General features: G+C 42.6%; 11 protein-coding genes and 1 non-coding gene across 34 annotated transcripts; 4 read left to right on the top strand and 8 right to left on the bottom strand.

The window, feature by feature from the left end:
- Nucleotides 1–4,245: 4,245 nt before the first annotated feature.
- Nucleotides 4,246–11,791, top strand: BLOC1S4 (biogenesis of lysosomal organelles complex 1 subunit 4). Of its 2 annotated transcripts, XM_028737548.2 has the most exons (5): nucleotides 4,259–4,658; nucleotides 5,527–5,598; nucleotides 5,971–6,072; nucleotides 7,207–7,341; nucleotides 9,582–11,791. In XM_028737548.2, the coding sequence occupies exons 1-5, from the start codon at nucleotides 4,425–4,427 to the stop codon at nucleotides 9,681–9,683; spliced, it is 645 nt and encodes a 214-aa protein (XP_028593381.1). In that variant the 5' UTR covers nucleotides 4,259–4,424; the 3' UTR covers nucleotides 9,684–11,791. The 2 variants fall into 2 exon arrangements, with proteins under 2 accessions (XP_028593382.1, XP_028593381.1); XM_028737549.2 differs by lacking the exon at nucleotides 5,971–6,072 and having other exon boundaries at nucleotides 4,246–4,658.
- A 748-nt stretch (nucleotides 11,792–12,539) lies between these two features.
- On the bottom strand, nucleotides 12,540–28,691 carry ADNP2 (ADNP homeobox 2). Of its 5 annotated transcripts, XM_077933222.1 has the most exons (5): nucleotides 28,093–28,225; nucleotides 24,595–24,717; nucleotides 21,303–21,422; nucleotides 18,495–18,584; nucleotides 12,540–16,993 (listed from the first exon to the last, which is right to left on the bottom strand). In XM_077933222.1, the coding sequence occupies exons 3-5, from the start codon at nucleotides 21,408–21,410 to the stop codon at nucleotides 14,012–14,014; spliced, it is 3,180 nt and encodes a 1,059-aa protein (XP_077789348.1). In that variant the 5' UTR covers nucleotides 21,411–21,422; nucleotides 24,595–24,717; nucleotides 28,093–28,225; the 3' UTR covers nucleotides 12,540–14,011. The 5 variants fall into 5 exon arrangements, with proteins under 5 accessions (XP_077789348.1, XP_028593378.1, XP_028593379.1 ...); XM_028737545.2 differs by lacking the exons at nucleotides 24,595–24,717; nucleotides 28,093–28,225 and adding an exon at nucleotides 28,670–28,691; XM_028737546.2 differs by lacking the exon at nucleotides 24,595–24,717 and having other exon boundaries at nucleotides 28,093–28,394.
- Nucleotides 28,692–36,291: 7,600 nt separating this feature from the next.
- LOC114600822 (nuclear transport factor 2-like) lies at nucleotides 36,292–40,293 on the bottom strand. Of its 4 annotated transcripts, XM_028737538.2 has the most exons (6): nucleotides 40,183–40,293; nucleotides 39,798–39,892; nucleotides 38,384–38,491; nucleotides 37,803–37,874; nucleotides 37,439–37,537; nucleotides 36,292–37,052 (listed from the first exon to the last, which is right to left on the bottom strand). In XM_028737538.2, the coding sequence occupies exons 3-6, from the start codon at nucleotides 38,480–38,482 to the stop codon at nucleotides 36,939–36,941; spliced, it is 384 nt and encodes a 127-aa protein (XP_028593371.1). In that variant the 5' UTR covers nucleotides 38,483–38,491; nucleotides 39,798–39,892; nucleotides 40,183–40,293; the 3' UTR covers nucleotides 36,292–36,938. The 4 variants fall into 4 exon arrangements, with proteins under 4 accessions (XP_028593371.1, XP_028593372.1, XP_028593376.1 ...); XM_028737539.2 differs by lacking the exon at nucleotides 39,798–39,892 and having other exon boundaries at nucleotides 40,183–40,283; XM_028737543.2 differs by lacking the exons at nucleotides 39,798–39,892; nucleotides 40,183–40,293 and adding an exon at nucleotides 39,119–39,348.
- A 2,465-nt stretch (nucleotides 40,294–42,758) lies between these two features.
- On the bottom strand, nucleotides 42,759–48,289 carry RBFA (ribosome binding factor A). Its single transcript, XM_028737524.2, has 7 exons — nucleotides 47,853–48,289; nucleotides 47,250–47,292; nucleotides 46,968–47,144; nucleotides 46,471–46,583; nucleotides 45,088–45,172; nucleotides 43,685–43,761; nucleotides 42,759–43,374 (listed from the first exon to the last, which is right to left on the bottom strand). The coding sequence occupies exons 1-7, from the start codon at nucleotides 48,278–48,280 to the stop codon at nucleotides 42,981–42,983; spliced, it is 1,317 nt and encodes a 438-aa protein (XP_028593357.2). The 5' UTR covers nucleotides 48,281–48,289; the 3' UTR covers nucleotides 42,759–42,980.
- Nucleotides 48,290–50,470: 2,181 nt separating this feature from the next.
- LOC114600818 (putative 2-ketogluconate reductase) lies at nucleotides 50,471–58,795 on the bottom strand. 5 transcript variants are annotated; one of them, XM_028737534.2, is made up of 6 exons: nucleotides 58,591–58,790; nucleotides 56,600–56,984; nucleotides 55,329–55,500; nucleotides 53,525–53,703; nucleotides 52,955–53,051; nucleotides 50,471–50,878 (listed from the first exon to the last, which is right to left on the bottom strand). In XM_028737534.2, the coding sequence occupies exons 2-6, from the start codon at nucleotides 56,979–56,981 to the stop codon at nucleotides 50,725–50,727; spliced, it is 984 nt and encodes a 327-aa protein (XP_028593367.2). In that variant the 5' UTR covers nucleotides 56,982–56,984; nucleotides 58,591–58,790; the 3' UTR covers nucleotides 50,471–50,724. The 5 variants fall into 5 exon arrangements, with proteins under 5 accessions (XP_028593367.2, XP_028593366.2, XP_028593364.2 ...); XM_028737533.2 differs by lacking the exon at nucleotides 58,591–58,790 and adding an exon at nucleotides 57,889–57,970; XM_028737531.2 differs by lacking the exon at nucleotides 58,591–58,790 and adding an exon at nucleotides 57,719–57,882.
- Nucleotides 58,796–60,895: 2,100 nt separating this feature from the next.
- Nucleotides 60,896–67,128, bottom strand: LOC114600817 (putative 2-ketogluconate reductase). 2 transcript variants are annotated; one of them, XM_028737530.2, is made up of 6 exons: nucleotides 66,714–67,128; nucleotides 65,957–66,370; nucleotides 64,897–65,068; nucleotides 63,693–63,871; nucleotides 63,063–63,159; nucleotides 60,896–61,406 (listed from the first exon to the last, which is right to left on the bottom strand). In XM_028737530.2, the coding sequence occupies exons 2-6, from the start codon at nucleotides 66,336–66,338 to the stop codon at nucleotides 61,250–61,252; spliced, it is 987 nt and encodes a 328-aa protein (XP_028593363.2). In that variant the 5' UTR covers nucleotides 66,339–66,370; nucleotides 66,714–67,128; the 3' UTR covers nucleotides 60,896–61,249. The 2 variants fall into 2 exon arrangements, with proteins under 2 accessions (XP_028593363.2, XP_077789345.1); XM_077933219.1 differs by having other exon boundaries at nucleotides 65,957–67,128.
- A 1,174-nt stretch (nucleotides 67,129–68,302) lies between these two features.
- Nucleotides 68,303–82,854, bottom strand: LOC114600816 (putative 2-ketogluconate reductase). Of its 4 annotated transcripts, none has more exons than XM_028737526.2 (7): nucleotides 82,719–82,854; nucleotides 81,518–81,718; nucleotides 79,131–79,515; nucleotides 78,296–78,467; nucleotides 70,296–70,474; nucleotides 69,563–69,659; nucleotides 68,303–68,662 (listed from the first exon to the last, which is right to left on the bottom strand). In XM_028737526.2, exons 2-7 carry the CDS (start codon nucleotides 81,683–81,685, stop codon nucleotides 68,506–68,508), a joined length of 1,158 nt encoding a protein of 385 aa, XP_028593359.2. In that variant the 5' UTR covers nucleotides 81,686–81,718; nucleotides 82,719–82,854; the 3' UTR covers nucleotides 68,303–68,505. The 4 variants fall into 4 exon arrangements, with proteins under 4 accessions (XP_028593359.2, XP_028593358.2, XP_028593360.2 ...); XM_028737525.2 differs by lacking the exon at nucleotides 82,719–82,854 and adding an exon at nucleotides 81,938–82,314; XM_028737527.2 differs by lacking the exon at nucleotides 81,518–81,718 and having other exon boundaries at nucleotides 82,719–82,841.
- TXNL4A (thioredoxin like 4A) lies at nucleotides 82,662–88,908 on the top strand. 4 transcript variants are annotated; one of them, XM_077933220.1, is made up of 4 exons: nucleotides 82,662–82,686; nucleotides 84,185–84,357; nucleotides 88,082–88,185; nucleotides 88,550–88,908. In XM_077933220.1, the coding sequence occupies exons 2-4, from the start codon at nucleotides 84,205–84,207 to the stop codon at nucleotides 88,719–88,721; spliced, it is 429 nt and encodes a 142-aa protein (XP_077789346.1). In that variant the 5' UTR covers nucleotides 82,662–82,686; nucleotides 84,185–84,204; the 3' UTR covers nucleotides 88,722–88,908. The 4 variants fall into 4 exon arrangements, with proteins under 4 accessions (XP_077789346.1, XP_028593368.1, XP_028593369.1 ...); XM_028737535.2 differs by lacking the exon at nucleotides 82,662–82,686 and adding an exon at nucleotides 82,877–83,013; XM_028737536.2 differs by lacking the exon at nucleotides 82,662–82,686 and adding an exon at nucleotides 83,041–83,353.
- Nucleotides 88,909–90,869: 1,961 nt separating this feature from the next.
- Nucleotides 90,870–95,590, bottom strand: HSBP1L1 (heat shock factor binding protein 1 like 1). 3 transcript variants are annotated; one of them, XM_028737521.2, is made up of 5 exons: nucleotides 95,367–95,590; nucleotides 93,185–93,292; nucleotides 92,891–92,957; nucleotides 92,212–92,306; nucleotides 90,870–91,196 (listed from the first exon to the last, which is right to left on the bottom strand). In XM_028737521.2, the coding sequence occupies exons 2-5, from the start codon at nucleotides 93,215–93,217 to the stop codon at nucleotides 91,191–91,193; spliced, it is 201 nt and encodes a 66-aa protein (XP_028593354.2). In that variant the 5' UTR covers nucleotides 93,218–93,292; nucleotides 95,367–95,590; the 3' UTR covers nucleotides 90,870–91,190. The 3 variants fall into 3 exon arrangements, with proteins under 3 accessions (XP_028593354.2, XP_028593353.2, XP_028593352.2); XM_028737520.2 differs by having other exon boundaries at nucleotides 91,051–91,196; nucleotides 93,185–93,242; nucleotides 95,367–95,586; XM_028737519.2 differs by lacking the exon at nucleotides 93,185–93,292 and having other exon boundaries at nucleotides 91,051–91,196; nucleotides 95,367–95,587.
- Nucleotides 95,591–99,358: 3,768 nt separating this feature from the next.
- SLC66A2 (solute carrier family 66 member 2) lies at nucleotides 99,359–163,791 on the top strand. 2 transcript variants are annotated; one of them, XM_028737516.2, is made up of 6 exons: nucleotides 99,359–99,652; nucleotides 101,617–101,955; nucleotides 113,101–113,234; nucleotides 116,687–116,740; nucleotides 142,631–142,847; nucleotides 160,298–163,791. In XM_028737516.2, exons 2-6 carry the CDS (start codon nucleotides 101,726–101,728, stop codon nucleotides 160,503–160,505), a joined length of 843 nt encoding a protein of 280 aa, XP_028593349.1. In that variant the 5' UTR covers nucleotides 99,359–99,652; nucleotides 101,617–101,725; the 3' UTR covers nucleotides 160,506–163,791. The 2 variants fall into 2 exon arrangements, with proteins under 2 accessions (XP_028593349.1, XP_028593351.1); XM_028737518.2 differs by lacking the exon at nucleotides 116,687–116,740.
- On the top strand, nucleotides 120,162–120,235 carry TRNAN-GUU (transfer RNA asparagine (anticodon GUU)). Its single transcript has one exon. It is a non-coding gene; the product is annotated as a tRNA-Asn (tRNA).
- A 12,047-nt stretch (nucleotides 163,792–175,838) lies between the features above and the next one.
- Nucleotides 175,839–219,738, bottom strand: KCNG2 (potassium voltage-gated channel modifier subfamily G member 2). The gene is made up of 3 exons (XM_028737515.2): nucleotides 219,330–219,738; nucleotides 186,371–187,203; nucleotides 175,839–177,141 (listed from the first exon to the last, which is right to left on the bottom strand). Exons 2-3 carry the CDS (start codon nucleotides 187,124–187,126, stop codon nucleotides 176,317–176,319), a joined length of 1,581 nt encoding a protein of 526 aa, XP_028593348.2. The 5' UTR covers nucleotides 187,127–187,203; nucleotides 219,330–219,738; the 3' UTR covers nucleotides 175,839–176,316.
- Nucleotides 219,739–236,447: the final 16,709 nt, after the last annotated feature.

The raw sequence follows: 236,447 nt of genomic DNA, 5'->3' as shown, positions 1-236,447 counted from the left end.
ATGTAACTGAAGAACCTGAAGAAAGAGACAATGCATGTGTTTTTGAAAATGGGGGGAAATTAATTTATTTTTAAAAAGGAGTGTGCAGCAGCCCCCAGTATTTAAAGAGCCCCCACCCCTATTTCATCATTAGAACCAAAACATAAACCTATGGAACTAGAAAAGAGCAAAAAATATCAATGTTTGGTCCAGAATCTAGGTACTACACCCTCACTAAAGAAGATTGTATGAATGATTCACAAAATGATAACGTATATAACTAAGCTTAAGGCCTATAATTCTCTTTTATCTTATATGTTGCTTTATTATAAAAATGATGACTTGGACTACTAATCCTAAATTGAATAGTTAGTTGCCCAACCACCCCCTCCAGAACCCACTGCTCTCAACTGCCTCTCAACTGCCTCGCATTCAAACTCCCTTTCAAATCCTCATCCAATCATCACTCACCACCAGAATCCCACACTCTCTCTCTCCCCCTCCCTCCCTCAACATCCCCATAATAATTCTGATACAATTACCTTAATAACCCTATTACATTCAATATTTTATACACGCTGCTCCCTATAACCATACAGTGGTACCTCGGTCTACGAACAGTTAATGAACGGTTCGGACAACGAACTCCGCAAAACCGGAAGTAGGTATTCTGGTTAGCGAACCTTGCCCTGGAAGCCAAACGGAAGTCGAACGGTGGAAGGGCACCAGCAGAGGGAGGCCTCAGTAGGGAAAGCGTGCCTCGGTTTAAGAACAGACTTCTGGAATGGATTAAGTTTGTAAACCGAGGTACCACTGTACTGTTAGAAGCACTTGAGCTTCCCATTCCTGGTTCCTAGGAAATGGGGGTGAGCAAACTGCAGGTTCTCCATCCCTGTTCTAAAAACCAGATGTCTTCCTCCAAATAATCCTGGGAATTGTAGCTTGTTAGGGGTTCTGGGGATTGTAGGTCTGTGAGAGGGAAGCCACAATGGCACGAATCATTTCAGGGGAAGTCATGTGCTTTAAAGGCGCATTGGGTGCTCTTTAAAACATAGCATCATAGAATTGTAGAGTTGGAAGGGACCCTGAGGGTCATCTAGTCCAACCCCCTGCATATGCAGGAATCTCAACTAGATGATCCATGGCCGATGGGCATCCAAGCGCTGCTTAAAACCTCCAAGGAAGGAGAGTCACTGCTTCAGGTCCTAAGGGCCTCTGGAGAAGGAGAAAACAAGCTTGCTCCATCCTCCATGTGACAACCCTTTAGACTTTAGTTATTGAAAGGGCTGCATGGTGTGGATCTCGTATCAGTGTTACGAGAGAGTAAGCAACACATTTCTCTCTCCCCTTTCTCCACACCATGCAGAATTGCAATGGTAACCAGAAGGCTGGAGTTTGGAGCCCAGCCAGGGCTGGCTGTGGGCAGGATCATTGCATTGCCGGGAGTTGGACTAGATGACCCTTGGGATCCCTTCCAACTCTGCCATGCTATGATTATATCAAGCAGCTAAAGGAATGAGAAGATGCTTCTGAAACATTTGGGAATCATAGGAACACTCTTCCCACCAGTGGCTTCCAGCAAGAGTTTTCATCTTCCTTAGGAGAGAGGCAGGCCAGAACAAGGGGGGAAGGCTTAGAGTTCAGGTAGGTGGAAATGCCAATTGAGTGCCCTATACTATAGGAATGCTTCCTTCCCGTGTCCCCCACCCTCATGCGCCAGACTGGTGCTAGCATGGCTGGGAGCCAGGCGCCTGCTGATTCCTCCATTTTCTTTGCAGGGAAGGAGCCTTTCCCCAGCATATACTTTGTTCTGGCCAAATCCCTGGAGAGATGTGACAACCCTCAGGTACTGGGGCAGAGGGAAGGAAGGGGTCCTTGTGAAACACGTTTGGGGAGTCTGTGGCTTCCAGCAAGTGCTTTTCAGAAGCATTGGTCCCTCCAACAGGGGAGGCTGAGCACAGCAATCACGGCTAGTTGCCTTTAATAGGCCTCTCCTCCATGCAATTGTCTAGCCCTCTTTGAAAGCCATCCCATCCAAGATGCTCTTGTTGTGCATCTGTTTCTCCTATGCTTCCTTGCTCCTGCATGGAGATGACTATCGTGAGATCCTTTGGTTAACCTCTATCTGGGCTGGAAAATATTAAAGAATCAGAGGACTGGTGAGCTTCCCTTGAAGCCCAACTGATCAAAGGCAGGAAAATCTGTTAGCATCTTGATAAAGATGCTCAAACGCAAAGGATGCTATCATACCCCACAAGCGTCTCAGAAAAAGCTCCCAAGCTGATGGAGAAGAAAGCAGTTAAGTGGTCAGTGGGGCTCCAGGTTGCCGTTTCTGGATCCCACCACAGCCCTTCCAAGTTGCCAAAGAAATCAATGTCACAACAGTTTTTTCCTCGCACCTCCTCCCCATGATCCCTTGTGAGGCCTTCTCAGACATATACTGTGTCTGAACCAGCAGATCCCACCAAACCAAGTAATTGAGGACCTAGTCAGAAAAGGAGTGTGCGCAGTCAGACCAGAAATAAGCAAAATAACTAAACAGGTACTAGAAGTCACCCCAGAACTGGCCCTACTGAACACCTTCCAAGATAACAATGCCCACTCTCACTATAAAGAGCTCATAACCCACCGACAACATACAATTCAATATGGCTAACTTAACCCGACAACCCCCCTCACCCATGTACAAACAAAACCCACTGCAGCCAGCCAAAGACAATCAGCCACACCCTGGGCCACCCCAACCTCTCATCACCAAGGAAACATAACAAGTGAATAGAAAGAGAACTTCCCCAAGTGACGCTGACAGAAAAACCCCAACTAAATGAAAGAACTTAAGCTTTGCCACCCCAGTCCCTCTCCCCCGTCCCCTACAGTGCCTACTGTGGCTGTACAGACAGAAACGGGAGAGACATGTTTTATTGCAGCTGGGGAAGATGAAGGCATAGAATTAAGTATTTCTACATCTTGTTGACAGTGTTTCACAATGTAATCAATGCTTTAGAAGATGAGACAAATTCATGAGAGGATAAGAATAGTTAGGCTCTGCCTCCATGGTCAAGAGGTATTATGCTTCTGAATACCAATTGCTGGAACTGCAGGAAGGAAGAGTACTCTTGTGTTCAGGTCCTGCTTACCAGTTTCCCAAAGGCTGGCCACTTCGAGAATGGAATGCTGGACTAGATGAGATGAGGCACTGGCTAGATCCAGTGGGCTCTTATGTTCTTAATTTCAAACCCTGTCATATGCAGGTAGGGCTGGAACAGACTCCAATGTGAAACCCTGGAGAGCCACTGCCAAGTGAGTGTAGACAATACTGAGATAAATTGGCCAATGGTCTGAGTCCATATGAGGAAGTTTCCATGGAAATGCAGTAGCTCCCCAATCTACAGTCCTGGAATTCCAAAATTTGTGGGCTGAATATTTATTTGAGGAAGGCAGGTGTAAGGGCAAAGAAGAAGTGAGTCCTTATCCAGATGTGTAGGTAAGTGCTACATTCCCCACACACACACACACACAAAGGGAGGAGTCATTACTTACTTCTTTGTCCCAGCAGCCCAAGACAGAAGATCAAAGCTACAAAGTGCTTAATCTAATTAAGTCTGAGTTGATGGGCATAGTCAGGATTTTTGTTGGAGCCATAGGAACCTGAGAAGTGTAATTATATTATTATTATTATTATTATTATTATTATTATTATTATTGATTTAGGGGGCACCTGCCATCCCCGGCTACACCCATGTGTGCGTTTCTCGTCCCAAAATCTTTTTTAATTTTTTTAAAAGACAGTGACTAAAGTCAAGCGTTTTGTGGCTGGGCGGTTGACATCTCAGCACAGCATGTTCCCTATTTCGTGGACATTTGGCCCTACTTTGCTCATAGACCAACGTGGCTCCGGCTGCAAATGTATACCTATTTACCTGTTAGCAAGTGCTATGAAACTCCATGGGGCTCCATTCCGAAGTCTGCTTCGCGCATCCTAGCCCTCCTCTACCTTGCAGGTGCTGGACAAAACGAGGGAGAAAGAGGCAGCACCTCGCTTTTAAAAGGAATATACGATCCTAAGTCCACAGGGCGGGAGAGAACAGTAGGGAAAACGAAAGAGGAAGCACCTCCCTGGACGCTCTCCAGCCTAGACTGAGGCAAGGAGGGAGGGCGCTCTCGGGGGCCAGGTCTGAGGCGGGGCCTCTCGTCCCAGGAGACCCAATCACGGGCTCCGTTCAAAAGAACGCCACGCCTCTGCCACGCCCCTCATAGGATTTAACAAACGAGCCTTCCCTTTGGCCGTGTCCCCGCTGGGTTTCCGTAGATGAGGAAAGGCACCCTCCCCCCCATTCCCGCTACTCCGCCGACAGTTGACCGTTGAAAAGCGCTTCGTCAGGTGACAGGCGGTTGGCTTCCCGATGCGCGCGGGCGGAGTGTAGGAGCGCGAGGGAGGGGGCCGAATGGATGAGGCGGCAGCTGAGGAACCGCCGCTGCTGCCGCCGCCTCCGCAGCTGAGCGGCGACAGCGGCAACGTCTCTCAGAGTCACAGCAGCGCCTCCGGCATCGGGGAGGAGGAAGAAGACGCGGCCGAAGGAGATGCCTGCGGAGCGGAGCTGCTGCTGGCCGCGGCCGCGGCGGACTACGCCGGGTACCTGCTGCCCTCGCCGCTGGGAGGAGTCGCCCCAACCGGGCAGGTGAGCGCAATAATTCGCCCGCGTCTCCTCAGGAGGGGAAGCCGCCGCTTAACGGCAGCCTCGGAGGGAGGGAGAGTTGGGTCGCGCCGCGGTGCTTACCTCGAAGCAAAGCCCCCCCCCCCCAGTTCAGGGGGGGGGGCTCCCAGGTAAGGGGTCGTAGTGGGCTCACCCCTTTAGGTTGGACTCCCCCACCCCATAGGCGTAGCGAGCCGCCCCCCAAATCAATTAAATAACTAAATACTTAACTAAGAGTAGAAACTGTAGAAAGATTTTGACAAGATTTTTCTGAGCACTTTGGGTCCAAAGAAAGTAATTTGAAACAACCGTTGAGACATTTCCTTCAGAATCCGCAGGATGACAGATGGGTGTCCTAGCCCCCCCCCCCCAATAAATTATGACTATGCCCATCCTCCCACCCCCGATTTTATGCAACGCAGCAGCTGTAGGACTTTAGTTTATGGACTTACTGGCCTTGGACTTTGTGAGGAGTTTCCTTCTTGGAGGTTAATAGGTATTGCTTCTATTGTTCAACCAAATCCTGTGTCTGTTTACTCAGAAGCAAGCCCCACTTTGCCCTGAGTTTTTTCCAGTCCACGTATTATCATTATTTCTTAATTTCTATAATGCCCTCATCCGAGAAGTAGTGTTAAAACAAGGGGGGGGGGAGACACAACATAGTAGCAAACAAAAACTCCCCCCCCCCCGGTCGCACACACAAATTAAAAAGGTTATCGTTTGTTTAATTAGCCAAAGGCCAGGGAGAAGAGTGTTTCTGGTGCCCAAAGGCGGCACCAGGCGAGCCTCCCTAGGGAGAGAATTCCACATAAGAATGCCCTGTGACATTTGCATTTTTATTTATTTTTTGCAGATTGAAACCTTAGACAAGAGTCTGGAAGATTTGCTGACCAGGGTAGATGAGTTTGTGGGGATGTTAGACATGGTAAGTCTAAGAACACAGAACATACGGTCAGCCACTGAAATCAAACTACCTTTAGGCATGCTTTCTCACCAACATGAAATTAATAATCTGAATCTAGCTTGTTTTAACATGTACCATTCCAGTTAAAACAAGGCATGTGCAGATTTGCTCAGATCAACCAAACAAAAAATGAAATAGCCTTAACCAATTGTTCTGAGCCAAATAGTTTTGTTTAGATTATGATTGTTCTTTATATGAGCACTTAGACACAAATTCTTTACTTGTAGTGGCCTGTGGGTTTAAATAACATTTCATTCATTCATTTAGATGATGTTTGAGATCTCAAGTAATCTTAATGCTGTTTAGAATTTTTCTTGTTTGCTATTTTTCTAGATTCGAAGTGATTCCTCTCAAGTAGTAAGTGAAAGTGTGCCTCATATTCATGCAAAGGCAATGGAAATGAAGCAACTGTATAGAAAGATTGACAAACTGGAGGTATGTGTTTCTAATGTCAGTATCACAGCCCTTTTTTACAGGACTACTTGGAAATAACCTTTGGGCTATTTTCTTTTTGATCCTGTAACATATAAATATATTCACCCAATCCAAACAATTGAGCTCCAAAATTTGTGTAGAACTTCCCAGCTGCAAAGGAGAAGTTTCCATGTCCACTCCTTTTCCTGTGTGCAGATGATCTTGTAGATTGGGCACATGGCCCCTTGCTGTTCTTAAAACTTAGTTTAAACTGTCACTTTTTTTAAAAAAAAATCCTTGCTCCTGTAAATTTCAAATAAAAGAGGAGGAATGTGGCTTTGTAGCGTAAATCAGCGTATCCAGGCACACTAGGGGAAGAGCTTGCTATGCTGTCTTGGCATATACAGTGGTATCTCAGTTTTCAAACGTAATCAATTCCGGAAGACCGTTAAGAGCTCCAGAACATTTGAAAATGGTAAACTCAATATGGAAGCCTCAAAATGGAAAACCCAATATGGAAAATTCAATACGGAAGCCACGTGACATGTTTGACTTCCGAGGCACGTTTGAAAACCGAAGCATTTACTTCCAGGTTTGCTGCGTTTGAAAACTGAAATGTTCGTCAACGGAGACGTTCGAAAACCAAGGTATCACAGTATAATCAGTTATCTTACATTGTAAAAATTATGACTCGCTCTTCAGATTTCAAAGGAGTTTAGAAGTTCAACATATAAGAAATCTTGGGATTCTTCATTTCTGTTCTGTTTCCCACCACCCAAAAAACCCGACTGTGCTTCCAATACTTTTTGAAATTATGTAGTTAGAACTCTTGACATAGGTAAGAACACTGACTCTCAAGGTTCTAGTTTTTAAAAAACAATATGGATTATTCAACCATTGTGTAACGTGTTAAACAGATGCTTTCCCACAATCTAATGCAGTTAAATGTGCTTTAAAATGCATTAATTTTCATGTACTAAGTCTAAGCTGGAATTTGGAATGTGGCTGTAGATCAGATGCCAGTGGTTTCTGACATGTGTACAGAAAATTTGGTTTTTTATATGACCAATAGAACTAATTGAGCAAAGAAATGTCCCTTAAATATTCTCCCATATTGCACCTGTTCATTGCTATTGATCTGTTGTTGTCTTTCAGGCCTTTGTAAAAATGGTTGGAAATAGTGTGTCAGGGATGGAAGAACAGATCACAAAGGCAGAATCAGACCTTGGAACGTTCCCAAATACTTTCAAAAAATTTCTACACACAATCAATGTGCCATCTTTCCTTAACGTAAGTTTTGTTCCTCAACTATGGAAATGCTTGCTATAATAATGTATTTGATATCAAATATCATAAGCTTTTGTTATGTTCAGATGTCAGCTTACTAGATTAGTTTGTAAGCCCAGGAGAACAACTTTGGCAAATCTCCCCACTGTTGAGATGATGATTATGATGATGATGATTCATTAAGTAGAGGTGTGGTTGGTTGATCCTGACAGTCAACATATGGATGTGTGGATTTAGATACATAAAAGGGAATGAAACATAATGCAATCTAGATAACTTCCTTGGAGTGTTATATCCCCCACAGACATTTGCTTACATTTGCTTCTTCCCTCCAAGGGTTGCGGCCCACCACCCACCCCACCCCTGCATTTATCTGAGATGGGAAATGGTTTGGGGGGGGGGACGACACAGGAGATTTGGAACATGCTATATGTGCCATGATTGCAAAATACTGTTTTATTAAACATAACCCCCAAGTACTCAATTGTTAACAAAAGTATGCCCACAGTGGCCAACCTACCCCACCAACCAACAGAAAGATTCATACATGATTCACATTGCTATCTCATATAAGTCCTCCACAGGTGAATAGAAGTTACTTGCTTCCATAAGAAATGAATGACAGTCAGTTCCATTCTTTCTCAGTTCCTTTTTGGATCTTGCCTGTTTTGTGCTTCAGGGCACGATGACTCATAAATCTTTTGCCTTACAAGTTGCTATGAATTACCGTATTTTTCGCTCTATAACACGCACCTGACCATAACACGCACATCGTTTTTAGAGGAGGAAAACAAGGGAAAAAACATTCTGAATGAAACAGTGGATGTATCATTTTTGTGCTTCATGCTGTGGCCACAGACATGTGATCTGATGGTGAATTTGGGGTGACCCAATGCAAAGATCCTGAGAATCCCTGTGGATCCATGCTTTGTAACCACGTTTTTGCACCATTGCAGCCCCAGGCAACAGTGGGTGCGTGCTTTTTTTGGTGCAGGCTGTAGCCATGGACATGCTATGTGATCTGATGGTGAATTTGGGGTGACCCAATGCAAAGATCCTGAGGATCCATGTGGATCCATGCTTTTTAACCACGTGTTTGCACCATTGCAGCCCCAGGCAACAGTGGGTGCGTGATTTTTTTGGTGCAGGCTGTAGCCATGGACATGCTATGTGATCTGATGGTGAATTTGGGGTGACCCAATGCAAAGATCCTGAGGATCCATGTGGATCCATGCTTTTTAACCACGTTTTTGCACCATTGCAGCCCCAGGCAACAGTGGGTGCGTGCTTTTTTTGGTGCAGGCTGTAGCCATGGACATGCTATGTGATCTGATGGTGAATTTGGGGTGACCCAATGCAAAGATCCTGAGGATCCATGTGGATCCATGCTTTTTAACCACGTTTTTGCACCATTGCAGCCCCAGGCAACAGTGGGTGCGTGATTTTTTTGGTGCAGGCTGTAGCCATGGACATGCTATGTGATCTGATGGTGAATTTGGGGTGACCCAATGCAAAGATCCTGAGGATCCATGTTGATCTATGCTTTGTAACTACATTTTAAGTGGGGAGCGAAGGAAAAACAAAGAAGGGACATGAGAGGGGTGTGCAGAGAAGCAGCTGGCTAAGAATGCTGGAGAGGGATTTAACGGGTGGGAGGCAAAAGTTCCCCCCCAAGCCAGCCATCTCTCTCTCTCTCTCTCCCTCTCCCTCTCCCCCTCTCCCTCCCCCACTCTCTCTCCCTCTCCCCCAGCAGTACCGGAGCACAGAGACGACACTTTCCCCTCTGCTTGCCTGGAGGGGAGGGGCTTTCCCTGCTCTTTGTTCCGTTTGAGCAAACACAGCAACTAAACAGAGGAGGGTGGGCAGTAAGACCCTGAGGCAGAATGCAGGAAAGCTGCCGCTTCCTCTTTTCAGGTTTCCCTTCTCCATGACTCGCGATTTGACTTTTGCTTGATTTTTTGGCTCCAGGGACCACACATTCGCTCCATAACACGCACAGACATTTCCCCTTCCTTTTTAGGAGAAAAAATCTGCGTGTTATAGAGGGAAAAATACGGTACAAGTGGGGAGAGTACTGTTGCACTTGGAACCTGCTTGTGGGCTTCTAATCTAGTTTGGCCACTGTGGGAACAGAATATTACTAGCAGGGCTCCTCTTAAGCTACCACTAAAATTGTGGGGAATTCATGATTTATTTCTGTTTATTCTGTTGTAAGTATTTTAACATACAGGTTTTAATTCCAGAAAACATCTTCCTCAAGGCAGAATCAAACAGTTTATGAACCTCCTGATCTCTTCAAGACAGAAGACTACTTTCCTTCCCTTGGTGAAGCACAGTATATGTGATTTAGCTTGACAATGACATTATTGAAAAGAGAGTCTTATCTAAGTGAGTTCAGTGCTGATCTTAGGTAGTTGCAATTCTTTGGAAATTATGTCCTGCTGCTTCCCATGTGTCCCAGGCCCTCTTCAAACATACTTCAGCTTAGTTTTGTATAGAATATACTGTTTTTCCAGTCTTCCAACAAGGTGAACTATACACTCATGTTTGGCAGCTAACCTTGCAAGTAACCCACTTTGAAGGCAGGGAGAGGGAGATGGGGTTGGATGGAGGCAAGCACACACTCATGCCACATGACTTTTACACATAAGTAGTCCTTCCCCCTCCCTGATTTTATGTGTAGGAAAGAGGATAAGTGTGTGCAGAATGGGCTTCCTTATGACCTACCAAACACCTTTTTTACCTTTCCAGGCTAGAAAGTGTCAGGGAGGCAAGTGGGGAAGTAACACACAAGTTAATACCTTCCTTTCTTACACCTGCCCCCTAAGGATGCCATAAACACACACCTGCCTTTTTTGTCAACATTGAAAGGCTAGGTAGAAGCAGGTATACTTTTCTATGTGTTCCTTAGATCTACAGCCCCTTCTTTGGGCCTAAAATGACTCATGGGGAGATGGAAGAGGCCACGCAATAGAACTCATTTTTGTCTTCCTCTGCCCAGGAGTGGACTGACATATGGGCAACCAGTTGCCATACTCTAGTAATATTTTCTTGGTTATTCTCATTTCAGAAATTGGAATAAAAAAATGTATAAATACCCACCTGCAGTTAAGAGATTAAGTAGAGGGGAGAAAACAGGAAATGTATGCTTTTGCATCTCACTTTTTATTTCTGCTGCTAGTATTAACCCACATACCACAAGGATATTTTTTAAAAAATATTCTGTGGTACTTTTAAGTGCAATAAGGACCAAAACTATACATTCATGCCCTTTTAATGAATGTATCTGGATTCAGTTCAATGTATTGGGTGGAAATGCAATGCACTGTTTAAACAAGGAGAGGCAAAAGCTGCAAAGTAAAGTCAAACAGCTATAGGTGCTGCCTACTGCAACAATTCTGGGGAACTGTTGCTGACAAAGCCCTTTTTGATGAATACCTTAAAACGTTTGTATATAAAATGCCAAAAGCAGTGGCCAAAGCTCTTATAACTTAAAATCTAATTAAAGTTTAAATAAGATTCCTTAGCGTATGAAGTTTTTATTTTTAAACTATAAATATGTAAGGTTGCACTCATAAGCCCACTTTTTTGGGATTATGGCCAATGAATTCATCAAGATCATACTCTCTAATATAGTGTTATGGCATGCCATCCCCCCACCCCAATGGCAGCCTGTTAACTCTCAAAATTTAAACTGTGTACACTGGTTAAAAAAAGACTGGCAACCCCTCATCTATATAAGTCAACTCTCACATTGTTACAGAAACTAGGATGTATTTTTATTAAAAGAAGATTATGGAATTTGGACTTTTCCTCTAGCAGTGAAACTATTTTCAATGCTGCCATATTGAGAAACCTAGCCAAAGGCTTTTGCAAGCACAAGTACTTTCTGCACCCTCTTGATAATCAATTCTTCACTACTGTACAGGGGATACTGGTGGGGAGACAGAATGTGGTTCTTTTCGGGATAGTAGTTCTTAGTTATGTATTATAATCTCACCCAAACATGAGATTACTAACATAACTCTACAGAATCAAAGGGTGCACATAATGTATTCAGCAGAATGCAGTGGCAAACAAAGCTTTTTCTTAATTCTCTTTCAGTCTGAGTGGGCTGCTACATGATTAAATGGAACAATGTTTCATGTAAAAGACTACCTGTCAGGAAAGTGTCTCACTAATATACACAGCCTGCATAGGCAATGCCCCTCACCAGTGCATATCCAAACACCCAACACACCTGTGGCCTGAAGTAGTGCTGTCAGGGAGTTTTACAGCTCAAGCCTGCCTACAGGGTCAAAGACACAGTATACAGGAAACAGAGTTCTCAAAGGGCTGCTTGCTTGAATGCTGCTTCATTACGTCACTTTAAAAACTTCTATACACATCTAAAATTGAAAACTTGGGTTTATTTGAAGTCAACAGATCAATTGCTCTAACATGTAACAGACCAGGCTCTCTTCTACTGTAAGGAGCAGCTCAAGCTTTATGTGCTCTTCTCATTCCTTCATAATCCTTGGCGTCTAGAAAAATTAAGAGGAGCTGTTCACGAAAGCACCACTAATGCACCTCTATTCACTTCCATTCTTGGCAGATCATACATGCAGTATTCAGACATGTGCTGTAGTGAGAGCCAAGCATAATAATTAGCACTGTCATATAATTTATCCTGCAACTTAAAATAAGCTCACATATTAACTTTGGCCAAGTTGAAATTCAGCCTAGTTGGTCGGCACTGAACACAGATATTTGCACTTCAGTTTTGATTTATAGGTCGTCATTTCCCAAACCAAAGTTGCTTTTTCCTTAACGTCTGCAGTGATTTTTGTTTTGTACTTACTGCCAGCATCTGGGTTTCAGGTAAAAGCAGGTTGCTTTTGCCACTACTTTTACCTCCTAGTTTTTTCCCCACAAAATGGCAGAGGGAGGCACTATTCCACATTCTCTGGGCATTCTCACATGAATGGATGAAGGTCAAAGTTAAAACAGTAGTAGTAGTAGTAATCACCACTACTTCAGCTCACCCCTGAATCCATTTCTTTCACCAAGTTCTGGCATATACATAAGAATCAATGCTGAAACAAAAGTAAATAATCTACCTGTGCCTACAGGACCCCCATTGCAGAATTTATTTATTTTTTGCACTGGCATTATTCACTGTCAGACGAGATTGTATTAAAGAATAGAACCAAACCAAAAAGCCCTCTGAACAATTTTCTGACATTTATAGAAACTGAACAGCCTATAAATGCAACTGCTTAAATTGCACAGTTATTTACATGCAGTTTCACCTTAACAAAAATTCTCTTGCCATAAAAGACACGTTAGTAACTAGAAAACAATGTCAAGTCAGCACACCAAATATATCATTTTCTTTTCTTGATGCTAAAGTAATAAGGTGTCCTAGTCAAGTTGAACAGAATGTTAAATGTTGGTGGTTAAAACAATAGTATTCTGTAGAGATATCAGAACATACATTGCTGAAAAGTAAGAGACAAGAGAAGCAATAAAACCTGCCTCTGTTCTCAGGCCTATTTGTTTTTAATGAGTACTCTGCATGTTCAATCTCTTGCCTAACTTTAGACAAGGTTGTCATCTGGGTGACGCAGGAAATAATTCAGCTACTGTAATGATAGCAAGAGCTTTCAATAAACATTGATTCAAATGCAGTGAGAAACTTGAATAAACTCAGGGCCTGCACTAGGCTAGTGTTGCTGAAGTCTTTGATCCCTTGCCCCAAACAAAAGTGGCTTGGGATTATTTGCTAACATAGAGCAGAGCAGCCAGTGAAAAGCCTTCATAAAGTGTACATAGCCAAGTGATGCCTGGAACAGTATGCTATGTCATCAGAGCTCCCAGCAAGCAATAGAGCCATATGAAAAGATCCCTAGGTTGTCATTATAGCTCAATATCAAATGGACAGCTCCTCTCTCTTATTTATTCCAAAATGCAAATCAAGGATTATTAAACCAAAGTTTTAACTTCAGGGGAGAAAAGTTGCCATTTTTTATGTAAGCCTTCATAGTTTCTTATTGTAAAACAAACAGTTTAGAAAACAGTGCTTGCAAATCCTTGGCTTACATGTTTCATAACTAAAGAAAGCAACTGCTACTTTTCAATTAATCAAAGTTTCTGCATTTGTTATAGCTGTCACTGGTAAATCTGTTGTTAATTTGGAGAGCAATCTGAAGATTAGGTTACAAGTTAACCATATTAATTTTAAAGACAGGGGAGGTGGTTTTTTTAAATTATGGCCCTCCTAATAGTTTTATTATTTTATCAAACATATACACTTTTAGAAACAATTTGTACTTTAAAAAAAAAAAAGCCAGGAAAATTGTTACACAATTGTATAAAAACCATAGGCAGAGAAAACTACCCCATGAACAGCAAAAAAGAACAAAACAAAAGCCCAGAGCCTCAGGTATACTATACTGTACCCTACTGCCACAAAGAACACACAGCCCAAATGAAAGAGGCACTGCGTACTAATCTTTTAATAATCACAAGAAACTAAATCAGTGAGACAATTCAAAGAATCATCGAGTTGGAAGGACGCCGAGGGTCGAGTCCAACCCCCTGCAATGCAGGAATCTGAACTAAAGCATCCATATCAGATGCCTGAATATGCAATCTTGATTGCCTTATGAGAGTTTTTTTTTTAAAAAAAAAATTACACATCTTCTGATTCACATTTTAAATTCAAACTGTGCTTCACATTTTTAAGTTCAGACATATTGAATCCCAAAAGCACAGAAGGCTTAAGATTTTTTATCGCCCTTAGGCAGGTGTGTCTCTTTCTCCCAAAGAATGATGCAATGTCAACTTTCCAAGCACACAGACTGGATGACAGTAACTCTAACTCCTTTTTAGAGGGATACGGCTTCTTGTGAAAATAATCTATAAGAAACAGTTTCTGAACTTCATTTGAGCACTGTTGGAATGGCTTTGGATTCAATGCTAAAATGTGAAGATTCTCAACGGAGGGCTGGCCCTTAGTTTCAGACTTATGATCAGTCTTTTGTCTCTTGGAAGGCACAAAAGTCATTTCCTTAGCTGGAACTTGGGCTGTGCCACTGTCTATAATCAGGAATGGCTGGTCATCATTCATTTGGTCCTCTGCAACAGAACAAAGGTGATCAGATAGTTTCCTCTTTGTTGAGAGAGAAGGATCATCATGATTTTCACCATTCACAAGTGCCAGATCTTTCTTCTCGTCGAGTTCAAGCTCCATCTTCACAGCTGGGGTGCTGTCTTTGGGAGCGCTCCGGCAGCGAAGCAGATGCACAGCAATAGCAGTCAGAGTCATGTTGCCAGTATATACACCACAGCAGTGGATACATTTGAAAGCTGGGGTCTTTAAAATGGTGTGCACAGTTGGCATGATATGGTGCCTGTCCTTCAAATGGAACTCGTAGGCTTCTAGGCTAGTGAAAACACCGTAACAAAAAGGGCAAGTTGATACTTTCTTATTGCCATTATTCATATCAGCAGTCTCATGTTGCAGCTTCATGTACAGAGGAATAAGTGTCCTTGAATTTACCCCAGCAAGTAATGCTAGGTGTACTTCTTTTTCACAAAGTTCTTCTTTTACAGTTATGTTGAAGTCAAAGTGAGGAAACACCAGGTCACCTTCCGAATCGCTCTCAAGTTGAAAACCTTTGTCATCATAATCTGCATGTAGTTTCTTCTTCCCCTTATGTACAGTTTTAGTATGATCCACAAGGCATTTTAGGTCGTGAAAAGTACTGGTGCAAAACAGGCAAGCTAATCCATGTATGAAAATATGTTTTATAAGCTCTGCCTGAGAGAGAAAACATTTACAAGAAAAACACCTGACTGTCTTATCTTTTAGCCATCTCAGAAAAGGTGCACAGGCTGCAACTTTGTCTGTATCAAGCTTGCCCGTCTTCCCTGAACTGCATTTGTGAGCCACTTGCATGTGCACCTGATAGACGTTTGATGGGAAAAGCTCACTGCAAACAGGGCAAGTCTTCCACTGCTTGGCCTGTTTAAGGGCTAGGCTCATTGCAGAGGCAGAGACAGAAGTCTTGGCAAGGGTATTCGTGGAAGAAGTTACTACTGCAGAGGAAGGCACAGTAGCTGGAGCCTGAGACTGCTGAGTAACTGTACTAGATTGCATCAGCTGAACAGGCATCTGAGGAGGTGGAGCTGTTGTCACCCCTCCACCCCCTGGCACAGGCAAAGCTACTGAAACTGGGGCAAGGGTATACGTAGGTATCCCATTAACTTGTCTGCCAGTTGGAATTAACTGTCGAAGGATAGGTCCTGCAGTCAGTAAAGTAGCATTCTGAGAAACTCCAGGTCTGACAGACGGGTTTACAGGAAGTACTCCTGGTGCAACAGGCTGATTGAACTGGAGAATCCCAGGTCCAACTGACTGGTTTACAGGAAGAACTCCAGGTGCAACAGGATGATTAAACTGAAGAACCCCTGGTGGGATCGCCTGGGTGACTGGAAGGACCCCAGGACCACTGGGCTGGTTCAAGCTACCAACAGGTCGGTTTACAGCAAGGACGCCAGGTGAAGAAGGCCTGTTGACAGGAACAGAGCTAGCCGCAATGGGTCTGTTCAGAGAACCAGCAGGCTGAGTTACAGGGAGAGACCCCGGCAAAACTGGACTGCCAACGGCCCTAACAGATTGATTAACAGGAAGCAGGGTAGGCCGGACAGGCCGAGTGAATGAAAGGACTCCTGGAGGAACAGTTCGACTTATGCTCCCAGGAGGCTGGTTTAGGCAGAGAATGTCAGGTCTCACTGGCTGCTTCACAGGAAGTCGATGAGAAACAAAGACTGGATGAGGAACTGCAGGCCGAAGAGTCACATTGTTCGGACCTGCTTGGCTAGGCAGTAGTGTATGACATGACTGGGCAACTGAAGCTGACGATGATGGATGTGTCAGGCTACTGGAGGCACTTGGTCCAACTGTGTTTGGGACTGCTTTTGTTGGCACCACATTCTGATTCTGATTCGCTGATGGAAGTGAAAGTTGGATACATGTAGGAGAAGGTGAACCCACTGAAGCAGTGGTAGGTATCAGCGATGGTGTGGCTCCAACTGTGGAAGGCTTGGGTGCAATACTGACGATATGCTGTGACTTTGCTTGTCCTGATTTTTTAGGCTGCACTGAAATTATAGGTCTCAATATATTCTCCAGGTCTTTGTGTACTTCAGATGTCAGGACATGGTATATTAAAGAATCCCGACTGTTTGCAAAAGCATTGCACTTTTTACAGTAGTGATCAGTAAAATTCTCTTCACTTTCATCAGGCCTCTCCTCAAAGTATGTGCTTATTAGGCTTTGGAAATGGGTTACCAATACATGTTTCTTCGTATTATAGTATAATGTGTCTGTAAACTGACATTTCTGGCATATGAAGTTTACTGCATCACTCCGGAATTGTCTCATGCCACCACTCACATTATAGTTTTGAATTTTTTTCTTAGAGTGAAATATACGAAGGTGTTTCCCCACTACTTTGGAATGAGAAGCAAATGCACATTCTGGGCAAGGAACAACTAATTCTTGGTCAACTTCATCTTCATGGTAACGGTTCAAGTGGTTTTTGAAAGAAGAAAGAAATTTTGATGAGAATTTGCAGAGGCTACAGCAGTACGGATTTGTTCTGTATCTCTGAAAATCAAGAAAAAGGGGCAGTTACTTCAACTGGCATCTACAAAAGGCATATTTATGTTGATTGCCCAATAAAAATACCAAAGTTCTGAAAGCCACTATACTAATTTCAGTCAACATAAAAGTTTCTTCAGGCGATCAGAACTTTCCACATCCAAGAAAGCATTAACAAAAAGCCAACATCTTATGCATTTATATGAACACAACTTTCTCATCACTAATATGCTTGCATAACAATACAAACTGTATGCAGAACAAGCAAAATGATGTAGATGTTTTATGTTGCTGTGCTGGCAACATAACCCCATCCCATAGCCCCATTCAAAAACTGGGTGAAAATTTGGATTCTAGCCAACATAGAAAACTACTGCTTGGTGATCAGTTAGTCACCAGGAAACAATAATACAGTTTCTTTACTCTTTGAGATCATCATTTTCAAGACCATCATTTTCTTTTCATCTTCTAATCAGTCATTATAATGGCATCCTAAAAAAAAAAATAATACACCAATGTCAGGGGCTCAGAGGCAGAGCCACAGGGGAAAGAGGAGTTGGAGAGCGAAGAGGAAGGATCTGAGGGGAGCTTAGGAGGGTATGACAGTGACCCGGGAGATTCCATGAGTCTCTCCAGCGAATCAGAAGATTCCCAGAAAGAGGCGCCCAGGGTCAGGGCAAGGGGGGCCAGCGGTGAGTCCCCAAGCGGCAGCTGGAGATCAGGGCCAGCTTCCCCGCCAGAGCGTAGCGGGGGGGAAGAAGCCCACAGATCAGAACCAGCGTCCTCTCCAGCAGGGAGAGAGAGTCAGAACTGACCACGCCTCCGTCGGAGAGTGGAGGGGCGGAGCAGAGGTCAGTTCCAGCCAGCCCCCCCCCCCGAAGGGGGAAGCAGTGACAGGAGCCGTTAGGAGGAAAGTGGCCGGCTGGGCGCGCGCGCCAAGTTCAAATGTGCAGGCGCGCGGGTCAGCAGAAAATCCGGATTGGGAGCCAGGTCCCAAAGCCCGCCGGAGACAGGGGGAGGAGTCAGAGGAATCCGCCTCCGAAGAGTCCAGGAAGGGTGGGACCCCAGGGGGCAGGAGGACCCAGAGGAGAAAAGAGCAGAGGAAGAGGTGGAGCAAAGCTCGGGTGTTAAACTGGTGTAGGGGAGGGGAAGAGTCAGACGGAGCTTCGACGGTCTAGAGTTACAGACGTAGGGATGCGCGCCACGGATGTAAAACCAACAATGAACTTCAATAAAGACTTTTGTATATAAAGAGACACTGGCGTTGGTCCTTTGTGAGCTGGGACCTGAGGCACCCCTGACAACCAAGTTCCATGTGAACTTAAGAAAAGCATGCACACCTCTTGCTATATTGCAATCAGTTTCTAAGATCTATAGCCATCTAAGAAACAGTTTGCATTGCACAGTTGATCCCATGCTGTATCACAAAGGCTAAAAAAAATCCACTAGGTATTTACAAACCAGTGGGCTCAAACAGCATTCTGAAAACTGTAATGAATAAACATACCCTTCTTCTGGTCACAGACTCCCAAAGAGACACATCACTCCATGAAGTGTTGCAGAAATATTTTTCTCCTGGGTCAAAACTTTTCAGAGTCTACAAAAAAAACACAAAGATTTCTAAAACAGCATGCAACTAAAAGAAAACCCTATTTTATACAATTCTAAGTCAATAAGTTCATTATGTTGGATATAAACTGCAGGCTGTATCCAATGCTTCTGCTCCACTCACTCACAACACCTCCCTTGCACAACAGGACTCCCCCCTGCCCTGCAGTCCCAAAACACCAGCAAAAACTGCTCCAGAGAGTTGGTGGACCCTCTGAAGCAGATTTTAGGGGCTAGTGAGTAGAGGCGGCACAAGCACAGCTCTACTCACACAATACTGGATACAACCTCAAAATTAAAATTGTAATTTGAAAAATATATATGCTATGTTGCCTTTTTCCAATAGTGGATTTCAAAGTGTGGTAAAGTTGGTGAGCTTATCAGATCTTAAGGCTTCCCCACACTACTTGCTTCTGTGTGGGTAATCTACAGATGACACTGAGCGTGGAAGGTATTAACCCAAGCTATAGAGTCTCACAGCTAGAGTTTTCTTTACAGCTTGTCTCCCCTGCCTTTCCAACTTTGTTCAGATTTCAAGTTTAATACTTCTATATCAAGTGTAGTTTATGCAATTTGAAAGTTTTAAATATTTGCAATTAATTGGGCTAGACTTTTAAAATGCACAATTTCTGGTGTATCTGAACAAGCTTTGCTTGTCAAGAAACTATAGTCATATCTCTGAAGTTAAAGTTCTGTGTGTTTGATGTAGTGAAGTGCCCTGATGGAATGTGTGTTTGTGACTGACCTTGATTTCATGTTTTTTAAAAAAAATAATAACTAAAAAACCCCTATGCATAATCTTTAATAAACCAGCGAGCTTCAAAGGCAACCTAGCCAGATGGATGGGGTATAAATAATAGTAATATGAAAATGAAAAACAACTTGGGGGAACTTCATTTTTTCCTAAAAGAGCAAACAATATTTTGCTCATCTGCTTGGCACAAACTTTTAAGACTATCAACTTCTGTAAACAAAAAAACAGGATATAGTGACAAATCATGGCAACAATGCATGGAAGGGTAGGTTTTCACTTCATAGCAATGAACTAGCCAGTAACTAGGGGTGGAGCAACAGCAATATGTGCGTGATACCACAACAAAGCCAGGCACAGCTATCTGAATTGCTATACACATTTACAATGTGGCCCCGTTAGCTACATGTTAACTTAGTCATCTGTATTCACACTGTGTGTATGTTGTTTCCAGACTCTACAACATCGCCACCAGCTTGGAAAACCATTAAAATATTATTTATCATGCACAACAAATAGTCAAAGCAAAACAATGACTAATACTCCTGCACAAATTCACCAGAAACTCATGCCAACCTCCTGTTAAGGGGTTAGTTTTCTTAGTGAGGAAAGAGCTTTCTCATTGCTGAGATGCACCTGGCTAAATCTGGTGACTTCCCTATTAGTGTTACTGGGTAGATTGAACTTTGTGTATGAAAGAGCTCAGATTACAGCACTGGTCATGGCTCGTTGGTTGAGGTCATTATCAGGAAGGAGTGGATCCCTGTGTAACTGTGGAGTTACCTGAACACTTTGAGAAGAGCTTGTCTGAGAAGACTTGGAGAACTGCCAGACTTCGGGACCAGAGGATTTTAAGTTGCTGCAGGAATAACTGCAAATTGACTTGTGTGTGGACTTTATTCAGCAAAGACTTTAAAGTACAGAAACCCCTTTGGTACCAGAAGGAGAGAAGCCTACATGTAACCTGTATATAGTGTGTAACAAGTAAAACAACTGGTTCATGTTGGTGAGCTTAACAGCTTTACTGAAGCTTCCATAGCATGCACACCGATAGCAAAATATATAGGTGTTGAAGATAAACACACACTCCAACAGCTCCCCATTAGCCACAAAGACAAAATTATCTGAGCAAAGTCCTACTAGCCCTTTATCCAGAAGGAAGCCTAGTCAAATCTATGCTACCAGTGCCACAAAGACACACTTCCTCTTTCCCATTCTTTTCTCACAATAAAAAAGGAAACAGGAATGCCCAGTCTTTTTAACTGACATGTGCATTCCCACTCCAAGTGAGAGTAGGGTGACTGTATTTGAAGTAATCATGCTTTTAAATCTTATGTTTTGAGCTTCACAGCCTCAGATTAATGTACCCAATGCCAATTTGCTTGAATCTGTAAGCTAAACAAAGATCTCTCATTCCATTCATATTTTCATGTGACCTATCATAGTTGGTCTTTTTTCTAGCTTTACAGGTGTTGAAGGAGTTGTGTATTCTGTAAATACTGTTTCTTGACAAGCCAAACTAGTATATTAGTACTTCCTACTTCTGTGCAAACCAAAGCTTTCACCTACTTCTGTTTATTTTAAGAAAAATAGACACATGAAATATATCAAGTCATGTTTCATAGGATGTAAGAGTCATCCTAAATGAAATATGAGAAAAATGTATTAAATAAATAAATAAATAAATAACTGAAGAGTTCCAATCTGCAAACATCTCTCTCAAAAAGAGTCAATATGCATGCTACCACTAAATCCCCAAATTGAATCCTATAAAAAGACAGTTGCAGACCTATGATCACTCACACAGTGAATTACAGAGGATCTCATGATGTTTTACTCATGGACAATTGTACTGGAATTGGTTTTCCACTCCTCTTTTCAACCAATATTTCCACACTTATAAGACTCATGAGCTCACTTAAGAAGAATGACAATAGAGAACTATAAGGGTCTTACCTGAAGTAACTCCTGGCAGCTGTCAAGCCCAATATCCTTTAGAATACCCTTTACTTTCTTCCGAGCCTTCCTTATATTATCAAGATTTTGCACAGGAATTTGAAGCATGTTGAATTTTGCCTAGAAAACAAGGTGACACAACATATATACATCATTTCGTTAAATGTAATATTTCAAATTATGCTTATGCGTTTAGAAAATTCAGATTAAACTGACTTTCATTACTGAGTATTTCAACAAATGAGTATATTTGTAGATTTTGCACTTTCTGTGGCAGACAACAAATAATACACATGCAGCTATATTTATCACAGGAAGGTTGCAATTCCTGAACAGACTTCCCTGGGAGTAAGTGCCACTGAACAGAATAAAAATACAGTAGCACTACCTGTACACAGGGTGGATTTGATTTAAATCAAATTGATTTAAATCACTAGTTAGTAAGTTTTGATTTAAATCATTTTTTTACAGAAAGACTCATTCCTGCTGATATAATCTTAATATTTACAACCAGATGAAGGTTTCATTTTTGGAATAATAAATTTTCAGAGTAATTTTTACAGTTATATCAAAAATTACTGATTTGGTTATACTATTAGAAAAACAAAGACAGGTAATTATAAAATTATTGTTTATATTTGGACAACTTTTCTGCTGTACTTTATTGGAAGGAGAAAAATAATTTCCTTAATAACAATTTAAACAATTTATTTAACTAAAACAATAACACTATAGCATATGTATCCATGTTTTTTAACTGATGTGGTTAAACGATTAAAAAAAAACCAGACTGAGTTTTAGCACACATGAAAAACTTAAAACAAATCCTTATTTCCTGATGAATAGCCTTTGGACTATAATGCAACTTAAATAGCAAACTATCTTTAGAAAGCTTTTTCCTCCAAAAGCATTTTATTTTAAAAATCTGATTTAAATCAAAGAAATCTGATTTAAATAAAAAAAGCCTAATTTAAATAATTAAAAAATCATTTATTTTTATCCACCCTGCCTGTACACGAATGCTACTGCTCAAGTTCTTTATTACTGAAGAGGTGCAATTCTGCTGTTCAAATATTAGCAAGAGAACCCAAATATAAAATTCCAAGTGGAGACCACCAGAAAACTTCAGTATTTTCCTTCCAGCATCTATTTGTCTGAAAAAGTTGCTCAAAGTACTGAGTTACTGAAATGTAAGTAGTAATTTGTATTACGAGTTTAGAAGCTAAACTTAAGGTGTGAATTTCAGATACACACCTCTTTAGTTTGATTGCTATACACTGCCAAGTGATATGTCACAATACTAGCTGACAAAATAGCTACATCTTTCAAGACATATGATGTGCATGCTATGCAACACCACCACCAAACAATGCATAGGGCAAACACAGTTACAGCCAGAAAGCCATACTACCTCACTACCCACTGTGTTCCCTAATAGGTATATAACAACCTTCCGAGCCAACTGCTACTTGCAAGAGCAAAATCATACCAGGTCCTCAGTGGGAACCCCCCCATGCACCCCCAGCTTTGAAAACATACTATGGTAAGTATCACATGCACTTCCAAGTTTCTACCTATTCAAGAGATATGTTAAGAGATGTTAAGATTTTGGGGGGTACCTAGTAATATAATCCCAAGATGCAGAACATCCAAAATGCTATGACAAGGTCATTCGTCTGTTTATAAGAGTACAGTGGAACCTTGGTTCTCAAACTTAATTCGTTCTGAGAGTCCATTCAACTCCCAAAAATATTCAAAAACCAAGGCACGGCTTCCAATTAGCTGCAGGAGCTTCCTGCACTCAAATGGAAGCCGCGTTGGACATTCGGCTTCTGAAAAAGTTCAAAACCCGGAACACTTATTTCTGGGTTTTCAGTGTTCAGGAGCCAAATTGAATGAGTACCAAGGTGTTCGAGAACCAAGGTATACCAGAATGTAATTACCTGATGCAAAACTGAAAGCAACAGAAACTGCTATACCTCCGAGACTGTAAGCACGGGCTGAGACACTTTTCAGTTGGCAAGTAAAAAATAATACCATCAATTGACTACAATAAAATATTCCATGAAGCCAAGAATGGCTTCTAAAAACTGATAAGGGTCTCATGTGAAAGCTTAGTATTAAGAGGTTTTTTTATATGGATGTTTCAAGCACTTCTTTTTCCAAAGAACAGAGATTGTTCAATGATGCATTTGTAGTAGCTGCATTAAATATTCCAACCAGAATGACATCTAGTGTCTAACCATCTTCTCTAACTCAATGTGATGGGCATGGTAACTTACTTCCTGTATAATAAAGCCAGCCTATGATTCTTCTCTCGTAACTGCTTGCCTTTAACCTTAAGTTCCAATTTATTGTACACAAATAAGATATAACCACCTTGTATTGAATTACTCGTCATGGGTGACCAGGAATTCCATGCAGGCACATTGATGGAACTTCATCCAGGTGAGGGAACAGGCTGGTGAAGGGGTACAAATCACTGTGTGCCTCTTCTGTCAGCTCATCCATCTTCTATGCTAGGAAACAAAGTACCTTCCTCCCAGGCTAGCATGGAAACGCAAGAGGATCAGAGAAATTGCTCTGTCCATGCTCCATCAGCACACTCAGCTTCCACAACAGCTGTGGTGTGGAGGAAGCAAAGTCCCTTCCTTCCTGACCAGTACAGCAATATCCACAGTCCAATGAGGAACCCATGAATTGCTCCAATCCTTTTAAAAAAGCCATTGCCACATCTTAATTTTAAAAACTTACATCCTATGCTTCCATCGCAGTCACAATAGTGTGACAGTGAATTCTGTAAGATAACATGTTGCCTTAATTATTTACTGTTTTACCATCAGCCTAGTAGAAATCAATTTCATCAGGTGACTCCAAGTTCAATTTCCCCCACCATTTCTAATTTTATAAGCTATCAATGTTCAGGTTTTTCTTATTTTTGTTCAGTGCTAGCCACAAGTTATTCATTATTCAGCTAACACATTTTTTGCAAAAGCCATATCGCGGCATAATCAGAGGATGAAACGCACATACAAACAGAAGACTGCAATGCTAAATAGCCAGTGTGGTAGGATTCCAGCAGGTGGAAGAAGCAGGCAAAGTTTCCAGTGCAACTGGGTGCAACCAAAGCTTTCAAAACATATCCAGCGCCATGCATGTACTTCTTCCCTTTCCATCCCCTGAGCATGCTGTGGCTACTTAGAACTGTTGTCTAAGAGAACAACACATTGCATTGGTACGCGAGTAACTGCCATGCATAAGCTTGTTAACTGTGCTATGCACAGCTGCTTACTTAGCCAGGGTGGTGTAGTGGTTAAGAGTGGTAGACTCGTAATCTGGTGAACCGCTCCTCCACATGCAGCTGCTGGGTGACCTTGGGCTAGTCACACTTCTCCGAAGTCTCTCAGCCCCTCACCTCACAGAGTGTTTGTTGTGGAGGAGGAAGGGAAAGGAGAATGTTAGCCACTTTGAGATTCCTTTGGGTAGTGATAAAGCAGGATATTGAATCCAAACTCTTCTTAGCAGTATCAGACTGGAGCTGACAAAAGTCAAAACAAGGAACCTTCCCACAGTGCTGCCCACCACATACATGCCTGCTCTCCATCTTGAACCATGTGCCAGGCTCCTCTTGAACTCTGTTCCTGGGATACATGCTTGCTGCCTGAGCTTTCATAGGTAAGGAGACAAAAGTGTCTATGTTTGGCCTGGGAGCACTGAGATGGAAGGTAAGCTGTGCCTACTGGAACAAAGAACTTTCTCCTCCTTTGTTTCTCTTGTCTGCATTTATTTGGAAAGCGTGTGAGACAAAGTCATGAGACAAAGATCTCACCTTCTTCTGACTCAGGGTCTTGCCTCTGATGTAGCCCCCTAAAACTGTGGACCTCTGAGCACATAGAGGGACATGCCCACCATAAATCTACATCTTCAGCTGCTTCAGGATCAGATCACTATAGAGCTTGTATGCAAGACCTGGACTGGAGCTGCTCCTGACCCTAGTGAACTGGAAAACATAATTCCTGGACTGGACTGCTCCACTTTATACATGATACATAATTTGGTTTGCTCACCACTTTCTCATGTCAGAACAACATAGTCAACATGAGACAGAAAATATTGTGCTTTATTTTTCCATGAAAAATGTTCTGCTTCATAGGCTCAATAGTAACAGTTATCCCTTAAAATATGTTAGGCAAGCAAAGTTTTTAACCATTGTTTACTATATACATATAAAATAAATAAGCATACTAAATTAGAATTCTCTAGGAAATCAGAAAAAAAATTCCATGGAAACTGAAAATATTCCAATACAAATTCCACTATGTTAATTAGGCTAATTTGCATTGGAAGAAATTCCATTCCAAAACTTTCCAGAAAATCTACATCACTGAATATTAAGAGCCAAAGAGCTGACACAGATAAATGACCTAAGTTTGAGCAGCAGTGGAGTTACAAGACCAAGACCAAAAGAACCATAAGGAAATTTTACATTTACATCAGTGCACAGGAGAGAACTTCACTTCACTCAAAGCCTTCCCTTGGCTACAATTCCAATTGCTGAAACGATAATCTGTCATAGAACATGAATGGTGTTTTGTCTCTTAAGCAGCAAAATTCCAGTTTCATCTTAAAATGTGAAGATGCATTAAACAATTTTTAAAAAACTAATATAAGGCAATCAAGATTGCATATTCAAGCCATCTGTCATGGATGCTTTAGCTGAGATTCCTGCATTGCAGGGGGTTGGACCATATGACCCTCAGTCTTTCCAACTCTACAATTCTATCATTAACCCGGCATCATTCAGCATGTCTACTCTGGACTAAACACTCAGGCCAAGACAGCAATGACAACACTGCTGACTAGGAGAGGCAACAAACACACTAATTTTTCTTTAAAAGACTACATTGATACACCTGCCTGCAGAAATAAGAAGTTTCCACATAGAATTTATGAGCGCCTACATCAGTTTACTACATCAGCTGAAGAGAAGGGCAGAGGCTGGAGAAATAACTTTTGAGTGGATGAGTGTCCTTTTCCCATCCTCAGCACCCCCTGGGAAATTCACCAAACCTACTGCACCTGGAGCCAGGTGCGGTAATAGGTAAAGGTAAAGGGACCCCTGACCATTAGGTCCAGTCGTGGCTGACTCTGGGGTTGCGGCGCTCATCTCGCTTTACTAACCGAGGGAGCCGGCGTACAGCTTCCGGGTCATGTGGCCAGCATGACTAAGCCGCTTCTGGCGAACCAGAACAGCACACGGAAACGCCGTTTACCTTCCCGCCAGAGCAGTACCTATTTATCTACTTGCACTTTGACGTGCTTTGAAACTGCTAGGTTGACAGGAGCCCACCTTGGTACCTGCCTATAAATGCAAGCCCTGCCCAAGAGACAATAAAGAAGCTGCAGGAGAAAGGGCAGAGGCTGGAGAAGGAACTGTGAATGGAGGGGTGGCTTATTTGTATCAGCAATTATTTGTTAACTGTATTTCTGTAAACTGTTAATTGCATTAATGCAATTATTTGTTAAATGTATTTCTGTATTATTTATTGTTCGTTGCTGTTTCAGTTTACAGTACTTCATTTGAGAGATTTTTTTAATATATTAAGCTGCATATAAATGGAGTAAAGAAAAAAATAGTGCTTTAGTAAGAAGATAAAGAGGGCAAAATCCCAGAAACAAAATGTGTCTGAGCTGCAAAGTGTTACCTCTCTCATTTTCCTTCTCACTTGTATGTGAGCACAGGACTTCTTCCCTCTTCTCTTGTACTGTCTCCTCTGCACCTTTGGTTATCCTGCCTTTCCTGATGATCTCCCTTTCTTAATCTAACTGTGGGCCAGGCACACATTTGCAAGGGAGTCGAGTTCAAGCCTTTACAAGCCTAAAATGTCAGATTTCTCCAGCTGCCATATGGTTAGCCAGTATGACCAAAGAGAGGCATGCACTTCTAAGGCCATACAGACACATGACTTTGTGAAAAAGGTTCTGGATTCCAGTTCTCAGTGGAATATGAGTTCTCTCACAGACTCATCCATTTGTGCATGGAAATACAGATCACTTGCTGGAAACAGACCAATCACACATACAGTACCACAGTGACTATTAAATGCAGGATCCTAAAATGTGCAACGCTATCAACCGACCCTCAAGTGTTGGGACCAGAAAAGTACCACACTAGCCAGCCACCACTCTATAAACAGCCTCGACAGCTTGCTCCAGTCCATCTCTGTAACTCAAACCCCGTTGATGCACTTCCTAAAAAAATCACAACCTTAAGCAACCGGTTTAGTATTCAAAAATGATTTTTTTATTTAAAAAAATGGGTCTAGCTTTGGCCACCCCCCAACGAAGCAGTCGAGAGTTTACAGGCTTCCTGAAATCATTGATGTTTCACATGAAGGAGAGCGGCAGAGCTGGTGCTGTTAAACGCATAATAATAATAATAATAATAATAATAATAATAATAATAATAATAATGCTGCAAACCCGAATGCCTCACGACATTCCATCCTCCCTAGCCGCCGAGGAACCCCCGGACCTTATTTATGCCCCTCAGCTATTAGAGCTGGTGGCAGCGCGGGGAATAAGCCCTTTCTTCCCTTCGCGGCTTTTCCCCCCTCCGCTCCCGCGGAAGGGAAGGCGGGCTTCCCCACGAGGCTGGGGTTGCCCTCTGGCTGTGGCTTGGCTGGCAGCGCACCGAGGCGGCTCCTGCCAAGGCGGCCTGAGGAGGGCGGAGGCCGCCCTGGGCACCAGAGAGCCCGGGCTCAGCGAAGCGCCGCAATGTTGCACCTACCTGTCCGGGCGGCAGGGGGAGCCCGCTGCCTGCCCGCCGGTTCTTGCGCTCGCGCCTCCCTGAGGCGCTTGGACGCGTTGCAGCCTCCGGCGCCGCCTCCTTCCGCGGCCGCTTGCTTGGTCGGCCGGCTGCTCGGTCACTCCTTCCGCGGCCGCCCCGCCCTGCCCCGCCTCCCGGTCTCGACCTGCAGCCCGCGCTCAGTGGCCCAGCAGGACGGGCAGCGGCGGCAGCAGCAGTACCAGGAGCAGCCGCAGCATCCTCGCCCCGACCGCTCGCCCTGCAGCGTCGGACCGGGCGCCCCGCTCAGCCCCACTGAGCCCGCGCTCCCATCCACCCACCTCCGGCTGCTACTCCTCCCTCCTTCTCAAGCCAGAAAGAGAAAATGGCGCTCGATTTGTCCAAGGAAGTGACGTCGGCCCTCATTTGCATGTCAGTCGGTGGACCAATAGGGAGGCGCGTGGTCCAGGGTTCCCATTGGTTCCCTCCATCAGCACCAACTCTCCAGGAAGGATGGTGGGGCTTCTTGGGAGCGCTCTGGGAGTGCTATAGAGGTGCCCCCCACCCTTAAACTACTCACCTGTGCCCTCCACTTCCCTTCCCTTGCTCTAGCACAACTCCTGGAACAACTCCGAAGTGGAAACTCCCGCGTGATTTCGTGCTATGACGTCATTTTCAAGGGGGCGTGGCGCTGTGACGTCATATCATGTGATGCCACCACGTGGCCATGCAGTATTTCCCTTGCATATTTGCACAGAATGTTGTGGAAGCCTTGTTTGCAATCAGTATGTTGGTGAAATCCCACCTTACAGCCAGCAGCCAATGAAATGCTGACATGTCAAAAAGCTTTGCATCTCATTGCATGAGGGAACCACTGAAGCCTCTGAGGGAAAGTGTTTCACAAGGTTCACACTTTTCAACAGCATATACACCTTGACATACAAAAAAATGAGGAATACTCTTTCCTCAGAGTATTCCTCAAAGAGCAGGAAGAAGGATAAACTAGATTGTCTATCATAACTTCATAATAAGATTGTTCATGAGCCTTAGGAACCATTGTGAAATGTTAATGAGGACCACTATATGATAGATGGAACCACCAACCAATAAATGCAACTAGAGCAGAACACAGACCAATCCTTGTGGAGCATCTCAGCCTAGTTCTTACTAGGCAATTTAATATTTTATATCTTTCTTGGTCTTGGGTCTTTTAAGGTCTTGGGTTTTCCCAATGTAGAGCTCCAACTTTCCTTCTTAGCCTAATGTGCTGATCTGTTGAAGAATTGCTAATCTAAGTGACAGCAACAAAATAGGACTTTCATGATTCTGTCTACCCAATGTGCAGGAAAATTTTTTTGGGGGTGACTGTATAATATATATTTGAAATATGGTGTCAGTATTGTGATAATACAATGGCAAGAGGTAAGCAAGTTCCATTGTAATTAAACATATTATAGGCAACAGAAGAGGTAGCCAACATGGGGCTCTCCATGTGGTGTTGGGCTCCCATCAATCTCAGCCAAGGATGGTCATGGATGATGGCCAACAATATCACTTTGACTATACCTTGGCAATAGTACACTTGGTGCTGTTTGGAACATGGAACACTGAACTACCTGTATAGGTTACTTCCCATGAAACTCCTGTTATTTCCCATTCATGTGCTATTGTTTACACACGTTGTTAAAGAGATGCAGGATCAGCCCATGCAGAAACAGCTTCCACGCTTCAAAGAGATCATTTGGAACAGACTGAGACCCTACCTGCCTGTGCAGTGTCTCGCCAGGGTGGTACATGCTCTGGTTATCTCCCACTTGACTTCTGCAATGCACTCAACGTGGGGCTACCTTTGAAAGTTACTTGGAAACTACAACTAATCCAGAATGTGGCAGCTAGACTGGTGACTGGGAGTGGCTGCCAAGACCATATAGCACTGGTCCTAAAGGATCTACACTGACTCCCAGTACATTTCCAAACACAATTCAAAGTGTTGGTGCTGACATTTAAAGCCCTAAAAAGCCTCGACCCAGTATACCTGAGGGAGCGTCTCCACCCCCATCATACAGCCTAGACACTGAGGTCCAGCTCCAAGGGCTTTTTGACAGTTCCTTCACTGCAAGAAGTGAAGTTACTGGGAACCAAGGAAGGCCTTCTGAGTAGTGGTGCCTACCCTGTGGAATGCCCTCCCATCAGATGTCAAAGAGCTAAATAACTACAGTATACAACTTTTAGGAGACATATGAAGGCAGCCCTGTATAGGGACGTTTTTAATGTTTGATGTTTTATTATGCTTTTATATTTGTTGGAAGCCACACAGAGTGGCTGGGGCAACCCAGTCAGATGGGCAGGGTATTACTACTACTACTACTACTACAGTCATACCTCAGGTTACAGACGCTTCAGGTTGTGCATTTTTGGGATACGGACGTGCTGAAACCCAGAAGTACCGGAACAGGTTACTTCCTGGTTTCGGCGCTTGTGCAGAAGCACTAAATCACGCTTTGTGCATGCGCAGAAGCGCCGAATTGCGAGCCGCGCATGTGCAGACGGGTTGTGAACGTGCCTCCCGCACGGATCACGTTCGCAACCCGAGCATCCACTGTACTACTACAATAATAATAGACTGTAGCTGGGGATGAGAACTGAGCAGCTTTAAATAAGGACTAAACACCTGAGCTTGATTCTTGTTGTTTAGTCGTTTAGTCGTGTCCGACTCTTCGTGACCCCATGGACCAGAGCACGCCAGGCACCTCTGTCCTCCACTACCTCCCGCAGTTTGGTAACTTTTATATGCCTGTTGTCTTTGTCCATGGAGTTTTCTTGGCAGGATACTGGAGTGGCTTGCCGGTTCCTCCTCCAGGTGGATCACGTTTGGTCAAAACTCTCCACTATGACTTGTTCATCTTGTGTGCCCTGCTCGGCGTAGTTCATAGCTTCTCTGAGTTCTTCAAGCCCCTTCGCCACGGCAAGGCAGTGATCCATGAAGGGGGAGCTTGATTCAGAGAGTGGCAAATAACTTTTCAAACACTTGAAAACAAAACATGATGACAGTAGGAAAGGGTTGTATTTCAGACTGAGACTGCCTTGCTTGTCTGGGTTGATGACCTTTGTCAGCAGAAAAACAGGAATATGACACTACTATTTCTCCTGAACCTCTTAGATGGTTTTGATACCACTGATGATGGTATTCTTCTGCCTGACATGTATTGGGCATTGGAGGGCACTATTTTGCAGTCATGCAGCTCCTACCTGATCAGAAGATTCCAGAAAACAATGATGGGAAGACATTATTTCCCAATGAGCCTTGTTCACAGTGTCCTGCAGGGATCTATTCTGTCTCCCATGCTTATATGTTCATGAAACTACTAGCAGAGGCAATCTGGAGTGGGTTGTCCTTGTAACGCTAACAACACCAAGCTCTCTTTCTCCTTTCCATCTGAACCAGATGTCTTCCTTGAACATCCGGTTGGTGTCAGAAGCAGACTAGACCAAAGTAAACACAGTGAAATGTACTCCAGAGAAGTTGCAGATACTAACAATGGATGGTTCTAAAATCAAAGAAGTGGTAGAATGGTCTGTCCTGTATGGAATCACACTCCCACTGAAAGAACAAGTTCACAGGTTGGAAGCCTTGAATACAGGGTTCTGCTTTCTCAGGTGAAGGCTGTGGCTAAGCTTGCATCTATCAGTTCTATGCTTTCCTGGAAAAGAGAGACCTTGCAACTGCATGCCCTGGTGACCTCTTGATTGGACTATGCTACTGTGCTCCACGGAGGACACCCCATGAAAGCACTTCTAAAAGTTCAGTTCAGCAAAAATGTGTCAACAAGTCTGGTGAAGAGTGGTAGCCACCAGGAGCATTAATATTACACGTGTTCCACTGGTTTCCAATCTGTTTGGGGCTACTTTCACAGCACCAGCAGTTCTTACATTTGAAGTCCACCTATACAGTGTGATTTCTGTTTGCTTGATGGCATGCCTACTTCCATATGTATCTCCATGATCATCAAGGCCCAGTAATTAATCTCTGCTGAAGGTGCTGCTGCTTTGAGAAACTAGGTTGTCCTTGACAACTAAAAGAATGTTCTCTCTAGCTGCCCCATGTTTATGGAATTTGTTACGACTGAAGATTCATCAGATATGAGAACTTAGCCCATTCATATGGACAATTAAGTATAATTGAGCTGTAGTTCATTGTATCATTCTCCTTGCTGGTAACATAATAATGCTGATTTATTTTTGTATTTTTCTTTGGATGTTGTACTGTATCTATTTTGTTTTTGCTGTGGTTAATGTTTTTTGCTTTGAGAATTCATTGGCATGAAAAGTGCATTTTAAATACTTAACATAAATCATAAGGTAAAGGGACCCCTTACCATTAGGTCTAGTCGTGGCCGACTCTGGGGTTGCGGCGCTCATCTCGCTTTATTGGCTGAGGGAGCCGGCGTACAGCTTCGGGGTGATGTGGCCAGCATGACTAAGCCGCTTCTGGCGAACCAGAGCAGCGCCCGGAAACGCCATTTACCTTCCTGCCGGAGCAGAACCTATTTATCTACTTGCACTTTTGACGTGCTTTCGAACTGCTAGGTTGGCAAGAGCAGGGACCGAGTAACGGGAGCTCACCCCGTCGCGGGGATTCGAACCGCTGACCTTCTGATCGGGAAGTCCTAGGTTCTGTGGTTTAACCCACAGCGCCACCCGCGTCCCAAACATAAATCATAGTATCATAGAATTGTAGTTAGAAGAGACCCCAAGGGTCATCTAGTCCAATCCCCTGCAATGCAGAGATCTCAACTAGATCATACAAGACAGATAGCCATCCAACCTCTGCTTAAAATCTCCAAGGAAGGAGTCTGCCACCTCTCATGGGAGTCTGTTCCACTGTCGAACAGCTCTTACTCTCAGAAAGTTCTTGATGTTTAGTCGGAATCTTTCTTGTAACTTGAATCCATTGGTTCAGGTCCTACCCTCCAGAGCAGAAGAAAACAAGCTTGCTTTTATCTTACATGGTAGCCCTTTAGATATCTGAAGATGGCTATCATCTCTCCTCTCAATCTCCTCTTTACCAGGCGAAACATACCCAGTTCCCTCAACTGATCCTCATATGGCTTCGTTTCCAGACCCTTGATCTTGGTCACCCTCCTCTGCACACATTCCAGCTTGTCAGTATCTTTAAATTGTGGCACCCAGAACTGGACACAGTACTCCAGGTGCGGTAGGACTCTAGACATATGTTGATGCTGCCTAGAATAGCATTCAATTTTTTTGCTCCTGCATCACACTGTTGACGCATGCTAAACTTGTGGTCTACTAAGACCTCTCAATCAATCCTTTTCACATACAGTATAGTGGATGCTCGTTGCGAACGTGATCTGTGCGGGAGGCACGTTCACAACCTGCAGCGTCCGCAACCCACAGCACCGCATCTGCGCACACACGGGTTGCGATTCAGCACTACTGCACATGCATGAGCACCGAAACCCGGAAGTAACTCATTCCGGTACTTCTGGATTTCGGCATGTCCATATCCCGAAAACGTGCAACCTGAAGCGTCTGTAACCCGAGGTATGCCTATACTTGCAACAGGTGGCACTTAATAGTCTCCCTTATACCAAGTCGGTCATCTAGCTACTTCTGTTGACTCGAAATACCTCTTCAGGGTTTCAGACAGGAGTCTGTCCATCCCTTCACGGAGATGTCAGGACTGGACCTTTGGTGTGCATTAAGCTTGTAAGAACATAAGAATAAACTACTGGGCAGGCCAAAGACCCATATAGTCCAGCCCTCTGTTAGCCAGGTGCTCAAGGAAAGCTTGCAAGCAGAACCTGGGCACAGCAGAGCTCTCCTGCGATTCTCAACAGCTAGTATTCAGAGACCTACTGCATCCTGACAACAAAGACAGGACATAAATATCAAAGCTAGCAGCCCTTGATAGCTTTATGACTCTTTAGTAAATGAAGAGTTCACTATCTAAACTTGATATTGTAAAACGTTATAGGCAACCTGCTGGCCTTGGCCCAATGTTGTGTGGATGGAAGGAAAAAATGGGAGACAGCCAACTTTGACATTTGGGTCTGTCTGCTGCCGGCACACAGTCAGCGACAGTGTGATCCCCATTCCCTGGGTCAGGCAGCCCTTGACAGAAGGTTCCTCCTCCTCCCCCCCCCCCCTGGTAGTAGCACATCACACTGACTTTCACCACATCAAACACGAAACCTGATGAGTCTGTCTTTGCACATTACAAGCAACAGACAGCATAAAAATTCAACACTGAAATATCCATCACTGATAAAGCTCCCATCTCAGAGCGGCAGCTAGATTAGGAATTACCTTTTTGGAAAGGAAAAGTATGGGCTGCTCCTCCTTTAATTGCACTCTGTGTCTCCCAGGAACAATGTTGCAGCAAGACCAGCCTGGCTTTATCCGTTAGCCAGGGATACAGCTGTTGCAGGGAGCTTGTATCCCCAGTCCCTGCCAGAAAGAATCTTTACCCCTGCCAGTTGTCCTGGAGCTTCAGAGCTGAAGGGAAACATCCTCTGGCCTCCTCCATTAGCCAAGGCAGGGATCGGGGACCTGATCTGGCTGGTGGGGCCAGTCGCTCCTTAGCTCCCCTACCCTGTGTGGACCAAATGTGACATGTGGGCAGTGCAGCCAACCTGCCAGTCACCTGAGACCAGAGATGCTGGGACTTCAAAGCACCACTGAAGGATTACAAGCAGTCCTGCATGGTGCTTTGAAGCACTGCTGATCCGTAGGCTTGGTCACTGCCCATCATCTGATAGGGGGGTGGCTTCAACCCTGCTTTTCTCAGGCAGGAATTGGCAGCACAAGCAATCAAGTTCCTCATGGGGGAACCAGCTCATCAAGTGACATCTCTACCTGCCTCATATTTATCGTATTATATAGTTTATTTATTAGATTTCCTCCCTTCATCTGAGGATCACAGGACAGTTCACAATATAAAAACACAAAAATACTTACCACAGTAACGAACAAAAATAATAACCCCCCATCTTAGTTTAAAAGGTAATAGACTGTTTAATTAGCCAAAGGCCTAGGAGAAGAGGAATCTTTTTGCCTGCTGCCTAAAGATAGGCAATGAGTGTGCCAAGGAGCCTCCCGGGGGAGCCACCACAGAAAAGGCCCGTTCTCGAGTTGCTGCCCTTTGGAACTCTCATGATGATCACCTCATATGATGATATGGGGAGAGGCAGTCACATATACCATCAGGAGTGGGGCAAGTGGGTGTGGTTTGAGGAAAACAGCTTCGCGAGTGATACTGGGACCCATGCCAGGTCAAATTTAGCCTGCAGACTGGAGGTTCCCTGACCATGAACTATTGGACCGCGTGTATATGTGTGTCTACTATTACTATGGTGAGCTGCCTTGATCATGTGATCGAAAAGCGGGGTATAAATTTTATACAAAAATCAATATGAAAAGTGGCAAAACCTATTTTCTTCCCCCAGCATATTTTGCAGCATTCTATTGCTTTTAAGCTCTTTCTGCACACGCTGGTAAACTGGACAGGGAACCAACTGCTTAAGTTTATGGAGTTGCGGCAAATAAGAGCAAAGTGTTGTCCTGAACATCAAGATTGGCCTGAAGAATTAGTGCAGGTATGTGTCTGCCAAGCTGAGAAACATGCCAGTGTTTCCAAGCAACTGATATTCAACGGGTATGATCCACCTCCCTGTGATGGGGAGGTGGATCATAGCCATGCTGGCTAGTAGCCACTGACAGCCTTAAGGACTTGGGTGCCTGACATTTTTTTTTGTCCAGCCAGGTGTATCCAAATTGTGCCAGGCCTACAAAGCAAAGAAAGGCGGCAATGAGAATACCTATAAGGGCAGTTCTCTGGTTCTGGTTAACAGAAGTTCTCTGGATGATCCATTTGATGAGCACTATTTTATTCACACCAAGTCAGGGCAAGTTGTCAGGACAGCAGAGCTCCTAAGCTGGTGGAGCTTCTTTGTCAGCTCTTCCTCCCACAGCTCCCCTATTCAGACCATTCAGAATGCCTCTGCTGAAGACGACTGTCCAGAGGTTTTTTTCCAGCCAGAATTCAGTTCCGTCACCTCTCAAGTAGGTGCCATTGCCATTATAAGAGAATAAGGGAAGTGTTCATGGTGAGCTCAATATATTCAACATAAACAAAATATTCAATACAGCTCAATTATACTTGAGATGTTAAAACCCTGCTTGAAAAGAAAAGCTTTAATTGTCCATATGAATGGGCAAATTCTCATATCTGATAAATCTTTAGCCGTAACAAATTCCATAAACACAGGGCAGCACAATGGTACATACATGGGGCTTGTCTTGCCATGATAATGAACGGCTCCAGCCACCTCAGACTTCATGCAAACAATATATTCAAAATGCAAACTTAGCACTGCAAATTCACCCAGAGTTCATGCCAACATATCAACAAATAACATGAGGATATGAAATATGTAGTCATGTAGAAGAAATGCATTTAAGAAAAATGGTTATTCCCTCATGTCCACTAACAGGACTTCTTGTGGTTATTTCAGAGCAATTTTAAAAGCGATCCTTTATGCAAGTTTCAACATGTTTAATGCAATTAAAATAGACAAGCAGAGCATTCTTACAGTACTTTATATACACAATGTTTTATGTGACAGATGTGCAGGAGCGAAATGCAGGTATATTAGAGGAAGTGATCATCCTAATGAGATTGCTTAACATTTAAAACAGAATATACATGTTCTTTCAATCACCAAGCAAAAGAATGAAGAAGAATACAAGCAATTTTAAAACCAATTTTTGTTTACATTTTTTTTTTTAGATGAACGATCTCAAAGGCATGCTTGAGAAGAGAGATTTCAAGCAAAGTTGTACAGAGCCAACCTAAATATGTCATTGGAACAGATCCATTTGTCGTTAATGTTCTTGAGAACAAACAACTGGTGAAATCCCATCACTGGATCATCATCCACCTACATTAAGAGAAGATGACATTTTAGATTCTGTATAAATATGGCCATCATGTAAACAGAAGCCCCATAGTAGTCTTAAACATAATAAAGCAAAATCCAACCAGATTTAAGCCCTTTTATGCCTCGCTGATTTTGGTGAAAAGATAAATCAGTGAAATCTTACAGTATGTCATTTTGATAACATTGTACCTTCTGTTTCATTTTATGTGGCAGATGTATTGTATAGCAACTGACACACACACTTTCCATTTTTATTGCTCGGTTTATGATATTTTAAATAAATAAAATTCTGTTCGGACGCTTTAATGTTTCAGCTTTAACACTGAGGTAGCCAAAGATTTAAATGCTTTGCACATGCCAAAGATGCAATTAATTTTCAAACTTACCTTCAGCTGACCAACAACCATACTAAGGATACAGTTGTCAGGAGCTGGCTGGTGATCTTGGGATGTTATGTTGTGCTGAATTTTTTGGAAAGGGAGTCTCTAGTACCATAAAGAGAACAAGTGTTAGACCTGCCTAGTTTACTAGATATAGAATACTAGCAACATGCAAACACATGAGAAACAGACCAAGTCAATCAGTGCTCTCCTTTCAGTTCCTCGGTTAAACTATTGGATTTAATTATTTTAAAACACTTACAGAACAGGCAGCAAGCTAGCCTTGCAGGGGGTTGGACTAGATGACCCTTGGATCCCTCCCAACTCTGCAATTAACTCTGCGAACTACTGATTTTAAGTAGGAACATACCAGCAATTTTTCCATGATTGATGCTTTTCCTTGGTATTGCTGCCCTTCCCATGATAAACAAGAAGCATCTGTCTGCAAAAAGGTATACGTTACTAAAACCTATACATTAAAAAGACCAAAGAAAAGCAAAGTACCCAGGTTCAACCCCTAGGCATGATGCCTTCAGGGAGCTCCACTCCTCATCCTACTCAGCTTCCCACAATTGTCTGCACCCATCCCCAAAGTTTGGCAAAACCTATGGTAGTATTTTCTGGCTCCTTGGCTCAAACTGCAAGCACTTCACATTGGAAGGGGGCAACACTGTGACTGATAAGAAAACACACTATTATGCCTAAAATATTTGGAAAACTTCAATCACAAGACTCTACCTTCAACTACTGATAGGAATAAAAGGAAGCTGCCCGGGATCTAAAATTTACAATATTTTGTTATTAACAAACACAAACAACAACAACAGACCCAAGTTTTGGTTAGGCACCTCAACCACATCTTAACTTTTGCTGCTTTGGCAAAGATGCCAAGTCAATAACCCAGGACCAATGAGAAAACAAAGGTCTAAACAAAGGTAAATTGGTACATACATAAAGTGAAGCTAGCTGTTCCCTGTTGGTATCAAACTGCTGGTAATAAAGTTGTATAAAACTTGTTCCAATTTGCTCCCAAATGGGTCTTTCTGCCATTTTGCACGCCTACAAAGGGAAAACTAACATTAGGAATGTTTAATTAACAAAACCTAGACAGTCACAAGCCCACCCACAATGGAACTATGTCTGGAGGTATAAATGTAGAACGTAAGCCGGTTATTCACATTTAAGCTTAGTAGGAGTGAAAGAGTGAACATTAAAGTTGCACAAGAACTCAGATATGAAATTTTCAATTTATTGTTTTCCTTTTGCTTATCATTTGGGTAAGACAGGACAGCGGGACCTACTGCTGATAAACATGTTTAGGCTTGCCCTTGATCTTCTGCACAAACTCAGAATTAACTTGGAAACTGGTTGAACTTACTTCTAAGTAAACACATATAGGATTTGGCTACATAATCCAATGAAACTTTTCTTAGAGTAAGCTCAGCTGAATTCAGTGGGGCGCCCACGTAAACATGCCTAGGATCAAGAAGTAAAACTGCAGTCCATTGTGCTACGCAGGTAAAAGTAAATCCCGTGGGATGCAGTGGGAACAGGCATGCATAGAACTGCACTCTGAGGCTGCAGCCCTAAACATGCTTGCTTGGAGAATCTCACTGAACTGAAGGGGACTTCTGCATAAACATGCATAGGGTCATCAGAAACGGGTCCAGTCCGGCATGGGCTTACTTCGGCGTAAGCCCCACGATGCAGGGCGGATCTCCGATCCCATTAAACATTCGTGAGATCAGGCTGCGCGATCCACAAACGCCTTTAATGGGGTTCCTCTAGCTTGGACACCTCACGTGCTGACTTGGGAGTAAGTAGATAGATGCCCCTTCCGTTTAGGCGTAAAGAAGCACAGCACCCATTTTCACCCGGAGGTCGTCAGCGGGGAAACTGTCGGCTCCACGCTCTTGATCTCTCACGAACTTGTGAAAACGCAACGAGGTCGCGTCTCTTCACTCACCGACCCCCAGCGCCGCCACTCCCCTCCCAGTTTTGGAAAGGCCACGTGCTACTACTACCGCCCCTGCGTCTTGCTCGAGCCCGGGGGTAGGCGGGGGTCAACTGCTCCGGCAAACGCTGGAAGAGCACTGGGGAAAGCGAGGATAAGGGAGCAAAAGCGAGAAACTCGTGCACATCTAGGGAAAGGATCGGTGCAGGAAGCAAGCTCCTAACGTGCAGTGCCAGATCAGACCGCTCTCTTTTAAAAGCAGTTATGCGTTCAAAAGCTGCACCCACTTCCAAACTATGCAGCGCCCAGCCATTCCAAAGCCCGCTCCCCATTCCCGGGGCGTTGCACGCCTAACAAAGCCCGCCGTTTGCTCCCCAGGCGTGGATCTTGGCGCCCAAGCGGCCGACTCACCCGGCAGCTTGTCCGCCCGTTGTGGTCGCCTGCGCGCTACCTCCTTCCCAGCTCGACTCCAACCCTCGGCTTATCTCCAACCTATCGCCAGCAGCCTACAAAAGAAGTGGTTGGAAACCGATTCGGATTTTAAGCGAAAGGATTCAGCCACCGCGCAGGATGCACGGGAACAACCTGGAGGGGGGCTTCTGGAATCCGACCACCTAGGGCTTGAAACGCACGTGGGGATGGCTCCCCCCACCGCGTCCCGGTTGGGGGAATGAATATATGGAATCCACCCGCATTTTGGGAATCACAACACACACAGTAACTCTCTGGAAATTTGGCGCCATTATAGAAGTCTTCCCGCCCCCAGAAAATAAAAAAAACTTTCCGGTATCCCCACCTCCTTAGCAGCCGCTTCTGTCCAACAAGCACGTGGGTCACCGATGCAAACTCGTTAGAACCATCAGATGGCGCGCCGACCCGGCGATTTAGAATACGTCACACCCTCTTCAGCCAATGGCAGCCTGAGCGCCGCCACCTCTAAGGGATTTGGAATACTGGGCTGGCTTTGATGTTCGCTCCTAAAGCGGCATGTTAAGAGACACTTCCTTGTTCTACTCGTCGCAGTGCTGCTCGGTTAGTGGATACAAAATTAGCCATGCAGAATCTTTGGTATGAGATAAAACTGGGAGAGCATGCATTAAAATCCGTAGGCGAAAACACGAATTTCTGGCTCAACTTCTGCTTTATACGCGTTCGCTCTTTCAAAGCTTTTGAGGGAGAAAGGTTATTGGGTGAGAATTCACAGCACAATGAAAAGTATTCGCCTGTAAGGTGCCAAGGACTCCTGACAAGAGGTCAGCAGAGCTAAAGCACAATCCTGTGGATGCCTATTCAGAAATATGTCAATTTAGTTCATTGAGACTTTATCCCAAGTAAGTGGTTGTAAGATATCTCTGCTGTTCCTCTGGAACGGGCGCCGGAAATGGTTGCTGGCAACCAATGTTAATGCTAATGTTCTTAAGTGGGCTTTAAAAAAACCTAAAAACCATATAACTGAACCACATATTCCCCTCAAAAGAAGCCTAGGAACTGTATAGTTTGTCAAGAAAACTGGGAATTGTAGCTCTGATGGGGGAAGCTACATTTCCCAGGATTCTTGGGGGCAGCGCTGGTGCTTTAAATGTACAATGTGTGCAGCGCCTACGAAATAAGAAAAGCTGAGCTAGATCAGACTGTAGTCCCATTCTAACTGTAGTTTCCTAGTGGCCAGCCACCAAGAAGCCTATGGGAAGCTTGCAGGCAGGCCATGAGCCCAAATACCGTATTTTTCGCCCTATAGGACGCACTTTTTCCCCTCCAAAAATGAAGGGAAAATGTGTGTGCGTCCTATGGGGCGAATGCAGGCTTTTGCTGATGCCTGGAGAGCGAGAGGGGTCGGTGCGCACCAACCCCTCTCGCTCTCCAAGCTTTGCGCAGCTCTCCGCAAGCCGTGGGAGCCCGCGCCAGGCTCCCGCAGCTTGCGGAGAGTTGCCTGCATGCTGAAGCCTGGGCGCGCTGAGAGTTGCCTGTTCCTGGGGCTGGGGTCGAGGGAAGCTCGGGTTTCACCGCCCCAGCCCTGCGCCTGGGGGGGAAATAATTTTTTTCCCTTTATTTCCCCCCCAAAAAAAACTAGGTGCGCCTTATGGGACGGTGCGTCCTATAGGGCGAAAAATAAATATCCTCTCCCTACCCACCAATAACTGGCATTCAATGCCATTACAGCCTCTGATACCTGAAGTGCTACACAGCGATCACGAACAGTAGTCATTGATAGCCTTATTATCCATGATTTTTTCTAGTCCTCTTTTAAAGCCACTTAAGGAGGCAGCCATCACATCACTGCAAGATAGGTTTAACTATGGAAAAACAGCAGGCCATTATTCAGAGCCAGTGTGGGACGATTAGAGCAGGTGTTGCCAATGGACACAGGTCTGCCCAGAGACCTTACCTGATGTTCATAGGTTCCTTTCCCCCTTCTAAAATGAGGCTTGGGAGATGCATTCTGCTTTAGTCGACATGTTATGATGTGTGTGGTGCCCATGAGTTTCTCTGGTTTACAAATGGGCCCTGGGGCCTCAAGGGGGCTGGCAATCTTTGTTGAGACTAGGGTCTGGGAGACCCGTGTTCAAACCTTCACTTAAGCCATGAAACTCGGTGGGTGACCATGGGCCATTCACCATCTCTCTCCCTCCCCTCACAAGGCCATTAGAAGGATAAAATGGGGAGAAAAAGAAGCTAGTATACCACCTTGAAGTCTTTGATGGCAAGCTGGAAAAGAAGTAATAGTAGTACTACTAGTAGTAACTTTGCCAGATCTATCCCTTCTCCTCCAGCCTACACACAGCTGCATGGCTTACCTGCCAACTTGCTGAATAACAAGGTTACTGTCTTTATCTTGGGACCACTTCTGATATGGCTGCTTTGGGGAAGAGAACTATGGAAGGAGCCACAGTCATATAATCCATCAATCCATTGCCACAGTTATCAGCCACAGACCACTTTCTTAGTAAAATTATTGGAGCCACTGTTCTGTCTCTCATTGGAGATACTGCCAGCATTGCAGAATCTCATGTCTCATGTCTACCGGTTGTAGTATTTGGACTTAGTATAGTAAAACAGTTAAGAGGATTAGCCAGGTACAGTATTTCTTTCTAATCTCAACACATCTCAGTGGGTGGCTGTAAGAAAACTACTAACATTAAGTGTCATATTGTCTTATAATGTGGGGGTACTCTTACTAGCTGACCTCATAGTGCTGTTGTAAAGATTGCTGGAAGAAATGTGATAGAAGACTGACCCTGTCAAAGGTAAATATGGTTATTACTCGGATACCAATTAGGTTCCAGTGATACAAGTTATAATGAAGATAGTTTGGTACTGTCAAAGTTGTTCAAATGTAAGTTAGTGTGTAAATGAAATTGAACAGCTGAGAAGAATTGTCCAATTGTTTAATAAAAACAGTTTGAAACAAGGTTTTTTAAAAATAAACTATTCTATGAAAACTTATGGTTTTCCTCCGCTATACAGTATGCTGTTTTAATGGTGAAAAGCAAAATCCTTATTTTAAACACCTCGTGTATATAACTACTTAGAAATAAATTCGACTGAGGTTAATGGGGTTTGCTCTCAGGTAAGCCATAGTTTTGTTTTACAAGTTTACTTGTGCTCGGTGGTACTGTTATCTACTTCCAATCTATCTTCCATTTCCTGCAATTCATCCTCCAGTTCATTTTCCAGTTCATGTGAGGACGCAGTGTCACTGTCCCAGTCATCTTCACTGTATTTGTCCATTAGGTATTTCTGAGGTGTAATTCCATCATCAAAAGGTTTCTTGGCTTTCTTCCATCTCACTTTCTTGCGCTTTTGTATCTCAGCCAGCTGTTGCTTCTGCTGCTCTGACAATCCAACTCCTTCTATTTCCTTGTCCTTAGTCATTTTTTTGTATTCAATTATTTGCTTATTTAATGCATCATGATCAATTCCAAACAGATTATCACGCATGCAGGAAAGGGACGAGTCCAGGTATGTGGTGGCTTTGGTGTATCGTTCACTACAAGAAAGGGATAAAAAAGTAAGAACTGTAGCCCTAACTGTATGTGATACTTGTCCCTTTGCCGAATTTTTGCCAATTTCCTCCCTCCCACTGCAGCCCACAATGTTCTGGAGGGTCCCTCAATTAGAGAGACAGATACTGCACTGTAGGAAGGGAACACTGAGACTACAGTAGGAAAGAAGGAGGTGGTCTTTCACCCACCACAGGCACACAACTCTTAACCAAACCAACAGTAGCTTGAAAACGCATCTTAAAATATTTTAACTAGTTTTTCCAAAGCGTTACATTTGTGTTTATGATTTTATACCTGAAATCATTTTGAACCGATTCCTTTCCTTCTTCTTCTTCAGGCCCAAAATCAGCAGTTGCCAATAACTTCTCAATCTGCAAGAAAATAAATCCACATGCATTTAAGATATCCAGAAATAGGGCCGTTTCTTTGCACAATCAAGAAGTTAAATAAGTTGTAAGCCCTCGTTACCGTGCAAGTGGTCCGGTACACATGACATCATGGTAAGTCAATCTAGGGTTTACTGTGTGGATCAGGCTTCCTCAACCTCAACCTGTTTTGAGACTACAATTCCCATCATCCCTGACCACTGGTCCTGCTAGCTAGGGATCATGAGAGCTGTAGGCCAAAAACATCTGGAGGGCCGAGGCTGAGGAAGCCTGGTGTGGATTCTGAAAAAGGAGCAAACCTTGCCTACAGCTAGTTGTTAGTGAGACAGTTTAATCGCAGGCCTGGGTTTGAATGACAAACTATGTCAAATCCTTGACTTAGCTTGGTGGGTGCGGTATGGGAGCAAAAAAGGACCGAGGAGGAGCAAAATGGCTGCAAGCTCATCTCCAGGAGCTTGCATGTTTGTGCACTTCCAGTAAGCCATAGCTTGGCTTAATGTGTTGTGCAAACAATATGCCCCTGAAATGTGATAACGCCTTTCAGTTGCTTGGATGGATGGATGTGTAGAAAATTCTGACATACACAATGGGAATGTAGCATATTGTACACAGATAAGTGTCGTACCCATTGATTTTACCATTTTTGCCACTGGCCACAACCCTTCGCCCTGCTCACTGCTGGCATGTGACCCCCGTCCACCCAGCAAGTTGCTCATGAGAGAATGTGGCCTTTGGACTGAAAAATGGACCCCACCCTGGATCAGCCTAGTGCAATAGTATATTTCTGTTAACAAGTTGCTACGAATGCATCCCAAAATGGCTTTTCCTGGTTTTTGTGGCAGTGGGATGGGGGAGGGATGGGAGCAGCATCCCATCTCCATGATGCAATTACCCTGACAATGCATATTAACAATAAAAAGGTAAAGGTACCCCTGCCCGTACGGGCCAGTCTTGACAGACTCTAGGGTTGTGCGCCCATCTCACTCTAGAGGCCGGGGGCCAGCGCTGTCCGGAGACACTTCCGGGTCACGTGGCCAGCGTGACATCGCTGCTCTAGCGAGCCAGAGCCGCACACGGAAACGCCGTTTACCTTCCCGCTGGTAAGCGGTCCCTATTTATCTACTTGCACCCGGGGGTGCTTTCGAACTGCTAGGTTGGCAGGCGCTGGGACCGAGCAGCGGAAGCGCACCCCGCCACGGGGATTCGAACCGCCGACCTTTCGATCGGCAAGCCCTAGGTGCTGAGGCTTTTACCCACAGCGCCACCCGCGTCCCCGATATTAACAACACAGTTATGCAATTTCTTCCTTACCTCTCTTATAGCAGCATCTTCTTTGTCTCTGACAAACACTAATGAAGGAACAGTTCCTAGGACCTGATGTGAAATCAGAAGGTGTCTGTAAAAAAAAAAAAAAAAAAAGGAAGGAAGGAAGGAAGGAAGGAGAAACCTCTAATATTAAAATCAGCTACAATTTTGTTAAGTGTTTGGAGAAAATGAAAATCAAAAAACAAAGATAGAATGAAAAAAATGAAGCACTGTAACATCTTCTAATTACTCTATTGGAAAATTATCCAGTTTTCAAGTGGAAAGTAGGCCCACCCAACTTTTGTGGCAAACCCCATTCCACAGGGCCATGTCAGCTAACTGTACCCTTGCGGGGATTTCCTGCAAAGTGAGAGTGATGCACAGGAAACAAGCCACTCTTTCCTGTTTATTCAGCAGAACAGCTTCCTCTTCTAGAGCAGATTCTTGCAGATCCCAGTCAAGTAGGTACCAATGAAGGGAAGCAGAAACGTATTTTGTATGTGTGTATTTGAAAAGTAACATGGACTGCTCTGTGTATACACAAAAAATGTTATTTTGAACACTTGCATGGAAGTGTGTGTATTTGTTTGTATGCACATGAGCAAGCATGCATATCTGTCTGTGCATGTTTCATAAGAATGTAACTGAAGGAAAACAGTACATACATGTTTCCGCATGTGCTGAAGGTGCTTGCGAGCCTAACGGTGTAACATAAGCAAGCTAAAGTTGGGCATTTGAGTAACAAAAACACAATTTGAGCAGTTAGACCAGGAATGGCCAAACTTGGCCCTCCAGCTGTTTTGGGACTACAACTCCCATCATCCCTAGCTAACAGGACCAGTGGTCAGGGACAGTGGCGTAGCGTGGGGGGTGCAGGGGGGGCCGGCCGCACCGGGCGCAACATCTGGGGTTAGGGCAAATCCACGGGTTAGGGGGCACAAATCCACGGGTTATGGGGCGCAAATTACTTGCCTTGCCCCGGGTGCTGACAACCCACGCTACGCCGCTGGTCAGGGATGATGGGAATTGTAGTGCCAAAACAGCTGGAGGGCCAAGTTTGGCCATGCCAGAGTTAGACAATCATATATTGGCAAACTATTTTTAACGTGTTAGTTAAAGAGATGCTTGAATTGTGAACAGGTTTAATATTTATGCTAATCACAGAAGCACTTTTTAAAGATGAATCACCATCTTTACAGTGTTAGACAAAGTTTTTATACCACCTACATAGTGGCATTTTAGATTTTGGAAATTTGACCACAGCCAAATAATAAACCAGTCAACTGACCACATATTCTTAAGTCCAACACTCAATGTACCCTTTTAAAGTTGCCAATATGGCCTCTAGACAAGGACATTCGCCCTCCTCTGGATACAACACTGTAGTACCTTATACGTGGACCACTCTTCTGTAGAACCTTCTCAATGTAGTCATCATGTTCCACACTGCCAGTAGTCTTCCAGTAGATACGGCATACTGAAAAATCTGATGTGAGGGACGCCTATGGAGTTCAAAATGCCAGTTGTAAGGGCACATTTTACATGGTGAAGAACTCTAAGCTTGGAAGAGGGCAGTGACAATAATCCCATTACATTCAAGCAATTCCTGACAACAATACGTGTGTATCTAGCTGTTCACTTCCCATATCCAACTTTTTCTACTCATGCCCGACTTTTGACAGGGAGTGATGAATATCCTGCATTAACCAAGGGTTGGACTACAGGCCCTTTTCCAATTCTGTTACAGTTCTTGAGGTCAGACTGCAACAAACCATCATGAAGTCTGTAGAACAGGTTTCATGACTGGGCTTTGACAGTCCTATTACATTTCTGATCTCACAACTTTATATTAGGGACTTTGCTGGATTGACGCCTTTTGTACTTGCCTTAGACAGTTCCACGTTGAGGTCATAAACTTCTTGGCCAGCCTCAAAGGTACTCAGGACATCTCTCACAGCTTTAAGCAGAAGAACATTTAGGGCTCTTTTACGTATGCTGTCTTCTGTCTTCACTTTTGGTGGACAAAGCTTTAATATACTTGCCAAGTTGGATGGCTTGTGTGCCTTTAAAACAAAAAAAGATTGCTGAGAGGAATATCTTGTGCATCAAGCATGATCTACTTTTCCATCGTAGTTGTCTTTCCAATTTAAAAATCTGTCTGTGCTTACCAGGGAAGAGCCCAGTGCAGGACTATCATACCAAAACTTCTTCCTTTCAAAAAAAAAAAAAAAAAAAAGAGAGAGAGAGAGAGAGAGAGAGAGAGAGAGAGAGAGACTATATGAGTTTTATGGATTTAACATGAGCAATAATGTATCAAACATATGTCAAAATACAGCAGCACTATTCTAGGAGAGGCAGATGCAGAGCCGTCTTTCCCATACGGCTTAGTGGTTCGTTGCGCCAGGCCGCCAGCCTCTCAGGGGTGCCCCAGCAAGTGGGGGAGCTGCGCGGCTTTGCTGGCGGCCTCCCCTTTCCCTGCACACCCAGTTCCCTCGGCCAATAAAGCGAGATGAGCGCCGCAACCCCAGAGTCGTCCGCAACTGGACCTAATGGTCAGGGGTCCCTTTACCTTTACCTTATTCCTGCATTGCAGGGAGTTGCACCCTCGCGGTTCCTTCTGACTCTACAATTCTATGACTTTATCCTTTCCCAAAAGAAGTCTGCCTTACTCAGAAAGATAAGGAAAGTATTGCAAACCTATGGCTGTCCATTATTATTATTATTAGTAGTAGTAGTAGTATTCGGGGAGTGAGGGGGGGTGCTTTACTCACTTCTTTTTAGAGAGGAACTTCTTGAGCTGGTTCCTGGAGCCGCAGAGGGCGGCAGAGCAGCGCAGAGCCCGGCAGCCGGGGCAGCCCAGCGGAGGCAGGCCGAGGCCGCCGTACTGAGGCCGCCGCCGCCACCAACAGGCTGCCGTCCCGGGAGGCGGAGTCGCTCGGCTGCTGGCAAAGGCTGCAGCGGCCGCGCTTCGAACGCCCCACATGGCGAGCTCGGGACCCTTCGCCGCGCAGGAGTTCCAAGACCTCCCTGTCGGCTGGAAGCAGCTCCGCGGCCGCGGCTGCTCCTCGTTGCACCGCAAGGCCCCAGCAAGGTCTGTCGCGGGAAGCCGCCGCAGCGCCCCCAGCGGCCATGAAGCGCTCTTTTCGCCGCAAAGCATTCGCACTCGCAAGCCCTGAACACCTGGCGGCGCCCGGCGCATCTGAGTCGCTAAGCGCCGCCCTTCCGCAGTCATGCTTCGCTTTCTCATTAGTGCCCGCGCGAGTTTGCTTTGCGATCACTCCTGTCGCGAGGTGGCCGTGCACATGCAGTGAATATTGCTGCTTTGTTATTACTACAATAAATTATATGCTGATGGTGACAATACAATTTTTTTTTGGGGGGGGACCATGTAGGGTGTAGACTTGACCTTATGACTGATCTCTCTTTTTTGGTGATATTTTTAATTTTATTTACATTATTACATTCAATTACACATTTTAACATATGTAAATCTCTATGTATATATATTTTCCTTATTCCTACCTTTGTGATTTCCCTCCATCACTTTACAGCTTCTTTTGTTTTTGTTTCTTATTTTATTCTGTTGTGTATATTGTTTGTGTTTTCCCCATAAAACGTCTGTCAATATCTTAGCTTTACAAAATTTAGTCAATGCATATCAATAAATTTGTTTTAGAACGATGTTTTGTTATATATTCTTTCATGCATTCCCATTCTTTCCTTAGTTTCTATTTTGATTGATATCTGATAGCTGCTATAAATTCAAATACCGGTAGTTTATTTTGCTAACCCATTCTTGATGGGACAATGTCCCCTTTCCAATTTTTGGCTGTTAGTCTGGCAGCAGCTGTAGCATATAAAAACACTTTTTCTTGTTGTTGGGCATGTCTATTGATACAATGCCCAACAGGAACGCTTCTGGTTTTTTTCTCAAATGATGTTTTAAACATCTTTTTCAGTTCCTCGTGAATACTACTCCAGATTTTTTTTTATTTTCTCACATCCTCACCATACGTGGTACATCGTTCCTTCTGCCATATTGCATCTCCAACAAGGGTTAGTTTTTAATTTGTGGATGTAGCCAGTTTAGAGGGAGACATATACCACCTGTACATCATCTTTCTAAGATTTTCTCTTATTGTGTAACAAGCAATAAATCTTTTATCTTGCTTCCACAATCTTCTCCATTGCTGCATCTGGATGGTATGTCCGATATCTTGGGTGACAACACAAATTATTATTACTGTAGTAATAATAATAATGTGTGTTCCACCAAATTCCATGCAATTCATTGCCACTTAAGGTTGAAATGTGTACCCATTCATTATACATTTGAGTGCCTTCTTTTTTTTCTCAGTAAGGCTACATATTTCAAACCCCAAATAGTGCAAGAGTGGGACTGTTTCAGCCGCTCCAAAATATGTATTTTTGAGGAAGAGATGAGCTGGTGATCAGTATCCTCTGTATCAATCTCATTTTAATGCTGGAGTGTGCTGTTCAGTGCTGACATGTTTGGTGTGCAGAAACAGATAACTGTTGTGGAGGAATGCTGTGCATATGTGGCTGTATGTTTTGTGCTTTGAAATTGTATGTGACCTCTATTGACTATTTTTATTTGGCTTTTAATGGTTGAGTATTTACGGAATCCTGTGCTCCTTTGCTAGGGAATAACAATGCATATCTACGCGGAAGAAAATCCTGTTGAATTTATTCCCAGGCAAGTAGGATTAAGACGGCGGCCCAAATCCCATTAAATTCTGTGGTACATACTGCTGAATTTATGTAGGATCATCAGGCAACATACCATTTTTTCTTCTGAACTTTTGCTTACTGTGCTCTTGTGATTCTCGTTCTTAAACCTGAACACCATTATTATAACCTTTCCTGCTTCCAAAACCTTGATGAGATGGAAATGTCAACTCTTGTTTTAGGGACGTACAACTATGGCTATCATATTTACAAAGAAAATATAGGCACCTAAATGTAATCCAGTAAAATAAATCACCATAAATTGCTTCTCTTATGAATGTATCTCATTTCATAATTCTCAAAACAGAAACTTTAATATATGAGAAACCACAGCATGTCACACAGATTGTACCCTGGACAATATAGCAGTGAACTGTAAGGGAAACACAGGGATCTAAACAGAGACCATTATTTGTGGTGCAACACCCATCTCGCTTGTATTTATTTTTGATTCAGATTTGTCATGGCCAATAGCTAGTATAATAAAGTTATTTGGATTGGATTGATTGTAGCTATACAAATGTCATGGACATTTTCAGAATAATTCTTGTGATGTTTTACAGCACACTCATTTAATATCCCAGTGCTAAAGATCTCATCCAGCAATATTTTTTTAAAAACAGAAAAAAGGACATATTACAACTTTTTATTTTTTTAATTTGTGTTTCCATTCCATTTAGCAAAGGCCTGTGAAACAAATTGAACAATACAATAAAGGGAACACATCAAATAGCATATTCATTCATTTTTCTTTTTCATATCTGAATATAAGTACAAACTTTTTTTTTGTACTGAAAATAAAAATTGAATATATAATTTTCATACGAAAACCTTGAGACAGATACAGCAAAATGTACACAGAATTAACATTTCATCTGTATCATATGGAGAATGTTACACATGTACTTCATTAGGGACTGGGAGACCACTGACACCAGCCAAGATGCTTTCAACCATGTTTTTCATCATCAGATAGCGAGCTTTTGAAGTTGCACTTCCAAGGTGAGGAGTTATAATGACATTCTTTAAATGTAATAAAGCATGATCTCTGAAGGAAGAAAGAAAATAAACCAGAAATTTAATTAAAATCTTAGTAAACTATGCCACTATTTTTACCACAAAAAGTCTGTGAAAATGAACAGATTATTAATTTAGGCTTGGTTCCTAACAAGGCAGTTGCTGGCAAAAAACATTCCTACAGAGTTCTGTTCACAGGATGCTTCTGCCAGGAGAAGGGGAAGGTGTGACTGATTGATTCCTTGTTCTCCCTGAAATGTCTCATGACCATGAAAATCTGCTCCAAAGGGTTGCGGGAGCCTTCAGAACAGCATGAAGGACAGAGAGGGTGAAAATTACCTTCCTTCATGTGCCAACAGAACCATCCACTGCTCTCAGTCCTTTCTATAATTGGAAGGAAACTAACTAAAACATGCCATCACAGGCACAATCAAATCCCAGTCTTAAAATCAGTTCAGGGTCACAAAGGCAGTGCTTTTTTCTTTAAAAAATGTTTAGGGCTACTGTCATTTTGACAAGAAAATCACCATTTTATAGTTCAAATCGGGGGAAATAAATATAGTAAATGGACAAAAGTACAAAGATTCATAAAATGTTTAGGGGTATGCGTCGCCCCAGAAAAAAGCACTGCAAAAAGGTACCTAAATGACAGGTATGTTCTGTGTGTCCGCTAGTCACACATCACATTTTAATCTGTTTGTAAACATTTGTATCCTCTCCTTCATTTGAGGAGTTCCAGATAGTTTACATAGAGATGGAACTGAATAAGGAACCTTCAGATTGTTTTCTGCATACACAAAATACAAGTAAGATTCACATCTGCATTATACAATGAAATAATGAAAAAAGGTTGCTTGCGTCCATTAATTTGCCTGCTAACATGTTCAAGGCTTAAGGGGTCTGAATGACTGATCTACTTTTATGCTGCAATGGCAGCCATTTGCATAGGTACTGTGATTTCACAGTTCACTTAAGGCAGGGTTCAGCAAACTTTTTCAGCAGGGGGCCAGTCCACTGTCCCTCAGACTTTGTGGGGGATCGGACTATATTTTTTGGGGGGGGAAATATGAACGAATTCCTATGGCCCACAAATAACCCAGAGATGCATTTTAAATAAAAGCACACATTCTACTCATGTAAAACACGCTGATTCCCGTACCTTCCGCAGGCCAGATTTAGAAGGCGATTGGGCCGGATCCGGCCCCTGGGCCTTAGTTTGTGTACCCATGACTTAAGGAGATTTGCACATATGAGGTCAAAGGAGGCCTTGGAATCTGAATTCCAAGGTCCATGAGCAACTGTTATTAAACTGATTGCATAAGTATTGTCTGTGCATCATGGGGTTTAAAATTATACCACCTTGCCTATGCAAACCAGTTAACATTTCAGAGCCATTACAATGTAAAGTTTGCATTAACACACTACGAGTGATACCCAACTAAGTCATATTCCAACTAAGTCATATTCCAACTTAGATTCATTGAATTTAATGGATCCACCCTGACTAATACTAGATAACAACCCTATATCACATCTACAGTAACCTGAAGAATTAACAATTGCCATGGTTTGGAGTAAATATCCAGCTGCTTCATCTTAAATTGCCCTTGGTGATGGGGCCCTCCAGATGTTTATATTTATTTTTTTAATGTATTAGATTTCTAACTGGCCCTTTAATGTGAAGTGCCAGGGTGCATTACAACAATGAAATATACAATTACAAAATACACATAAAAACAAACAGAAGAGTTGCAGCCATAAAAGGGGGAAAATGTAAAAAACAATTACAAACATTTTTAAATATAAAAATGTGGTTTTAAGGAGAAATTTGTACAAAAATGTTGGTGAATTTCCATGAAGATTTTTTTCTTTAAATCAGCACATTTGCTGTGGAAATGTGGAGAAATGAATTTAAGATTAGAAAAGTAAGAAACTTAGAAGACCAAAACTGATTCATCCGTCCTTAGACAAATCAGAAATGAGTCAGAATACATTTTGGGACATAGATTATGCCAAAGATGGGGCGATCGATGGCAAACCAAATAGTTAATGGACAAACATTGGTTCTGATTTCTGCTTAAACATTTTCATGTGGAACCATTCTTACCTTGGCAATGGCTCAGGATATGTCACATCCAAAGCTGCGGCCTTAATAACTCCATTTTTCAGTGCATTCACCAATGCATCTTGATCAACCACTTGACCTAAATGAAAAATCGTACTGTTTCATTTGAACCAAAACATAGACTGCAATATAGACAGCAATATAGAAATGCCATCAGCCAAGATTTCTGCAGAACGATAGTGTGTGTCCAGTATCTGTTCCAATCTACCTCAGTCTTTCCCAATCTGGTGCCCTCCAGGTTTGGGCTAGAACTCCCATAACCCCTTACCCATGGACCACTCTATGCTGCCTGCTGGAATGGATGAGATTTGTGCTCCAAAACATTTTAAGGACACCAGGTTGGGAGAGGCTTATCTAGCTCTACAGTGCCTAAAAAGGAGGAGACTAATCTCCTGAAACAAGTGCAGTGGACAGTTGCTGGAGATGACATGATTTCTCCCAACATCTCTCATTCTTGTGTGTTGACCCCCACAAAGTAATGGAGCGTTGTCAGTCTAGAGCCTCTTTCCAGGAAAATGTGGTTTACTGCCCAAACATGATTCAGTATCCTACCTCTAGAGATGTTGATAAGAGTAGCAGTGGGTTTCATGAGTTCCAACTCCTTTCTTCCAATCAGTTTTTGTGTTTGAGGTGACAGGTTCACAGTCAGTATGACAAAGTCAGAACGCTGGAGTAAGTCTTCCAACTTTGGGCAATAAACAGCACCAACAGCCTGTTCATCAGCCTCATTCCTGCAGGAAACAAACATTTAGCTCTAGTTAAGCATTTAACAAAAATAGCACATACGGTAGATTGTCGTTAAACATTTTCATGAAACCACCAGGAGATGTCATCTGGGGATGTGAGTTTTAGTGTCAGCAATATACAGATGATACCTAGTTCTTTCTTTCCTTTCCCAACAAATTGCTGAACCTTTTGTCAAGGATCAGTGAAGGACTAATAATAAACTGAAACTTTTTTTTTTTAATGAAGATACAAACTAGGAGTGGAACTACTAATCCAGGAACAAACTTTCAGGTTCTTCTGGATGGAACTGTACATTTTTTGGGCGTTCTCCTGGAACCAGCATTACCTCTGGATATACAGGTGACAGGAGTTGCCATACGTCCGGAATTTCCCGGACATAGCTGGGATTCGGCTATAGGAAACAGGTCCGGGAACATCCGGACATATGGCAACCCATGTCAGAAGTGTAAATTTTGGTTAATTTCCTTTATAATAGTTCAAAACATCTTCTTTTTTTGAGACTTTGGGGAAAAAAAGCTGGCCAAAAAAAATCCCAAAACTATCTCAACAACTTTGCAAAAAAAAAAAAAAAAAGGTGTCCAGATTTTCACATTTTGAAATATAGCAACCCTACCTAGAAGTGCTTTTGCCAAATTAAAGCTAGTGTACCAGCAATATACATCCTTTTTGGGAGAAGGGAGGTTGCAAGAATGTCTCCGAGTCACAACCAGCATTCAGGGCTACAAAACAGAAATTTATGAGGAGCTGGGGGGGGGGGGCGGAATAAGTGCTATTTCTTCCTCCTCCCAGCTAAGGTGTGTAAAAAGGCAGGATTTTGGAGGAGGCGGTGGGGGGGGACAGTAAAACAGCCGAGCTGTAAGTGAAAAAAGCATTTGGGAAAACTTCTTCCCTATGGATGTCCTGTGCTATCTGCTTCCACCTACGATCACATTTTATATTTGTAAACAAACCCAGATATTACCAAAACACCTTAAGTCCCCCGTGACCTCTTCCTTCCAAAACTAATCAAACCTAAGTAAGACCAGCCCAGTGACTAGACATGGAGATGATATTAGAAAGGATTGGTGAAATGAAAATACAGCTATCCTTGGGAATTTGTACTTGTCTGAATTGTGCAATGCACAAACAATGTTAGCAAAAATGAATACTGTATATTAGGAGAAAGTGTGCATAAAACTGAATATATTAGTTAAACTAACATTAAAACTGCATTGTGTTAGGAAAAATTGCTTGCAAAAATGTGTACTTTAATCCAAAATGTCTTCACCCAGGAAAATTTGCATTATAATACTGATGAATTCTCATGAGGAAAATTAAAAAGTAATAATTCCCCAATTGTTGCAGAGATATAGAGAACCAAATGTAAGATTGAAAAACTGAAAGAATGGAAATTGACAGATCTTTCTATTCCTACTCATGACCTTGTCACTTCTCAGAGAAGTAGGCCTTGTTTAATAGGTACTCCATTAACATTCACAGTAAATGTTTAGGCAGTCCAGGGAAACTCAGTTAAAGCACAATGGATTAATGCAGACAGTCACAAAATAAATGCTAAAGTTAACAGGTGGGTAAAATCAGATTAAAACACCGAGATCAGGCAGAGGTTTACCTCCGGTTCCTATTATGATAAAGAATGTTCATTTCAAAAGCTCTGGCTCTCTGGGCCACTTTGTACCCAATAGCACCCATTCCAATGATCCCCAGCGTTGCACTGTTAATTTCTTCTCCTAACCAGTCAGCCATAAAACATTTAGTGTCAGGAGAAACTGCAATCTGATGACCTAGAAATTCAGACAGACAAAAGAAAATGAGGGTTTGCAGTGTTTTAGGAGATCAGCTAACAAACATACGGTGTGATGCCCATCCCAACTTGGAAAATTGCTCTGGTTTTAAGAGCTCTGAGCTGTATTTGAACAACAACAACTGCTTTGATTTCTAAAATACTACATACCAGGTCCCAAATCTTCCTTGAAGGCACACACCTTTTTAGCCCAAATATAGTTATACTCATCCGAGGAGTGATTGGTGGGGATGTTTGGGGTAGGGCCTTTTCATTGACAGAACCCCAATTATGGAAATCTCTCCATAGGGCTGTTTATCTGCCCCCCTCCTCTTTTTGACAATTAAGACATTTTTATTATGTCATGATACCAGTGTGTTTTAATCTTGCTAGCTATTATTTTTGTTCTAAACATTTTACTTTGTCTTTCACTGCTCTCTGATTTTGCGAACTAAGACATGGACTGTTGTGAACTTGCCTGTGGGAGTTCTTAATCTGAGCTGGAACGTAGTATAAATATATAAAATTAACAGATATGAAGATATAGTTCTACCAACAGCAGGATGTCATCACATCCTTCAAAGGATACCTGTGCGAGTGGATCAAAATCAAACATCTGTGGGAGTGCAATTATCTGTGACCCACTTTCAGTATTCAGCAGCTAGGCTGTATATTTTATGTATATTGGAAATGATGTAGAACAGGTTTATCCATGTGTTTGCTAGTTCAACAAGGCATTCTCCAACCTATACAGACATTCTGCTGACTATGTTGACATTTTACAGATAGACCTCTCTGCACATGCCTAATTCTGATTATAGGCCTATATAATCAAGCGCTTGTAGACCATGAGAAAAAAACTTCCTCGTCCAAGAAATTGTTTGCAAAATCCAATAGACTGTAATTACAGGACAGGTGTTTTGTAAGACCAAATATGTTTTCTAGGGTGGATTTGTTTGGAAATGTTTTTTATCAACAAACGACATTTAATAATTTCCTTTATCTGATCACTCTATGACTTTTAAGCACAGAAACCCATACATAATCAGTTGCATTCACACCGTGTTTTAAATCAAGTTAATTGGAAAGCTAAAGTGTACCTTCCACAATCCTCCTGGCAGAAGCCAGCATCAAAGCCATCCCCAAGTCTGCTGTAGGATTGGAAACTGCGAATGGGGTGTTTGCTACTTTCACGCCAAAGCTGGAGATCAGTTTTAGGTCCAAGTGATCCACGCCTACGCCACAGTTTGCAATCACCTTTAAATTAGGCAAGCTTTGCAGGAGATCCCTGTCAACCACTGGTTTGTGAAACCACATAAAAATTGCTTTGATTTTATGACTAAGATCTTGCTTGTTTTCAGTAAATTCCTTCATGGTAATGAGCTTAAAATGTTTCTCCAGAAACTCCACATGGTCTTCATATACTCCATTTGTGCCTCCTATAACATTTATCAGTGTATATGGATGCTTGTTCTCTTCCATGGTCTGTATACAGTATAGAAAAAAGAATTTATATATCAAAACTCATTTTTTAAAACTAATGTGAAGACAGCAGTGTTTCTCTTCAGATTATTGTTTTTATCTAGTTCATTGTGATTAACAGGGTAGTTCCTTTATACAATAAGGGCGGGGATATCCAAGACTGCTAATTAGCATTCCGGAGTGTTCAGTCCAAAATTGTGTAATCTATGCAGATTTAATTTGGGAGTAAACCCAACTGAATTTAGCAGGGCTTAATTCTGAGTAAACACGAATAAGATCAAGGTGGAAGTGCCCATCAAGGTTCAAGGCTTTCGCTATTATTATTATTATTATTATTATTATTATTATTATTATTATTATACCCTTCCTCCCAAGGGAGTCCAGGTAATCTATACCACTACTGATGCATTAGCAAGAATGGAGTGTTCTTAGTATAAATTCTGTTGAGAAACAGATTAGTGACTTACATAAAGGAGAAAAACTAAACACCAGCATGAAACATACTAGACGTTTTGTAATCTAATCCTGACCATATCAAAAGATGAACATTTGGACCCTGCTGTAAATATTATTGCACACCATGCTTCTGAATGCTGTATTTCTCCTCCTCCGGCACTGCAGTGCACAAAACTCTTTCCCCTAATTTAATACATATCTGGATTTTAAGAAGAAATTCAACGAACTAAATACAAAACCAACTTCATAAACAAGTGTTACAAGACGTGAGTCACTATCACCTCGTGAAATGACGCCTCCAGTTGCTATTCAGGGATAACAAATGCAAACGAAGGAACAAAAGGATTCACTTCGCCCAAGTGTATTTTTTCCGAAAAAGTGCGCCCCAATTTAAAACAAAATCTGACTATTACAACTCCTTCCCTCCCCCGGTGAGAATGGAATTGCCTACTGTCACAAAGCTTGAGCTGCAGAGACAATGTGATCCGTGCCCGCTCCCCGGAAAAAGCTCAGATAAGGACCCCGCCCCTCTCTATTAATTTGCATCTACCCCTCTTATTGGCTGGAATTAAACACCCACCCAAGCAAATGACAATTAGCGATGGGACATTTCTGGAGAGCCATGAACCCCATGGAATTTAGGAACTTCCGCTTAGGGCAGGGGCTGGTATGCTTGCTAGTTTTGTGAGAATGTTTGCCTTTAGGAAATTCCTACACAGACAAGCAGCCCCTTAGAAGATGCAAAAGGGAGAAAAGGCGTCAGTAAAAGGATAATAAAGATTTGTTGTTGTTTAGTCGTGTCCGACTCTTCTTGATCCCATGGACCAGAGCACGCCAGACACTCCTGTCTTCAATAAAGATTAGCAACCTTAAGGAGAGAGAGAGAGAGAGAGAGAGAGAGAGAGAGAGAGATGCTATCAGTGGCGTAGCGTGGGGGGTGCAGGGGGGGCTGGCCGCACCGGGCGCAACATCTGGGGTTAGGGCAAATCCACAGGTTAGGGGGCGCAAATCCACGGGTTAGGGGGCGCAAATCCACAGGTTAGGGGGCGCAAATTACTTGCCTTGCCCCGGGTGCTGACAACCCACGCTACGCCACTGGATGCTATCAAGTACTATGGCGCCTTCGCTTGCCTCCAAAAGAAATACAAATTACCTTGTGGAAAGAAACGTCTTTCAGCTCCTTCAGAAAAGTTGCTCTTGAATTGGTACCTGCTGATTCGGAGCAGAGCTGAGGGACGTGGAAATCACCCGGGAATAAACCCCGGAGTGTTGTGAGTCCCCAGCTAAGGAGTCGGCAAGGAAGGACTTTGTTCCCTGGGCTGGGAAACCGCGAAGCTGCAGTGGAGCCTCTTTCAGCTCACACTGAGCTAGGAGGACCTGCAGGACGAAATCTGCTGTACAGATAAAAGAGTAACTAGAGGTAATGACAGCCCTCTTGCTGTCGGTTATTTCACCCAAAGGAGGAAATATTGGCAGCCAGCAGCAATGGAAGGGAAATAAGTTTATCAGTTTAAGAAAAAGAGATCAGAATAACAAGTATTTTACAATTTGGCATTATCTGGATACGCTGTCATTTATTTACATTTACTTCTCAAGATGCTCAGGATGGTAAACGGCAGTTCTCCCCTTCCATTTTATACTCACGTCAACCCTTTGATGTAGGTTGGGCTGAGGCTACCCAATGAGCTTGATAGGTATTGGAAATCTTAAATACAGGCTTCTCCACTCATAGTCCAGCTACTAGCCTGCACCTGCTCTCCCAAGTTCAGTACCTGCCTCCACACATAAACAGAACTTGCCACCTGTTCCCGTTGAATGAATTGTTTGTATTTTGGGAGCCCCGGCCTTAATGAAATATTATCTGTGAGCAGTGCTGGATTTATGTATAAGCTAAACAAGCTGTAGCTTAGGGCCCCACTCTCTTGCCCCCCCCATACTTCTTTTTAATTGTATTTCACTCTTAATATACTTCTTGTTGTCTTTCGGTTCAACAATTACTTTGATAAAATACATATTTTGTTATGTGCAAATGGCTTTAGATGCCTATTAGGTCCATAAATTACCATATAGCATATATTCAACACACTAAAACAGCGACAATTTGTTGTTGACAAAGGACAGCTGGACATACAAAGGGCCCCATTACCTTCAGTAGCTTAGGGCCTCATCAAACCTAAATCCAGCCCTATCTGTGGGTGTGCAAAGACTAAACGGGGTGTGCAAATATCAAACAGCTCCTTCCAGTTTTGAAATTGTGTGTTTGAAGATGGGCATGTGAAAAAAGTTCAGGAGGAACATAGAGCAACACCAAACAATTCTTCCTACAGTTCTGAAACCACAACTGGGTCATTTGAAGACTTACTCATTTGTCCTCCACTGAAAAAATGAACATGGGACTAACCATAGTGTAACAAATTATGGAGTAACACGAGCAGAGCCCTGCTCAATGCCTATGGGAAACAAACAGCAGAGCATGAATGTGTTGGTCTTCTGTTGATGCACCCCAACCGCAATTCCATGAAAATGTCAACCTACAAACCCATTTTTTAATTTTCATATATAATTTTAAAGATAATTTCCCAGAGTTTCAGGTTCTGCCAACAGTTTTTCAAAATGCTATTTCACATGTGAGTAAAACAACCAGAAGCATGACATGCAACGCAACTCAGAATATCTCTGTTTCTCTCTCTCTAAAGTTCATGGTTTCTTGGATAAGACTCATACAATAAAATAGACAATAGGTTGATTAGCCTTTATTGTATTGATTCTTTTAGTTTCTCATTGGTGAACTGGCAATAAATTTTATGTTAGGAACAAGATCACATGAGTTTAAGGCAATAAAACTTAGGTTGCTTGAGCATGTTGATGTTGGTCACCAAAACACCTACTCTTCCCTGCCCCCCAACAAATGAAAAGAAAAATCTATGTTTCAACTTTATTATTTTCTTTGAGGTTCTTAGCATTAAAAAAATGTTACCTGAAATGTGCTTTACATGCAGGGACTGAAGGCTGTCTATAGCCATCGTAACTAGCAGCCATTGATGAACCTATTCTCAACAGAGGTCACATGTTCAGTCTTTCAAATATTCCCTGTTTTGCATGGTTTGCTGCTCCCACTGGCTAGGGTAGAGAAATGAAGTGTGAACATTTCCAATTACAGTGTAGGAGGCTTAGTTAGGGTAGCATGGAACAAGCGAGTTGTGCCAAAGCCCTCACAGAAAACTTAGTTTTTGAGGGGCGATTTGACAAAATAAAAGGGCTGGAAGAACTGTCATCAAGATATTAAATTATCCAATTTATAACTTTTAAAGCCGTGGTAGTGGCACTTTATTTTAAACCTTTTAGAAGTAGTTTACTTTGAAATGGCAATCAGGCAGAGTTTCCAATTTTTTAATTGATTACCAGGTAGCAAAGCTAGGTTTGGCTACAAATTATTGTGAAAGAAGTAACTAACTCACTTGCAAATTTCAAAGCACATTTATTATTTTTATTTCTTTGTTATAAATATTGTATATAATATTTAAAATGCAAGCATAGAAATTTTCACAACAGTTTTTCATATTAACGAGCAAGCACTGTTTGAAATTTAATTGTGTGGAATGGTAACAAAGGACATTATCTGCTATAACTATGATGAGGAGTTAACAAAATATAAAATCTATTGGCTTGTTTTGTGTCTTCAGTCCAGAACAAACACTGCTGCATGAGGCATGAGATTCAGGTTGAATTTATACATCTGTCAATATGTTTCTTGCACTAGAGGAAAATGTAGAATAGTTCCATGTTGCTATGTTAGATGACAGCCCACAAGTTTAGTCAGGAAACACTTCACTGGGCATTGGGAGACCATTAAGAGCTGCCAATACATTGCTTACTGCTTCCTCTGTTATCATAAAAGTAGTTTTGTGTGTTTTAATACCAACATGTGGTGTTATGATAACATTTTTTAATTTTAGTAACGGATGATCTCTGAAAAGAAGAAGATAAAAAAGACAGGTTATGAATATAGGAAGTGGCATTCATTCAAGCAAATGAAGGAAAAGTACTTAGAGCTATCCACCATTTGAAGGATTTTAGTTATCTGACTTGGCAAGCATCCATATTCTAGCAATGTACCAAAGTCAAATGACTTGAAAATAGGCAAGTGTACCCTTCAGTTTCAGCCCCTGTGGTTAATATTTACTCCCTCTGATTATACAGGTGCTTTAGTAGAGTATAATAGTTAATGTGTAGTTATGTATAAAGAAATCACTATAGATCTATGTAACTTATATTTCTAAAGTAGAAGATTAACAGAGCAATCCTACCCACGACTTACACTCGCAGTTAGAGACTGGGTCACCCCTGAGCCCACCTGAATGTTAGAAGCCTAAAAACATGCAAGTGTTGTAGATTACATTGGTGTTGGATCACTGTTGTGTTGGTGCTGCTTAATGCATGTTTAACTGATTCACCAACATGAACTGAGGAAGTTCGGGCATTAAGTAGGAGGAGAGAGAACCTCAGGTGCTGGTAGCGTCCATGGCACCAGCACACCATTATAACTGCAGAACAGGTAATGCAAAAAGAAAACACTCACACTGGAGTCAATGGGGAGCCCCAGACAACTCAAAACCCCACCCTCTGTCTCCCATTGCGTTGCTCATTCTCACTAAACTTCTGGATAGCTCCTTGTACATTATGAACTCATGGCTGAAGTGCCTCCTCTTCTTGGACTATATGGCCCACTCTTTCGCAAAATGTTTGCTCCAATCACACAGATGCCATACATTCATGTGTGGAGTACTCTGTCAGCTATCTATGCGGTCAGACAACTGACCATAAGCCCATGTCTTTGGGAGGAAGAGGGTGTAGGTGAGCAATGTATGTTGCACTGAGAAATAGGGTTGGCTGTTTGTTATGAATGGAATAACGCTCCTCCTTTCCTGTCTTATCTGTGTGATAAAAGGTGCATGGGATCTCAACTATAATGCACTGGCATAATGCTTGTATAACTGTGATGCAGGGATAATCACTACAATTATAGGACTGCCTTTTGAACTGCAGGGTCCCCAACTATTTTTGGTCTGGAGGATCATACGGAAATCTACAAACTCTCGGGAACAGCATAAAATTCCCATTTTATAGGCAAAAAAACTGGCCATGCTCAGAACTGCACATCTGAAAATAAGCTCCACCCCAATCCCCAAATAAAACAAAGATTAAAAGCAGACCATACTCCCCTTCACACACAAAAATCAAGCAATCCTCCCAAACGAACCGTAACAAAAAAGCCAAAGACACTTTTTAAACAAATTGGGAGGGACAGGGGCCTTGGTGGGCGGCAAGGGATGTTTTAAGATGCAGTTAGGAATCCCAGCTGCAGATGAAAGCTTTCAGCACTAACTCAAACATTTACTTAACACCTGCTCACACTGTCCTTCCATTGCCTCATGGCTTCAATTTGGGAAGGAAGCATGATGTGTATTATATAGGTTCTCCTACTACTTCCCAGAGTATACAGTGGAAGAAGGCAGAGATGTCAGTCTGAACTTTAGCACTGGTTACTCCTATGCTTCCCTGCAGTCTTTACAATGCGCTTATAGTCATTCATTTTTTAAAATAGATAAATACATAGTTGTTTACCTGGGCAGTGGTTCAGGATAAGTGACATCCATAGCGGCACTTTTAATAACACCAGTCTGAAGAGCTTCCACAAGCATATCTTGGTCTACAACTTGCCCTGTGTGGAAATCATGTTCTTATGATAACCGCTGGGTAACAGTGCATTGCATGGTTTCATCAAATCATAAAGTTGGAAGGCATCCACAGGGTCCTCTAGTCTAATTCCCTGCAATGCAGGAATCTCAACTAAAGCATCCATGACAGACGGCCATCCAGCCTCTGCTAAAAAAGCTCCAATGAAGGAGAGACCACCACCTTCCGAGTTAAGGAGAACATAAGTACATGCTGCTGAACTGATCTCATTACACACCTCCATTCATCAAGCTGGGAGCAACAGACCACGAGCCTTGGTATAACACAAGTTGTGAGCCAACACTTGTAGTTTGTTTCTCTCAAAACAAACTACAATGTTAAGCTGAGCACAGATTCACATGTTGTGATAAAGAATGCAGGGCTTCTTCAAAAAGCAACTGCTCAAAAGGGGAATACTGGGCTGTTTGAAAGCCTTTTTGCAAAGCGACTTTCAGACAGTGCTGTGCTTTGAAGTCCTAACACTCAATATTTTTCTTCAAGCAGCTCTTTATGACCTACCTCTAGAGATATTTATAAGACTAGCTGTGGGTTTCATCAGCTGCAACTCTTTTTTCCCAATCAGTTTGTACGTCCGAGGTGTCAGATTTACAACCAGCATCACAAAATCTGACTGCTGGAGCAAGTCTTCTATTGCCCCACAATAGCAGGCACCCACAGCCTGTTCTTCATCTTCTTTCCTGACAGAAAAAAACAACAAGGATGATCTGTTTAACAAGTGGTAGTTCTTGGGGGGGGGGGGGGTTAGCATTCACAAATGTGCAGATCCCTTGTACAACAAGGGGTGCACTGTACCACTAAGTTCAAGGCTACACAGTAGATCAGATTAATGTTCCAATCTCCCCTGTATATTATATTGATATTTATCTTTCTAGCAAGGAAATTAAGAAGGTTTAAATACTTTTTTTCAAAGCTGAAAAACTTAAATATTGCAATCAAGCCACTGAGATTTAATAAAACCATCTAAATTAGCATAAAAATGAGCTGAGCTGTGTACTTTTTCCTAGCAAACTCTGACATTATTAAAACACACACCAAAAATGGCAACCACATGTAGTAGAGGTTCTCCCTCCCTCCATCATGATGAGGTTAAGTTCTTTTAATATCCTGATTTGAAGTACATTAGGTAAGTTCCACAATGTGTTACTGAAGGGAAGAAGAGAGCTTTGCTCATGGCTCTTTTCAGCAGTCCTTGTGGTTTTTGTAATATCTAGTTTCCTCCCTAGCAAAGCAACAGCTTAGAAAACCAGAGTGAGGATGAAACGGAACACAGCAAAAGCCAAATTCAGACATCACTCAGGATGAATATCAACCTTAAATCATGGCTCTCTTGTAGAAAAAAGTGGGAGGATTGGAAGACTGGCAGGAAGACTTCACATATTCTCATAGGATTTGGGTGAATGCTGGAACAAGCTACTTCGCCAGTTTCCTCATTTACTAAGAATTGAAATTTGTTTGTGTGAAATGGCCCTTATTTATCCTTATCTTTTTCTCACCGGATGGATCACCTTTTCTCAACATGATAGGCTAGCCTCTCTTCATCACATTAAGCAGAAATATGAGTTGAAAAGTACAGCTGTGTTTGTTCACTTCTGAAGACCAGCTGATCTTTCTCTATACCCATGCACAAAGATTTGGCGGATAAAACAGCTTTAGAGGTGAAGATACACTCTATTTGGTATGGTATCAAACTGTGTATTTTTACCTTCTGTTCCTGTTATGATAAAGAATTTTCATCTCAAAAGCTCTGGCTCTCTGAGCAATTTTATACCCAATGCTTCCCATTCCAATGATACCCAGAGTTGCCCCAGTGACTTCCTCTCCTAACCAGTTATTAGAGAAATAGCCTGTGTCAGGGGAAACAGCAATCTGGCAACCTGCAAAATGACAAAATAAGGGGTGGCGGGTGGAGAAGAGGTGTTCATTAAAAACAGAATTCTAGGGGGGGGAGTGATTTTTGTAAGAAATCTGAGTTATTCAGCTGAGGCTGTAAATAGGTGATTTTTCATTATACATCAGTGTTAAATTATTTGTTTAGATCGCAACAAAAGTCATATTGCATACAAAAATTCATATTCACAAACAGGGTATAAATATGCAAGCAATTGCTCTACCGGGAGCTGGCTTCAGGCACTAGGCCTGTTAACAGACCAACTCAGCATTACAAAAATGTCTGCAAACTGCAGGGTGAGGTTCAGGTAGGATACAGGGCAACCTGATGCAATATTAGGTAGAAAAGGGTTCAGGTTGAAGGCAGAGGCTCTATGAACAGAAAGCTCCTACTGTATGTTGTTTCAGCAAAGAACAAAGCGAGCTTCTCTCCTGTATATCAGCGGCGTTGATACCTCCCCATTGTGAGCCTCACCCATACTGGAAGGTGCTGCTTTGCTTAAAGGGGCCTAGGTCTCAGCATTAATCTCTTCCTGCAACAGAACGTGGCAGACTCTGGTTGCACGTCACTTTCCATGGAGTCTTCCAAGTCAGAGGATGACAGGGCCACTTCTTCTGGCCAGGCTTATGTTGACTCCATGAGCTCACTGGGTAGCAGCACTTCTGGGTCTGGCCATACATGTCCTCTGTTTTGGAGTCCTCCGCTCCATCACCTGAATAATAATCTGACTCCTCATCCCTGACACCAGCCTCAATTTACCTCCTTCCAAAGGGAATCAAATCTGGATAAGTACTCCGCCCTGGAACCTCTCACTGCTCAGGAAAATGAGACAAGGGTAACTGTAAAGAAATGTGCACAGTATTGTCAGTGTTACCTTCTACGAGTCTTCGGGCAGCTGCCAGCAGCAAGGCCATGCCAATGTCTGCTGTAGTGCTGTGGACAGCATGAGGAGTGTTGGCGATTCTCACTCCAAACCCAGAGATCAGCTTCAAATCCAGGTGATCGGTACCCACTCCTGCACTTGAAATCACTTTTAAGTTAGGCAGACTGTTCAACAGCTCCCTGTCGATGACTGGCTTATGCCACCACGAGTAAATAGCTTGGACTTGAGCACGATAGTGTTCTTTGCTTTCGAGGAATTCCTTCATGGTGATAAGTTGAAAGTGTTTCTTCAGAAACGACACGTGAGCTTCTAAGACTCCCAAGGTGCCACCTACTTCATTGATCAGTAAGAGAGGCAACTTGGGATCTTGCATGATCTTCGAAAGGATGGGAGACAATGAGTTTTCTGAAAAACATAGAGAAACAATCAAACCACGCCACAAAATACTGGATTATTTTCCTTCATTGTGATACAATATGCAAGACATACAATATACAAAGAATTGGTGGAAGACCAACATGGTCAGAAAGATGTAAACCTGTCTCTTCTGAATCTCTTAAAATCAAACTTCACAAAGCCTGATCCTTAAACTGTCAAGACTTGTACAATAGCACTCAGAAACTCATTCCTGTTTATTTATTTAACAAAATGTCTATACCACTTGATTGCGAGAAAAGCTCTGTGTGGTTGACTATCTGCGAAGCAATTATTTCAAGAGAAAAGAAAACTTCAAAAATTAACACAATACCGGTTGTGAAGCTGTGCTCATCGAAAGGATGTCTTGAAATAATAGCATGCAAATCTCAGCACTGCTGAACTTTGAACACTGGAATTTATCAAGTTACTTTGTAAGCCATTTTGCTTGCCAAGTATGGGTATAATCCAGACTAATTTAAACATATTTAATTATCCAACAAAGTTCAATCCATGAGCATTAAAGATATGCATAATTCTCTACTAGTAAATCAACAGAGAGAACTTTGGCATATTGTTGCTTTTTAAAAAAACCCACTCCAAATACATTGTTTGCTAAATCTGACTCAACCACAATGCACTTCTTTATTTGATTATAACCTCAACATTGTCTTAATAATATAAAGAAATGTTTTCAAATGCAAACAACAGGTTGCATCCAGCACCGCCGTTCCACTTGCACAGCAGACTTCCACAAACTTCCCACTCTTCTCCCCTGCAGCACCCCTAACTCAAAATCTGCTCCATAGCATTGAGGGACCCCCCAGAGCAGAGTCTGGAGACACATGAGGGGGCTGCAAGGGAGAGGTAGGGAATGTGGTGTTGCTCAAGTTGAACTCCTCTTATATAGCATTGGGTACAATCCAATCACTTTGCTTTAGTATGTAAAAAAAACCCAACAACCACTTTTTTGCACTCTTCTCAGTTATGCCATGAATGGATTCCGCTTTTGCTTGACGTGAGACATTCAAAAGCAGGGGTAGCCAATAGTGGTCAGTAGTTCTCTTGGGAAACCAAAAATGCAAGGGAAAACAAGATGGCTACTGCAGCATATTGGGGAGTGTCATCTTCCTCATGCAAATGGCACGTGTAGGACAAGATATAACAGTGCTGTTTGGGACAGTTCACATTTTTAAGGGTACAGAAGCTGAACCTGTACATGGTATGTCCAACAGAACACCAAGCAGCCTCTTAATCAGTTGCGGTTGAATTTGGTATTGCAACTCCACTGGATATTATGTATTATTTTACTTTTGAAAGTGACTGAGGCTGCATGCACATCCCTATTTTCGATGGCTCCAGGACGCTCCCACTGTTGGTGTTTGGAATAGGGTACCCATGACAGTCACAATTCATATCTATTTTTGTAGGATTGGGAGGTTGGTTTGGATTACACCTTTGGGTCTCCACCAAGCCCGTAGTTTTGTATCTATAAGATGGAGCATGTTGTAGAAGAAACTGCTGGATTGTTCAAACCAGTTTCTTTGTTAAGCTGATGACCTAGCTGGCCCTCTTAAGCACCCTCCTTCTGCATGATGGAAGTTTGTCATGTTGCCAGAGACAACTGGGTGTGGATACTCTTCCTAATGGAGAAGCAAAATGTGCTGGGGTGTGAGCCCCTCCATCCTATGCTCAAGTTTTATATATCTGTAACTAAAACCTTATATCCTAAAGATACCAGTCTCCATTGGGTGAGTAAATGGCACCCGTTAAATCTCTCATGTAATAGAGACGTTTTCAACACTATCCTAAAGCTACTTGAGGAATCCTAGTGCTTTCCCTCAAACCAGTTTCCATTTGATTTGAAAATGTAGGCTGCAGCGAATATCTGTTTGTACAAATAAAGGGCTGGAAGAATCAAAGTCAGCTGTTGTGCTCGAAAGCCTTTGAGCAACATTTATTAGTAGTTCTTTTACTTAAGAATATGATTACAGAAAATAGTTACAGTATGGGAGGCCATAAATGAAAACTACGTAGCATGAGTTTTGATTTTCATTCTCCATTGTTACTTAGCGGTTAATGTCCTTTTGCTGACCAGCCATTGATTATTAATGTTCTCCATCAAACTATTGGGGGATCACTTCACTAGGAATGGGGAGGTCATTGAGAACAGCCTGTATATTTTCCACTGCTTCTTCTGTCATCATAAGCAGGGCTTGCACAGTTGCAGTTCCAATGTGAGGAGTTATAATAACATTCTTCAGTTGCAATAATGGGTGGTCCCTGCAAGGAAGCCATAAAAGAAAAATCAGAAGTCATCTGGCACAGGCAGATCAAAGTAACTATATTGCTATATGACTGCACTGAAAAAGACTCCAAATTGGGGGGGGGGGCGGGGTTTAGTGGTAAGTTAGCTTCCACTGAGATGTCTTCTATACACTGTGTAGGTCACAATCATTAAGTGTGATATGATCTACTAAATCATTTTAGGAGTTAGCCCTATGAAGATCTGCTTTTGAGTGACTGGTGCTCTGAATCAAAGTTCTCATCACCTATAAACTTGTTTGTATGGCAGTACTGTTAGATTGTTAGATAGAAAGCTTAGAACAATGCAGTCTATGTTCTAGGCTTAGAACAAGAACTCCCCCTTACAATTCCACTCTATTTTTGCATTTCAAATGCACGGTATAGGTTTGAGTGAAAATGAATTAAAGCAGCAAAACAAATTTTGCCGTCTACTATACAATCTGAAGGTTGTTTTGTTTCAAAGTGTTAGATGGCAAAGGAAAAGCATTTGAGACCTCGGGACAAGGGACAGATTGCTATCTCAGCCCTGAACGCAAGTGCTATTGTGTTGTTGCACTACAGAGCTTGGAATGGGTTATATATAATACATCTACCACCATGATTTCTTGTGTTACTTCAGTTTGTTTAAATCCAAATACTCTGAGACTCAGGTCAGTCAGAAGAAATGACAAAATGACTTCGGAAGAAGGCATATTTATGACTATCCATGCACACAGGTTTCTGAACACATCAAGCATTAAAAAGGAGGCAACAGAGACAAACCATGATCATCTATGCCTTAATGTTGAAGTTTTGGACCAATGAATAATACTTATTCCATGTCAGAACTAAAACAACAACAATAAAGGGTTTTGTTTTTTTTTGGTAATATTTTACCTTGGCAATGGTTCAGGGTGAGTCACATCTAAAGCTGCAGCCTTAATAACTCCATTTTTGAGCGCTTCTACCAAGGCATCTTGATCAACTACTGCACCTGATACAGACAGAAAGTCATAAAGTAGCTCATGATAAAGACTGAAAGCTTGTTTCTTGCATTGTTCACTTGAAAAGCCAACATTGTGTCCAGTGGAGTTAATGCCTAGGTAAGTGTGCTTAGGATTGCAGTCAATGAACACATTTTAAGGAGCTAAGGGAATCTCCACATTCTCTCTCCAAACATGTTTTGATTGAGCCGAAATAGTAAAAAGGCTTATGAATCCAGTCCTTAATCCATTTCCTTTGCAGCAAAAGTTCACCAATAAAGCCACTTCATGTGATATTGCTCTTCCATCCTTCCTTCCTTCTACATCTGGATTAGGGTGTAATGAAACCCACAGCTGTGCCAAATCGAATGTACCCAAAGTATGTTTCTTTACCACTGAATTTCCCCCTTCTTTTTCTTGTGTACCATACTCCTGATCCCACTCCCAATGCTACTGGTTTCAAAATAATCCATATTGATTCTTGACACTGAAAACTGGTTGTTGGCCTCACCCTTTGTTAGTGCTGATGAAATGTATCACCTTTCACACAAAGGAATACAGAGAAAAGGATGGAATATATGCAAAAATAGGTATTTGAAAAATGTATATAGCTGAAGTTTACATTTAGGTAGTCACACATCCCCTACCTCTGCAGATGTTGATGAGAGTAGCCGTGGGTTTCATCAGCTGCAGCTCTCTTTTCCCAATGAGCTTGTGTGTCTCAGGTGTCAGATTCACAACCAGCATCACAAAGTCAGACCCTTGGAGCAAGTCTTCTATGTTTCTGCAATAAGTGGCACCAACTGCCTGTTCTTCTTCCTCTTTCCTGGAAGGAAATAAATGTGACAATTGTCACTTATACTAGTGTCAGGGTTGCTTCCAGATCCCAGCTCACAGAGGATCACGCTAGCCCACGGTCATTAAGTAAAAGTCTTTATTGAGTTACAGTTTCCATTCTCAAGCTGCTGCGTGCAACTCTACGTCTAGTAGCTAGACCGGCGAAGCTCCGTCTGAATCTCCGCCCCTCGTACACCAACTTAATATCCTAGCCCTGCTCCACCTTTTCCGCCTGACTGTTCTTCTCTGGGTCCCTCTGCCCCCCTGGGTCTCTTCCTTCCGGGATTCTTCTGACGCTGACCCCCCGGACCCTCCTGTCTCCTTGCGCCGGGCTTTAGGACCCGGCTCCCTTTCCGGGCTGCCTACTGCGTCGCCTTCCTGTGCATTTGAACTTGGCGCGCGCGCCCAACCTTCCACCTTCCGTCTAACCGTCTCTTCGCTCCCAGATGGAGGTGTGGCCACTCCTGACTCGTGCCCTCCCTCCTGTTGTGAGCTGCCAGCGCTTGCCCCCTGGCTCCCTTCCTCTTCTCTGTTCTCTGGCGGTGACGCTGGTCCCGATCTCCAACTGCTCTCCTCTGAGTCCCCTCTGGCTCTATCTTCCTGGGGTGCCCCCCTAAACTCCCCCCTTGCCCTGGCCACTGGTGCTCCTTTCTGTGAATCCTCCGATTCACTGGAAAGGCTCGGAGATCTCGGGTCGTCGTCATCGCTCATCTTTTCTTCTGCCTCCTCCCCTTCGCTCTCTGTTTCCTCCCTTGCCCTTGCCTCTGCTCCTGAACCCCTGACATCCATCCCCCCCTCGAAGCCCCCCACTCCCCCTTCCCCTCCTTCCGGTGCTGGAGTTGGGTGCTGCTGTGTCAAGGGGACGAATGTCGGGTACCGTTCGCTTCCCGTAGCGGGCCTCCTTCCGAAGTCTTCCGGTTCTTCCTCCCTGCTCTCGTCGACGACGGTCACCTCTGCTTCCATCTCTGTGCCGCCGTGCTCGAAACCAGGGTCGTCCCCGAAAACGTCCATGTCCGTCTCTCCCTCACTTCCTCCTGGCGGCGTTGCTCGTCCTGGACCTTCTTGCCACTTCCTGCGCCACTGCTCCTCTGGTCTGTCGTCCCACCAATACGAGGGTTCTGAGGCAGATCCCGAGGGTGACCCCTCCGGGGAACGGACGTCTCGTGTCGGGTCCTCGTCCGAGTCGAACCCCCGGAACGTGCTGGCCGAAAGCGTGGGCGTGAAAAGCCAGTCGTCGAAAAAGTCTGCTGGCATTGGTCTATGTGGGAAGAGGGCATGAAACTCGTCTTTGAGCAGAGGTTCGTCCAAGGCGTAGCCCGGCACCCAGCTGTTCGCACTGGCCGGGGTGCCCTCCTTGGCGAGAAAGTATTCTACCCCTTCTTCCCCCCATCTGGAATCCAAAATCTCTGTGACTTCGTTGATGCGCTCCTTCTGTGCCCCTCCTGCGCGCCCTGTTCTGTCTCTGACCGGACTCGGTGCCGTTCCGGGTTCCTGAAACCTGTGCGGTGCCTTGTAGGGAGTGAGCACCGATCTGTGGAACACCGGATGCATTCTGGAACCCTCCGGAAGCGCCAGCCTGAAGGCCACCGGGTTGATCTGCTCTTCGACTTGATAGGGCCCCAGTTGCTTATGCCCTAGTTTCTTCTTGGCCAACGACCTGGCCGGCACTGCGTGGGCTGCTAACCAGACCCAGTCTCCCACGTGGAGCTCTTCGCCAACCCTTCTACTTTTGTCCGCTTGTACCTTGTATGCGTGCTTGGCCAGCTCCAGGTGGCGCCTCAGCTGATCGTGGACTTCCTGCAGCTCCGACGCGAACGCATCTGCCGTCTGCGGCTCCCCCTCCCCCAGCCTTTCCAGTCCCGGAAAAGTTCTGGGGTGCCTCCCGTTGTTGGCGAAGAACGGCGTGATCCCCGTGGACACGTGCTTCGTGTTGTTGTAGGCGAACTCGGCGAGCGGCAGGTAATCCACCCACGTCGCAGGCTGTTGATTTGCATAACACCTCAAGTACTGCTGCATGATGGCATTGACCCGCTCGGCTTGCCCGTTGGTCTGCGGGTGTCTCGCCGACGCCAGGTTGATCTTGACGTTCAGGAAGCCCATCAGCTTCTGCCAGAAATTCGAGATGAACTGCCGCCCCCGGTCGGACAGAATAGACCGTGGCAGACCGTGAACCTTGAACACGTGGTCTATGAACAGTTTGGCGGTTTGCTCCGCCGTGGTCACCTTCGCACACGGAATGAAATGTGCCATCTTGGAAAACAGGTCCACCACCACCAGCACTGCCGTCTTGCCCCTCGAGCTGGGCAGATCCGTGACAAAGTCCAGGGCCACTCTCTCCCAAGGTTCGACCGGAGTTTGCAGCGGTTCCAACAGTCCGGCCGGCGGTCTATGCACTGGCTTCGCCCTCTGGCAGGTGTCACACCTCGCCACGTAGTCCGCGACCTCCCCTCTCATTCCAGGCCACCAGAAATCCCTGGCGACTAATTCCACCGTCTTCTCCTTGCCGAAGTGCCCAGCCGTGGGCGCGTCGTGCAGCTGCTGCAGCACCTTGGCGCGAAGTTCGTCTCCCGGCACGTAGATGGCCCCTTTACGGATGAGCAATCCATCTCTTAGCTGGAAACCGTCGGCCGCTGCCTTGCCCCTTTGCACCTCTGCCATCTTTGCTTGTGCGAAGGAGTCCCCCTGCAACGCTCGTCGCACCGCCTCCAGGTCCACGGTTGCCGCGGCGCACGCCCACACTGTTGGTGCGAAGATGTGCATGGCGGCCGCTGGCGTTGCGTCCTCCAGATACTGTGGCTTACGAGAGAGAGCGTCCGCCATGATGTTGGTGTCCCCCGGGACATACTCTATTCGGAAGTCGAAGTTCGCAAAGAACTCAGCCCAACGTATCTGCCTCTGGTTCAGGAACTGTGCCGTGCGCCAGTGCTCTAGGTTCTTGTGGTCCGTGCAAACCTGCACCGTGTGCTTGGCGCCGATCAGAAAGTGCCTCCACGCCTTGAACGCTGCATGAATGGCCAGCAACTCCCTGTCCCATATGGTGTAGTTCTGCTCGGACTTGCTGAGCTTCCTGGAGTAAAACGCTCCCGGTCGCCACACCCCTTGCGGGTCTTTCTGCAGCAGGACCGCCCCCACGGCTCTGTCCGAGGCGTCTGTCTCCACCCTCATCGGCTTGCTAGGGTTGACGTGAAGCAGCTGCTCTTCCGACGCGAAGAGACGCTTGAGTGCCTGAAAGGACTGTTCCGCCTGCTCTGTCCAAATGAACTTCTTTTTCTTGGAGCTAAGCGTGTCAGTGATGGCCGCCGTCTGCATAGCGAAGCCCTTGATAAACTTGCGATAGAAGTTCGCAAAGCCGACAAACCGTTGGACCTCCTTCCGGTTGCGTGGGCTCTTCCAATCCAACACCGCTCGAACCTTGGCGCTGTCCATGGCGAGCCCCTTGTCAGACAGCTTGTAGCCCAGAAAATCCACCTCCGTCACGTCAAATTGGCACTTCTCCAGCTTGGCGTAGAGCCTATGTTGCTTTAGCCTGTTCAGCACTTCCTTGACGTGTTTGTCATGCTCCTGTTGCGACTCCGAAAAGATCAGGATGTCATCTAAGAAACAGACGCACGTCTTGTAGAGAAGTCCCGCCAACACGTGATGCATGAATGCTTGAAAAACGTGGGCGCCATTTTGCAATCCAAACGGCATAACTCTATATTCGTAGGTCCCCAGTGGCGTGAACATGGCTGTTTTCCACTCATCTCCCTCCCGCATGCGAATGAGGTTGTACGCCCCTCGCAGGTCCAACTTGGTGAACACTCTGCCCTTCCGCACCTTTGCGAGGAGGTCGTCAATTCGGGGCATGGGGAAGTCCGATGGCTTAGTCACACTGTTCAAGATCCTGTAATCCACTACAAGTCTCTTTTGGGGCGTATCCCGCTTCTTAACGAAGAACACCGGACTGCCTCCCGCTGCCTTGGACTCCCGGATGAAACCGCGCTCCAAATTATGATCTATGAACTCCTTGAGTTCTTGCAGTTCGTCCTCTGACATGGAATACAGTCTCCCCTTAGGCAGCGCCGCTCCTGGCAGCAGGTCAATCTTGCAGTCATATGGCCTGTGAGGTGGTAGCCGGTCTGCCTCCTTCTCGCAGAAAACTTCCAAAAATTCTGCGTACTTGTGGGGAATCGCTTGCAGCGTGCCTAGTAGCAGCTGTGACTCCTCTTCCTCTCCTTCCTGCCTGGGCACGATGCAGTGTTCAGCACAAAAAGAAGAGCCGAAGGTCAGCTGCCTCTGGTACCAAGCCAGCGTTGGGCTGTGCTTGTCCAGCCAACTCATGCCCAACACAATGGGCGTGTCCGATAATTGAGTGACGTTGAAGCTTATGACTTCTTTGTGATTCCCAAGTCGCATCACCATTGGTGGCGTTTGCTGCACCACTTGCCCCCCTAGCAGCTCCCTGCCGTCCACCGTGACAACCTGCAGGGGCAGTGTGGCCGGCAGCAACTGTATAGCATGCTTGTTGACAAAGTCCTGCCCTATAAAGTCCGCATTGCTGCCTGAGTCAATGGTGATTGGCACGTCCATGGTGATGCCATTGGGCAGCTGGAGCGATGCGGTGAGCCTCACCACTGGTTTGGGCGGGAGGGGGTTCACGGGCTGTAAAATCTCTGGGGACTGCATCATTAACACGTCTGGCTGGGCCCCAGTGCCTCTTCCTCCAGCCAGACTGCGTCGTTTCCCTGCTGTGGTCCTCCTTGCTGCGTTGCTGCAGTCACCATTGCTGAGGCTGCAGTGAGCTTGTTGAGCCTCTGGGGACACTCTTTCGCCATATGCCCTGGCTCCTCACAGACGTAACACTTCCTGTTCCCTCTAGGAGGCTTCGCTTTCACTGCTGCTGGTGCTAGGGCTCTGGTTGCTGACTGAGCCCTGGCACCTCCAACCTCCATAGGTTCAGCTCCTCCTCCTGGCGGAGGCGTGGATTGCGTACGCGCTGCTTCTCTGGGAAAGAAGGAGGAGCCCCTGGCTGTTTCGCGCCCTCCACGCCCTTCGTCCCTGCTCCACGGACGTCCTTCCAGCCGCACCCCCACTGCCAGCGCCCTCTGCACGACCTCCTGGGTGGTTCGGGGTCTCTCCCCCCTCGCAATTTCATCTTTCACAGAGCTGTTTAATCCCTCCCAGAACAGGTCTCTTACAGGAGTCGCATCTCTGTCCCATTCTAGGGCACTGGCCAAGGCGAAAAAGCGGGCATGGTACTGCCGTACGCTGGCCCTTCCCTGTTTCAGTCCATGAATCTGTTGCCTAGCAAGATCCACGTCAATGCTTGATAAAAAACACTCATCCATCGCTTTAATAAAGGCATTCGCATTTTGGAGCGCCGGATCGTTATCCCTCCACAAATTGCGCAGCCATGCTCTGGCATCCCCATGCAAATAAGACATGATGAATCCCACTTTCTCTTGTTCATCTCTAAAATCTTTACTCAGCAGTTGCAGTGCACACAGCACGTCTGCTTTAAAATTGGGATACTGTTGCAGGTTCCCATCGAAGTGAGAGACCAGACCGCCTGTGCGTCTCCCCAGCCCAATCCCCTCTGGTTTGGGTGTCTGTTGCCCTTGCTTCGTAAGCACTTCCAACCTGACCTGGAGATCCCTGTAGGCGGCAGCTGCGTCCTCCTCTCTCTTCCTGGATGCGAGAGCCTCGGCATTCAGCTGTGACACTGCTTCTCTGAGTTCCGCTATCTGCTGTTCAGCCGTCATGTCGGCTGCCGTTCGTGAGCTCGCTAGTAGGCACCTGCTTCTCTCCTCTCCTCGAGGCTGTAGATGCCCACAATTCAGTCAGACGGAGCTTACTGTCAGGGTTGCTTCCAGATCCCAGCTCACAGAGGATCACGCTAGCCCACGGTCATTAAGTAAAAGTCTTTATTGAGTTACAGTTTCCATTCTCAAGCTGCTGCGTGCAACTCTACGTCTAGTAGCTAGACCGGCGAAGCTCCGTCTGAATCTCCGCCCCTCGTACACCAACTTAATATCCTAGCCCTGCTCCACCTTTTCCGCCTGACTGTTCTTCTCTGGGTCCCTCTGCCCCCCTGGGTCTCTTCCTTCCGGGATTCTTCTGACGCTGACCCCCCGGACCCTCCTGTCTCCTTGCGCCGGGCTTTAGGACCCGGCTCCCTTTCCGGGCTGCCTACTGCGTCGCCTTCCTGTGCATTTGAACTTGGCGCGCGCGCCCAACCTTCCACCTTCCGTCTAACCGTCTCTTCGCTCCCAGATGGAGGTGTGGCCACTCCTGACTCGTGCCCTCCCTCCTGTTGTGAGCTGCCAGCGCTTGCCCCCTGGCTCCCTTCCTCTTCTCTGTTCTCTGGCGGTGACGCTGGTCCCGATCTCCAACTGCTCTCCTCTGAGTCCCCTCTGGCTCTATCTTCCTGGGGTGCCCCCCTAAACTCCCCCCTTGCCCTGGCCACTGGTGCTCCTTTCTGTGAATCCTCCGATTCACTGGACAGGCTCGGAGATCTCGGGTCGTCGTCATCGCTCATCTTTTCTTCTGCCTCCTCCCCTTCGCTCTCTGTTTCCTCCCTTGCCCTTGCCTCTGCTCCTGAACCCCTGACAACTAGTAACTCTCATTTCTGGAGCTGCCCGGGCAGAACAAATACTTGACAGGGGCTGGGAGCTCCTCGTAGATTCTTTCCTATGGGTAGCCAAATTTTAGGTCAAAAGGCAACATTTAAAGTCCACTGCATCCCTCCCAATTCAATGCAGCATCCATGTGAACATCAGTGTTACTCCTTGCATGGTGCCTTTCAAGGCAGCCAAAGGGCATTGCTAAAGGATGCTGGCTGATCATGAGAATCTGAAAACTTGAGGAACATGGGAGCCTGCATGTATTTCTGGCTAGCGGTGGTTTTTTAAAAAATGATTACTATCTTTGAAAAGATCTTCTAGTCTTCTAGTGCGCCTTCTTGTGTGCCCTGCTTTAGGTGTTGATTGCCAATACTGGAGAGAAGCAGAATTACCCTTATTTTGTATGTGTCGCGCTGTGCATGCTGCAAAAAGAGATTCAAGACAAAAATCTAATAAACCCTGATTTATATATTAATTCTGAACAGGCAGGGTGTGTGTGTGTGTGTGGTCGTTTTACCATATTGTAAGTCTGAAAATCATCATGTCTTTAAAAATCACTTGTTTCCACTTCAGTGTTCAAATATTAGCAAGAAGAATCACCATACACGTAGGTTTGCCATATGTCCAGTAATTCCCGGACATGCCCTCTTTTGGGAGTCCTACATGCCCATCGGGGGTGTGTGATTTTACATTTTAAAGCAAATGTCCTGGATTTTTGGTGGGGGTTATTTTGTGTGTGGGGTGGCTCTGGTTCAGTCTCTGGTGACCCGGGCTCTGGTGTGGCCAGCTCAGGCTCAGCAGTGGAGGAGGGGCTATTGGGTGATTGCCCTAAGGAAGCCCAACAACTTTTTGTGTCCAGACTCTTACCTCTTGAAATATGGCAACCCTACCATACAGTGACTTTTTCACTTTAATGGTAGAGATGAAAATAGTCTCAAGTGAAGGAGGAATTGCTTTTGTCTCAGCCCCTTAGCCTCCATGACTACACACAGACTGACACTGTAACATGGTGCAGAGATTGATAGTTTCGAACAACTGCTTCCAACAGACATTGAAACCTAGATTACCAATACATTGGAAGTTAAATAACTAAGGATGAGGTCCTGTACCTGTCTACTCAGGAGTAAGCCCCACTGAGATCCATGAGACTTACTCCCATGTTAATTTTGCATGGGCTGCACTGTACAACACCTTCATCAAAGATATACCTACGGTTCCTGTTGTGATAAAGGATGTTCATGTCAAAAGCTTTTGCTCTCTTGGCTACTTTATACCCAATGCTACCCATTCCAATGATACCAAGTGTGGCCCGGGTAACTTCTACTCCCAGCCAGTCAACCGCAAAATGTGTGGTATCTGGAGATGTTGCAATATGACAACCTAAAAAACAAAAGCAGAAGCCACACAGCAGCGAATGAGAAACAAGAGTGTTAGTAGTTACAACAACTTTATTCCAGAAATTAGAAAACATGCCTGCACTATTTACAATAGTTATTGAAAATCAGAAGACAGCTCTAACTGGGAGTCCCTGGAAGGCATATTTCTACTTAGAATTTGTACAATAAGCAGCACATAAAAATATAGGTGGGAATAAATTTAAGGAAGAAGGCAGCAGAATCCATCACTGTTAAATCTAGTTAAGGGATCTTGTATGGAAGGAATAGAGAAACATCTGTTCAAGAGTCTGAAGAGCTTCAACCCATAAAATGTTGAGCTAAATGGATATTGGCTCTGACTCAATTTCAGTTACAAACTAAAAGCAAGCCAAAATTTGGAGTACAGTACTCCATAGTTTTCAGTTTAAAAGTTACTGTAATTTCTACTTGGTACCTGAATAGCTAGGAAAGGGAGAAAATACCTGTATTATTATTTATCAGTATATCATGGGCATTATCATGTAACTATTGATCAGCTGATCCAAGGACTGATTGATACTGGGAGTGGTGAACTAAAAATCTGCACATATTAGTGCAAGTTACATCCCACAAAATCTAAAATATGTCCACAACAACTTACATAAACTGCAAAAGAAAATGACTTTACCTTCCACTAGTCTTCTTGCAGATGCCAGCATTAAGGCCATGCCTATGTCTGCTGTGGAGTCAGCAACAGCATGTGGGGTGTTGGTGACTTTTACTCCAAAGCTCGAAATCAGTTTCAAGTCCAAATGATTCACTCCTACCCCTGAGTTTGCTACCACCTTTAGGCTGGGCAAGCTTTCAAGAAGTTCCCGGTCAATGAGAGGTCTGCACTCAAATACAAAAATGGACTTGATCTTTTCACGAAGTTCGTCCTTGTTTCTGTGAAACTCTCTCAGGGCGATGAGATTGAAGTGTTTCTTAAGGAACTCTACATGGCTCTCCAGTACACCAAATGCACCTCCTATTTCACAGATCAAAACACCAGGCAGTTCTTTTTCTCCCATACCCTGAAAAAAAGGGGATGATGAGAAATGTTAAACAGAAAACTAGGCTTTCATAAAGCCAATGGAAAATATCCAAGGATGTAAACTGGAGTCTCAGTATTCTGCATTATTCTATATTAACAGTTAGATAGTCTCTGATAATAACTACATTTTGTTGGGTGCTTAAAACATCGATTTCTAAAAGCATTCCCAGGAGGATGAGCTGACTCACAGGCAGTATCGGATTTCTCTTTAGAGATCGGCTTTGTTTGTTTCTATTTCCTTTGTTTTAATTTTGTTGTATACTACTATGACATTGGTGGTGTTTAGACATTTATAAAGATTTTATGCATAAATACATAAGAAAAAGAATATACCCAGGAGGATTTAATTTACAACAGGATTTAATTGCAACAGATGATGACTTTCTACATGTGTATTTTCTTGCCCAGTTGTGGCAATAAGACACTACAATGTAATGATAAAGCTGTATTCATCATGTAAGATGCAGAAAAATGCTTAGTTGCTGGAGCGGAATGGGATCCTCTTTAAAAATGTCTGAGAATGCTTTATGCCGATCAAATTAGCCTTTTATCAGTTTTGATTCTGACGGTCAGCTTCTGTACAAAGAAATGAGCTGCAGCCAGTTATAGGACAAAAAACTTCACAAGATTTAGCTGCTTATCTTTTAACAGAAACACCATCATCAACTAATTTTGATCATCGTAAGAGGACAGCATACACTACTTTTGATGATTTATCAGGGAAAAAAACCTAGCAAATTATTGTTTCCTATACAGTATTTAAATATTGTTTAAATATTAAGGCAGTAACCTTGTGGTCTTGAAAATAACAAATACAATATGTATATACAAGAAACAATGAATATGAAAAACTACGAAACAATGTAATATATTCTAACATAAAACAATAAAATCTTAAAGACCTCAAAACATAGCAGCACATTTAAAAAAACTTCTTAAAGAGTCAAGGAACCCTTCCATCTTCAGCCTCCCTCTCGGCAAGGCATATCTTGAGTCACAATATACAACTCTCACCCCACTAAAACATACACATCACACCCAAATTCTGCCTTATCTGTACGCTCCAACCCACATAAGAGGGATTCCATTAGTTACTGCCTTCTATGATATGCTTACTGGACTTCTGTCTAATACAGTATTAGACAGTATTAGGAATTCATTTAAGTGAAAATGCCCTTCCATATAATTATATGGACCCTTCCATATAATTATCAGTTGTGGTGTATGAAGCAATGTGTTCAAATGGAAGGCTGTGGGCAGTGCTATTTTTCTAGAAAAAGAGGTGCCATAACTCACCATGAAGACTTCCTTCATTCTCTTAGAATGGCAATGGAACCCACATGAGAGGTGGTGGAACAGCTGTCTTGCAGCACTGGAATAGTTTACATCTCTCTGTCCCCATATTTCACCACAGATTTTGTCAGCAATGAGTTTTGCCAAAGGGCCACTTTGATTGGCAGCAACCCCATTCCATTCCCAGGATGCAATTAAATATAGGTGGCTATAATTTGGTCCAGGGGCTACTAATGGCCGCCTAGTACAAGTACCCTCAGCTGATTCCTGCTAAGGAACAAACTCTCTGTTTTTCAGCAAGCTAGAGATAAGAATAGTAATTCCCTCACTCAAAGCCTTAACATGCAATATAGGCACATGGGTTTATATATACAGTGATACCTCGGGTTAAGTACTTAATTCGTTCCGGAGGTCCATACTTAACCTGAAACTGTTCTTAACCTGAAGCACCACTTTAGCTAATGGGGCCTCCTGCTGCCGCTGCGCTGCTGGAGCCCGATTTCTGTTCTTATCCTGAAGCACTATTTCTGGCTTAGTGGAGTGTGTAACCTGAAGCGTATGTAACCTGAAGCGTATGTAACCTGAGGTACCACAGTATATTATGTGATTAGCATAAATAATCACAATAATCACTTCAATCATTAACATGAATATTTCTACAAGGCAATTTGCTTCCTCCTGGTACTAACCTTGGCCTGGTAAGCTGCTCCCCCAGTGCTGTTTTGCTCAGTTCTGTAGCTTTGCACACAGGTAATGTTTGTCTTTGCCCACTGAGACCAGTGCTTGCTGGAGACTTTCACCCAGGCAGCAGCCAGCTGAACAGACTGTGCCAAGCAGAAGGCTTTAACTCTGAGCATAATCCTACATTAAACACAGTGTTTTGGGAACACCTGTCCAAGAAACAACAATTTAAATCTAAGCTAGTGTTGTGAAAATTTAGTTGATACTAAAGCAGACATTTCTGAATAAAAAGGAAGTTAACAGTGCAATTATATTCTAAAAACCCTTTGTGGAGCCAACAAAATAAATCACTCAAAATAAATGATGTTTAAAACTTTTAACAAAGATTACACCAAGATTAACAACAGCTTCTGCTGTAACTAACTTACCAGTTTTGGTAGGGGAGTGGATTGAACAATGTGCGTATTTCTTGATTTCTACAGCACACACTGAGTACAGTCAGTTCTTTTAACTGTTTGCTTTTAAGGCCCCTTAGCTGGCTTGGCTCTGCCTGAATGTGAGCTATGCACACAGCACATCTGTTCCTTAGTACGTACACACATTTCTAACAAGGCTGTATCCCAGTCTTATACTTGGTTTCCAGATATTTATTAACAGCATTTACAAGCTTCTCAATTAAAAATAAATGCTCAATGTATTATCCGTTAAGAGCCAAGGAAAAAGTCATCACAGTAGCAAACCTGGATAAAATACATATGTGGCAGCTATGTTTATTTTGCCTTGTCTACAGTGCAAAAATATGGCATTATCAGCCCATGTTTTCATGGTTTACACATGGTGCTAAAATAAGTGCATACTGTATCTATGTAAAAAACAATATGTATTACAGCTGTCTAGGAGAAATATACTTCCAAACGGATCACGTGGTCTGAAGCTGGCAAGAGTCTTAATTGCAAGTCTCTGCCCGCAGGAGGGGGCAATGGCAAGAACTGCGGCCAGACCCGAGCAATCAATCCTTGCTCTCGATTCGCTTTTCCTTACGGGTTGGAAGAAACCATCAAAACCAAGAACTCCGCTAGACAAGCTTTCGGCGAGCAACCTTTCCCAAACGGTTGACGTCATCCCAAGGTCTACGCGAACTTCACAGCTGTCAGAACCACTCTCTTCTACCCAACAGGTACCCGTTTTACCAGAACGGTTCCCCCTTACCTCTCTTTCTTTTTGCAATGGACTCGTCCCCATCGCTCAGGCGTCGATTGTAGAGCAGCCGTTCCACTTCCGTCGCGAAATGAACCTCTCCGGAAGTGGCGAAACAAAAAGCGGGCAAACGGCTTCATTTGCCCTCACGGGGCTAAGCGTAGCGCTGCATTAGGCGGCGCTTACCCGTCCTCCACCCCCACCCCGGCCGGACTCTAAGTTCGGCGGCCGCCGGTCGTCGCGAGCGCGCACGTGTCCTTCGAGGCGCCTGTGGGGAGCCGTTACAGACGTTATTCCTTTGCGTTCGGTGAGTGGCTGTTATCTGGCGGGCTGGAGTCCGCGGGCGGGTGAACGGTCGGGAGACGGAGGAGTTCGGCAGCGTTAGGAGGGCCGCAAGCTCCCCATCCCTTGGGGTTTGCAGAATCCCACGGAACCTTAAACCGGCCTCGGCTTTCCTTACCCCACTCTTATCTCACAGCCCGTGCCATAGCCCTGGTCAAGACGACGCTACCCTATTTGGCCGCGTTTATATGTCGCTCTGCGGCTTGAAAACGTGCAGAACGGCTCTTGGAAATGTCAGAACAATCATTGTATATATAACAAAACCTGAACAGACAGGAGAGGGAAGAGGACTTGACTAAGAGGATGTAAGATAAAATGGTTTCAAAAGGCCTGGGCATATGATATTCACTTCACCTAGAAGGAGGTCAGGCTCGATGTCAGGGGAAGGTGTTACAGATCCAGGGCACAAAACACAAAAATGCCCTTATGCTAGGGTAACTGAAGGTTTAGCCTTCAATTTAAGGGACTCTTAAAAATGATGTTGATATTTGGGGTGTATCATACGGTCCTGTCTATCTTTTTGGTTCCAGGTCATTTAGAGCAGGCACGTCCAACTCCCAAGAGACTGTGATCTACTGACAGTATTAAAAAAAACACACAACTGGCAGTGATCTACCCTTTTTTTTTTAAATAGAGATCGCTAGGGGTCCAAAGATCGACTAGGATCAGGATTGACCAGGAACACCCAGTGATCAACCAGTAGATTGCATTCGACCTGTTGGACATGCCTGATTTAGAACTTCACATTAACCTTTAATCATGCCCTTTTCTTTTGGCTGATCCCAGCCAGACCCCAAAGACACCTGTAAGTTCTTCTGTTCCTTCCTTTTGGAGAGAAGAATCTGAACTTATTACCAACTGTCATGGACCAGAATAATTGACCTCCCCCATCAACACATTCCTAATTATGTCGCACCACTGACTATGCAGTCTGCAGTGGTAGCTTAACCTTGGCTGGAATAACAAGGTAAACTAAGGTATATAACAATTTGCTTGCCTTACACAAGAATTCACTTCATGAATTTACCAGTCAAAATCTAACAAATTGCTTTGTCTTGAATCAAACCTTTTCCTGTAACATTGAGCACAGTGAACCTGAACTGTAAATTATTGTCTTGTTCTGTTTTCTCCCACAGGTCTTACACATATTTTGAAAATGTCGTATATGCTTCCACATTTACACAATGGCTGGCAAGTAGACCAGGCCATTCTTTCAGAAGAAGACCGTGTGGTGGTCATTCGTTTTGGGCATGACTGGGATCCAACATGTATGAAAATGGATGAAGTTTTATATAGTATTGCTGAGAAGGTATTTCATTTTTATTAATATTGTATTGTATCCATTTAATCCATATTTATATATTAAACCAAGAACATAAACTTATGAGAAAACATGCCAATTATTTCGTTTACATTTTTATCTCAGAAGGAACAACTGAACTGCATGGTTTTTATGTAAAATATTTTTTTCAGTAAAGGTCGCAAACATCCAGAGTCATGTGAGTAGACTCTTGTATCACAAGACTTCCTCTCTGCCCTCTGTAGCACTCCTGAAACCTGCCTGAGGGTCTTCCAACCCCCTGGAGCACAATTTTGTGGGAGGGGCACAAGGGAGGGGAGCAAAGGAAAGTTTATATTATGCTATAATAAAAAATTATATTGGTTCTTGCCAGAATACAAAAGTTACTGACTTTCCTAAACTTGTAATCTTTCTGGTTGCAATGAATGAAATTGAATTGGAATCACAAAAGGATTTTATCAGAGAGGAAGATTGATGGGCATTTGCAAGCCATAGTTTAGGGTAGACCTAATGCTGATCTTAATATTCATCTAACCTGTTTATCATTAAAAATGATCCCAGAATGTTTTACAATATACACAATAAATACACCACTCACAATGAAATCATTTTCATAAAACAAATAAAATGCTAAAAATTCTTAAATCACTTACAACAGATTGATAAGTCACTGAGAGCAGGCTACACAACTGTATACCAGTTTAGCAAAAAACCTGGGCGAATAGGTATGTTTTTAACTGTTGCTGAAAATCTATCAGTTTCAGCACCAGTTGAATCTGGGAAAGAAGGGCATTCCACAGTTTGGGTGCTGATATTAAGAATGCCTTCAAGCTTCCAGGAACCTCTGCATTATTGGAACATAGTTTGAAAAACAGTGTTCTATACCATTGTAAAGAATGTAATGGTACTTGGATAGGTGGTAGATGAAGGAGGTTTGGCATATATTTTAAAGCAGCAAATATGCTAAAGGTAGTTGCAGAAGTTATGGGGGCTGAAATAAAATAGGACTCTTTCTGTCACATGAAGGGCGCCTTTGGATCTAACCTTATATAAAATTGCATTGCAGAAGTTTTTGTGAAAACTAAAATAATAAAATTCATACATATGCTATTAATAACAGCATAGAATTCAAACTGTTATGAAAACAACCCTAAAGGCAATCCAATTGCTTGTATTACTGCTTCTGAGCAATAAAAGACAAATTGACTTTAAACTTCAGGGCAAATATAGTAAGTTCATGTACCAAAATTGAGACATAACTATTTAGTATTTTGACATTTTAAAGGAAGATATAGCTAGAAATATTAATAGGTGGGATAAACATTGTCAAGGAAATGTCAAGGAAAAGGAAATAATATTCTTTGGAATACTTTTATAGATAGTAATATAGTCCTACCTCGGGTTACAGACACTTCAGGTTGCATTTTTTTCAGTTTGTGGACCACTGAAACCCGGAAGTACTGGAACGGGTTACTTCCGGGTTTCGGCAGTTGCGCATGCGCAGAAGTGCTAAATCACGCTTTGCGCATGCACAGAAGTGCTGAATTGAAACCCACGCGTGCGCAGACACACTGCTGTGGGTTGCAAATGTGCATCCCGCACGGATCACGTTCGCAACCCGAGCGTCCACCGTAGTTGAAAAACTAGTAACTTGGCAAGCATATTGGCACTTAAATTTTACGTGGGGGAAAAAGAACAATGTAACTTTGTATTTGAACATCTCCCTCTGCAGAAATAGCAGATTAAAGAGGGTGATCCTTCCTCATCTTCTTGCTTACAAGTCCTGTTCGGATATCACTGCTGTACAAAGAGTGAGTAATCAGTTGTACTGCATATTTACACTAGAACCATCATGCAAACCTATTATTATGCTACAGTTATATTCTGCACTGGGAGAAAATTTAGTTGACAGTGAGCACTGAAGTTTCCAGTTTCCATGCTGGTCACTTTCTTAGATAGAATTTCCAGTAAGTGCAGCTTGTTCTTCCACTGTTTATGCTCCTTCTCTGATACACTATGCATAATTTCCAATATAACCATGCAGTTCTGGGGTGTAAAAGTTAACATACGTGTTTTGGACAACAGTGACTTCCTGTCAGGTCCAGCAAAACAAAAAGTTTGCCAATATGTGCCGCTAAAGAAAAAGGCTTTTAAGAATATTTGTCTACTTCTGTTCTTATGAGTTGCATATCTGAGCCCATCATCACTAAACATTTAAAGCGGTGTCATACCATTTTAAACAGTCATAGATCCCCCCAAAGGACCCTTAGAACTAGTTTGTCAAAGGAGCTGAGAGCTGCTAGGAGACCCCTATTCCCTCACAAAGCTACAATTCCCATAGTCCCCGGGAGATGGATTGATTGTAAAACCATTCTGGAAATTACTGTTTTGTAAGCGGAATGAGGTCTCTCTGTCTCTAGCATTCAAAATAAAAAATGAACTCCTTGGCATAATGAGACTTTTTATTTCCTGGTCTATGAGCATTGAGAGATTGTCATCATGTTTTAGGGTTTTAATACTAGCACAAGGGTCAAATATTTTTAAATTTTCAGAGTTCTCAATGACTTGTAGGAGGGTTATAAGTGTCTTAAGAAACATATATTTCACTGTATTAAAAATAGATACTTAGTTCTTACAGGTTTAGGTGTATGTTAGTGTGTTGCAGAGGTTTTCAACCTTTTTGGGTCCACGGCTCCCTTTACCAACTACATTCTTTCTGTGGCCCCCCGTGAGGCTCAGAAGCCCAGTTATGTCACCCCTTTCCTGCAGAGGCGGCAGCCCCTCACCTCCTTTTGAACCTTTTGTATCCAGTCCTGGCATCCAATGAAATATGGATGTGTTTACAGGTGTGTGTCTAATATAGGAGAGGTAAACAGGAACTGAGCAGAAACAGCAAACTTTCTTGTATTGTGAATTTTTGAAGGGATATTTACTGAGACTTTTTGTGGGTCTTATAGGAGATACTGGTGGGTACACTGTGGCCCACAGGCACCACACTGGCGACCCTGACCTTCTTGTTTTTCCTCCTTCCCAAATCTCTTATATGCTAAACTCATTGGCAATTGCAGAACAGTGTATTTTTTAAAATTAAGCTGTTTCAATCATCACTGCCACAGTATCAGTATGACCTATTGCATTGGGTGGGAGCTGTAAACTAATGAAGATTATGTGCAAATTAATACTGAACAACTGTAACAGCTTGAGATTTCCTAAAGCTTGCAGAAGAACAAACGTTGAATTCTGGCTGCTACTGGGTATAGCGCAAATGGATCGGACCTGAACATATCTAAAATATAAAACCGTATTCTGTGTTTCAGTTCTTGTTATGTGTGTGTTTCGTTTTGAAACAAAATGGGAAACACTTGTATCCTTTGGGAAGCAAATCCCAGTGAGCATGTTTCTCTGTAAACTTCAATACAGTGGAACCTCAAGTTGCGAACATGATCCGTGCGGGAGGCACGTTCGCAACCCGCAGCGCCACGTCTGCGCACACGTGGGTCGCGATTTGGTGCTTCTGCACATGCACAAAGCGCAATTTAGTGCTTCGCATGGACGAGTGCCAAAACGCAGAAGTAACCTGTTCCAGTACTTCTGGGTCTGGAACCGGCGCAACCTGAAATCGCGTAACCTGAAGTGTCTGTAACCCGAGGTACCACTGTATTGTGAAGCTATTTTGCTTACAATTAATGTTTTAGAACATAGTATGTTCTAAACACACATTCCTCTCCCATAGGTGAAAAATTTTGCTGTTATTTATCTTGTGGATATCACCGAAGTGCCAGACTTCAACAAGATGTATGAACTGTACGATCCCTGTACAGTCATGTTTTTCTTCAGGTATACTATAACTTGTATATTTTCAGCTGATAAGTGTTTTCCAGGCTTTCTCTAATTTTTGACCGAATCCGTTTGTGTCATGTAGTGCAACTAAATAAGCTGCAGAATAGAGTAACTTTATTGATGTCTGTAATACTACGAATTTCTGTTGAATACCACTGGTACAGCACTGGATAAAACCCCATTAATCTAATCTAGTTTTAGTATAAAGGAAATATGCATTAAAGTAAATCACTCCATCCTGCCCAAATGTATTTGGAGATAGGGAGGAGTATATATTGCAGAACATGGGGGCTACATGAAATACTATGTAACTATAACATATTAATAATATCCTTCCCCATTTTTCTTTCCTTTCTTTAAGAAACAAGCATATAATGATTGATTTAGGCACTGGTAACAACAACAAAATTAACTGGGCAATGGAGGACAAACAAGAGATGATTGACATCATAGAAACAGTTTATAGAGGAGCACGTAAAGGTAGAGGTCTTGTTGTATCACCCAAGGACTACTCAACCAAATACAGATATTGATCATTTGATCATTTTACTACAAGTCTACTTCTGGAGCTTCGTAAACTCAAACTTTGTATAAAGTGTTCTTTCTTGCTTTCATCTCCATTGTGAATATATATTTGGATTTATGTAAATATGTTACCTTATTTTTTATGCAAAAAAACTTACTTGATTTTAGAAATAAAGTATGTCTTTTACACATAAAGTGTTTTGAATCTTACATTTTTCAGAATATTATTTTTATAAAACTATTATTTTCTATAGGAATAGATTGAGCTATGTCCAGTTGAAACATAACAAATGCCTCTAGACAACATAAACCATATTTCATCAGAATATAAAAATATAAAAATACAGTACAGTGGTACCTTGGTACTTGAAGGGCTTGGCTCCTGAACGCCGCAAACCCAGAAGTAAGTGTTCCGGTTTGTGAACGTTTTTTGGAAGCCTAACATCCAATGCGGCTTCCGATTGAGTGCCGGAAGCTCCTGCAGCTAATTGGAAGCCGCGCCTTGATTTCTGAACCGTTTTGGGAGTCAAACAGACTCCCAGAACAAATTAAGTTCGAGAACCAAGGCACCACTGTATAAATCCCACAAGGCACATTTTTTGTGATTGGCTTGGATCCAAATACTGTTCTCTTATCACCAGATGGCTAGGGGTGGTGGACAGGGTGTGTGGAGGTCTGTAGATAGGAGGGATAGGAATGAATTCTCCATCTTGTGCGAGCAAGTAGAAAGTGCCTTACAGAGCAGGAATTTTGGATTCAAGCAATTGTTTAAGGCTCACCTTTAGAATCTGGGAATCTAATGTGTCATGGATACCAGAAAACATGCATAGCACCAACTGATACTAATCACTGTAATATTAAGTAATCATTGTAATAAGGGAATTCAGTCAGTGTTTTATGTGTTCCACTTTCAGAGCCTAAAGCAGTTCCAGTATAGATTTTTCAAGAAAGTTGGAAGGCAGACAGTATCCATTGCTGGCCAAAAAGAAATACATGTCCCAGGATGTCTTTGAAGAAAAAAGGCAACTTTCCTCCCTTCTTTTATTTCCTCCCCTCTTAGCATAATTATGCTATGTTTTTTAAAAAGGTAAAGGGACGCGGGTGGTGCTGTGGTCTAAACCACTGAGCCTCTTTGGCTTGCTTATTATGAAGTCGGCAGTTCGAATCTGTGCGTTGGGGTGAGCTCCCGTTGCTCTGTCCCAGCTTTGCCAAACTAGCAGCTCGAAAGCATACCAGTGGAAATAAATAGGTACCGCTGTGACGGGAAACTAAACATTTGCATGCGCTCTGGCTTCCGTCAGTGTTCCGTTGCACCAGAGGTGGTCATACTGGCCACATGACCCAGAAAGCTGTCTGGACAAACACCGGCTCCCTTAGCCTGAAGCGAGATGAGCGCCACACCCCATAGTCAAGTTTGACTGGACTTAACTGTCCAGGAGTCCTTTACCTTTACTTACTACAGTTTTTACTGAAAGGAGAGATATAGGAATTTCCTTCAAAAAGAAATACTTTGTTTGGCCTCTACACACAAATATTTTGTAGAAACAAAACTAAAACACTATAATTCACCAGTGGCAATTCCTTATTTGTTTCAAAAGTATCCTCTCAGTTAAAAAATTATATTAATAATTTTGGGGCTGCTCAGCCTCAGGGGGCCCTAATTCTGTGCGTATCTATAAACCTGCCACTGGTTCCTAGGTTTATTTGTGTGATTCGCATAATTAATGGTGTTACAAATTGACATGGGCTTGTGTGCTTCTGGGTTACAGTTCTTACATAATTAAGACACCTAATATATTGAATTTATCCTGAGAATTAAAATCAATTTAGTTCTGGCTGGTCTGTGCTCCAGTGACATGCAATGGTCAGAGTTCAAAACATGCAACTCATACAGGTACTAGTCAGCCAATGAGGTGGGGGAGGGAACATAAGAGAATGCAAACTTCTGAACTTCTTCCCAGTTGTGTTAGTCTTAGTAGGGTCTCTTCTCATCTGGTGTTCATAACATTTATCCCTGTATGATCTACCAAGAGGAAAAGTAGGGTTGTTGAGCTTTATTTAGTTTTGCCCAAAGTTGTGGAGCAACAAAAGTGGCACAGCGGACAACCCTAGGGAAAGGTAAGAACCCATGGGCAAAAATACAATGGAAACTTACATGAACATAATCTGTGTTTGTTTATATTATGCTGATAAAAATACGAATCACCATGGTCTTCACTGTTACAGTAAACTAGGTTTCAGTGTTCGTTGGGGTGATTCCAATGTTAGACACACAGGTAAACTTAAGTAGTCCACCGATCTCAAGGATGAATAATGACTTTGACTCATGCGAAAGTGTTTAAAAGCAAATGATACCTTCATTAGAGAAATAATGAATGCAAGTGACTTTACATGTTCTGCTTGATTTTTCGTCCGCTATAGCCATACAGTTATTCAGTTCCAAGCGTAGGTTTTTTGTCGTTTTCATGTCTCCCTCTTCAATGCTGTACAAAATTAATATTAGCACAAGGCTTGAGTTAAAATTAGGAAAATGAAACCATCAGGCCTGAATTTGGCCTCTAAATAGACTTTCATTATCACATTCCACATTTACATATTCTTCTAATTTATAATGAAAAGAATGCCATTGAATGAGTAGACACATTTTTCTGGTGAATTTTTTTGTACTAGAACAATATAATGTCAGCATATTCTTATGACAGAATATTTAGCTATGCTAAACAGGCATCTGCTATACCATTCTTCTGCAACATGCTGCATCTACTTAATTTTAGTTTCCCTGAACTATCTGTAACTGCATGTCTTCCCTACACTCAGTTGAGTGTTATCTGTCTTGCAGAAACTCACCTACATTTGCATTGTAATTAAACTACTATGCATTCATACCTTCTTTTCCACACCCAAGCACTTTTGAGTACTCAGTTGTTGAATACACTCTTAAAATAACTGCTTCTCTCATTGGCTTGAGTTAACTTCTACCTCTATTAGCCTGTCCATGCTTTAATATTAGCAGAGGGGGATTTTCCTCACTTTCCATTGTTAGGAGATGCTAATTTGGTAATGACATGGAAGAGTTCTCTGTGAAGCGCAGTCCTACACTCAGGATTTTTGACATGTACTAGCTAAATAAAATGTACTAGTTTGCTCAGGTACTTTAAATTTTGTTTGTAAAAAATGTATTCATGACTTTAAATTTTTTTAATGAATCATTGATTTAGCCTTCTCTGTTGAGCTATTTGCTGGTCTTTTTAAGAAAGAAAAAGGTTTTGTTTTGAAAAGGATTTTATCAATAAATCTATCATTGAAATGTGGCTATTAATCTTCAACCAATCAGTCAATCAATCAATCAATCAATCAATCAATCAATGTAATGTATTACTGCAGCCCAAACAAAAAGAACACTGAGAGTGTTTTCGTCTGAACTGGTGTTTCAAAAATATTATACTCACAGACAGATGACTATCAATACCAGATTATTTAACATAACCAGAATCTTACCATTAGTTCTTCGCTGGTGTTTTCTATCCCAGCTTGTGCCATTAGTCCAGTAACATGCTTCTCTAAATCATCTATGCGCTCGCCCATTTCATCTGGTAATAAAAGGTTAAAGACCATTGTGGTTGTTTTCTTTGTCTTTAGTAATCAAACAGTGGAAAGACAGATTGCCCCTTCACCGGGTATAGTCTAATGCTCAAAGTGACATGAAACTGAATGACATGCCAGTCAAGAGTGGTTTTGACTGAGAAAACAGGCTGCAATCCTATATGCATGCTCGGTGAATTCAATGGAACTTACTTCTGTGTAGGCATAAGATTTTTGTTTTAAAGGCATTGGTCAGTATAAATGACTGGTATAGCTTCTCTATGGCCCTTTAATGGCCCTTGGTGGACTGAAGTAATAAATGAGAGCTACTGGGCTCCCTTATGTATTTGCATAAGATTTATTGGACTCCCATCACTGATTACTGTTCCAGGCAATTAGTACAATTTCTTTTTAGCAATTCTTATTACAATATATTTGAATGTATTTTTATCCAACTTTTAGAATCATAAGCAGTTATTTTGGGGGGGGGGGGAATTGGTAATTATAAATCAAGCAGGTTACATAAATGGCTTCAAAAGTGTGATCAATCGGCAGAATTTGTGATTAGTTTTAGAAAATAAACTGAAAAGGATATTTCTTAGAAGTAATTTGTCCGTCAGTGCTTCAAAGTTTTCCTGTAACTGTTGTAGTAGATTTTCTGCCTGGAAAAAAAGATATGGTTAGCAAAATGTGTTTATACTGTTGGAAAATGAGTCCATCAATTTGCTGTAATAAAATGGCATAAAAATAGTCGGCTTGGATTTTGTACACTGGGATAGGAAATGCTAGTTACATATTAAGGCTGACTAAAGGAAGGTATTGTAAAATGCATGGAAGAAACAAAGGAGAACGGCAATTTTGAACATTGGCAGAGGTTTGCGTAAAGTACCTTCATACAATGGAATATTTTAGGGCTCCACATCCTTTATCTCTCTCACATGAGTCAGCTGAGGAATGGAAGAGGGAAAAGGTTGAGTATAGTGAGAAGGAAAGAATCCTGAAAGAAAAAAGTGGGTGTTTTAAACAAGTGCAGATATCTAGTAAAGTAGGAATGGAGGGACCCATGGGTGTAGCCAGGGGGAGCAGCTGCCCCCCTAAATCAAGTAAATAAATAAAAATACTTAACTGACCAATTGCATCGCAGATAACTCGGTTCTGCCTCCCAACACAATGTCTGCCCCCCTAAAATAAACCCTGGCTATGCCCATGGCTCAGGGACCAAGGAAAATTGTGGTTTAAAACAACAGTACAGTAGATGTCTAGATAAAGTAAGGATAGAGGGACCCAGAGGAAAAGTAAGATTATGAATGGAAGAGCACAGTCCTGTGGTCACTGAGAAGCTTTCTTAAGGGCAAAGGATTTTGTAGATGCCTCACTATGAATGTGGAGAGAGAATTTCATTCTTGGAGACCTCTTTGTTGTGGCCACAGAGGTTTCAGCTCTGCAGCACCAGTGCTCTGATGCAAGATGGTTCATTCTCTGGGGGAGGGCAGATTGAATGAGGCATTGGATCCAAAGTTTCCATTTCCTGGATAGACCACCCAAATTAGAAGAAAACTACACCAGCCCTGGAGCTGGTGTAGGGAATTTGTCCCATGGGACTCAATAGGAGCAAAACTGAAAACCAAATGAAACAAAAAACAAGAACACTGGAATTGTTGGGAAAGAAAACTGAATGACAAGCTCAGTGGGACTCAGTGCTTCTTCCACCATTAAATCTGCCCACCCATCACAATGAGATTGCTCTGCCAATCTGTTTCAACAACATATTTTTTCTCTGTAACATTTCTGTTTACGTGTGAATGCTACTAATATGCTCAGGGGTGGGGGCAGAAATGATTGCATAAGTGCTTGGCACACCAAGAATTTATATTTGACATGGAAGCTATAATTATCAATGTGTGATTATAAAAGAACAAAGAAGCTCAAGGATGAATCCATTATGTAACATGCTATTGGGAAATGAGAATCTTGTAAGCAGAGTGTGCAACAACCGTGTATTGTAAAGTTAGTATCTCTGTACCTGTCAGCATCCTAAAAATAGAAAACAGGCCCATATCCAGCTGAGAGAGGATGATTGTATTGTATATACGGTACTTTAAAAGTTACATTTACTCTACCAATTGTGATTAAGATATATAAAATTCAAGTAGGAACACTTCCCTTTGTGGCTTTTGTTACTTATAACAAATATGAATTTCTGTGTATGAACAGTGAAACAATCGGTTGGTGGCTTTTAGTACAGCAACCTTTTGTTGATTAATTAGTTAATGCAATATAGCAGTCTCATCAACTAAAAAGCTACAGTGATAAGATTATTGCACTGTTAATAGTTTTTTGAAATGTAATACAAGTCCTCATTGCCTCTGCAGCTCATGTGTACATCAGCTAAGTCTAAGATGAGAACAAACTGTTTCTCCCTTTAAAGCCGCTTTGTCTTGTATGCTGATTTGGGCAGACAGACGGGAACCGATTTGACTAAAATTCATTATTAATCGGCTAAGATTTCTTTGTGTGGCACAACCTATATGACACGCCTGTGAAGTACGAAAATGAAACAGGGGCAAGGATTAATTACTAAAATGAAAGTATCGTTTTAAGACTCCTGCATTTATCTGAATACTTCACGTTTATTATCTCCTGGTTAGGACTGTGATACGAATTAAAAGGATATAGTCTCATTTCCTGGAGTAAAGGCAAAGTTGAAAGTGGTATTAACTACCAGAGTGGCAACATAGGACGTGACACCTTCAGTTAAGAGGAATAACCGTGTCGTCGTCGTCCCTTCTATTTCCCTTCTATTTCCGTATTTCTGCCCTTTCTGCCTTCAGCTACTTTTTTCTGAGAGGCAAGAACCCCCCCCCCCCCCAATATGGACCGCCTTCCCTGCGGCTCCAAGTTGGCGAAATCTTCGACGGCTGGATTTCCCCCTGACCCGCTAGAAATAGTACCCCATTTCCCACGCCCTATTTATTGCCAAAACAGCGACGAGACCCGTCCCCTCCCTCCACGCAGCGACACATTTCGTGAGGGAGGCGCAGCCTTTGGGCTAGGCAGCGTCCAGCACTCACGAACTGAGAGAGCTCCCTGGCGCTCTGAGGGTCGTTGTCCGCCATCCTGTCCTCCTCCTCCTCCCTCGCTGTGGTGGCGCCGCCGCCGCCTCGTCCCTCGCCTTCCCGCTCTTCACCTCCTCAAACGGCCGCTGGTTGGCAGGACAGTGGGAGAAGCGGGAGCCGGCGGCGCGCGCCTTCAGCCCCGCGCCTGCGCGGCGACGGGGTAGTGGTGGCCGTTGAGCCTGCCCGCCTCCGCCCCCGTAGCGACCCGCCCGCGTGCCTTGTCGCCAGGCGGCAGCCGTTGGGGGAAGGCCGCGCTTAGTTCCCCCCGCCAACTGCCAACGTTCAAGGCACAGCTTGGATGTTTCAATGAATAGTACAAGTTGAGGGATGTATTCATGCAGTGGTTTTTTCCCCTCTTTAAAAATGTTTAGGGGTACTCTCATTTTTCTGCTCATATTGAAATACTGCCCCTCAGTGAGGCCAAACTTAGATTCACACAATGTTTAGGGGTATGCGTCCCCCCAGAAAAAAAATCACTGTATATAGTATATATACAGTATTCCCTCTCATGTGGCTCTGAACATAACCCCCCCCCCATCAAATATAGTAAAAACAACAAGAGAGAACTTTTCTATAAAAAAAGAAAATACTTTTTAATTAATAAGAAAGTGCATAACATCAAGAAAACAAAGGAGAGGAGACATAATCCTGGTAAGTATGGTCATTTCATCATTATTTAAGTGTATGTCCCACTGTAGATGTGCACCACGCATATCCCAGGCGAAACAAGGCTTTATTTCACCCTGGTCAAAGACCCAGTTGGCACCCATTTGCGCGCTCGTGCGCGCGCACACACACACACACAAAGGCTGGGAGCCTCAATGGCACCCCTCAGTTTCAATAGCTAGCTGTCATCTGGCAGGGAAAGGAGACTATGGTGCTAGAGAAAACAAGTCAAAAGCCCTGCTGGACTGGCAGAACTGGTTTCACAGTTCTTGAGATCCTGACCATAATATTTGGAAGGAAACGCAGGCCACATATCTCCGTGTTGTCAATGAGGAATTCTTTAAAGAAGGAGTGTCTGGCAACCATAATTAAGGTTGAAACATACTCTCAAATGTTCCTGCTCACTCTTGAGTACACAGATGGCTTGCATTTGCTGAGAAAATATGTGTGAGAAACTGGCAGAACAAGTTATACTAGTACTGTAGATTGTGACTGCTTTTCTTTGAGCTTTCTGGGAGTCATCCAAAAAAACTGGATAAACGGATACCTGACTGAATATATCCGTATTTACAAAAACGACAAAGATTATTATTACAAAGCTTATTATTGATGGTTACATGCATATGTGTTGTTTAAACTTTATCATATTAATCTCAACTGCATTTCTAGTTTCATTATGAACTGTAAATGTTTCCATGTCATAAATGGCAACTGTGGGGAGGAAAAATTACTTGTCCAGTGCCACACAGAACACCATAGCTCAGCTAGGGAGTCCCATACGTTGCTGAGCCGCAGACCAAATACTGCCATTTTGTTCTTAATATGATTTGTGTTTTATTTTGGTCAGGAGTATGCTGGGCAGTATAATTATAAAGTCCCCTGTCCATGTTGGTTAGACGTGACAAAAGATAAGGGGGAAAGTTGAGGTTTGGCAATTGAAATGTGAGAACTGAAGATGGCATCCAATAGTAATGGAAGGATAGGTGAGATGGGAATGTGATTGAAGATGGAATGGTATTTCTCTTCCCACAGTTTCTTCCTGGTGGGGCAGGGACTGCAGCTTTCCAAAAGTGTCAGAGGCCACCGTGTGCTTCCTCCAGCTCTACAGATTGTATCAATCTGCAAAAATAATTGTAGGTGAAAGGCTGGCAGGAATACTTGTGGTTAAATTAGGCTTGATGGGAAATGCTGGATGTGTGCCATTTGATAATGAAGAGGGTGGGATATCTTAGTAAAAAAGAAAAGAAAAGAAATTGAGGGATGAAGCCTGCTTGTTAGGCTGCTGCATTGCCAAAGGTTAATTTCTTCATAATAATAATAAGAATTTATTATTTATACCCCGCCCATCTGGCTGAGTTTCCTCAGCCACTCTGGGCAGCTCCCAATCGAGTGTTAAAAACAATACAACGTTAAATATTAAAAACTTCCCTAAACAAGGCTGCCTTCAGGTGTCTTTTAAAAATAGGATATCTGCTTATTTCCTTGATATCTGATGGAAGGGTGTTCCACAGGGCGGGTGCCACTACTGAGAAGGCCCTCTGCCTGGTTCCCTGTAACCTCACTTCTCACAATGAGGGAACCGCCAGAAAGCCCTCGGTGCTGGATCTCAGTGTCTGGGCTGAACGATGGGGGTTCATCTCCTGCCTTCCTCTCCTGCAGATAATCAGTTCCAGCAGGACATTGTTTCCTTGTTCATGCACGGTTTGATAAAAGAAAATAAAGGGAGGTAGACTGTTTTGTGTGACTGGTTGAAGCTAGCGTCCATCATAGCCATTAAGAAGAACTGCATGGGATTCATTATAGTCAGGCTGTGATATGAGCAAGTGTGTGCTAGAACAAGATGCATGATGACTGCCACATGAGATGTGTGACCTCTAGCAACTGTGAAGTATATGCTGTTACTTAAGCTGACATAGAAAAGCTATTTATGGAACAAAGGTTTCTCTGACCCCTTGACAGTAATTTAGCTTATAACTGAGATGCATGAAATATCACAGATCACTTTAAAATAAAATACAAGGCACATTCTAGATCATTTTCAGGTGTCTGGTATTACTTTGCTATCAATATATCAGTAACATATTTCTTAAATATATTTACTGAGTTGCATGAGAGACCCTCATGGTCTGTCCCAACTCTACAATTCAATGATTTTATGTTTTGCTGCCCCAGCTCAAGGCTGATGTAGCAGAGGAGCCTGTCTCAAGCCTCCAATCTTTAAATGGAGCAGTTTAGGATTCAGCTGATCCATGGCTGGTCCTGCTCCACTATCTGCAACACTCCAGTTTTGTGGTCTTACACTGACTATCATTAGCAGATCTTCCACCACCAGTTGCTTCCTAGCCATCCATACTTTTACTAAGTGCTTCAGGAGGCCCCACAGTAGCAGAGGTTTTTGGAGGGGTGCCTCTGTACAGCCATATCACTACTATTAACATAAAGGTTGTTATCCCATTGAACCGTGTTCTTCTTGGGATTGTACTGTAGCCTGAATTTTCTTTGGGAGCTGGAACCTCCTTTTTAGATATGACCATTTCAGCAACCATGTGAGAATAGAGTATACATGCACACAAAACAGTAACTGTGAAGTAATCTCTGAGGAATATCAGTAGCACTCCAGAGCTTTACATTTCCTACAAGGACTTAGAACAACACCTGGGGGACCACTAGTTCCCCAATCCCCAGCCCTGTTTTAGAGAGCTGGTTTTATTGACGTTTTGGCATTTAGAACTCTGAATTCTGCTTTGGTTAAAAGCAACCTTGAATATAAAAAAGGGAATAAATACTACTACTAATAACGGAAGTCAATTATCCATCGGTTCACTGCTTCAAAGGTCATCACAAGTCCTGTTCGAGGCAAGAATTTACATACAGTGCATAAAAAAATTGATAATTGATTGGGGGAACGGACCAGCAATTACTTTTTACCAATAGTTAAAAATAGCAAGTTCTCTGCTGTTGCTTTGGCGAGGATGACGTCATTTGAAAAGCCTTTTAGAAACACCTTCCTTGACGCTGCTCTGCGAAAAAACACTTTTTTCCTCTCCCCATATCTTGGGGAAAGCAATCCCACCAAGCACACTTCAGTACTCGCATGGCAGAGAGACTGGCGCAAAAAAAAAAAAAAGTACCCGTTCTTAAAAAGACAAATAAACTGGGACGTCGCTTCCTCTTGCCCGCTTCTCCAAATCGTCACGGACGCGTCTCGCGCTAGGACCCGGGAGTGGCGGGGCCGGGTGCGGGGCGGTTCCTTCCATTGACGGAGGCGCTGCTGGCTGTCGTGACGTCACATAGGCAGGGCCGATTCCCTCGCTGCCGAGCGCTCCTGCTTATTGTCGCCAACCGCTCAGAAAGAGCAGCGGCAAAAAAGAAGCTGCACGGCGGCGGAGGCGCGAGCTGCTGCATCTGGGGAGGCGTCGCGGGCCCGGGGCCGGAAGAGGGGCGCGGGGCGGGGGGAAGGAGGAAGGTCGGTCGCCGGCGGCGCTGCTCCCTCAGGCACCCTCAGGAAGAGGAGGAGATGCGCGGGTTTCGGTGCGAGGGGCCCTCGGCGGCGTAACTGTTCCTGATAAGGCGAGGTGAGATGGAGGCTGCGAGAGGTCACGTCCCAGAGCACTTTCTGGCTGTTGGGGAGCTCCTTTTTGCGGCGGGGGCGGGGAGAGTTTGGGAGAGTTGCTAGGATGAGTAGGAGGGAAGTCGAGGGTGGAACGGTTGCTTTGTGCTAGAGCAGGAGGCTGCCATTCAAAAGGCAGGCATCAGTCACTTCGGGATAAGCGAATTATGGTCTCTCTCCAAAAAAGTTCCCCTTCCTTTCCCGAACTGTTATAAGGCTCTTCCTGTGAAGGCTGCGGCCAGTTCCCCCAAAGCCTGCCTGTCCTCTGGAGGCTGAGATGGCTCAGCTGTGCGGGAGTCTCGGTCATTTAATTTCCCAGCAGTTCACAGTTGATCATATAGGCTCAGTAGGATGCGTATATGGGAAGTCTGCAAAGTTTCCTCCAAAAGAGAATGTAGAAGAGCTGCCCCAGCCATTCCTGTGCACCTTAGTCAAGCCATACTCGGTAGCACTTGACATGCCTTTTTCATTTCCTTCATCTGGTTTCTCTTTTTACTATAACTTCTTGGGATTCTCTCTTCTCTCTTCTCTCTTTTTGGGTTTTTTTGTTAGAGCCGTCACTTCCCTTTCCTTTCTCTATGGTCTTTACACCATACAAGCAGTTAGTGGGGCAATCAGATTTGAAAGAGATATATTTCACTGATTAATTGGTTAGATAATTGATTCCATGTGACTTTTCAGAAAGTGCTCCCAGTTGATTGGGCAGCAGATTTTAATTGATTTAAAATAAAAAATTCAACTAGTTATAAAAGTGCAGCTGGCAAGTGTCTTCTAACAGAAATACCCTCTTATCTCACACACATTTAATTAGGTGTCCTCTTTAAACCTCATTCATGTGCTCCTTCATCCCTATGTTGTCAAGTAGATGTTGGTCTGAATCACATAACTATCTATTCCTGGTGAGATTTGTTCCAATTGAGCTGATTTTACTCATGGTTCAATGGTGCAGGTCATAACAATAATTTATGGCAAAAATCCAGTGAAATGAACTGACAAGCATTCCCTCACAACCTGAAAATGTATTGAGCCATTCACAAGATGCTTTCCACATAGGTTGTGTCATGTTATCTTCAGTTGGGGTGGGGAAAACATGTGCAGATGTGTGTTTGGTAATACCAAAAGAGATGGAACTTGAAGGCACAGTCATTCTTAACCAGAGAGAAGCAACTCATTGAAGAACTCTCTGCTTTGAGTATGGTTTCTGCAGTACAGTGGTACCTCGGGTTACAGACGCTTCAGGTTACAGACTCCGCTAACCCATAAATAGTACCTTGGGTTAAGAACTTTGCTTCAGGATGAGAACAGAAATTGCGCGGTGGCGGCAGCGGGAGACCCCATTAGCTAAAGTACCTCAGGTTAAGAACAGTTTCAGGTTAAGAACGGACCTCCAGAATGAATTAAGTTCTTAACCCAAGGTACCACTGTAGTTATCTTAAACGGTTATCCTAGCCCCTGAAAGTGGCTAAGTGTTATTCCTGTAAATAATAATGGAGCATGCCAAGTAACTTGCACAGTCATCTTGCCTGCTGTATTGTTGTGGAGTAACCTGAAGAACCCCATAACTAGGTACATTACTTTGCTACATTTTGAGAGAGACTAATGTGTTGAAACCAGTACCATAATGAATGAGCGGTCTTTATTTTCTGAAAAGCCTATAGTGACTGTGTGTGCATCTTTATATACGTTCTTTCTGAGAGGATTTTATTTCTAGGGATGCTAGACTTCCACAGTCTTGGCACTCAACCAATCCATTGTTGAACATGGTAGAAAAGGCACTGGTTGAGACTGGATTCAAGAAGAGTGACTTTCTGTGGTGCTTTGTGATTTGCCCAACTTGCTGTAACAGGAGATCATTTTCTACACAAGTACAAGTTTGAGATTTTATCTTTGATTTTTGTTTGTTTGCTTGCTTGTTTGCTTGTTTGTTAGGGCTGCCTAAAGAAGGACACATGGAATGACAGATTGCTTAGATATGAATAAAAGCCAACAAAGCCTGAGGAAGAAGTAAAAGGGGGATTCCGTTGCAGCAGCTGCCCTGATGTTAAGGGACTTCATATTGCCCATCATGGAGGCGGATGGCTGGGAGTGGCTAGTAGCTCCGATTCAGCAGCTGATATCCTGGGGTGCATCTGCAGCCATGGTGTTTGGAGGTGTGGTGCCATACATCCCACAATACCGAGATATTAAAAGGACACAGAATGCAGAGGGCTTTTCAACCTACGTGTGTTTAATGTTATTAGTTGCAAACATTTTAAGGATACTCTTCTGGTAAGTTGACTCTTATACCACTTTGAATGTTTTCTCTATTCTTGAGTTTCTGGATGTTGATGTGAGAGGTGCTGTGAGATTAAGTGCCTTTTGGACATCACAAAAAAATCTTCACAGAAGGAACATAAAATCTGCTTGAAAATCACAATTCCTTTACTCGGTGGCTGATTGTGAACAGCTTTGTGAATTATCATTCATAAATTCTACATTGGTCATACAAAACTGAAGTAGAAGAAGGATTCATCCTAGATTTGATTCTAGGTCCCAATCCCAATCCACTCTGAGCTGCAACACATTGGCTATCAGTAATACAACAGCAGAGAGAGTAAAATATTATGGAAAAGTCTATTTTGATTCCGAATCTGAAAACTTTAATTTCACACACACACAAAACACACACACACAATATTTTTAAGAAAAACTTAAAATGGAAGAATAAAATAAACAGAATATTGAGTTAAAAATAGTTTCACAGATTTCTTGCTATCCATGTGAGTCACAGCATGCTTTGTTGCCCAGGTATACCCTCTTTTTGTTTTGTTATCCATTTGGCTGCAAACACATAGGGTTAGATCCAGACTTAATCATGCTTACTGATTTCAGTGGATTTACTGTAGGCATGGCTAAAGCTAAAAGCCCAACTATGTCTTATTAGAGTGAGTCCTATGAATTAAATAGGGCTTACTCCTATTTACTCTAAGTGTGGTTTAGATTACAGCTCTGGTATGGATCTAACCCATAAGATTCTTTACGTAAGTGGTTGATGGTGTGGAGCTGAAGAGATTTGTCTTCCTAATTTTTAGTTTTGTGTTGCTTTGCACTTTCCTCAAAAATAGTCTCTTGCTTTGCTTTCTACTGTTCCAGTTACGGCTGGAGTCCACAGAATGTGAATTTTTTGGCACATCTATTAGAAGGTTATGCTTATAAGTAACTCAGTAAATCTTGAGGCTGTCCTCTAACAGTTGATCTGTGTAGTCATTTATTGTAGAAATCTTCTGGGCTACAATATTCCTGTGTGCAATCTGTGTCCCTTCTACTGTTCTTAAAATATTTCCCACTTTTCTGCTCTTATTATACAGGTGTCAAAATGGGCTCCAGCATTAAAGCTAGCGTAACCAATCCTTTATATGGTGAACTTTGCTTCATAATAAAATATAATTAACTTTGGGCACTATCCCTAACCAACAACTCATTTTATGAGAAGTTTAGTCTGAGGAAGAGACAAAGGGTAGTGGACTGATGCCCCACCCACCAACCTCAAAGAAGATTGTTCCACATAGCTTTCTTGCATCAAGATCCTAAAATTTCCTAATTTCTAAATAATAGAAGTCAGTTGTGGAAGTCAGCCTTTCCCATCCCGATACCCTCCAGATATTTAGATTACAACTCCCATAAGCCCCAGCCAGCTCGACCCAGGAGTGAGGGTTGATGGGAGTTGTAGTCCAACAACACCTGGAGGGCAGCAAGTTGAAGAAGGTTGGTATAGTTAATTGGAGCAATGAGTGCAACTGGCAAATTGGTGTTGTTGCTGCCTTTCCCCCCAATGGTTATAGTCCACTAACTGAAGTGAAAAGTGCATAGGGTAGCTTGATTATCATCATTCAGCTTCATGGTTTTGTAACAGTATCTTATTATTTGTTTATATAAAATGTTTATCCTGCCACTTGGGATTAGGCACTTGAGATATTTACAGTAACTTGTTGAATAGAAATAGAGATACACAAACAAACCCACCGTGTTTGATTGACTCTTTGCAAGACTCTTGGATTAGTTCCTATGTCTGCAAACTTTTGCTTGAAATCCATATCTAGCTAGCTGTGTAGTGCATGTCACCCTGATATGTCTTAAACAGCTATTACGAGTTAACATATTTTACAATATAGTGAAAGAGTATTTTGTCATTGGGTCCAATCATTGCTTTGACATGCTGCTTGGTTCTATTGTTACCCTTGTAGGGTAACACTATAACACATGCCATTTTTTCTTCTAGCCTTATGTTTCTTTACTGCTTTGGTCTATATGTATAGTTACGCTTTTATTTGGAACATTGATTCCTTTCCCTGCATAAAATGTAAACATCATAAACCAGGAAAGTTCCTACCACAAAGGAAACATAAGAAGAAGAATCTGATTATGTGGACTTTAGTTCACAAAAGCTTGTGTCATTATTTTGTAATCTTTAAGGCTTCACAAAATGTTTTTGTTTTTGCTACAGCAGATTAACACAGCCACCTCTGGGAAAATAATGTTATAATGTAATAGTTCTGTCACAAGTCTAATATTTACAAATTATTTCTAACTCCTGTTTTTCTGGCATAGTAGTATGTGGTTCTGCTATCTGCAAGAGATTCAAAAACAAGTAGTTTTAACTTCCTGTCCTCTAAACATTTTTTCACAAACATCTGAATTCCCATCATTATTTTTCTAGGAATGTGATTCCTAGCAGGTATTGTTAGAGATAGGTGCTTCAAGGTGACAGCAGTGAATTAAATAAATACTGTACAAGAAGCACATTGTGGGGACCTTTTTTTGAGCCCTTATACTGCTCTTGTCGCCCTCACACAAGGTCAGACAACTAATCATACTCTTCTGATGCAGTGTTGGAAAATGCATCTGTATTTTTTAAATGTCCCCGCTGCTCCCTGCCCTTGCCTCCTATCAAAGGACAGCCATGGTGTTTGTTCTAAGTTCTGGGAAACATGAGAAATGACACAGGAAATAAACAGGCCCATTTCATTTTGATAAGCCATACTTGTCTGTGGCAAACACAGTGGATAGGCAAAGTGGATAGAGTGGTAACAATTTAGTGCTGGGTTTGGTAACTGGGTTTGCCCTAGGATTATTGTAATGTACAATTTCAATACTTGATCTTAATGTCAAATGAACACTGGGCTTAGGGAGTTTGGGACTTTAAGTCAGTGAATGAGTAACTCAGTTTTACCTCTATGCCAATATTTCTCTACCATCACTCTGGTCCTGTTCAGTGCACTCTCATCATCTTATTACTGAACTTAAGGGGTGTTTTCCCCATGTCAACGTCTTATTTTTATCACTGCAATCAAGCTATTTATTTATTGATCCATGAATCTTGGGGAAATACCCATCCCCCGATTTTAATTTGTTTATGGATGGCCATTTAGGTCAGATTGCTATAGCTCTCATGGATGTAATGTGAAACCAGGAATTTGGACACAAGCCAAATGTTACTGAAGAGTAATCTTCTCTGTTGATTGCATTGGATTGCACTGTAAATCCAGCATCCGACCTTCAGAGGATTGGCCACTGTCCAAATTCATCTTGTGTCGCCTGAAGGAGAATAAGATGGGTGCTGTTAGCTTTTTAGTGGTGTGTGTTGTAGGTCAAAAATGTTAACTCATTTGTCACTTTTTAAACATGCGGAATTGTAACTGGATTTTCATTTATACCTTTCCCTGTTTAAAAGTTGTTGAGAATTCAGTGACGACAGAGAAAGCTTTGCTACTTGAATCAGCATAAACTGGCTTTTAATCAGCACAATAGTCAGTCAGTTGTAATCCGTTGTGTGGTTATGCTTCTGCTATGCTTCTACTAATGGTCATAGTTTCATAGATGTATTTATTTCTGTTTCATAGAATCATAGAGTTGGAAGGGACCACAAGGGTCATCTAGTCCAACCTCCTGCAACGCAGGAATCTTTTGCCCGATGTGGGGCTTGAACCCACAAACCTGAGATTAAAAGTCTTGCACTCTGCTCTGTCTGAGCCAAGTCTATGATGTTCATGCTTAAATTATAGAACTTCTGATGCTGATGGAAATTGCATCTTAATTTATTATCAGTAATGCTATGAATCAGACTCTGTAAACTCAATCTAAAAACTGTTTCATGAAGTTTGTTTGAAAGACTTGCATCTCAGCTAAAAATTTGTCATACAGTATTGACCTAACTTTCTCTCCACAAATTAACTGGTTTGGCATAATGGTGGTAAGGGGAAACTTGGGGGATGTCTAAAAAAGTCTCAAGCTGCAGAGAGGACAATGCAAACTTTGCTCCCCAGGAACTTGTTGGAGAGGCAAAAGAAGAGAAAAAGGTCTGGGATGCTTGCTGTAACAAGAGCAGCATTTATTGCCACAGGACCTGAGGTGGATTAAGTTTTGGTTGCAGAGATTTAATGAAACTAGGGCAGATAGGCTGGAAGGAAACAAACAGGACTGGGAAGAAATTTAGGGTGGAATTTAGTCAGGAAAAGGCTTACAGGAAAGAGAAGGCAAAGAGCCATAATGAATTGAAAACACACCCACTCACCCAAGTTTGGGGAAGTGAGGTTTGGTAAGACATGGAGGCAGACTTCAGGCAAGAGGTATTGTCTGGCCTGTCAGAAGCATCTTCCAGCATCCCTCTACAGCAGTGACCGGGAGACAGGCAATGCAATATGAGCAGCCAAACTACACCCAGTTATACTTATTTTAAAAGTCAGTGGGGGCAAGGTTTATTTATGACAGGTCTTCAGGAAAAAATAATATGAGTGAGCAAAGAAGAAGCCAAGTAGAGTCAGTTTGGTAGTGGTAGGGAGCAGATATTACTCCAGGCATAGGCAAACTCGGTCCTACAGATGTTTTGAGACTACAGTTCCCACCATCACTGACCACCGGTCCTGTTAGCTAGGGATGATGGGAGTTGTAGTCCCAAAACATCTGGAGGGCTGAGTTTGCCTTTGCCTGTATTACTTATACTGTATATCCCATTTTTCTTGGGTAAAGATACCTCTCGGTTTCACATTCCATATTTATAACTTATTCATGGGTGGGCAGGACAGATTTGTCAAAGGATGGAAAACTCATGTTGCTTCTCAGCATTATGTGTGTGAGAGAGGTGGGGTGGGGGGAGAAAGAGAGAAAGATCTAGGTCACATACTGACATATGGAAAATTGCAAAAAATTGACTGAGGCCACCCAAGGGTAATGAAATGTCTTGCTTATTAAGAATTTCTGGGTCAAAGCTAAAAATAATATTTTTTATTAATATAAATAATTTTTTTTATTAATAGTGAAATGTCTCAGCATTAGGTGCCACAGTGTAAATTAGGCTTAAAAGAACAAAGCATAGAAATAGAAGCTTGCAATCTTTAAAGACATCTCAGGAATATTGAGTGGGATGGAAGGGACACAAGGAAGGGTTTGGAGAAACAGCAGAGATCCAAGGTTAACTCTGCCACTTTTTTTATTTTAACAGTATCCATCTGCTTTGGGGTTCACTGGACCCTCTAAATTATAGCTGCAAAGAAAGACCACAATTGGCTTCAGGGTTTTTTTAAACAGAAAAATATTGTTTAACAGCAAAACTGTTGAGATACATTTGACACCATAATTTTAACTGGGAAAGTGTTAAAACTCTTGTGTTGAAGAGAGCACCTAGCTCAATAAACTACTACTAGAGTGTTTCTCAAGTTTTGTAGCAGCATAAAAATTGAATTTATAATGGAGATAAAATTCTAAGGTTTTCCCACCTTTCATTCGTTCATTTATTTATTTACTAAGTTTATACACTTGTAAACTGCTTAGTGGTTTTATAATCAAGCTGTATATAAACTTTGTTAAATAAAAAAAATTGTATTTACTAGACTTCTAAGTGGTATAATTTTGAGAAAATTGGTGGAGATAAGAGTGGACTCCAGTTACACTCTGAAAGCCATCAGGGATCAGAACTGATGGCTTTCTAGATGATTTGGGACTCTATATCCAATCACTGTCGGCCATGCAGACTTGGGCTGATGATACTTTTAGTCCACTATTCATAGGGCCAAAGTAGTGTCGCTTTCACTTCCATTTCAGTAGAGATAAATCAGGCCCCCAGTAGCGTAATAAGTTAAAATGGATGTAAACTTCTTCTTTTTTTAATTAAGGAGGGGGGAAGCTGAAATACCGTGGGAAAACTGATCCCAGAACTGTTGGAGAGATGTGGAAGAATTCAGTGTAATGCTAAGCAGATTGCTTCATTGCTGCAAACACTTCTGCTTTTCTGATAGAATGGTCTGCCCTCTTCTCCCCCATGTGCTGTTCTGAGGGTTCTCCAAGCCAATTTGGGGAGAGTGAGGGGAGCTGGGGGCAAGCCTCTATGCTAGTGGAAGTCCTTATGTGTGGCCGTGCTTCTTATTTGAATGAATCCCATCCATGGAGTATGAAGTCGTTCAGGTTTGCTATTTTAAAAAATTGATACTTCAAACAGCCACTGGGGTCCTCAGCAATATCACTTGCTGTTTCTTAAAGGGAGGCTTACTATTCCAGTGTTTCCCAAACGTTTTTGGGCAACGGCACACCTGTTTACCGGAAAAAAATCTCGCGGCACACCACCATTAAAGCCCCGCCCCCGTGACGTCATTCGGGGAGCCGGCGGCCCGGGCCTGAGCTGGAAGGAGAGGCGGTGCTTTTCGGCACAAGGCAATCGGCCTGGAATTGTTTCCCGCGCGCTGCGAAAGGGAACAGCTGCGGTCGCGCGAACCCTCCGGCGCTGGGAGGGGAAAGGGCGGAGTCGCAGAGCACCAGCTGGCCGAGCGGTTGCGCGCAGCGTTGCGCTTTTGGAGAGCGTGCGGCTGCTGCTAGGGGATCCGGGGACGTGAGCAGGCCTGGCCCGACCCGGGTTGAAGGAGGACAAGCCGGCAGCGCGCCAAGTGAGTTCGGTTGCGCACGACGGCCCCCGCTCCCCCCACCCCCGCCGGATCCTCGCCGCCGCCGCCTCTCGCCCGCCTCCCTCCCACGGCACACCACCCGATGTCTCACGGCACAGTAGTGTGCCGCGGAACACCGGTTGGGAAACACTGTACTATTCTGCCATGCTTTGTGAAAACTTGACCCATTTGTTTGTTAAGTTTTAATATGTGCTTCTTTATCTTTGCAAACGAGCAAATGACATTGCATTACAAACCTGTTGTAATTTATAGCTGTTTAGGAACCTCAGTGCTAGTTGAACTAGATTTAATGATATCCATGTCTGAGTGGAAGCAATTCTCCTCACACAGTTGTCCCACCCACTACTACACCACATAACACATTTCCCAGAATTTATTTGGTCACGTTTCCATAACATACCTTCAGAGACACTGAGAGTGAATCGACTTACTTACTGTATCTGTGCCAATTGTTTTTGCATCTTCTGGAGTGGATCTCAAGCTGCTGTCAGAATTGAAATGAGGGAATAAAAATTGGTTTACGTCTCAAGTCCAGATTTTCAGCAAACCTAACTAAACGGCAACACATTTTCTTACTGTTAGCATCTTACCTGCTTACAGTAGATAAGATAAAGGCAAGTGTTTGCATTAGATTTCAGTGTGTGGAAAGCTGCATACTACTTCCAGACTTCCTGGTGACTAAAGGATAACAAGACTTCCCCCCACCCAAAGTTATGTAAAAGATTGACTGCCCAATGTGACAGTAGTACTTCCTGGTTTTAAACAGTTCAAAAAATGACAAACCAACTTAGCAAGCACCAAATCAACATCTGTTGCCTAGCTTGATAAGAGGAATATATTTGGCAGTTTCTCTCCAGAATTTATATAGATTGGTGTTGGAAGTGAAAACAGGAAATGGAGTACTAGATTAGTGTTCATTGTTTTTGCAACCTTCCTTTGAACACCAGTATTGTCTACTCAGAGAGAGGGGATACTGGTCTAGATGGACCATTGATCTACTCAGGGAGTTTGTACTATGCTAGTGGAGGAGTGGGGAATTGGCTTTAATCAGCCGGCTAGATTGTAGGTTCCTCTACCTTCAGGCCAGTTTGAGAGGTCAGAAGTACCTGCCCACCAGTCAAATCAGCTGACATCACTATGATGTCAGTTGACCCATTTTCCCTTTGTATTGCAACAAGCTGCACTATAGAAATGAGCATCCGAACCCAGCCAAGCAGGGCTTGAAGTGACTGCTGATTAGCTGTTTGATGCTGACTTCAGGCTCTACTTTTCTGTTGGGATCTGCTCACCACGGAGTTCCCCATAGAGAGTTCAGGTAGCTCATCCAACCTCAGCAGGCTTGAAGTCTGCATCTATCAGCTGATTTGTGATGGCAGCAAAGCTGCCTTGCTAGTTCACGATCAGGAGCAAGTGTGGTGTGGAAAACTGTCTGTCGGGTCAAATGGGGACCTGTGCTGTCTCTAATTAGGCCTGTGAACTGGAGGTTTCTCACCCCTGTGCTAGTGCCTGCTACATGTCTACATAATGGAGGGTGTGATAATGACAGAAAGTAAATGGAATTAGCATAGGATAACAGAGGGTTTTTGTGGAGAAGGGTGATTGTTATGATTTAAGACTCCTTAAAATAATTAAGTTGAAAGTGGGAGCCTCCAATTTTCAGGCATATGTTTCCTACAGTTCATTTGCCTTTTGGCCATAGGCCATAACTGAATTTAGGATGATGGCATACATTAAACTGGCACTAACTGCAAAATACGTAGAACTGCAAATATTGCAGATCCAATAGTCTTCGGAATAGTCAGCGAATGATACAGCTTTTTTTCTTTTATAACCCTTCAATTTTGCTTGTGCTTACCCATGAGATTTATTAGGGGATTATGGAGGCTTCTATGCAATTCAGGAAGAAGAATTTGGATAGCAGCCAGTTCTTATTGAAGGTCATGCCCAGGTTTTATGATTAGGATTTAATGCAGTCATAAAAGGTAGACTATCCTGTAACATTTGGCTGATATCCAAATCCTGATCCACAGGAAACATAGCTAAAAGACAGTAGTAAATTAATTTCTTTTGGATGGCTTGTTTCTTAATTTCACTCTTAGTTGATTTCCTATGCTTCCTAAATCAATTTTTGCTTGGCTCTCAGTAATACTTATTGAAGATACGCGGCTGCCTATTTTTAGCGTACTGTTGCTATGGTTCTTTTATCAGCTACCCTAACTCTGGACCCCTGTCCTTTACCTTTTTTTTTTTTTTTACATCCTAGGCCTTCTTACCAGTCTTCAGCCTCCTCATCTGCCACACACCCAGTTGCTCCTCCTACCATCTTCTAAACTTGCTTACAGAAGCGACACTGTTCACAAACATATCATTTCTAGCAAGTCCTCTCAAAGTACTAGAAGATTTGTGAACATCATGTGCTATAACTGTGGGAAGCTTGTTTGAGTTTGGAAAGGAGGAGGACAGAACTAAAAGAATCTGCTATTTATGGTGTAGTGTTTTCAGTGAAGTTTCTTGGTTAGTTTTCTCTCCCTCCCCACCCCACTTGGGACCTAACTTAGAATTGGATTAAACTACAGCTCAGCTTTGGAATATGAGAATAATAAAGAGTGATAAGCATCTTGCAGAAACCTTTCCTTCACCACTGTAGGCTTGCTGAAACTCTCCCCTAATACACATGTTGTACATCAGAAAACAGCTCTTCCCCATTTCCAGTATGGTGCATAGCATGTGACACAGGTTGTATGTGCATATAGCATTATCTCTGTAACCATTTTTAAGGTGAGAAGTTTGTGGAGATTAAGTGCAGCATATATGTGATTTTCAGCATGTTGGGTGTGATTTGTCCCTTGGTAACTGCAGCAAATCCCCATTTGTCTGAAATCAGGGAAAGGATTGGACATATTGCACACATTCACATGGTTGGGTTGCTAGTAAGTTTATGTGTGCATGTGCAATATATATTTAAGATAATCTTTTGGAAGTTAGTTGTTCCTGTGAGTGTGTCTTTCAATTATTATTTTTAAAGCTTAGGAAGTGAAGAGATCTCCCTCTAGTGGTTTTCACGAGAGAGAGAGACTGAATTCTATACATCAGTTTAAACTTAGGGGAAAGCATTCTTCTTGTTAAAAGCAGTTCTTGAGAAGATGAAGTACTATCCCTACATAACTTCATTTGTATTACGTGACCCCAAGAAGCACAGAAGAAAGGCAGTCATGTCCACATAATCTCAACCATTTCACTGCAAATATCCTCAAAAATCCTCCGATTTCCCCATTACTCCAAAGAATCAGTGTTGGAAAGCTAGAAGCTAAATAGACCTTAAACCTAGGTTATGGGTGCAACAATGGAATGTCCAGGCGCACTTTTTTATAACAAGAATACAAAGCCAAAAATGAATGAACTGCAGCTAAAATATTATGTTTATTTTTCACATGGTCTCTAGTCCTTCACTTGCCCACCTCCCCCTAATATTCTTAAGAGGGTCTCTTCTTCAGTCTTCAGAAAGTAGCTGGAAGTGAACAGGCGGGAAAAAGGTCCTCCTTTCCTTCCACTCTGCAGTTTTAATCTGAAATCATATGGACACTACAGTGCCCAGAGCTGAGAAACTGCTTGCGCTAATGAAATTCCTGGTCGCAAAATGCACCTAGAACAATGGGAGTTTCAAACACTGCAATGAATCCTTTAGTTAACGCAAAGGATCACCACCCAGCTAAGCAACTTCTGTGGGATTGTTACCTGGGATTGTTTCTTTGGGGTTGTTTAAACAAAATTTATATCCTCAAAATCCTTTTCTACTTTTACTCACTGTATTTTGCAAATTGCTTGTAAAAGTAAACGTTGTGTGATGCCTGGTCAGAAAGAGCCACGTAGGGTAGACCTGAAAAAAAAAACCTTTACATCTCCCCTGGGGGGAACCTATGCCCCTAGAAAGAAGTGCACATCCACATTTGAAAAGGCCTGCTTTGAGGGATTTTTTATTTTTTAAAAAGTTGGCCATTGCTGCAATCCAGCCTGCATTTACCAGGAAGTGACCCCATAAACTCAGTAGGACTGACTTCTGGTTAGCATTGTGCTGCAATGTTTTGCTCTTGTCTGGTGCTGCAATAGCCCTGTCTTGGCTGCAGGGACATAGGAAGCTGTCTTGTCCTGGGTCAGACTCTTGTTTACATTGAGTAGCATTAGCTCTCCAGGGTTTCAGAGAGGTGTTTCTCCAGCCCTACCCAGATATGCTGGGAATTGAACCTGGGACCTTCTGCATGCAAAACAGTTGTTCTACCACTGAGCTTTGGCCAGCAGCTTGCCAGATGCATCCTAGGGTTGGGGCTGTTGAATAACACTTGGGCTAGTATGGAGTATATATGTATTAACATAGTCCAAGAGGAATTCTTTGATCCACGTGTGTGTGTGTGTGTGTGACTATTTCTGTTGAAGTTGGTAGAATGAATGTTCATGATTTGATTTGACTTGTCATCTTTTCTTCCAGGTTTGGAAGGCATTTTGAATCCCCTCTACTGTTGCAGAGCATCATTATGATAATTACAATGTTACTGATGCTGAAACTGTGCACTGAAGTACGTGTGACAAATGAGCTGAACATAAAACGGCGCTCCTTTTCAGGTTAGTTGAAGCCCTTGGCCGGTGATCCTATGTACTGTCCTTCCCTTCTGCATTTGCAGTTGGGGGTGTTTTTGTTACTGAACTGTAATTTGGCACATGTTATATAAAACTGTCTTTAAAATAATAATAATAATCCTGTACTAAAAGAACATTCAGCCTGACTTGTGGTAATGGACTGTTTTTTGGAAATTTGTTATTTGTTTTAAAAATGCTTTCTTATGAATATGCCAAATCCTATTCAGTAGCTGGCATCATTTTTGTTGCAAAAGTTAATTCAATTGAGCTCCGGGTTAATTGCAGAACAAAATGGTATTTTGCCTGTAGGAGAAGGGTGGTCTCACTTTTTGATCTCCAATCCTAAGAGCAACCTGATACGTTCCAGGTTGTAGTTTTAATTTGTTTTGATTACGTCTTTGTTGGTTGTCAGTTTGTTTTGATTCTTCAATATAAGGTAAAGGGACCCCTGACCATTAGGTCCAGTCATGGCCGACTCTGGGGTTGTGGCGCTCATCTCGCTTTATTGGCCGAGGGAGCCGGCGTACAGCTTCTGGGTCATGTGGCCAGCATGACTAAGCCGCTTCTGGCGAACCAGAGCAGCGCACGGAAACACCGTTTACCTTCCCGCTGGAGCGGTACCTATTTATCTACTTGCACTTTGACATGCTTTCGAACTGCTAGGTGGGCAGGAGCAGAGACTGAGCAACGGGAGCTCACCCCGTCGCGGGGATTCGAACCACCAACCTTCTGATCGGCAAGTCCTGGGCTCTGTGGTTTAACCCACAGCGCCACCCACGTCCCTATTCTTCAATATATGCTTACTTAAAAAAGAAAATCCTGCAATCCTAAAATGCAAGATAGCTGCCTTAATTTATGAATTGCTTGGCCTAGGGCATTTACATTTTCTAATGAAATGTGCTATGAGATAATGTGAGAGAATAAAGCATATTGTAGCACAAAACTCACTCTGTGTGCTTGTATTTGGGTCAGATGGGGGGGGGATCATTTGGAGCTTTTCTTCTGAATGCTGGCACCATGGAAATGATCAGCACAAGGTATTCCTTGATTGTATTCATTCATTTGCATATAATGGAGAAATACCCTTTCCCCCAGGAGGAATAAGGAAAGGTGGTAGGAAGAGATGCTTTTCTGTTAATTCCAATTTAAGTATCTTTTAAGAAGATAACTTTGGGAAGCTGGAAATAAATGTTGAAATTGCGAGCAACTTCTGCTCTGCTTTTGTATGGACTTTTGGGGGTCATGGCTGAATTTCGATAAATAAAAGTTTCCCCCTCACATTTTCTCCATCACATTGATATAGTTATCAGGCCAACAGTGCTGGACTAAAAGAGCCATTCCTCCTGCTGGGTTCCTTTTTGCTCTGGAAATAAATCTCTTTACAAGTCCAGCCTAACCCAAAAAAAAAATCATAGGGCTCATACAACTGCAACTTCCAGCTGCTTTAGAGCTAAATTAGATGTGGTGTTAATTGTGTGAATGCAAATAATGTGCATGCCTTTTGTTATGTAAATAGGAGCCACAGGAAAGCCTGAGCAGGTTTGGGATCATGAAGGGTGAGGAGGGGTAGTTTAACTCTTTATTTCCCAGCCACAGTCCTAGTAAAAAGGCCTCTGTTTAATGCTGTTTGCAATTAAAGGAAAGCTTCCATTGGATTCTCACACTTTACTGTGATTGCTGTTTACACAACAAGAACCTGCACATTTAATTGTGTTTGCACAATTAATATCATGTCCTGTTTCACCTTTGTGGTAATACTTTACTTTCTGGAGCAATGTGTACAGAGAGCTCCCATTTCAAAACCCTGTTGGCATCTGTTTCCTCAAAATTCAAGATTTTGAATCTTGGAATGTATCACAGTTGATCTGTGAGTTTCTGATATGCCTGCTATGTTGCTGAAGAAGAAGAAGAAGAAGAAGAAGAAGAAGAAGAAGAGGAAGAAAGAAAATGAACACCTGAAACACCCCTGTAGCAACCACTAAGGCTACAGTGCTATATATGATTACCTTGGTATAAGTCCCACTGAACTCAATGAGGCTTGCTTCTAAGTAGACATATATGTAATTGTGATTTGTCTGTTTTTGCACTTAATTGACCAGCCTGTACTAGCTAGGTCACTGTGTTCCAGTGTCGAAAAGCTGTACAATTGCTCAGATTTGGTATCCTGAGTGTGTGTGTGTGTGTGTGTGTGTGTGTGTGTGTGTGTGTGTGTTTGTAGCCCAGGTATTAGAATGCAAAGTTAGGCTAGCCCAGGGGTCTGCAACCTTTAAGACAAAAAGAGCCACTTGGACCCGTTTCCGAAGAAAACAACAACTGGGAGCCGCAAAACCATTGCGACATTTAAAACAAATATATCTCCGGAGCCGCGATCTGACAGCAGGCAGGAAGGTGACGTTGGGACGGTGTGTGACTAATGCACGCACCACCCCCATGCGACGTCACAGCCAGTACAGCGCCCGTCACAGTGGGGAGTGTCGGGGCGCACAATGCGCCTCCTCCCCTCACTAGTATCCGCCCTGGAGCCGCGGCAAAGGTGTAAAAGAGCCACATGCGGCTCTGGAGCCGCGGGTTGCAGACCCCTGGGCTAGCCAGTGTGCAGATGGAATCAAGGTTAATTCAGCCATGGAGCTGACTAGAACATTGATTTTGTTGTTGCCTTAGAAGAAGCAAAATAAAGTAACAGAACCTCTGCAAGCATATTAAATTCCTTGATTTGCAAAACTTATACAGAATTCATAATTTACAGAACGCAGAATTGAGGTAGCTGCCCAGAATTTAATTGTGTTAAGCACAGAATATACACAATCATGGCTATAGAGTTTAAATTAAGTAATTGTTGGTTTTGTAGCACTCTGAGGAAGTGTGTGCAACTGTTTATCTCAAGTGGAGTGAAATATCAAAGAATCCAATATTCTGTAACTCATTGAAGTTTGAACATGGAACATGCAATGTAAATGGTCACTGATTTACAATCAAGCCATCTATCCCTAAGTAATGTTGATCAAAATGCTAAGGGTAAACTATTTCATGCTGTTTTAACGTCCATAAGCCTTATAGTGAAACATTCTGTTAAATTTTCTTTAAGAGTAGTGTAAAAAGACAACATAATTCATGTTTGGTATTGATGTATATACTGCATTAAATACTTGCTCAAGCTGTGGATTCTCTTATGTTTATGTAAATATATATTTCAGATTATTTCTCAGATGTTTTTTAAGCAGTGCGTTGTGACTCAATTATTACTGTATCTAGCTTCAAAATCCAGGGGAGAATGTCTTGTAGACAGCACAGGAACTAAAATAACCAAATCCTTCCAGCATGACTACCAGCAAAATATACTAACCCTGAACTAATTTAGAGCAAATTAAGAGGCTGGCTATTATATGGAGTCAACTAGTCTGTTTTGTCTTTGCTTTCTCTTCAATGTTTTAATGTAGCTGCAGATAGTAAGGATGAAGAAATCAAAACACCTCCCAAGAGATCCTTTCTGGGTATGTACTTTACAAACCCAAGCTGCATGAGGTTGCCATCTGAACACCATCTGTTCTTCACTGCTTTTTATTTTTACTTTTTGCCCTTTTAATATTTTTGTCGTGTTAGAAATGAATGCATGATTATCATTTCTACGAAGACGATGCCTGTGCTACATTTTTCATAATAATAAAATCCCACTTCAGTTTTAACACTGACTGAGGAAAAAGATGCATTCAGGTTTGCTCCTCAAGCAAGTTTTTACTCCTTCCCACACATTTTATCTTCAAAATATTATTCTGTGTTAGTTTCCTGGCCAATTTTTAGGTCCCTTGATGTGCACATTCTTAATTGATCTTTATTTCCCTTTATTCCCCTTTTTTATGCACTCAATAATAATGTTGTATTCTTCTCATGCCTGAAGTTCAAGAGTAAGAGTTCCATAGCCAGGTTGTTTCAACTTCCCTTGCCAGCATCTGGTATATTGTAGGAGATGGAAAATAAAATCCAGGTGATTTATGAGATATGGCACCTGCAGATGTTGCTATTGCATTTTAGAGCTGAACAGATGGGTTTCTGTGTGACAACTCTGCCACAGAGATTAAATATAATCCAAGCCTATAATAGGTTTGAATCTGTTGCAAGACTTGAAGCAGCCAGAAGAGAATGGATTGGAATAGGAGGCACTTTTTTAAGAGGCTGAAAAGTATTTTACATTCCTTAAATTTTGGAATTGGAGGTAATAACATTTTCTCAGTGTGCAGGTTTAATTATTGTATTGTTTAGAACATTTTCTGCTGCATCTTTTTCCAAAAAAGGGTTTTTCTTTTTTGCAAAACCTTTGCTGCATCTTTTTTTGTTCTTTGATTTCCATCATTAGCTTGTAGTGATCTTTACCAGTGTGCTGTGCAAAGATCTACTAACTCACAGGATGTAAACTTGCTTGAAACTCTCTGTTTACATTTCTGCTTCCTGTCTTATTTGTGGTGCATGGTTGAAAACAATAATATGTTGAAGTTTAGAAGGTTAGAAATATTATTCATTTGTCTTTTTTCCTGTGACACAGAAAAAGGTTACTAAAGTTGTTTTATTAGCAAGTGTTTCAAGTTAAAAATATAAATAATACAGCCTGAGAAAGTTAAGTGTTGCATTAATGCATATTTATTTATCAATATTCAACTAGCAGACTTGCCAGCTAATTTCAGTGTCAATCAGGGCATGTGTTGGGAGTCATTCAAACCTGGTTCAAGGTTTAAATGAAAATGTGCACTCTGTGAATGTGTGGAAAAGTAAGTGCTTTAGCAAAACTTGCAGATTGTGGGGGCAAAAAGCCAAATATTTTTCCTTAGCGGCTCAAGTGTGCTTACAGGCCTGGCTCCAGCTCATTAAAATGGGTGTGCGAGTTCTCAACATGCCTACTTGAAATGGATATGTAGCCTTCAAAGGTGAAGAAGAGCTTTGCCAGTTATGCTTTCATGCCAGAATCTGTGACTAAACACACTCTGTGTAGTCGCTTGCAGTTGCAGACAACTGATAAAGAAGTGAGTTGAAGGAGATGGGTACTTGCATCCTATACAAATGAGAATGATGCAGCCTGTGCACCAGAGGGTAGGGAAGTGACTCTTACCTTTAAACAATAGGTGACATTTCAGCTGCACAAAAATCAGAGGGTGATGTATGTGTGCATATTAATATGTGGCATTTTATATATGTGTGATATCTGTGTTTGTGTGTGTTGAGGAGGCCATGGAGCAGGGCCAGTGAGGGGTGTGACCTGGGATGGGGCATGATCTGGGCAGAGTCCTGAGGGTCAGGTGGTACTTGGGGCTCAACCTCATGGACCAGTCCCTTAGAATGCCACTGGTGGGCATGGTGTTGTGATGTTGCCTACTGATGATATTGCCTGGGGTGGATGCAAAGGGAAGGAACCAAGTAATGGCCAGTGAGGTGAATGATTTGCATATTGCTGCCATGCCATTCAGATCAGTGTTATACATTCTCCCACACTCTGCATGTTGCCAACCAGTTGGGAAGGATCGTGTGACATTCCTCACTTTGCTGGCTGAGAAGCTGCTGTGCAAAGATCTTCCTGAGACAAAAACGTTTCTATAATGGGATTCCTGAATACAAGGAAGGACAATTAAGTTAAAGAGAACTATTAATCATATTCTGGGGTAGTTTGTTTCCTCTTTCTGTGAGCAACAATTTGTTTTTTCTCATATTTATAGCATTTTTTTATATCTAAATTGTGTGTGCGTCGATTGAATTATGAGAGTTGTTTATGCCTGCATATTGCAGAATGCACTTTAAAATGTATGTGTTGCTAAAATAAATACTTTCCATTTTTTATTCTTGAAATTGGTTAAACCAGAGTTTTTAGGTGATAAAACAGTTTTGTAAAGTGCTGTTAGCTCAAAGAAGGATGTGTTCCACTTTATCCGAGTATCTGTTGTCCTTGGAAACTGTCACTACTATTTCATGCTATAGTATATTAGAGTGACAATGTTACCTAGGGGGTTTAGATGAATAGAAGTTCAGTAAACCTGATATATGATATTGGAGCTGTCATTTGGTATTACCTTCCAGTCACAAGCTGAGCTACTTCCTTATGCTCTCTGAGGTCCCTCTTGAGCATATTTGTCAGCAGTCTAGCAAACCACTTAGTGTCATTGATTCTTCTATACCCAAAAAGAAAAATTAGGAGAACGATTTTAACTAGCACTTTATTCTGAAAGTGGACTCTTTATTTTCTTAAGCATATGGATAGCTTTCTGTTTTCGAATAGAAACAACTTAGGAAACAAATGAGGAGCAAAGATAATGAATAAAACATTTCAAGCAAATTTTAATATTCAAATTAAGCCTTTGGTCCTCTTAATAAAGTATTTTTTATTTTAAAAAAACTTGATCCCCCCCAATTACATTGTTTAACTCATCAGTGCTAGTGATATTTTGAAGGTGATTAATGTTTTCCTTTAAACAAGAAGTTATACACTTGTAACATGTTTGGATTATCATCTTAGAAGAATCATTCTCTGAATTAAGAGAATGCTAGATGTTTACAACAATGCTCTGAACAAATTAGTCATTTGTTAATGCTGTTGTGGTTTTAGTGTCACAGGTGAGATTTGCTTGACCGCTAACATTATAGTTCTTGTAGGACTCCTGCCATCCCCAGCCAGCTGATTTGGTAATTACCAAGGAAATTGGAGAACTAGAGTCTCTAGATTTTGAGAAGCTAAGTTCCTTTTATTATATGGATCTAGTAATGATATCTCATGGCAGTTCATGGATACCCTGCTGCAGTATCTAGCCATTCTTGGTTGCCATCAAAATTCCTCAGTTGTATTTGCGATCTGCACATAAAGGATAATGGTGGACCTCTTCTACTGTTCCACTAGTCATAAAGTGTGTTCAAATTACCACGCTCAAGATTATCGGCATCTCTGTGGCGCAATGGGTCAGTGCGTCTGGCTGTTAATCAGAAGGTCAGTGGTTCAAGCCCACCCAGGGATGGCTGCAGGCAAGATTCCTGCATTGTAGCAGGTTGGACTAGATCACCCTTGGGGACCCTCCCAACTCAATAGTCCATGTTTCAATGATTCTGTCTACACTTCCATGAATATATGATACTAGTGTGCTAATACTGCATGCAGTTTGGTTTTGGGGGGCGGGTTCAAACACTATTGTCTACATACGGATCAACAGTGTCAGGAAGGGCAACCAAACCAACCATCTCCAAACCAGTCCTCATGCTTTTATCATCAGTGAACCTTCCACTCCCTCGAGGAAATACCTGTCATGTGTAATTTTATTGCTGGGGTAGCCAATGTGGTGCATTCTAGATGTTGTGGGTTTAAGTTTCTATCACCCCCAGCCACTATGGTCAATGGTCAATAATGATGGGAATTGTAGTCCACAATATCTGGAATGCCCCACATTGGCTATTCCTGTTTTTAAAGTGTGATGTAATTATGAACATTTGTAATGGGACCATTTTCCATCTCCAGGACTGGAGTATTAGGGTGCTTGTTCATACTGGCTGCTGCCAGCTCAGCATGGGAGTGGTATATCTTTTAATCATAAAATTTCATTTATATAGTGCTTTAAAATAGTGCCATGGCTAAGTCCATTATTTTAATTTTGGTGCTGGCATTTCCTCCCTTTTTTGCCTTAATCCGTCTTCCTTGGTTGTTTTTTTTTAAACGATTGCTATGTGGAGAGAAAATGACTGCTGCATTTATATGTTCCAAGTTATACACGTGTACAAATTTAAAATGATAGGATGTACTGAGGAGCTGGGGGGGGGGGGAAGCTGTGCTGATTTAAAAACAACCAGGTGGCACCACTCACCTCTTCCTGTGTTTTTAAAATGATCTGTCCTCACTTCCTCCACCAATTTCCTTTCCTTTCTCGTCTCCATCTGCTGAAATGATCAGCCAGCTTCCAGTTATGAATGTTAATTTAGCTACCATTTCACAGAGATTAATGAGGGTCAAAGCGTTTGTGTTGTTTGAGAGCCACTGCTTCAGGCTCCCTCAAGAAGATGATCCTCACTTAGATATATGGAATTAAATATGTGACTGCCTTAATTGATTGATACCAGAACACATGAATATTTCAACAATGGATTATCTTGCTTCTGCCGTGTATTGCAAGGTCCTACTTTAAACAGTTACAGTTTTGGAGCTCAGCCTGTTGTTCCGGACTGCTTTCTTCTGTCACTAGAAGCCAAAATAGCGAACCAATTAACATTACCCATCAAAGCAAACAAGAGAGAGAGAGAGAGTCTAAGTCCACTATTTGAGTTCAGCTGAGGTGCTTTTCTTGCTAGCATTCCTTTCCTTTTCCATAGCCAATGATGAGACTAAGCTGAGCATCCAGTTGTTTTGGAACTCAGTCTGATTCTTAATTTCAGGAATCTTCCATCCTGAAACTGGTTAAAATAAGGAGATGGAAAAGGAAGATGACTATGATTCATTCCAGACACAGATCATATAAGTGGTGATGATGTAAAGTCTTGCACTTTGAAAGAGCACTTGGTTTTGATTTCAAAAAAGAGCATTTGTGGGTAACAGGAAACTTTCCCCCCTCCCCCGCAAGAGTGAAATGAGGTCTTATTAGAAAATAAAATAAAATCCCAATTAAACGTCTAAAAAAGATGCAACCGCTGTATCTAACCACATGAGGGTGCTCTTAGATCTTGAAACTACTGTTTTCAGTTTGTACTGTATAAGTTAAACTAAAAGAAGCAATTTCAGCTCTTAAGGGAAAACAAGAACCAATATTCTTTGGTATTCAGGGTTCTGATAGTGGATGTAATTGGTAGATGTAGCTCGCCTGCAGCATTCAAATGTTGGGATTTACAGAATAGGGGAGGGACAATGGAAGAAGGGAATTGATTTGATTTTTTATATTTGGAAAAAATGTACAGATGCAGCCATTAAATATTGAAAGCATTTATGTAAGCATGATGAGTATACATTTAGGATAAAATTTCTTGGAGCCAAAATGCTGTGATTTTTGGAGTAAAAAACCCCCACCACGAATGGCTAGAGATTAAACCTAGAGATTAAACCCTGAATTTTCTTCACTTTGCATTGCTTCAGTGGGCACAATAGGAAGAACAGGCTGTACAGTGGTTGTACTTCCATGCCTTGGAGAAATTCTCACTGCCCCTGCCACCGCTACACCTTCCCACTTTCCAAGATAAAATATTCTCTGGAGATTCAGCTTTGTCAAATAGCAGGTACAGTGGTACCTGCTTCAGGTTACAGATGCTTCAGGTTACAGACGCTTCAGGTTACAGACTCTGCTAACCCAGAAATAGTACCTCGGGTTAAGAACTTTGCTTCAGGATGAGAACAGAAATTGCGCTGCAGCAGCTGGGGGCCCCATTAGCTAAAGAGGTACCTCAGGTTAAGAACAGTTTCAGGTTAAGAACAGACCTCCGGAACGAATTAAGTTCTTAACCCGAGGTACCACTGTATTTTAGATGGCAAACAGCTTTCTGTTTATAAGAACATACAACCTAATTCAGGTGGTGGCATTGCAAGATTAGTCACATTTCAAAATCATAGGCATATGTAGCTTGTATGTTATTACATATATGTTAAATATACTAATGCTTTTGAAATATATCACCTCCTGCAAGCACTGTCACTGCTACCACCTGTAATATTGTCACATGCAAAAAAAGCACCCAGAAAAGATGGAGACCAGGATATGACCAATTCCCAAAGGGTGTGCCTCTATAGTACTCTGCAGCTATTTTGCTGTATTGTTAGTATTATGCTACCACAGTGCTGGCTCATACATTATAGCCCTAATATTCGAAAACCATTGCAAGGAAACAATTTGCTCATGAAATCCCTTGGAAGTGGAGCATGTTATAGGACATGTCTTGTAGGCCAAGTATAGAACAGGGAGAAATTATTTGAACATTGACTTATTTGGATCTATCCTAAGAAAAGATCAAAACAACCTGGTAGAAAGCAAAAACTGGTCTTGCTGAGACCTAGAATGCAGAAGAAACTGCTGACGTTTTCAAATGTCTAGTCTCAATGTGGCATATTAGAGATGTGGTGCATCTTACTACAGCATCTGGGCGTTATGTAATCTTCCCAGCAGAGCAGAAAAAGCTCTCTTGCATGTGAAATGCTTCAGTGGCTATATTTTAGAGGGTTTGCTCATTCTCTGGGTATTTGAAACACCCCACATTACATGATAGACAATAAATGACTTAGCCTGTAATTCTAAAAGCACTAGCAAGGTTGTAAGCTCCATTTCGTATTGTGGGATATACCTCTGAGTAAACGTGCATAAGTTTGAACTGTTAGTATTTTATCTTGCTTTCTGTCCTCCCTCGCTTTTCATAGTTGTCTTGGCTGGACAAGATTCATGTATTTTCACAATTGTTCCTATTTATGCCTATCTCTAAAGGATCGTGCAATGATGCTGCATGTTGCTCAGTATGCAGTGAATTGAGCAAATGATACTTAACATTGAAATTAAATAGTATTTGCCTGCAACGATTAAATTAAATAGCTGTGCGATATGTATGCATCTTCCTATATTAATACATTGATGGTGATTCCTTCTCTCTACTCGGAAGCAAAGGCAAAGTACAGTGGTACCTCAGGTTACATACGCTTCAGGTTACAGACTCCGCTAACCCAGAAATAATGCTTCAGGTTAAGAACTTTGCTTCAGGATGAGAACAGAAATCGTGCTCCGGCGGTGCAGCGGCAACAGGAGGCCCCATTAGCTAAAGTGGTGCTTCAGGTTAAGAACAGTTTCAGGTTAAGAACGGACCTCCGGAACGAATTAAGTACTTAACCCGAGGTACCTCTGTATAGAAGACACATAACAAATTAGAGCATTCATTAAAAAGGCAAGTTCTTGTTGAGTATATTTCTTTTTCCTTTATCTTTAGCAGATAAAGTATCAAACAGCACTTCAGACAAGTTTTTTTCTGGATCCTGGTAGGATCCAGTTCTGAGAACCACAGCCTGTTGAATTGCTAAAGAGATGCCAACAGATCCAGCAATGTTAGCAAAAAGGGATGTACACAACTGGGTGCACACGCTGGACCCATCAGCACCACGTGACCTCAATCTAGATGATAGTACTAGCATCACGTGGCTTCAGCAAATGAGGGTCTTTCTAGTAGCCCACCTTCAAAGCTCCAGAACTGCCACCTTGGAAACAGCATCATTTTAATTAGAGCAAGGGATAAAGCAGAAGCTGAAATGGTTTGCTGTTAGGATTTAAAATTTGTTTTGTTAGTCACTGTAATATGTGTGTGGGTGTATGTATTTATTTTCCATTTGCACTTTTTACACTTAGCTTCTCAGAATTTCACTGGATTTCATTTCCGTAGGCTTTGTCCCAACAAAGACTCTGGGTGTTCAGGTGGTTGTTAAAATGGACTCAGTATACACTAGGTCATGGGTAGGCAAACTAAGACCCAGGGGCCGGATCCAGCCCAATCACCTTCTAAATCCGGCCCAGGAATCAGCATGTTTTTACATGAGTAGAATGTGTGCTTTTATTTAAAATGCATCTCTGGGTTATTTGTGGGGCCTGCCTGGTGTTTTTACAGGAGTAGAATGTGTCCTTTTATTTAAAATGCATCTCTAGGTTATTTGTGGGGCATAGGAATTCGTTCATTCCCCCCCTCAAAATATAGTCTGGCCCCCTACAAGGTCTGAGGGACAGTGGACCGGCCCCCTGCTGAAAAAGTTTGCTGAAGCCTGCACTAGGTTGTTTTACTCCACTCTCTTCCCCATTCTTCCTTTCTCAGCAGTAATCTTCTTGACTCATATTTCAGGATGCTAACAGAGTAAGCATCTTCAAGGTGGTCTCAGAGTTAGCATCTTGAACAGGGGTCAGCAACCCTTTTCAGCTGTGGGCCGGTCCACCGTCCCTCAGGCCACGTGGTGGGGCAGACTATATTTTTTTTGCGGTGGGAATGAACGAATTCCTATGCCCCACAAATAACTCTGAGATGCATTTTAAATAAAAGGACACATTCTACTCATGTGAAAACACGCTGATTCCCAGACCGTTCGCGGGCCGGATTGAGAAGGCGATTGGGCCGCATCTGACCCCCAGGCCTGAGGTTGCCTACCCCTGATCTTGAAGGTATGTTCAAGGCACAATCTTGGATTTATCCATTTTTTTGTTGGCAGTATATGCTAAGACTCATCTCTGGTTAGTATAAAATAGATGTTGAAAGCTAACTGGAGGATCTGGGAGCAATTCAGGATCTAGGAGGCAAGTCTTAAGGAAATGGCTTAGGATCCAATGGATATCTGCTGAGCTGGGACATTCCCAGCACAACCAGGCTATGCTGCTGTAAACTCCGCCCCCCGCCCCCTTGGCTCAGCTTGGGATACATTGGCATATTCCCCCCCCCTCCATTCGACTGAGCCAAGCCCAGTGAATTTAAAGCCTTTACCTCCACAGCTACTGGATTTCTGCTCTGGGTACCTCTGAATCTGTCTCAGTGCCTTTACTTGGTCCCACAACCAGCTCCCACAGAGTTCGGGAACAGGGGTCAGAATTTCTAGTACAGTGGTACCTCGGTTTGTGAACTTAAGCTGTTCTGGAAGTCCGTTCTTAAACTGAAACCATTCTTAAACCGAGGCAGGCTTTCCCTAATGAGGCCTCCCGCCGCCAGTGCCCTTCCACTGTTCGGATTCCGTTCTTAGACGGAGGTAAAGTTTGCAAACAGGGACACTACTTCCAGTTTTGCGGAGTTTGTAAACAAAATCGTTCGTAAACAGGAGCGTTCTTAAACCGAGGTACCACTGTATAGGAAACAGTAGGTCCAGCCATCTCTGCTTTTCAGAGTCAAACACTGCCTGTTAATGTTTAGAAATATTATGACCATAGAACTTTTATCTGTTTCTGTGTCAAGTGAATGGATGAAACAGTTGATAAGCTGAAGAAAATGTTAGGATATTTCCGTTCCACCTTAAGAGAGAGCAGGCTTGTGAGTCACAGAGTCTGCGTATTTCCTGTTACAGGATGTTTATGTTTGCTGTTTCCTTTCGATTTCAGTCGGTCGGAGTCACTGACTCAGAACGGTCATGTTTTTCCTTTGTTCTGTTCAACGCTAAATAAAGTCTGTAAATTATGCTCTTCTGCGGTGCAAGCTTTCTGGCTGTGGTTTCTGCTGATAAACAGTGTGCACAAGCCTGGAATGTGGCAATCCGTTTCTGAGGCTTCGTGTCGCTAACTGCTGGATCTGCCTGGCTACGGGAGATCGATGGACGTCCGGCAGCCGGCTTGGGGCCATGATGGACAATATCTCCCTGGCAGTTTCCCAACAACAAGGTTTCGGGCCCAGATTCACAGCACCTACAGGAGAGTAAAGCTGCAACAGACTGCGTTTGAGAGGTACGTGGGAAAAGCGAAAGAAAGGGAGGCTTTTCTGTTTTACCTCGGACGGAGCCTATGAACTCCGGAAGGCTTAATTGGCCTGGGAGCCAAGCCAGAGAGTTCGTGATTAATGGGCTGCCGAGATAATAAGTCTTTGAAGGCATAAAGACTTGGGCTCACGTAAAGACCTGAGATGGATCTTTTACAATCCTCAGAAGTAGCTCCGTGTCCACCGAAGCTAAATGGCCACAACTATCAGACCTGGGCAAGGTACTGTGAGGGCCAGATGAGAAGGCTTGGAGTGTGGAATACCATTTCTGAGAACCCCCCAGCCCCTGTGACAGATGAGTGGAAGGCACAGGATTCGAGAGCCATGGGGATAATTTTGCTCTCAGTAGCTCCTGAAGAGTTAATCACCTTGGCTGGCAAGGCAACTGCCCGTGAGATGTGGGACGGGCTTAAAGCCTGTCATCTCCGACAAGAGGCTGGGTCTGTGTTGCTTTATTTCAGAAAACTGCACAGGAAGCGTTTAGAGCCAGGGGAAGATCTTAGAGCCCACGTTTTACATTTGCAGCATCTCAGACAGGAATTGACTCAGAGAGGTTTCAATATGCCTGAGTCACTGTTTGCAATTCTCATCCTGGACTCCCTGGATGAAAGCTATCATGCCGTGGCAAGTCAGCTGGCGACCCTCCCAGCACAAGACCTCACTGCTACAAAGGTCTTGGCAACTTTGCAAAACGAATATGATAGAAGGAATGCAGCTGAGTCGGCTTGTGCGCTTCAGGGGGAGCAAAGTGGGACAGCATTCCAGCCTCCAGGGGGAGCCAAAGCGTTGGCAGCTGTGAAGTGCTGGAACTGTGGGAACCAAGGTCATACTCAGAGGTTTTGTCCAAAGACTGGAAATAAACAAAAGAAAAAGCCTGCAGGTGGCCCGAAGCAGAAGGGGGGTGGAAAGCCCGTGCCAGGGAAAAACAAGGCTTTGTTAGCTGGCACTGCTTCACCAAAGGCTAAAGGCAAGTCTCATGGCCAGGAGCAGGGGGGCAAGCTGCAAAAGCCCACGCCGGTGGAAAACAAGGTTTTGCTTGCCGCAAAGACTGCTCCAAAGGCTAAAGCCAGGTTTATTGTGGACTCTGGTGCGAGCCGCCATCTTTCAAAGGATAAGCACCTGTTTATCTCCTTCTCGCCTCAAGAAGGAGAGATCCACCTGGCTGATGGAAGGACGTTGCAAATTGCAGGAGAAGGGACTGTGAAACTTGCAAGTTTGCATACAACCATCAGTAATGTACTGTATGTTCCTGGAGCTGCGGACAATTTGCTTAGCGTCCCACAGCTGACTGGGCGTGGCTTTGAGATATCCTTCAAGAGGAGCGTCTGTGTCATCAGAAAAGGCAAAGAGGACATTTTGCATGCAAAGTTTATAGATGGTTTATTCTGTATAACTTATGATGACAATGCTGTTGTGTCTAATGCTGATTCTTGTTGTGTTGCACAAACTAACAAGGTTCTTCATGCAGGATGCATTCATGATGCACATCGAAGATTTTGTCACATGTCTTGGCAGGCGCTGGCCAAGATGCCTGGATTGGTTGAAGGTTTGAACATCAAACCTTGTAAGTATCACATGAAATGTGTATCTTGTGCAGAGAACAAGGTGAAGGTTGCTCCAAAAGGCAAAGAGTCTAGCAGGCAGGCTTCCAAACCCTACCAGCTAGTTCACGCAGACCTGGTTGGTCCTCTTGCGCCCTCTTTGGGAGGAGCAAGGTTCTTCATGGTTCTAATTGATTCTTTTTCTAGGTACATTCATGTGTTTATGCTCGAGCAGAAATCGCAAGCGTTTCCTAGGTTCAAAGCATTCTGTGCTTGGCTGGAGAATGCTCACGGTAAACGTATCGGCTGTCTGTTTACCGATCGCGGCGGGGAATTCACTTCTCAGCAGTTTGAAGCTTTCCTGACTGAGAAGGGAATCCAGCATGACTTGACAACGCCTAGATCGCCATGGATGAATGGGCTTGCGGAGCGAGCAAATCAAACGTTGCTGCAAGGAATGAAAACCTTGTTGCATGATGCCAACCTCCCTGATAAGTTTTGGGGGGAAGCTCTGTCGACGGTAGTTTATACCTATAATCGCAGACTGTCATCACCTATTGGTTGTACTCCGTACGAGAAGATGTTTGGTAAGAAACCGAACATCAAGCACCTGAGAATCTTCGGTTCTGACATGTGGGCACACTCCCCACAGAGCAACAAGCTTGGGAAGCGTGGGGCACATGGTTTGTTCATGGGGTACGAAAAAGGTGCATACAGGGCATGGATGACTGACTCTAAATCCATAAAGTTCACAAGGAGTGTTGAGTACAATCCTAAGTGGGGGGAAAATGTGGGAATTTTCCAGAGTTACCCAGAGGAGGATGAAGGTGATGTCAAGCAAGCAGCTAAAGCTGAGGAAGCTGCTGAGGATGATGATGATGAGGATGATGATGAGGATGATGATGATCAGAGTTCGGATTCCAGTTCATTGGGCGGCGCTGCTGCTGATGTCAGTGAGAGTGATGACACAGCAGACTACAAGAGTGCAAAGGCCTCAGTCAGACCATCTGATGCGTCTGACAATGAACTGGAAGAACCACTGTTCACCATTGGTCATTTTTCTCCTAAGAAAGAGGAGACGAGTCCAGAAGACTTGCGTCTAGTACGTAGGTCTGAAAGGGCGACCAAAGGCAGACCTCCTAAGAGATTTGCTGATGAGTTTGCTAAGACTGCAACTGCTGTTCTTAGTAGCTCAGAGAAGGTGTGGGAACCTTCAAGCTTCAAAGAGGTTCAGGAGTTAACCTCTAAAGATGCTGAGCCTTGGCTTAATGCCATGAAGGCTGAAGTTGATTCCTTGAACAGGAACCAAACTTGGGAGCTGGTACCGGTAGTCCCAGGTATGAGACTGGTTGGCAGCAAATGGGTCTTCAAGGCCAAGACAGACCAAAATGGCAAGGTTGTCAGACACAAAGCCAGATTGGTTGCCAGAGGTTTTTCACAGGTACCAGGACAGGATTACCACGAGACCTACTCACCCACCGTCAAATATGAGAGCATTCGGCTGATGCTCAAGATCGCTGCGGAGGAGAAACTGCATGTTTCCCATCATGACATTAATACAGCTTTTTTGTATGGGATTTTGAACGAGGAGCTGTTTATGCTTCCACCTGATGGAATGCAGATACAGAAGGGAATGGTCTGTAAACTGCGGAAATCCTTATATGGTCTCAAGCAGAGTGCTAGGTGTTGGAACACAAAACTCACTGAAACATTGCTTTCTCTAGGTTTTTACCAGGGCAAAGCTGATCCATGTGTGTTTGTCAAGGAGGAGGGGCAAAACAAACTGTATTGTTTATGTTTTGTTGATGATCTTCTGATGTTTTGGAAGAATCAGGCTTTCTATCAAAGCACCCTAGCTCAGCTGAAGGAGCACTTTGACATGAAGGATCTTGGTGAGGTATCCAACTATCTTTCTCTGCAGGTGGAGAAGGACCAAGCAGGTAATTTTCTGGTACACCAAACACAGAAAATTGCTGATGTGTTAACCAGGTTGAATTTGGTTGATGCAAACCCAGCAGACACACCGATGGTGACAGGTTACCAGGTAGACAGTACTGCTGAAGCGTTTTCTGACACAACGCTGTACAGATGCATTCTAGGCAAGCTGAATTTCATTGCCAGATGTTCAAGACCTGACATAGCTGTAAGCTGTAATCTGCTTAGCAGACATGCCAACAATCCTACGGTTCAGGATTGGAAAGCTCTGAAGCGCATAGCCCGCTATTTGAAAGGGACTATGCACTACAGGCTGAGGTTCACCAGTCAGAAGACTGGAGGTCTTGAAATCTTTGCAGATGCAAGTTTTGGAAGTGACACCACAGATGGTACAAGCACTTCTGGAGTATGCTACATGTACAACCACTGCCTGTTTGACTGGTTGTGCAGGAAGCAAACAACAGTGAGCCTAAGTTCCTGTGAAGCAGAACTCAATGCTCTGTCATTTTCACTCATGGATTGTGAATGGTTGATGCAACTGTTTAAGGACATCGGGGTTTCTGTGAAATGTCCTATACAAGTGTATCAAGACAATAGATCATGTTTGGCTTTGCTGAACTCAGAGAGTTGCAAGCAGAGAACCAAATACTTGCAGATTAAGCTACATCGTGCAAGAGAGTGTATTCAGAAAGGACTGATTCGGGTGTCCTACATGGCAGGAAATGAAATTCCTGCTGATCTGTTGTCTAAGGTTGTTAACAAAGAACAACTTAAGGTTTACACACAGAGGTTGCAATTGGGTGAACCACAGGTACTACAGGTTACACGGAAAGGGGGAGGATGTTAGGATATTTCCGTTCCACCTTAAGAGAGAGCAGGCTTGTGAGTCACAGAGTCTGCGTATTTCCTGTTACAGGATGTTTATGTTTGCTGTTTCCTTTCGATTTCAGTCGGTCGGAGTCACTGACTCAGAACGGTCATGTTTTTCCTTTGTTCTGTTCAACGCTAAATAAAGTCTGTAAATTATGCTCTTCTGCGGTGCAAGCTTTCTGGCTGTGGTTTCTGCTGATAAACAGTGTGCACAAGCCTGGAATGTGGCAATCCGTTTCTGAGGCTTCGTGTCGCTAACTGCTGGATCTGCCTGGCTACGGGAGATCGATGGACGTCCGGCAGCCGGCTTGGGGCCATGATGGACAATATCTCCCTGGCAGTTTCCCAACAATGGTTGGGAACAACAAAGGTCCTTTTTAAACCTGCCTGGCTTCTCTTCTAATCCCCCCCCCTGCCCCATTTCAGGCAAGCAAATAGATCAATAAAAGGGATCCGACAAATCTCTCCTGAATAAAAATTCTTATTCATTATGAGAAAGCACTTGAAAACACATTAGTTGAGAATGCTATCCATACAATTTTGGAGCTTAACTCTACTTTGTGTGGAAGTTTGTGGGGTATTTATTTCTATTTAAAATTTACTGAGAAACATTAACTTTTTCTTTTGACAGTTTTAATTGAGCTCTCAAAGGTCTTCTGCAGTCTCCTGCTGCCGAATCCTGTATTTTTAACACACTCTTTCTGCTACCCAATTATTTTTCCGCTGACAGTGATGAGTATGCATCTTTCTTATTTTGCCAGGACTTCTTAACCTTGAAATCTCTTTTGATAGCACAAACCTTCTCCCTCTCTGCCAACTGTTAGAGAAATGGGATAAACACAAGTTCAATCCTGCTGTGAAGGCTTTCTGAGCTTGCTGACTCGCTGAGGCTTAACCTCCTTATGTTTGCACAGGGTTTTTCCAACTTTCAACTTCCTTCCTTTTGTCTAACTCATTACTGTTCAGGCGTCAATATTTTCTTTTCTATGTAGGTTTTGCATCTGGATTTAATAACAGATTACAATAAAATATTTTACTAAGCACCTGGTACCACGTCTCCTAATAGAAAACTCAGGTGGTAAGTGCTAACAGGACTGTAGCTAAAACTGGACTAATCAGAAAAGGAGGTTCTAGTATGTTTGAGAAAACCCAAAGTAATACTTAGCAAAAAAACTTAAGGGAGGGTAGCCCCTCCCCTGACAGTCCAATGGAGATGGTACATACTTAGTGTTTGCAGAATGCAGTGTGTTTTGGAAATAAAATCAGAAAACTGCATTTGGAACAGGAGAGTCCATTTAGGTCCCCCCCACCCCATTTTTTGTACAGCGGTACCTCTGGTTGTGAACGCCTCTGGTTGTGCACGCTCCGGGTTACGAGCTCCGCTAACCCGGAAGTAGCTGCTCCTGGTTGCGAACTTTGCCCCAGGATGCGAGCGGAAATCGCGCACCAGAGGCGCCATTAGCAAAAGCATGCCTCATGTTTCCGGTTATGAACGGACCTCTGGAATGGATTCCGTTCGTAACCAGAGGTACCACTGTATTTGAAACAATAGCATAGGAAGCAAAGTGTCATATCCCTCAGCTGGGATTTAGAATCTTTGTTGGTGGGCTTACCGTGGCTACAGGATCTAGCAAACAGTTTATTCTTGCATGTCTCTACAAGGCCATGAAAACATTTTGCAGGTAGTTGACCTTGGGAAGTAAGATCAATTTCGCATTTGAGGTCATATAACTTAGTCCTGCAGGCTGAAGCCTCACTGCATTTCTGTACGGGCTGGACAGTTCACATCTGTGCTGTCGCCCATATGACGTTCTATATTCAATGTAGTAATTTATAACAGATAATGCTATCAATAAACAAGCAGTCATATTTATGCAGTATCAATCAACTGAAGTAAAGTGCTAACTGACAGGCTAGTTTGTAAGATTGTCTTCTGCTTAAAGATACAGTGGTGCCTCGCAAGACGAAAAGAATCCGTTCCGCGATTCTCTTCATCTAGCGGTTTTTTCGTCTTGTGAAGCAACCCTATTAGCGGCTAAGCGGATTAGCGCTATTAGCGGTTTAGCGGCTTATCGGCTATTAAAGGCTTAGCAGCTTAGCTGCTAAAAGGCTATTAGCGGCTTAGCGGCTTAGAAAAAGGGGGGGGGGAGCGGAAAAAAATTCGCAAGACTAGCAAGACGCTTCGTCTTGCGAAGCAAGCCCATAGGGAAAATCGTCTTGCAAAGCAACTCAGAAACGGAAAACCCTTTTGTCTAGCGGGTTTTCCGTCTTGCGAGGCATTCGTCTTGCGGGGCACCACTGTATAGTAACACATGTCATCACAACATTGATGAATCCTGCCCCAATGTCCTCAGCTACAGTAAAGCCTGAATCTTGGGGATCATCTGCTCTTGATTTGATTTAATTGCCAGCATAATCGTTTACAGATCAGATTTAGTGACACTCTGGTCTAAGTTTGTTTGAGATACAACAGCCATTTTGTTCTCAAGTCCCCTTGCTGGGATAGAGGGAGATTTTTATTATTTTTACATGGACTGAGATAAAGTTTTAGTTTTTTCTTTTTTCCAGATTTGACTCCTTTTCTTATTTTTGACTGCTTTTCTTAACTGCCTGATCTACCAATAAAAGTATCCCAATGAAGTGCAAAAGCAAAGTTAGATGGCAAATTACAGCACCCACAGGGAAGAGCTCATTTTATAATTAAATGGTTTTAGAATGTTGTATTATTTTACTGTTGTTAGCTGCTCTGATCCTGGCTTTGGCTGGGGAGGGCGGGATATAAATAAATTATTATTATTATTATTATTATTATTATTATTATTATTATTATTATCATCCCCCCCATTTTTTGATTTATATTTGGCTGTTGGTGCTGCTGTGCCTTGTTGATGTGCTACAAATGTTAAATGATGGTAGGTTCAGAATACAAATCATTTTGTTTCTAACATTTTTTTGCTGGTGCTTTAGAACCTTGGGTGTAAGTGCCTTAACCAAAATACCCATTAAGCCATTTTGTGAGTGTAACTGGCTTTCAACGCCATACTGCTTGTGAATTCATATTTTGTTGTTTCATGCATGCCTGAATTACAAAGATTGGATTATACAATAATCCATTGAAGCTGTAAAGAGTTTCCATACAGATATGTAGAAAAAAGATGTTAAAACAGAGCTTTACCAGGTACTCTCTATACATTTTTGGTTTTAGCATTAAAAAAAATAATAATACAGCTATGTACAGAGTGATTCCTAAGAAGGTAATGCTGCTGCCTCAGAATTTGAAATCTCTATAGCCCTGGTTTTAATTATTTGTATTCACTATTCCTATCTTCATAACTCTCCACCTTTAAGGCTTTCTAAGGCATGAGAGCTGACACTAAGTGGAGCTCTCCATTAAAATTTAGGGAGCAATACTAAGCATTGGAAGCCAGTGTAATTTACAGCGCCTTACATTAAGCTGGCATAAAAGTACACCAGAGCCAAAATCTGTTCGGTAGTGGGGCTACTGCTGGCTGAGACAACCGAAGCCTAGCAGGGAGGAAACAAGCCTTTAAAATAGAGTTTGACCTACGCCATCCTTTTTGCTAGTGCACCTTCCTCAGGATTACCGGGTCATGTGACCAAGCTGATCAATGTTAAGATCTAGAGTCAGTTTGCCCTTCCTTGTCCCTGTCCCTCGCCTTGAACACCCAATTTTCAGGGCTCACAGTCCTATAAATTCTGCTGGTTTTGCCCTGGTTAAATAAGGATGGAGTTATGCTGGCATATTTAAAATAAGTATTTTGAAATTCAAATTTTGGGGTAGATTTGCAGATCGACATAGAAATAGAACGAAATGCACTTATGAGTGGAAACATGCAAGCTGTTGAGCATTGTTCTTGTATTTTTGCTTGTGTGCCGTTGTATTTTCCGGCCATATTTGCCCCATTACTATAGACTCTATATTACTATAGAGCTCTACAATCACCGAGAGGAATAGCATGTTCTTTCGAGGTATCAGTTATCAACTGAGCAATTTCTTCTCCTCTTTTGTTGCTACAATCTACAGACTTGAGAAATCTTACTGGAATCTCATGCTGCGTTTCTTTTAAACGTACATACCCCAAAAGAAATGTTGTTCAATGTGGGAAGAATCTGGTGTGGAATCTACCACTACTGCAAAGTACTTCGCAGATTGCCGCTCAAGCAAAATGTGTTGTTTCTCAAGATTCAAACTTGATTGCCGCTGTCTTTTGGGAATGTTTTAGGCAGAGGAATGTGACTGTTTGTAATATACTCTTTTAATTTCCTTGTGATGAGATGGAATCTCAGTGGTGATGCATCCAATGTCAAGGCCTACATTGTGATCACTCCTCTAATCTTCCAAATTTACTTCCATATCTGTCTGTATGTCTGTTTCTTTCTGTCTTCCATTTCCGTTTCCTGCATCTGCCCCTTCATCAAAATACTGTATATGATTAACCAAATCAGCTGCTCCTCATATGGTGATGAGGTTTCCAACAGTTTCCTCTTGCTTCAATTCTATAGGTGAGTTCATTGAAAAAATGTTTTGATGCCACACTTAATCCACATGGAAAGAGTGTTGACCCCCCCTCCCCCTTTTCATTTTTCTTGTATTTTCTTTGCTGGCCTCCTAATTCATGAGAATACATTTTGGAGAGATGATTTATAAATTAATATTTTTATATCTTTAAAAAGGGAAAGATAAAAAGACAAATATTATATACTAATAATTTAGTAGTAGTAGAAGTAGTGGTAGCAGATTAGTAGTAATATTTCTGTACTTTAGTATTCAAAATTCTACCATATCTGGTACATTAGTACCAAATGTGGCAATGCTGCGTTAGGCTGTCATAAAATAGTACTGAAGCGGTTGCCATGGTGATATAGAATCGGAAGGTAGTGGGGTAAATATGACCCCACTTATCCATTTAAGGGTTAAATCACACTGATAAAGTGATGCTATGTTGAAAGTAAGTGATATTATTCATCATACCACTACATTTCTCAATACTACATAATATTATGGATCATAATTTTTAAGAACGATGACATATAAAGCTCACACAAAACTAGCATCTAAGACCTTAAGGCAAAAATGCAGATGTGGAGTGTTGTAGGGATACAGTACTGAGGGATTTCCTATGTAAATTCAAATACATTTAATACTTTGATTTTCAGAGGAGCCAACTACCTACCTAACGATTTGCTCCTAAACAGGAGTAGAAAATCCTGAGAGTTGTTTTGCCCACTGTTTCCAGTTAATTTATACAAGACAAAATTAAGGGGGACACTGCTGGGATGTGACTAAAGCTGCCGCCTTCCTCTGTAGTAAAATATTACATGCTATAACCGATCTCCCTTTAATAAAAAATTAAAGACCAACTAAGTCTGTTCTGGGTATAAGTTTTCATGTGCATGCACACGAAAGCTTATACCCAGAACAAACTTAGTTGGTCCCTAAGGTACTACTGGACAATTTTTAAATTTTATTTATTTATTTTGATTGCATCAGACCAACACGGCTACCCACCTGAATCCGATCTCCCTTTGTTCAACTTTAAAACTGTTCACTGGGCTTCACCATTCTTTCTGTCAGTCTCAGCTTTATTTGTAAGCAAAATTTTAAATATAAGTAAAAACTGCAGCACCTAGCTGTGCTCACTTGACGAAAACATCAACAATGCTGCAAGAGCTCCTCTGCAAACTTTGCAACTTGTTGCAAGTTGGCCAAAATAACTTGAGTTGTGCACACTGTTTCTCAAGTTAACCAATAATTCCAATTTAACAACACTTTTTTGTCAGAAAATGTCCAAATCAAAATACAGTGGTACCTCAGGTTAAGTACTTAATTCGTTCTGGAGGTCTGTTCTTAACCTGAAACTGTTCTTAACCTGAAGCACCACTTTAGCTAATGGGGCCTCCCGCTGCTGCCGCACCGCCGCTGCGTGATTTCTGTTCTCATCCTGAAGCAAAGTTCTTAACCCGAGGTACTATTTCTGGGTTAGCGGAGTCTGTAACCTGAAGCGTATGTAACCCGAGGTGCCACTGTATACAGAGATGAATAATGATCCAGTAAGTATAAATATCTTTGGTGGGGTTTTCTTTTGGTATAGTGGGGTTTTTTTGTTTTTGCTTTTATCAAGACCTTTACAAATATAATTTGTAAATATAATCCTGATTCTTAGGAGAGTTGTTTGGAAAAAATAATTTTGCCAGATGTAGTCAGCTCTTCATCTGTTCATGATACTGGGGGCAATGAGTTGCTTTGCCCTCCTTTGCTTGAAGGCGGGCTAATGTCAGTGCTGACACCCGCTGCCCTTCGCCAGCAGATGCAGTCCCCTCAGTAGGTGGAGCACGTCACCTGCAGGAGAGGCTAGGCAAGCCCGCCTTCTCAAATCATTCACTGGAACTTTAGTTAATCGCCTCTCCGGATTGGCTGAAAGAAGTGGGGCACTTGGCAGAAGAGAAAACGGGGGGGGGGGGGACAACGGACGAAATGTAAATGCTAGTCTCCACACTATATGCAAACGTTTTCTGAGATCCGAGGGAATTTTTGTGCTATTGGGCCCCCTTTTTGACCCCGTGCAAGGGTACGATGTACCCGTTGTACCTCCCTCTCCTGGACCCTGGGCACTCTGCTCCTCTGCCACTCATGCTTCCACACTGTTAGGAACTAACCCATAGCCTGGTTTCGTGTGATGTCTGAATCTGGGTTGATGGTTTCCTTCTCTGCAGTCAAGCCCGGAGCTTGTAACCAAGATTTATTCTTGTCATGCCACTCATGCTTTATTTGTGGGGAGCAAACCATGAGTCCAGGATTAGACGTAAGGTTAGGCCAGACCAGCAGCAGAAGTGGGGAGGAATACCCACGATTTCAGTAGCTTGCAGCACCACGTTTAGTTTAAGGTGGCATATGAACCAGGCCAATACGTGTGCTTTCAGTTGCTCCTTTTTGCAAGTGCTGTGGCAATTCTGTGCACGTGACTGTGCAAAAAACATCCTGAATACACATTGGGGGGCTTATTTTACTTCACTGCAAACCAATGTCATCTTGACTTCACTTCAGTCTGTGTGTGGTTCTTGGGAGGGCTTCTTGCCAGGTCATTTTGCACCACTCCACTCCCCCCTTCCTGCTGTGTTGGAGATGTGACCCTGGATGGAACAGACAGAGCAGTTTGCAGCTTTCTCATTTTATAAAGCTCTGTGTTTGGGTGTGTGCGTGTGGTTTTCGGTTGAAGTGCCTAAAGCTCAAGAGCTTGCGTGCTCTTAGCAACTAAAATTGGTGCAAAGTCTCTTCTGCCTTTTTCATTGCACTTTTGAAAGGCCAGCTCACTGGTGAATTATATCAAACCTTCAGTAACATCAAACCATTTTACCAATATGGGTTGTTGTTGTTGTTGTTTTTGTGTGGGGGGGGGAGAAATCAGGTGTTCATTTTCATGTCAGTAGGAAAAAATACTATGATTTAGATTTTTAATTCACCACACCTATATTACAAGGTATAGTGTGGCCTGGGAAAGCAGCTCTTGCCAGTTCATATGAATTAGCCCATAGACTTTACTTCACACCACAAGGTGTTGGAGTAGAAGTGACCCATAGAGGCAAGAGTGGGGTAACTGAGGAAGATTGAAGCAGGAAAAGTTAATGGTATTATGACTAACCTCAGAGATGATGTTGGTATTCAATATACATTAATTTAGCCCTGGCAATTGCCTATTTATTGATAGAGGAAGACAAGCCAAAAGTCAAGGTATGTAGAAGATTTGTGACTGGCTCTCTTGACACTTTTCCAATGAAACACTGCCAAGGGAGGCTGCCAAGTGGACTGGAGCTGATGTACAGCTCAGACGATGAGGTTGGGCAAACTTCATGGTGCTTAGAAGCTGTGAATAATGAGGAAGCAAGCTTGCGCTTTTTTACTCTACCCATTGGATGTGCTTGTCCCGTGCTCTTGTCCTCACCCCCATTTGGGGCTGGCTTTGGGCTTGAGGTGGTCTAGGGCAGTGGCTTTCCCTGTCAATGGTCCTGACAGCCTTGTTTAACTGGAATGGCAGTGCTCCAAGCTAGGGCTGGGCAATATATCAATATATTGTCCAAAACTGGTTTGAAGTCCATATTATGATATCGGTTTCATAATTATTTACCTGGTGATATAGCGTAATTCATGATTTGTGTGTGTGTGTGCGTGTGCGCAGACACACACTATGCAAAAATCACAGTGCAGGGAAAGCTGTGAAGCCAGCCAATGCCTCTACATCAGGCTTCCTCAACCTCGGCTCTCCAGATGTTTTGAGACTACAATTCCCATCATCCCTGACCACTGGTCCTGCTAGCTAGGGATCATGGGAGTTGTAGGCCAAAAACATCTAGAGGGCCGAGGTTGAGGAAGCCTGTTCTACATAGTTCTATCCTTATTTCAGATATAGCGATATATCGGTATAATCGTTATGTTTAGTTGGTGATATATCACAATGTTGAAAAACAGATATCGCCCAGCCTTACCTTACTCCAAGCAAGAGTTGTTGGTTTCTCACAGTGTCCCAGAATAATGCAAAGCTGCAGGTATTGCTGGGAGTTAAAACAGAGCTTAGATACGGCTGTTCAGGGTTAGGAGGGCCGAGAGCAGGCATAGAAGTAGGCTTTGACAGGTGCTGTGGCCCTGGCACCTGCTCAAGAGTGCCAGGTGCTGGCCCTGCTGCCCCCCCCCCCATAAGTGTACAGGCTTTGAGCTTTGAGGGCTGCCTCGCCAATCTTCTTCTCAACCTGCAGATGCCAGGAGATGTTGCTGCGTGTAGATTAGGAGTAGAGCTGGCCAACATGATTCTGCTGCTCCCGCCACACATTGGCTAATATATGGCGGTGGCTTTTGCTCAAGCTCCCCATTGTGTAGAAGGAGTGAAGTTTTAATCGGCTTTTAAACTATTGATCACACGCACTAACCCATGGGATAGGATTTCAGTGCCACTCTGCCTTTTATTCCTTTTTAAAAATGTAAAGCGGATTGCCTCCCTTGCTTCTTTCGTTAGCGCTGCTTCCCTTTTTGGAAGCCGAAGTGCATGGCTTGCCTCCGTGTTTGATGAGCCCTGCTATCACAGACTGCTTGGCAACAATTAAACTGGTACTCACCAGACCCCTCAAGCCTGCTTTTCTGTTACAAGCACATGGAATCTGGCACACTGCTTTCTGAAATATTGTTAGAGCAGATAGCCAGCTGGTAACTGGACTGTAATAGGGTAGGGAGTTTCATTATAGCTACCCTCCGAAAGTTAATGCTCATCTGTGTAGAACTTGGAGGGAGGAGGAAGAAACTCCTTCCATTTTTAATGTTCCGAGCAAATACTCCTTTCAGTATTGTCCTGTTGTCTTTTATTTCCTCTTGTTTGCCTGTTCTTCTTAGGAGATAGTGTACATCCAGACCTGCTTTGGGTTGTTCTTTTTGGTTGCGTGTACACAACTGCTGCTTTTAACCTGGTTTCTATAGAAGACAAGATCCTTTTTGTTCTTTTTTTATCTGTTTATTTTTACAGTATGCCTCAACACTCTTAAAACATTATCCATCAAAATTAGTGAAATTAAATGTTTGGAGAACATCAAGTTAAGTGTTAAAAGTTGTAACAGTGCAATTTATGGTCTTTGTCTACATTTTCTATGGACATCTATATCATTAAAAAGTTGTTAGCCATCATAGATGTGGAACGGAAGGGTTAAATAAACTGCTGCTAAACAATCATCCCAAATCTAGACTGATGCAGTCATTTAAAATATATTTTAAAGCCACAAAGGTATTGGGTGAATTTTGGAAGCAATGTTTCACAGGAGTGTCATTTGCTATATCATTTTATTTATATTTCCCCAAGGCATTTAGAAGTAATTATTTCACCATGTAACGTGACTTATTTAGAACAGCTTTGCAGAATATTCAAACCCTATTGTTTGTGATGATTTAAAATACTAGTTTAGTTATCTGAGGAAAGATTAGCAACATTAGGGAGTGGTGAAGGAAATTCTGGAAAGCAACATGACATTATTTACTTCTTCTTGGAAGAAAGGGCTGGTGATATCCGAAACTGAGCAAAAAAATTATTATGCACCAAAATAGACTTGCATTTTTTAAAAAATACATCTGTTTAATTGCACCCTTAAGAATGCATTTGACTGTTTTTAGCATAACTTTGATAACTGATTTCTCTCCAGTAAAGAACCTAGTAATATTTCCCTCTCATTCCAGTGTAACATGTGCACAAGCCCATCACTGTGCACTAACTTTAGATACAATTCTGGACCAAAGAAAATGAGGGAATGATTAGCATCCGCTTTCCATGTCTTAGTACCTTTCAAATGTAAAACTTGCTCATATTCCTCCATACAGCAGGGATAGGAGGATCATTTCGTTGGCTATTTGGGATGGGAGTGATGAGGGCTGGAGTCCAAAAACACCTGGAGGGCCACAGGTTCCCCATTCCTGATAAAGAGAGTTGTATGAGCTGTACCTTCAAAGGGGACATATGCTTGTGAGCTGTACCACCACTGGGAGTGCATGCATCTCTTTGCAAAGGGCGTTTGTACAATGCCCCAAACCATGGCTCTGGAGATATTCTAAACAAGCTCTAAGACCGGATAAACCACACTGACTGAAAAGTGAATTTGTAAGTGAGACAATGTATGTGTGAATCAGTCTTGAGATTCTCAGACTTCTCTGTTGGGGGCCATTCGTTCTGTGGCATGATCGTGGTACTCTGTGGTAAAATCTCAGTGCTTTATCAGCATGGCTTTTGTTTCAGTCTCTTGTTGTTTTTTTAAAATCAGGAATGGGTAACTTTTCCTCCAGAACTTTTCCTTCCAGGTCTGCATACCAGTGGTGGGTGGAGCTAGAGGGGGGAAAAACTGGCTGTAGCAAGGGATGCAGTAGGTTTCATTCCAGGTATGCAAAAATCAGAGGTTTCTATACTTACACCTCTCTACCCACACATTCAGACAAGTGAGCAAGTCAGTAAATAAGCAAGCAAGCAAGCAAGCAAGCAAGCAAGCAAGCGTTATTATCGCCGTACAAAAACAGACAAAAGCACTTGAAGAGGTCATGGAGCAGGGCCATTCATAGATGTGGCCTGGAAATAGAAGGGAAGGGTCCCAAGGACAAGGTAGAGAGGCCTGGAGGGCTGCATTCTAGGTAGGTTTTGGAATTGGGCTGAAAGACTTTTCACAAATAACGCAAAGTGTGTTTTGGCACTATGATCACCCTTTTCTGTTCTCTCATGTATACAGATGCAACCTTCTCATGGTTAGTGGCAAATCATAGCAGCATGTGTCTGAACCCTGTGTCATCTAAATATCCCTCATTCTGCTGCCCTGCAGTGTACCATGAACATATTCTAAGTTTTATCCATCACCACATGCTTGGTTTTTACCGCCTTCACCCTTCTTATCACTGCTCGTTACTAATGATTTTTTGTTAGTGTGTGTGTCAAATTCTCAATTTTATCTCCCAGTTTAGTGTTTGTGCTGGTTTCTTTACATTGCTTGAGTATTCTAATATTACTTCCCCACTCCCTTATGTCCAAAGACTATTGATTGAATTGGTTATTTTGGTGTTTTTGTTTATTATTTATAAATATGAACATTGTCTTTCAGATTTTGACTTGAACTATTTCTGGCACTGGAACAAGTTTACAGATTATGTGCAATGTGTTCTGGCTTTCACGGGAGTCACAGGATACATCACTTACCTTTCTCTTGACTCAACTATCTTTGTTGAAACTCTGGGCTTCCTTGCCGTGTTCACTGAAGCCATGCTGGGCATCCCTCAGCTCTATCGTAACTATCAGAATAGGTCAACGGAAGGAATGAGGTAAGATGGTATGCATGTCTCTTAAAATACTTCAGTCACGTTTCTGGCTCTGTTCACACACGTAATTACTTCTCATTGCTTCGGCAGCCTTCCCAGAACTACTTTGATTAAAATAGGAAAATAACACAACAACTCTCTGGGGAGGCGAGGGGGGAAGCTGCTTGGAAAGGTGATTTCAAGCTGGAAATGGCAAACAGGGAAAAGGGCTGCAGAACTCTTCTGCCTCTTCTTTCTCTTATTGCCCCCTTTCTCTGAAGCAGCTTTTTCCTTTTCTAAAAGGGCCGTTGGGTTATGGTAATTTAATATACCTATACCTTCACACTTCTCCCCACCCTGGGGTTTCACATGTGTATATACCCATGCAGGACATCCATTTGAAAATCTGTGAGTCCATCAGTGTCCAATCAACATTGCAATCAAACTTGCATTTGATGGCCCCTTCAGAAAAGGAAAAAAGCTGCTTCCAGGAGGGGAGGGTTCATATGGAGAAGCAAAGTGGAAGCACAGGATATGTGTAGTTTTCTCTTGCTAGCCATTTCCAGCTTGACATTGTTTTCCCAAGCAGTTTTAACCCCACCACCACCCTGGGGTTTCAAGTGTGTATATGTACCCATGCAAACACACATCTGAAAATCTGAGTGCACCAGAGTCCAGTCCACCTAGCTGTTTTCTTCTCTACAGCTTCTGGAGTTTCTCTGAAATTCATGAGAAGGACAGGAAGGGAAATAAGCCAAAAGTTAAAAATGTGTGAAGTATATGAGGAATAGTAATTGTCCTGGCCACTGATACTTGTACTGTAGGCCTGAGAAGCTTGCCAAGGGAGCTCAGATGGAGTATCTTCCAGTAATTTAATATACTTTTGGAATATATGCTAAGGAAAGCCTGCATCACTTATAAACCAATTCCCCTGCCCCCACTTAGATCTGCATTGCAGTTGCTATTTAATAAGACTTTGGAGCTCATTTTGGGTGTAGAGTGTGTTGCAGAGCGGAGAATTTAGGCAGAGAAGTTATAATTCTATTAATGACCATTCTAATCTTGACATCCAAGTACTAGAGCTCCCAGAATAGCACATTAGTAACATCTATCAAGTAAAGAATTGCTTAATTTCTATTCATCTCAGGACTTCAGTAAGTCTCCAGTCGTTTCTTGTTATAAATGAGTATTTTAATGGAAGTTAATTGTTTTATAAGAGAGGATTCAATTTATCACTGGTGGTTAGATTATGTTTAATTTCTTTGACATCATCTGATTAAAAGAACTAGGAAATAAATGCATCATTTCAGAGTTCCCGGATGCTAACATATTGCAAGAATGTGACGTCTGAGAAAAGGAAAGATGATAGTTCATAAAATGGTATTGGTGTCCGAAACTGGGTATCTACCTCTAAAACTTCCTTTTCTTACCAAGTCTTCTTCATCTTTAACTTCTACCACACCCCCTTTAACCGTTCCTTACTCTTCCTTCATAACCATCATATCCTCACCTGCTGCCTTAGCCGCTACTCTTCACCATACTCTTTGCCAGCTCTTCAGTTTTTCCTCTGCTGCAGAGATGGGAAATCTGTGGCCCTCCCAGATGTTGTTGGGCTTCCCATCAGCCCCAGCCAGCATGGCCAGTGGTCAGAGATGCTGGGAGCTGGAGTCCAACAGCATATGGACGGCAATAGGTCCCCCATCCTTGTCTAACCATTTTACTCTATCTTCCAAAGTTATTTCGTTTTGTGCGTATGCTAATCAGCTCACTCGTGGCCATGTAGACTATTTTCCGAAACTCTGGAGATCTTATTTACACTTTGGGCAACTCTCTTAGGGCCATTTGTCTGGTGGTTTTTGTTTTGTTTTGCTTTGTCTTTTAAAAAAGCTGATTAAGATTTGAGCTCTACAAAGGTTAATGCAAGGCGAGGGCCTTTTCTTTCTTTTTTAATCACTTCAGGAATGTTCTTTCAAAGAAGAATTGCAAAGAACCAGCCTCATTTAATCACTAAATGCCACATTGGTGTTGATGAATGGATTGAAGTTATGAATGAGGTGCACCAGCAGAAGCCGATGAGTCATGGGTCTGAGAGGTTTTTTAATGGTTGTTGGCAGCACATGCAGGGAAATCTGGTGGCTGAAACTGTCTGCTTTTGTCTTTTGTTGCTTTTTTATTTCGTTTTGTTACATCAGCATGAAACAGGAGAGCAATTTGAAATATGAACAGTTTTCAGAGTTAGGATGGTTTCTTTCAAGTAGCTGTTTATGTTCAAAGGAGCGGTGAATGCAGTAAGCAGAACCCCTTTTTTGTTTTCCATTTTTTGGAAGGAGATGGTGTTACTTTGTAGTTCAGTGGAAGAGCAATGGCTTTGCCTGCAGAAGGTCCCATGTTCAATCCTCAACATTTTCAGTTAGGAAAGGGTAGCAGGTGATGGTAAAGCCCTCTGCCTGAGAATTGGAGAGCCACAGTCAGCCAGAACAGATAATATTTGACTAGAGAGGTCAATGGTTTGACTTTGTTGAATGTTAGCAGGAAATGTTGCTTGCTGTGTGAAATTTGAAGAGCAATGTAGCTAATGTGCTGTCCACCAGATGTTGGACACTAACAACTTCCATCAGCACCAGCCAGCACGGCCAGTGGTCAAGGATGATGGGAATTGTACTCCTGTAACATCTGTATGATAGCATGTTGGTCATTCCTGCTCTAGACAGTGACTCATTTCCCAGTTTTTTTCATTAGAATATCTTCGGTTTTTTGATACCACCTCCCCACTTAGGGTTCCATGATTGGGAGAAAGGTGAGATATAAACGTAAGAAAATAAATATTATTGCTTATATTTATTTGTTTGACCACACATACTTGCAGAATGCCCACCAATTTGAGGGGGGCAGTATGTGTGATGAGGCAGGGCATGTCAGTCCCCTTTCCCCCTGCCACATCTTCACCACCCCTCTCTAGCTCTCCTCAGAGGCCAGGTCTGGCCCTGCTCTTGCATTTTCTCAGTAGCCGCAATTTCACTAGTTGTTAGATGGTCTCACCAGATGAAAGACTGGGCAGTGCGGGACAAGGGAGGAAGGAGAGGTTGCCGTGCAACTTCACAGGTTTTGAGCTTCCCTTTCCCCACAGTTTCGTTTGATGCTTTGGAGCAGTGCACTTGGAAGAGAGCTTGTATATGTGCCTGCATGCTCCATCCAGGAGATGTCCCTGTGATTGTCCCTCTGTGTGTGGGAAGGCCAGACCAGAACCAAGAAGCTGGAGCTGGTGCTGCTTGGATAAATAATCCAGGCTGTGTTTTCACTTGCTGGTCCTCTAGCTCTTCAGCCAGGCAGCAGCAGCAGCTTCAGGGGCTGATCCTTTGGAGTTTCGCCACCCCATGGCAACTCAAAAAAACTCTTGAAAGTGGCCCTGTTGTTCCTCTACCCTTCAGTCATGTTGAACAGTTTTGGTGTCAGTCAGCACGCATTACAATCTCTAAACAAATTACTTCTTGCAGTTTATTACCTTGTTGGTAACATTAAGCGGGATTGAGCACTACAAGGAGATTGATGAATTCAAGTGCATTGTGGGAAGCTCCTTATGTCTGATGATGGCCATGGGAGAAGAGATAAACAGTAGAGGAGAACACCATTTATGGAGTTTATATGTCCCTGGTGTTAAATGTACCAAAGCTTTCTCTTGCTGAAGGGTGTGATTAAGACACAAAAATTAACTAAGGATATTTTCACTAGCTCTCGTGTGGAACACTTGTATTTTAAGACCATTGATTCAGGCTATGGGGAGTATTAAAGTTATAATAGGAAAACTTTAATATATATTTATATTTACAAGAGAGAGAGAGACTTCATATTCTACTGTAATTGAAAACCTCCTAATATTTAAATAGCATGGACAGACCGTGGAGAGAATATAATAAGACAAAGATATGAATCATTGGCATGGTACCAGCTAAATTGAACTTGGGGTTTAAATATTTTATTACCACTATAAATTCATATCTTCTTGAGGGGATTGCAAGAAGAAGGATTAAATAAATTTATATTTAATACTAGTGGGCTCTGCTGTGACCCTCAGCCTGCAAGAATTGTTCCCCAAAGCAATAATAATCTCTCATTAAATTGTTTGTAGAATTCATATTAGAAATAAGTAGAACACTATTGCACTTGGTGTTCTCAATTGTCTCTATGAATAAAAAGGTAAATAACCGGTGCTTGTTTATGTGCACCGTGGCCTGGAGTTTAGGGTGCACAACTCATCCATTTTCATAGCACCTGTTTCCCAATGGTGTTGCTCTCCTGCAGTCATAGGGAGATATGGCTTAAGTGACTGCATATAGATGTTAAATAGCATTGGATGCAGTGTAGCGCCTTGCAGCACCCCACGGTTTGCCAGGGGGCTGTGGCACAGTCACACAGTGCTGCTCTCTGGAACTGTCCTGCAAGTGGTAATCAAACCACTGAAATGCTGTGCTTCTGACCCCAGTGTGTAGAGATGATTCAGAAGAATGCCTTTGGCCAACAATGCATGGAGACGATCCAGGAGAATACTGTGAACAGTAGCATCAAAAGAGATCTGCAAGATTAACAGGGTCACATTCCCCCTGCCTCTCTCACAGAGGTGGGCATCCATTAGGGCACTTCTGTCTCCAAACCAGGCCTCAGACCTGATTGAAATGGCTCCAGATAATCAGTTCCCTCCAACAGTTTCTGCAACTTAATACACACCCTCTTATGCACCTTGCACAGAAAGGAACAATAGTTGGAATAAACCTCTGGTTCCTTGGAATAAACTGCCAGGTCCATTCTGTGGGGTGGGGGGTAGCTTTAAGAAGTCACAATAGGCAAGAAAGCCATCCTGCTACAATTGTCCACATTCTCAGGCCTTGAAAATTGAAACTGATGCCATAAAATAGGACGAGACAGTGCATTGGATGCCTCATCAGATACTGTTTCAGCAGTGATGAACAGATTGCCATGGAGGCGAGCAATTTTGTCTTCAGAATGCTTTGCAGAGTTGTTACAGCGAGCTGCTGATGGCTCTTACATGGGGGGTAGACATAAGTAAACCCCAAACCACTCAAAAAAGCTCAGCTGGATAGATATCTGAAGATGTGATGGACGTAGCAATGTAAGCTTTTATTTTTCTGCCCTCACCACCACTTAGTAGGCACAATTAGTGTGTTTCCGGATGTCTTGATGACAGGTCTTGTGCCTGTGTCGTTGTTTGGAGGTCTCTGACATATCAGGAAGCTTCACACCATTGGAAATGGGAACTTGGGTGCAATTGTGTTGATGGTTTCACGTCTTGTGCTATTCCATGAGCAAGACTGCTGACTCTGCTTATCAGATAACCCCCCTCCAAAAAAAAAGAGAGCATTTAGGGATCCATTTGATTCAACATGTATCTGCTTGGGAGAACTGGTTGCATGAGATCAAAATTCACAATATATTGTTCTGATCATAACAAGAGGGTAATATATATGTGTGTACGCGCGCACACACAGAGAAAATCTAGAAGCCATCTGTGTTCATGAAGCAGCTGTTGCCTGTAGGTCTGCTTTATGCACTATCCTTGGAATAAGGCTGCTTCTGGACTATACCCCTGCGGGGTGAGCTGCTAATGTGAATCCAGCAACGCCAAGGAAACACACTGCAAATGAGAAAATACCCTGGAAGCCTTAGAATCTGTGTGCCGCACATGTGCTGCTTGATGCCAGTGTTTAACCACCCAGAGGGATGTTGACGTGGGTAGTTTCTTGCTGACTTCTGCTTCTCTGTGATTGGTAGAGGAATTTGACCTTAATTCCCACCCACTCTGAGGCAAGTCCATCAATGGTAAACACATTCCAAGTTGATGTAGTTGTTTCATGAGCGTGACACAGATTTCACGCCGGATCATCTTTCTCTGCTACGAAACCTCTATCATATGCTCTTACTGAAGGGCTGCGTATACCCCCCCCCCAAAAAAAAAGTATGCTGTAACAAACCACTGATATTATGCTATCCACTCACTCAGGGATATGGTTTCTGCTTCATGCCAATGTTCTAAAAATAACCGCCAGAGCTCTTCCTTCCCAATTCCGGTCAACTGGTTTTTGTGATAGACGAGGGCTGGACATACTGCTTCCTCTTGAGATTGTCAGTGCTGCTGTAATGCCAGAGAGATTGCTGCAAAGTGACATAAGAAATTCCTTCCTGAGGTTGTGCACATTGGCATGCCGGAATGAGTTTCAAATTTAGAACTCCTAATGGTTGACCAACTTTTGCATCCCGTCAGCCTTTAAAGAGGGACGATTACCTGCTCATTCAGGAATTCCATATTTTTAGGGTGCAATCTGATGTGAAATTGTCATGAGCTGCCAGTTCTTTTAAAAATGTCCCCATTAATAAAAGCACACTGTTTGGAAGCTTGGGACATGGATTGCATTATTATTACCAATCTGGAATTTTGATTGCCATTAAATTCCCATTAAATTCCCAACAGCTTCTTTGATTTCATGGCTTGCATTTTCCTTTAACTAGCTTCCTTGCTGTCTGTTTTTAATTCATGTTGTGAGCCACCTTGGGGCCCTGCATTGGGAGAAAGCTGGGAGATAAATACATCAAGCAAGTAAATAAAATAAATAAATAAATTGATTTATGATGGCACATGTCATAGACTTTCTGCAATAAAGCCATACTAAGAATGCAATCATGTGCATAGTTTACTTACAAAAACAGCCAAGTGTCTTTCAGCACATTGAAAACTAACACATTTATTATAGCATTTTTTTTTGGGGGGGGGGTTGCTGCAAGAGCCTTTTAAGATTCTGGGCATCTTAATTGTCCAATGAATAACACTTGCACTGATGTTCGTGGCATATATATAGTTAGGGCGTCATTACATCGAGGAAGAGACATGTAGCATTTTAAAATTTGTGTACTGACTTGTTTGGTGAAAGCACTCTAGAATTTGAGAGGAAACTTTATCATTCTTGACCCTCTTTGCTTCTATTTTCTTGGCAGTATTTGCGTATGTGAAGAAATGGTTGCATCATGAGCGAAAATGTCAGTGTACCTTGTGTAAAGGTTCAAATGTGTAGGGAAAAACTGACAGTTCACTTCTGACTGAAGCCAGAAAAGATACTAAGGCCTAGTTCACACTAAGTGACAATCCTTGATTAAGCATGAACAAATTGAGCTTGTGAGTACTTACTGCAAAAACTGCAGCTGCTTTGCTCATTCCTGACGAAGCACTAACCAGAACTAAGCCATGATTTGTCTTTGTATATCCATACCCAAGCTCATGGTTTTTGTCTCCCAGACAGACTATGGGCAGTAAGCTAAGAGCAAGCTTTGGCTACAGCTTAAGTTTTGTCTGTAGTGAGACAAACCTTGAACGTGGGTTCTTGTGTAACACTAAAGCAAACCACAGCAGGGCTGTGGGTAGCATGATAGTGGCATGATGGTAGCAGGAGCAAACCAGACATGTTTTCTTGTACCCGCATGTAGACTTGTTCATGCTTAGCCATAATTCAGCTTAGTTTTAACATGCAAACCAGGCCAATGTACATGTGGCAGTCTGCCGAGAAACGACTTAGGCTGGAACATTTTACAAATAGGTGTTTTGTCAACATGCAAGGTTTTCTGTTATGGCAGTTAATAGCAGAATCTAGCTTCTCTGTGGGTCAAGAGAATTGACAAGGGTTAAATTGTGATTGGCCCTTTCGTGGCTATTCTGTTTAGAATTTGTCCTTAGGTGTACACCAGTGAGGAGTCAGAATTCCAGGAAGGACCTGTTGATTGGTAAAATTGGTTCTGGCTGGAGGCAGTATAAGGGTGGGCAAAATACTGTTTGAAGTCTGTCAGTCATTAAAGCAGCAGTTGGTTGGTTAGAGGGTGAAGATACTGAAAAGACTAAAGATGCAGAAAGTGAGCTCAGAATCCCTGATGGCAGAAGCTTAGGGAAGCCACCCAGGAAAGCGAAACCCCGGAGTCAGTTCTCCAGTTTAACTTCTGACTAGTCAGTAGCTGGCCACAGGAAGACACTTGTTAAGACCTTTGTGGCTAAGTCCTTCAGCAGAAAGAAGACTTCAGAGGAAAACCGATGTATGTCTGTCAGGTGGACAGCAGCAGTCTCAAGAGTCAAAGAATCATAGAAGTTTAGAGTTGGAAGGAACCACAAGGCTCATCTAGTCGAAGCCCAAGTGACAGTAGCAGATTTAAAACAACAGCAACTTATTTTTAACAGTTATTATACCACATACTATTAAATAACCAATCTGCAAGCAAACCATTTATTATTATTTTATATTATCTTTAATAAACTTGGCATATTTTCCAGTTCTGTTTGTCTCATATCTATACTCTGCTACTATGTGTAGTAAAAGGCGGTTGAAGAAACAAGTTAGAATTAAAATGCTGCATTGATAATTTAAGAGGTTTTATTTAAATTGTATGATGTAGGGATCTTAAAAGAGTGTATAAATAGAAAACGGGATATTGTACCTACAGATATTGTACCTACATAGCAACTAGAAATTGCTAAGCACCCAGAGATATGCAAACCAAATTCCTCCCTATCCCTAGTTAACAGTAGGATTCCTCTACATCACAGGTGTCAAACACAAGGCCCGCGGGCCAAATCCGGCCCGCCAGACCTCCTCATGTGGCCCGTGTAGCCGTCGCCGGGCGCCAGCCTTCACCTTTTATTTTCGCTTTTTTTTTTACCCAAGAAAGTTTACATGGTGCGGCTCCCTACTCGCCTCCCCCCCGTCGCTCTTAAGGGCGTGGCCGTTGGGGGCCGAAGCGAGGCGGGCAGCTGGCTTCTCTCTCCCGCTCACTGCTCAAAAAGAGCAAGCGGAAGGTCAGGTCCTCGGAGAAACTTTTTTATTCCAGCCTTGGATCTTCTCCGGGGATGCTGGATCCCAGCGCGCAAACTCGCCCTGCGGGAGGCGTCCTCTTCTCCTCCGCGCTGGATTTCACCAGCCCGGGGCTTCCCTTCCTCTTCATTTCGCCTCCCTCTCCATCTTTGCACAGCCAGCCTTTCCACGACCGACGATGCCCGTGATCAAGTTGTTCTTTGGGAATATGGGCTGGCTGGTGGTGGTGGGGTGAGTGGGAGAGAGAGAGAGGCGCGCGCGCACACTCCAAACACCCTTAAAATAAATGTAAAGTGGGGGCGGCGATGATGATGGCTGTGATGGGAGGGGGCTGTGTTCCCTGGCACCCCCTCCGCTCCCCGCCCCCCACTTCCTCCTCCTCCTCTTGCAATTTCGCGGCAAGCCAAGCGAGGAAGGCGATCTGGCGCCCGGCTCTCTATCTCAGCTCCACAAGTTGGACTCCGCGCCCGCGCAGCGGCGCTGGGCGGTTCTCCCTGCCTTCCGGCACATGTCAGTCCCGCTGGCACATTCCTGGGAGGAGACCGGACGCGGCTCCTTGCAGCCCTTCCATCACTCGGTCACACAATTGGGCGGCTCGCTCTCCGCCCTGCCAGCAGCTCCGCCTTGATCTCTCCCTCCCGCCTCGGGGAAGGAAAGGAAGAAGCCGGAGATCCAGTTGCAGGCAGCGCGCTCGCGCTCTTTCGCCTTTTGCGCTATGCAATGGCACCCCGAGATGGGGGGGGGGGGCAGGGGAATTAGCCAAGGAAAATGAGAGTGCACAAGGCATGTTGATGCTTTCCTGTCAGAGCTCTCTCTCTCTCCCTCTCTCTCTCTCTCTCCCTCCCACACACACACACATTTTATTTACAGCCCCATGCCGTGTATGTTTACTCAGAAGCCAGCCTCACTTTCTTCGACAGGAGTTTCAAGTAAATGCACATAGGATTGCAGCAATCGTCTCATTAGGGCTCATTATTTGTAACAACTTTGTTTCCTAGTTCTGCTGGATCTCTCAGTGGCCTTTGATACAATCGACCATAACATCCTTCTGGACCGTCTACATTATTACAAAAAACAGTAATAATTGAATGCAGTGACAATAATTTATGATAATAAAGAGTGGACACATAGTCCTACAGATACAACCGGCCCTTTGAGGGTGACCAAACTGCTGATGCGGCCCCCGATGAATTTGAGTTTGACACCCCTGCTCTACATAATAGGGGCTAGAGGTGGTGGTTCTCCACAAAGTGGTGGCAGCTGATGGGAAGACAAAACCCCCTAGACCCAATCTTTCATAATGCATTTCAAGTAGCAAGCAGAAAAGTGTAAGTAATGGTTAAGTGAAAGTTCAAAGAACTGACAGTAAAAATACTTGCTCAGGGCAGATGCAAGCTAGCATAAGCAGTCAGACCAGATAGATGACACTAATAATGGTGAGATTTCTACTGGGAGTCTTATAACTGAGAATAGTAAAACAAACATTTTGCACAGTGAGATGTACCACAGTGTAGTAATGACCCACCTGAGGTCTTTACCCACTAAGAGAGAGAGAGAGAGAGAGAGGTTCTGGAAAGTCATGTATATTTTAGAAATCTAATTCTGTGGCTTGGATTTAAGAAACAATTTGCCATTATCCTGGCAGCAAGCATGTAACTGAAGCAAGACCATTTGTCTGTGTTCACAAACTTGATCCAGAATAACTCCTTTGCCATTTTAGTAGCTGTATGCAGATTCAGTTTCTCTTGCAGCACAGAGTCACAAAAATCCCCACTTTCTCTTTGTTATTGAGCTACCCAAGGTACATGTACTTAAGAGCTACCAAGTTGCTTAAATGAAAATTGTCTTTGGCCAATTGGTTGAGTATAAGTCTGGCTTTCCTGACTTTGGTCATCATACTTTAGAAGATGGCCTCTATGCCTTGAAAGAAAAATGACTGTGGAAATGTCTGAATTGGTAAGCCATAGGGAGTTTCACATGGTCTCCAGTAAAAGAGGTTTTCTTCCATCTAACATAGAATGTGGCCTTCTCAGTAACAAACCATGCCCTGTGCTAATTTTCATTTGGCTAAGTGTCATCCAGGCCTAAGCCAGGATGACCCCTCAGATGAAAACCCCAGTGACATGAAGACTGAAGACCTTATGGTATCTCCTGACTCCAGTGCTACCCCAGACACCCCCAACATCTCTGGAGAAGTGTCGCCAGGCCCATCAACAGTAGAGGACCAGAAAGACCCATGAAAGACGTTCTCGATTGACCTGCTGCTGCTCTTTCAGCTGTTGAATACTGGCACCAGAAGATGGAGGCACTGACATCCACTGTTCAACTGAGTATACAGCTCAAGTCCAAAAGAACTAGACTTCTCAAGAGAAAAGGACCTCCTTACACGCAGACAACCTTGAAGGCTCGGCTAACGGATGTCGGTGGGGACATAACTCCCCAATGAAGACTGTGAGTTGCTGGAACAACAGTGGTCATTGGCTCTATGCACCCAACTTCCTGTTCCTGCTTCCTACTACCCTCATTGACCCTGGGCCTTGGACCTTTGCTAATACAGTGGTACCTCGGGTTAAGAACTTAATTTGTTCTGGAGGTCCATTCTTAACCTGAAACTGTTCTTAATCTGAGGTACTACTTTAGGTAATGGGGCCTCCAGCTGCTGCCACGTGATTTCTGTTCTCAACCTGAAGCAAAGTTCTTAACCCAAGGTACTATGTCTGGGTTAGCAGAGTCGGTAACCTGAAGCGTCTGTAACCTGAAGTACCACTGTACTTTGCTCTTGGAAACGTGTCCACTTTTGTGTTTGATTTCTGCTTTACCTCTAAATCATGCTATCTGATGGCACCCACTTTGGAACTGCTTCATTGTGCTTGACCTCTGCTTCTCCTTAAGACTTTGTGTTTCTGGATTGCCCTGAAATCCAGCTGCTATCTTAATGTTTCAGAGTTTGGTCAGCCCTGTCTTCTGGCGTTCCAGCTTCTACCTCTGCTTTGGCTCAGGATCGGAACCCGAACACTTGGAGGCCACTGTAAAGGAGAGAAGCTACAATGGTTTCCCATGCTCATTGGTAGAAGGTAGAAGGGATTAAACAGAAATGGTTTAGGACACATCTTCATCTATTTTTGAAAGACACTTGATGCTTTTCCAGAGCAATGAATATGCATGCACCTTCTTGGCAGTCCACATTACAGAAGAGCTTCACTTTGGTCCGATTTGGGCAGTCTGCATAACTGGCTCTTCAATGCTTGAAGCTCAAAAATGGGTTAATTCTGTATTCAAAGATTGTTTCTTAAGTGCTTCCCAAGTTTCAGGTTAAGTGCTAACCTGACAGTGTGCAAAGTGGAATGTAGGGAAATATACATTAAAATCTCAAGGAAAGAGTAGCAGGGCAATGGACTGCATTGCCTGGGGTAGCTTATAGGATAACCTTTTCTTAAGTATTTCAATATGAGCCCTGAATCCATGATGTCTTGCTTAGGTCTAGAAAAACCTCGAGATGACTAGCTTTGAGCATGCTTTTTTAAACATTGCAGGTGTAAATATCAATCATATTAGGTTTGACCCAAAGCAGTGCTGTCAAAGGAGATTTTTTAAAAAAATTATTAAATGACTTGCAGAACTTTATAATGTTTAAGGTTTGACTTTTTGCATTTCTGAATATTTTCTATGTTTAACTTTCTCTTGGACTGTCTTGCTTGTTTTTGTGTACATTAATATTGTAATGGTCACTGGCTACAAACAGTAGAAATCTGACTGACTGAAGTTTTTACTTTTAATGTGGCATGTGGCATGCAAAATATAAAATAAAGGAAAATGTATCTTTCCCTTCAGACAGTAGGGTGCTCCTTGTCAGTGCACAAAAAGTAGTAACATAGGTACTTGATTAAGAAAGTGAGGGGGGGGTGCTGGGTGTTTTTTCTGAGAATAAATTGCAGTTGCATAAATATCAAATCTGTCATATTTTAAATTACATGGCTGTACTGCTGGAAAAAGGCCGGTGTGTGGTAAATGCAGTTTTATGCATTGCATAACTGGATTGTTGCATTTGCATATGGTTGTTTAAAGTAGTAATTTTGAAGAGCTCAGCTATAAGAAAAGCGCTTGTACTGGGGAGGTGTGTTGTCACTGGATACCATTGGAGTGCATTACATCGCTGGGAAATGCTATTTTTGTTCCTTGAGCCTCTGGCAATAACATCTCTTTCAGAGCAGCTCCTGCTTCCTTCGCTCCCTCTGGCATATGTGTTGTTGCAAGACCCGATGTTACTCTTGCACCTCTTGCTAGATAACCAGCCATGTTGCGGCTCGGTTCACCACATGCTTGATCCCCGCCTGGCCCTGCTGCTTTGTTTTCCTGACAGCCATGGAGCCGTTAACATTTCCCTGACTGATGGGTCCTTTAGTGACAAATCACAGTAACTTGGAAGAGCAGCCCACTGGAGATCTGTAACAAAGTGGGTTTAATTCTGCAGTTGGAAAAACTAAATTCTGCGAGGAGAGCCTCCTGTGATCAGTACACACTAATGAAGTTGAAGCTGTAAATGTACAGTGGTACCTCGGGTTACAGACGCTTCAGGTTACAGATTCCGCTAACCCAGAAATTGTACCTTGGGTTAAGAACTTTGCTTCAGGATGAGAACAGAAATCGTGCAGCAGTGGCGCAGCGGCAGCGGGAGGCCCCATTTTCTAAAGTGGTGCTTCAGGTTAAGAAAAGTTTCAGGTTAAGAACGGACTTCCGGAACGAATTAAGTTCTTAATCTGAGGTACCACTGTATTAGCTATGTGGTTTCTGGCATATACTGCTTGTTTTCTGCTTTTCGGGAAATTTGGAGGCTGCAGCAGGACTTGCATTTTGCAGAGCTGTATAGTGTGGATGTTGGTTTTGTAGGGCCATTGACCAATTGAACTTGGTGGCAATTCCAGGAGCTGGGGATTATCCTTGGGTTGACCATGCAGTACTATAGTGTAAGCTGTCTTAAATCTTAAACTTCTCAGGTTGCCAAATTCTGCAGCAAGTTTTCTTGTTTGTTTGTTTGTTTGTTTGTTTGTTTGTTTGTTGCTGTTTGTTTGAAGCTTCCGAATCCTGGGTCTATATTGTATTTTATAGTCCAATATGGAAATGTTAGTGTATTAGTAAAAGCAGCATTTGGGTCAGACTAAATTCTCCCCTGTTGGAATTTTACCGTTAACACAGCCTTCTTACACATTTGATATACATGGATCTGCACACTACATGGTTGCTAGACACTTGGTAAATAAGATTCGAGTTCTACACATTCTGGACCTTTTATTTTGAAGTCGGCGGGATTTCAAAGTCTCCTTAGCTTATTCCCAGCTTGTTAAAATGCCTTCTGTATCTTTCATTAAATGATTGCATTGTTGCATATCTCTTCCCCCTTCTACTAATGGAGAGGAAAATTGTTCCGTAGAACAGCCGCTCAAAATGGGGGAAATAACCTTTGTGAAATGAAATCCTCCTTATCTGTCCATGCACTTGGCTTCTTTCTTGCTTCCAGGCAGATTGTGTGCTACTTCTAGCTTCCTGCCTATCTGGGGTTTCTTTCTCCCCCCACCCCATCCTAAAAAAAAGAAAAAAGAATTCTGAGCGGCTGTTGGACTTCACAGAAGGCAACGCTTTATTCAGCTTACAAAAGTCTCTTTCTCCCATATGAAATTCTGAAATGACTGAATAAGAAAAAGTGGTGTGTCTGCAAAGCTAGCTTGGTTTTCTTAGATGTATGCAAAAAAAAAAAAAAAGGCATTCCCTTATTCATCTGGGAAGCTGAGTTTGTGCAGTGAAGAGACAATAATGTCATAAATGGGGGCACACATGAAGCAGAAATTTCCAGTGTCACTAATTGTACCAGATGAGTTCCTGAGTGGGCATGGAGTGGGGGCAACTTTCCCTTTTTTTCTCCCTGGCCCTCTGGCCAAACACACTTTTACTAAACTGGAGGGGGTTGTAACGGCACTGCTTTCTTTTCTTCCCTTTTAAGTGGGCTTGAAATACAAATCATTGATAAATGAGTAAGAATGACTGCAGCATATTGAAAAAATATGTGGCATTAACTAAAACATCGGAAAATGTTTTTCTTTTGTATTTATGTGCAAAAACTCAGGGCTGTGGGGTTGGGTGCACAATATTTTTTAAAGCAGCATTTTAAAAGCACAGTCAAATAAGGCGGGGGATGTTATAAATTGCTTAGGTTTATTATTGTTCAGGGTTAAAAAGAAGTTTAGGATGTCCATGTATCCATTTCTAAGTTTTGTCTTGCCTCCACAGTGCTTCCCATGGGTTGGGATTGAAGATGCGTAGTGAATATTACTGAAACACTGTGTAGAATCATTCCTGTTCTTAGACTGGACACAATACAGCATCAAAGGCTACCATAAACACTGTTGTCTCAATACTTTAATGAGAACGTCAAAGCATACATAGAGTTTAATGTTCGAGCTTATGGGTTACTAAAATGTTGAGAAATGCTCTGTGCAAGTACAATGACAGTCTTCCTTAAGGCAGAAAGCTGTGCAACCCCCCGCTGCACTTTTGATTGCTGTCCTTGGTATCGATTCATGCAAGGAGAGCTATATATGCATCCAGGGCTTTCAACCGTTTCCCAGTGTATGCCCCATGTGGTTTGTGAGCATGTAGCTTGTTTTCTGCTAGTCCTAGCATGAGCAGAACAGACTGCAGTTACATTTGCAACAGTCACCACCAATGACAGTAGCTTGGGATCCTATGATAAGCTGCCTCTTCTTCTATGAAGTCCTTCCTGTTTTGCTTCTGGGTTTTCAGTAACCATCTCCAGGAAACTGAGATCTCAGGGCAGCTTAAGTAGCATGTGACAGGATTGCAACTCTCGTAGCATGAAACCCTTCCTTCAGGATTGATCATTTTAAAGCATTAATTTATCTCTTGCATAAGCTTATTTTGTGATCTCTATAACTGGGTTTGTATGAAGTGTATGCGCGACTGTGATAGTTTTGCTCTCTTCAAAACACAAGTTGACTTGTGTTTAGGCTATAATCCTGAGCCCTTTTAATACAGATTAAATACCATTGAATGCAGTGGAGCTTATTTCTTAGTTGCCATGTTGGGGACTGTGCTACACATCTCATATTTTATTTTACTTATGACTTGTACTGAACCATAACCATATCCCTAACATGGATCTTCCCTTATTTTTCTGGACTGCTGTCAACTAGAGTATAAACTTGTCTCATTTCACTTTTCTCTTTGCTTCCATTTTCTCTCTCACTGGTTAGAGAAATGTTGGACATTTTCCCTATTTTGTCACACACATGGTTGCGTCTGATTACTTGTAAATAAGATCTGAAGTGCTCATCGCTTTCAATTATATTTCATACACGTTGCATAATATATTTTAGGTTATTATAACAATGAACTCCAAAGCTTTTACTGGGCGCTGCTTATAATTCCATTAAAAATATGTCCATTTATAATGCATTAAGACTGTTACAGGCACTTAAAAACTGGCAGTGGTTTTGACTTTCACTACTGAGAGTGTGTTAATGAAAATTTATTTTTTAAATTATAAAAGCTATCTCCAACTTCCTTCACTTCAATATTATACCTGAATAGAAAGAAAAGTTTCAATAATATTGTGCTTTAGGACTCACAAGGGTAGTTTATATGAAGTAATGAGTGATGATTAAGGTACTCCTTCTTTTAATTATTTATATACTTGGAGACACTGTCTTATTTCTCGGTATGTGTGCATAATCTGATTGTCTAGTGAGCTGGAATAAGCTATAAACCAATATAAATAAATGGAAGGGGGAGTGAACCTGGAAGGCTTGAGTTAAAATTCTATCGTATGCTCATCCAAAGCAAGCCTTTATGACTATCTTGGTGCTAAAAGCAGAAAGATGACTTCTCTCTTCACAGAGGCCTCAGTTAAACCAGGAAGGCTCTATTTAACCAAAGTTTTCCATTCCACCCAAGCTAGGAAACTGTGTTTGCCAGTTTTGGAACCAGACACAATCTTTAAAACCGTGGTTTGAAGTTGGGTTAAGAGTCTGGCTTTTTTGAAAATGGTAACCATAGTTATCTGCTTTGGGTCAAACAGGAAACTGTTGTTAATTGGATACTTTCTAGCTTAATTATGATTTGAGCTGCTTGTGTGGGTAAAAGGTTCATACATTAAGCCAAAATATGATGATCCAAACCAGCTCATTCTCAATAACCTTGGGTTAGTCATAACTGGTTTCAAAAGCTAAATATCACGGCTTCTAATATAGGAACCTGTTTATGCATTTGAAAAATTAATAAAAGTGTGTGTGTGTTTGTAAGAGACATTTTGCTTTCTCTATTTTATGTACTGTGACATTCTTTTGATTTTTAGTATGAACTATATGGCTTATGACTGGCTACTCTGCAGAAGCGTAGACAAAAGCCCTCTCCACATTAATGTTAGATTTGCCATGCATTGTAGCAGAAGATAATAAAGTTTGCTGATTGTGCTTTGCTTATCCTAACTGTCACTCATATTTAATCAGTTACAGTTACTATAGCTGTGCTACGGTTGTAATTCTTTTTTTCAGTTTTCCATTTTCCCTCTTCTTAAAAGTGCTTTCCCTTTCTCTCCCTGTTAAGTGTCAAGATGGTGCTGATGTGGACCAGTGGTGACACCTTCAAGACCATGTACTTCCTTGTGAACCAGGCTCCCTTCCAGTTCTCTATCTGCGGACTTCTACAGGTCTTTGTGGATATGGCCATCCTGTTGCAGGTTTACTTCTACAGCTGCTACCCACAAAAGCCAGCTTCACACACAACACACCCAGCCAGTACGAAGGCACTTTAAAGCACAAAGTGGAGTCAGCTATCAGTCAAAATATTTGGAGCCAGCCTTGCAGCTTCACTTTCAGTTGTAAATACTGTGTTTCTGATGGGCTGCAAATAGAAGTGTCCAACATGGAAACCTAGCCAGGTATCAGACCTGGCATTGTTTTTAATTATTTGCTTTCCTTGTGTTCCAAATCCATTGGAATGGATTTTTCTTTTGGGGGCTCACATGAGGGTGCTTTTTAAATATATATATATGGACATATCTATAAGTCTTATTCACTCATCACGCTTCGTATATATGTGCTTGTGTGAGTGTGTGTATGTGTACCTACTCAAGGGCTGGATGTTTTTCAGTGCTATTTAAAAAAAATTCAATCACAAGAATCGGAGTATTTTGTCTGAAGCTTTTACCTATTTATATAAAATGTATAAGGGTCATACTTTTGGAATGTCTGTTATATTTCAGTTAGGACTCATGAAGGCAATGCAATTATCGGCAGAAATGTTAAAATTGTTTTTTTCCAAATGGTGATGGAGGCTGCAGCTAGGAAGAAAGGGGTAAATGAATAATGTAAAGAAAATGTATTTTATTCAGTGTAAATGTGTTAAGCACACACTGCTGGACCAGTGTGTCCAATTAATAGATCAAAGTGTGAGGTGTGGTTGTGGAGTGGGTGATGCTATGCCAAGATGAAAAAAATAATGAATTGGCATTCAACTTGTTGCTGTGAAGAAAGAAGGGAAGGAAGGCATCTAATACAACTCAGCCTTCTTTCTGAAGTGGCTACAGTCATAAGAGACCTGAGGGAAAATGCCAAAAGACCCAATGAAGGATTTATGACAGTAGCCGTTTGGAAGCCAGAAAGAACCCAAATGTGTAGCCTAGGCCTTAATCTGAACTCTCTGTGCCCATATATGTCTGGCGGTGAAGCCAGCAGTGTTACATAGCTGAGACTTTCCAGCATGGGCACAGTGAAATGCCTTCCAACGTACAGTCTTAAGCTGCACTGACAATGGGAGCACTGTCTATATAACTGCATCTTAATCTAAAATAAACTACCTGGGTGTGCGGTCTGCTTCAATAAATGAAAAGTAGACCAGGCTAGGCAAGAGCCACTCGGAGGAAGAAGAGCAATTGCCTAGTGATGAATAACACAGCAGGCCACTTTTTCAAAAAGAAAGCTGAAACTTGACACTTTCCTTAGTATTATTTAATGCCAAATGTCTTCTTTGCATTAGCCCAAATATTGAGGAGGAAAAATCCTAACAGTATTTCTAGCCCTTTAAGATCATGAAGATTGCTTCCTTTTTGCAAGTTCCATGGCCAGTAATTGAGATAGTATATGAAATACAGGTGGGAATTTGTGTTATCCACATGCAACGTAGATGAAGATTGGGGAAAATCTGTACCTAAAGTGTGTTTGCCAGTTTCAGACTTGCATATTTCCTTTACTGAAGACTTGATCTAGAATTCAGCAACTGCACAGCTTGAACTGTTCCACTTTTCAAACCACTCCTCTTTGGCCGCTTGCCAGGAGGAACCTGCTTTGACCCGGTAAGAAATATGCAGTCATGCTGTGCTTCAGGAACTGTTTTCTCCTCTCCACAAGCCATGGTTGTCCAGAAACATATATCCTCCAATGCTAGATGAAACTGCTACGTGGATGATATTTTGGGTCAGCAATAGACACGTGTTAAAGTGGTTGCTTTCCTCCACTAAAACGTTTTCCAAAAATGGATGAACTTGATGCACCTGCACATCTGATCTACGAAAGCTGTTTTTAGCTGGGCATCTTCCTCGTTTGATACATTTGGCTGTGCCAAATCTTCTCTGTACTGAAAAGGCAGAGAGGTTTCATAATTGTTATCAGGTTTTTTTAAAAAAAGGAAAGGAAAAAGGAATTATTTGCCTTCTGCACTTGCACATTTGCTTCTAATTTCTTCGTCTGTTGAGTACGGAAGAACCTCAAAACTGGCTGGACTTCCTCTTCTAACCAGTTAGACACTCCATGTCTGAGGAGCAAACTGTCCTGGAGATCAGACTGTTTTTTTAAAAGAAGAGGAGAGGCTACTACCACTCCGCAGTAGCTGTATGGATCTCTCCATCCCTGGCTGGCATATAAACAGAACCTCAGGAAAACTGTTTTATTGAGAGCTTAGTGTGAAGCGCTGTGGTTGACCTCAGACTTTGTGCTATTGATTGGCTACCATGCTTGTTCCCTAATGCCTGAAGTGACCTTACCTAGCTGATGTTATGTGGCATGGCAGAATATGAATGTTTAATTGCTCTCCTTTTCACAAATGTTCTGGCTGTGTTAGAACTTCTGGGCATTTGTCTTTTAAATTATAAATTTCCACCACAGTTCTATTTCCCTTGTATGCTGCTGTAATGAGGATTGTATTTCTACTTGTACAACAGGATTTCATAACAGTAACTTGCAACGCTATGCTTTATTTTTGTATGGGGCAGTCCTTCCCTCCGCCCAATTGTTCTTTGAAAAGGGGCTTAAGACTCAGCTAGTGTGTGTTAGCTTAGTCTGTGCATATCCCCCATGCCTCTTTGTTTAACAAGTATTATTGATGGTAAAATTGGTAATATTTCCCAGGACGCTGTGCACAGATTCACAGTTAGATCTGTTAAACTGATAACCATTTGTTGTCAATATCCAAACAATTTCCTTCATGCCAGGATTACCGATGCCAGAAGAAAAGCCAATAGAGTTGTGTCTAAAAACGCTACATTCATCTGTGGCATCTAAACAGGAGCTAGGGAACCCCTGAATCCCAGATTTCAAGGTATTTAGGGAAAGGCACAAGGGCTGTTTTCAGGCATGCCAGTTAACAACCATTCTAGTGGGACCACAGCTATCTCAGGTGTCTTTTAGAAATTCTCCCAGGTGTGTAGGAATGCTAGTCTGTGATCAGCTTCTATGTACCTGGGAGAATGTTTAAATGACCCAGTGCAAGTTCTGCAGAAAAGACCCCGTCACTCTTGCTCCATGGTTGGATCATTGAAACATTTCCCCAGCCACAGGTGAACTAACTGCTTGCATACAAACAGATCCCACATATTCGGGAGACCATCTAAAGGGCACCTCAGTGGTCAATGAATCACTGGCTTTAAAAAAATGCAGTTCTTTTTACAGGTAAAGAAATCTGTGTAACCACGATCGCATCAGGGTTCAGAGATTAAGTAAATATTAAATCCATCTTTCTGCTGAATGTATGGAATATCTCAATGGCACTAATGTTGATTTATCAGTTGCAATTTTTAAAAATAAACCAATCAGTTGTGCACAGAATTTGTTGTTGTTCCTTTCAAATGTAAGATAGAGAAGTGCCTTTTGGCGGGGGTTTAGCATGTCAGTAGAAATCAGTTTGTCTCACCATCCTACAAATTGATGGGGTGTGAATGAACGCCAGACACCATAAATTGGTTTCCTAAAATAACAGATCAGAATTATTATTTTATCATTTGTATAGCCCTTTTTGGTGTACATTATGCTGATGAAGTGGAGTGTCTTGTCTAGTGCTTCAGCTATCTAGTGGAACGTAGCTGAGCAAGGCTTTCCCCCAAGATTGAAAATCCAATACATTATTCACACAGGCTCATACTAGGCACTGATCCACTCTCTTGGCGAGTGTATTAGATGGATATGGTTTACCAGGTCTTATGTTTATTCCTTAAGTTCTCGCATATCAGCTGCAGCAAATTATTTTGCAATTAAGTTTATGGAGTAAACAGGGTTTACACATTCGTACAATTAAATATAGGGTTGTATTCAACTTCTGCTAAGAGTAGTACCATTGAAATCAATGGTCATTGCTAACTTGGGTCAATTAATGTCAGTGGCTCTACTCTGTATAGAAGTTAGTTGGATACAGCCCATACTTTAGAACTATATTCAACAGTACATAACCATTTTGATCCAGAAAAAGTAATGGGGCCAGATGTAATCAATGAGTATTAGGTATGAGTAACTTTCTTGAGGCTGGGGCACATGGAAAAGAAATAGTTGTCAAATTATTTCCACCAGTCAGTTCTGCAGGGAAAGACAGAAAATGTTTTAATTTTATTTCTTACAAAATCTCCACCAGCTTCTCAGAACAAATGTGTGAAAATACAGCTCAATAAAAACAAGGCAAACAGCTTCTGCGACACTGCACGGGGCATATCTCCAGTAGTTCTAAGCCTGGTTTAATCTGTTTAATCTTTCTTTGCAGCCCAGAACACTAGAATCCCTTTATAGCCCCTGGCAAATTTACTTGATCCTAGGGTCTGAAGTACGGGCCAAACCTGCATCCTATGGTATGCTCTCCAAAAAAGTTTGCAGTCTGAGAAGCCAAGTGGCTCAGCACAACATCTTGAAAAGCGACGTGGCCTGCTGTTTATTTTCCCTCTACATTCAACAAACAAGTGTGTAGCTTTTAATTCGGCCAACATTTTTTTGGATATAAAACAGGGAAATGACATTTCTTTTATCAAGAGCACTGAATGGAATGGAGACAGTGCTGTTTTGTGCCACTTGCTATTATCAAAGGCTCCCTTTGGCGTAGTACTGTGTGGATTAAAGCGGCAGCTGCTGCTATTATGCAGCAAAAAATAAGTACTGTATTTTTTGCACCATAACACTCACTTTTTTCCTCCTAGAAAGTAAGGGGAAATGTCTGTGCGTGTTATGGAGGAAATGCCTACAGGTGGCATGCCTACGGATTTTCCTCCTCTAAAAACTACGTGCGTGTTATGGTCGGGCGCGTGTTATAGAGCGAAAAATACGGTATTTTATTAAATTCCTGCAACAGTGAGAGCCTTGTGGAAGCAGGAAAACACGATGCCCAACATTACCAGAACAAAGGAAAGTGGGAAGTTACTCCCTCAATGTCTAAAAGCAAGGAAAACATAATGATCTGAGCCAGTAATTGTAGCCTAACTGAATTTCAAGAAGGGGTTTCATGTTTGCAAATTAAAAAAAGCGACAAGGAACAGTTGGGACTGGAATGGGGAAAGATGTTAAGGTTGGAGGCTGAATTCTCTTAGTGGTATGTCATGTGCCAGGGGCAAAGAGGGTTGGAATTGCTGTTTCCACCTTCTTTCTCCCTCCCACAAAAAAATTGTTCAGCGTGGCAATCAAATAGGGTTGAGAGAAGGCTCCCATTGGTGTCTATTTGCTCTGTATAGGAGAGGCTGAGGGGCGCTAATAGAAACGTCAATCTTTTTTTTGGCACCCTTCAGACAGGCCTTCCTCAGTGACCAGATGAGCCACCAGAGTGCCCAAAATGGAGGTTGGGGCTGGGACTTACTATTAGCATTGAGTTTAACACCAAGTGCAGTGACACTGTTCCCTTTTGCCTATACTGCCAGACTCTGTGTAGGCTGCTGATCACTTAGTACTCTGATTCAGACCCACAGAAAACATCATGTCTGGAGGTATCCTTACTGTTGAACAAGGAGATGAGACCAGCTGGAGCAAGACTCTCATCTTTTATTATTATAGACACCATGGTATTTAGTAGAGCCCAATTGCATGGAACAACTTAGGCTGCATATAGGTGCATTTCACAAGATGTTTTCTATTACAGGGTGAAGTCTGCACCTCTATTGTTTGCTTTCTGCTACATATACCTGGTTCCAGCTCCAGGACTGATTCTTGTCCCTCCTACACCCTCCATGCTTTGTACAGGCTTTTGGCTGATTCCCTCCCAACCCAGCTTAAATGTCTTTAGTTTGTTTAGAATTAACATATAGCTTTGAACATTGTGAAGTGGCCCTTAAATAAAATATACAGGATAAGGGTTGTACCAAGGACTAAATTGGCCAGTTAACTGGTTGCCTCCTTCACAGACAGTTGCAACCTTATGGATGCTGTTTCTCACAACTACAGGATGTGTGTAAATACAGCAGCCACATGGGATGAGCTGCTCGCTTGACTCTATGCCTATGTTAGCATTATGGTTTAGTGGGATTTTTAAAAAAACACCCAAAATTGTGCTAATCTCAAAACTGCAAAAGAAGCACCATATTGTTTATAAAACCATACACCAAAGAGAATTCCCTACATTAAAGATTGGCTTTCACCCAGTACTTAGGATATGCAGAACTGTCTTACACATTAAATAAAAGCATCTATAGCTCAGGACAAGAAATTGGGAGTTTGGTTTATGCACGATATAGATTGGCTTTCGTAAGTAAAAGAAGAAAGCACAATTAGATGGGGGTGCTTCAAGAGAATTTTATTTTCAAATATCTTGGAACAAGTGGTAATGAGAAACAGGAAATATTAATTCAAAGCTATGTTTGAAATGATTATTATTTACTAAGGACAGAAGCATTTTGAAAAACAGTAGCTATTTTGTTAGTAAAAAAACCTGAAATCAATAGACTCCCATGGTCCTGAATATGATCTGGAATGTCATTTTTCTCACAACCTTGCTGACCACAAATTAACTCATCTGAAGAGAAGCTGAACATCTGCCTTACTAGTTACTACTTTCCGCCACTAGAAACTTAAAAAAAACAACCCCAAGGCTGATGATGTTCTTATTTTTTTGCTCAGATCTGAAGCACTTGCTTTTGTGGGGTGATGGGCTGAGGCTCACGGCAACTAAGAAGTGTGCCAAACTGCTGCTTGACTGTAGCAGGAAAATAGCAGAGTGCTGACTCCTGTCGCTACTGCTCACTCTGTGTAGGACAGCCATGAAGAAATTGTTTGCATGCTCCACATGTAACCAAGTCTGTGGTGAGAAACGAGTGTTCTGTTGATTTTGTGGTTGGGGTGTGTGTGTGTGTGTGAGAGAGAGAGAGAGAGAGAGAGAGAGAAAATTTCTCAATCCTACTAGAGCGTAACTTCTTTCAGAGTCTTTGTTCTACATCATAACAGCAGCTGTTGCATAACACTGATACAGGAAGCAAAAAGCCTTGTGCTTCTTCTCTGTGCGTCTTCACAATGTCAAAAGTTCAGCTTTTTCATATGCTGTCCTCTGCACCATGAGAACTGTGTGTCCTTTTCAGTAGCGGCTCCTCGCTTGTGGAATGCTCTCCCCAGGAAGGCTCACCTGGGACCATCATTACATGTCTTCAGGCACCAGGCAAAAACAATGCTTTTTCATTATGCCTTTGGCTTTTAATTACCTACAGCTTTTATCTACTTTTTTACAAAAAACAATCAGAAAGGTTTTTTAGATTTCTTTTATTAATTTAATGTAGGCATGTGTTCATTTTTTGCTGAAAATTGTTGCTTTGAGTTGCATGGCAAGAAAGCTACTAATAAATTTAATAAATAATAGTGATACTGCATCATTTGACTTTACTGTTCCTATTACATCGGGGATGGGGAACCTTTATTTCCCCGAGGGCTGAGCAGGCAACAGGAGGGCTTGGCTTTCCCTCTTGCATCCCTTGCCCTATCCCTCTATTCACATCCACATACCTAATCTCTCTCCCCTCCTGCCTCATCCTTCTCGCGTTCTCCTTCCGGGTGCTGCCCATCCTGGTGGAGTAATTAGGCATCGGAAAAACAGCTCTCATACACACAAATGGGAGTTTTTGGCATGCCCACTTACCCGGGGGGAGCGGAATTATGGGCTGCATCCAAATGCACTACAAACCGCCCCTGCTGTACAGTATGTAGTATCACCTCCCTGTTCTTTTTCCTGCCTCCTCCCCTATGTTCACTAACTGTATGTACTGGGGGGGGGGGAGCCCCACCCTGCCTTTTAGTTATTCGTGGATGATGGGAGGGAACTAAACGTCCTCCAACCAGACACTGACCTTTCTTAGATATGTTTTCTTCAGTTTTGAAAATCTTGGCACCAACAGGCGCCACATCCTGAGAAGTGCAATAAGATACCAAACGTTGGAAGTAAGCAGCATCATTTTAAAACGATATTGTCAGAGACTGCCTCCCGGTCTCAGCTCACAGAAGACCAACGCTAGCCATTAGAACTGTACAGAAGTCTTTATTGGCATTTAGTTTCCATTTCCAAACACTAGCGTGCGTCTCTACGTCTAAACCCTAGACCAGCGAAGCCTCGTCTGAGTCTCCGCCCCCTGTACACCAGCTTAAGACTCTAGCCTTACTCCACCTTCTACGTTTCTCCTTCCTCCTCTGGGTCCTACTACCCCCCTGGGTGCCTTCTTTCCGGGATGCCTCGGAAGCGGACCCTTCGGACTCCTCCCCTTCTCTCCGGCGGGCTTTGGGACCCGGCTCTCTCTCCGGACTGCCCATTGCGCCCCCCTCCTGTACATTTGAACTTGGCGCGCGCGCGCTGCCCCTGACCTTCCTTTTGACCGTTACCTCGCTCTCTGATGCAGGCGTGGCTAACCCTGACTCATGTCCTTCCGCTGACGGAAGGCTGCCTGCTGCCGATGTTTGGGACTCCTCCCCCTTACTGCTCTCCGGTGGGAAAGTTGGTCCCGATTTCCAGCTGCTGCTCTCTGAATCCCCTCTGGCCCCTCCTTCCTGGGGTGTTCCCTCTGGCAACCCCCTGGCTCTGACCACTGGGGCCCCTTTCTGTGAATCCTCTGATTCACTGGAGAGACTTAGAGACCTCGGATGGCTACCCTCGCTGACTTCTCCCTCAGATTCCTCTCCCTCGGTCTCTACTTCCTCCCTCTCCTGTCCCTCTGCTCCTGAACCCCTGACATCCATCCCCCCCTCGAAGCCCCCCCTTCCCCCCTCCCCTCCTTCCGGTGCGGGTACTGGGTGCTCCGTCGTCGCGGGGGTGCTTGCCGGATACAGTTCATCCCCCATGTACTCGTCAACGTCGCTCTCCTCTGCTTCCATCTCTCTGTCTTCATGCTCGAACCCCACGTTGTCCCCCAACACGTCCATGTCCGTCTCGCCCCTCTCCCCCTCTTCGGGTGGTCCCATCCAAGGACCCCTCAGCCACTTCCTGCGCCACTGCTCCTCTGGTTGATCGTCCCACCAATACGAGTGGTCTGAGGCAGACCCCGGTGGCGAACCCACCTGAGAGCTGGGGACTGGTGCCTGTTCCTCGTCCGAGTCGAACCCCAGGAATGTGCTGGCTGAAAGAGTGGGTGTGAAAAGCCAGTCATCGAAATACTCTGCTGGCATGGGCCTGTGCGGGAAGAGGGCATGAAACTCCTCTTTGAGCAGCGGTTCCTCCAAGGCATAGTCCGGTACCCAGCTGTTGGCACTGGCCGGGGTACCCTCTCTGGCTAGGAAATATTCTACTCCCTCTTCCCCCCATCTGGAGTCCAAAATCTCTGTGACCTCATTGATGTGTCCCTTCCTAGGCGGCCCCCTCACTCTGGGCCCTTCACTGCTCTGGTCTGGTGCGGTGTCTGGCTCCTGAAACCTATGAGGTGCTTTGTAGGGCGTGAGCACCGATCTATGGAACACCGGATGCATTCTGGAACCCTCCGGAAGAGCCAACCGGAAGGCCACTGGATTGACCTGCGCCTGGACTTGGTAAGGTCCTAGCTGCTTATGTCCTAGCTTCTTCTTAGCTAATGATCTGGTCGGCACTGCTTGCGCTGCTAGCCAGACCCAGTCACCCACCTGTATGTCTTCCCCAACTCTTCTGTGTCTGTCGGCCTGCACCTTGTATGCGTGCTTAGCTAGTTCTAACTGCCTCCTGAGCTGTTCGTGGACTTCCTGCAACTCTGACGCTAAGGCCTCCGCTGCCTGTGGCTCCCCCTCCCCCACTCTCTCTAAACCCGGGAAGGTTCTGGGATGCCTCCCGTTGTTGGCGAAGAACGGCGTCACCCCCGTCGACACGTGCTTCGTATTGTTGTAAGCGAACTCGGCGAGCGGCAGGTAGTCCACCCATGTCGTGGGCTGCTGGTTGGCGTAGCATCTTAGGTACTGCTGCATGACGGCGTTGACCCTCTCCGCTTGTCCGTTGGTCTGCGGGTGTCTCGCCGACGCCAAATTGACTTTGACGTTCAGAATGCCCATCAGCTTCTGCCAGAAGTTCGAGATGAACTGTCGCCCCCGGTCGGAAAGAATAGACCGTGGCAGACCGTGGACCTTGAACACGTGGTCTATGAACAGTTTGGCGGTCTGCTCTGCCGTGGCTACCTTCGCACACGGAATGAAGTGTGCCATCTTAGTAAACATGTCCACCACCACTAGCACTGCTGTCTTTCCCCTCGAGCTGGGAAGATCCGTGACGAAGTCCAGGGCCACCCTCTCCCACGGTTCAGACGGTGTCTGCAGCGGTTCCAGCAATCCCGCCGGCGGTCTGTGAACTGACTTGGCCCTTTGGCAGGTGTCACATCTCGAGACGTAATCCGCTACTTCCCCCCGCATCTTGGGCCACCAAAAGTCTCTGGCTACGAGTTCGACAGTCTTTTCTTTGCCAAAGTGCCCTGCGGTGGGAGCGTCGTGTAGCTGCTGCAGGACCCTTGCGCGGAGGTCATCTCCCGGCACGTAGAGTGCTCCCTTGTGGAGGAGCAACCCATCGCGAATCTGGAACTCGTCGGCCCTCGCTGTGCCCCTGTGCACCTCCTCCATCTTGGCCCGTGCGAAGGGGTCTTCCCGCAGCGCGCGACGTACGGCGTCCAGGTCCACGGTTGCCGACGCGCATGCCCACGCTTCCGGTGCGAAAATGTGCTTGGCCGCCGACGGTGCCGCCTCCTCCAGGTATTGCGGCTTTCTGGACAATGCATCCGCCATCACGTTGTTGTCGCCTGGGATGTACTCTATCTTGAAGTCGAAGTCCGCGAAGAACTCTGCCCATCTAATGTGTCTCTGGTTGAGGAACCTAGCCGTGCGCCAGTACTCCAGATTCTTGTGGTCCGTGTGGACCTGCACTGTATGTCTGGCTCCGATGAGGAAGTGCCTCCATGCCTTGAATGCTGCATGTATGGCTAGCAACTCCCTGTCCCAGATAGTGTAATTCTGCTCCGACTTGCTGAGCTTCCTCGAGTAGAAGGCGCACGGCCTCCAGTCCCCCTGCTGGTCTTGTTGCAACAGGACAGCTCCCACGGCTCTGTCTGAGGCGTCCGTCTCCACCCTCATGGGTCTGCTGGGATTCACATGCAGCAGCTGCTCTTCGGACGCGAAGAGACGCTTGAGGTTCTGAAAGGACTGCTCCGCTTGCTCCGTCCAGATGAATTTCTTCTTCTTGGAGCTGAGCGTGTCGGTGATGGCCGCTGTCTGCATGGCAAATCCCTTGATGAACTTGCGGTAAAAGTTGGCAAAGCCGACAAACCGCTGGACTTCCTTCCGATTGCGTGGGCTCTTCCAGTCCAAAACTGCGCGAACCTTGGCGCTGTCCATGGCGAGCCCCTTGTCCGACAACTTGTAGCCCAGGAAATCCACCTCCGTCACGTCGAACTGGCACTTCTCCAGTTTGGCGTACAGCCTGTGCTCCTTCAGTCTCTGCAGAACTTCCCTGACATCCCTCTCGTGCGCCTCTCGCGATTCTGAAAAAATCAGGATGTCGTCCAGGAAGCATACGCACTTCTTGTAAAGGAGCCCCGCCAGCACGTGATGCATAAAGGCTTGGAAAGTGTGAGAGCCATTTTGTAATCCGAAGGGCATAACTCTGTATTCGTAGGTGCCCAGTGGCGTGAACATGGCCGTCTTCCACTCGTCTCCGTCGCGCATGCGAATCAGGTTGTACGCGCCACGTAGATCCAGCTTGGTGAAAACGCGTCCCTTCCGCACCGTCGCGAGCAGGTCGTCTATCTTGGGCATGGGGAAAGCTGAGGGCTTGGTTTTCGAATTCAAGATTCTTTTTTTTTTTTTTTTTTAAAGTTTTTATTGCATTTTTCCAAACATAGACAGAGAAAAAAAGAAACAAAAAGAAGAAACAAAAAATCATAACCTTTCAACAACTTATTTCTATCGAGCTTCCCCGCATCTCCCGCACAATGCATTCTTAACAATAAATTTATCAGCAAATTATAACCTTGTTTCATGTGTTTCTTTTGTACTTTCAATTGCAGTTTAAGTTTAAATCCCTTGTTGTCCATTTACTCTAAAAACAGAACATATTATCATTTTTAACATTTAAACATTGATTCTTTCAATAATGTTATCCAATTTCGTAAATGTTGCACTCTCATTACTGGGGCTAGCACTTCAAATTATACATCATTTTATAGTTCATATAACTTATAAAATTTTTGCAAGTAATTCTTGAATTTTTTCCAGTCCTCCTCCATTGCTTCTTCTCCCAGGTCTCGGATTCTGGCAGTCATTTCGGCCAACTCCATATAGTCAATCAGTTGCGTTTGCCACTCTTCCAGCGTGGGCAAATCTTGAATCTTCCAATATTTGGCGATCAAAATTCTTGCTGCTGTAGTAGCATACATAAAAAACGTTCTATCCTTCTTTAACACCTTTTGGCCGACAATACCCAAGAGGAAGGCCTCCGGTTTCGAATTCAAGATTCTGAAGTCCACCACCAGTCTTTTTTGGGGCGTATCCCGCTTCTTCACAAAGAATACGGGACTGCCTCCCACCGCTTTCGACTCCCGGATGAACCCACGCTTCAAATTGTGATCTATGAACTCCCTGAGTTCTTGCAGTTCATCCTCAGACATGGAGTACAGTTTCCCAGTTGGCAGCGTCGCCCCCGGCAGGAGGTCAATCTTGCAATCATAGGGTCTGTGAGGGGGTAGCTTGTCCGCCTCCTTCTCGCAGAATACCTCCAAAAACTCCGCATACTTGTGGGGTACTGCTTGCAGCGTGCCCAACTGCAACTGCGGGTCCTCCTCTTCCCCTTCCGGGCTGGGTATAATGCAGTGTTCTGCACAGTAGGAGGAGCCAAAAGTCAGGTGGCGCTGGTACCACGCCAATGCTGGGCTGTGCCTGTGCAGCCAACTCATGCCTAATACTATAGGCGTGTCGGACAGCTGGGTGACATTGAAACTGATAACTTCCCGGTGATTCCCAATTTGCATCACCATAGGCGGCGTCTGCTGCACCACCTGCCCCCCTAGCAGTTCCCTGCCATCCACCGTGACAACCTTCAGGGGCAGTGTGGCTGGCAGTAATGCTACGTTGTGTTGTTGAATGAACTCCAATCCTATAAAGTCTGCGTTACTGCCAGAGTCAATTGTAATAGGCACTTCTAAGGTGAGTCCATTGGGCAGCTGAAGCGATGCGGTTAGCTGCACCACTGGCTTGGGCGGGAGGGGGTCTGTGGGCTGCAAAATCTCTGGGGACTTCCTCACTGACTCGTCTGGCTGGGCCCCAGTGCCTCCTCTTCCAGCCAGACCTGGTCGTTTCCCTGCTGTGGTGCTCTCTGCTGAGTTGTTTCCAATACTGTCACTGAAGCTGCAGTGTGCTTGAAACTCCTCTGGGGACACTCTTTCGCCATGTGCTCTGCACTCTCACATATATAACACTTCCTGTTCCTTCTAGGCAGCTTCGATTTTACTGCTCCCGGCGTTAAGGCTCTGGTAGCTGAGTGAGCCCTAGCACCGCCAATCTCCATCTGCTCCTCGCCCCCTCCCTGTGGAGGCGTGGACTGCGCACGCGCTGCCTCTCTGGGCAAGAGGGATGGCACTCTCGCTGGTGAACGTCCCCAACGCCCTTCTTCTTTGCTCCACGGACGTTCTTCCTGCCTCACCCCAATAGACAACGCTCTTTCAACCACTTGCTGAGTGGTGGTGGGTCTCTCTCCCCTTGCCATCTCATCCTTGATCTGTGCATTCAGACCCTCCCAAAAAAGGTCTCTAACCGGCGGAGAATCCTTATCCCAATTCAGCGCGTTGACCAATGCAAAAAACCGGGAATGATACTGCCTTACGCTGGCTTTCCCTTGTCTTAGCCCAAATATGTCCCTCCGGGCAATGTCCAGGTCTATTTTGGATAAGAAACAGGAGTCCATCGCCTTAATGAACGCATCTGCGCTTTGGAGCGCTGGATCCTTATCTCTCCACAGGTTGCGCAGCCATGATTTCGCGTCCCCATGCAAATGAGACAAAATAAACCCCACTTTCTCCCGCTCATCTCTAAAGTCTCTTTCCAGCAGCTGCAGCGCAAACAGCACATCTGCTCTGAAATTGGGGTACTGCTGCAAATTCCCATCAAAATGAGATACAATGCTGCCTCCTCTCTTCCCCAAACCGATCCCCTCGGACCTGGGTGCTGGGATCCCCTGCTTTACAAGCCCTTCCAACCTGGCTTGAAGATCTCTGCATGCAGCTGCCGCTTCTTCCTCTCTCTTCCTGGATGCGATTATTTCAGCATTGAGTAGCGTCACCGCTTCTTGCAGGGAAGCTATTTTCTGTTCTGTAGTCATCTTGCCTGACTCTTGTGAGCTCGCAAGGCACCAGTCTTCCACCCTCCCTGCCTCGCTTCCTTAGCGATGCTTGAGGCGAAGAAAACCGATGATAATTGAGACGAGGCTTACTGTCAGAGACTGCCTCCCGGTCTCAGCTCACAGAAGACCAACGCTAGCCATTAGAACTGTACAGAAGTCTTTATTGGCATTTAGTTTCCATTTCCAAACACTAGCGTGCGTCTCTACGTCTAAACCCTAGACCAGCGAAGCCTCGTCTGAGTCTCCGCCCCCTGTACACCAGCTTAAGACTCTAGCCTTACTCCACCTTCCACGTTTCTCCTTCCTCCTCTGGGTCCTACTACCCCCCTGGGTGCCTTCTTTCCGGGATGCCTCGGAAGCGGACCCTTCGGACTCCTCCCCTTCTCTCCGGCGGGCTTTGGGACCCGGCTCTCTCTCCGGACTGCCCATTGCGCCCCCCTCCTGTACATTTGAACTTGGCACGCGCGCGCTGCCCCTGACCTTCCTTTTGACCGTTACCTCGCTCTCTGATGCAGGCGTGGCTAACCCTGACTCATGTCCTTCCGCTGACGGAAGGCTGCCTGCTGCCGATGTTTGGGACTCCTCCCCCTTACTGCTCTCCGGTGGGAAAGTTGGTCCCGATTTCCAGCTGCTGCTCTCTGAATCCCCTCTGGCCCCTCCTTCCTGGGGTGTTCCCTCTGGCAACCCCCTGGCTCTGACCACTGGGGCCCCTTTCTGTGAATCCTCTGATTCACTGGAGAGACTTAGAGACCTCGGATGGCTACCCTCGCTGACTTCTCCCTCAGATTCCTCTCCCTCGGTCTCTACTTCCTCCCTCTCCTGTCCCTCTGCTCCTGAACCCCTGACAGATATACATTCAAATCTGAGCAAAAAGGAACATATTGTATACGTCTGCCATCCAAGCTAGGATGCAAAAGCTTACTGTGGTAAATCTGCATGTTTTATTAAATAATGCATAAAGAGCTAAAGCACATGTCAGACCTGTCAGCAGGCAGCCAGAGTTGTGGTTATTGATCTTCGTTCTATTGAAGAAAAAAATTAAACAGAGAGGTAAACTAGGGGTAGCTTTTTGTCAGAAATGGCCCTTTGTCCCCATACTTTCAAATTTTCCTTTAACCCTTTCTGTGCAATACTCCATGACTTTTTACAAAACCATGAAACCACCTGTTGTACAGGGTTTAGGGAAAAAAATGTTCTTGTGCAATCTTTCTCTTGCTCCCAGTCCTATGGCACATGTACTTTACCCTGAATTTGGGGCGCTTATTTAAAAACATACACACAACTGTTTTAGCAGTGTTATTCCCCGCTATGTGCACAGTGGAAACCTGTCTTTTAAACTGCTGTTCCTTCAAGATCACTCTTGAGTGCTGAAAAGTATCTTGTGTTCTAAGGATGCTGCAGATGAATTGTCTTAAGAAACAGGATTGGTCACTTAAGCCAATGCTTAAAAGGGCAGTCTTTCTCCAACACTGTGTTTGGCTGAGTACCCTGATATGGACAGTTCAGGGGCTGTTTCAGATATGACAAATATCTATTCGCCCTTTTCCCCATGAAGTTCCTACAATACTTTAGTTTCACTAGAGTCAGCAACTCTTAGTTCCCTGTCCAGTCTCTGCGTGAACCACCTCTGCATCAACCTCTTGTGAACATGTGTCATCTCCTTCATGGGAACTGTCCTCATTCAGAGTTCTGGTGCTTTCTTCCACATGATGGTACTGTCTGCTAGCAGCTCTCTGCTGTTGCTCTTTAAGCTCGATGTACGAGCGGGAAAAAGTGTGGAATATGGACGTAACAGGGAAAGCCATTAGCAAAATGCCACTCAAGATGCTGCTCAGGGCGACCACCTGCCCAGGAATGCTACGAGGTACCATGTCGCCATAGCCAACAGTTGTCATGGATATGACAGCCCACCAGTAACTGCTGGGGACACTGGTGAATTCATGCTTGGCTCCCATTTCACTCTCCGCCAGGAAAACAAGTGGGGAGAAGAGTGCCATAGCGACACAAAGGAAGAGGACCAGGAGCCCAAATTCCCGGGTGCAACGGCGTACAGTAAGCCCCAGAGTCTGCAGCCCCAGTGAATGCCTGGCCAAGCGCATGACGTACAGGATACGGAGGGCTCGCAAGGTGCGGAGGACAAGGCCCACTCTCTCCAAGTACTTGTTTCCACCACCGCCGCCACCGCCACTACCCCCAGGTTTGTCAGTGTTTTTGGTAGAGGCTGTATCTATAATCAAAGAGATGTAGAAAGGCAAGATGGCCAAGATGTCTATAATGTTGAGCGGAGTCTTCAAGAAGGCGCATTTGCTCTCTGCCTGGATGGAGCGCAAGACAAACTCAAAGGAAAACCAAGCCACGCAGACCGTCTCCAGAACAAAGATGTCATGGCACTTCTGGGAACATTCACCCTGTGGAGAAGACAGAAAATTAAAGAGTCACGTAGCACAGCAGCAACATTTCCAATTCTATTTTATTGAGTTTCAACGTTTTTAACATATACAATCAAAACATGATGTCATCATTTTTGTCGACGTCCCACCCCTATTTCCCATGGAGTTATTGTTACTCCCTTCTGCTGCAGCCTATCTTCTATCAAATCATAACCACAATAATATAATCAAATTACTTTTGTTACTCATAGCTCAAATCCTGCTCACAAGTACATCGTACTATAGTATTTCTTTAAACAGTCCAATAAAGGCATCCATTCTTCCATAAAACACTCATCATTAGAGTCTGTTAATTTTGCCAGTTCTGCATAGTCCATTATTATTATTATTATTTATCCATTCTTATTTGGTTGGAACAACTTCTTCCTTCCATTTCTGCGCATATAGAATCCTAGCTAGCAACATTATTTGTTGTCAGTTGCTACATTCACAGAGAAGCCCATGCTATGCCAGTGCATATGCATGTTTTTTGAATGTCATACAAAAGTAATTTCCTGTAGAATTAAAACTGTAATTATCTTGAATATGCAATGACCTTGTCGCTAAAGAGATGCTCCACCTTCTTTATTGCAAGCCCTACATTTTCAGGATTTAGTCTTGGTGGCAATGCTTTATTTTCAGAAAAGTTCTACCTGCCTCCATTGGGGGGGGGGAGCAGGTGACGTTCTAACCCTTACCCTTAGTGTTGATAAGACCCCCTGCTGAATCCTTACATATCTTTATAGCAGCTATTTCCCCAGATCAAAATCCCACAGATGAGTGTTAAAGCACTGTCAAAGTAGCACACAGAAATAGTGTGTTTCATGTTCAGGCAAGAGACTGAGCGCAGTTCATGCATGAGTCCTGACCCTCTGCAAAAAAGCTGAGAATGACTATCATATACTAAAAAGTGCTGCTGTACTAAAGAGTGCTCTCTATGAGAACAGAACTCTATTAGTTCTGTTTTACGGAACAATTTCCCCTCCAATATATAAATTAAAACTAATCACTGCTATTTTATTTTATCTCTGGGGCAAAACCTTGCTTGAATGAGTGATTAGCAGTTCCTTACTAGAAGACGAACAATGCCCTCGTTTGAAACGCAACAAACAAACTCACCTTCACAGCACTTAAGCACCAATGAAGAATAATAACGTTGATTTTTTTTCTGTGATTGCTCTTCCACTTCCAAATATACCTGCAATTCACTGTGAGCTTTTTTGCTATTAACTTCCCTAGGAGTGTTAATCACCTCCAGAAAGTAAATAGATTGTATGACAGATACAGTTTATTAGGATGATAAGCCTGAGTTGTTTTCACTTACAAATTTCACATAATATATTGTTATTCTGCCTCAGGTGAAGAGAGATGCATGTATTTTAAGAATATAAAATGAGCCCTGCTGGATTGGATGAAATACCTACTTTCATCCTACTTTCACTGCAGCTGATCATGGGAAGCCCATCAGCAGGGCATAAGGCCAATAGCAGTCTCAACTCATGGTACCCAGCAATTGGTGTTCAGAGGCACACTACCTTGGATGCTGGAGGTTGTACGACCATCATGAGTAGAAGCCACTAATAGTCTTATCCTCCACAAACAGGGATATCAGACTGAACTGCAGAGTTAATACTTTCTTGTATCCCTACACTAAAGCTCTCTACCCTGTGGGTGAGCTAAGATGCTGGGGGAGGGCATTACTGGGTGTGCCCAGGGTATGGTGTCTTTGTATGAAGCTGTGGTGTGACCACTCCTGAAAAACATGCTCTGAACTTGATAGGTATTTAACAACTACAGCCAGGTCACAAGCGAGGACAAGGTAGTTGGGCATTCCTGGAGGAAACTGATTTGTCTCCAAGATGGTCCAATGCATGTGGCTTTTGAGGCCTTTTTTGGTGGCCCTTGGCAACATCTGATGCCCCCTCAGCCCTCATGCTGCCTTTGCAAAGCAAGGGTAAGTGAGGTGCTGGGCTTTGTGAAGGAGGCATGAGGGCTCTGACAGGTCCTACAGTCCTTCCTTCCCAAAGCCTATTTAGCACATTCCCAGTTTTGGGAAGGACACAGGATCACTCTAGGACCCAGCCAGAGCCTTGCACCTCCTTCCCAAAGCCCAGCACCTCACTAACCAGCTTTGTAAGCGTGAGGGCTGGGGAAGGTGTCACATTTTCGCCTCCCTCCCGCTGCACAACAAAGCTGTGTACAGCTCATGAGTTCCTGTGGCGAAGTATTGTTGCGGCCCACTTAGAGGTTGGGCCACCCTGATCTAGACCCATCCCAATCTGGGTTCAGACTTAGGTTTGGGACTGAATTGGTCTTGGTTGCCCTGATGAAAGGCCTTTATCAGGAGAGGCCCAGGAGGAGTACAACTCTGTTGCTCTTAGTTCTCTCATCAGCTGTTGATATCATTGACCACAGTGTCCTCCTGTGGGAGATGGGTCATTTTACTGCAGTGATTCTGGACTTATTTCCAAGGATGGTTCCAGAAGACAGCATTTAGTGTCAGGTGGTTGAAGTCTTTGTCCCAAAAACTCACCACGTGGGGGCAATGGCACCACATATGAATGTACAGATAACACTGTATACAAATAATAATATTAAGGTGCCCACACCATAGAAGACCTGATACCAAAGGAAATAGTAGCCAGTGTTTGTTATAACATGCAGCTGTGCCTGCATCATGGTTATGTGCCAAATATCAAGCTCCAAATAAAGTATTAGATTTTACTTACAGAAAAGGTGTTTGAATAACCAAAGTTTGTTTATTTCTATCAGTATAAGAGCTGAAAGTTCTCTATTACCATCCATTTCTCCCAACATCTTTTACTTACAGAGAAGAGGAAAGAATTTGTTCAACTACTGAAAAATATATGGACCCGCAACCACCTGTATCGTATCCTAATTTCAGTTTCATTTCAGGTCAGGTCAGTTGAGGACATATAATAAAATTCTCCCCTGCTGAATTAAAGTACAGTGGTACCTCCAGTTATGAATTTAATTCGTTCCGGAGGTCCGTTCTTAAGCTGAAACCACTTGTAACATGAGGTGCGCTTTCGCTAATGGTGCCTCCCACTGCTGCCGGTGCGTGGCTTCCGCTCGCATCCTGGGGCAAAGTTTGCAACTGGGAGCATACTTCTGGGTTAGTGGAGCTCGTAACCCAAAGCGTTTGCAAGGAGGACAGTACGTAACATGAGGTTCCACTGTATATTTTGCGGAGCTTGGATTTGGGTTTATATCCACTTGCCTTACATTCATACTACATTTTATACAAAAGAATTGTGACCTCCTGACTTGGTCAGCCTGAATCTATTCTAAAGCCAGAACTTTCCAGGTGCTTACTCTGAACATTTTACAGGATGCTGGAGTTTGTGTTAATACACAATATTTGTTATCTGATAGAACAAACATTCGCTTTAAATTAGAGAATCCTAAGCTACACTCTGCTGCGGAGGGTTCTGCAAAGGTTAATGATATTCAGACATCCCTGGAGGCCAACAAAATATATAACAGGAGAGGGATGAAGGGCTAATTACCCGAGGGAGCCCTTACAAAATATAATAAATAGGCAGCTCCAAGCTGGGTTCCAGCTCCTCACTGCCTCAATATAGTATAGCTCTAGTACTCTTGAGATGTCAAACTCATGGACAATGAATGCACCTGGGAGGGTTTTGAGGAGATCCCCTAACCTGTATATGTTCAGAAGAAAGCATGAATGGAGGTGCCTGGTGGTTTTTTTTTATCATTCTTCCTTATGAGAAGACCTGTGGCAGGCATAGCACTTTCTCCATAACTGTGAGATATGTGTACAAATACCACAGAAGTGAATGGGCGTATGCACATGAAAATGGGCAAAATATAGTGAGCAGGGGAAATCTACTCAGATTTCACAGGTCAACACTTGTGTGTGCATAGTCATAACATCTGAAAAATATGCCAGAGCTCTACTGTATATAGGCGTTCTTATATAATGAAAGGACTTGTCAGAGAACACCTCCACATTTTTTTTGCCTTTGCTTTCTCCCAACAACTATGTTTAATCCTACTCAGAATGTTTTAAGCCACTTGATATTTTTTCCATTTAAACAGCAACACAAGAGCCAATAATATAATGACTGGATACAGCAGTAAAAAAAAATCCCCTTAATCCGTTCAGAGTAAAACGCCTGGTCCTCAATAAAGGTGATACTGAGAGCTGAACAGAGCTCATATACATACTAAAAGTCACCAGTTAAATCCTGAAATATGAAGTTTTCTGATTTATTTTACAGTAAGTAGAACTGCAGCTGATATAGGAACAAAGAAGATTTTGCTGTGGAGTCTTGTCACCACTCCTCTTTCTCCCTCAAACTAATTGCAGCAATTCTATGATTCTGTGGTCAGCCTGCATAGGTCTCCGCATCAGAAGATGAAAATCTGCTCCTGATAACAGACACAAGGAGGGACTGAATCACTGTGATTTGCCACTATTTGTGCTCCACTTTTTTTTTTTTTTTAATGAAACCAGGCACCTTACCAAGAAGTACTAGCCTTTTGTGAGATTCAGGTCGCTCAATAGCACTATGCAGGCATTCCTGATGGTAAGGAGAGCAAGGGCGCATGGGCCATCCCATCCCCAACATCCAGCACACACGCATGGGGAATTGAGAAAAGGACCAGCCCACATGACCCTGCTCCTCCTACACAGTTGCTCTTTTTGTAACCATTGTCCCTTCCACGGTCCCTTCTTCATTATATGGTGCGGTTTTTTTAATTGGCAGGCTTGTACAACTGCACAGGAATTCTAGGCAACTGCAATATTTGTCTGCTAGCGTAAGTTCAGAACATGGCAGCCCCACGATCCCGAAATCTTTCCGTCTCTTCTCAAGCCATAATGACCCGTCTCCAACTCCATTTTCCCCCAGTCAAAGAAAGATGTATAGGTATATACATCATTTTCACAATTCATGTTTAAAAATTATACTGTGCCATTTTGTATATATGATGAGAAGCATGCAAAAGGAGGAACTCATCACCACACTAAGGTGACCCTTCTGTCAGGGCAAATGTTTTGGCTTGCCTGTCAAAACAATCTCCCACCTCCTCTCCGTGTGTGTCGTTCTGACGGTTCTCCCAACACTCCTAGAGTTGATTTTGGGAAGCACATGGGGGAGGAGAGGTGGGGAAAGCCCTGTTGAGGAAGCAGGAGTCCTTGGGCGTGGGTTCTGCCCGACAGGACTCATTAGTTGAATCCTGCTCAAAGATTATATCTGGCCCTGTGAAACTGTGACAAGTGTTGAAGTGGGCACATAATTATGTTCATATTTAAAGGCTTGGACTGAGAAGGAGAATTAGAAAATTGAAGTGAACGCAAGATAGAACTACTGTGAGCATAGTCAACAAACCCATATCAGAAAAACATTTGCTCTCATGGACTTTAGTTCTGTACAGTAAAACCAGTGAAGTGTCCATTTTGCTTTACACTGATTACCTAGTCCTGCTCTCTTTCAACAAAACTGGACTCAGAAGGATGCTGGTCAAATTTGGCCAACTGTGTAAAAAAGAACACCTAAAAGTTAAATATGCCAAAACTAAGGTTGCCCTATTCGGTAGGAGGATTACCGAGTCCAAGTGGACATTAGATGGTCATACACTCGAGCAAGTACATAGATTTAAATACCTAGGATTACTTATTGACGAAAAGATTTCAAGGAAACCCCATCTGGATGCAAATAAGCTATTATCTGTCCCCTCCACTGGACAGCTATACAGGTTCTTCCACTTGAGGGCAGAGAATTTACGGTAATCAATCCAGCCATCAAGATCTACGTGTCAAAGATCATCGCACAAATGCTTTGTGGGGCTGAGATGTGGGGAAGCGGTATCAATCAGTAAAACCACACTCCTGCAATATCTCTCCTGTTAAAATCAAGTTTCCAGTTTCAAGATGGCAAAGTGTCCTGGATATTTGTGGTACCCTCTGTAGTTTAATTTGTATCCAGGAGCGTTTGCTGAAGCCAGAAGGATGAGGCTCTAAGCCATGCTTCCTGCCAATGAACTAGAAGCCTAACACTTCCTCTTAGATACAGTCTGTTTCAAGTGAGTCATCTGGCTCATGAGTGACCTACTGCATGAAACTAAGCAGCAACCAATCATTTTGATTGAAAACATACAACTGGAGCGAGCTTTGGCATTGGTTCGCTCTTCTGTGCCAATACTGGCAAAGGCATTCCCTCCACCCGGCTCTTCTGTTAGTCCCAGCACTACCATTGAAAGGACACAAATTGACAGGAGCTTTCTCAACAAAGGTTATGAAGCAACCACTTGCCTAAAATGTTAGGCTGTCATTTTCTTTGCAAGGCTGGTTTGACAGAGCTGCTTCCACACTGTGGCAACTGCTTAAATCCATATTAGCCTGGGTGCAGTATTCTCACAAGTCTTCTATGTCCCAGCTATTAGTTGTGGTAAAGGGTGCTTTAGCACTTCCTATTATTTTTGTAGGTATGGTCTACCAAAACAGATGAAGATGGTAGGGATGCACAAATATGCCAACTTCAGTTTCTCATTTTTTGAACCCTAGATTCAATTCTTCACATTTCCACATCAGTCTGAGATCTTTTTAAAGTCCTCATGAAACTTAACCAGTATTTGCATGAGAATTTATCCCAACATACACTTTTGTATGCAATTTCCCCTAAAATAATGCCTTTTTGCATGTTATTTTCACTAATATACACATTCTTGTGGACACTTCACCCCAGTATATGCAGTTCTGTATACATTGCGTGGCTAGAGAACTGCATTAGAGAGCCAAGTCCAGGTTTACTTAGTTAAAGGCAGTTCCACATATTCTTATGACTTACCAGGGCACAGATTTCTGACTTCTTGGATCCTAAAATTATAGCCTAAATTGCTAAACTTAGTTACAGTGGATTATATATCAAAATGATATATAAACAACAGAAACCATTTTAGTAAAATTGCCAGTTGGATGTGAAACAAGGTTTGTGCTTGTTTTATGAAGCAAAGCTTCTAGTTCCCAGTTCTTAAAACAGAGTACTTGTTTTCACATGCATCTCCTACCATGGCTGCTGCACAAAACAGGAAAACAAGAAGTGTAATAAAGTATGTGTAATATAATGCAAAAAATAAAAATAAGTATCAAGTTCTCTGTATGAGTTATAATGGTTAATACCTACAAATCTTCCTCCTCTAACACAGTGTCCAATTCAAGACTACTGAACCACATATTCCTATTAAAATTTCATTAATTGCAACAGTTTTTCACTTGTAAGTTGAGAAAAGAATCTAGCAGCAAGGCTCCTTTGAACAGATGTTACTTAAACAGCATTGTTCCCATTATAATAAACGTTGATATGGGCACACAGTACCTTTCTCTGCATAAGTAATAGGCCAGCTAGGCAGCTTCTTCTTTCTTTCCTTTTTGGCCTTAGTTTGGGGGAGGAATTGGTGAACATTAAATGCAAAGTTTCTTTTGTTAACCAAATTTCTTCTTTCTCCCCGCTATTCAGAACCATATGCAGAGGTCGGTATTTCTTGAAAAGCAACGGGTAATCAAAGCCAAATCATTTTGGTAAAAAAAGATATCAGAACTTGCATATTGAAAAGATGTACTGGACTAGTAAAAACAACAACCACCAGGCAGACAAATAAATACATTTAATTGCTTGTCAGCTGTGTAAAACAGTGGTCAGAAGACAGTTAAAAGCAAGCCATTATTATTAATCAAGTGAAGCAGGCAGGAGGTTGCTTAGTTGGTTAAAAGTATTAAGATGTGCCTATCTCTTCTATTAGTTTCCCAGTACCACCTTAAGTATTAGATCGCTGCCAGGGGTCTAAAAAGCAAAGGAGTCTTGCCCCCACTTTCACAGGACAACAAGCCAATGGTTGCTGCTGGATCTGCAGTTACATGAGATTCTGCCACCAGCTGCCCCTTTACAGCAGAATCAGACCCCTGAAAATCAAACCTTTGTAGTAGGGCAGCAACAGGTTAGGATTTTGATATATGTGGTAAAATGATGTTCCATTTTATGCTTTGCCCTGGCATATCAATAAGCAGTTTATCACTGCTCTAATTAATTAACTATTTGCCCTTTGTTGCTTGTCACCATCAGTTACAATAATATGCTGCTTCAAGGATATTACATTTTTATACCAGCTTATTATCATAGACAATTTGTTTTATCCTGAAATTACTTTTTGAAACTTTGTCAGCAGTCACTGCCTGAGGACAGAATCACCTCTGGAGTGCTTCAGGCTGTATGTGTGGGATAAATCAGCCTCATATAACCAACATGCTTAACACTGATGAATGAATGAAGGGGTTAAGCCCCATAGAGCAAGCTGTCCTGCTAGGCTTAGCCAGGTCACATCCGCTCACATTGAGAGGAAGGGCTACCAAACTCTTTGTTCTCCCACTTTCCACCACCCTTCTGCCCTGTGAACCTTACCAGTAAGGAGGTCTAAGCGGAATGCTCCAAGCTTAGACCACTTGGCTTAAGCAAGCCATCTTTGTGTTTCTATACAAATAATTTAGAAACTCCTACCATTCTGGAACCTAAGTTATACTGCCTGTCTTTTCTTGCTGCTGTATAGGAAAGCCTATGAAATCTGAACTTTGAAGAGTTTGTAAGTAAACCATTTTAAACTTACCAGATGTGTGGTCTTTTTTGTGCTAAGGGAAACGGCAAACTTTGTAAGCAATTTAGAAGGGGATATTTTAAAGGTCTAATAGCATATTAAATTTTGCAAGGTTTTAAGTAAGAATTCTGAAAAACAACAACTCACTTAAAACTTGTCAGAATTTTGCAAGTACTCAGTCTCCACTGACTCTAGAATAAACTGTTGTGTGTATGCAGCCTGAGTAGACACGCTTTGGATCAAGGAGCAAGTCTCGGTCAACTCTGCTTACATAGACAGCATTTCAATTTCTCAAAGCTCTGTTACTGGAAGAGAACTTTTTGATTCAACCAAAGGTTGCAATACAAGAACAGCAGCTAAGCAGCAGAACTTTGGGATACGTCTGCCCAAAGTAATTTTTGAAATTTAGTATCTCCATAATAATGTACTAGGTTTCACCTATAGAAAACAGAAGCTGATGCACCAAACATGGACTTATCGGGATGTATGCTGGGGATGAGGTGGAAACTTCACCAGCACTTTATGTTATTTTCAGCATCATTACTTTTTATAAAATGCATTTCTGTTCACTTACCCGGTCTTCTTCTTCTCTGAGATCTGGCATGGTGCTAATACAGAGGCTAACTGCAGTGATGGCAACAAAGGAAACGGATATGCAAGCAAAGATCTTTCCAGGGATCCCCGAGTGAGGGTTTTCCACCATATCCCTGAGCTTTCTCATGCAGTACTGCAAACGGCTACTGTCCTCGAAGGCACATTGCGGCTCTTCACTAGCTAGCATTTCCTCTTCAAACAGCGCAGCCTCCGCCATCTCTTCCTCTTTTTGTCTCAGCCTTTTTTTACAGCACCACTCCAGGTGTTCCTCTTCTATCCCCCAGTAAACCAGCTCATCTTGGAAAGAGAGGGCACACATTTCTCTCAGGAGCCTGAGCTTCCCAGCCGTCACAAAAGTCATGATGGTCCTGAAGGCACACGGGTTGCGGTCAAAGAAAAACTCGTTGCAATTGACATCATAGTCATCACAGATATCCATGATCTCTTCGTAGTTGTTACACGATTTTAACTTCCCAAGCCTGGTCAAGGGGCAATTCTCTAATGTGGTCCATGGGATTCTGTATTTGATGCCACCAACATTGATGATCACATACCCAGTTCGGTCCTCTCGGTGGGCAAAGCAACACATGTCCTCCCCAGGGCGCAGAAGTGTGGCCTTTTTGTAGAAGAATCCTTTCTTTGCCTGCACTTCGCAAAGCGTCTCCAAGTTGTTGTAAGAATATGAGGTGAATTCGGGATCTGTGGGCCCAGGGAGCAATGCCATTTCCTGATACATTTGTTACGTTCATGGGGGTGCCTAGCCTATTCAAAGAAATGGTAGTTTCTTGACTGGTGGGGACACAAAAGGCCAGTCTAAAAATAAAGCAAGAGTGGCAGAGTTAGCATTTTTATATGACAAAACAAATCTCATCTGCATTTCTTAAAACTTTGAGCAACTCTGCTGGGATCATTCCAACTTTCTATTGCCCTTAGAGAAAAGGAAAACAGGATTTTTGAACATGTGAATGTAGCACATAAAATAAGCAATGATACGTTATCTGCAAGAGAAGCTTGCAGGATCAGGTGCAGGAGACCTGTGGCCAGTGAGGTCCAAAACATTGGATGATACAATAGACACACTGGACAAACATCTTGGGTTCAAATAGACACAACTTTATTGATTACAAATGTAAGTAGGCTTTGACATAGGGAGTGGGTATGTACAGTGGTACCGCAGGTTACAAACACCTCGGGTTACAAACACTTCGGGTTACAGACTCCACTAACCCGGAGGTAGTACCTCAGGTTAAGAACTTTAACTCAGGATGAGAACCAGAAATCTTGCACCAGCAGCGGGAGCCCCATTAGCTAAAGTGGTACCTCAGGTTAAGAACAGTTCCAGGTTAAGTTCATAACCAGAGGGACCACTGTACCCTGAATCATTCAGCCCGGCTGATGGTTTAATATTTTGCAGGGTCTGTCCTGGGTTAAGAATCTCTATGTGACATACATCCAATATGGGTGATCCCTCTAAGACTGTCATTTAGCTGGGGGGTGGGTGTTTCTATGGCCCATCGGCCTCCTTTTTGACATCCGGAGCACCTCCACCTGGACCCCTTTAATGGGTTAACCCCAATTACCTGAAGCAGGAGTGGGTGGGCTCCCAGCTCTCCCCCCCCCCCACTCCTAGATTAAGGATCCAGCCCAAGGATACCCGCCATGAGGTAGGCAAAACTGCCTGACAGGCCTAATTTGACTACAGACAAATTTCTCCCTGGTTCTGAATATGCAACCAACTATTTCCATAGCAAGGTTTTATGAAGGACCTGCCTGCTCACCTTCAGGCAGGACCATATGCTACATAGGATGGGAGGGTAGGGAATCCAGGTCCAACTGAGCTGGTGAGTCTGGGTGATGCTTCTTTAGATGCCTTGCGAGCAGACCCAAGTCTAGGGGCTGAAGTCTTCACTCAGGTCCACAATGCAAGCCATGCTCCATTGCTTGCCCATGATAGCTCCATTTAAATGCATGCCCCAGCAACCCACATGGCCAGAGGAGAAGGGAGTCTTGTCCCCCGCAAGGCCGTGTGGGACCAAAAGTTTGTCCCTGGCTCCGACTGCGATCATCCTGGGTTGCAGTCACCACTCGCCATCAGTAAGTGGTCCTTAAAGCTCATCTACAATGACAAAAGGTACTCTAACCATCCATTAACTAGTGAGATATACTGATGTATGTCTGTGGAATATGATTTATCATATTGTGTATTCTTTACTTTAAAAATACTATTTGTACATGTACTAAAAATGTTTTAAGCATTTAAAGTAATTTAATCAAACTATCTAAACAAGAATGTTTACCTAAACTTGCTTAAACTACACAAGACGAAATAATGTTTAGCCACTGTGACAACATAAATGTATTAATGAAGAGACAAAAAGCTGCCCTAGACCAATTAAGCCACACAATGCAGAGCACAAGTGGAGTGGAAACAGCAAGTGTCATAACTGCAAAGTGCATGAAGAACAAACAAGTCCAGACAACTTACATTAGGAAAGGGCACTGTCAACACAATTGCATGCTTCGTCTAAGATAAAATATTCAGAGCTAAATATGTGGGTGCCATCTTTCCATTGTATTCCTCGCATTGTATCTCAAGAGTTGAGAAGACCAGAACATGATTTCTTTTTTCCATTTCAGCATACTTAGAACAAGTGTTCATGTATCTAAACACCTGAAAGAATCTGGTAAACAATCTTGTTTTGGCATGAATGCTGATGTGTGTATATTTTACTTTACAGGTATGTCTGGCTTGCTACTTCCATTCCACAAACAGTGACAATTATAGTCTTTCATTTGTGTATATAAACTTAATGACAAAAATGCATTAGATCTACAGCTGTTTTACATCTTCACTCAACAACCTCAGGCACTTGATAATTTAATTCCCAATATTTTAAAAACACAGGCATGGAGGAAACACTAAAAAGTTGCTGAAACACTTGTTGCTGTTATGAATGGAATGTTTCCTGCTCCCAAATAGGACTCAATATATATATGTGGGAAGCAAAATTACATCCACTGACCTATGGGAAGCCCCCAACCTATATCTCAAGGCAGGGGTAGCCAAGGTAGAGTCCTTCAGATGTTAGCTTACAACTCCCATAATCTCTGACTAGTGTAGCCAGGGAAGATGGAAGTTGCAGTTCAAATCCATCTGGAGGGTACCACATTGGTTCTAAAATACAGGAACTTCTATATGCCTTTAGCCAGGGCTAGCCAGAGAAGATGGGGAATCTTGGGGAACTCTGGCCCTTTTTCTTCCTACCAAACAAGTTTCAGTCTTGGAGTACCTATATCTGAAAAGAACAACAACAATCCATTGCATTGCTAACAGATAATTTACCAATTTTAACATGTTGATTGTACCCTGAAGATAACTTCTTCATGTTACTTCCCCTTAATCTAGATCAAAAGGAACATCCAAACAGTTCAGTTGGGCTCAGAGGAACTTTGCAATATGAATACTAATGCAGCGCTATATTTATCAGCCACATACATGGAAGCCTGCATCCACATACAAATCTCCTTTGGTAGATCAAGACAAATGTCTGTGAATGAGAGCCATTCTACTCTTAATACAAGACTAACCTAAAACTAGCTTGAAAGTAGATACATAAATTACAGGTTAACATACAAATACAATTCTTTCTCTAACATCAGAATACAATATAAGCCTGTTCAAGCTTATGAGCAAGAGTCCCATGGAACAGAATGCATTTCAAAACACAGTTTATTTTGTTTTGATTTAAAGCCACAAACATGAAACATACATAAAAACCAGAATGTGAGGAGTTCTCTCCAGAGAAATAGGAGAGTTCATTCGGAGTATATGGTAGCCTGCAGTGATTAGTGTCATATAACAGCATCAGCTAGGAAATATCATTACTCACAATAAGCAATTTCTATATCACACTGTCATAACATTGATTGATTCATGCCCTAGCAGTAGCGAAACATCACAGAAGCTAACGTACTTTTCCGTCTATAAGACAATGTTTTTTTACCTTAAAACAATGCTTAAAAATTGGGGTAGTCTTATACATGGGTAGTGCAGAGGGAAATGATTTCTGTCTTGAGTAGTAGATTGCCACTGGTGCTATTGCTGCGGAAATGTCCGCTTGTGATTGGGCACTGTTGCGAGAATGTGTGCTGGCAATTGGTTGCTGCTGTGACGATGGCTGCTGGTGACTGGGCTCTGCTGCAGCAATTGGGCATGTGATTGGCGGCTGCTGGTGTCAGTTGGAAATATGATAGGAGGCTTCTGTGTTGCGTTCGATCGCAAGTGTTTGGAATTTGGGTGAGCTTTTTTTTTGGCACTTCTCCCATTCTGGACAATCTCCCCCCATTTTCTTAATACTGAGTCCCGGAAATTAGGGGGCGTCTTATCCATCGGGGCATCCTATAGATGGAAAAGTACGGTAAATTGAGGACGAACCTTGGGTAGTACTGAAGTTGCATCACTAACCTAAAATGCAAAAGCTTCCAGGTGTATCATATAGGATGCTGCAAATGAAATGGATTACAAGTAGAGGTACCTGTACTAATAACATGCCCAGATCTATGCTAGCAGGACTTATTTTATTTTCTGGCACTGCTCCCCAAGATACAGTTGCATCACTGCACCAAATACTACTATACAATAATTCTATCACGCACCACATACAAGAAAAATAACTTTAGAGGTACAGCAAACCTCAATCTAGTAATCTGAGCATTAGGGCATTAAATTATTTTATTATGGGTTAGAGCAAGCCTCCACGTTTTTATTTCTCTCAGGGAAAACCTTACTGCTTAGTCAGTTGGTCATCTGTATTGGGCCAATACAATTGGGCCATATTAACATCATGGAAACCCCAGGACTGGTTGACACTTGACGACTGACAGCTGTGATCTCAGTGTGTCTGAGATACAGACTAGGGTTGCCATCTTTTTAACAACCATCTTCTACCTTTTACTGTATAGTGTGGCATACACAAGCAGGTGAAGCTTTTCCATTAAGTTTATCAATATGCCACGAAAAGCTTCACTTGCTTCATTTGTTAGAAGCGCAATGTCACGGCCTCTGAGAAGTCAACAACCATAGTAAACATCTCCACATGCTCACCCACTAAACAATTGCCTAAGAGTGAGTCTTGTAGGCATGAACTACTTCGAAGAAGATGCCACATTAGAAAAATGTGAAGAAGAGGAGGAGGAGGAAAGGAAAGTCTGTGAATGTGAGTTTGTAGAGTGGTTTTACAGCAGTCATTCAAAGAGCTTTGTGCCACTGCTATGCCCAGTGTAATCCCTTTCCAAAAGGCCACATTTCAACTGCCCTGCAACAGTTGCTGGAGTTGGAACCAGAGGCTAATTAATAATTTGTGGTTGTAACAAGTGAGAAAAGGTCATGGCTGTGTTTCTGCAGAAGTCCACAGGCCAAAGGCCAAAAGAACATGCTTCAGGCAGACATAGCTAGGCAAATACCTCATTGTTGCAAATGGCGGTAGAACTTCATTCTAGCAACATCAGGGCATAAGTCGTCAGCATGTCATATTCTCCAGGGACCCTTGAAATAGGAAGGTTACCTTGTAACTGATGAGTTTAGAAACAAATCTTCTGGTTCAAGGAATAATCAGGGATTTTTCACAAAACACAAGCTGGTTATTCACATTTCACGTATAATTTTCAAGGCTTCATTACTAAAGGGGCATGCTCTCTATACAAAGGGCATTCATCTGTTTGGAAATATGTCAAATTGCCTTCCACTTCCAACTTGGAATGCAATAGGATGGAAGAAAACATCATAATTTCTTCTTTAGAAATAACAAACTGAACCTGTTATAGAGGCCTCTTTTTTTGTAAAAATCTCTGTGAGTGACAGGGTTTTGTTTCTGTGCATTTATTTTCAGCTGCAAAGGATATGTTGTTTCTCAAAAAGCATATATTGTTCTGCTACACATATTGAAATCACTCTGTGTCAGTTCAAAATGCCCCACTTCATGCTTGCCAAGGTTTTTATTCCTCTCACCCCATCAATGGTGTCATGTTTGAAAATCCTATTACAATTGGGGGAAAATAATCTGCGCTTTCAATTCCTTCAAACAAAAAAACCAGCCAAGCACCTTCTTTTGAACAGATGTTACTAAGAGATATGCTGTACCATAATGTGAGACCTAGTTCATGATATAAAAAAGAGATGCATTCAGAGGAATCTGTACCAAAGGCACACACACATCCATTCAGCAACCATGACCCGGAAAATCTTTCAGTACACAAACTCAAAAACTCTCATCTGTTCTTAGAGACAGTTCTTCTGCTTCTATGCATGCACATACATCTAGTGTGTTGTCTGAATCAAATGTCTGTAGATGGGAAAAATATAGATTGCCCCATCCAATCAATTTTTTGAGAAAGAACACAACATAAATGTGTTCATCTGACCCTAGCAGCAAGACAGGCTTTCATGAACCTGAAACAGCCTGCATGCAAATTAGGCTGCATGCACCATCCTATTTACAGTGGGACCACCAATTATGCAAGGGTTCTCTGTCTCTTGAGAAGAAGCAGTGATGCTACTGGCTAGAGGTAAAGTGAGTGGCAGTGCCCCGCCATGCTTTTACTGGCTACCTCACCACTTCCCCCTTTTTGGAAAGGAAAACTCAGAAAGCCCCTACTCCACACTCCTGATAAGCATCAGTTAAGCAGGGAAATGAGCTCTTGAGTTGGAACTAGGGATGGATAAATTGGTCAAGTCTTGTTTCTCATTTTTCCAATCTGAAGATCAGTTCTTCCAAATGTGCACATCAGTATGCATTTTGTTTTTGTTTTTTTAAAAAAGTTCTCATGAAAATTCATCAGCACTTTAGGGTGAATTTCTCCTAATATATCCTTTCTGTGTGCAATTTTACCTAATGCACATATTTTTTCCAAAGCAATTTCCCTTAATATAATACATTTTAATGCTATCTTCACTATGCATTTTTATGCACACTTTAGCATAGTATGTGCATTTTTTTTACAAGTTTTCCCCCTCCTTTCCTTTATCTAAAGAAAACCTAGGCTGTCCATAAAGTAACTTAAACTACAAAAACAATTGTGCAGATTGCCAACAAAGGTGCAGGTTTCCACCCCACCCTACCCCAGTATTTAGCACTGTCCGTCACATATACAGCTATCTCCTTGGTGGGCAGAAGTTCATTGGTGTGTCCAAGGTGTAAAGAGATCCTGGCTGCCTTGGTAACAAATTCGCATGGCATGGAGAAAGCGGATAGAGAAAATTCTCTCTCCCTCTCTCATAATACCAGAACTTGTGGACATCCAAATGAAGTACTTATTCATGCAGGGCATAGCTAAACTATTTGCTTTGTAATTGAGACTGCCAGTGTGGTGCAGCGGTTAGGAGCGGTGGACTCGTAATCTGGTGAACTGGGTTCGCTTCCCCGCTCCTCCACATGCAGCTGCTGGGTGACCTTGGGCCAGTCACACTTCTTTGAAGTCTCTCAGCCCCACTCACCTCACAGAGTGTTTGTTGTGGGGGAGGAAGGGAAAGGAGAATGTTAGCCGCTTTGAGACTCCTTAGGGTAGTGATAAAGTGGGATATCAAATCCAAACTCTTCTTCTTCTTCTATGGAACTTGCTCTCACAAAAAGGCAGTGATGGCCACCAACCTGGATGGTTTTAAAAGAGGAATGGGCAAATTCATGGAGGACAAGGCTATCAACAGTTACTAGCCACAGTGGCTATGTTCGACCTCCACTGTCAGAAGCGGTATGCCTCTGAATATCAGTTTCTGGGAATTGCAAGTGTTCAGGGTACTGTTGTGCTCATGTCCTACTTGCAGGCTTCCAAGCAGGCATCTGATTGGCCACTGTAAAAACAGGATGCTGGACTAGATGGGCCATTGGATTACTCAGCAGGTTCATTCTTTGGCAGGAGAAGTGCATTGCAAAATTCAGAGAAGCATGAATGTTGAAGGATGGCTATGTTTTAGAAAGTGTGAATTAGGTAGGTTCACCTTTATATGTGAACTGAATCAAAAATTTTCCCTAACCCTAGTTATCTAAAAACCTAAACAGCACCTGCAGAAAACTTGCGGCTTTTGCCTAAGGAACGTAAATTATGACACACTTTTAATCCCATTTTTAATAATGAATAATTTTAATTGTAAATTTTATCTTACTGTTGTATAGGCTGATTTTTTTTAGATTCTGCTTGCCTCATATGTGTCAGCTCTATTAGCTTAACTTAAAATCTAAGTCACCGATATGGTGTTAATGAACTTTCCATATGCAAGGACAGAAGGAACAAAAGCAGTTAAATGTTGGGCACCCTAATCTTTCACTAAAAACAGCAGAAAAGTACTTAGAGCCCTGTGTGCTGATTCTATATAGTTAGCAGTGCACATTATGAAGCTAGCTGACATTGTAAAAGCTGAAATGACTTCCCTTAAAAAAAAAAAACAGGGAGAGATGTGAATGCCTTCCCGTATTTTATGATTCACGAAACTCCTACAGTAAATTGCTAGCTCTGTGTAGTGCTTATGGGGGCATTTTTGTGGTGGTAAATGATAGCTGCAAGATCTACGAGGGAACCAAAGCGCGAGGAAAATAGTGGATAAAAGTGGATAAGCTTACAATTATTTCAAAAGGGAGTGGGCAGAAAGAGCATTCTGCTAAACCTCTGGTGGTCAACTAAAGAATGCAAACTGGAAGTCTGACATGTTATAATAAGCCAAGATCATTTAGTGGTTAGCAGTGTACTTACAGAAGCTGTCACTATTAGTGGGAAGGGAAACAACAGGCAAGTAATCTCATGAAAAATTCTAGGAAGCATGCATCAGTGAGGAAAGATGATATACATGAAGAATATGATGTTTGATGGGAAATCAGCAGAGCTTATTTCCTAGTAAAATATATTCATGATTGAGCCATAACAATTAAAGCCTACATCCTATATTGAAGTCAATTGTGAAACTCCAGGGACTTAACCATAACTCTACTAAGATATTTTACAAATTATAACCAACCAGCATTCTTGTGCTTGCCATTTGTCTAATAGGTGATATACTCTCCTTCCCAAGCCCACCTCTCAAAGACGGCTGCCGCAGAGGAAGAGATAAGAAGCAGGACAATTCCATTGGCTCTGCTGAGACACTAACGACCTTTGACTCTACCTCTCGCTAAACCGTCACCTAGCAGCAGCCATTCCACCAGGTTACAGAAGAGATAGACGGTAGGGTTATTTCCCCCTGGAAATGCACAAATCTTACGAATCCGCATTTGATAATGCACAAAGCCATATTTAATAAAGCACAACAGCTTGAATTAAAACCCATTTAACCATTCTAAATAAATCTGAGTAGCTAGACATAAATGCTACACAGGACTGGCTATAAGAATGTTGGTCTTAATCTTAACAGTCCTATGTACTTTTTACATAGTTTAAGAGGCACACGTAACCTCTTAAAACGAGGACTGCACTAGGCATGAGAAATGCATTAAATTTTATCTTTTCCATTCCTGTTTTCTAAACCAAGCTGCAGGCTTGTAAATATCATTATTTATTCAGTAAATGTAAAACATAGAGAAGCAAATAAGGAAGCAGCTCACATTATGTCCAATAGAATATCAGTTGCCAACCTTTGGGCCCATTTCCAAACTGGATAAACTCCCATGAACACTACATTCACCACAACCTATTCTGTTGGCCACAATCAAATGCTTCTTACAAGCCTTCTTTTTTGGACCACTGGAAGGACAGATCCTGAAGCTGAGGCTCCAATACTATGGCCACCTCATGAGAAGACTCCCTGGAAAAGACCCTAATGTTGGAAAAGATTGAGGGCATAAGAAGAAGGGGACGACAGAGGACGAGATGGTTGGACAGTGTTCTTGAAGCTACCAGCATGAGTTTGACCAGAGTGCCAAACTGAAATGTGCTCATTTTTTCTTCTCGATTTTTGGTCTCGCTCAGGATCTTCCTAATTTTGGTTCCCAGGCTGTTGGAGGGTATGCATGCCTAGCTGATTCCCCCCCCCCCCCATGCATACAGTGCTCACTATGGATTCTAATCTTTTCAGTGTTCCGGAACAAACACCCGCTAAATGCAGTACCTGAAAGCAGCTAGTTCTATACTGTAAAAGGTAGGCAGGGGCCTTTCCAATTTAGCTAGGCCATAGGCTCAAAATAAAATGGAATCATCACAACAATGCAGTTTTATGAAATTAATATTTTATCCATCCATGCAAATAGATATACCTACAAAATATTACGGAACAGGGTTTTTTTTGGGGGGGGGGTGTCCCTACCTACCTACAGAACATTCATTTTATTTACTCAACAGATATTCACATTATTGGGTCCACTTAAAACACCGCATGCTTCCATTCCAATCCTAAATCGGCACTGAAAATACCAAGGATCTTATCTCAAGTGTGAGAGATGAATGCAAAGATGGTGTGTCTACCACCCAGCTCCTAGCTTTCTGCATAGCAGATGCCTCCCATTGGGACACAGGAAGATCTAAAATGTTTTAGGAGGATAGATCTTTTTAAGAAAACCAACTGAAGCAGCAGCTGCACCACCATATGACATACTAGAAGAATCGAAGTCTTTCAGGCAAAAACTCCAGAAATTAAATCCTAGATAAAGAAGGACAAAACCCCAGACTATACACTATTGATTTTTTAAAAGCAATGTAGTAGATAAAAAATATCAAAAGAATGCTTAACAAAGAGGTGCTTATACCTCTAGTGTATGATGCTTGGCTAAGAAGAGTAACATTGGCAAACATGCACCATGTTCTGTCAAATCACTACTCACCCATTTAACACAGTGCTCATTCGCTTCTACATAAACTGTAATAGAAAGCATATTTTGCTGCAGGGTGTGCATCCAAGGGACTGATACTTTCTCTGTATCCTGAGTAAGTTGCAGACGTTTTCTTGTTGGAAGGACCATGAATATATAAAAAAAGTGTGTGTTTTGCTGGCATTCACTTAGGCCTCATTCTACTTTTACACATGGCTGTTGCTCAGATACAGCAGAAATATGTTCTATTCAGGCATGCAGTTATTATTAAATCTAATGAAATGCAGTTTATTTGAGAAATTCAGATAGGAATGGACACCATGAAACAACAGTAGCTGAAATTGTTATTTTAGTCGTATCCGACTCTTTGTGACCCCACGGACCAGAGCACGCCAGGCACTCCTGTCTTCCACTGCCTCCCGCAGTTTGGTCAAACTCATGTTGGTAGCTTCGAGAACACTGTCCAACCATCTCGTCCTCTGTTGTCCCCTTCTCCTTGCACCCTCTTTCCCAACATCAGGGTCTTTTCCAGGGAATCTTCTCTTCTCATGAGGTGGCCAAAGTATTGGAGCCTCAGCTTCAGGATCTGTCCTTCCAGTGAGCACTCAGGGCTGATTTCCTTCAGAATGGATAGGTCTGATCTTCTTGCAGTCCATGGGACTCTCAAGAGTCTCCTCCAGCACCATAATTCAAAAGCATCAATTCTTTGACGATCAGCCTTCTTTATACAGCTTAGGTCTAAAATAGCATAAAATTAATTCCCAATTTTCTGATACTACTATCTTTTTGTTGTTACAAATAAAAAATGGAGATTAAAAGAAAATCTGGTGCTTTCTCTGCACTGCCATTCTTATCGTTTTAAACAGCGCTGCTTATCATTTTGTGAAATTTCCTCTGCTAAGATCCAGTGCTACTATTTCCCCTTTACTAACATCAAAGTCTTACTAATTCTCGTATTTGTGCCCCTGAGAACAAAAAATATATAAACTGAATGTGGGCCCAGCGTGCATTCTTATTTACCATCTTAACTTGCCATTAAATATATTTATCTCACATATATATTAGCTGTCCAAGTGAAAATGCAACCATTTACAATGAATTATTCCTTACAACAATGAGATGGCAAGGAAGCTACTGTCATATTCAAAGGATAAAGGACAATTGTTACCTACTTAATATTATTAATTTCATGCTGTATAAGCACTATAGTTAAAAATGTCCAAAACCATAAGTCCACTGCTATTCATAAACTACTTCATTACATTTCTCATTTCCTAGCCTTGCTTTTTATTTCTATCAAATATCTGCAAAGCTGCCCCTATCATCATCTTCAGATTTTCTGATGAAGTAATGAGTTATGCTAAATCTGTGGCCCTTCAGATATCAATGAATTCCAGTTTCCATCAGCCCTATCCCAGCATGGCTGATAGGAATAATGCAAGTTGTAGTGCCACAGGTTCTCCAACATTGCCATAAAGCTATATCCTACAGATGCACATAACATTTTTATTATTATTGTGGAATAGTAAACAAATGTTTTCAAAAATACTGACACCCCCCCACCCTTTTGGAGCTAAGAGGCAGCTTATTTACTTGAGTTATTTATTGAAGATATTTAGGGCAAAAGCCCTCTCAAAGCAGCTTACCAGATAAAAGCAAACAATAAAACACAACTAATAGATAAAACCAGCAGTAAACCACGAAACAACAGCAGCTCAACAAGAGCATTTCAAGGCCAAGGAGAACAGCGTGTCTTCAGAGGTTTCCTAACACTAGCATTAAATACCAAACATGTATTAAAGCAACAACTAAAACATAATAAAATACAAAACACTAAGTCAAGAGAATTGATCGACAGCAGTGAGAACTCTGTACTCTGAACTCAAGTCACACCAAACATCCTCAAAAAACTAAAAAATTGGAGACAGTCTAATTTCCCTCACCCCACAAGAGGAATTCCTAAAGCATTGGTTGAGAAGGTCCAGTTCTGATAACTCCACAACCGGGGGTAGGGGTGGGCGACCCAAATAAGAGCTTCTCAAGGGATCTTAAAATTGAGTATATTCATGTGGGAGAAGACAGTCCTGGACGCAGAACACAGATGGCTACAAAAATCAATGCACAGAGTGGAGCTTTCAGGACAGAACTCTTGGAAAGAAATTAAGGGCCCATTCTGAGCAGAATGAGAAGGGGTGCCCCCCAATTTAGCAAGGATGTGAGGAGGACCTACCAGACATGGCAGCCAGAGATGTGTCATGCAGAGGTACAGTGGGAAGGGAAACAATCCCAAAATATTGCACCCCGTTATGGAAGATTCCCAATTTCAGACTGCTGACTCCCTCTCACTGCAGCCACAAAAACTGCAAAGTTTGGTAGGGATTTTCAAAGGAGCATGGGGGCTACAAAGGGGAGAGGGGAAATCAGTAAAGCCAGCTACTTAGGAAGGGCAGACCCATTAAATCTAGTCCTTGCTGCCTCTCTTCTGCCCCCATTTTTTCCTCTAAAACTTTTGAAAATAGCTGCTCATACACTGAGCAGCCAGCACAGAGGATTCCTTGCTGCCATTAACCTTGAATGAACACAGTGTAAGTCCACCTAGGAGCATCCCATCTCTCCCAAGGCCAGACTGTATGGGGGGGGGGGACAGCTTTCCCTATGTAAGCATAGGGGGTAGCCGTGCTTTTTTCTGCATAATTCTCTCCAGGAGTGACAGGATGACATCAAGCCTTCTTATTCCCAGGAGGACTTGCTCCATGTTCATTCAAGGCAGCTGGCAGTCTTGTAGGCTAGCCGCTCAGGCTGTTGATGGCTGGTCACACGATTTTCAGAATTTTTAAAGGGAAAAAATCAGGGGCGGGTGGGGAGAGACAATGGATGCGTGCAGCTTTATTTGAGAGATCGCCATAACATTTTTGGAAAGTAGCTTCATATAAATAACATCCTGTTTTAGTTTGTATGTCTTGGAGATCTCTAGCTCAAAGGCAATCATTTTGTAAAGAAGAGAAGCTTGTTTTTCTTTCCAGCTTTAATCTCTTGCAAATTCCCTGAAGGATCTTAAGGTCAAACTGGAATCATCAGCAGCAATAACCATCTGCAGGTCAAAAGCTGCCTCGCTATTGTCCATATACATCCTTCACGAGGCTTGTACAATCATTTTTCGAGTGGGGTTGCAAAGATATACCTAGGGGCATAATTTCACAAAATTGAACCACACAGCTGGCCTTCCCATAATATACAAGCCATATAGTACCTCACTGTTCAGTGATAAAGTTTTCTAAGTTTAAAACTTCTGTTTAAGAAACTTTATATACAGCAAATTAGTCTATCATGTCTATCTTTGATTTGGAGCCCTCTCAAAGAAGCATCTGAGTCCATCAGTCGTATCAACAAATAATTTTTAACAAGATAATTAAGCCAGCATGGATAACTGATAGGAAACTGAGATCTAACTATGATTGCCAAACAATATAAACCAAGGAATTACAGAATTGATATAACAATCCAGATCTTCTTGTTCACCTTGCATTAGGTTCACAGGTACTTTGGTTGATTTCCAGGGCTTTTTTTCAGCCAGAAGTCACCGGGATGCAGGTGGGCGCCATTACCATTATAAGAGAACTATAGCACTCTCTATATATATTCCAACAAACTATTGAGTACAAGATCTATAAGGACTTATAAGCTACACTATCAGCAGAACAAGGTAACAAAGGTGTGATATCAGAGTGGACAGCAGGAGGCTGGGCATTTTTTATTGCTTCCTTATGTTAACAAAGCAAAAAAACCCACCCAAATTCCTTCCTATATGAATTACATATAAAACTAACACAGAAGAGTTAAATGTTCACCAGCTCCCTTTCTCCTGTTTTATAGCTGCAGGCGCTTTTTATGAACCTAAACCTTTACCAGCACAGTGTGTGTGTGTGTGTGTGTGTGTGTGTGTGTGTGTGTGAACAAGGCCTAGACAACAACTCCTGTCTGAGAGCCATCTTTGAGTGTGTGCCTTCCACACCATACATCACTCTGTTATTGTACAGTAATCTAGGAAAGCCATACTACTAATGGACGGTAGACTCAATAAGGCATTTTAAACTACACTTTAAAAATGCCTTATTGAGCCCATTTTGTAAAAATGGCTTTATTAGCCATTGCTCCAAGGGACACTAGACAGCACACATAGATGGATCCCTGCCCATCCTCGTTGCCTTCACAAGAAAGATAAGATAAAGCTAAGAGAGAGTTAACTTGGCCCAGTTTGTTCTTGCTCACTGGGGAAATATCTAGAAACTTCTAGCATTCTCATGATTTTGCCAAAATGACAATGGAAACCTATTAACTATTCATGATTATGTTAACAGTAGACCATTTTATGAAGAGAATATAATATAAACACAAGCTTCAGCACATTGCAAGAAATCTGACATAGAACAAGTCTGAAAAGAAACATAATAGTCACTCTTCTGAACAGCATATTTGGTAGTTACTATTTAAGAACCTCCACACTGGCCCAATCTTTCATTTTTTCCCATGATTTATTCACAAATTATGGCTTTTCCTCGTGGTATATCCCTGAAGCCTTTCTCATGCATGAGTATAGGCAGCAAAGGTTTAGGATCAGCGTTTTACTTCTCCTAGATGGGTTACCTTCCCAGGTTGACATCTGTCCCTCATTTCCCTCTGAAGCCTTCTTGACCGTTAGACCCACTATTGGTCTCATCTGCTCAATCCAGCATTAGAGGAGAGTACACAATACTTCAGCATCTGTCAGGAATTGATTTACTTTAGAATTCTTTGTAATACAGCAGTCCTTATAAAAGGTCTGTGGCAGATTAATGCATAGCAACAGTCCAACAGGGCCCAGGTTTTATAAAGAATTTTATAAATACAGTATTAGCAGTTTTAAATTTATATCCCTTGTTACACAGATGCAAACTTGCAAAGTTTGCCATCTATGCAGTTTATTTATAAACAACCAAAAGCAACTAGCCATGTTTAAAAAAGAAAGGAGCTCATTATACTCTTTCCTTTATTGTTTAAAGAATATTGCAACAGATGCTGTTTATTGGTAAAGCATACCTTAAGAGTTTGAAAACTGAAATACATGCTACTGTTAAGTAAAGCTGTTGGCGCTTTCTTAAAACCTCTTCTTCTGAATTTTAGTTCACAGGCTGGGTCTGAATGTGTCCCTTCTTAGTCCCATTGCTCAGATGTTATGGTTTTGCACATCAGTGAAAGAACTAGGCCAAAACTCAGCTCCATATCAAGCCTGCTTGCTCCTCTGAGACAAGAAACTTTTGACATATGGAGGAAATCAAGACTACAGCTCTCCCACTTCTGTCCTGAAGAAATGTTCAGCAGACTGAATGGCCTTTATATACAAAATGGGAGCATTACCCACATTGCTGTCACATCCAAACAGTACATTTAAAGCAATCTTATACCACTTATGTTACAGTTTCCCCAATACAAACATGGGAACTGTAGTTTGTTAAGTGTCTCCTAACAGCTCTCAGCACCCTTAACAAACTACAGTTCCCAAGAGTCTTTGGGAGAAGCCAGGATTCTTCAAGTAGTATAAGAGTGCTTTGAATGTATATTGTGGTCTGTGTATGTATGTAGCTCACTTCTAAACCAAGTACAGTATAAAGGACAATGGAAGAACATCAGACACCACGATGCAAAGGAAGGTTTTAGTTAAGACATACACATTTACATGAAACCTATTAAAATCAACTATCAATCATGAGAGAATGTTAGTAAAACAATTATCCCTATGACCAGGAGTGTCTGTTGTATAAAGAGCTGGGCACATCCTAGTGACTGGTGCTGGCAGCTGGCTAAGAAAAATTCCCAGACGACAAGCCTTCTGAAAGTTCAGCCACCGAAGGCAAATACAGTGGGTAGAACCCACTATGTTTCACTCAGAGTATACCCATTGAAATTAATAAATATGACTAAGTTAGTCTTCTTAATTTCAACAGATCTCCTCTGAGTTGAATGCCATTCAGTCAGTCACAGAATAATCGTAGAGAGCAAAAGAGATAAAAGTTTACACAAATAAGTATATCTGCATATACAATAATTGCAACTGCATCATTTATTCTAAGAGCAGCCCTGTTTAGGGAAGTTTTTAATGTCTGACGTTTTCTTGTACTTTTAATGTTTTGTTGGAAGCTGCCCAGAGTGGCTGGGGAAACCCAGCCAGATGGGCGGGGTATAAATAATAAATTATTCTTATTTTATTCTTATTCTTATTATTTTCTTGTGGCACAGAATTTAGACTTCCTATTTTGCAGAACATAGTAATGAAGGAGGAGGAACAGCAACAGCTGAGCATTGTGTTTTTATATTGTAAACCGCCCTGTGATGATCCTCTGATGAAGAACAGTATAGAAATGTTAATTTATTTATTTTTTAATTCTTTACCATCCTTTTTATAGCACTTCTTACCAAGGCACAGTATGATAACCTGAACTTCCGAAGGACTGTTAGTTGCATACAGGCCAGGCATTCAACAAAATGAAAAATCTATGTGAATACCAATTTCTGTCTGTCACTGTGAAGTCATCTTTGTGACTTCGCCCGGGTCTGCTGTCTCCTCTAAGCAGATTTGGTTTAGATTGATGTGGCTTAGCCAAGGAAGGCAGACAGGCAATAACCAGGTTACTGACAAAGGAAAAGAACAAATAGGAAGACTGTTATTAGTTTATTGCAGCTTTTATGGTGAAGTTAACTATAGTGACTAATGTGCAGTGGCAGCTACTTTCAGAGACGACTAACAATATGACGGTGAGCTATCTAGAATGTCTTAGAAACAGATATTAAGTTCACACTTGCCAAGCTATTAGCACATGAAAACAATCTATTATGGGTCACCACACTTCTGTGTTCTCCAAAGAGAACAGTGGGTGAACTTGAAAAGAAAAAAATCTGCAAAACTAACCAGGTTTAATGCTTTAATTTCATTTCAGGGTTTTATCAGCTGCTCTTCAATTTCCCTCTTGAGTAGGATTTGTTCCAAAAGCAATTATATTTTCAGAGTTAAATGTTAATGTATATGGGGAGGGAGAAAGTGTAAATCCTGCCTCCAGCACCAGCAGCGAATGGCTGCCACTTGCTAACCAGCCAGTACAAAATGGGCTTGGAGCAAAGAATTCTGGACCACAAAAGGCCGGTGAGGATTTACAGTATCACAAGGGGGCCGCTTGTTCTTGTGCAAGTAATTTTATATGCTTAAATGAAGGGCACACGTAACATTTTTAAATAACTGTAAACCACAGAGTCGTTCACATTTTATCATTATTCTAATTTATTTCTTGCAAATGACTTACAAGAAGGCAATGTGAATTCCTTGTAAATTTGCATCAGGCTGCAGGCCAATTAACACCATCTGTGTATAGATGACTACACAAATTAATCATTCCAATCTATCCATAATTATTTTTCCTGGACATCTTGTATGATTAACCAGAAGAGAGGAATCTGCACAGGTGCCACAGACTGATGTGGGAAGAAAGGGAGGGCACAATAATCTCCAACGTTTGGTCTTGCCTGGGGAAAGTCCTTCGGACTATTCTGTTGAAGACCAAGAATGAATGATGGTAAAAGTTCAGCCAAGCCAATCTCTCTCACCAAAGAATGTTCAGGGGTTAAGCAACTGTTGTTAACCGGTCCCTGCCAATCCCCCATAACTAACGATTTAAAGCAAGCAATATGATAATTCTATATTTTCTCCCAGACCTTCTGTTTCCATGAGGTCTGTCTGTGCCCTAAGATCCTAAACCAAGTTGTATGTTCTGGCTCACGTTCTCTTTTACGTCTTTACATTATTGCTAAATTTGTTAAAATTTATACGTGGGAGCACAAAACATTCTGTCATTTGTTAACGGAGTCCAATGTTATTATTAACAATATTTTATCTACAAAGTTCCAATCAGCAAATATGAAGACACAACCAATTTCCCTTGCAGATGGAAACACTGAGGCAATATATACCCTACAGCCAGTTTTTGGCATTCACTTTTGTTGTACCTTTAGGAAACAGCTTTTAAATGACTTCTCTTGAAATCTCTGTACATTTTCTATTAAAATATATAACAGTTTTTGATCCAACTTGTGATTTTATTATATTCAGGTAACAGGAAAAAATGGTCTTTGTGAGAGAAGAAGATGAAGATCTAGTTACGTAATAGACTTTATTTATATTGTATTGACAGTTTGTATCAAATATGCATGTTGTGGGATTTAAATAAGCATTCTACAGCAAACACTGGATAAATACAATGTTTATTAAAATTATTGGATGGACTTATTGGGATAGGAAAGCTCAGGGGGTTTGAATAATTTACAGCTATGAGACTACAGTAGATAACTATTTTATTATTTCCGAAAATTCTTATTGGAGCTAAAAAAAACCCATACCATTATGATTTGGTAGAGAATGTTGTGGATGTGCTGACTGCAGAGAATTAGAGAAATAAAATGGGCAAAACAATGTATCTATTGGCGCTCTATATAACTTAGGGTGCAACTCTCCCCTTCCAAGGGCAGAGAGGGTGTTCCTCTGCTGGTATTTTCCCTTAACTGGAAGTGGAAAGCTCTGCCACCATGGCTGCTCCATTGGCGATGCTCCATAGAGAGGCGAGTTTCAGGAGCATGTCTGGAGCAGATTCAGGGATCCCCAGCACACGGAAGAAAAGGAGCACTGCCCTGAAGCTGGTGTGGTTATTTCTCTGCCCTTTGGAACCAATATTCTTTGCTATTGCATCTACAAAAATTATTAGATTTGAAGTCTGCATCATATAATAGCAGCATTAAAGGTAAACACCCTGAACTTTAAAATGCACATTTATATAAATTAGAAACTTTTAAACTTTTCAGTATGACTGCAATGAGGCCTTCCTAAGTCCTGCTTGTCAACAAACCTGGTTTTGAGGTTCATATGAGGATATAAATCAATACCACATAAGAAAAGCCAGTGCGGCAGGTGGGGATGGAAGGCAGATCAAGGTTGTCTATTGCAGAGGGTAAAGGGTATATCAGTAATAACACAGAAATCTAACCAGGTATGTACGTCTTCATACATTTCACTGATAAAGTTATTATTATTAATGTTCTTGTTAAACACTGGAAGCTGGAAGCCTTTGGCAACTCTAAAAGAAAGCATATTAGATATCAAAATTAAAAGCTAAACAGACTTTAAAGTATTCCTCTAAGGAATACATCCTATCTACTTCCCAAGAGTTAACGTTTATAATATCATCAAAGGCATTTTGTGAAAAGAGACTAACCACTCTTGGGCGAAAGCCAAGTTTTCAGTGTACCTAATATGAAACAAGACAACAGAATCCAAGGCCCAAAAAATTAAGGTTGCACTCCTATTCACAACTAACTGAAATGAAGTTAATTTCAGTTATCCACTATTGAACATAGTGGATACTCTTTTAAGTAAATATACATAGGTTTGTGCACTTAATCTTAAAATACGCCCCCCTCCCGGAAAGAAGACAAGAGACTTAATTCTACATTTGGATCCCTTCCCCTATTCTCATTTGCACAATTAACTTTCCCATCTCCACAAGAAATAGTCTCTCTCTCTCACGCACATACACCGTATACTCATTCCAGAGGGATACTCTTACTATCACTTGTAGACTGAATTGGAGAAAAGCTAATTATGTTAATTAGCCTACCAGTGTCAAGATGCCTGGTTACAAACAATTATTTGTTTGTTTTAATGAATTATCACTGTGAATAACTTAATAATTTAATTATCACAATTCCATATACTGTCTGACCTGTGCTTTTTTTAATAAAAGAAACCTCCCTCAATTATGTGACTATATTCCTGTAAATCTGGCTGATGATGGGCTGTATTTCACCAATGTTTATTGCTGAAGCTTCTTAAGGTGCCGTCACTCTCTTTCAGCAACTGATGCTATCCTATGATCTAATGTAAGACATTACAAAGACATGATAAAGCTCCAGTTCTCTTTACCCGTGGAACTTCTAACTGCGGAAGATGCAGAAAGCATGGGACAATACAAACTCTGAATCAATCAAGCATTTCTACTTTAGAATCTCATAGAATTACTGAAGGAACTCTTTGAAGTCCAACTAGACATTGTTTAGCTTTCCTGTACTCATTCTGCCAAACCCAAAGGATGCAATCCTACACCCAGCACATATGAAGGGTGAAACTCAACTATTGCCTCTTTATTTCTGTCTCTAGAGCTATTCAGGTCATGCTGCTATACAACCAGGTCATTAAGCCTCTGCCCTGCAATGGTTTTTTAACAGACGTCAGCAACTTGTGACCAAGCAAAATCCAATTCACAGGCCATGTATGGCAAGTTACTGGGGTGGGGGTGGGGGGTGGGGGAGGTCTGCCTGTTATGGATAACAGAAGAGCTGTGGAGCTCCCAGGAAGCCACAATCCATTGTTAGTTGGCTATGCTTTGCTTTGTGGACCCCAAAGTTGCAGTTTTTCTTGACAATCAAGTGGAATATAAATCTTATTTGTGGGGGGGAGTGCAGGCTTCATGTAGTTGGTCAAGGGAACTGTGGACTCAAAAAGGTTGAAAACCTCTATGTTAAACTATTACCTTAATCACAAAGTGAAACTGGAAAGGCAACACTGCAAAAGTGATGGCTAATACTCTACTTTTCAGAGAGCATGTAACGGAGAAAGAGGAAAACTGAAAAGACAAAGCTGAGCCTTAAAAACTAGCTTTACAGGCAACCTTATGAAACACTCAAAGAACCTCTGCTCATCCACATGACTTGCCAACTAGAGACATTTGATGACTCAGAAGATGGTAAAAGTTATATAGATTTGGAATGGCAGTTTTCAGAAAACACACACATTATCTGTTCCTCTCACAAGGTCCCAAAGGAACATGCTCAAGTCTAGGCTGTGCTGAGTAGAGCCAATACTTTTTGATATGCTGTTCAAGCGGGGGGTGTAATAAAACATACTTCAGTGGCAGAAGGAAGATACAATTATTATTCAAGACAGGATCTGCCCTCTGTGTGTGGTTTATGGCTTGTCACAGAAGTAGGCATAAGGTACAAGAGCAATATGCTCACTGTGGGCTGTGAGCCAGTTAAGATAAGTCCCAGGGCAGCTTGTTAAGTATTACTGGGTTATCAGAGCACAAACAAATAATAGATCAGATGTCCTGTATTTGATTAAATATGATACTCTGATTGATTTGTGGAGATGAATGTGATACAGGAGTTCATGCCATAGTAAATGTGTTAAGTGTGTAAGGTGCCACAAAAGTGTTGATTTTGCTACTGTAAACTAACTTGAACCCTCTTCTGCTTGGATTCTGGAATTCAAAAAAGGTTCTCCATCAAGGCAATAACAGGTATCTCAGTGTCATAACCAGACTACTAAATTAAACTGGTACGGTTCTAGAAACCTGATGCAATTCAATAGCGTCTGCTTGTTCAATAGCCTGCTTCAAAAAGGAAAGGCTGGAGACAGGACCACAGTTGGCAAGAGTAGTTTTTTGAGCCAGAGCTGAATTGCAAACCCGACCTTCTCCTTTCTCTTAATGAGGCATTAACAACCCCAGACAGCAAAGAACCCAGTCTCCATTAAGTTGCACATGTTGTTGTTGTTTAGTCGTTTAGTCGTGTCCGACTCTTCGTGACCCAATGGACCAGAGCACGCCAGACACTCCTGTCCTCCACTGCCTCCTGCAGTTTAGTCAAATGCATGCTGGTTGCTTTGAGAACACTGTCCAACCATCTCGTCCTCTGTCGTCCCCTTCTCCTTGTGCCCTCCATCTTTCCCAACATCAGGGTCTTTTCCAAGGAGTCTTCTCTTCTCATGAGGTGGCCAAAGTATTGGAGTCTCAGCTTCACGACCTGTCCCTCCAGTGAGCACTCAGGGCACATACTACCCCACAATCAAGTCTGCTTTAGGGAGAGGCAGACTGAAAATGATCCAAATGAACAGGACAAAACTGAGGTGAAGAACACTCAAACTCTGCATCCTAACTTGAGACTCCCAAGCTGAACTGAATTCAAAATATTTTGCCTGCACCATTAACAGCAAATTCATTCCAGCAAACAGATGATGACTCAACGTTCAGATGAAGAGTGCTGGGTCTTACCAGGTCATGCACCAACTGGAAAAAGCAAACACAATGACAAAGCTTCAAGGTGGCACTGAAAAAATATATAAAAGTTTAGTGAAACAGAAAGATGTCCAATGTTAAACGTCCTATTTTTCCATATTAATCTGAGGTATTGTCTTTTGCTGCTGTTGTCTGCTCTGTTCTGTTTGCATTTGGTGCTTCTCTGCCTCTCTCTTTCATTTACCAACCAGAACAGCTCTACTGTACAAGACTTTGCAGACACATTGGCAGCCAAGAAGGGAAGTTACTTTGCCACCACGACTGCCACAGCATAGTCTTTCGAAAATGATATATTTAGCAATTGGCCAGCTTCAGAGAAAGATGAGAACTACTTGTGCTCTAGTTGTCTTTCTTCCTGCTTCAGCTGTCTCCGTCAAGGGAGACATGTTCTGACAAAGTGTGAAAGGGCATCTCAAAATGATTGTGCCAGTGAACTAAGACAGCCTTTCCCAACCTGGTGCCCTCTAGATGTTTTGAAATACAGCTCCCACCAGGCCCAGCCGCCACAGCTGATGGGAACAACGTCAAGGAAGGCTGATCTATTTTACCAGTAAACTAATCTGTCAAGAAGTACTATCAAGGTTAATAGGGGTCTCTACCAGAGAGTCCTGCAGATGTTGGATTCATGGGTTAGTCTAAGTCAGCTACTGACCCAAGATAAAAAGATACTCATCTGTAACCTTCTGAATATGATATGGCAACAGTGCTCAATTACAACTGGAGAGGATTGCTCTTAATAACAACATTAACAAAATAGAAGAGGAAAAACAGGTGTTAGAAAAGTTTTCAAAACCAAACAGAAAAAGAATGAAACTCTTTAAAACAATTCCGCCCCCCCCCCATGTATTGCGTCATTTTAAAAAGAAACCATCCTGTAGTACAACATAAAACATTTTCTTAAGGAACTAAAAACCAAAAACGCAACAAATACCGGAATCTATAGTAGAGTAATTCTCAAGCTGGGTCTAGAAACCTCAAGAATTATGAGGAACGGTTGAGGGAACTGGGTATGTTTAGCCTGGTAAAGAAAAGACTGAGGTGATATGATAGTCATCTTCAGATATCTACTGTCAACATGGAGGATGGAGCAAGCTTGTTTTCAAGTTACAAGAAAGGAGATTCTGAGTAAACATCAGGAAGAACCTTCTGACAGTAAGAGCTCTTAAAACGCACAACAGTCTCCCTCAGGAGGTTGTGGACTTGCCTTCATTGGAGGTTTTAAAGCCAAGGTTGGATGGCCATCTGTCATGGGTGCTTTAGCTGAGATTCTTGCATTGCACTAGATGACCCTTGGGGTCCCTTCCAACTCTACAATTCTACGATTCAGCAATACTTACTTTTGGTAAGAAATTCTCAGATTAATTATTCTGGAACAGCCTAGCAAAAGCCTCACAATAATTAATCAAAGGCGACTGGACTATGGGATTGTGGCGCTCATCTCACTTTCAAGCCAATGGAGCCTGAGTTTGTCCACAGACAGTTCTCCGGGTCATGTGGCCAGCATGACTAAACCATTACTGGTGGACTGTGACAGAAGCCAGAGCACACGGAAACACCATTTACCTTCCTGCCACAGCGGTCCCTATTTATTCACTTGCACAGGCATGCTTTCGAACTGCTAAGAAGCAGTATTTGTCGGGGGGGGGGGTCACACTCTAAAATCTGTGGCTGTTGCCGAGAATTGTAATGTCTATCAAATTCAAGAAGGGTCAACTTTGGGTATTCTTACCTTTTTGAGGAAATTGGTTGGTAATGATTGCAATGCTAGATAGTTTTGCAAACTATACTGGAAACATACTGCAATTTTTGGTCATCCTAAACAAAAGGATGAACCCTTACAACATACTGACATGAATTTGTGATACATATGCCCTGTCTCAACATTTATTTTCTGGAGTTCTGTGTTTTAGTATTATTTTCCCATTGCTGATTAGCATCTTTCCTCAAAAGGTCAGCCTAGGACAAAAACATTTAACGTCATCAGAGGCAATCATCTTGATTGCTATACTTTAAATAAAAATGTTCAACTGGGGAATGTCCATTGAATATCACTTCAATTTATGACCTCATTAAGTAAATAATCTTCTCAGTTCAGAGCCATGCTTCAGTCTGCAACCTTGGCATTAGGCCTAAAAGGTCATGAGGGTTGTTTCAGTTGCAGGACCTTGATGATGAAGAATTGAGCAATATATATAGGAAATGACATCTACAGCAGGAATTGGGAAACTCTAACCCTCAAGATGGTAGACTACAAATCTCTGATCAGTATCCATGTTGGCTTCGGCCAATGAAATATGGAGTCTACCAACATCTCGAGGGTCACAGGTTCCCCTTCTCCAGTCCAGCGGTTCTCAAGCTTTGTTTCCTAGTCCATACTTTCAGAATAAAAATTTGCTCATGTCACACCATTTTTTTTATTGATAAGAAAGAAATACATTGGAAAACAAACAACTCCTATAAGTGCTTTATACCCAGAAAGTATAAACCCAAACAGCTACAAAAGAACATGTATCATTCCCCAAATATAATTATAAACAAACCTCTTACCTACGTACCTTAGGTATGTATATAAATCCCATGAGAGGTGTGAACTTACTTTTGCCAGGTAATCTTATTTATATTAGGTCTAATTTGAGACAAAGAAACTCTCATCTCATCAATATAAAGAAGGCTTTCTCTTTTCTCATTCATATTTGTCAGAGTTGAAAAACCCTGTTCATAACAATATGTCCGGGGTGCGCACTATCATGCGCTCATGCTCTTGAATAGAGGCATGGATACTGTTTCTGGTTGTATAGCCAAAAAATAAAAGTTTCTTTGATTGTCATTGAATCTTCCTGCCACACTTGGCATCCTCTCCTGCCACACTTGGCAAATTGCTTAAGAATAGTCATTGTGGCTAGTGCTGTACAGGGTCCTGCAATCCCAGTGTAGGCAACACCCTCATGAGATAGGTCCTACTCTAAATTGTCTCCCTGGGGCCATCTGTTCAGCCTCAATGTGTTGCCTTTTATGTGTATTTTTTGTTCTCTTTGCATAACAAGGGATTGGTAGCAGCCTGTGCATGGCTGTATAGTGTATCAGCACTTCTCTGAAGCAACTGCCTTGTTCTTCACCATCTGAGCTTTCCTCGGAAATAATTAAGTCTCTAGATGCTACGATGGTGGAGAAAACTTCAGAAATGTAAACCAAACATAACTATATGCAGCAATTTATGTGTAAAACTTTATATAGCCTTAAACTATTAATACACTCAGTGTACCCCAGAGATATGTTATACCGTTTATACTGGAGAGAGGTTAACTTAAAAGCTGGAAGTATTTCTTTAAAAAAGAAGAAGAAAGAAACATACAAATAGAATACATGCAGAACTTTTTTTAGGTGGAATTTGGGAGATCATCTGTTCTCTTTCTCTCTGATGTAGATTCAAGTACTGTAGATACTACTGGACAGGAAGAACATAAAAAACTCATACCTGCACCATAGTGGTTCACAGATTACTGGGGCAACTCTTGAGATACAAATGACAAAAATTAATAAAGATGTTCTTTATAGGAACAGATCCACTGCTTATCCTGAGCTGTGTCTTCCTCCTCCACTAGCCAGGGTGAACAAAAATAAATTTTCAATGATAAATAAACAATAATTTAAAAACAAATAAATCTCTTTAAAACACGCTAGATCAGATTTTTTTTTAAACTTTTAAAATTCTATCAAGTTGCTACAGGATGCAGATATAAATTCTGCAGTGCAAATACATAAATTCTGCAGATATAAATATTCTGTAGTGGATAATATAACATCTCTATTTAGTTGCAAGCAGATATGTTTTACTTGTTATGGCAAGCAATATGTATACATTAGGATGCCCTACTCAGTACAAAAATATAAATCAGAAATCTGGAAACTTGATTTCAATCAGAACTTTAAACTGTCCCATTTTCTTTGGGATTTAAGTCAATAACTTAATCTCCCCTGATTTAAATCAATATAAACTGATACTAGTTTCCCATAAATCAACACTGAGAATGGCCATGATGACAGGGCAAGGACAGGCTCAATGACAAGAATAATACAGGAAATAAAACAAAAGCAAACAAAATTGTTTTTCAAAGCACCCGATTGTCCTCCCATTTAGCAAACAGTAAACTGAGAGCAGATCAAGCTTGCCATCTGGATATTACTCTTATTATTTCCATCAGGCAGCTCTCATTAATTTTCTAAACCCATTATGTCATACTCAAACATTAAAAAGTGGGTTCCTTTCTCTTTGGGTCTGTCTTCTTTTTAACCTGCACTCAATCTTCCAGTAAGAAGCAGCACAATCTAGATGCAGCAGAATCCTGTGCAGTTCTACTCAGAAGTAAGCCCCACTTACCGGTAAGTTCAGTGGGACTTGCTGCTAGGTAAAGATGCACAGGACTATATTCTTAAGACTCCAGTCCTATACACACATATCTGGGACTCACCAATGAATAGACATGCCTAAAACTGCATTGGCAATTGCAAGCAATGATCTACTTTAAGACTGCATATATTTAAGCTAATTAATATTTAAGTTAATTAATGTGTGCAAAAAAGCAGCAGGCTGAGACTCTTGAAGAGATTGCAGTTGGCTTCCTGAGTTCAACACCCTTCTGGAGGAGCCAGAAGGACAGAGCTACCACCTGACTGTTCAATCTTTTCTATTCTATCTTGTTTAGGTTTGCAAATAACACTAATGTTAACAAATGCTAAAGTTAATTAATGCAAGAATAGTATTTTTCTCCTTTTTAATTTGCTGTGAGAGCTGTTGTAGCTGAAAAGCGACTAACCTCGACTGATGCTATAGGCACTAACCAATAATGTCCCCATTACTCCTACATTGCTCACTGAGGCAATGGGTAAGCCAACGAACAAAATTGCACCTTTTCAGGAGCTCAATACTGTGGGTTGGATGCTACAAAACTACAGACCTGCTACAGGACAATGCTATCTGGAACGCACCACAAAAACTGCCAATTATTACAACCACCCCCACTCCAGGGGCCTCAAGAAACTAGACAATATAAGACCACCCTGAGACAACAATCAAGGATGAACTGGGATTTTATGTCAGAACAATCCTACATCATCTAGTCAGAAGCAATCCTTGTTTTCAACGAACTTACTCCAAGATTATAGAATTACAGTCTAAATGTCCATCTTCAAAGGTTACAAAGAAAAACTAATTCCCTTATCTTGCATGAAAGTAATTCTTTCCCTCTCATCATTCCACTTACCATGTAAATAGGGGCAGGGAACCTGTGGCCCTCCAGATGTTATTGGACTACAACTCCCATCATCGCTGACCATTGGCCATGTTGGCTGGGACTGATGGGAATGGGAGTCTTGAGGACAACAAGTTATCCATTCCCATTCTAAAGTATTGCTAACTTTTTTGGGGGGACGGGGACAATACCACTATGTTCCCGTTGCTGTTAAATTATATTACATGTTTGTTTGTTTGATGCAGTCTTTCAATCTTATCTTTTACTGCATTCAGATTTTTAAGCCATATTCAGTTCTGAAAAATGAAAGGTTTACCTTTAAAAAAAAAGTAATGAAAAGCTCATTCTTGATACAAAACATATCAAGTGAGAATATTCTGTCTCAAGGTGTTGTGAGCTCCATGTTTTCTCATCTGAAATGTACTGGTATGAAAAAGAAAACTAACTGAAAAAAAGCGCAAAAACACCTGAATAAAATTGTTTTTCCATTCCACATGATTAGGCACAGTGTGTGTAAATTCTGATGCATGTTCTCTCATTTCTGCTGTCATTCGCTGGCATTTCCACCCCAAAAAATGCATTAACAGTGCAAGGGGAGACTACCAAAGGTAGTTGAACCACTGCAATCCAATGAACTTATCATCCTTGCAGGATGGAAGTGAGGTCAGGGGACCATCCTTTTCTGTTTATTGTGTGGATGCTGGTGGTGGGACTGTTAACAATTTTCCTCCCACTGGGAACAAGAGGGAAATAAAATATGCCAGTTCCTTGGCTGGCATAGTTTCATCTCTTGTTTGGTTCTGTGTTTTTCAATCCAAGCCTTCTCCTGGTGTGTCCTTAGAATACCCCAATGTAAGTAGAAAAAGACCCATGCATGTTTCCGCAGCGGTAGTTAGAGAACATCTAATATCAGGCCTCTCTCTCCAAACTTGGAGAAGGAGAAGCTTTCTATGGATGCTGGATCATCATATCAGAGGCTACAGGACTGCAGGATCTGGCTAAAATCCTGTACAGTGGTACCTTGGGTTAAGTACTTAATTCGTTCCGGAGGTCCGTTCTTAACCTGAAACTGTTCTTAACCTGAAGCACCGCTTTAGCTAATGGGGCCTCCAGCTGCTGCCGTGCCGCCAGAGCACGATTTCTATTCTCATCCTGAAGCAAAGTTCTTAACCTGAAGCACTATTTCTGGGTTAGCGGAGTCTGTAACCTGAAGCGTATGTAACCCGAGGTACCACTGTAACCACATTCAGGGAGGAAGGCTCTTTGAACTTAACAGGGTTTCTTTTTGAGTAGACATGTACAGGATTACTCTGTGAATTGTACTCAGGACTTTGTAGAATAATAATAAAATACATAAATGGAGAGCTAGTGCGGTGCCACCAGAAGTCTGAATGATCGCATATAAAGTGTTGGATCAGGCTGGGATCTGCTCAGCCACGAAGATCTCAGTGCCACTTTGAGCAAGCCACCATGTTTCATCCTAACCTACAGTGGGAAGAAACATAAAATAAAATTATGCCCACTGGCCTGGTCTCCTTGGGAGAAAGAGGGAGATAACTGGGAATAAAAAAAATAAATAAATAAATTTTGAATAACTTTTCATAAAAGGAAAATGTCATTTGCCAATGGATCGACAACTGTGAAAATACATTGCCTGAGGTAATAAACAGATATTACCAAATGAAAGATGTTTTGTATCATAACATGGAAAACATTTTCCCCCATATACTACAGAAGGGGATATATCTCTTTGTGAGATCTGACATACTCTACAAGCAAAGTCTGTGGAAACATCAAGGAGTGTGAAAATGGAGATGCAGGTACAAAGTCAAGATTGCTTGCTATAAAATGACTAGAAGGGGGCCTTGCAGGGAGGGGGGGATATGCATGAAAAACACTTGGAGAAACTCTCTTAGCGTAAAATGGCCCATGAAGTCAGATGGAAGTCAACTGCTTTCTCGCAGCTAATTTGAATCTCATATCTGAAACTGAGTCTAGACTCATTTCCAGTTACACCATTGTCAAATCAGAATGTGTCATAAATGATTAAACAGGCAAACTTATGCAGCAGTCCTTTACACCCTTACTTAGCCCTATGCACGTTACTTCTGAGTAGACCTGCATAGGACTGAGCAGCCAAGATCCTTTTTTTTATGATAGTGGTATGAGTTTGGGATGAGGGGAGTAGGCTGTATGCTGGCAACCCTTCTAATCTCTGGATCCAGCAAGAGTTACAAGTGTTAAAATATAAGCAAGGATTCAAATTCCTGGTGAGGGTATATAGCCTAGGAAATGGGCCATTAAGGTAACAAAGGAAGTGGCTCAGCATCAGAGAGCAAATGGGTGGGTGCCCTCCTTCCCTCAACTTGTTGGCAGTTAGAAAGACATAGGGCCAGAGTAGAGAGTTGAGTGATAGGAGCTAGAAGCTAGAAAGGGGTGGGAGTGGGGACAACAAGCAGAGAAATGTTTGATTTCTGTTTGAATCCAAGGCTGTGACTATGGGACCAGCAAGGCCCTCTTGGGGTGTTAATGCTGTGATCCCTTCCATCACAGGTTGGATATACAGTGGTACCTCGGGTTAAGAACTTAATTCGTTCTGGAGGTCCGTTCTTAACCTGAAACTGTTCTTAACCTGAGGTACCACTTTAGCTAATGGGGCCTCCCGCTGTCACCACGCCGCCGCCACGCGATTTCTGTTCTCATCCTGAGGTAAAGTTCTTAACCAGAGGTACAATTTCTGGGTTAGCGGAGTCTGTAACCTGAAGTGTCTGTAACCTGAAGCGTCTGTAACCTGAGGTACCACTGTATGTGTAAATAAACCGTGCATCATAAATATACCATCTCCACTGACCCTCATTCTGAAGGAAACATGATCCCTGTGTAAGCACCTACAACCTGGAATATTGCACCACTGAAGAATTTGGGGTGGCGTGCAACTATATATATGTCATACTGACACTGCTTGCCTCTGCAGGTGGCAACCTCATGCAGGGAACAAATTCTAAGAAGCTGCTCTAAGACATAAACCAAGTTAAGGTCTCCCTTAACTTTACCTGGGCTTGACCAAGACAAAAAAAGGACTGTGTCTCATGTACACATACACCAATGTACAGAATAACTAAAACAAGTTTATCCTGAATATAAATAAGCAGCTGACTTTATGCTTTCAGCTCTTGAAAGATTAGCTCTTACTATTTACAAGGCTCTCTCAAACAAAACAAGTCCAAGTCCTCTTTGTCACTTAAATTTCAAATGAGACCTTAAACAATGGACACAAGGGAGCTAAACTACAAGCATTAGATTCCCGACAGAGATGAAATCTTAAATTATATTGTTACACACAGTACAGTGAACACAGTGCATGCAACCAGAAAGTATATTCTATAAATACTAAGCATAATATTCACAGTATTTTGGCATCTAGTTTTTAAGTGAAAACACCATAACTCCTTGTTGAAAAACGTACTGAGCTCTTCCGTTCTAAGGATGACTGATTTCTCCTAAATTTGATAAAAGTGAAGTTTTATTCTTAAGGGTCACTTGGTTCATCCATGTTCATCCATACATTATAAAATGCAGAGGCAGATTCACTTTAGGAAAATAAAAAGGCACTATGATGACAACTAAGCCCAATTATCTGAAAGCCAAAACAGTGATGATCAATTATAGCTTACACACATAGCGTTCTCCTTCTAAAAATAAAATCCACTAATTTTTCATCATGCAGTCTTTTTTTTTAAAAAAAACTAATCTTTGATGCATATCACACTTATAAATTATATTTAAATTTATTTACCTATCACAGTTCCAGGAAAACCTACTTTCATATGGGGGTAAAGTGGGTGCCATTTCCCATGCAGGCAGTTACTAGTACCAATAATTTATCTTATGGATGAAGGAGGTAATTAGAACCTGACAGCAGCTTGGCTCTGGGTCACAGAAACTACAAGTCACCACCCGTCCCATACGAATTCAAGACCACCCTAAACATACCGTGCAAGACACGATGATCTATTCTAAACCATACACACCTTGGTCCTGCCACTGAGCAGATTTTGAGTAAAGTGAGGTCTGGACTTTGGAGGGAAAAAAGAGAAAGTAAGCAATCTCACTTTTTGGTTCTCTTTTGTTACATGCCCTTGTTTATTAAGCCAGAATGCAAAATATCAACTATAGCAGCTCCCGAAGTTTGCTTTCTTCCTGCCTAACGAGGAACGAAGGCCAGGCATTGAGAAGAAAGAAAGGAGACTGACTCGACTTATTACATGTGATGAACCATTAGGCTGATAACAGGCGATGCACCACAGCATTCCATTTCAGCAGGAATCTCAGGAGTTCAAGAGAGGAAAAATAGCAGAGAAAGTCCCTGCCAACGCCTTTACAGACAGTCTACGCCACCCAGTTCCTTGCACCCGGCAAGAAGGAAGGGAGCACTTGGGGTTTTTCTTAGAATCTTGGTAACCTAAAAAAAGCAGGCGGCGTTTAGATGCTGGAACTGGTTCTCTCTTTGAAATCAAGTTGGACCGGATCTCATGCACATATCTAGCCCCTTTAGCTAAGCTACGGCGCTATCCTCGCGCTTTAAGGCTGCAATGCTACGAGGTCTTCGCCGGGAACAAGCGGGACTTGCACCCGAGGAATCACGCCGCAAGGCTCGGGCTGCGCGCGGAGCCCTTTTTTAACGGATCTGACCAATTCGCAGCTCCTACCCAAACTTCCCGCACGCCTCGGCGCCGGCTCCTTGGCTCGCTCACCTCCACTTTCCAGCAACTCTCCTGCTTAGCTCCTTCCCTCGCGCTGCGAAGCCGCTCGCCAAGCCCCGGCAGCAACCAAAAGCGGACTTTCCCCTCTCTCTCTCCTTTTGCCCCGCGGATGGATAGGAAGGAAGGGACGAGGCTGCGCGCTCCCCAGCCCAGGCTCCTTGCGACGCTTCAAGCCCCGGCAAGCTGCACCCTCTCGGCGGCGCGCTGCAGGTGCTTCCCCGATCCAGTCCGGGCACTAAGAGCAGGAAGCCGCCCTGCCGGCTCGGAGGAGGCAGCCCAGAAACGGGGCGGGGGAGCAGGACGCCGCCCCGCGCCACCTCGCCTCAGGCGCCGCCTTCTGCGCGCACACTGGCTTGCCGCTAGAAGCCCCGCAGAAAAGGCCGTCGGGGGCAGGAGCGGCGCCTACGTCGCGCTCCCCGGAGGGGCGCCTCGCCGCCCGGCATTGCCGCGCGTTTGGGCGGGCTGCGGAGGGCGCGAGCGCTGCGTGCGCCCCAGGAGGCCGGCGAGGGCGGGAAAGCGGGCGGCTCGCTCCTCCCGCGCGCCCTGAAGGGGCTTTTGCGGCGCTTCCCCGGCTGCTACGAAGTCCTAAGCAACGAGAAGGAAAGCGCCTCGTGAGCCTAGCACTGGAGGGTCTGAACTTTTCTGGACGAGCACTCAACGTGTTGCAGATACGAAGCATAAGAAACGGCTCCTCATTGTCCACACCCATAAAAATATTCAAACTTTTACTGGCAGAACTCATTGAAATAAAGCAGAAACATCAAATGAAACGGGTCCCAAATATACATACGATCTCCAGCATAGGCTTAGCATCTTACAAAATAGGAAAATGATCCAAGCTGATCTTAAAGCAAAGGTCTCTCTCTCCCCACAGCCTCCAGACTGTTTACTCTCCCTTCAGGAGAGCTTCTTTTACACATTCATTGAGTTTGGGAGAAAAGACTCAAAAGGCAATTCCCTGCAAAATGGAGATTTTGCAACCCAGTACCTCTCACATGATCTCGGGTTACAACACTCACATGTTAGCTACCAGAGAAACAACCATCAGTTTATCATTAACCCAATGAGATTTCAAAGTGCTCTCCTCGCTTTCAATATAGCCCCATGGGGGGGGGGGGGGGGACAACATGTTGAACCTTTTCCCCAAAAAACATTTAGTCATTTTTCATTTCATTAAACCATTATACAGTACTACTTAATGTGTGACCAAATAAAAGCAGCCACAACATGACCATATACCTTGGCCTGCCACATGGAACAGAAGCCATGACCAATTTCAACCTGACCACGATCCCGTCGCTTTTAGTTTTAACACCTGAGCCTGACAGGCCCCACCCCATTCCCCAATGCAGCAAGTAGATCTACAGGTCTCCTGCAGATTTTAAATAGACTTTTCTTTCATAAGAGACTGAATAAAACAACTAGTCTCACTTGATGCCGTTATGTTCTCGCCTTCGTGTCACAAGCGCGGTGGCCCCAGGCTCCGCAGCTCTCTCAACTGCTTTCCCACCACTCTCAAAGTCAGCTTATACAACATACCTGGAGAGTTCGTGCTGCTGTGAGACACAGTCCTCTGAGAGTTCAAGCGGTTGCAGGGCATTATCTAACAAGCAAGAGATTGGGTCTGCGTGTTTTTCAATCGTTTATGAAATGCTAAGTAGGTGCCTATGACCTTTCGAGGTATTACAATTGGCATTCCAGTTCTAGCTAAAAGGAGTCAGCTTTTTGTACCATTCAACAGGAACAACTCCCCCCGTTGCTCTGGTGAACCATATCCATTAGCTCGTCCATTTGTGCGATTTCTAAAACCTTGAAAAGCCTTTCTATAATGTAGGGATGAATCACGTTTCCTGCCAACACAATTTTTGCAGCCACCGTTAGTAATAACTTGCAAAATTACTTACAAGTTATTACCTTCAACATACAGTAATTAAAATCAGTACGGAAACATCAAATTTCAGCAGTATTTATTCCCACTGTCTGGCTTTTAAAAATCTTCTCTTTCTCCTGTATCTCAGCCTGTTCTTGATGATACCATAAGGGCTGCTTATTGTTCTCAGGTTTGGAATCTTACCTCCTTTTGTCCATAGTCTTGTCAAGCAAGCCTTGCTGTTTTCAGTTGGTAAATATATTGAGAATTTCCTCTCTTTATTCTAAGCCACTATTGCAAGTTTAGTTCAATTTCTTGTTATTTCCTTCACTGCTTATTAGAATATTCTACATTTCGGTCTTCCTGTTTCTACTCTTAAGCTACTGTCTTAAAATGCTCTTGCTTGGTTGATATTTTTTGCTGCTCATTCAAATATTTATACTCTCCTCTCCTCTGAACTCCCTTGGTAATTCATCTCCAGTTTAAGCTGCTTCTACCTACTGCCTACCATACTGCTCTATATCACAGGTGGGGAAGCTTCATTTTATGTGGCCTTATTCTTCCATCTCATCAGAGTTGATGAGAGTTTACTTTATCCCCAGTGTTATGGCTTGGGGAAAATAAATTTCCTCTCCACACATACACCATCCGGCTCAGAACAAATGGATAGTCTTGTCTCTCTCTCTCCAGATGCATTGTGTATGTGCTGTCTGTTCTAAAGAAAGGAATTACTTTTACTGTATGCTTTCTAGATTAGTTGTTGTAATAAACTCATGTACAGTGGTACCTCGGGTTAAGTACTTAATTCGTTCCAGAGGTCCGTTCTTAACCTGAAACTGTTCTTAACCTGAAGCACCACTTTAGCTAATGGGTCCTCCTGCCGCTGCCGTGCCACCGCCGCACAATTACTGTTCTCATCCTGAAGCAAAGTTCTTAACCCGAGGTACTATTTCTGGGTTAGCAGAGTCTAACCTGAAGCGTATGTAACCTGAAGCGTCTGTAACCCGAAGTACCACTCTACTTCCAAACCCCTTCTGTGTATATATTTGAGAGTAACCATCAAACTCATTAGGACTTACTTCTCAGTAGACTGCAAAACCTGAGGTAGCCATGGTGAAATTTGAATCCTGTTGGTCTTTATTTTGAATTAGGTAAATCCAAGTAGTCTCTGTCTGCCAGCATGCAAACCCTTGGCAGCAAAAATGTTGCCCACTCTTGCTCTTTATCTTTAACCCCAGACTCTTTATATGTAACAATCTTCTAGCTAAGTCTAAGATTACTGTATTTCCTCTCCTTTTATCTCTTTCCCCTTGCTGCTTTCTAGCCCTGGAATGTCCTTGCAGCCCTCAGAGGCATCAGATTCTATTCCTCTTTTTTATTTTTTTACCTCTGAGTACCTCAGGAAACAGGGATGTGGGTGGCGCTGTGGGTTAAACCACAGAGCCTAGGACTTACCGATCAGAAGGTCAGCGGTTCGAATCCCTGCGACGGGGTGAGCTCCCGTTGCTCGGTCCCTGCTCCTGCCAACCTTGCAGTTCAAAAGCACGTCAAAGTGCAAGTACATAAATAGGTACCGCTCCTGCGGGAAGCTAAACAGTGTTTCCGTGCGCTGCTCTGGTTCGCCAGAAGCGGCTTAGTCATGCTGGCCACATGACCCGGAAGCTGTACGCCAGCTCCCTCGGCCAATAAAGCGAGATGAGTGCCGCAACCCCAGAGTCGGTCACGACCGGACCTAATGGTCAGGGGTCCCTTTACCTTTACCTCAGGAAACATCTGTTCATCCTGCCTTTCCCCAATTGACCTTTCTTTTTACACCTCTTCCTTTCCTCCTTAAAGTGTCTTACTTTTACTTTTAGACTGTAACCCTGCAGGTGGGGGCTTCTTTTTTTTAAAAAAAAAATGCAGCACAATTTTAGGTAATAAATACATAAATAGCAGTCACATTACCACTTGAAACCATCATATTTGTATCAAAGAACACCTACACAAAACAGAATAAAAGCCTGCCTGTCTAGCACATAAAAGTGTCTAATCCAAATATTTGATTTAACTTTGCAGGTGTCATATATCATCTATAAGGTAATCTGAACTAAGTCGCCTTCAAAGAAGAGCAAAATGAGAAAGTTTAACTGATAGGACTTAAGTGAATATTCTCTCAGATCTTATCCAGAATAGTGGCACCTTAGTTGAGAAACTTGTGTATCACTGTAAAAAAGAACATACAGAAAGTTAAATATGAGTGGCTTTTTGGTCCCATCTCCAAGATTATTTATTTCATTTATACCCCACTTTTCCTCCAACGAACCCAAGGAAGCATTCATGGTTCTCCTACCCCATTGTATGCTCAAAACAACCCTGTAAAGCAGATTCTCACCAGGCTGAGAACTGGTGAACGCTGAGCATTGCGGTTGGATGGAGATCTGAACTCAGGTCTTTCTGATTCTAGACTGACAACAACTACACCACACTGACACCTTCTGAACAAGTGCCAGTAAAAAAATAAAATAATGCAACCAGTGACAGCACCAAAAAAGCTGCAAAATAAGCAGCGGATAAAGATAGATAGATAGATAGATAGATAGATAGATAGATAGATAAGATAGAACTCAAACCATGGCTTGAAATCTTTTTTAAAAGTGGGAGAATAATAGACTCTCTGCCTGGCATTGAAATGACAGCAATGTAGTTACCAGGAAAACCCTGCTGGGGAGAGGATTACAAAGTATGTGTGCCACCTCTGAAAATGCTCTTTTTCAGGTCAACAATCACCTTACTTCAGAGGGTAAGGGGATCTGGAGGAAGGCCAGCACAAGCCATTTCGCTGTCTTAGGCAAAGGTCAAGCTGTCGCCAGCTGGTGAGCAAACAGCAGCCACATGCAACACCACCAGCAGGCACAGACACTCATAGGCGCCACAACTCAGCTCCCACTGCAGACAAGGGAGCATAGAATCACAGAACAACAGAATCGTACAGGTGGAAGGGACTCCTAAGGGTCATCTAGTCCAACTCCCTGTGATGCAGGAATCTCAACTTGTGGTTCCCCATCCAATTTAAAACCCAAGCTGGACTCTGCTTAACATTGCAAATGTGCTGGTTGTTTTATTGCTGCGCCCGCCAATGAGTCTGAGCAGCTTGCTACGCAAGCATATACTGGTTTGGATTTTGAAGGTAAAACGTTTGGCTAGCAATTTACCCATATCACAGCTGAACTACTTTTGCACTTGGAGGCATACATTTTTAACATCTCTTCAGTTACTTACATTCCATTACACTTTATGAAGTAGTAGGCATATAAACACTCAAATCCAATGAACAAGTGAATCTTTCCCAAATGTTTATTGTGACAGGTTTTTTTTTTATTTAGGATCTATGCAATCATAAACCCTATCTATACAGCCCTTTCTGCATTTCCACACTTTCTCATATTTGCATTTGGCCTTGTGGAGGAAACTACATCCCAAGTTGGAACTGTACATTATGTAATTGCAGTTCCCACTGCTAAGGAAAGAAGCCACCATTTGGTTTTTTAAACACCTTGACTTTTAAGCCATGGGAACCACTGGAGAGATCTTGCTTATTGGAGATTAATAAAACTACAGCAAACATTATTCCATTTCACAAGACATCAGAACTGAGTCCTTCTGTTGCTACTGTGGTCATAAATGCAACCACAGGAGAGAGAGAGGCTTGTCTTGAATCTTCCCATTTCTTTGCAACTGTGAAAGATATAGAAATCCAGGCTATTTTTACTCCAATCATAGTGGCATATTTTTTCTTACTGTCATACACAGTAGATTTATATTTTCAGGACTCATTAAGAGATGGGGTGCCACACAGCAAATAACATATTCAAGTATGTTATAGCTATCACAATCATTTGTCCTTATCCGATAAACACGAGAATCAAATACTCAGCAACCCAGAAATAAGAAGATGAATGTTCAGTTTGGTAAACTAAAACCATACCAAATATATTTTAGCCTGTGCTTCACTTAAAGTATTCAGTCATGACAACATTCTGAGGCTTCCTGGTGCATTTGGTGTAGTTGAATTTTCATGCTGTATTGCTATGGGAGGAAAAGAACTATTGCTCAAAACTAAAAGTGCTGTTTAAACTCAGGTATTACATATTAATAAAAAAAACCTTTGTCATAATTTAGAGACTAGTGGATGGCTCTTAACCAATTCCCCTCCTCTTAGGTTGTCCCACGCAGACTAAATCTACCATTCAAGACAGATTAATTTTTCTGGTATGTGGCTGCAACTCTTAGACTGAGTTTACTAATAATACAGAGAGGTGTGAGAACCTTGCTTCAGATCCAAAACATGGAACAACAATTTGGCTGGTTTAGGATCTGACCTTTAGCATTTTTTAAGTGAACAGTATTAGGATAGAGAACACAAGCGTGTTCAGGTAGATGAAACATATTTTCCTACCTCACAGAGTTCTTGCATATTTGCTTCTGTAATGTTCATCCCCTATAATGTTCATACACATGCACTTTCTCTGTAATTCTTACTCAGAGTTCAAGCAGTATATGAGGAAAAGTGAAATCGTTTATTTATTTTATTTTATTTATGCATAGTTTATTTTTCACATACATTCATCATCTTATCATAGTCTTGTATGGACTTCCCAACCTATCCGTCATTGACATCCTATTTCACATTCTTTGTTTTGCTGAGGAAAACTGAATTTGGTAAGGGCTCTAGCCAACTCTGTATTTGAGGGGACAGAATTAGTGCCTCCACCAAATCTTTCCATATTTTCTCTTTCATGTCACTTCCCCAATATGTTTAAACTACTGCTGGACTATCTGGTAGTATAGACATTGGCATCAGCAAAAAAAATATTATGAGAGAAATCAGACACTCTAGAGTGGCAAGAATACTTCCATGGACATTTCTAGAATGTAAAGTCTTTAAAGTTTAATATGAAAGTGACCAGAGGGAGGCATCATCTTCAATCTGGCTTCCAGTGTCTTAACTAATTTATAACTTAGAATGTAATGTTTAGGACCTCCTGTCAGCATTATTCTGTTGCACACATCATTACTAAGCCTAGGGATTTTTAAGGGACTCCTTTAGATCAGGATACTCAAGGTCATCCTGTATTTCATGAAGCCTCACTCTGCTTCCAAAATTCCACCTGTTATTTATAATGAAGAGCTATTTCTTGACTTTAAGCACATTTCACAGTACACAACAGACATCCAGAGACAGCAAAATTTTTGACTACGTTATTTGCTGCAAGCAAGGCAACTGACTTATTTATATTATTAATACACTACAGGACACCAAAGAAGACAACATCTTTCCTGCATTTGATCTTCATTTCAACATCAGATGTGATCACTCAGTTTATACTTATCTGAATAAACCTGGAATTTTTTATTTTTCTCCTTTGCATTGTCTGCTTCTGATTTCCACACATAAATACCTGTAGAGCAGCAGGTTGCCTTTATAATGATCATAACAGAACATTCCAAAACTACCTTCAGAGCAGTGGCAACAGATTAGAGAAGGAGACATTTAAATCAGTAAATCAGAGAGAGATGAAATACAAGCCTTATGCATAACTCAGTTTGCTCAAAATAATTGTCCTGTTGGAAGACTCTCATTTCAGAGGTCTCTGAGAATATGTCTGACACTAGATGGCTGTGAGAGCACTACAAAAACTATGTTTAACATTATCTTCAACCTACTTCCAAAATCTTTCTCAGTTAAGGTCTAATAACATTAATTAAAATCAAAACCACAGATGAAATAAAGGTCTGCAAGCCCTTGGCAATGCATATAATATAAATACTGTACAGATGTTCATTATAATAACAAGGTTTACTTCTCTACTCTCCAAGCATAGCTAGTGATTGAACAAAATAGTCAGTTTCAGCACTTCTACTTTCAAAGAACACCTAGACCATGTTTTTTACATTACTTGGAAATTAATATATTTCAATGAATGCCTAGGAAATACCTGATCATGCAGCTACCTTGCTGAGAGTCACTGCATGATATCATATTATGTACCCTGTTGTGCTAGCATAAGCTATAATAACAAACATAACTAAATCCTCATCCAATTAAATCCAAACTCATTTTTAAAGCACTAAGAGTTGATTTCAGAATAAAAGATTACTTAGCAAATCCCATTCTCCATACTCACTTTGACTCTTTAACATGGAAAAAGTGCTTCTGGGCAAAACAATTTGGATAAATGAAAACAAAAGTTATTATTAAACCCACGTGAGTATTTTTGATCAAAATGGCAAAATAGGACACACAAAAATGTGTGTAGTACCAAGCTTCACATTTTCACTCAGAATAGCAACTGCTCAGGTTTTGAAGGAGCTCTGATTTTCTGGAAGCCCCACTTTATCTGTGAATATATTCAAAAGCACATTCAGAAGCTGGAGATCTGTGTAGCGAGCAATCAATCATTGTATGCCAGAGTCTCTGTGACTTGTATCAAATGCCAGTCAGCGCTATGCAGTCCACTTGGAAATGCTATGTTTGCTAGTGCCAGAAGTGTCCCTTATGGAATAAACAGATTAAAAGCAGCATGTGACTATAGAAAAGAATGAACACTGGAAACAATCACACTCAAAATTAAGTTTAATCTTTCAGTGTAATGGAAGCACCTAAGGTTCTTAAACTCATCTGTACATTTAGTGGGAAAGAATGTGTTTTCTAAAACTTGAGAATGAATAGCCCTTACCTGGACAAATGGAATAAAATAGGTGGGATTCCAGCTTGCTTCTGGCAATTTTTTAAATCTCAAGCACCAGTGCCCTTTAAGTACAATTCATTGCATAAATTCAACATCTGCTCTAAAAATATTGCATTTGCTTTTTTCTTCAAACCTCAAAGAAAACATTGGGCTATAAGGCTGAAAATAATAGCAATAAGAAATATTGGGGACAGGTTGAACTCTTGTTTCCTAATAAATGCTAATGATGGAACTTGCCAACGGCTATAACTGCACCATGTTGTTATATTGGCTTTACAGAGATATTGTTGCAGCATATCAGGCAGATAATCTAGTACAAATGTTTAGAGATCAGGGAGTTTGATTTCATTAACCAGACATAAAAGGGCCACCTGGTGAAACAGATATAGAGCAGACACTCTGTATGGTGTAGTCTAGGCCCACCATCCCTTCTATAGCCCCATAGCTTCTCAAAGTGTGTGAAATTTTGTCCTCTCCAAAGATTGACTGGGATTTTTGCCTCCACAGTTTAACTTAGAAGCCACAATGAACATACGTGACAATCTTCTATGCATCATTTGCACTTCTCAACCTACAAATTCTCTCTCTCCACCCCTCTATTTGTCTTATTAGTTGTTCACAGTAAAAGAATCTCTAAGTGGCTTTCAAAAAATTAAGAGCCAAAGAAATAGCATGAAAATTAAAAGGCTACATCACAATAAAACCAGTGCAATAAACATAAGCAGAACCAGCAAAACAACAAAACTTCAGAAGTAGAAAATAGGTATCAATAAACAGTGGAAACAACACTACCTGGTGCCAAAAGGCTGTTAATGATAGTGCCAGGCAGACTTCACTGAAATGAGCATTCCACAAAGAGAGAGAGATACAACAGAAAGAGATTTCACCTTTGTTATCATCCTCTGAACCTCCCTCAAAGTGAACATTCTATTCGCATGCTAGTCTGGCCTGGTGTTACACTGAGTAAATGGGTGGGCACAGGTGAGCTAGACCAAACCCACCTAGACCTCAATGACACATGTCTCCTTCAGTGGCCAGATTATTGGTGGGCATGGTCTTATTATTGACCCATCTGGCATTAAGCAATAGCACCACCAAACCAGAGAGGTCAGCAGATACTTCTGGGGAAATTGGTGAGGGGGCCTAAGAAAGAGATGATGCTAAGTATACAGACCTTCAGCTTTTCAGTGGTGGAAATAAGCATGGAGATACTATGCTCAGATAAGAATGATCAGATCCATCTGTAAGACTAAATAACAGTCTTATTGTTTCTCATCAGTGTTCTGAATACCATTTAAATAGTGTAAGTCATTTAATATTCATTAGCAGCTGAAAATGTGGCTAAAATGTTAGCGAGCAGAAATATTAACTGTTGTCCACCAAACCTAAGGGGGCCTCATCTGAAGAGAAAGAGCAGGGCCCCCCACCCAGACTTGAATTGTGTGGAATCAATACCCTTTGAGGGTGACTTTCCAGGTAACACCTTGCAGGAGAGGGGTGCAATATGGAGGGACCAAACATTCCACGACAGGACTCCTCATCATCAGTGCCAGGAACCCCAAAGCAGATGCAACAAAGGATTTGTGCCAAATACCAGCATCAGAGACGTTTGGCAGCCTAAGGTCTCTCCATCCTTAGTCCTACCTGGGGGGAAGTGACAAGCAGTAGTCTATGTTGCTGTGGTCTAAACCACGGAGCCTCTTGGGCTTGCTGATCGGAAGATTGGTGGTTCGAATCCCCGCAATGGAGTGAGCTCCCATTGCTCTGTCCCAGCTCCTGCCAACCTAGCAGTTCAAAAGCATGCCAGTGCAAGTAGATAAATAGGTACTGCTGTGGTGGGAAGGTAACCGGTGTTCCCGTGCGCTCTGGCTTCAGTCATGGTGTTCCATTGCAGCAGAAGTGGTTTGGTCATGCTGGCCACATGACCCGGAAAGCTGTCTGTGGGCAAACACCGGCTCCCTAGGCCTGAAAGCGAGATGAGGGCCACAACCCCATAGTCGCCTTTGACTGGACTTAACCATCCAGGGGTCCTTTACCTTTTACCTATGTTCTGGATCAGGACTGGTTGAGCTCTAGGAAGAGGTCGGGCACCTGGTCCACTCTTCAGTTTATGCTTGTTGGTTGCTAGGGCAACAACTCCATGAGAACAGCTGCCTTGTCCAGCCCAGGTCCTGATGAACAGCTCCTCAGCAGGTCTAGTGTACACTGTACCTGTTTTTGTTGCTCAGTTCATGCTGGACAGCTCCCTGGCTAGTCCAGGTCTTCTTGCTTGATAAATACCTGACCTGTGTGCTTTTGTTTTCCTTCAGCACTGGGAAAAGGCGGGTGTCTGACACAAGGCCTCTTCTCCATGCAAAGCCTGCACCAGAACACCTCAAACTACAAGGGGAACCTCATGTGATTAACGTTGCTCCATATAAACATGTTCTCTGCACACAGGTCTGAAAAATTATGGGTCCCCTTGTTAACAGTCCTGTGCGGCACCTTTAGCAACAACCAACTCAGGCCGCAATCCTGTACATACTTATCAGGGAGAAATCTCTATATAATTCAGCAGGGCTTACTTCTGAGTAATATACAGCTTCTTTGGCATAAACCCAATAGGTGAAATAGGTTCACCAGGGACAACTTCTGAACAAAAGTAAGACACTCAGCTGTTAAGTTAGGTGCTATTTGTAAAATTGCAATGCTCAAATGTATACAAGTAGCTTTGCAGGGGGAGATGATGGGGAGAAAACCAGAACAACTTGGCCATACCCCATAACTTGTTAGCAGGCTCACCAGGCCTAAAGTAAAGGTAAAGGGACCCCTGACCATTAGGTCCAGTCGTGGCTGACTCTGGGGTTGCGGCGCTCATCTCGCTTTATTGCTTTATTGGCTGAGGGAGCCGGCGTACAGCTTCCAGTTCATGTGGCCAGCATGACTAAGCCGCTTCTGGCGAACCAGAGCAGCGCACAGAAACGCCGTTTACCTTCCCGCCTGAGTGGTACCTATTTATCTACTTGCACTTTGACATGCTTTCAAACTGCTATGTTGGCAGGAGCAGGGACCGAGCAACAGGAGCTCACCCCGTCACAGGGATTCGAACTGCCGACCTGCTGATTGGCAAGTCCTAGGCTCTGTGTTTTAACACAGAGCGCCACCTGCATCCCAATTCACCGGGCCTAGTGGGCACCAAAAACCACTGAGTGTGGCCAATAATGATCAGCAACATCTGCAAATTAGTGAGGATGTGGGGGTGTATTCCAGTTCATATAAATATACCTTTGCCCCACCCAAAAAGCATCCTGCTTAGAATAGCAAAAACGTTTTGCACCAGTCCAAACTAGATTGCAAACATAAGGACATCAGGCTCAACCATACTATAATCAGGTTTGGTGTGTAACACTTAAAAAAATAAAAAATTATGCCTGACACTGAACATGCTGTTTGAAATTCACACCGGTTATTGTAATGATTAATTTTGAGTCGTTAAAGGTATCACTTCGCTTGCTCTGTTTTTCAAAGGAAAAAACCCCCACTGTGACAGTTTTGAGGGGCTTAATGATAACATTGACCTTGAATGCCAGATTGCTATATAGTCTGCAATCTGAGGAAAAAAGATGCAGCAGCTTGTTGAGTCTAAAGACAAGCTTTGTACTTATTTTATGCAGTGAACAACAGAATGTGGAACTGACTTCATCAGGAGCCCAATTAATGTTGCAGCATTCTTTTTTTTAAACAAAAGACAGCCATTAATAACAAGTTCTGCTTACATGCACAAGTGCGGATGTGACTGGACTGTACAAACCAAATTCCTCAACTTATATGTGTGTCCTGTGCCTTGCTTCTACAGAAAAGTATCAACCTTTGCTTTAATGACTCTTGAGAGTCCCGTGGACTGCAAGAAGATCAAACCTCTCCATTCTGAAGGAAATCAGCCCTGAGTGCTCACTGGAAGGACAGATCCTGAAACTGAGGCTCCAATACTCATGAGAAGAGAAGACTCTCTGGAAAAGACCCTGATGTTGGGAAAGATGAAGGGCACAAGGAGAAGGGGACGACAGAGGACAAGATGGTTGGACAGTGTTCTCAAAGCTACAAACATGAGTCTGACCAAACTGCAGGAGGCAGTGGAAGACAGGAGTGCCTGGCGTGCTCTGGTCCATGGGGTCACGAAGAGTCGGACACGACTAAACGACTAAACAACAACAACAACAAATGCTATATATTTGTTGTTAGAATTGTAAAGCCATATCTTCACAGAGTACTTGTCAGACATGACCTATCTTCACTCCAGAGGATCAGTAAATGGTGCAAATGGAAAGATTATGTATGAAGAGCTGTTGCTGTAGGGAAAATGTGCCATGAACAATCATCTCATCATTTAATCTTTGGCCTTATCAAGCGAAGTATACAAACAAATGTATATGAAGAACACTCAGATTCACAGCAAGAATGGGGGAAATGGAAAAGAAATTGGCTAATGCTCTGTTCCTTACGTATTCCTAAAGCTGCAGTGACACTAAAGGGGTAGAAAGGGTGCAAAATCCTGGCTCTTTCACCCTGTCTTTTGAGAGAACCTCAATAACAGCAGTAACTACTGTATAGAATAAACAAATACCGTAAGTGTTCTGCACCCAACCCCCTCATACACACAGTGTGTATGTATGTATGTATGTATGTGTATGTATGTGTATATATGTGTACACACACACACACACACACACACACACGACAAAGTGGCCACTTTAGGATTCAGACCCTATTTTGCCTTTCATTTTCTTTTTTTTTTCTTTTTTAAAATAAATTTTTATTAATCTTTCATAAGTAAAAAAGAAACAAAGCAAAAACATAAACAAACACAAGATCGACTTCCCCGTACCACCCCTTTTCTGCATTCTTGTTTCAAGATTTTTCAGCAACCCTTTCGTAATAAACTTATTTATATTTCATAAATTTAACTTCCGTAAGTTATTAAAACAGCTGTAGTTCTTTATCTCTTATTACCCTGATCCCCTAATTTTCCAAATTACAACAGTTTTTAAGATAAACTTTAAATTTGTTCCAATCTTCATCCACCGCCTCTTTCCCCCGGTCTCGAATTCTGCCAGTCATCTCTGCCAGTCCCATATAATCGATCACCTTCGTCTGCCATTCTTCCAACGTGGGTAAATCTTGTGTCTTCCAATACTTTGCTAGAAGGATTCTTGCTGCTGTTGTGGCATACATAAAAAATGTCCTATCCTTCTTTGGCACCATTTGGCCCACCATACCCAAGAGAAAGGCTTCTGGTTTTTTAATAAAGGTTCTCTTCAGAACTTTTTTTATTTCATTATAGATCATTTCCCAGAAAGCCTTAATCTTCGGGCAGGTCCACCAAAGGTGATAGAAGGTTTCCTCCGTTTCATTACACTTCCAACACTTGTTGTTGGGCAGATGATAGATCTTTGCTAACTTAGCCGGAGTCATGTACCACCTGTAGATCATTTTCATAATGTTTTCTCTTAAGGCATTACATGCCGTGAATTTAACACCAGTTTGCCTTTCATTTTCTTTTGTCACCCCACATTTTTGTTCTTAGGCTGCTTCTGGCCATTTCCATTTTCTGGAAATGATTCAGATGTCTTCCTACAGAAGAGGAATTAAGTGCAAATAATTAATTTAGGTCAAGACAATATGCATTGTTACCCACTGGCACTTTTGAAGTTAGTTTGCACAGGATGTGAGACTAAAGGAGACATTAAGTGTCTTTTGCTATCCTTGTTAGCCTAGCGGGTGATTGGAGTCCTTTCAGAAGTGTATGTGAGGATCAGTTTCCCTTCCGGCACACTGAAGACTCCCCATCACTTGGGTTATGTCTGCACTGAATTGCAAAACTTTATTTGGTATCATTTTGGCTCATGTTACTCACAACACAGTTGCCTTCAGATCTGTTCTTCCCAATGCCAGCTAAGCTTTATGTGAAAACAAGGCTTTTAAGACATCCTTGCCAAACTTCCTAGTTCATTCTGCTTAAACCATCAGTTTTTGATGTTGATAAATTCTTATTGGGTCTGAGATGTTCTGGAATTCAACTACTGACCTCATGATAAAAGGCACTTGCCCCTTACAATTTCTACTGAGCTGTATCAGATGCAGACATAGCATTAATCTAGCTAAGCAGTTCTGTTGAGACAAGTTTTATATTCTCTTTTGCTTCTTAAAAACCGCATCCTTATATTCCACCAGGGGTTTATTTTTGCCTACTGCTGCAACATTGAGCAGACATCTTCACTGAACTGTTCACAGTTACAATTGAGAGCTTATGCTGAGAGGCACCAGCTAATTGAGAAACCAACCGTGTGTATGAAAAATGTAAATGAATTCTGCCAATGTGCTTTGACAAAGCTCTACACTGGTGCTTCACCACAACCATAGGGTAGACATAGGATAATGAGTTAAACCAGGAAAGAACACTGTTAATGTTGGCATGTCTATCTGATTTCCTCCTGTTTCCCCTTATAACACCTCCTCCCCCAGTAAATAATTGTGTGAGACAAATTAGCTTTCATGAGGAATGTTTTGTTGTTGCATTTAATGACAACTACGATGAAAATAAGACTCCTGTGCTCTGCATGGCTCCATGCTAGGAAGGGACTTGGTGAGCGGATCTTCTCTTGGTACAATATTGCAGAAGGAATCTTTCTCTGCCAAAATTCTCCCTGCCATGTGCTTCTGGGATAGGCTGCACAGCTTTTGACATTCACATTAATTTGTAGAATAATCAGTTTTACTGAAAGCACAATGTTCTTATATTTTTCTACCTGAAAATAATGAACAGTAAGCATAATTAAAAAACAAAAACAGGGCAAAAGACAGATGCTGCTTAAAATCCAGAGCTACCACTGAAAAATAAATAAGTATTCTAAAAATACATTTGACAGTAAGTCTGTTCCAAATGGAATTATTAACTTCAACTTTAGTCTTTACCGATTCCAACCCAGCATGTAGAAATTCTTGTTGCAAGTTTGGATACTTCTGCTTTACTGGATTCTGCTCTGGATTTCCTGGTTACACTTCCCCAGGAATGTCTTCCAGATTAGATCTCTCCTAATTGGCATCAATTTCTTATCTAGAATCCAGTTTTGGGGACACAGTCTCTTTGAATCTTCTTAGGCAATCTGATGGCAACATTATAATCTCCATTTGCTCTATAAGGAGATTGAAAGTCTGCAAGACCAAACCAGTGGCCATGGGGCAAAGACAACCCACCCACTTCTGAAGACCCCTGGAGTGAAGGTGCCCCTACCAACTGTCTTCAGGACTTCACCCTCTTAAAACAACACCACCGCTTTGTAATTCAATGGCAATGCAATACTGAAGAACCCTCTCTTGCCCCAAAGATCTTTCCTGGACACTTGGTATACTGTACTGGGAGTTTATTTGCAATCTGAGGTTATGGGTGCTTGCTAGCTCTCATTTTCCTGGTCTGCAAAGCAGTCCTGCCCTTGCACATCACAGAAGAGTTCCATCACCCTGCCATAGGTGGTGGTGGTTTCTGGCACTACCCTTCCCCTTTATGGTGTTGCTGCTACAGTCCATTTGCTTAATCTCCTTCTGCAACATTTTGGCTGTGCGCTAAAGCATTGGTGAGAAAGGAGAGAGGGCAGCTAGATTGCAACAACTGCACAGCTGTGAAAGAAACAGAAGAATATCAGAGTGCTTGGGAAAGTATAGAAAAGGTCAGCCAAAGGAGTCTGGTACTTGGCACTCCCCCCCCTCCCCTGCTAACACAGGTATAGTGTTTGGATTTTTTTTTTCCAGTTCAGAAGAAAGACATGATGGACCGAGGTTTGTAAAAGAACTAGCTGGAGGGAATGAATATAGAGAAAAGTTGCTCCTCCCCAGACCTAGAATTCAGGGCCATCCAGTGTTAACTGCTCAGCAGGACAGGCAGAAGGAAGAAGTTATTCATATAGCACATGAATAACTTATGGAGTTCATTACTTCACGTTGTATGTTGACGGCCATTAGCTTAGCAGGCTTCAGGAAAGATTAGGGCAATATTAATGGACCAATCAATCATCGTTATTAGCCACGATAGCTAAGCAGAACCTTGATGTTCAACATAATATCATCCCCACTATTTCTAATGCTCATGTCTGAGTACTGCTGCTGTGGTCAAAATCCACCATCCACACCTAATACAAAGGTGGGGGAAAGCTAAATGAGGTGGACTGCTAAAATAGTCCAGTAAGTGGGAGGAGTACGTATGCTCATTGGCTGCAGAATTCTGATTGACGGACTGGGGGAAGGAATGGAAAGCCAGGGGGCTGGAGTAGAGTATCCTGGAAAAGGGACTGTCTGGTTGGTATTTTGAAAAGGAACATATTCCGCACTGCAAATTTTGGTTGTACCTCAGATTATCTAATGTCGTGGGCAAAAAAAAAACCGGGAAGGCTATCACCATTAATTCCTTGTGAGCTTTCTGGAAGAATATGGGTGGTCACTGCTGAAATGTTGGACTACATAATTCATATGTTCTTA

Source organism: Podarcis muralis, chromosome 8 (genome assembly GCF_964188315.1).
Source record: "Podarcis muralis chromosome 8, rPodMur119.hap1.1, whole genome shotgun sequence".
NCBI classification, from domain to species: Eukaryota; Metazoa; Chordata; class Lepidosauria; order Squamata; family Lacertidae; genus Podarcis; species Podarcis muralis.
This window is presented reverse-complemented; position numbering and strand designations above follow the sequence as displayed.

Excerpts from the sequence above, each read along its gene's own strand:
- BLOC1S4 (XM_028737548.2), top strand. The coding sequence starts at position 4,425 with ATGGATGAGGCGGCAGCTGAGGAACCGCCGCTGCTGCCGCCGCCTCCG. Across the intron at positions 5,599-5,970 it reads TTGTGGGGATGTTAGACATG|ATTCGAAGTGATTCCTCTCA; the intron begins GTAAGTCTAAGA and ends CTATTTTTCTAG. Across the intron at positions 6,073-7,206 it reads GAAAGATTGACAAACTGGAG|GCCTTTGTAAAAATGGTTGG; the intron begins GTATGTGTTTCT and ends GTTGTCTTTCAG.
- ADNP2 (XM_028737545.2), bottom strand. The coding sequence starts at position 21,410 with ATGCTTCAAATTCCTGTGCAAAATCTTGATAATATAAGGAAGGCTCGG. Across the intron at positions 18,585-21,302 it reads GCTGCCAGGAGTTACTTCAG|ACTCTGAAAAGTTTTGACCC; the intron begins GTAAGACCCTTA and ends TTTTTTTTGTAG. Across the intron at positions 16,994-18,494 it reads AGTCTGTGACCAGAAGAAGG|AGATACAGAACAAATCCGTA; the intron begins GTATGTTTATTC and ends CTTGATTTTCAG.
- LOC114600822 (XM_028737538.2), bottom strand. The coding sequence starts at position 38,482 with ATGGCAGAAAGACCCATTTGGGAGCAAATTGGAACAAGTTTTATACAA. Across the intron at positions 37,538-37,802 it reads CAATCATGGAAAAATTGCTG|AGACTCCCTTTCCAAAAAAT; the intron begins GTATGTTCCTAC and ends TTATGGTACTAG. Across the intron at positions 37,053-37,438 it reads TGGTTGTTGGTCAGCTGAAG|GTGGATGATGATCCAGTGAT; the intron begins GTAAGTTTGAAA and ends CTCTTAATGTAG.
- RBFA (XM_028737524.2), bottom strand. The coding sequence starts at position 48,280 with ATGCGCCGGGCGCCGCCAGGTGTTCAGGGCTTGCGAGTGCGAATGCTT. Across the intron at positions 47,145-47,249 it reads CTGCACTGGGCTCTTCCCTG|GCACACAAGCCATCCAACTT; the intron begins GTAAGCACAGAC and ends TTTGTTTTAAAG. Across the intron at positions 43,762-45,087 it reads AAGATGCTGCTATAAGAGAG|ATTGAGAAGTTATTGGCAAC; the intron begins GTAAGGAAGAAA and ends ATTTTCTTGCAG.
- LOC114600818 (XM_028737534.2), bottom strand. The coding sequence starts at position 56,981 with ATGGAAGAGAACAAGCATCCATATACACTGATAAATGTTATAGGAGGC. Across the intron at positions 55,501-56,599 it reads TGCCAGGAGGATTGTGGAAG|GTCATCAGATTGCAGTTTCT; the intron begins GTACACTTTAGC and ends CTGAATTTCTAG. Across the intron at positions 53,052-53,524 it reads TCTTATCAACATCTCTAGAG|GTCAAGTGGTTGATCAAGAT; the intron begins GTAGGATACTGA and ends TTTTTCATTTAG.
- LOC114600817 (XM_077933219.1), bottom strand. The coding sequence starts at position 66,338 with ATGCAAGATCCCAAGTTGCCTCTCTTACTGATCAATGAAGTAGGTGGC. Across the intron at positions 65,069-65,956 it reads TGCCCGAAGACTCGTAGAAG|GTTGCCAGATTGCTGTTTCC; the intron begins GTAACACTGACA and ends GTCATTTTGCAG. Across the intron at positions 61,407-63,062 it reads TATCCTGAACCACTGCCCAG|AGATCATCCGTTACTAAAAT; the intron begins GTAAACAACTAT and ends TCTTCTTTTCAG.
- LOC114600816 (XM_028737526.2), bottom strand. The coding sequence starts at position 81,685 with ATGCTCAGAGTTAAAGCCTTCTGCTTGGCACAGTCTGTTCAGCTGGCT. Across the intron at positions 79,516-81,517 it reads GAGCAGCTTACCAGGCCAAG|GGTATGGGAGAAAAAGAACT; the intron begins GTTAGTACCAGG and ends CCTTTTTTTCAG. Across the intron at positions 70,475-78,295 it reads TATCACAACAGGAACCGTAG|GAAAGAGGAAGAAGAACAGG; the intron begins GTATATCTTTGA and ends ATTTCCTTCCAG.
- TXNL4A (XM_077933220.1), top strand. The coding sequence starts at position 84,205 with ATGTCGTATATGCTTCCACATTTACACAATGGCTGGCAAGTAGACCAG. Across the intron at positions 84,358-88,081 it reads TATATAGTATTGCTGAGAAG|GTGAAAAATTTTGCTGTTAT; the intron begins GTATTTCATTTT and ends CCTCTCCCATAG. Across the intron at positions 88,186-88,549 it reads ACAGTCATGTTTTTCTTCAG|AAACAAGCATATAATGATTG; the intron begins GTATACTATAAC and ends CCTTTCTTTAAG.
- HSBP1L1 (XM_028737519.2), bottom strand. The coding sequence starts at position 95,411 with ATGGCGGACAACGACCCTCAGAGCGCCAGGGAGCTCTCTCAGTTC. Across the intron at positions 92,958-95,366 it reads CCAGGGAGCTCTCTCAGTTC|GCAGAAAATCTACTACAACA; the intron begins GTGAGTGCTGGA and ends CTTTTTTTCCAG. Across the intron at positions 92,307-92,890 it reads GGACAAATTACTTCTAAGAA|CAGATGAAATGGGCGAGCGC; the intron begins ATATCCTTTTCA and ends ACCTTTTATTAC.
- SLC66A2 (XM_028737516.2), top strand. The coding sequence starts at position 101,726 with ATGTTAAGGGACTTCATATTGCCCATCATGGAGGCGGATGGCTGGGAG. Across the intron at positions 113,235-116,686 it reads AAAACGGCGCTCCTTTTCAG|CTGCAGATAGTAAGGATGAA; the intron begins GTTAGTTGAAGC and ends GTTTTAATGTAG. Across the intron at positions 142,848-160,297 it reads AGGTCAACGGAAGGAATGAG|TGTCAAGATGGTGCTGATGT; the intron begins GTAAGATGGTAT and ends CTCCCTGTTAAG.
- KCNG2 (XM_028737515.2), bottom strand. The coding sequence starts at position 187,126 with ATGTATCAGGAAATGGCATTGCTCCCTGGGCCCACAGATCCCGAATTC. Across the intron at positions 177,142-186,370 it reads TCAGAGAAGAAGAAGACCGG|GGTGAATGTTCCCAGAAGTG; the intron begins GTAAGTGAACAG and ends TCTTCTCCACAG.